Genomic DNA, 288,358 nt, shown 5'->3' with positions numbered 1-288,358 from the left:
CATGTTACCTGCATCTAACCAACAGACAATGACTACAGTAGCAGAGAGCTAATTTAGCCAAAGGGAAGGTTGCTCCACTAGAGGAAAGTTCAGCTAACAATGGGCGTCTGGTTGCAGGCGAGGAGACCACAGCTAACCCAGACATTAGTGATCCAACGGAGGAGAGCTCAGATAACCCAGGAAAGCGATTGCAGCAAAGGATAACTCATCTAGCAAGGGATTGAGGCAACACCAGAGGTGAGCTCAGCTAACCAGGTGTGTGTGGCTGCATAATAGGTCAGCTAAACTGACGTGTTTGACTGCAGCAGAGGCAAGCTCAGCTAAGCAGGAAGGGTGACTGTAGTAGGGGGTAGCTCATCTAGCCAAAGGAGTGTAACCATACCAGAGGAGAGCTCACCTAACCAAAGGAGTGTCTAGGTAGCAGAAGATAATTCATATGTCAGAGGGAGCGTGGCTGTAGCAGAGGATAGCCCATCCAGCTACTGGAGTGTGGCCACACCAGAGCAGAACTCAGCTAACTATGGGTGTGTGGTTTCCACCAGAAGAGAGCTCATCTAACCAAGGCAACATGGCTGTAGTAGAGGAGAGCCCATATAGCCAATGGAGTGTGGCCACCCCATAGGATAGAGCATCCAGCCATGGGTATGTGGCTGCAGCATAGGACAGCTTAGCTAACCACGAGTGTGTGACTGCAGCAGAGGAGAGCTCAGCTAACCCAGACATTATGGATCCAACAGACCACAGTTCAACTAACGAAGGGAGAAAAATGGCAGCAGAGGATAGCCCATCTAGCAAAGCTATTGTGGTCTCACTAGAGAAGGTCTCAACTAACCAAGTGAAGGGCCTCCAGACCTGACGGGATGGCAAATGTTGTGTTAAAAAGGAATCCAGCGTATTGGGCAAAACACTTACACACCATGTTCATAAATATCCGCAATGGTGAGATACCTAACAGCTGGCAGAGACTTACACTTATTCCCATACACCAGAAGGGCGTTTACACTGAGCCCAGCAGCTTTCGACTTCTGGCAATGCTGGACAAGAGTAGTATGACTTTTTCCACTGTTCTTCTGCAGGCACTGACAGCCGGGGCTGAATGCAAACACCTACTTAAGCCCCAACAACTTGGGTTCAGGAGGGGCTGTTCCACGATTTATGCCATGTGGACACTTCACATGTTATCAGCTGATGTACAAAGCGGAGGGGATTGTGCTATATACCTTTGCTTTGTAGATTATTGGGATGGTTTTGATTGTGTATCTCTGGCCTTGCTGTGGGAAAAACCTGGAGCGTTGGGGCATTAACAAGCACTTGCTTTATTACATCAAGCTGCTTTACACTGATACTTCCATCACAGTGATGAGACTCCCTCAGGATGGTACCATCTCAGCCCCCTTGGCTACCAATAAGGGACTCAAGCAGGGGTGCTCTCTTGTTTAACCTTTATGTGGCAGACATGGATGCAGCCCTGAAGCAGTGCTGTAACTTCCCACCGTGTATTGGAGGTGTTGCCACGGCCTGTGTCTCATACATGGATGACACGGTCCTGTTGGACTGGAACCATTTGGGCAGTGGTTTGAAGTCTAAGAAAAGAAGTAGTTGAAATATGTTCCCTGCTGGCCTGCCCCGCTCCATCAAAAAACTCCATCAACATGCCCTCTTTTCAAAATTAGGACACAGTGGGCCTTATTATGGGTCCGGCAGTAACCCTGCCGGTGCTAACAGCGGGTAGCCGCCAGACTCGAAAATATTTGCCAGTGCCTGACTTCCTGGTGCCACCGGGAGATTACAAATCTGGCGACCCAGAATGTCAGGTCCTGGTAACATGTAAGTCCCCATTTGCATAGAGTCCCATAGGTAAGGGAGTGGGGACACGGAAGCACCGGCACCGTTGGTAATGATGCCGGTGCTTCCGCGACAGGTCTGTCTACTGTGGCCGCTGTTCCCAGCAGGGTCAGACCTGTCGGGCACAGTGGCTCTGGCAGGCAGACCTGTAATATACTGGTCTAGAAACAACAGTTCTGGTGAGCTTACCAGCACCCTTGTTTCCGACTGGCAGGGTCATAATGAGGCCCAGTGTCTGTTATGTATTCAACCATGGTCCGAAGTAGTTTTTTGTAGATTTATTCTCAACAGGCCTCACTGGTAATTTAGCCCCCTGTGGCCCTCTCAGGCATGGCACCCAGTGGTGCTGGACTTACTAGCAGGTTGGCAAGTTCTCCCTTCTACTTCCCATGTTCCTAGTCCTTTTGAGAAACCCCAACAGGCAGCATCATTCCTTGTTGACGACACAGAGTCTGCAGCTGGTAGAATGATACCTATAGTGGAAAGATGGTATCCCTCAGGGGTTTCAGCATTAGCTGCAGGTTTCCTCAAGCACTTGTGGGCCCTGAGTTGTCTCGTGTCCTACAACTCTGCCGAGTCCTCCTGGAATGGCTGGTGTATTCAGAGGGGTCTGAATCACTTTCTGGCTGAAGTAGTATAGGTGGTAACCTTCTTGGCAGAAATTGCAAAACAGTTCTCTTCAGTGGTAGAAGTGAACCAAAAAAAGTAGTGGAACTGTGGTCTTGGCAGGGGAGAGGGTAGGTGGAAGCATAGTGCAACATGCGGGTGGAGCTTTGCAAAAGTCTAAATAACTAGTAACTAAGGTTCCTATTAGAAATGTACACATGCACAGGAACATGAATGGACAAATCCTCTATATAGACTGGTGAATAAGGTTGTAAAAAGTAGAGGAATGATAAACAGAAAAAAACCAAAGTAGTGGAACACCGCTCCCGAATGTTCCCGATCACTTCGATCACTGGTTCTCTTAGAGGACTGGCAGTTGTTACAGGTCAGATAACAGCTGGATGGATTGATAATCGGTTAGGCAACACCCTTTCATTAAATACATGTTGAAAGGTGTCAAGGTTTGCAAACAGGGGTGTTGCTAGCTCTGGAAAAGTTCAGGGGCTAAGCTAATGTTGGGACTTGTGGGATTCGGACCTAGCTATAGCCTTTTGGTTATAGCCCCTGATCATCTATCCAGGGCTACAACCAAAAGACCCGGGGCTATAGCCCCATCAGCCCCTTCAGCCCCCCCGCCTAGCAACGCCTGTCTTTGCAAACCCCACCTTCCTAAATATTCTTGCATGTGAGATGTTAATTCTGCATTATCCCTCTTTCAAGACTTTACAGAGATTAGAGAACTTTCTTTAAAGGCTCTTTCACCTAAACTGGTGATGTTAATGCATCATATTTCCTTTACGAGGGTGACAGATGTTGGGACCCTAGAATTATCAGGTCATCCCTTTTCTAATGCATTGGCGTCCTTTTATACAGCACAGCACACCAAGAAAGATAGAGTATCTGGTTTCCTTGAATTTACTAAGGGGAGCATGGTCAGGTGTTTGGAGTGCTAGCAAGACTGTACCAATGACTTAAGGATTTCTTTGCACAAATGCGTTGATCTGGTTTCCTCGACCAAGTTAGCAATGTGTGGTAGATGGGTAATGTCCAGGAAGTTGTGGACATCCAGCCAGAGGTCCAATGGATGACAATGCCTATTTTCCTGGTGCTCACTTAGGTGGCATCCTTAGATCAGCAGACTAGTCAATCAATATGTCACTCAATGCTTTTTGTCAGCAGCCAGTGTCGGAGTAACAGCCAATCAGCATCCTGGAACTCTGGGCTAGATCTGCCGATATAAGCTCACGTTCCAGTACAGCTGATTGCTGCTCCCCGTGCGCTGGATTCCCGGCACTGGTCTCTTTAGGAACCTTCATCTGTCCACACACACAGTCTGCCTTCCCCTTATCTGCCCCTATGTTCCTCCTGTCCATTCCCTTGCTCACTGTCACCTATGCCTACTGTTCCTCTGTAACCACGGAACCTTTGCCATGTTGTAACCATGTTCCCACTGTTTTGTATACTATGTTGTTTCATGCTCCTATGCTTAAGTCAACCTTCATGTAACAGCGCAACGATGCCCAAGGGCAGCTGTGCGCTTAAAAATGCAAATAAATAAATAAATAAATCCGTCAGCTGCCACAAGAGGCATCCATGATGAGCAAGGAAGGGTTCTCCCTCCATCCCCTCTCACGTCATCATGGCTGCCATCATGTGTGAAACTGAGCTTCCCTTTGATGGATAGCCGCACCATCGCACTTGTCCAACAATCATCAAAATGTACATACTTTTGTTTAGGAAAACAAACACTATTAGCACCAGGTGCAACACGCCGGTTGTTAACAGAGTTAAGCCCTATGTTCTGGAGCGGGCCTGTTAAGCCCTTGCTACTGGCCAAGCCCTCCGCAGAACGCAAAGCTTAACCCTTTAAGTGCCAAGGACGAGGTATCTCGTCCTTGGGATTACCTCCCCAGTGCCAAGGACGAGATAGCTCGTCCTTGGCACTTAAGGGGTTAATGAAGGAGAAAATGTTAGAAGGCTTTGCATGGTGAAATACTGAAATCACCAAAAAGGCCTTGGCACTGGGGGGAAAACCCATGGCAGTTAATTAATGCTACATTGCAAAGTTATTGTGCAGGCTTCATCTGTGATGTTAACACAACTCTGAACTTGCATAGTAGGGTCCTCAGTGCTCTAATATAAGATACAGTTTTCTCCTAGTTAGTATCAGCGGGAGACAAAAGTCAGTGGATAGGACCAAAGAAATGTGTACAAGATCCGCAGGGAGCAATACTTATCAGACAACATGCACTCAAGATCCAAGAAACATGCACACTAACCCTAGCGTGTGCACGTGGAACGTGATACAAATATATGAAATGGGACGTAGGGTAAGCCCTTAGAAGCTCATTATGATTACAAAGAAAGTGTGCAAACTCCTCTCCCACAATTGCTGTCACAGGTACTGTCAGAGCTAAGCCCACATACAGGACAAGCAATGCCGGTGCTTCTGTGGTACCCACTCTCATTGGATTCTATTGGAATAGGGACTTACAATTTAACCGGCGCCTGACTGCCCGGCTGCCGGGGTTTCAATCCCCCGGTGTTACCGGGAAGTCCTGCGCTGGTAAATCATTATGGGTTCGGCGGCAACCTGCCGGTATCACCGGTACGGTTACCGCCGGACCCGTAATGAGGTCCAAGGTCTGTGAGCGCACACTGCTGATGGTATTGTATAAAGTAATGTAAAGCTAATGCTAATACTCAAAAGGTTCAAACAGGGTACCTGTGAAGGATATGACAGCAAAGTGGGATAACTTAATACATTACCGACTAGAGAGGAAAAAATAAGCATTTACACAGGAGCTGGACACAACAGCACATCACACCTAAAAATCAATAGGGAACAAATAGAGAAGTGCAAGGGAAAACCAGGAACAGTCTCCACGAGAAAGTGAAGGAATAGGAGCAGGGAAAACGCAATTACAAGTCCAAAACCTCCCACATCCTCACCCAGGAAAGGCAGGGAAAATGGTACAAAATAGGACATCTCAAAATGAGGGGTGTCTAAGGGTTCGAGGGTATACTGCAGAACAATTATAGGTCAAACAACTAAAGAACACAAACTGGGCTTCACAGGAAAAGGAAAGGACTGGAAAGTGCTAACTTCAAAACAGAGGAAGACAGAAAGGGAATCCAGTAGGCAAACTTACCAATAAGCACACCAAATTTGAAATCTAGGAATCCAGGAACAAGAAATAAAGAACCAGACACTAAGCATAAGAGCCCGGAACAAGGGACCAGCTGTGGTAGACGTGTATCAAAATCAGTAGTGGATCTGTGGCCTCGGCAGGGGACATGGTATGCAGTAGCAGTGTGCAACACGTGACAAGGCGTTGAAGCCAGGGCAGGCTGACAACAAGTGGGTAGAATGGGTGAAGGAATGTGGTTCCCCTGTATTGCCTTGTTTTTTTGTTTCTCAGTCAGTCGGTGGGATCATTTATGAATTGCCTAGACCTGATGACCGTAACTCCTCTAGAATTCATATTTACCATCTACCGGAACAGATGTTGCTTCAACAGAGCACCAAAACTAGAAAAAGCTTGTGTTGTCATAAATAGAATTGGATCATGTGCTCCAAATCCAGGGCCCTAAGCATGAAAGTATTATCTCCTCTGGACTGAAAGAGTGTTTTAGGCATGAAAGGTCTGTGATCTTGCTTGGACCAAAGGTTCCATCCTGGGACATGCTGTGTGATGCTGTCCTGAAGGTATGCAGGAGCAACCCTGTGGATGCATTTGGAAAAGGATGCAAATGTTTTTAAGCTGAATTCTCTACTTTACTGGAAGCCACACCTGGTTTCTGTGAACAGCTTGGGCATGATTACTTTTCCTACATCCAGAAACCCAATCAGTGTTGAGCCACCTGGAGACTGCTAGTAAGTTTAATTGAAGTATCCACTCCCCCCCCCTCACGGGTGCATTGCAATAGTCCAAGAAACTAGTCACTACGACTCCTTGTCCAGCGGCATGAATAGACAAATCCTGGTAAAGTGAAGAGGGATGCTTTAACTTCAAAAAGTGCAGTTCCAGAACGGTGAATATGGTTGTAAAAAATAGTGGAATTGTTCACAGTAAAAAATAAAAGTAGTGGAACTCCTCTACCATCCGTGCCTGCTCACTTCGATCTCTCGGGACCGGACACAAAGAAGAGCACTGCAACAAAAAACAGTGCTGGACTGAAGCACACTTAGGCTTTTAAAACTGGCTAACTATCACATGACTCACGTGTGATGCTTTCTAGCACCAGCCAGCCACAGGTGTTCCTAATCCTCCACCCAATCTTGTCCTGAAAGTGTGGAGCCGAACAGTATGCAAGGAATACTGGGAAGCCTAGTCTTTTGATTGAAGTTGCATACTGGCTGCCAAAAACACGAAATGGATCCGGAAGGGAAGTGAAATGGAAAATATGGTTTTAGAGCTCCCAATTCACGGCAGCACTGTGTTGAAAGGTTTGGAACGAAAGTCCAATAAGGAACGACCACAAATCAGACCCTGAGTGGCAGGAACGAAAGTGAAGGGAGCAGATCGTGACAGTTAGGAGACTCAGGAGTTTATTAAGATACATAGAAGTGAGCAATATCCCTCCTCATTTTAAACATGCTCCTTATCTTGCTCTCATTGTATCCCCAGAAGGATATGACAAAACAGGGTTTTTTCTAGAAGACGTGGCATGGCCCTAGCGATGACAGGACTCTAGGATTCAGCCGTGAGAGGATGACAGACCAAGGAGATGAGGAAGACTGGTGAACAGAAGAAAATAGGACATTTGTGGGGTATGGCTTAGAATAAACTGTTATGAGTATTCTGAGTGGAAGAAAGTGACCAATCCACTATGGGATTTTTACTATTATTATTATTATTAATTTAGATATTTTTCTGCACATCGCCCCATAGTTTATTCCTTGCTCATTAAAAATGGAAGAAAGGAGATTAAATAATACTCCACTCAATGGGCCTGATCACGACTTCGGCGGTAACCCTTAAATCCGGCGGTAGCGCTAATACCGCCGGATTTAAGGGTGCGCCGAATCAGGGCTTCGGCGGATTTCGCCCCATCTCTGAACTGGGGGCAAATCCGCCAAAAATTTGCGCTATTACCGCTGGTGGGAAATCCGCCGGTGGTAAGAGCGCGAAAATTCCCCATTGAGCCCAATGGGGAATGGGGCATTCCCGAATGGGCTCAATGGGGAATGGGGAATTACTTTACTGCCGAACTCGTGATCCGGCGCCATTAGCGCCGGGGAGTTCGGCGGTAGGGCTAATACCACCGGCGGTAATACCGCCGGCAGTAACGGCCAAGCCGTGATCAGGCCCAATGTCTGTTAATGAAATCTCAACTCTGCATCACAGTTAGGAGCAATCAGTATTACCACCATCCCAAACTCCAAGGATATTTGGGTATCATTAAAAGTATCTCAATACCTTGGGGCATACCAAGCTTTAGCATTTCCTATGCACATTTCTTCAGTCATGTCTCCCATCACTGCAGAGAAAAGACTCAGATTGACTGACATAGTAATTTGCTGACCTTACGAAAGCCTTTGATGTTCAATATAGCCATTATTGATAGGCAACTTTTACTATTGCGTTCATGTGCTTTAGATTTAATACAATTGTAAACCTGTATCACTGTTTTAGGAGTTTGAGAATATTGAGAAATTCTGCATTTTGTATGGTATCTGCACAGTTTATAGTTATAATTCTAATTCTCTTAGAAAGTGCAGTTGTCATTACAGAGATGAATTCTTTGTTCACCCAGAGCTCAACCCCTCTTTCATAATCTAGTTTCTTTACAGCTATCCATGCCATGGCATCATGATTCTTTTCTTAACTGTTATCATGCCAGAAGGCCTCCAAACAATTGTTTCCCCTTCTGTTTCTAATACTCTGTTTCATAGCAGTGCATCTAACTTTACTAAGAGTAGACCCATTGGATCCAAGGGAGTGTATTTATATGTTTAATTGTTTTTTTATAACACGCTTAATACCTGAGTTTGGTTTCTAAGCACAGATCCGGGATTTGAACCTGTCTTGCTCTGCGTGGTCTTGCTTCCAAGTCCAGCACATTACCTCTGTGCTATCCTCCGTTCACAGGAGCTACACCACAGAGCTAAGCTAACCAGGGAAGCACGGTTGCATCAGCAGACTACCCTTATCTTATTTAGAGAGATCCTGGGACCTGGCTTCAAGAGAATAACCAAATCCTGTAACTGCTTCTCTTTGAATGGGTGCAGAGTATTCTGTTATGCCTAAGAGTCTTAATGTTTCCTTCCGTTCATATTAAATCACTTCCTGTCACCAAGAAGGAAACCTAAGAGGTTCATGCCTTTAAACTACTTTCTTTTTAATGGAAAAATATAATTGAAATATGTTGTCCCCTGTACACATTTTCTGACAACAAATACACAAATACATTGATTACAAAATGTCAAATAACAATGAATTGAAATTTATTAAAGCAACCAAATCAGAGTAGGGCTATTTTTACCACATGGTATGCCCATGTCCCTGATTGTTTAGCTCATTTGTCAGAACAAAGTTTATTGTGACAACCCTACTTGATTTTCCGATTTATTGGGTGACTGTTTACATCTCTCTTCCCTTAGGGTCTTGAATCCCCAAAACCTCCAAAACAAATTTGATACTATTCTATGAAAACCTCAGACCTCATTATCTTACACCCTGCACTCATTCTCAGTGTACCTGTGCATGATTGGAGGATCTTAATGGTGATCAGTGTTCTCTGAAAGGTGGTCTTAGTCCATTCATGTCAGTTCTCTCCTGGTTTTAACTTACTTTGTCCTTATCCCTCCCTTAGGAGCAAATGCACATGGATTCACATCTAGTATATGATATACAGGCCCACAGACTTCAATGGCTGCCATACTAAGGGCACTGTTCTTTTGACATTTACCTGCAACTGTGTTTAAACCTCCACCCCCCTTTTCATTTAGTCAATTTTTCAGCTGACTAACTTTAAATGTAGCTGTTTCGGGACAGGCCAGGCAGAGACCTATTATCCATGGATAGAAATGCATAAACATGCAGAAGAAAGTCGTGGGAATCTAGCCCAAACTGGGTCATCTTCCCTGTCATTATGCAATAGGTGACAAACTGGTCACAACCCATCAATACTTGCAGAGATTTAGAAAGCTAAAACCGCCCAGCCTGACCATCCTACAGATGTCATAAGAGTGGCTGTGAGTTTTTTCTCTTCTCTGCAAACAATTTAACAACAGCATATATCAACTAATACTCTTTCGGTTGGGGCAAGTCAAGTAGGATTTATATAATTATGGGAATGTTGACATATCAATAAATGCAACATTCCCCAGATGGACACAGAGAGCTTCCTGAAACTATTTAAGTCCATTACGGCTTGTGAGAGTCCAGTCACTAGAAATGTAGGGACAATTGGAAAGTGAACAACAATTCCTTCACTTCAAGGGTGGTTACTGATTGAGTGATGACTTAGTTCTATAGGCATCAATTCATTTGAACAAATATTCTATAATACTAAGCTGATCTTCTTGCAAACCTCAACAATTAACCAGGGCTACCATCATCTTCTGGTGCTTTGCCATTGGAAACAATCTTGAGGACTTCAAAGATCTTGTCTGTGCTGAAGAGGATATCAAGTGTCTCTGTGAGCGCTTCTCTTAGCCTTTACAGACATAGAGGCAACCAATCTGATTTAATTTTTAAAGACATAGAAAAGTCATCTGCAGAGTAGAACTTTTAATAATACAAGAACATCATTTTCTGTTAACTCAAATTGTTTTTTGTTACCTATATCTTTGATATTATTTCACATCGCTTCCTCTTTTGCCTGCACAGATCAAATACATAGCATTCTATTGATATCCCCATAAGTAGATGCTATATAATTATCTAATGGTTTGACCTGATCAATTTCAGATGAAGCCCAAAAACAGCCTGACTTTGAACTTGTTATGTTTGTGCATGCATTGTGGGTTGCTTGTTTTGGAACATTTTTAGATGTTCTTTTTTCAAATATCTCACCTCGGCTGCTTATCTTTCTTTTTTGATTTCTTTGGCATATGATGCGAATTTAAATATATAATATGAACCTTCCTCTTATTAATGTGTTATAAGCATCCCATGTGATCTATAGAAAGACTGTAGTTTAATTTTTTGGAACAAAAGTTCTGCCTGCAATGTTAATTCTTTGCAAAATTTCTCATCTGTGAGCAATGTAGGCTCAATATTTCATCATCTAGTGTTCAATTCTAATGCAGCTATTTTGATAGAGGCGAATATCGGGGGAGCTATCAGTCAATAGAACCCCTTTGTAGGGAATACTCTTAACCTGCACGTTCTGATTTAAAGCAAATGGATTTTTCAGTATTAATGATTGACATTTGAATACAATTAATAGGCCCAGAGTTGATAAGGCTTTGAGTGGTCAGATGGCTATGTCCTGTGAACTTAAGATACTTCCAGGCTTCAACCCAGTTGTAGGGACATTTTACACAATCTAGAGAGCTTTTGACTTTGGGTTTTTGATAGCCATTGAGGTATGAGTATGTTTGTTTGTATTTATTGTAAGTTTTGTAAAGAGCTAGCCATTTCCTGGGGGCCATCTTGGCACTATAGGGATACAAATGAAGGGAAAGTGGCAAAGATAAACCAAAGCAGCCCTGTCCTTTTAATCCCCCCTAAAGAGCTGTGTCTGTAATGTTTTTCTGAAGGTTATAAAGTTGCTTTTTTGGTGCAAATATATAGGAAGAGTGTTCCAGATTTTAGACACCTGAACTGGGAAGGATCGGCCACCAACTATAGCTTTTTTTTAATATGGGGATAGTTACCAGGCAAGTATATTGTGATCTCAAAAATCTCTCCGGAATATCATATGACAGTTGTTGAGCTATGGTTGTTTTTGTTGTTGTAGGAGGCTTTTTTGTCAAGTACATCGACTTAAAGAGCACTCTCGCTCGCACTGGCAACTGGCATACTGATGGGAGGTGAGGTTAAATTTTAAAATTTCAGACAGCGTGGCAGAGCCAGCCGTAGCCGCTGGATTCTGTGTCCTTTGCAGATGGTTCATAGATTTTTCGAGGAGACCTAGGCAATTAAACATTGTTACCAAATTCCAATCCCACGTGTTACAAAGTGCAATTCATCATGACCTTCTGAGATAAAGTAAGAAAAGGAAGATGTTACAGCTTCCCATAGTAGAAAAAGCAGGGCTTCACCACCTTGGATATCTGGGCATCAAGTGATAGATTGGCATGCATCAAGATGCAGAGCTTCTTGTCAGATGGACATGGTCTGGGGCAATTGTCAAAACCCTCTGGCTAAAACATGGAATTTGTAGGGTCCACCGCTGAATTAATGGTAGTAACTTGCTGCATTCTACTTCTAGCCAGTGGTGTAACACAAATCAGGCAAGCAGCATGCAGTGTGGTGGTGAGGGAAAACTGGTACTCCTTCCTCCCAGACACACACACACACACACACACACAGCCGTAGGGCCTAATCTGGGCATCTCGGAACAGTGGAGGCGTCCTGCACGACAGGGGCTGTAGGGGTGTTAGAGTATGCCTTTGGGATATGAACTATGATGTAAAGATGCATGATCAAGATTGTAGAACCCTTACTTGACCTGGTCTGAGATGCGATGATGGATGCCTTGATCTTACGTGTCCGAAGACATGTTAAATATGTTTAATATAAATGGGGCTCTTGGAGACATGCAATATCATGTATAGCCACCGGGACAAACTGGAGCGGTATTGAGGATTTTAACGTTCCCACTTAGATTATTCAGTTTCGCCATAAGGACTCAATTACAAATTTACCTTGACTATTTGATCACATTATTTTTTGCTTAGCCCAACATCCGCTCCCCCACACCCATCCCCACACCCCCTGGGAGGGTGGGGGGTTGCAACAGGCGCTGAGTGAGAGGATGATGCCATGCCCATATCCAGGATCCAAGTCTGGAAACTACAAAACTACGAAGTTCTGCCAAGGGATGATCTGGTTTCAGTCTCTGTGAAGCACTGCCCGCATTGGCTCTGTGAAGCAATGCCCGCGTTGTCTTTCCGTTAAAGTTCTTATATGCTTGTTTTTCCTTTGTCTACAAATAAATGTGTTTATTCTCTGTGCAATACAACATCAACAGTGCATTGGAAACTTAATGTGAGCTGATTAACCCTTCAGTGCTCAGGACTTGAATGTCTATCAATGGAATGCTAAGGACGTGAACCTTCAAGTCCTGACCCCATTCATTCTTGGAGGCATCAAGCGTTCCAGTGAGAACACCTGCAACTCGCAAGATACACCAATGACAATAAAAATATACTGCCCAATTGAAAGCATTCCGCAGCACCAAGACACTGTAATTATTCAATGCGGCAACGATAGGCAGAAATGCTGTAATTACTGGATATACACATTAGTCATTTTCTTTTGCACAACATTACGTACTGGGTAATTGCAGATAACTGAGGATGTGGGTTTCTCCTTTGCGATGGTGGATGTTTAACGGTGGGCGCCACATCTTAATTTATTTTTCATGCAATACTTTTGTCACGGGCACAAACATTCTTAAGGTCCTGTAATGCTGGATGAGTGTGGGATAGTGCTTCCATCACAATTGTGCACACAACTTCATCTCCATCACAATGTATGGCAACTATACTGCAGAAATACTGCTTGTTGCTTACTGTTCTATCATTGTATGAGGCTGCTTGTTGCTTACTGTTCTATCAACCGCATATGTTTGTACTACTCACCCCCAGCCCGTAACACTTTATGTCTGGGAGTTCCTGCATAATACTAAGTGGCCAGTACACTCTAGATACGTTGTATGAGAACAGTCATAGCCTAAGGTATTGAACTGTATGTTGTATTCTGTTCCCCGCGTCTAGCATTGCCATAACACAGCACAACTAGCCTCTCCGTGCTCACTTAATCTATAGTCTCACTCCCATACCTGCATGAGCCTGTGCTGCTTCTCAGCTGAGTATGCACATGTACGCACTATGTTGCTACACCACTAACAACTAGGCTTGCTGCCACGCTTGACTAGCCCAGCCTACTCCTAGACTCAAACTACTTATACTGACCACTGTGTATGGCGCTTGCTCTCCTCGCGTACTCTGCTGTGCTTTGCTGCACCACCACATTCCCATCTGCTTGAGACCCAATCTGATCCCGTGTGACCTATCTCGTAGATATCTCACCTAGGCATCTAGCACTACCATCATGCACGTTAGTGCGCTCCATATACTGTGCTACACTCTGGCCCTACAGGCTGCCTCAGTTGCTCAGTTACTCACTGCAACAACTTTCCCCCTCTGGGCAAAACTCATTCAGCCACCGGATAGTCTGGTTTGTCTGAACCTACACCACCAGGTACTGTCCAGTGTGACTCATATAATGAGCCCTGCAGCCACCACCACAGGCTTACACTATTCCAGTAACCACATCAACCAATACCTTAATGACCCAGCTCTGTGGTTGGAACACTTCGCCAGGAAACCCACCCCTAACCAACCCTGTTCCCTCTCTCTTAGAAACAAGAGATTAGGCACTAGATTCCGCCTACGACACACCCGTAGCAACACCACCAAGAAAACCCCACATACACCGGCTCTCCCTCGCGCTCCACTACTACAGGGGTTAAACTGCCTTTGATCAAGGGCGCCCTTATCAACGCCAGATCTCTCCCAGCACACGCACTAGACATTGTTGACCTCATCACCACCTCTGACCTTGACTTCATTGCTATATCCAAAACTTGGTGTACATTCCACATCTGGCCCCTCACTATCCTTGGCTTTAACTCCTGACAACGGCATAACGCGATGTGACCGTACCACTGCCCAAACCAGAGGCGGTGGTGTGGCCTTCATCCATAAAAACTCTCTTGGTCTAAGAGTGGCATCTGACTCCAAACTTGAATCAGCTGAATCACTGTCAGTCAAACTATCACTAACGCCTAATCAAACAGCCACCCTCCACCTTATCTATAGGCCCCCAGGTCCGGCACCATCCTTTGTCGGTGAAATATCCACCCTCCTCCTTGACAAAACTAAAACTAATTCGCAAACTATCATCCTAGGTGACTTTAATCTTGGTCTTGGTGACCTGAAAGATCCTGTTGCACTAGATCTGGAGAATGTACTAACTGACCTCGGCTTCACCTTGTACATTCAAGAACCCACTCATATCAAAGGCAGGACCCTTGACTGGTTAGCCGGCTCTAACTGCAATATCAATGTCCTCGCTAATACCCCCTGCTTATGGTCTGACCATCATATCATAACTTTTATATATTAGCTTAATATTGAAGCAACCCCTCGGGCCCCGACCCTGATAGCCCCAACCCTCCCCGCAAGAAGTAAAAAGGACATAACCAAGGAGAAACTCCTCCCATTGCTACTCCCATCTCTCAATGCTGCCACAGACACCTGCTCTGATCCCACCTCCCTAGCAGGCACCTACAACTGAACTATGCTTACGGCTATAGACTCTATAGCACCCATCAAACTTAGGAAGTCTAAACCATGAGCACATCTTAACTCCTGGTTCACCCCAGAGTTAAGAGTGCTCCGTAAAGCTAAACATTGTGCTGAAAATCGCTGGAAAAGCCACCCGTCTGATGAGCATAAAGATGGCTTCTTCTTTGCCTCACTCACCTACAAAGATGCCATTATCACTGCAAAAAAAGAGTCTCTTAATAACCGTATTCTGCAAGCTGACTCGAACACAAAGGAACTCTTCAGGATCCTAAAAGAGCTAGCAACTCCAACCTCCCCCCTGACACCTGCACTAAAGATAGTAAATGGTGTGCCAACATTCAAGCAGCCTTACTGGATAAAAATTCTAAGCTACAATCCAAAATGAAAGACAAACAGGACAGTCTGAAGCCCAACAACCGCCCGCTCTCCCCGGCAAGGGCCCTCCCTCTAGACTCAGCTAACATTAAACCATTTGCATTCTCACCGCTCACTATTACTGAGGTATAAAATATCATCTTGAGAATTAAACCATCCAACTGCCAAGGTGACCCCTGCCCAGCTCCCATCATTAAGGACTCTGCACATGATTTGGCCCCATTCATCACGGCCTTCATCAACTCCTCCTTCAAAACAGGTATTGTCCCCGACAACCTTAAGGACGCTTGGGTGATCCCATTGCTTAAAAAACCATCCTTAGACCCAAGCATACCTACCAAAGTCAGACCTATAACCACTGTCCCATGTCTGCCTAAGATTTTAGACCGTGCAGCATACCTTCAGATCCAAGATTACTTGGAATCTAACAATCTTCTAGGTCTACGACAATCTGGATTTCGTCCCAGACATGGGACTGAAACGGCTTTGATAGACCTAAAAACCCACATTGAGGTATTGAAGGACAAGGGCAAACTAGCAATGCTACTTCTCCTCGACCTCTCTGCGGCATTCGATCTGGTCAACCACCAGATCCTATGCAGGCACCTCCACTCAGCCGCCCACTTCTAGACATCAGCCATGACCTGGATCAAATCCTTTCTGAGTAATAGATCCATGAGGGTCTTTGCCCCATCCACAGCCGCGGACCCATTTCCAATTCACTGCGGCGTTCCTCAGGGTTCTTGCGTGTCACCTACACTCTATAACATTTTCACGTAACCACTCTTTGATGTGCTTGACTATCTGGGTGTCTCCTACACAAACTATGCAGACGACACCCAGATACTCATTCCCATCACAGGTGACTATCTTGCTGACACCAAGGCCCTTAACGACATCTACCTGGTCATCCAAGCCTGGATGGCTCAACACCAGTTATGCCTAAATGACGACAAGACGGAGCTCCTCATCTTGGACACCTCACAACGCCTTAGCAAACTAGAGCTTTCCTATCAGTCATTTGCCATAGACGGTAACACCATACGAGTCTCGAAAGACACTAAAACCTTTTTACCTTGACGCCACTCTATCCTTATCTCGACAAATAAATGCAATCAGATCTGCTTCGGCATACACGTGTCATTGCAGCCTGCAGACCGTTTCTTACCACTCCCGACAGTGTCACACTAGCCAGAACCCTCATTATGGCCAAAATGGACTATTGTAGTGCCCTTTACTTAGGTACCAGCCAAGAGAACCTGAATAAACTTCAAACAACTCAGAACAACGCTATTAGAGCCACCTTAAACATCCCTCGAAACCACCACATCTCCAAATCCAGAACCAACCTAAAGTGGCTACCTGTCAAGCAGAGAATCTCACTAAAAACACTCGCCCTCATGCACAAATGCCTGGCTAACAAGGCCCCCCTCTACCTCTGCAGTTGGCTGTCCCGCCACTCGACATCCCAACCTCTAAGAACTGACCAGACCCACTTTCTATCGATCCCCAGGTTCAAACTCCAAAAAGTGGGGGGCACAAGCTTCCCTGTCCTAGCTTCCAAGTTATGGAACACCCTCCCCATTACAATCAGATCTGAAGACTCATTTAACACATTCAAGTCCAAAATCAAATCATGGCTCTTCAACCAGCACTAAGACATGTCCTGCACACCTTGTCTTACATACCCTGGCCCACTGACCTGCCTATTATATACTGTACACTCCTGTTGTTATGTCCCTTGTCATGCCTACATCGGCATTGTAATTTATGTATATAGAAATGCTTGTTTATTATCCTGTTTATAATTTTTATGTATGTATATATTCTCTGTATGTAACTTTGCACAATTTGCGCCCTGATGCCTCTGGGCCTGATGGTTGCGCGTTACAAATAAAATACATTACAATTCAATACAAGAAATGTCTTGCTCAAGATATCTGTGAAGCCTGGTAGTCAATTTAATACAATTTAATGTACGTGAATCTTGTGTATGTATATATTTTTCTAGGTTTTTCATAATAAGAACCTAGCTGTGAAGTAACCACTGTACAAGGGGACAAGCAATAGGTTTCATTATGAATAGAATTAGAATGATAGACTATTAAGGGTGCATTTGGCGTAAGGTCGGCCATTTTGACAACCTCTTGGCTCAGCTCTTGCCTCTCTTGTGGGCGATAGAAGTTGATTCAGGGACACCTCTGAGTGTGAAACAGCTTCTACCAGTGAGGCACTGGCGAACTGGAGTTAATATGCGTTGGCGCCCTGAAACCGCAAAGCAATCACTGGCTGCGGACTGTCGATTATCAGTCTTGTAAGTCATTTTGACTGGCATGTACAGAAAGGTGAAAGTTCTAAATAATGTTTCCAGAAGCAAGAAGATAATGACCACTGATGTTTTTGAACAAGGATGACCCAGGAGCCAGCTTCGGTTCATCCTCTTCCATGACTGCGCTCTTCCTCCTCCTGCTCCTCCCCTTCCTCCCTTCTCCCACTCCGTCCCACCATTACGTGCTCTCTCCCTCTAAAAGGGGCCCATTCTTTATTCACTCACAACACACTGATGTTTTTTAAATACTTGTTTTGCTATTCCTTTTGCATGCACATGTTTTCTGCTTCGTAACACGTATTGTGGCGCGGTTAGCATTACCCAGTCCTGGGATGCTAGAAGCCTGTGCTCACACTGCCAGTGTATGAATCTGTAGTAGCGAGCTCTCTGTGACTGCCCATCATTTCTACGAAGACACAAAAGGGCCAATCACAAAACTTTCTTGCGGCAGAAAACCAGTCAAAAGGGCCCGTTACCACCACCACCAGCACGACTTAATGGGTGGAAGGGGCTGCACCACCATTAATTAACACCGGCTTTGCAGATCCCAAATGGATGTGCGTGGAGGCAGTGGCGCTGGAACTAGGGGTGCTGGAGGTGCTGCAGCACCCCCTGGATGTATGGATACATTTCAGAGGTGGAGCAGCCAAAAATGCTGCCATTGAAGTGTTGCTTTTCTTGAAAAGTGTGTTTGTTCAAAAACGGTCAACTGCATAGTCATGTTAAGAACAAAATCTTCTGCCAAAAGATGTATAATACTTTGTATTTTTCTAGTCTATCTTTGTTTTATTGTAATACAGAGGGCATTTTTAAACTTAACTCTAGTAGCACTCCTGCTGGGTCACGGTTGGTGTAACGAAAAGGGATTGTCAAACATTTAATTTACACAAATGTAATAAGCACTCACAAAGATCAGTTTCATATTTGTTTTTATAATGAAAAACGTTTATGTTTTGAATACGGCGTGTCCATAGTTTCAACATATGCATGTCTGAAAGTGCAAATACGCTCTCAGATGAGCGGGCAGAACTTGTGTAGTCATGCATTCTCAACCCTTACATTTCCTAATGCACACTGGCAGACAGACTGAGGGGCTACCCTCTCTTTTAGCGGGGCAACTACGCGCTTTATTTGAGAGTAACTCCAATTGCTATCTCCTATAGGTTGCATGCCACAATCCACACATTAGCACTGAGACAGATACCGTTTTCAATGGTGTAGAATTCTTGTCATAACACAGCATCTGCATTTCTCAGCTGGACTGCTATGCCTAGTAGGACAATACCTTCACTTTTTATAGGAACTGCAATGTTAGAATGATGCCATTTGTCTCAGCAGGGAGCCTAATCAATGAATGGGCAAAGTATCTGCACTCTTAAACTACTGAGCAACTGTGATTTACAGATTTCTAGAGAGGGGCAAGCTGCCATTAAGCTCACGTTCAGAATGTAATGCTGTCAATCAGGTACCTAACCAGTCCTTTCTCACTTTCCATTGCCTTACCAATGACACTGTTCTGGCGTAATCTGCCTTCCTTACGCAAAATCTGCCTTCCATAGGTGTATCGGTTTTTCCATATTGTATAATCTGTATGCACCTCAGGAGTCCTGGGACAGAGCCAGTCTTAAATTAGGTACACCTTATATGTCAATGACAATGCCGGAGCCCTACAATTCTCCCAGTAGCACGAACCTTTTATTAAATATAGTTCATTTTTATTCATGTGCTTGTGCTGAGATCTATGATTACCTTGCAGCCCCGGGTTCCGATCCTGCATACAACTATTTCATAAGGAAATATGATTGCTGTATACATTCATGCTCAACCTGTCGACCATAAGCTAGGAGCTAACTAGCATAGCCTTCTACTTCATAGCATGGCTGCAATTCATTAGGTTGCATCTCAGCAAGGAGGCTTTAATTAAATTTGTAGTGTTGCTTAGTTTGTTTTTCAATAGTAGTTAGAATCACCCAACAGCCATTTCATAATGATCATATTTTCAGCTCGTTGATGGCGTCTTTGACATTAGAGTTTTGTAAGTGAGGCAGGCTGTCTTGAAGATAAATGCGAGTTTGGGAGGGAGGAGGTAACCAGGTCAGCTCTGTGAGAGTGGGGGAAACCTGTTTGGATTTCATCAGTCCTGCAATGATGCATGTTGGGGTATGCTGGACAGCTTCCAATTAGGTGAGATAGTCTTTCGGACACCGGCAAGGACAGCATTCTCATCATCCAGTTAAGTGAGCACCTGGGCCTGGACGACAGATATGAATCTGAGTTGGGGGGCGAAGGGTTTGATTCAGAGCAGGAATTAAAGCTAGTTTCATAATGTGTGTGTCTTCTTGGAAATGTGTGCTTTGAAGGTGAGGTCGCAATTGATGATGAATTTAAGGGACTTTGCAATAGGGATGAGTTAGTGGGATAGGCAATCCTATCCAGTTTTGAAATTGGTTGTCTTTGTTGGTGCTCCCACAGAGGATGGAGTTTTCGCAGTGTTGAGTTTTACATAGGCACTTGACATCCAGTCTTAAATGGTGGAGAGGCAGTGTTTCAATTGGATTATGTCATCAAAGCAGTTGAACTTCAATTATAGCTATGTGTCATCAGCATATTGGTAGATATTGATGTTGAAGTGCCCCTAATGGCTCCAGGTAGAGATTGAAGATGACAGGAGAGAGAATGGAACCATGAGGAGCTTCACAGGTCATTGGTGATTGTTGGGATCTACGGGTGTTCATTTGAATGAGTTATTTTCTGTTGGTGACGTAGGAGTCAAACCATTGAAGCACTGTGGGAGAGGCCAGGGTGGTGAGTAGCAATTTGTTGCTGAGAGACATGTGTTTCCCTTCTCCATGATTGGGAATAACTTGTCAATGACCAGGTTGTTGGTGGCCTCATCTTGCATCTTGGTTGGAAGTCAGACTTGTAATCTTGAGGTAGGTTGTGTTGGGCTATCTTTTTCTGTAATTAAAGCATGAAAGTCTTCTCAATGATATCTTTCTAATGGAGGAAGGGGTGGTATTGTGTATGTTGACTGGGCAAAGTGTCGACTTTAGGAACACAATCTGGCAAGTTTTGAGTGCGTTGGAGAAGATGCCTTGCATGAGTGAGGAGTTAATAGTATGGAAACGAGGTGTGGGAGCTTTTACTGTGATATTTTTCCTGATGCCAGCTGGGATGATGTCCTCACAGGACGTGGCTTTCAGTGATACAGGGATTTTTGTGAGTTAGGGGCCTTGAATTCTGACAATTTTAGGACACAGAGTGGTGGTATAGCTAGGGCGTCTAGGGTCAGTACGTTGTCATCAATGTGGCAATGGATATTTTGGATTTGAACTGTGGTGAACATATTGATTTGTAAAAACAAGGAAATATGGAGGCTGAGTACCAAAAAAGGAAATACACCAATCACGGGCTAGAAAGATTCACAGATCTTTATTCTGTACAGTTACAAAGAAACACAGATAGCTATCTGGCTCTCAACACCCCGCAATGAGTACCAGCCCGTCAAAGAGAGGAGAGAGAGAGTGCTGGACATTAGAAACATTTGTGCTTTTATACAATTCTGAGCAATATTGTCCGGCCCCTCACATGTTAATAATTCGTGGTTTAGAGTTTGTGCCTAGTTCACATACATTTTATACAATAATATGTAAAGGATTACATAGGTTTGCATTTCCATGAAGACACAATGTCGATGTATGTTCTCAAATCCTGCAGCAAGCACTGTTTGTTTGCTCCCCACAATTGCATTCGGCCTGTGTCCACGCTCGAAGTTTGCTTTATATTGTCCCAATGTTTATACAAGGATGAGGCTTGTGTGCGCAGACAATACTTAGATGACAGTTCATATGGAGTGCAAGGTCCCTTTACCCAGTCTAAACAGTGGGCTCTTGGACAGCCTAAACATTAACAGAACTCAAAGGTCAGGAGGCTTGGTTGCAAGTTGAAAACACAGTCCACCATTTTAGAACAGAAAATATACGAACAGAAATCAAAATGGCAGATGATTCTAAAATGGCGGCAAAGTCGATCCAAAATCAGAACTTTGCGACGCGGTTTTCCTCATTAAGCGAATAGGCTTAGGCCAATATAAATCAAAAGGAGGCACTATATGATTTCTGTTTAACAGATTGAATTGCATCTCTCTGTGGATTTGTGTACTGCTTGGGCTCGTAGAGGGCAGTGTTTGATAGCCTGTTTATGACGGAGACTTATGCTATTGATGCTATGTAGTTATGACCTTTTGGACGACTATATGAGGGTTTTGTGGGCTGAGCAAAAGATTTTAATTGTAGTGAAATCTTTCAGTAGTTTTGTTATTCTCCAGGTTTCTAGTTTGTGGATGGCACATTTAGTATTGGGGAATTCTTGTGTATACAAGGGTATAGGTGACTTGGTTTTGTTGGTTCTGAGTTTCAATGGTGGATGGATGTTGGCACAGTCAGCTACAATGCAGTTGATCTGGTTGAGGTGGATGTTCATGTTAGATGAAGGAGTGAGTGTGGAAGCCAAGCTGGTGAGGTCGAAGGCTTCTAGGGCAAGTTTTTGAAGGAACGCCACAGTGTTTTTGATGGTTTTAGTTGCCCTCAATTCGAGGACTTTGTGTTGTGGAGCTTGATAGGTATACCTGCATGCTCAGCCCAGTCGAGTTGTATAGTAGGGAGGCAGTTGATTTATGGTGATGAGGCAAATGAAAAGTCGAGAGTGCTGCCTTTGCTATGAGTGGGATAAGTGAGGAGTTGTATCAGTGATGGGTGTCCCGGAGATCAAGGAGAGCTTTATTGTTATTGTTTGCAGCACCTGCTACCTCAACAATACGGTAAGTAGGGATTTGGGGAGTGCGGGTAAAAAATACTGATGGGTCAGTGGGGGGGGAGATGGCGGGTGAGGGAACGCGTCATCAGGTGGCTTGGAACGCAGGCTTAGATTAGCAGTTCCAGCCCACGTTTCATGCCTCCCAATTGGCTGGCTCCGCCGCCAAGGGTGCTAATGCCATTTAAAATAAGTTAGCTTTCCACTTCTCACACAAGTGTTGTTCTCCAAGTGTAACTGTACCGATACTTCTCTGCAGGGTTAGTATAATTTTGAATGGGATTGTTTTTTATATGTGTTGCCCCCCTCACACTTGCACATACTGAATAACACAAGGCCTAGTACGATTCTTTGTTTTGTCCTCCCTCTGTCTACCCTTCCTTGTCTTGTCGTGCCTAGAAACACTTGTGTACAGTCGCGTTTTATAGCCCTGTATATAGTCTGATAGGCTATACAGAGTGCAGAAATGGCAATAGTTTTTAACTGAGCAACTCCTGCACTTCAAAGTAGGGAGAATTCACCTTTGACATGACTGTACAGCAATTCTCAGGAGTGGGGCTATACTTTTAATACATAAGCAGAGGTCTTCTCAGCAGGGCTCTTATTCTTTTCATGGATTAGAACAGTGATTTTAGCAATGCTGATCATCTTATAATGGGACTGCGCACCACTGTCAGCATGGTTCATATACCGTCATTGACACAGTGTTCACACTTCTCAATGTGGCTGTAATAGATTTAATAAGACAATATTATAGTTTTTAGCAGGACTTAGTTTGATTATGACAGTACAGACCTTTAACCGTGTTTCTGCTAATTTTCTTTAAATGAAGCACTAGAACTCATTAACAGACAGCATTGTGTGAGAAACCAAAGGGTGTCTCACCTACCAGTCCCCAGGGATATCTCTCTCAGGTGGCCAGGGCACGGCCATCGCCTCTGGATCCAGACCCTGGGGTTGGACCAGTGCGGGATGATCACCTTGGTGAGGGTTCTTCGGGAGTGGGGGTGAGGCAGCCGATGGTGAGACGGGGTCCCCCCCCCTTTTTGTACACCTTACCCATCCTATTTTTAGGATTCGCTGATGTCCCAACTACCTCCCCCCTTCTACACAAACACTGGGCCGAGGAAGAGGGTGACTGAGAGTAACAAGAAAGGCAGACCTGTGAATTAATTTTTAAATAAGGACAGCTGTGAACTCAGCGGTACTGAGTAACGGAGTGGTCTGGCGAAAGGAAGTAGCCCACTTGAAAGTCTGTGCGAAAGGTGAATTGTTTGTAGAGATAAAATTAATGAACTGTAAAAGCAAAGTGATTAAAATTTACTGGAAATAGAGACTTTAACATGGAAGGCCAGGTGGGCCTCGATCCACGTTTTGAACTGTTTTTGTGTTGAAAACCCGAGCCAGAGTCTGTCATCCTGCCTACGAGGACCGCCTTACTCTGTGCTGTCTAATGTGGAGAGGAGAGCTGACTCAGCCACATTTATTCTTTATATTTTGAACACTGATTTTACTTTAGATACATATCTCCTTCATACACTTTTTGCACAAGAGATAGGGCAGGCATTAGGTTTTATTAGCATAGGCCATTTTGTTTTGATGGACAAAACTAAGACTGTTGTATTTATTATGTGATGGTCGAGACTACTCCCATCGTAGTTATAGGGCAAAGTAGGAGTTTTTCCAAACCCAGAAACTTTAATAAATGTTTTACAAATTATACCTTTTCTGCCAGTGTCAAACTTGTGATACCATGCCTCCCCTACAATTGGCACCTCGAAAATTACAGCTATACCTTAAACTTAAAAGTACCTGAACTTCTCAGAAGGGTTGCTGTACTTTCAGTAGTTCAGTACCAAATTGTATCTTTTATTATTAGAAGAGAGAAGGTATTGTGCACACTCACATGGTGCACACATCAAACTTTTAACATTTTCTCCTACTTCCATGTCTGACATCTAACCGCCACTTTCCCATCATTACCTGTCATTGAAAAACATTTGGTTCAACAAAGCACAAGACAGTAATTCTCGTTTTGTTATGTTATCCTGGATCTGTGCTCAGAAGGGGAGATATATGGGTTCTCCTCTATGATGGATAAACATTTCAACCTGATTTTCTTTTTGTTTTGCACATTAATATTGCTAAAATGCAGAGCAAGGAGTAATGCTTGATGGTTCGCCCTGAGATCACTTTGCCTCTCACAGATGCTCCATACAACCGAGCAGAAGTAATTAGGGGAAGAACACAGATTATACTCTATTGACATTTTCTTCTAACATGATTAATAGTTTGTATTTCCTTTCACTGAAATGATGTGATTCATGTAGCAATTACTATGATAGAAAATGTATTTACCACAACAGATAACTATGAATAGTGCATAATTCTACTGCACAATATTCTGGAACCCAATTCCATGTGCCATGTTCAGTGGGCATGGTCTAGTCCAGGGGTCTGCAACCTTTGGCTCTTCAGATGTTTCAGACTACAATTCCCATGATATCTGGCTATTGACTATGCTGGCTGTGGATGATGGGAGTTGTAGTACAAAACATCTGGAGAGCCAAATGTTGCAGACCCCTGGTCTAGTCCAACTTTCACCTGTGTATTGTTTCATGGCACAGTATTCTAAGGGACATACTTTAATTGCATAGTACTACCACAGACATTATTTCTGCTACATTAATTATATTCCTGGCTGTAATATTTACCCTGGAACAATATTTGTCATGATACTTTCCGTAACACAGACAGTATTACTAGTAGATCATATGTTTTAGGCAAAACTGTTTAAGCTACACAGGATTAAAACGTCCTGCCACTGAGGGGCATGGTAACAAATTAGTGAATTAGTGAGGTCTCTAACATGTCTCACATAAAAGAAAATCCATTGTAAATCACTCAAAGTTGTTACGCTCTCCACCTGTAAAAATTGAAGTTGGCTGTCAACCCTTGTTTGATATAAACCTAAGCTAAGAAGCAATATTGGTACAGTCTAGGCTCTCTAAAATTTAGAATGCCTAGCAATGTTACACTTTATCCATATGTTTGTGGAAAGACTTCCTTTAAAATGAACCATTGAACCCTATGTTTCAGAAATGTGTTACGTTCGACCCACTCCCACCCACAATTCCTCTGAAGGCATTACTTCCTATGATAGCCTCACTTGTTCAGTAACACAAGGTTCATTAGCACTAGGAAACCAGACAGGTTTTTGGATGTGGGGCCCCGTCCAGTAACCCCACTGTCAAAATTGTTCCAGCACCAATGTGTGGAAGAGTGCCAATGGCAAGACGATTCAAATGGATGAGAAGGTATTCATAGAAAAAAACCGAAAATGAAAATACCTAAGTAGTAATGACCGAATTTATTTGGTCGAATTTGTCAGGGATTTTTGTACGTTTTAATTAAAGAATAGGTGGGGCGTGGGGTAAGGGCATACATTAAGGTAGGGGGAAGTGGAGGGAATCCGGGGGGTCTCCCCTACATTATTTTAAAAAAATTAAGTTGTTCAAAAAGATTCAGTCATTTCTAATTAGGTATTTTATTTTCGGTTATTTCATGGACAACCGGGTGAGTAACCTAGAATACACCCATAAATGTCTGGATTCAAAATCAATAGCAAGTGTCTGGCTTCTGTAACAGTTTCCCCCTTTTCAGGTCCGTAGACATCAATGGAGAATGACTGTTGTGGGGTATGACATGCGGACTAACTAAGCACTGGTCAGAAGGATTTGTGTGATGAGAACAAATGTGTTGTGGGATATTGCCAGCTGCATGGGATACATGTTGATATTCATACCCTAAATATGTTATTTAACTGTACAAAAGGAAAGTTATCACGTGTCATAGTGCACTGTGTTTTCTAGAACTACATTGAAGAACAAAAGGATTTGGTTTATAGGATTTGGTGTATAAGGCCAACATGTGTTTCGCTCTGAGACCATCTTCCTTAGGGTTTGTCAGTCTGAGTCCACCATGTATAATCGCTACGTGATCATCAGATGACGTGGCTCAGGTTAACTCGAGCATGTGAATTGCGGCCTAGCACATGGAGACTCTTTGAGAATTCCTGCGTGTGTACAAACTGCAGGTGGCCCCAGGTTCAATTTGCACCTGTCGCTCTGTCCAACCACAAACTTTCTTAAGTTGTTTTATCCTCAAATACCAATGGTTTTATGTATGCCTGGGAAGCATTGCCTCGCCAAGAAGGGGGCAACTGCAAAATCAATCGCCTGGTATGCAACACTACTAGACATTGGGTCTCATTACTACCCCGGTGGTAGCCGTGACGGTAAAAACGGCAGGATGATGCCTGAGTTGTGTTTTTTTCCGGCGCCTGGCTTTAGGGAATCACCTGGGCATTACAGCCCCGGAGGTCTGTGAAGCCAGGCGCCGGAAAAAGTTACTCCCCATTCCCATTTGAGTCCTATAGGACTCAATTGGAATGGGGAGGACGGAAGCACCGGTACTATGTGCAACAGTGCCGGTGCTTCCGTCAAAGTGTGTGGGTGGCTTCCGTCTTGCCAACCAGGTCAGACCTGGCGGGCGGGACAGCAGCCGCCCACGGACTCGGAGTGTGCCGGTCCAGTAACAACGGTGCCGGTACGCTTATCGCCACCGTTGTTACCAGACCGGCACACTCATAATGAGGCCCATTGTCTTAGCCACTGCTTTACGTACGTAACCTTTGATGTGGTAGAGAGTATGTGGCCGGAAGGGAAGGATCCCGGGAAAGCAGCTGCCACCCTCTGCTTCTGCAGATAGCGAATGTTGGAGTACAGAGGCATTTTTCCTGCCACTAAAATGATCTCCGAAGCAACTGGAAGCAGTGAAGGAGGCTAGGGTTGATGCGCACTCATGAAACAATAACAAAAAATTATACAGTTGCACATTCCGAATACTTGTCCGTTTTTTGTTTGCTGTGTAAATTCTCTTTGCGCTGTTTTGTAACAAATGAAACCATTAATTTTCATTTGTATGTAACTCAGTGTCGGTGTTCTTCAAAACCTCCTACCCTTTTTGTTCTCAAAACTGAGTTTTAAAATTGGCCAGTTTGATCATTTAAAAAAATATATATTTTAAATGTTCTTGCGAGGACGAATCGCCCTGAACCCTTCCTGGGACTATTGGGCTCACTCATAACCTGGGAGGGTAACTACGCCATATCGAATTGAAAGTTATCCAATCATCATTTACGGTAAAAAAAATAAAAAATCAGGAAAGAGCAATCTGTCAGGAAGCACTGTACAAAAACATGCTTCTACTAATATGATAATGACAAATGCAATTCGTCTATATATAACTCTGATATGCACAGCGCCCCATTACTCGATACCACGCACGCAACTGCCCTTAACAGTAATTCATATCCCACTCCTACAGTATATCTCTACTCAACGTCTTCAAAAGAAAACACCATTTAAGCAAATAAAATGGAACACAACAAGTAATCGGACAACGTGCAGATAGAGAGACATGACATCAGCATCCTCGATATATGCAGATGGACCGAGGCAAGAAAGGTGTATCCGACAGTCAACAGATATATGGGACAGAGCCAGGAAAAAAGTGTCTGACTACCAACAGATATATATGCGAATGAACCACGCTAAGAAACACGTGTGTCAGCAGGTATGTGCCCCAATAGACAGAGGAAAGATACGGGTATCCGTCGGTCAGCAGAGATATGTGCCAATGGAAAGAGCCAAGTAAAATGTGTCCCACTAGCAGCAGGTATACGGGCAGATGGACCGAGCCAAGAAAACAAAAAAAAGATGTCCGACTATCAGGTGTCAAGTCCTAAAAAAAGAAAGTGGGAGGACTCTTTAATATAGTAATGGGGCATGACGCCACCAGGAATTAGCATATTAAGGTGGCATATGCAAATTTGATTCAATTGGCTTTCCAAAACTCTACAAATTGCCCAGAATGAATGTCATTTGCCTTTCAGAAAATCAACACCCACCAAAAACAAAGAGAGGACACATTCTTCTAATAGAATTTGAAAATATTAGAAGGTGTGTATGTTTTAAACTCCAAGAATCAATCCCAATGTTTACCCTGGAACTTGCAGTCCCGAAATATGTAATTTCAATTTTAGTTGTATTGTATTTTTCATCAAGTGCAGTGGTGAAGTGCATGGCCTGCGAGCCTGGCGACTACTGTTCGAATCCCCAGGTTGGCATAAATTGAAAGAAGACAGTCACTTGTTCTCATTTTACAAACAACCTCTAAAATATCAAGGGGGGCCTCTGAAAAAGTGGGTGGACTCGACCCTCGACTTGAGCACTGCCTACTATCAGCACATTTAAGTGCATATGGACCGAGCTAAGAAACAGGTGTCCAAATGTTAGCAGATACATGTGCCAATAGGCAGTGCAAGTAAACAGGTGTCTGACTGTTAGCAGATACATGTGCCAATAGGCAGTGCAAGTAAACAGGTGTCTGACTGTTAGCAGATACATGTGCCAATATATAGAGTTACGAAAACAGGTATCTGACTCTCAGCAGATATATGTACAGATGGACCGAGGTAAGAAACACGTGTCCAAATGTTAGCAGATACATGTGCCAATAGGCAGTGCAAGTAAACAGGTGTCTGACTGTCAGCAGATATATGTACAGATGGACCGAGGTAAGAAACACGTGTCCAACTGTCAGCTGATATATGTGTCAATAGGCAGTGCAAGTAAACAGGTGTCTGACTGTCAGCAGATATATGTACAGATGGACCGAGGTAAGAAACACGTGTCCAACTGTCAGCTGATATATGTGTCAATAGGCAGTGCAAGTAAACAGGTGTCTGACTGTCAGCAGATATATGTACAGATGGACCGAGGTAAGAAACACGTGTCTGACTGTCAGCAGATATATGTGTCAATAGACAGAGCAAATACACAGGTATCCTACTGTTAGCAGATACATGTGCCAATATATAGAGTTACGAAAACAGGTATCTGACTCTCAGCAGCTATACGTGCCAATGGTGAGAGCCACGACAGGTGTCCAATCTTCAGAAGGTATGGGAGTAGATGGACAGGGCCAGGAACAGCTGTTTGACTGTCAGCAGATATATGACGGGTGAGCCGATGTATGTGTGCCAATGTTCAGAGCCGGCAAGCAGGTGTCAGAATGTGATCAACTCGGCGTGCAGAGGACAGGGCCATAAAACAAATTCACACATGTGAACAGGTGCTAGCATGAGACAAGCCGTGGCACTATTCACAGATCGATCTAAGAAACATATGGTCTGACGGATCGAGAAAAGGTGTGCAAACCGAATCTAGGGGTATTTATTCAGTTCATATAAACCCATTCCATCTAATGCCACACCATCAAATTATATTCAACGAAAAGCACCACCATCGAATTACCTTTTCGTTGACTATAATTCGATGGTATAATCTAAAATGGGATTAGGGTTAGATTAAGGGTTATGTTAGGGTTGGGGCTAGGGTTAGATTAAGGGTTACATTAGGGTCAGGGTTAGGGTTGGGGCTAGGGTTAGGGTTGGGGCTAGGGTTAGATTAAGGGGTTACATTAGGTTTAGGGTTGGGGCTATTGTTAGATTAAGGGTTAAATTAGGGTGACCCCCCATATATATATAAAAAAAGCATTAAAACGTTACAAGGAGCTGGCCAGTGCCGAAATTTCAGCACTGGCCAGCTCCATGTGACGTTTTAAAGTTACCAAAAATTCATTGAAATGCTATTTTTTACATGTAAAAGTGCATTTCCATTGAAACCAGTCCATTTATATTTTCGATGGACTGGTTTCAATGGAAAAGCACTTTTACATGTAATAGATAGCCTGTCGATCCATTGGTAAATGTTGCTTTGGTTTCAATGGTGTGGCATTTCGATGCTTCATGTTCGATGAAATAACTAGGAATCGAATCTAGGTGTGCGAAAACCAGCCAGCCAGTTTGCAGCAGGGTGAAAGAGTAAAGAAGCAGGAATTCTTTATGGAGCTTATATCTCGGGTTCTGGGCTTACCAGTTCTCTCCTGGTGCGACTAGTTTTGAAGATGTCGGGTATGTCCATGTATAACAGCAGCGTGTAATTCCACGTAGGAATAGGAGCATGCAGAATCGAGTGTGGGCGATAAAAGTGGACCAGAAGGAAGAAACCCAAGGGGGGAAGACCTCCAGAAGAAGATTGGATCTTCTAGGATGCTGGTAGATCCAAGCCTCAAGCGCAAGAGATGGAAGGGGGAGGAGGATCCAGAAGACAGAAGAGGATGGAACCCTGGAACTGCTGGTTACTGGGAAGCTGGAAGGTACAGACGGCACAGGGAGGAGAACCACACAGAACGGGGAACAACAGGGAAAAAGGAGCAGGCAAAGAATCACAAGGAGTGTCTCATCACATGTAGGACCAGGAAGTGTTGTGAGGTGAGGAGATATCCAGAGCACTGCAGGGATAATCAGCCTGGTGGCGGTCATCTTGAAAACGACTAGCTTGACAACGTCAGTGGAACCTTAAATGTGGCCCCAGGAAGCGGCGAGCGCTGCATCCATGACACTATAGGCAAAATCTCTGTTATTTCACTCCAAAGTTGTTAATAACAGCGGGCAACTTTGGTGCCATGCTCAGGGTCGCACAAATTAGGGGTGGAAATATATCTAGCACACATAAGGAAGAAACTTGCATTTCTCTAATGAAATTACAGCGTCACAGGGCACGTGTTTATAAAGGTCTCATTTTCTTTTAAGGCAGATGAAATATGTTTTATTTAGGTCAAATGTTTTTTCACATCACGAAAATACTGAGTTTGTCTTCTTATAATACAGGTCATTTTGCTCTATACTAGTCTTTAATATCTCAAACTAGGCTCTTATTGGAGCTTACTGGAAATGTCAAGTTGGGATCTTTGCGAATATCAGACAGAGCTTATTGAAAATGTCAAATTGGGAACATACTGTGAATGTCAAACAGGGAGCTTACCGGGAATGCTAATATTACTTAGTGTGTGAGGGACTGGTTGACCGAGTGAGTGATTGAGTGATAGACTGATTTACACAGTGACTGACTGAGCGACAGTGAGGAGTGTGACTGACAGAATGACTATGGCTAACTGACTTTGACTGAGTGACTGACAGGATCACAAAGTACTTGAGTGACTGAGTGACCGAGTGAGAGTGAGCATTACTGACAGTGTCAATGACTGACTGATCTACTCAGTGAATATGACAGTGAAATGCCAAATGAGAATGAGCGACTAAGAGTGGGCATGAGTCAGTGATCCCCTCTCTCCCCTTCCTCTCCCTCTACCTTTTGCTGCCCCCTCTGGCCGCCTCTCCTCCTCTCCCTCCCTTCTCCTCTTTCTCTCGGACAACACCTGACAATGGTTCTAAACAAGTCCGATCTATAAAAGTGTTGTTCAAACAGGTGCTCCCATGCTCCTCCAGAACGATTAAGGAGCACATTGACACCATTGCTCCAGCCTTGGCTGATTTCTGAAATCCTTCTTTCCCACTGGATCTTTCCCCTCTCTCCTCAAGCACTCCCTTATGCACCCACTCCTTCAAAAAAGCCATGTGCCGACCCTAGTTGTCCGGCAAACTACCGCATCAGCTCCATCACTCCTTTCCTGGGCAAACTCCTCAAAAAGCTGTCCATCTCCCAGCTTACTATCCACACTAAATCTTTTGGTTGTCTCCAGGACCAATCCGTCTGGCCTCAGAGCAGCCAGACTGGCATGGAAACTGCTCTCCTGAACACCCATGAAGTTCTGCTTGCAAATCTTGACTTCAGCCTTCCTTCAGTCCTCGTCCTCCTTGATATTTCCCATGCTTTTGACACAGTCAGTCATGCCACCCTGATCAATCGACTACCTGAGAACCTGAGCATCACGGGTAAGACCCTGGAGGGGTTGACCTCCTTCCTCCTGGACTGACCCACCAGTCCAATTTGGGTCCTTCCTCTTCACCACCTATATCTCCACTTGTGGTGTCCCCCAGGGCTCTAGCCTCTCACCCTGGCTCTTCAATGTCTACTTGGCCCCTTTGTCCCACCTGATCTCTACCTTCTCCTCTAGCTTTCAGTGTTATGCAGATGACACTTAGCTCTGTTTCAGGCTTCCCTTAGCCGCCTCTTCTTATTGGGACTCCTGCTTTCCCTCTCTCTCTCTGGCCACCCTCCATAGGCCCTCTTCCTTTGCCTTGCTGTGAGGCAAAAAACCTTGGTGTGATCTTCGTCTCCACTCTCTCCTTCTCTCCTCACATCATGGACCTTGCCAAGAATCCCACTACCAGCTGCCCCTCCTCCGAGGTATTCTTCCTTTTCTCACTTTCCCCCAGAACCTCTCTATCTCCAGAGACCTAGTTGCCTCTAGCCTGGACTACTGAAACAGCCTCTTTCTAAACCTACCTTCTTCTACTCTCCACCCTCTGCAACTTATCCAGAACAGGACTGCAAGACTTGTCCTTGGCCCGAAGTCCAGGGACTGCATTTCTCCAGCACTGAAATCTCTCCTCTGGCTCCCGGTGGCTGTAAGGATCAAGTTCAAGACCCTCTTCATCGTCCACAAGGCTTTCTGCGGCCGGTAGCCCCACGCTACATACAACTCTCTCTTCCAAAATACCTTCCTTCTCGAGGCCTCCGCTCAGCTTCCTCAAACTCTCTGATGGTCAGATGCTTCTCCAGGCAGAGCACAGCAAGTAGCGTCCACAATCAAAAGTAAACGATGCCTGGCATGCCAGGCAGCATTTACTGACATTGCACTGCAGAGTGCAAATGTGAAGGGCAAAAGGTGCGCTACACACTTGTACACCACCCTTTGCCCTTTACATTTAAACTTCACAGTGCAAATGACCAAAATTTGGTGGCAGGGCCTGCTTATGTTATAGTGTAAATGAAATGGGTCCCGTCCACCAAATTACGAAATAATGGCACATGAGCTCCAGTGTCTTTAACTGAATGACTGGCTGATTGTGACCAAATATAGCACATTACAATTGATTGAGGGTGACTGAGTGTGGTTGAGTGACTGTGACTTGTGAAAATGAAAAAGTAGCAGAGTGAGTGCTCATTAATATGACTGACTGAGTCTGGTCTCGACTGGGTGTGACTGAATGTCATGTATGAGTGACTAAGAGGAACTGACTGAGTGACAGAAATATTGACTGGCTCTAATGTGACAATGACTGACTGTCTCTGACTGAGCTACTGATCGCATGACTCCTCCTTGAGTGACCGACTGAGAGTGGGCATGGTGGGGTTTGTCAATAACTGAGTGAATGATTGGCTGACTGACTTATTTATGTGTCTCACTGAGTATTACAGTGACTAACCAACTGAGAGTGACTGTTATTGAGTGGGTGCAACTGAACAGGAGATTGAGCAAATGACTGAGTGAATGACTGATTCTGTGTGCATGACTGAGTGACTGGGCATGACTGATTGTGTGACTAAGTGTGACTGAGTGCCCGTGTGACTGAGTGAACATGACCGACTGACCATGACTATCAGAGTGTGACTGAATGACAGTGTGGTGACTATGAGTGCTGACTTACAATGGGCCTGACTGAGTGTTATTGATTAAGTGACTAAGCGACTGATTGTAACTGTGTGACACCTATGGTTGACTGACGGTGGCTCAGTGTGTTTGAATGACTCACTGAATGTGATTGAGTGACTGTGACTGAGTGAGTGACATTGTGCCTGATGGAGTAACCGTGTGAATGAAGATGTAAATGAGTGTTTGTGCCTGATTATGGCTGGCTTGTTGGACATGACTGCATGGGCATTGCTGAGTGAATGAATTACTGACTTAGTGAAAAAAATGACTGTGACTCTTACTGAGTAGGCATGACTGAGTGTGACTGGATGAGCATACCTGACTAATTGACGGAGAGTGAATGAATGACTGACTGATATGGTGTAAGTAAGTGTGAGGCAGTGACTGAGAGGCAGGGTTACTGAGGAAATGACTGAGTAAGTAACTGAATGAGCCTGATGGAATATGCCTGACTGCCTGGCTGTGACTGACTGGCTATGATTGAGTGTGACTGAGTATGACTAAGTAGGAATGACTGCCTGAGTGTGACTGCCTGAATGTGAGTGTGACTGCCTGACTGAGTGCCTAATTGAGTTGACAGTGGCCAGTCAGTATGTGACAGGCTGACCAAGTGAGGGACATGCTGGCTAAGTGAGTGGCATGCTGACCAATTGAGTGACAGTGTGACTGACTGACAGAGTGATTTACTTACCAAGTGACTGACTGACCGACTGAGTATTGAAGAGTGTCTGTAGGGGAGTGTGTGGGGAGACTGTGTGTGTGGGGTGGGAGAGTATTTGTGTGTTGGGGTTGGGAGTGTGTATGTCGGGGAGTGTGTGTGTGGAAGTTTGTGTGGGGAGTGTTTGTGTGTGTGTGGTGGGAGTATATTTATAGGGGAGAGAGTGTGTGTGTGAGGGTCATGGGGAGTGTGTGGGTACTAGGGAGCGGATGTGCTTGAGAGAATGGGTTGGAGGGAGGGCTCAAGAGTGGAGGGAAGGAATTGTTTTAAGGTAGGTGCGTAGAGGTTTAGAGATGTGGCCAATTTGCTGCACTAGTGAAAACATTATTCAGTAATGGAGTACTCAGAATGCATGGTAAAGCCAAGCTTTATTCAAAACACAGAATCTCGTCCGGGATAGCTTAAAAGTAGCTCTCATAATATAATGAGTGTGAGCAGTTTTTATACTAGAAACACGTAAGCAACAACGTCATAATATGATATAAATTACAAAACGTAGAAGTGGTTTGGATTGGTTAGTACCATTAGATACATATGGTTTAGATAAGTGTTCATTTCCTCATTGGGTTGTAACTATCTGATGGCTCCTCCTGAGCCCAGCCCATTATAGATAATAGTTCCACTACATCATTATATTGGCTCCCAATTGGCTGGTATTATTCACCATGAGCGGTTTGGCAATAGAGATTTCTATTGGTTGGCAATTTGCTCACCAACTTTGGACACTTTGAAGAGATGGCAAAATATGGGAGACACATAAGGTAGGGGGAGCAAGAAGTCCATGGTCTTCACTAATTCCTTTTAAAAGTTCCCAAGCCCTGTGGCCTATCTGTTCCTTTGTATTTGGTCTTGTGTATCGCATTGTGTCTGTGTGTGCACTGGGGAGTTTCAGCATGTGTCTTACCTGTACTTGGCTTATAATGAATAGCTAGTGTTCTTCATGTCTTGATTGCATATTAGGGGACCGTGTTTGAGAATTAATGTATTCGTATTGACTGGGTTTTTAGCTAATTCTAACGTGCATGTTGTAGTCTTTGTGACCACTTGAGACACCCTTCATCTATCTGTTATAGAGTCTTTTGGCATACTGATCTCATGCATCTGGACATCAATGGCTGTTTGTGCTCTTATTGTAACTTAATTAACTTGGAGGTTTACTGCTTGGAATCCTGAGACGGTTATCTCATCCTTATGTTCTACGCATCCATTAATCCCTTCCATGCATCTAACCTTGGCACTTGATTGTCTGAGATGCTTCAAAGCTTCTAAAATAAGTGTGTTTTTATGAATGTTAAATCCTTTCTCAGGCCTTATTACTCTTAGGCCAGCTGTGGCCTGTTTGCCATGAAAATGGTTGTACTTCGGTGCTTTTCGCCTCCATGTTGGCAACCTATATTCGTGTCTGTTAATGCAACATTCAACTTGTGCTTCTGTCATACGTTGGTTTCCATGCCCGTATATTCTGCATCTATTCCTGCCTATACTTCCATCTGTCCTATCAGTGTAGTGAGTCCCTCTATTGGTATCCTGGAATCTTCCTCCCTTCTGTGTTATATACAGCACACTACTTGTGACTTCTACTATCGAACTGTAATTCCTATTAGAGTTGCGCAACCTAACTAATTCTTTATGGCAGCGGCATGTACATTGACTGTTTGGGGTAAGCCAAGAACAAACACCAGCCAGCAACAATCACCTTGCAGAAATGTGCAGCCACCGCTCCTCCCCTAGAAAATACCCCTGAAATCAAAGGATGCAAAGGCAGGTGACCCCGGGAAACACCAGCAATGTGCATCGCATGGCTAAGTCACATACAGGGTATATGACACTGGTCTAAAACACCCTATACCGAGAACCACACACTCAAGCAAAATCACACTACCCTAGACCAGATGGCTCAAACTCAGAAGTTTCCTGGAATTAGTGCAAGCGACCAAGAGTATTGAGGGAGCTTGAAGCAATGTAAAGAGTTTCGAGTAGGAGGGGATTGAAATAAATTGGTTGATATGATTAATTTTGCAGCAGTTTTTGTGGGAAAAAAGGTAAAAAGAGATACGATTTACAATCATTTCTGTCGGATAACGCATGAAAACAATCCCATATATGGACACCAGATCACAAACAGTCCACAGGAGCATTGCACAACATTTTAATGATGCCTGTGACCAAAATGTATGCCAGCATTGTTACTGGGAAATGCTCGGAAATGCTTTCACAACGCTGTCCACAATATATGCCAGGTCTGCCACTGTAAAGCACATGTTCATGATGCCTGGGATCAAAACTATGCCAGTATTGTATTCTAAAACACTGTCACCTTGGTGTCCACAATATGTCAGTAGTGCTTCTGTAGAGAACCATAATGCTTGGGTCCTCAAAAGAATGTCAGATTGGTCCTGCAAAACTCTTTCATGACAGTGCCCAAATGCAGCCTGCCTTTGAATGTAAAAAAACACATTTATGCTGCCATAGTGGGTGTGCGCGTCACCCCTCCTGTCAGATTTCCTATCTCTCTCTCTCTCTCTCTCTCTCTCTCTCTCTCCCTCTCACACACACACGCGCTGTATAACATTCGAAAACAAGCACATATGCTTGAAACAAGTGTTAATGCACATACGCACAAGCACTTTAACTGTTTTTCTTTCTACTCCTATTACCAATCAAAGGTTTTGTGCACTACTTTTGATACTCTGATATGTGCAGAGCGCTTTGAGGAAAGCACTCTATACATTGAAATAAAATCAAATATGCACACATATGCTTTATTAGTGAACTTACATTCGGTCTCTCCCAGTCTGGTGATACAGTGGATTCTGGAGGGACTAGCTCAGGAAGGTGCTGGTACTGGGGAACACACAGGGGTCGACTGGGAGCCAAACGAGGCCCTGGAAATAATTTTCAAAATGGCCCCATATTACACATTTTCAGCAAGCCCAACCCTTTTCCTATGGGAAAATGTGGAAATATTGCACACAAGAGGTCCAGGGTGCAGAGGCCTACTGAGAAATCTCCAGAGTTCCCTATAGGCCAGTCGACCCCTTTTGGAATCTGAAGCTTGGTTGCAAAGCACACTCTGAACATCTGAGCTGGTGCAGCATGCTCAGTTCACCCCATGAAGCTCAGTCACAGAATGCTTACACGACTGTATAGTGTGAGTCTGGTGCACCAGGATTTGGAGGATGGGCCCAAGGGGAACGCGGCACACTCTGGAACCCTTTGCCTGCGCCACTGATTCAATGAGACCAACGTGCAGCCTAACTAGTGCAGCCCCAGGAACGACCAAACTCAGCAAACGTGTGGGCCCATTCTGCCTGTCAACCTCCCTGAGCCACAAGATCTAATCCTGCCAGGCAGCTCCATCGGTCACAACCAACCTCCCCCTTGCACACCACATTACACAACTCTCTCGTCCCTACCACAACAGTCAAATAGCAGGGACTGACTCAAGTTCTTGCATAGGTCGTATATCGCCACTTTCCCAGTTATAGTATGTTTCAGATTGTGGAAAGCTTCCAGGGGGACATGATAGACAAGTCCATCTAGAAGGGCAAGATAATGTCCCATGGTATAACGCATGATGTTATAATTGGGACCTTCTCCCTCTCAGTCTCTATCACTCCATCTCATTTCCCTGATCTTTCCCCTCCTCCTCTCCCTCTCTGTCTCTCTGGTTCACCGTTTACACTCTATCTCTCTCCTCTCTCTTCTCCTCTTTCCCTCTTTTCTGCCTCCCCTGGTCTTCCTGGGTCCCCTCTCCCTCCCTATATGTCCTCTTCGCCTCCTTCTCTCTCGCTGGCATCTTCCTACTACTCCCTCCTCCCGCTCTCTGCTTCTTTGTCCATCCTTTCTTCTCACATTGCTGCCTTCTCTCCTACTGATCCCTCCTGTTCTCTACCATCCCCTATCAACCCTATCTCCTCTCTCCTACCACCCCTTCTGTCTCTCTTCTCTCACACTCCATTTCTCTTTCTCTCTTATCCTTTTCTCATGGTACCAATCTCTCCTTCCACTCTCTGTCTTCACCATCTACTCTCACCCTCTCCTATCTCCTTCACCCCACTCTATCACCATTCTCTCTAACATAGACTCTCACAACAGCCAGTCCACTCTCTCAAGGTTAGTACCACTCTATCCCTCACACCATACCTTACCTGCACTGTCATCGATACTTGCAGCAACTTCTCAGCACTCTCCTCCTTCTTCTGTCCTCTGCCTGGTCCATTAGTCCATCAGCTCGCATCCTGGCCTCACCGAACAACCTTCATACATACCTTTGAGTGTGGGTCTTTTATACTCGGCCTTCCTTGCTTTCTACCTCTTTCCCCTTACCATTGGCACCTAGCTGCATCTGAAAGCTTTGACCAATCTATCCCTATGTTTTCCCCAATGGCTGGGCTACAATGGTACAAAATGTTAAAAACCCCACTTGGCCCCACCCTCTTTTTGCTCGTGGGTGTTTGTTGTGCTTCTCCGGCCCGGTCTAGTTGCCGTTCGCAGTGTGTTTCTTCTTTTCCATGCCCTGAAAAGGCGGTGTTCCTGCCAGTAGTCTGGGTGTTGTCGAAGTGGAGAGACTCGTGGCCGGCATCTCTGCTTCTCTGCATGGTGTGCTCCCGTTCTGCCGTGTTGGATTCTGGGAACTGTGGTCCTGTAAGCAACAAGATGGAACTATAGGCAGAGAGAGGCTAGATAGTAGAGGAAGATAGTGGTACCAATATTTGAACCATATAAGGCATGGCCAGGGGGCTCATTGACTGGGCTCCCAAATCTTTCACCCCATCTCGGGGGTAAGTTCGGCTCTGATCTAAGCCCTGGTAAGCATCCTAGCCAGGGTTGGGAGAGGTCAATGTTCACCCACTGACAGAGTCAAGTCCCTGAACCTGTGACACTGGGAAAGCTCTGAATCCGCCAGGTCAAGAATGAACATGTTCGAGGACATGCCTACAGATGACCCAAACATAATGCCAGTCCACCTCACCCCAATGCTGAATTAGACCCCCACAATGATCAAAATTGCTCCCTAAACCCTGACACTAAGGACCATCATTCCAACCTGAGGAGGGGCAGAAGAACTAAAGGAAACATGAAGGAATGCATGGGAACAATACAGCTCACGAGAATAACAAAGAATACTAGTTCAGTTGTATCAGAGGCGTGTATGTAATGTTTGGCGTCTACCGAGCTGTGCATAGAAAAGAATCCCCGCGAACCTGGGCGACTCTCGACTTTAGTTTCATCATGTACAGTTCGTCTTTTGACCACCGCCATCTTGAACACGACGTACTGTCACTGTGTGTGGAATAGACCCAAGAAACAAACAGCGTGACTCCATGCAAAGACTGGCAATAAGCAAGCAGCCTCACTGTGTGTAGGTGGAATGAAGAAACAGACGGCATAAGTGCATGCAGAGGCAGGCAAGATGCAAGCAGTTCCACTGTGTGCAGGTGGAGCTAAGAAACAGTCAATATGACTGCATGCAAAAGACAGGCGAGAAGCGAGCTGCCTCACTGTGTAGGATGGAGCGAAGAAACACACAGTTTGACTGCATACAAAGACAGGCAAAAAGCAAGCAGCCTCACTGCGCAGAATAGAGCCAAGAAACAGTGGGCATAACTGCAGGCAAAGGTAGGCAAGATGCAAGCAGCTTCACTGTGTGCAGATGGAACCAAGAAACAAACAGTGTGATGGATGCAAAGATAGGCAAGAAACAAGCTGCTGTGCTGTGTGCAGATGAAGCCGAGAAACAGACATTATGGCTACATGCAACGGCAGGCAAAAATCAACAGCTTCATTCTGTGCAGAATAAAGCCAAGTAACACAGTTTGCAGCTACGTGCAAAGAATGGTAAGAAACAGACAGTCTCACTGTGTGCAGATGGAACCAAGATACAGTTTAACTGCATGCAAAGACAGACATGAAGCTATCTGTTTCACTGTGTGCAGATGGAACCAAGCAACCATGTGCCTGCATGCAAAGGCAGGCAGAAAGCAAGGAGCTTCACTGTGTGCAGCTGGGGCCAGGAAACAGACTCTGTGACTGCATGCATAGACAGGCAAGAAGCAAGCTGACCCATTGTGCGCAGAGCAGAGCAGAGGCAAGAGTCAGACAGTGTGACTGATGCAAAGGTAGGCAAGAAGCAATCAGGTTAACTGTGCATAGATTAGAGCCAAGAAACAGAGCGTGTGACTGCATGCAAAGACTGGCAAGAAACAAGCAGTTTCATTGTGTGATTGTGTGCAGATGGAGCCAAGAAACAGACAGTGTAACTGCATACACAATGACAGGCAAAAAGCAAGCCACCTCACTGTGCGGGTAAGAAGCAATCGGTTTCACTGTGTGCAGATGGAACCAAGTGACCGTGTGACTGCATGCAAAGGCAGGCAGAAAGCAAGGAGCCTCACTTTGTGAAGCTGGGGCTAAGAAACAGACTGTGTGGCTGCATGGAAAGACAGACAAGAAGCAAGCAGCCTCACTGTGCACAGAATTGAGACAAGAATCAGACAGTGTGACTGATGCAAAGGTAGGCAAGAATCAATCGGCTTAACAGTGCATAGAATAGAGCCAAGAAACAGAGCTTGTGACTGCATGACAAGACTGGCAAGAAACAAGCAGCCTTACTGTGCGCAGATGGAGCCATGAAACAGATAGTGTAACTGCATACAGAACGACAGGTAAAAACGCAAGCATCCTCAGTGTGCACAGAATAGAGCTAAGAAACAGAGAGAATACCTGCATGCAAAGACGGGCTAGAAGCAAGCAGCTTTACTGTTTGTAGATGGAGCCGAGAAACATACTGTGTGACTACATGAAAAGGCAGGCAAATGCAAGCAACTTCCCTGTGTGTAGATTAGATTCAAGAAACAGTCAGTTTGACTCCACACAAAGACAGGTAGAAAGGCAAGCAGCCTCACTGTGTGCAGAATAGAGCTAAGAAACAGAGAGCATAAGTGTCACGTTTGATAGGAGCAAGTGGATAATCTTCTATATCTGATATATCAATGTCCACCTCCCCTTTCTCCTCACCTGTCTCTTCAGAGAAGGATTCTCGTCTGGAGGTCTTGTTCTTGGGTCTTTTCTTCTTTGTGAAGAGATACGGCCGTCCGTGGGAAGAAGCCACCCTGATTCCCTGATAAATAGGGAAGCAGCCGGCTCCCATCCCGCAGGAACCAATACGAGAGGAAAAAAGCAGCCGCTTAAAAAAACCTCTCTACGGATGTTGCTGGAACTGAATCCGTTCAGGAAGTGATGACAAATGTCGTCCGGAATTGCAGGTAAGACGAGCAGGAGCAGCAGGTAACCTCGGAGATGGAGGTACAAGTTCCACTATGCAGCTGAGGACCGGAGAAGTCCAGATTGCAGAAAAGCTGGTAATGAGCAAGAAGCAGTGCAAAGGACTTGAGAAAAAACAGGCACCGCAAAAGGACTGTAAGGGAAGTACCGACAAGGACCAGGGAAGCGGTCTGGGAAAGAAGAAGGAAGGGGGAGACCCAATACGGTGTTGAACCGTAAGGACGGGGAAAACAGGGAAGGAGAAGGGAGGAGGAGCTAGCACGGAGGGAAAATCCGCGCGAGGAACAGCAGAAAAACAGCAGGTACAGAGCCAAGGTAAGGAGTAGCACGGCAACAAAGCGAAAGGAAACAAAGTTGCAACGCACAGAGCCCAGAGAAGGGCGTGGCTAAATACGGAAAGGAGAAAACAAGGGAAAAGACTAGACCGTCAAACCAGGAAGTGAAAGAAAAACACGGGACATTCTAATGGCGCCACCAACGCCAAGCCTTCCATAGCTGCCAGCGACCACCAAAAGATGGCGGCATGACAGTATGCCCCCTCCCCCCCAAGGGACACCCCCCCGGCTTACCCGGGAACAGGCAGTGAAATCGTTGAACCAACGCTGGAGCGTGCACATGAGACACCGGTTCCCAGGAGTCCTCCGAGTGAGGATATCCCCTCCAATGGATCAAATATTCCAAGCGACTCCGCCGATAGCGGGAGTCACGAACGGAGGCCACCTCATACTCATCGGAAGGAACCACAGCGGGGACCGGATCCCGTGGTAAAGGGCGATGATAGGAATCTCCCTTGCATTCCCTCAGGAGAGAGGAATGGAAAACAGGATGGAGAGGGTGCATGTGCTTGGGCAACAGGAGGCGGAAGGCCACCGGGTTGATCCGGCGAAGTATAGGAAAAGGACCCAGGAAACGGGGAGACAGCTTAGAGGGGTGAAGCCAGTGAGGCAGATACCTAGTAGACAACCAGACCTTGGTGCCCCTCCGCCACGCCGAACAGGCAAGCGCTTAAGATTACAGTAAGATCGATACCGAAGACTGCTTGCCCGCAAACATCCGGCGGCCGACTTGTGGGCCTCCGAGATACTGGTAAGTAGTGCATCCACAGATGGAGTGGTAGAAGGGGGAAAGGAGAGAGAAGGAGTAAATCTGGGATGGAAACCATAGGAACAAAAAAAAGGACTGAGACCAGTGCCACTGTGCTCGGCATTGTTATAGGCAAATTCTGCAGTGGCCAGCAGACTAACCCAATTATCCTGCTGGGCATTCGTGAAGCACCTAAGATACTGCTCCAGTGTGGCATTGGTCCTTTCTGTCTGCCCGTTAGTCTGCGGGTGGAAGCCTGACGACAAGGCACGTTCAATTCCCAGTCTATCACAAAGCTCCTTCCAGAACCTTGAAGTATACTGAGGAGCTCTGTCAGAGATAATCTTGTCCGGAGTACCATGCAAACAAAATATTTCTCTGGCAAATACAGCCGCCATCTCAGCGGCAGTGGGAAGACCAGCCAAGGGAGTGAAATGAGCCATCTTGGTGAAGTAGTCGACGGTAACCATGATGCACGAACAACCTTCCGAGGGTGGCAGATCCACAATAAAATCCGTGGAAATAAGGCTCCAAAGTCTCTTAGGAAGATCCTGCTGTTGGAGAAATCCAATCGACTTCTGAGTGCAATGTTTGGATCGACAGCATACAGGACATGACTTGACGTAGGATGAAACTTCTTTGGCCATGCCGGGCCACCACAACCTGTGACGGAGCAATTCCAGAGTGTTCTTAACACCTCTGTGACCCGCCGTTGGGTCATCATGACACCACTTTAAAGCCGAATGACGGGTGAAACTGTCTGGCAGGAATAATCGCCGTTGCTTAAAACATAAGCCATCTTGAATGGTTATGTCCTTTGTGAGAGGAGAGCCAGAAAACATGCTGGTAGACTGTGTGGCCTTGCGAACCCTTTCCAAGAAAGACTCCACCGTACAGATTACTTTGACTTCAGGAAGCATGAGACTAGGGTATTCCTTCTGAGACATGTCTGGATAAGGCCTTCTTGAAAGGGCATCAGCTAGGATGTTCTTGGATCCTGGCAAGTAGGTCAATGTGAAATCATATTGGGAGAAAAAATGCGCCCAACGGGCCTGACGGGAGTTGACACATTCCATCTTCTGCAGAATTTTAAGATTCTTGTGGTCAGTTCTGATTTTAAAGGGGTGGTTAGCCCCTTGTAGGAGATGTCTCCACTCTTTGCATGAGGATTTTATGGCCAGGAGTTCTTTTTCTATTACCGAATAGTGTGTCTGGCTGTTGTTCAATGTCTTGGACATGTAGGCAACAGGATATTCCAAACCTTCGTGTTCCTGTAGAAGAGCTGCACCAATAGCAGCGGAGGAGGCATCAGTTTCTACAATGAATCTTAAACTCTGATCTGGTTGATGAAGCACCGGGGCAGAGCAAAAATCCTCCTTCAGTTGTTGGAAAGCCAAGCTTGCCTCAGAAGACCAGACAAAGGGCATTGAAGACTTCTTTAACAGTTTTGTAATGGGAAGGACTCGATCCGAGAAACCTTGGATGAATTTGCGGTAAAAATTAGCTAGCCCTAGAAACCTTTGAACGTCCTTGATGGAATGGGGTGTGGGCCATTGCAGTATGGCGTCTATCTTAGCGGGATCCATCCGACTTCCCTCCGAGGACAGGATGAACCCAAGATAGTTTACCTCAGAAGCTTGAAAGACGCACTTATCCGCATTGACCTTAAGTAGGTTGTCTTGCAGTCTTTGAAGGAATTGGTGAAGGTGATTAGAGTGGAGTTGGGCGTTCTTAGAATAAACCAGGATATCATCAAGGTAGACGATGGCACAATGAAAAAGCAGATCAGAAAAGGTGCGGTCCATGAATCTTTGAAAAACCGATGGAGCGTTGACCAGACCAAAAGGCATGACGCAATACTCGTAGTGTCCGAAAGGAGTGCGAAAAGCAGTCTTCCATTCGTCGCCTGAGCGAATCCGCAAAAGGTGGTAGGCTCTTCTTAGATCGATTTTAGAAAAGATTTTAGCACCTTGAACTGCTACCAGAATGTCTCCGATCAGCGGCATGGGATACCTATCCTTTAGCGTGACTTGGTTGAGGCCCCTGTAGTCGATACAAGGTCGAAGTTCACTCGAACCTTTCTTTGGAACAAAAAAAGCGAAGCCCCAGCGGGAGAGAATGATGGTCGGATCAGGCCATGATGTAAATTAGAGTCCAGATATTCCTTGAGAGCCTTCTTTTCCTTGAGGGAAAGAGAAAACATTCGCCCAAAAGGAACAACCGCATTGGGCTGGAGAATGATTTGACAATCTTCTGGTCTATGAGGATGTAACTCCTGAGGCCCATCGTCCGTGAACACCTCCTGATAGCGGAGATAATCTTTGGGGATGCTGTTTACCTTCAACACATCCGATCTGGAGGCTAGATCTGAAAGAGTGTGGACAGTGGTATGCAGGGTCTGCGTAGAACATGACTGACGACAAAATGTTGAAGTAAATGACAGCTGATTCTTTGTCCAATCAATGGTCGGATTATGCTTCCGAAGCCAAGAGACCCCCAAGATCACTGGAAAATGTGCTGCTCGGATCAGATCGAATTGAATAGTTTCGCTGTGATGGAGGATCTTCATCTACATAGGAGGAGTGGTATGGGTAATGAGACCCGAGCTCAGGGGTTTTCCATCAACTCCTTCCACCTTTTGGACCTCATCTTTCTGCAAACGGCGAATGCCGGCCTTGTCAGCCCAAACCAAATCCATAAAGCAACCTGCAGCGCCGCAGTCCAGTAGCGCCAGGACCTCATAGGACTGCTGAGAGATGAACAACTCAACTCCTACTACCATGAGACGGTTGTCTTCTGTGGTATTCATGGGTGTTACTGATAAAGAAACAAAGGGACCAGGAAATCCCCCTCGGTAACTTGTCCCTACTAGTTCCGAGGAATGGCGTTTCCCGATCGTCGTGGTGGTACATCAGGACAGTCCCTAAGAATGTGCTGGTTGGATCCACAATACATACACAGGTTGTTCTCCCTGCGTCTTTTTCTTTCTTCCGAGGTAAGTGGCCCTCGAGTAGTCCCAATCTGCATTGGTTCTTCTTTCGACAGACAGGTAGGAGAGGGGAAGGTAATCCCAGGATCAGCCGTAGCAGGAAACCCACGCTGCTTTCGACGTTTAGACCGCCGCTCTGCAAGGCGGAAATCCAGCTGTACCACCGTAGACCACAAATCGGTTAACGTAGCGGGTCTGGTTACCCTTGCCAATTCTTCCTTAAGGTCTTCCCTCAATCCTCGATGAAAAATGGTGTACTGGGCGTTCTCTTGCCAGCCTGCGTCTGCAGCCACCCGTTTGAAGTGGGAGATGTAGGACAGAAGATCTGAATTTCCCTGTCGAATATCAAGTAACTGTTCGCTGGCAACTACCGCAGTTTCTTGCCTTTCAAAGGCCAATTTGAACTGGGCGGTGAACCCGGCGTAATCGTGTAATAACGGGCTGGCACCGGTCACTAGTGGAGTAGCCCAGGAAAGAGCATTGCCCGTAAGATTAGAAATCAGAAAGCCTATGCGGGCTGGATCTGAGGCATAGGTCTGAGGTCTGAAGGTGAAATAGATTATACAAGCCTCCATGAATTCTTTAAATCCATTAGGTGAACCATCATATTTGCCGCAGGCTAAAGGCATGGGAGGTAGATCACTCCGGGACTGTTCGAAGCAGTCGACTCGCTGTCTCAGAGCAGTGTTTTCGGCCTTAACAGCCTGTAATTCTAATGTCATATTCTGTATTGCTGTAAGCAGTTCTTCGGCCTGTTCCAGGGTAGTCATTGATATCTCCTTTGGGCGTTGCAAACTGTCACGTTTGATAGGAGCAAGTGGATAATCTTCTATATCTGATATATCAATGTCCACCTCCCCTTTCTCCTCACTTGTCTCTTCAGAGAAGGATTCTCGTCAGGAGGTCTTGTTCTTGGGTCTTTTCTTCTTTGTGAAGAGATACGGCCGTCCGCGGGAAGAAGCCACCCTGATTCCCTGATAAACAGGGAAGCAGCTGGCTCCCGTCCCGCAGGAACCAATACGAGAGGAAAAAAGCAGCCGCTTAAAAAAACCTCTCTACGGATGTTGCTGGAACTGAATCCGTTCAGGAAGTGATGACAAATGTCGTCCGGAATTGCAGGTAAGACGAGCAGGAGCAGCAGGTAACCTCGGAGATGGAGGTACAAGTTCCACTATGCAGTTGAGGATCGGAGAAGTCCGGATTGCAGAAAAGCTGGTAATGAGCAAGAAGCAGTGCAAAGGACTTGAGAAAAAACAGGCACCGCAAAAGGACTGTAAGGGAAGTACCGACAGGGACCAGGGAAGCGGTCCAGGAAAGAAAAAGGAAGGGGGAGACCCAATACGGTGCGTGAACCGTAAGGACGGGGAAAACAGAGAAGGAGAAGGGAGGGGGAGCTAGCACGGAGGGAAAATCCGCGCGAGGAACAGCAGAAAAACAACAGGTACGGAGCCAAGGTAAGCAGTAGCACGGCAACAAAGCGAAAGGAAACAAAGTTGCAACGCACAGAGCCCAGAGAAGGGCGTGGCCAAATAAGGAAAGGAGAAAACAAGGGAAAAGACTAGACCGTCAAACCAGGAAGTGAAAGAAAAACACGGAACATTCTAATGGCGCCGCCAACGCCAAGCCTTCCATAGCCGCCAGCGACCACCAAAAGACGGCGGCATGACAATAAGTGCATGCAAAGACGACCAAGAAGCAAGCAGCTTTACTATTTGAAGATGGAGCCGAGAACCAGGCTGCGTGACTACATGAAAAGGCAGACAAGAGGAAAGCAGTCTCATTGTGTACAGATGGAGCCAAGAAACAGACAATGGGACTGATGAAAAGACAGGCAAGAAGCAAGCAACCTCACTGTGCACAGAATAGAGTCCAGAAACAGGCAGTGTGGCTGATACAGAGACAGGCAAGAAGCAAGGTGCCTTTCTGTGTGCAGATGGAGCAAAGACACACACAGTGTGACGGATGCAAAGACAGGCAAGAAACATAAAGCCCCACTGTGCGCAGAATAGAGTCCAGAAACAGGCAGTGTGACTGATACAAAGAAAGGCAAGAAGCAAGGTGCCTTGCTGTGTGCAGATGGAGCAAGGAAACAGACAGTGTGACTGGTGCAGACAGGCAAGACACATGTATCTCACTGTGCACAAATGAAGGCAGGACAATGACTGTGTGACTGCATGCAAAGACGGGCAAGAAGCAAGCTGCCTCGCTGTGTGCTGATGGAGCAAAGAAACAGACAGTGTGACGGATGCAAAGACAGGCAAGAAACATGAAGCCCTACTGTGCGCAGAATAAAGTCCAGAAACAGGCAGTGTGACTGATACAAAGACAGGCAAGAAGCAAGGTGCCTTGCTGTGTGCTGATGGAGCAAAGAAACAGACAGTGTGACTGGTGCAAAGACAGGCAAGACACATGCATCTCACTGTGTGCAGATGAAGGCAGGGCAATGACTGTGTGACTGCATGCAAAGACAGGCAAGAAGCAAGCTGCCTCGCTGTGTGCTGATGGAGCCTGCAGCTGCCTCTACTGTATGCAGGGAGGGGCAAACTTAATTAGCTACAAATGAACGTGCAACTTGTTTGCAAAATGACAGGCGCATGAGGTGTGATAAAGGGCTGGTTCCTGAAATAGACTCAGATAAACAGAGTCCAAGATAGCAGAGCAGGGAAGGCAGAAAAACATTTTTGGACGAATTAGTTATTTTCAGAATGGAAATCTGCCATGTGTATGTTGGCTTAAAGACACCTGCATTTGACTACGCTGTGACAACCTGTGTGTTTTTCTAGTAATCCTTGTCACAAATACGAACGAAGAGCTTGTATTTTCTTGGCACAAACATATTCTTCAACAGAAAAAAGACGTTGGTATTGGGGCAATGCGTAGTTTCATCAGCACCGGGTTTAAAGTGACCAGCTTCCTCATAACAAATACTTTATGTGCTCAGCTTAATCGTGGCCAAACCACTTACGAACAGAAACTAAAGAACATTCATTGCAGGCCTATTTTCAGACAGTGTTACAAGGGGTACCTTTTCCCTGAAAGACTAACAAAGTAGCAATCTGAAAACTTGATCTCATGGGTAGGCGGGAACCTGCAAGTGACGCCCCCACTTTGGTAATCAAGGGGGTGTTTCTGTGCTGAGTATTTTTGTATTTTTGTATTTTGTATTTATTTGAAGAAGAGGAATGTCAGTTTCGCTCAGAAATGACTTAAAATGTGGCACGTTAACAGAATGAGGAGGCGTTCTCATGAAGGGTGCTTGGACAATAGCATGAAGATGAGAGCAAGTGCTGAGCCAGCAATGGAAAAAAGTGGCAGTGTTTTTTGGCTAAGTAGGAGAGAGGTTGGAGGATGGTGCCGTTGCCTGACTGTTGGGGACGAGGGTAAGGATATGGGGGCTAGAGACAGGACATGGTGGGGGGGTGAGAGTGCAGCTCACTTGCTAAGCCTGGGGGGAAGGCAAGCCGGGAGGCAGAAGATTGTGGGGTGGAAGAGCAGGCAAAGAAAACATGCTGAGTTGATGAAATAGGAAAATCCATACAAAAGTTACAGCAGAAACAAAACCAGGGACATCATTTGGATTTTGCCTGGGGTAGCAGCAGCTCCCCCTGGCTCCCCCCATGCTACCGCTAGACCTGTCCTTGCTACTCCTGGGCCACTGGACAAAGAGATAGTGCCAAGAGCAGACATCTGTGTTGCACCTGCAATGTTGGTGGTAAATGCAGCTAAAAGTGCCACAGCTTTTTTCACCTGGAATCTCGATCTCATTAGCTGCAGAAATTACAGAGATGCAAAAAAAACCATGAAGCCGCCATCACTAACAGGTTGGAAGTCCATTAGTGAAGAATGCCTGAATTGTTGGGTTCAGAGATGGGGCTGTCTTTGCAGCTCATACCCAGTCCTGTAGCAACAGGAAGGGTGCTAGCTCTAGCTAGCTGCGAATGTGTAAGAGCAGCCTGCAGTACTCAGTGACAGCACAGCACATAAGGAACACACATCTCATCAGAGTTTCTTGTCTGATTTGCACATCCAGTGAGCCACTGGGCCTGTGATGAGAGGGGTGTGCCCCACAGAGGCTTCTGCCACCAATCCTGCCTGGGCACTGTGTGACCTGCCCAGATCTGCCAGTCCTGCATCACAGGCACACAGTATATAGAAGCAAGGTGAGATAAATAATTTACATGCCTTTAAAATAAACCATCTGTTGCTTCCTCAAGCAAATGAAATACATATTTGGAAGTCTAGCTCAAGGGCAATGCACTTGCTTTGGGAACACGATGATGCAGTGCAACATGGGTTCAGTTCCTGTTCCAGTGCTTATAAGCTGGAGGAGGCTGGCATTAAGCAAGATATAAAGGATCCAAGAAAATAATAAAATGGCCTTTTCTAGGGGGGGTTGTCATGGAGCTGCTGCTGTTTACATTTTAAAATAAAAAAAGCCTGCTATTGTTGTGACCTGCAACATATCCTTCCCCTCTGTCTCCCATCTAACACAAAGAAATGTGGGTTACTTAGCAAATAGGCAAAACAGAAAGGTGATAGCTGGATGGTTTTAAATAATTCAATACTACTGACACGGCTGTGGGCAACCCTCCAGACCATTGTTGTTCAGCATGCCAAACCACTACAGGAGGAAAATTACCATATGCAAATCAAGCTTGGTCCTACCCCAAAAGGGGCAGTACAGCCCGAACTACTAGGTCACATCCATTCTGAACGAGCCCACAAGCATCCCCAGACATGTTTCAGTCTCGTTGGGCATCATCATTGAGGAGAAGCCTAGGTCTGTAGGCCCAGCAGGCCTTTATAGGGGTGCTGCCATGGATCTGCTGCTGCTGCTGCTGTTTACGTATTATTATTTTTTTAAACTGCAATTACTGTGACTTGCAACAAATCCTTCCCCTCTAGCTCATATCTAACAACAAAAACTGGGTTACTTACCAAATAAGCAAAACAGAAAGATGATGGCTGGAAGGTTTCAAATCATTCATAACCACTGGCACAGCTCTCGGCAACCCTCCAGACCATCGTTTTCTGGATGGACTTGAGTTGAGAGGCTTTAAGTGTTGTGGAGCTAAGCAGAATAACTTGAGATGTTTGGGAAATGACCTTCGGACGGATAGAGTTGGATGGAGCCAAACGCACTGCTGTCTCTTTAGAAACAAGTTGCACTTTCAATATTAGCTAATTACGACTGCTGCCCCTAAATTCAGCAGAAGAAGACCAGCAGTTTTAAAGTTCCATATGATTGTAGGACAATTTGCGGGATCAGAGCTGTGTCTCCATTGGTCAGTTCTAATATTTACTGAGAAATGTAAAGTGAAAGGATAAAGAAAGCCCAGTGTCTACGAAGAGGAGGCCCTGTAGAGTACCCAGGCACACCTATCCACTGTAACTGAAGTACACACAGTCACTCTCACAGGCTTCTGCCACAGATATAGGATGAAGCAGTGGCATTTTCCCAATGACCCAGGTGGCACATACAGATCTATGCTATGAGGAAGATGTAAAACAAAGAACCTGACAGTTATGGTATTTTCCAGGTACCCAACCAATGATGCATAGCAGACCATCCTAAAACAGTGTCACAGAAGGGGTTACCCAACAAACCTTACAAATACACAAACACATGCACAGTTTATTGAGAGGCCAACCATCAACACAGGGTGTTCCTTCCCTCCCCAAGCTAAGTGTCATGCAATAAACAGCTAATGTCAGTTCTTTTATTCAGTCCTATTTCAGCCTCATATCATGCCCCTTGGATCCCTCCCCCTGAGCTACCAATGAGCCAAGAACCAGGCTGATGTACAGGAAATATATTTGTATTTATTTCAATCATAGGTAATAGAAATCATACTAAACTACACACGCCACCTTCTTTGTGGCTCATAATTAACTTCTTGTTACACAAATAAATCACAAGTATGGGTTTGGAAAAACACAAATTACAATACTTTTCTTTTTTACAGATTACACTTGAAGAAATAATCAAACTGTTCAATAAAAAAGTAATTTATATGTGTAGTGCTGTGCAATTTCGATTTTCCTGCACACTTAAAAGGTGAGCAGTTGAGTTTCTAGATTGGTACAAATGCATATGGCAATTATGATTTCACCCAAACTTTTAGTTTAAAATAAACACAGGGCAATTTAGCGGTTTGTTTTCAGACTCCCATCACTGAAAGGTCAGTGTTGGAGATGTTGGACAGTAAAAACTGGGATGAGTTGCAAAATTTGGATTTCAGCCCTCCCCCTCCAGTTAAAGGCCTGTGTGGTGAAGCTGGATGGTAACAATTGGGATGATTGAAGAATGTAGAATGTCAGACCCCCCTCTGCCTAAAGGACTGTGTTGGGTAAGATGGACAGCAACAATTGGAATGATTGAAGAATGTTGGATTTCAGACACCCCTCCACATAAAGGCCTGTGTTGGGGATGTTGGGGAAGAGGGATGGTAAAATGGGGAGGATTTTTTTTTTTTTAGTTTTGGTTTAGGAACAAAGGCATCCCTCTTCCTAAAAGAAGTCAGAGTTAACAGGCAAAATAGGACTAGCCAATTACATTAGTCTAGTTTTGAGCGCACAACTGGAATTAGCTTTGTTCATTTTGAACTGCCAAGGGGAATTCATTACATTAATATTTTCTTAGTTAAATAGGCTATGGATCTATACAGGGTTGCACCCACTATAAAGGGAAATAATTTAAGGCAAGCAGATTCCCCCAACTTTTGGTTACAAAGGGCTCAAGTCTACTTATATTGAAAACCTCTGTTTAAAATTCAGGACAACCAGCTGCATTTCAGGACCCTCTGGAAAGAAAGTGCAGGGGTCTGGTCACTCCACTCTGAAGGGTGGCCTCCCGCTCTCCACCACAGACCCAGTTAGCTTTTAGGCCTTCCTGGCAAAAGACAGCTCCACCCAGATGCAAGCTCAGCCAAATCTCCTTTTGGTGTTTCTTTGTGGCTGTCAGGTGATAGGTTTTTGCAGCTCTCTTGATGGTAATTTTAGCAGCTATCTCGATGGTAATTTAGCAGTTCTCCCCTTTCTCCCATAGTGCATCTACTTTATATATCAGCAATGACACCATCAAGTTTACAGTCTTGGAGGGTACCCTGCAAGTGTTCTTGCAAATGGGATTGAGCAGTTACACTTCTCTCTCCTCCCAAAGGCAGCCTCTCTCTAAGGATTGGTTTAGAAGTCTGAACAGACACGTGGCTACTTCCCTTTGACATCCCCTTTTGTTTCTAAGTCAAAGCTTGGCAAACATCTAGTTAAATGTCAAAAACTTAGTGATCTACTAGTAACTGTCATAATGTATATATATTTTCCGCTTCAGCTAATCATGGGAAATTAAATAAAATGAGAGCGAGGTCCGCACCATATTCCATGGCCGTTTGGCTATTTTCCACTGTTTTTACAAAAAACATAACAGTTAGGAACATGTCATTCATTACCCATATTCCTAATTTTACCCTCCACCAGCACGCCAACTCACATATTCGGGACATGCTAAAAGCAGCCGGGAACACATTGTAGTTTGCCATTACAATTTCCTAAATCGCAGGTGGATGAATTTTATATCAACAAAATTGCCTGAAAATTATCAAAAAAAATAACACATCAAAAAGTACGACTTATGGTTGCTGAGAAAACAACCTAAATGATAATAGTCCTTTTAAATTAATGGCAAATCCTCAGGATATGCAAATGGGAGACCTCCTGTCTCCAGCATCATTTGCCTCTCTGGGCCAGTGTTTTTCTTAGTCTCTTTGTTGGTTAATGAGTAGAGTGCAGATCGTAAATGGGGGATGCATTTGCTACATAGAGCTCCCCCACTGCAGACATCTGGCATCCTGTCCTCTTATCTGAAAAGCTTCTATTTTACTGTATTTTCTTTTCCAGAGTTCAGCCTTGATCATAGCCCCTGTGTTCACACCTCCCTCCTACATTCTGGTCATGCAACAGCCAGAGCCATTTGCTTTGCACAGAAATGAGCTTTCAGACACACCAAGTCTAGGGAAAGTCTGTTTTCAACACCTCTTAGCAGCCTCACTTTATTGCAGTTGTAAACAGCTGAGATGCACAAAGCAGGCTGGAAGTGGGGGAAGCCACTTGGAAATTTTGACCATTCTCCCACCATTTGACCTTGGCTGAAAGGAACTCACATATTGCATTTTCTAACATTAGCCCTGGTTCTTTGACATACAGTGGCCCTCATTACGAGAAGTGCGCTAAAATCGGGGTCATTACCGGCATGGAGGAAGTAGCGGGTCCGTGCTCGTTTGATGCCGCTAATAGCGGCTGATTACGAGTGCGCGAGCAGGCGTGAACCCCCATGCCGGTAATGGCCATGTTGCCATGCTGCTAAAGGCCCTCCAACCCCCAATAGTGGCATCACAGGACCCGCCGATACCGCCTCCGCCTAGTAGGCACCCTTTAATACCGACCCGGTAATAACACCATGTAAATACCCGGCTTGTAATACCGGATCCGAAAGTAACGTCATCGCATCGGAAAGGGAAATGCGCCGGCGGCCATCTTTAAAAACACAATCCATTGCAATCCTCCCAAACCACCAGTGTTGCATAGGAGAGACCAGGGGCATTGAAAAGAACATGTCTAAGGCAACCCGAAAAACCAACCCCCGCCTGCGCAAGAAACATTTCTGTGATGAGAAATTGAACATGTTGGCTGACACCCTTGCTGCCCATGCTGATGAGATCAACACCCATAACCTCAAAAGGGAGGCGCAGCAGAGGAAGAAGGAGATATGGGAGGAGGTAGCCCGCAAGGTGTCTGCAGTTGGCATCACCCCACGCACAGTAAAAGACTGCAAGAAAAGGTGGGGTGACCTCCGCCTCAGGGTCCGCAACATCCTGGCCAGCAATCGTCAGGAGGCCATGGCCACAGGTGGGTGTACCCACTCCCCGGTCAAACTAATTCACTGGGAGGAGACATGCAGCGCTACCATCCAGATGGCGTTGATCGAGGGCTTCGGGGAGATGGAGACGGGAGCCACAACATCTAGAGATGGAGGTGAGTGACCCTTCAAACCCCAGTAGGGCAAACCATGATGTAGCACAAGTGATGTGGAATAGAGCCTAGGCAAGGCAATGCATGTCCCATCACACACACATTAACATATCCATGTCCAGATGTAGGCCCAAACCCTGCCACACTGAAATGCATGCTGAGTGTCAATCCCATTACCAACAGCCAGCTAACACACATGGGCCATTCCGATGTCATACATCAGACAAACCCCAATACAACGGCATGCCACCTGGCATGCAGCATTGCCGAATTGAGACGTCATGGCTAATGCCAAAATGCCCCCCCTTCAAACTACCCTTTGTGACACACCTGTAAGATATAAATGCATGAGAAATGAAAAACTCCACAGCACCATCTCATGCATCTTGCATGTAACACCATCACTGATGCCCTACATCTCTTCTTCCCCCCCAGGCACCGATGGAGAAGATAGCAGTCAAGACCCAGCCACAAGGCCATCCACGTCCCAGGCCAAACCACCTGGCACTGGCAAAACCACCTCTGGGGCAGCATCGCGGCCCACAGTACAAGCCAGGGCGAGTGCACAGGCCATCCCGGCACATGAGGGCCCCACAGCAGCGGATGAGACTGCAAGCACAGAGCTGCCAACAACAGTGGAAGGGGAGGCCAGTGGCACCCATTCTGCTGCAACAAATTCATTGAGTGAGGCAGCAGCCACAGCCCCACTGAGTGACATTGACATAGGAGCGGAGGAGTAGGTGGACCAAGAAGGCGCAATCCATGTGGCATGTCCTTACACCCCAAGCCTCCCATCCACCCCCCAATCCCACACTCAGGCCACACTCTCCAGCCCCATGACGGATCCTGCACTGCACAGTTCCGACCTCAGTACCACCCCTGAGGCGAGCCCTGCAATTGCATGCCCAGCCGCAGCACCCTCAACCTCTGCTGCTCCCACTGACTTGGAGGCACGGCTGTCAAGGGTGGAGGCAAGGCAGGACTCCATGCTTGAACTTGTTCACCAATATGTGGCTGACGGAGAGGACACAAGGTGAGAGATTGCTCAGGCCATTGCAGGGAACACTGCCGCCATAAATGCCTCTGCGGTCATGATGCGTGACAATTTGGGGGCCGTCACGCAGGTCCTGACCGGCATACTGCAACACATGCAGCAACAACCTGCGCCTGCCATGCCAATCCCTACGGCATCCACCCCATCCTCCACACTCGCATCCTCTGCACCCTCCAGCCCTGTGCGACTGACAAGGCGGAGTGCGAGACAGTCTGAAATGCTGCCCCCAGACACAAAGAAAGCACGCAAATAGTGTGGGACAACAATGGGAGTGGGGGAGGTGGTGTCGGTGGTGTATAGGGGAATAAGGGGGTGTTCATTGGGGGGAATGTGGAGTTCATTGGGGGGTATGGGGAGTTAATTGGAGAAATGGGGATTTCATTGGGGGAATGGGGGGTTCATTGGGTGGTATGGGGAGTTTTGGTGTGTTGGGGGGAGGAAAGAGGGAGGAGGGCATGTGAGTGGTGGAGGGGTGAGGCACTTTTCTGTAGTTTTCATTAATACACCCGTTGTGTAAAAAATAATTTAATGTCTGAACATTGCTCATTTCGTGTGTATTCATTTTATTCATGACAGTGCACAGTGCCCAACTCCCCACATACCCTGTGTGCATGTTCACATGGACCCAGTGCTCAGTGTAGCACTGACACATTTCCATCAACGTCCCTGTGGTTCAGAAGTATTCGTCAATCATTGATTGGCGTACAGCACGGCCATCTTGTGCATCACGTACTGGCAGGGGTGCTGCTTCTCCTCCATCTTCATCCTCATCATCCTCACCCGGTGCAACCATTTCAATGTCAGTGGTACATTTCTCTGTATGCGCATGTTGTGCAGCAGGACACAGGCCATGGTGATCTTTGCCACCTTCTCAGGCCTATAAAGGAGTGTTCCACCAGACCTGCTTAGGCAGCGGAACGATGCCTTCAACAGGCCAAAGGTCTGCTCAATCACGACATGGGTACGGGTATGAACCCGATTGTACTCCTCTTCATGCCTGTTGCGCGGGTTCCGCACAGGGGTAAGTAGCCACGGCTTCAAGGGATATCCTCCATCACCTGGGAGTACAAAGAGGTCTGTGTGAGTCATTCTGAGCTGCCACCTTCAGGATTCACAGCCATGGCCGCAGCTATTTGCTGTTGACATGCACATGTCCCTGTACATATGCAGAAAGATTATTTGGATGCATTGTGTACTGCAATATGGCCTGCTAGTCTGGATGGCGTTGTACAGATGATGCAAGGTGTTAACTTGCATGCTGATGCGGATGTATTGTGGATGCGGAACGATGTCTTGCCTCCCATAGTTGCAGTGTATGCTACTCTGTGCCTAATCACACTAGCGACATTGGAACAGTTGTAATCATGTTTAGTCATGCATCGTTTGACATACCCATGGTGGCCTGGTTGTGCGTTTTACATGTTGTCATTGATGTACGGCATTGGTCCAATGTGTGGCTGTGATGTGTCATGTTTGGGTTGGGAGGTTCTGGTCAGAAATGTTTAGCTCTGAGTGCATTGTCCACTCACCACCATTCCCACCCAGGTGGAGTATGCATTCCCCCATATCACAACCCCGATGCACTGCCATGGGCCAGTCAGGCAATTCACCAAGCAGCCAGGCACGTCGTCCAGCATGTTGCTCTATGTGACGGGGTAGCGTGGAGTTATGCAGCACCATGACATCATGTGTCGATCCAGGCTATCGGGCACAACAATGTGTGATGATCTTGCTGTAGTCACATACCATCTGCACATTGATGGAGTGGTATTGCTTGCGATTGCAGTACACCACCTCTATGGCATGAGGGACTACCAATTCGACATGGGTGCAGTCGAGGGCACCGACGCAATTGGGCATGCGTGCCAGTGCATGGAAGCCTACTTTGGTGTCGGCAATCTCCTGGGCAATCCGTGGTAGGGATATGTGGGTGCTAGCGTGCTTCAGGAGGAGATACAGCACTTGGGTTATCATGCGTGAAAAGAGTGGTTGTGATATACCATGCAGCTGGCCCACTGTGTGCTGGTAGGTGCCTGTGGCCAGGAAGTGGAGCACAGACACCACCTTTAGTAGCGGGGGGATGGCAGTGTGCATTTCAATGAGTCTGACGATGTCGTCATGTATCATGTCCACAATGGTGGTGATGGTGGCCCGGTCCAACCGGTACAGGGTGTGGATCTGCTCAGGGGTTAGATTGAATGGGAAGACACTCTACTCACTTTTGAACAAGCATGTCACAATGTCACAGTCAACATGTACTTATTTCCTCTAGAGGAGCGAATCACTGGCCCAATGAAATTGACTTGGAAATCTGAACAAGGCAGTGTCATTCACCTTTTTTGTAGAGGAGCACACAAAAGATAACTCTTTAGGTAAATATTGGGGTCCTGGCCATGTGTCGCCAGTAGGAAATCTCGCTCAAGATTTCTAATGTTGTTGCGAAAACCCCTATGACCGACAGTGGCCACGTCATGGTTCAACATCATGCTTCGGAATTAGGTGGGTGCCACCCACTGGTCACAGCCAGATAGGGCTCTCCTTACCAACAAAGCATCTTGGCTCCAGAACATCTTAAAAAATGTCATCAACACCCAGAGATCCTCTTTACCGGTACAATCTGACTAGGTTAGAGGAAAACTCACAGGGCCTTTAATGTGTCAATAACATTTCCCAATGATCGGGTCCTCTGTCTGTGCAGTGATAAAATCTTCATCTGGGGTATCTTTGCTCCACTGGGCTGTCAAGAGTTCACTGTTAGTACAAGTTTGTGACCTGGAGACAGTGGCAATTAGAATTTCACCCAGCAGGGATTCTGTGTCTATGAAATCCCCTTGCTGGACTCTGGTTTTAGACAGTTAGTCAGCCAGGTAATTCCCAGTCTTATCTGGTCCCTTGATTTCGGAATGACCCCATTATTTTCTTCAAATAGATGGTCATTTCATTGGAGGTTACCAGATCGGCGAATGACTGGATCAGTTTGTCATGCTTTAGGGGTTTGTTGATGGCACAAAGCATGCCTCCATTCTTCCAGTTAATCAGGTGCTCCACAAACCCATTCCTGACATAATCAGAGTCAGTGTTTTTGACCAGTACATTGAGTTGGTGGTGCATTGCAGTGACAATGGCTTGATGAACGACCATCAACTTTGAAACCTGACTACTTTGGGGTCTTATTTTATGATCAGCAGAGGGTTCTGGGATATCATTCACCCAGGAATTCCCAATGCCAGCCCCCAGTCCTTTTTCCCCATTGTTATGAACATGGTATGAACACCCATCCGCATAAACTGTGGGTATCCTCTGACACCTGTCTTCTTCATAGACCTTGTGTGGGGAAGTTAAGTACACCTCCATGTTGTTGTTGGTCATTCGACTTTCGTCCTCGAGACAGTTTTCTTGACCACATTCATGCAAGTTCTGGATGAAAGGGTGGGGATTTTTTAATGCCCACACCGTTGCCAAAATGCCTTCTCGCAGTCATTGAATTTTTACTCCACAGATGACAAAGTCTTGCTCACGTATGAGATACAACACTGCTGTTAGGCAAGTATCTGAGAACACTGTCTCCAAGAAGAACTCCTTGTTATTTATGGGGTAAACCAAACATGGAACCTGGGAAAGGCTTCTATTCAGTTGTTTAACCGCCTCTGCTTTTTCCAGACCCCACTCCCACTTGACTCTGGCCTTTAATAAATGGACCAATGGTCGAGTGACCTCTGTTAAGTCTTCCATGCACTTCCGACTTTAATTAGTGAGTCAAAGAAGGCTTCTTAATTCTCACAGAGTGGTAGGGTCTTTTAATTTCATTAAGGGTTCCACCTTTTTTCACCTGGAGATTAAGACCCTCAGGGGTGATCTTGTGCCCTAAGAAGTTTACTCGGGTCTTGCACCACTCTGCCTTCTGAAAGGACAGTTTTGTTCCACTTTCTGCAACTTTGTTAGAACATAACAGATTTATGCTATATGTTCCTCCACAGTTGAGCTCTTGATCAGAACATCATTTACATAGGCCAGGTGTCCCCTTTCACCCAAGTCGGGCATGGTCTCATGTAGAAAGATGTAGAAAGATGTTGAACTTGTTGCCTGAGTTTATGTATCCAAAGAGGGTTCGGGTCCATGGATACTGCTGCCCCCTGAAGGTAAAGGAAAGCTGTACTGGTCTTCCCTATGTGAGGGTACTATCCAGTAACCATTGTTCAGGTCAATGGCGGTGTTCACCTTTGACCCTCGGGTCTGTGCCAGCCCTTGATCGATGTAGGGAAGTGGCCATCTTGACATGTTTCCCATTTGTACAACTCCCTCAGGTTTGCACATAGTATCCATTGGCCGTGTGGTTTGTGTATTCCCAGTACCGGATTGTTGAAGGTACTGTGGATCGGACAAATTATCTCACAGGATTCTAAGTTTTTAATAATCTCTGTGGGTGACTCCATGGACCCCAAAGGTAACCAGTATTGTTTCACAAATACTGGAGCCATCTCGGGTCCATGGGTATGGTGGTTGAATGAATGGATGTGCGTGTCACTCGCAGTCGCGGCCATCGCCGTGACTGGCGTTTACTTCCGCGTTGGAGTTTGAGAGGCCATGGGGGAAGGTTGCTTTAGTCCCTTTTTTGTGTTTATGGCCGCAGCTCCTAACGCGAGACGCAACGCTGCCGGGAGTATAAAATCCCTGCCTCCCGGCAGGTCATTGCGTTGCAACCCCTCTCCGTTGTTTACTTCGTTTCTGGGTCCTTCGCTCTTCCTCTGCACCTCGCTTTGGATTCTACTAGGGGTTAATATTTTCCCCCACGCGGTTACTTCTCATAGGTGTCCAGTCACCAGTAACCTCCATACTTTGTTTCCCTTTGCCATCCGCCGCCCCCCTTTAGGCGGCGTCTGCCGTGCTCTCTCTCTCTCTCTCTCTCTCTCTCTCTCTCTCTCTCTCTCTCTCGTTCTCTCACTCTCTCTCGTCCTCTCACCTAGCTCTTGAGTCTGGTCATCGCGGGGTTTCTCTCCCGTGCTCCCGTGTTCCTCCGCAGTGCCTCTCGGAAATACTCCTACCTTCAGTCCGGACTTCCCAGCTGCTGTTTCCCTCGCCTACTCTCCAGGTCGACCGCTACAGTGGACGTTTTCAGCGTTTGGTGATCCTTCGCTTCCTCCTCTTCATCGGTGGACTGCTGGCCTTCTGAGAAAAGTCTTGGCACCTCTTATCAGGGTTTTTTCCCCTAGTGGGTTTTTCCCTGCTTTTTCTGGTTTGATTCCGGAGAGAGGGTCACTGTGCCGCTGTTCACACCCAGAGGCCACAGTGGCTTCTCTCCGTGACAAGCCCTCGCACCAGAGGAAAGAGAGAGACTACCTGGCACGTCGAGGCCTGCAAGATACCATCGACTCGGAAAGCCCAGGTGAGGAGAACGTGGGTACGGAGGGAACACAGTCAAAGGTACCCCTTAAGTCACAGATTGCAACGCCAAAGAGTATCACGATGTCAGCTGACGAACAAGTCCAAGAGCTATGGAAGGCATTCCAAGCGATGTCCCAGGAGCTACAAGGGGTCAAGACTGAGAACGCTTTGCTTAAACAAATGGTTGCGGCTAGGGAACCTCCTCCCTCGGAATTGCCACCCATGGCACTGTCCTCGGGGAAATTTGATGGCTCCCCAAAGAAGGTAAAGGAGTTTCTCGAAACATGCCTGGTTCACTTTACGTTCAGACCCCGTACCTTTGCTACAGATCAGGCCCGGGTGGGTTTCCTAATAACCAACATGACGGGAAACGCTCTTTCCTGGGCCACCCCTCTGGTGACTAGCGGAAACGCCATTCTGCAGGACTATCCGGAGTTTCAGAATCTTCTCAAGCACACCTTCGAACGACCAGAGCTCTCCTTTACAGCCTGCGAAGACCTGTTGGATGTCAGGTAAGGCTCGCTAGACGTGTTATCATACATCTCCTCTTTCAAGACATTAGCAGCCGGGGCCGGATGGCCCGAGACAGCCCAGTATGCCATTTTCAGAAGAGGACTGAAGGAAGAAATTAAAGACGAGCTAGCCAGGTCTCCTCGTTCTCCTACTTTCTCAGATCTACTTTCTGCTGCTCTTCACATAGAGTATCGCCTTCAGGAGAGACGAGTTGAACGTCGTAAGCAAAGGACTCCTGGCCATAACTCAGACCCCTCTGTACCCGTTCTCCCTGGTCGCTCTACTAACATCATTACGGAAGAACCTATGCAGATCGGTGCTACCAGGGCGCCCTTGTCCGCTGCTGAAAGACGTCGCAGAAGAGAGAAAGGACTGTGTGCCTACTGCGGATCAGAGCAGCATTTTCTCAGAGACTGCACAGAACTGTCAAACAAGAGGTCGGGAAACGACTACCCTCGGCGTTAGTAGGGACAAACGACCGAGGGTCTTTAAGAAATCTCCATCGTCCCTATGTTTCTCTGTCAGTGACCTCTTCCGAGTCCAAGGAAGACTCCAGGCTAATGGTCATTCCAGTACAACTCAACCTCGGAAACCATCAGGAGGAGACACTGGCTCTGTTGGACTGTGGCGCGGCAGGGAACTTTGTTGACACCCTGTGGGCTGACAAGGTGGGCCTCCGTCGGATTCCCCGGGCAGAAGGTCAGAAGGTGGAAGGAGTAGACGGTTCGCCTTTGTCCTCAGGTCTTATCACCCATACCACTGAGGAACTCACTTTGACGATCAACCAACATAAGGAAGTCCTGAGTTTTGATATTATCAGAGCGGCCCATTTTCCCATCATCTTGGGCATTACCTGGCTCCGACGACACAATCATCTGATTAATTGGACCGAGAACCAAATAAGCTTCAGTTCCCCATATTGCGCTACTAACTGTTGTTCTCTGGAAGGTCGGGCTGATCTTCAGCCAGTCAAGGTGTTTCCCAATAATCATGTCGGTATCCATGCTTTACCAAATTTCTGCTCGGATTTTTCAGACGTTTTTCAGGAGTGCCTCCATGCCAGACTTCCACCCCATCGGCCAGAGGACTGCACTATCGACCTGGAGCCCCATGCCTTGGTGCCATTCGGAAGGATGTTCGCCCTCACTCAGACCGAGAGACAAGTGCTTCAGAAATACTTGGATACCAACATGGAGAATGGTCTCATACAACCTTCCAAGTCTCCAGCAGGAGCCCCTTTGTTTTTTATAAAGAAAAGAGATTCCACCGATCTTAGACCTTGCATCGACTACAGGGGTCTAAATACAGTGACAGTCCGTGACCGGTATCCGATGCCCCTAATCACGGATATTATTGAGGCAGTGCAAGGTGCTCGAATCTTTACCAAACTGGACCTACGAAACGCTTACCATCTGTTGCGGATAGCCAAGGGTGACGAATGGAAAACTGCGTTTCGTACTCCTCTGGGCCTATATGAATACAAGGTAATGCCGTTTGGGTTGGTGAACGCCCCTGCGGTATTTCAGAGATTTATGGACCGGATGTTCTCCGACATGCTTTCCATCTCGGTCATCATCTATTTAGATGATATCTTGGTTTTTTCCCCTAATATGAGAGAACACATAGCACAAGTACGACGAGTGTTGGAGCGTCTTAAGGAAAACCATCTTCTGGTCAAGGAGGAGAAGTGCAGATTCGCGGTACCTTCGGTACATTATCTGGGATACGTGCTATCAGAAGAAGGGATCGCCATGGATCCTGACAAGATGCAAGTGATTCTTGGCTGGCCGGCCCCGACCTCTGTCCGGGAGGTTCAGCGGTTCTTGGGTCTATCAAATTACTACCGAAGATTCATTCCGAACTTTTCAGAGGTGGTGTTTCCCATCACCCGCCTACTCAAGAAGACGGCCTATCCTTTTTCCTGGTCTACTGAAGCAGAAAGAAGTTTCTGTCATCTAAAAACCCTCTTCTGCTCTGCCCCGATTCTGCAGCATCCAAACCAAACTCTTCCATTTATTCTGGAGACGGACGCCTCCGCTATCGCTGTAGGAGCAGTGTTGCTTCAGTCTTTCAACAAGGTGGAGCATCCGGTCGCCTATCTCTCTAAGACTCTTTCTCCCAGCCAGCTCAACTACTCGGTTCTGGAGAAAGAATTGTTGGCGATGAAATTGGCTTGTGAGGAATGGAGGCACCTTCTCATGGGTGCCCGTCATCGGTTTCTCATTCGCACTGACCACAAAAACCTCAAGGCTTTACAGGACATGGAATGTTCTAACTCCAGACAAGCTAGATGGGCCTACCTGTTTTCGCAGTACGACTTCCAGATCACGTACATCCCTGGGTCTCTCAACCGTCTGGCTGACGCTTTGTCTCGCAAAGATTCCCACTTGGAAACGGTAGCGGTCAAGTCTGAGCCGTTATTCCACAGAAATCGGATCTTAGCCACAGTGAGTTCTTTCCTTCAGGAGGTCAAGGCTGCCGTTGCGCAAGAGGCTCCCCAGTTCTCTTTTTCCGTTGATTCTCCTTTCCAAATCAAGGACGGCTGGGTCTTCTACAAGAAGAAGTGGTATATTCCTGAGGGGTCACTGCGCCGGAAAATCCTTAAATGGTGTCACGACTCACGTCTAGGTGGACACCGAAGCGGGAATGGTACGTTGGAACTCATCTCGAGATCGTTCCAGTGGCCCAACATCAGGAGAGACGTGTTTAACTACGTAAAGACCTGCCCTACTTGTGCCAGTGTCAAATATGCTTCCGGGAAGCCCCTAGGACTCCTTACCCAAGCAGAGATGCCGACTCGCCCGTGGGGTCTCATCTCCACGGACTTCATAGTGGAGCTTCCCGACTCCGAGTCATGCACATGTATCATGGTGACAGTGGACTCTCTGAGCAAGCTAGCCCATTTCTCTCCTCTTCCAGGACTCCCTTCGGCCACCAAAATGGCAGAAACCTTTGCCCGAGATATCTTTAAGCATCATGGCCTCCCCGACAAGATGATATCCGATCGAGGAAGCCAGTACATATCCAAATTCTGGACGGCTTTATGTACTCGATTGGGGATGGAAAGGGCCCTATCCTCAGGGTTTCACCCCCAGACAAACGGCCAAACGGAGCGACTCAACGCAACTTTGGAGCAGTACTTGCGATGTTTTATTTCCCAGTGCCAAGATAATTGGGTTTCTCTACTCCCTACGGCGGAATTCGTGTACAACAACTCCAAGCACAGTGCCACTGGCCTATCACCTTTTTATTGTACCTATGGCGTTCACCCGCGTTATCTAATGCCCGAGGTACCCAGTTACTCCAACTCTCCCACTGCAGAAGAGGTGTTAAGAAATCTCAAGGAGGCCAGGGACAGTGCATTGATGAGTTTGGCGGATTGCAGACGGCGGAATAAGACCGAGGCCGATAAACACCGCAGGGAAACACCTTCATGGAAACCGGGGGACAAAGTGTGGTTGTCCACCAGATTCCTTCCCAGATGGACAAGGCCTTCTAAACTATCTCCTCGTTTCTTGGGACCTTTTCCCATCCTCTCCAAGGTCAATCCAGTTGCCTATCGTCTACAACTCTCTCCGTCTCTCAGACGCATACACCCTGTTTTTCACGCCTCTCTTCTTAAACCTTACCATTCAGATCCCAATCACCGGTCTCTCCGCCGGAAACTACCTGTCACTACAGCCGACCAGGAGGAATACGAAGTTTCCGCCATTCATGATTCCAGATTCCTTCATGGTCGGTTGGAATACCTCCTGTCATGGAAGGGTTACCCAAGGTCGGAGGATTCCTGGGAGCCAGCTTCCCATGTACATGCCCCTCAACTGTTGGCCAAGTTCCATCGCTTGCACCCAGGTAGGCCTGGGCGGTTGCACTCTAGGGGCGGGCATACTGTCACTCGCAGTCGCGGCCATCGCCGTGACTGGCGTTTACTTCCGCGTTGGAGTTTGAGAGGCCATGGGGGAAGGTTGCTTTAGTCCCTTTTTTGTGTTTATGGCCGCAGCTCCTAACGCGAGACGCAACGCTGCCGGGAGTATAAAATCCCTGCCTCCCGGCAGGTCATTGCGTTGCAACCCCTCTCCGTTGTTTACTTCGTTTCTGGGTCCTTCGCTCTTCCTCTGCACCTCGCTTTGGATTCTACTAGGGGTTAATATTTTCCCCCACGCGGTTACTTCTCATAGGTGTCCAGTCACCAGTAACCTCCATACTTTGTTTCCCTTTGCCATCCGCCGCCCCCCTTTAGGCGGCGTCTGCCGTGCTCTCTCTCTCTCTCTCTCTCTCTCTCTCTCTCTCTCTCTCTCTCTCGTTCTCTCACTCTCTCTCGTCCTCTCACCTAGCTCTTGAGTCTGGTCATCGCGGGGTTTCTCTCCCGTGCTCCCGTGTTCCTCCGCAGTGCCTCTCGGAAATACTCCTACCTTCAGTCCGGACTTCCCAGCTGCTGTTTCCCTCGCCTACTCTCCAGGTCGACCGCTACAGTGGACGTTTTCAGCGTTTGGTGATCCTTCGCTTCCTCCTCTTCATCGGTGGACTGCTGGCCTTCTGAGAAAAGTCTTGGCACCTCTTATCAGGGTTTTTTCCCCTAGTGGGTTTTTCCCTGCTTTTTCTGGTTTGATTCCGGAGAGAGGGTCACTGTGCCGCTGTTCACACCCAGAGGCCACAGTGGCTTCTCTCCGTGACAAGCCCTCGCACCAGAGGAAAGAGAGAGACTACCTGGCACGTCGAGGCCTGCAAGATACCATCGACTCGGAAAGCCCAGGTGAGGAGAACGTGGGTACGGAGGGAACACAGTCAAAGGTACCCCTTAAGTCACAGTGCGTCCAAAGTCAAATGAGTCCACTGAAAAGATATCTTGTAATTCCAGGAAGACCTGCTTCAGCCTTTGTCTTTGCTCCTCGGTCTCAAAGGCATCCTCAAGATTGATCCTTTCCTCAACCATCTGCTTAAAACGGGGAAAGACTTTGGGCTTGGCAGTTTCAGCAGTATCCTCCAGTTGTGTGGAGAGATCTCTTTTGATGGTGTTGACCTAGACAATAGGTTCCAGAGATTCACTGTGGTGGTCCTTGACTCTGATCACTACCTTCTCCTCCTAATGTCACAGATCACCATGAAATTCCCCGCATCCCTAGAAAAAAGAATTCTAGAGGAATACCGTCGCTGATGTCGAAACAGTTGTTTGGGATTGGTCCCTTGATTTCATTACCTAAATCAATAGAATACTGTTGGGCATCAACTGCCATTCCAATAAATGTGTCTGTGCACAAAGTGATACATCAAGGGTTGCTGCTGTCCACCAGTATTCGAATGGTGTCGTGTTCTAGATCTACAAGAGGTGTCGGATTTGAATACAAACGCTGGTGTTGGACATGGTAATTCAAATTTATATAGGCATACTGTTTTTTGAGGTTCTGTCCTCACTTAATTCTGAGGGGAATTGGGAATTGTCACACCTGTCCTGGGATGGTGACCTCTTCTGGCACTTTTACTTCAGCAGAATAAGGCAGCAATTGAGCTGACCGGAATGCTTTTTCAATGTAGTCAAAGCCCATGTGTTAAAGCTCTTCTTTTAATGGCAATAGTTTTGGCGTAAAGGTCGCACTTTCAGCACCACCTAACAGCCCAAACTAGAAACTACTGGGGACATGCTCTCAACCAAAAATCAGTGTTCAAAAGCAAATGTTCAAAGATTGGCATTTGAGGTTCCTCTGAAATTCTCTGGTTTAAGTTCAACACAATTCCAGTGTAACCTCTTGTCAGTACAGAATTAACAAGTTCTGAAGTTACCTTCCATAGATTAGCAGGAATCACAGTTTGCATCAAATAAAGATCCAGGGGTCTCCCTTCCCCAAGACAAAGATTCTCCAGCTTTAACTCTCAGGGTTCCCTTTGCAAGATTCACTTTCAACAGTAGTTTCACAAGTTCATAGGTTTATAAATTCACTAGTTAAGTTAATGAGTTCACAGGAGAGTATAGGATTCACTTGACCCCTCCTTGGTTAATTTCACCAATGAAATTGGTTTGGCTTATTTATTTTGATTTAATTGCATTGCAATTTTTACAAAAATTAAAATCCTCCAGCAAATCCTTTTTCTTTAATCCAGTTCAATAAGACAGAGTTGGACGGGAGTGGCTTCTTTCGTCTCGTTTCTTGTTTTCACTGTTAGATGTTATTTTAAATCCAAATAGTTCAGAAACAATGCCACTCCGATAACACCTCGTCTATCATTTCCACTAGTCAAGACAGACCAAAGATCATCTATGTCAAGCGTTCTGAAGTTTTTAATTGGATCAGCAAGGAAAGAAATTCTTTCTGTTTTAAGTCCTTTGCATTCTAGTAATTGGTGCCGACTGGTTTCAACTTGTGGGTTTTCCTCACAAAAGCGGCAATTGTTCGATAGCGCCTGCTTTGTTATGGCTAAAATTTCGTTCGTTTTCACCTGGTTTAGTCAGAATCTTAGAAATGTTCTGCTTAACTTTTTATCCGGAAATTGCTTTAAGTACCCTCTCACTTCATTAACTTTCATTGGCGTTGTTGAAAAATGTGACGTCAGGGGGTAGTTGTTGGCCACTTCAAGGGTGTTGATCCAGTCGGCCTCGAAAAGTTTTTTTGTGACTTTCTTTGGATTACATATCAGCATTTCTACGGACAAGTCCAGTTGTTGTAATGTGTTCAAATCAAAATGCTCCCATTTGTCTAACATCTGGTTCGTCCCACCTTCCATCTCTTTTTTGATTAGACCCAAGACTTTCGATCTAGGAACGTTAATCACTTTCCTATATAACATTAAGATGGCTCTTGTTTTTATGGCTACCAGTGACGACAGACATAATTCTCTTCTGATGAGCACCATTGGTGTGGATTTTGGCAGCCCCAGTACGCCTCTCCAAAAACAACTTTCAAATTTCATCCAGATCGAGTTCGGAAATAGCGCCATTGCATCCACTCCATGAATCAAAGCAGTAGCAACCTTCATCCTAAAGAAGTTTAGAATCAGAATGAAGGAGAACCGGACGTGTTTTCTGTTAACGGCCTTTGCTTGTGCTGTTAGATTTTGTAATTTACTCCACAAGGCATCTTGCATGGCTGCTTCCTGTATGTCATTACTTATCATTACTCCCAGATATTTAAACTTGATTACTTTTTCTAGGAGTAGACCTTGCAGTACCATGCCGCCTTTGCCGTTTTTTTATTGGTTCTTCCCATTTTCAAGATTTTAGTTTTTCCTTGTTTAGCCAGAGGTTGCTGTTTTTTAGGTATCTCACCAAGTTGTCCAATTGCCGTTGCAGACCTATGGGAGTTAGATCCATCAGTATAATATCGTCAGCATAAAGGAGTCTAGATATCTTCAATCCTCCTATCGTTGGTGGAAAACACCTTACTTCAATTGCTGAGTCCTCATAGTCTGCTTTATATGCATTGTACAACGTTGGAGCAAGTGGACAACCCTGCTTTAATCCTCTAGCTGTCTGGATTTCTTCTGACAAGCAGCCCTCTCTAATGAGGCGTACCCTTTTGGTTGTATCTTGATGTAGACCTTGGATCGGCTCATGAATTGAGGCAGGGCATTTCTTCAATTCCAATTTGGTCATAAGCGTTGTCTGTTGCCCTGGTCGAAAGCTTGGACCAGGTCAATAAAGGCCATGTATACTGGTGGTCCTCCCTGCATAACTTTTGCCTTCATAGTACTTAACAGTAAGATATTAGTCGTGGTTCATGAATTCTTTACAAAACCCTTCTGAAATGGGTCTGTATATTCAGAGCTGCGAAGCCAGCTTTGGAAGACATCCAATGCCAGGGAGGCAAACACCTTCCCCATCATATCCAGGAGAGCGATCGGTCTGTATTGATTCGGATCGTCCGTCGCTCCTCTTTTAAAAAACGGTACAATGATTGCTTTTTTCCATGATTGGGGGACCGCCTGAGTGATTTTACAATTTGACAAAATATAACTCATTATGTTTGGCCACAACTCTGGATGTTTTTTCAATTCCAAATTACAAACCCCGTCTGGACAGAGTGCCCTTGAGTTGTTTAGTTTGGTGATTTTGCTTAGGATCATCTCTTCATTGCAAGGGATGTTCCAGCTTTTTTTTCCCCTTGCCCCAACTTCATTAGAGTTCAGCTTTGGATCTTTTTCAACCATTATCGGGGCATATAAATGCGAAAAGTGGGTTATCCAACGGTCTTCCCCAACGTTGTTTTGTATATGTTCATTCACAGATCTCGATGAGCCTTTAATCATACTCCAAAAGTCTTTAACTTTGTTTCCACAAATTGCGTGCAGCATTTGCTCAGCGTCTTGCTGGTATAATTTATGCCGATGCAGAATAAGCCAGTTCTTGTATTCGTGAAGTGCCCGTTGCCACCTCACCTAATTTTCGACTGTCTGCGATTTTTTAAAGATTTTCTTAAGTCTAAGATGTAGTTATCTTTTTTTTTACTAATTCCGGATTAAAGTTATGAGGATGTTTTGATCTTGCTTCTGTGGTTTTGTTAGAACTCGTAGTGTACCTTGTTAGTAATGGAGTATGGTCCACATCATCCTCTCTATTTTCAAATGGATTCAAGTTGTCCGTAGTTATTCTTTTATACTGCTTTGATATTTGTAGTAATCCTTTTTCTGTGATCTTAACACGCGTGCCTCCCATCCCCAATGTTATTTCCAGCATTGTACACTTCTTTGTTGCTTTCCCATTGGAGACCCCTGGTAGTGGTGCAGTTTGCAGACCACATGGTCCACACATTACAGGTCTCGCAACCAGGGGCTCTTGTGGTTCATACAGTTGCACTTTATGGCTCCCTCCATGCTTGTTGTGGCTTCCTGGTCTAGGCACAGTTGTCAGGCCATACAGCCAACCCATTACAGATCATGCAACTAGCTGCCCTGGCCTGGCTCTAAGCCGCCATCTTCTATTTTGCACTCTTCAAATACACGGGTACGTCTCTGCCCCTCTTAGTATTACTAGTCATGACCTGTCATGACCAGGCTTTATTATTAATTAGGTCCAAATTGATCGCAAATCGGTTGAGAATGTCACTACCCAAATAAAATAAAGAAGGGACGTCTCTCACAACCCAACAATTATGCTCTATGCTTTTGTCACCAATGGAAATTATTAGCATACACCTGGTAGGCAGGAGATGTTTGGAATTCGGGGTTTCTGACCTTTTGGGAGTTTTCCTGAGTAATGCTTTGCTGATGAAGCCTCTTCTTTTATTCAGGCATTGTCACAACCCTCGCCCAAAACCCCCTCTGGCAAACCCATTGGCCAGGTGGAGTCAGGACTCTGACCTCTAGAGCCTGGCATGCTCTTCAAAAGCCCTCATGGGGCCAGTCCTGGCGCCAGGCTCATATGCCATGAAAAACAATGTGCTTGTGAATTACTTTATTGAATTGTCAGCCAACATGGAGGCATCAACATAGCTTGGTTCCTAGGAACCAAGCTATGCGGTCTAGTGTTTTGGGTGTGGTAGCCTAGGGACTACTTTACCTGGACTATTTTGTTGGGGCTATTTAAACCACACCCGAGCAAGACAACACGCTTTGCGTTACTTTGCAGCTTGCAACGTAACACTCACCGTGTCCAGCTATTCCCTCGAACCTTGGGGAAGCAGAACCTGCAAAGAGACAAAAGGAACATCATTAGCAGCAGCATCTTACCTGCAGTCTTCATCTATAAACACTTGCAGCTACTGAGAACAGCTCCCTCGAAACTGCACGCGTCTCGGACAGAACGATCTGAAAGAGGAAGATAGAGGCAACATTAAAGAAAGCAGTAGAGACATTTACAAATTACGAACTGCTCAAAAGGGTTACCTGGCTGGTCGCCTCTCGGCTGGCACCACTCAGACATTCCACTCGCGCTGAAGAACACCGCGACTTACAAGGAAGGAAAACACAGGTTAGCAAAGGCAAGACTTTGCAGCGCTGCGCATAGCGCTTACTTACCGCATCATAGCGCTCTTAATGCACCATCATTTACCAGCGGGGCTCAACCAAGCCAGTTTGCCGCGCTGAAGCTCCGCATATCTAAGGGAGGAGAAAGAGACATATTCAACAAAGAAAGGCATGCAGGATAGCAACAAAACTAAAGAACAGCAATAAGACCTACCTGAACAATATCAAATGGGCCGGCGTCAGTGAAGTAACTGGACCACAGTCGCCAATGAAAGACAACGCGCCCCTGCAAAGAAGGCAGGACGGAGAGCACGCCTAATTCTACCACAAGGTGAGTAGAGGGCGCTAGAGGGACTGAAATCATACGGGGGTGGAGGGAGGATACTTACCCCAGTCGGTCAGTCTTGAACACAGTCCTCCTGTATTTTCAGGCAGAACCTTCCCTGCAGACCACATCAGGGCAAAGCTGAGAAGCATACCAGCGAGTAACCCAGCTGGGTGGCGTCCCTGTGGATACCAGGTGAGCGTAACAGGCATACTCCGGTGAGAAAAGGCTCTTCCTCCTCATTTATCTGAATAGGGGAACACATTTGTTCACCCATTTTCTGAATGTCCATCAGAGTTTGAGTGGGTTCTTCCTTGTCTGGTTTTACTGGACTCAAGGTTTCTTCTGAATTTGGATGGGTGTAAAATGTTAGGGTGTTTCCTTCCAGTGTGGATTGCCACTTAAAACTGGGAGGAAGTTTGATTTTCAAGAATGGCGAAGAGTTCCCATCATCAGTTTTTTTCTGCTACAGAGATGACAGTGATGTCTGGGACTTGGTTGTTCTTGAAATGAAATTTCACATTCTCTGAACGTTGATCAATTAAATGACAGGTACCATTCAAGCTTACACAATTGGTACTTATTTTTAATTTCATGGGCCGATTAGTCTTGGTCCAGAGGACCTTGTTTACACAGTGGATCAGAGGTTATAGCCTCCTCATGAGATTGTTTCCCAGTAAACAAGGTGTGCCCTCTGGAGTTATGACTATTACCGGATGTTTAACTCAATGTTGCACAATTTTTATTTCCAGATCTGCAGTCCCTTTGGCAGAAATGCCATTCCTGTTGAAATTCTGGAGTTGTCGGGGAAGTGGTGTGAGGGGAATTTGGTGGCCCACCCCCCATCCAGTGTTTAGTTGGTCAAAGGCCTTTTTGGACAGGATGGTGGCTTGGGATCCAGTATCCAGAAGAGCCGATAATTCACACTGACCCTGCACCATGTCCAGTGCATAAAATCAGCCTTCTTTCTCCTCCAAGGTGCAAAGAAAGTGTTTGTTATTTGACAGCCCGGTTGTAATTTTCTTAATATTGAACTCCAACACAATGTGATCTTGGGCAATTTTCTGTGTCAGAGATCAGGAACCTGTGAAGAAAAATGTACAACTAACAATAAACGTATTAGGGGACTCCTCTTTCTCCTCCGATTCTTTGCTGTCCCTCTTTTTCCTAAGGGCAGTTTTCAGAACCTGTTTTGGGGAAGGACACCTCTGTTTCTATTCTATCTGGCCCACATTTTGTTGGGTTGAATAGTTTCTTGTTCTGGGTCAGTCTTGTGAGAAACCTGAATGCGCTCTCATAACTACTCCACAGGGATCTTCGGTTCAGGTCATCAGGGAAGGGCCATTGCTGTTGGATCCTGACCATGGGGTTAGACAACCAAGGATCACCTGGGTGGAGGGCCCTCATGGATTGGAAAGAGGGTGTCAGAGGGAGAGAATCTGTGTTCCCAATTCTTTGATGATGGCATATCCTACCCTCCTCTGCATTAATAGGCTATTGTGACTTTGATCCTAGTTTCCCCTTTGACATTACACAAAATAGTAAGAAGAGGAAGATGCCTCCTGGAGTAATGGAGGTTACCTATGGGAAACACCACTATGCTACTGGGATGAAGAAGAGGGAACATAGAAGCTTCAGACCTGAAGGTCAGGCATCTCCCAGTGATTGGAGGCAGGCAAACCAGGCAAGGAGACACACCTGAGACCCCTTCACAGGGTGCAGGTGTATAAAAGGTGGAGCACCGGTATACAAAAACAGAGGAGGAGAGAAGCATGGAGGCCTGCTGAATCTGTGACTGTCCCAGAGTTAACAGAGTACTGAGACACTGAATGGTTGCAGAGTAAGGCAAGTTGTGATCCAGTGGCGAGTGAGCCGGGTCTCCAGGGAGCCAGTGAAAGGAACCAAAGGGTACTGTGTGAAGGGGCTGTCTCTTTCTGGTGGCTAGAAACTGATCGTTACACTGGCTGAGGGGCAGGTGGTAAGACCCTGACCTCAGTTGTGGAAGGTCCGAGGAGCCATAAAGTGAAACGCTGCAACCAGTGAGTTTCTGGAAATGAGAGAAACCCAATGAGCATATGAACTGTGAAGATACATTGTAACAGAGTGATCACGTGTAGTTAGCACATTTGCGAAACCCTCTGAGTTAGAAGAGTGAATGCAAAACATTGTTAAAACCATGTTCCAAAGGCAACATTGTAACCATTTTGAATCTCCCAAAGTCACTGAAAGAAATGCAAACGATGAGCCGAGGGGAGCTAGCGAAGTGCGAGCACAATTACAAACTTGTTTAAAATTAACCAAGCAAGACCAGGAAAAGGCAGGAGAGGAATGTTGGGAAGAGATTATCCTATCTGAACTGCCAAAGAGTGAGCTGTGGATCACAGAAAGAGCCCATCTTGTGAGGTTTAATTGCAGAAAAAGTAACTACGGAGAAAGTGAAAACTAGGAATACTAAGAGGGGCAGAGACGTACCCAAGAAACGTGTATTGAAGAGTGCAAAATAGAAGATGGTGGCTTAGAGCCGGACCAGGGCAGCTAGTTGCATAACCTGCAGTGGGTGTGCGGTGTTGCCTGATAACTGCGCCTAGACCAGGAAGCCCCAACAAGCCTGGAGAGAGCCATAAAGTACAACTGTATAAACTACAAGAGCCCCTGGTTGCGAGACCTGTAAAGTGTGGACCGTGCGGTCTGCAAACTGCACCACAACCAGGGATCTCCAATGGGAAAGCAACAAAGAAGTGTAAACCATTGGTGAAATTAACCAAGGAGGGGTCAAGCGGATCCTATACTCTGTTGTGAACTCATGAACTTAACTATTGAACTTTTGACCCTATGAAATTGTGAAACTACTGTGGAAAGTGAATCTTGGTGAAGGAAACACTGAGAGTTAAAGCTGGAAATATTTTGTCTTGGGGAAGGGAGTCCCAGGACTACAGTGTTGTGTGAACTTTTTTTGCATTTTAACTTGGGGAAGATAGACCCCATGATCTTTATTTGATGCAAACTGTGATTCCTGCGAATCTACGGATGGTAACTTCAGAACCTGTTCATTATGTACTGACAAAAGGTTACGTTGGAACTGTGTTGAACTTAAAACAGAGAATTTCAGGGGAACCTGAATTGCCAATCTTTGAACATTTGCTTTTGAACACTGATTTTTGGTTGAGAGCATTTCCCCAGTAGTTTCTAGTTTGGGCTATTTGGTGGTGCTGAAAGTGCGACCTTTAAGCCGGAACTATTGTCATTCAAATAAGAGCTTTAACATAAGCACTTCAAATATGGGCTTTGAATGAGGGTCTGTAATGCATTTCAATGCAGATGACATTTGAGGACGGATACACAGTTGTTCGGTTATTGATTCCATCCCGTTCACTGCCACTAGCCATGCTAATCCCTATGGCTAATCCCACCCATTGCGGCCCATCTGTGAACTCTTTGAGCTCTTGCATGGAGGCAGCCATCTTGGATGACTGTCTCCAAGGAAGCTCTCTGGAAAGAAGCCAAAACTAGTGGCCATCTTTGAATGTGAAAGATACCATGCATCTTAGTGTGGAAAATCTGTACTTATAATATGTTTGACCTTTCTTTTGCTGAATGCAATGTAAATCCATGCCTTCACATTGATCCGTTTTTCTCTTTAAAGGGGCAGTTCACTCAGAAATGGTATGCTTTAAAAATGTTGGCCATAATAAAAAATACATATTGCCATTTAAAGAAAAGTTCCTATGGAAAATAACATTTAAAATGACTATTCAACTGTTGATTGAAAGCAGAGAACCTATTTAAGTGGAGAGAGGGAAGAGCTGATCTCATCAGTGCCATGTGACACTAACTGCACAGGTCTATTCACCTGCTGTGTTTATTCACATATTCTCAAAAACGAGGTCACTCCAGAGGAACCAACCAATACGGAGAGTAAACAAATAAACCTACACAATAAGCTTCAATCACACGGTACTGAGCATGGCGCCTACACAGGGATCCAGCTGAAACATAAAGCTGTGCGTTGCACCACCATTTGCCCATTTCACCCACTCAAAGTTTCTCTACAAAGCCATTTTGGCAGCTAGATGTCATGCAGAATTTGGCAGGAACACCACAGTGCTCATGTCGGAGCCCTGAGATCTTCTCCGATGTGAGCAATGTCCTCTGTGTGTTCGTGGGATTTTGCTCGCATTCAGGATTTCTAGTTCCCTTCTGCGGCAACGTGGTGCATTCCAGCAGCGGGTAGCTAGAAATCCTGAATGCTAGCAAAATCCTGCAAACAGAGGGCAGTGCTCACATCAGTGGGGAGATGAAGACCCTGAAATCCTCTCCCACATTAGTACTGTGGTGTTCCAGGCAAATTCCACATGACATCTATTTGCCAAAATGCCTTTGTAGTGAAACCTTGAGTGGGGGAAATGGGAAACAGCTGGTGCAGTACATGGCTTTATGTTTCAGGCGGATCCCTGTGCAGGCTCCATGCCTCAGTACAGTGTGATTGAAGCTTATTGTGTAGGTGTATCTAAATAAATATTTTCTGAAAGTACAGCGCCTTGTGTACCATAAGGCTATTAAAGAAGCCAAATTTGCTTTTTTCTCTAGTCATATTCGTGAAGCCCAATTTCATTTGAAAGAACTTTTTGCTGTAGTGTGTGAGCTGTCTCAGCCTACTATGAGTTCTACTAAGGTGCAGGGGTCGCAGGCCCTTTTGTGACATGCTCTCTGACTTTTTTGTTAAAAAAATTGTTAGGATCTGCCAGGATATTCTGGCCTCTAACGAGGCTACAGCGCTTCCCCCTCTTGTTGTGACACCCGTTCTGTCTTGCATTAAGTCTTGTTTTGTTTCATGGATTGTGGAATCTCAAGTTTTGCAGGCTATCAGCCTCCTTAAGTCAGCCTCCCCTCTTGACCCAGTTCCTGTATGGGTCTTGAAGTCCATTAGTCCGACGCTCGCACAATTGCTTAATGGTCTGGTTAACCACTCTTTACAGACTGGTACCATTCCTGGGTTTTTGAAGCATGCTTTAGTTACTCCCTTGCTAAAAAAGCCCTCTTTAGACCCTACAATAACTGTTCATTTTTTGTTCCATCTCTTTACTGCGCTCCCTGATGAACATTCTCAAATCCATTGTGGTGCCTAATTCAACACCCTTATGGTGACTGAAGCTGTGTTGGTGACTGTAATTGATGATCCTTGATCAGGGTGGAACTGGTGTTCTTAATTTACTTGATCTCTGCAACGTTTGACACTATTGATCATGTCATCCTCTGTCAGTGCCTAAGGGCGATTGGGGTTGGTTGTTCTGGAGGGGTTTCGGTCTTTTCTTTCAGATAGAACTCTTTTTTTGTCCCTGCCTCCTTTTTCTTCTGCCCCTGTTCCTCTTACTTGTGGTGTCCCCCAGGGCTCGGCTATTTCCGCTCTTCTGTTTATAATCTATATGCTCTACTGGCCAAACCGTTTTTGCCTAAGCTGATGACACACACATTATTTTGCGTGTCGACTATGATCGGTAAGCTGCGGCTGCTCGCTTAAAAAACTTCTTTCTGACATTGGAGTTTGGATGCGTACAAACTCGTTCAAGCTCAATGCAGACAAGACAGAAGTTATGGTACTGGAAGCCACTCTCTCTGAGGGATCTGCCTGGTCCACTGCTTTTTGGCTGTCTCCCTTGGGCCCACTTCCCAGCCCTCTGACCACAGCAAGGAACCTGGGCATCACCATCTCTGCTTCCCTCTCTGCTATTCTTCAGGTTAACGCAAGATGTAGTGCCTCCCATTTTAAGCTTAAACGTCTGAGGAAAGTTATTCTGTTTTTGCCTGCAGATCGCCATGGGCTGGTGGCATCCACCTTTATCATGGGAAACGTACACTATTGTAATGCAACTCTTTTCTCCCAAACTGTGTCCCTCTTCCATCGATTACTGGTTGTGCAGAACTCAGCTGCCCGTCTGGCGATGGGCTTGCCAAAATTTGCAAGAACTTGTAAGGTGCTTAAGAAACTACATTGACTTCTGATTGCCGGGAGGATCACGTTTAAGGTCCTTTGTCTGGTACATCAGGCCATGTATTGGGAGCCAGTTTTCTTTGTCAGAAATGTAATCTTTACTCACCCTCTCAGACTCTTTGTTCTGCTGGTGAGGCCCTTCTTCAGGTTCTTCGTTTCCACAAATCCACAGTTAGGGGGAGAGCATTTTTGGTGGCGGCTCCTCTGTTATGGAATTCTCTTCCTGTGTTCAAACAGAAGTCTGAGGATCATTTTCACTTTTGGATGGTTTTAAACACATTTTGTTAAATCTTTACCTAATGTGTCCTTCTCTCTACCTTTCTGCTGTCTACTGGTTGTCGGGCACCTCTTCCTTGTTCTTTGGATGAGTGTCCCTTTGTCTGCTAACGCCAGGTTGCCTTCAGGCCACAGATGTGCTTTTAGAAAGTTCTATAACATAACATAACGTATCTGTTTACTCTGTGTATTGGTTGGTTCCTCTGGAGTGACCTCGCTTTCGAGGCATAACTGAGTAAACACAGCCGGTGAATAGACATGTGCAGTAAGTGTCACGTTCCCGGATGAGTTGAGCTCTCAGTTCCCTCTCTCCACTTAAATAGGTTCACCGCTTTCTAGTGCAGATATGTTTATCTGATGATGGATCAAAAGAGTACATTGAAAAGTTGTTCCTACTTCTAAACAGTACTTTGCAGACTAAATGGTTTTCATATTTACGTTTAAGCGCTCTACCTTTCGCCCTGTGCCTGCATCATTAACTTTGGGACGTAGCTTCTCTTTGAAACATCCAATGATAATTCAACATTTTTACTCACACAGGCGTACACACCCCTCCCCATCCAACATTTTCCATCTAGGGTGGCCAACTTTACAAAATGGTTTTGCAGGTCACTTTAGACGTAATAGAACAGTACACACGGTTACATACAGTGTCATTCACGTCCATGCCCCTCCCCGCCATCAACATTTTAGTAACATTAGTGGCATATAGCATTTTAGCACATATGCAGTACAAACAAATAAAAAAACTGTAGGGCCATTATCCATGCAGGACCTGGACTGTTAGAGATCTGTCCAGGCCACATGGTCTCCTAGTATTCACACCAACAGAAGCGACTTCACAGGAAAGGGCACTGCAAGGAGCATCATCAATCTTTGATAATTACTGATAGAGCTGGGTGAGCCCGGTGGGCTTGGCCAGCCTGGGCCTATTCTGGGGCTCTGGCCTGACCCTTCTCTCGGGTCAGTGCCTGCCTAAAGCAGGGGCTGGTCAAGAGCTTCACCTGCTGCCCCATAACACGGACAATCGTAAAATAAAAAGCTCCAAGCATGCCGGTAGCACGTTCAGGTGCCCGGTACCTGCTTTCCTGTCCGGGCTGTCAGACTTCCTATCCCACCCCAGCCACTTTGTTGGCTGGAATAGGATGAAGCAGTTCCTGGAATGATGGGGTAGAGGCTTGGGGGGAGTTAATGGTAGGTCAAGGGCCTGTCTTAGTCTACAGCGTTTATTCCCCTTACCCATACCCCTCCAGCCTTCTCCTCACTATTGAAAACAATACTCATGCTGTCCAGTCCGTGCCCCAAGTGCCACCATCTTCTTTTTCCCTGCTCCTTCTGCCATCCCCAAAACAGCAGCGCTATCCAGGTTCGTGTGCTCATGAAAATTATGCACCAACTGAGTCATTATGTATTTGGGGAGCATATGGAAATATGTAGGTATGAACTCCCTTATATTTGTGTTCACCCACCGGGAAGTCTGAGCACATTCCTGTTTTAACTCCTGCACAAACTCCCTAGGCGCCTGATCCTCCCCACATTGCAAATGAAATCCAGCCTTATGGGACTCTTGTGGGTTCCAATGTGTGGAGAAATGTTTTAAAATGGCTGCCTTACAACTCGACCATTTATAATGATCCTAGTCCTCCAGTCCTTCAAAGAAACTGGATTATTCAGGTGAGAAAGTCCATTTAGTAAATGCCATAGAATTCGCATCATTTTTTGATCTGGAAAGATGCCATCATCTGCTCATAAAGTTCCAGGTGTTCCCATACGAATACTTAGCATTCTTGTGGTATGGGGTCAGGAAGCTCTTTATGGCCTTGATTTGTCTTATTGGGTCTTTCACAAAACCCTTGCTCTGTTTCCCTGTATTTCTCTTCTTCTGCACTGGAGTCCATTCACCTTCTGACTCAGATCTGCTATCGGTATTCCCTTCCCTGTCTTCTAGGCACTCCCTATCTCTATGAGACTAGGAATATCTCCTAGAACCACAGAGTCTGGACTCCTCTGGCCTGGGCAAAAGTGAACTCTCAGGGTCACTCTCCATGTAGTTACTTTTATGCCCAGGATAGAACACAGTTTACTCCTCCCTGCTTCCAGGAAGTCTGGAGAATCCCCCCCTTTCCGCTGAATGTATGGAGGTTTTTAGAATGCCCCTCCTGGGCTTAAGCTTTAAATGTTCTTCTTCAGCGAAGAAAGATAGATGGTCTCTCTGCAAACTCATATTTTAAAAGTCCAACTCCCTCATTTTGTCATCAAGGGAGTTTTCATGGTCTGAAGTACTCACTGGATTAGTCCTTACTTCCCAGGACACACTGGTCTGGCCACTTTCCCTTCTGTGTGGTAGAGGTGAGTACTTCTCATTCTAAGATAAGGACTAGCATTCTGGATCAGTTTGGCTATGCCTGGGTAAGTCTATGGGCCTCATTACGAGTCATGCCGGTAAGGGAAAAATGATGCCGGTATGTAAATACCGGTATCATTTAACGTTCCGTAGCATTCTGACCCGCAAACCCAGTATGAACGGCACCGTTATTTACGGTGACGCTAATAGCGGCATAGGCGCGTACACGCGCCTCTTCAGGTAGTAAATACCGGCATGCCGGTAATAGGGGGCAATCACAACCCACGCAAACATGCAAATACCGGCATCGCGAACACGGTAACAACGGGCTGCATGATGCCGGAAAAACAGGCATCGCGGACCACCTGCAAACAGCAACCAAGAAACAAGGCAGCTGCCACAGGTGCACACAATCCCCACAGGTGGAGTCAAAGGAGGCTACGCCAGTATGAACTGAGCACACCCACACACCACAACCCCCCCCCACAGGTGTAGGCAATGCAGAGTGGGCCAGTACAAAAGGAGCACACCTACACACCACACCTCTTCCTACACCAAAATGCTACCACTAGCATTTGCAATCATGGCGCAGGAGGACATGCCTATACTGCTACAACTACAGCAACAACAGCAACAACAACAACAACAACAACAACAGCAGCAAGAACAGGCAGCACAGAGGAGACACAGGAGGAGAAGGAGGGTGAGACAGGCCCTGCAATTACCACCAGCGCAGCCACCAGCGCCTCGTAGGCAGCCACCAATCCCTAGCACCAGACCCAGCCCATTCAACCTAACCCCTGAGCAGATCCACACCCTGTACCGGTTGGACCGTGACACCATCACCACCATAGTGGACATGATACAGAACGACATTGCCAGCCACATACAAATATGCACTGCCATCCCCCCACTACTGAAGGTGGTGTCTGTGCTACACTTCCTGGCCACAGGCACCTACCAACACACAGTGGGCCAGCTGCATGGCATTTCACAACCACTATTCTCACACATGCTGAACCAAGTGCTGGATGCCCTCCTGAAGCACGCAAGCACCCACTTATCCCTACCACGGACTGGCCAGGAGATAGCTGAAACCAAAGTAGGCTTCCATGCACTGGCAGGCATGCCCAATTGTGTCGGTGCCATCGACTGCACCCATGTGGAATTGGTAGTCCCCCATGCCAAAGAGGCGGTGTACCGCAATCGCAAGCAATACCACTCCATCAATGTGCAAATGGTATGTGACTCCAGCAAGATCATCACCCATTGCTGCGCCCGATTTCCTGGATCCACACATGACGTCATGGTACTGCGCAACTCCACGCTACCCCGTCACATGGAGCGACATGCTGGACCACGTGCCTGGCTGCTCGGTGAGTTGCACAACAGGCCCATGGCCATGCTGTGGGGTACTCATGTGTGCGGATGCAGAAGGGGGGGATAGTACACCTGGGTGGGAAAGGGGGGGGTAGTTTACCAGGGTGGGAAAGGGGGGGTAGTTTACCTGGGTGGGAAAGGGGGGGATAGTTTACCAGGGTGGGAAAGGGGGGGTTACAAGTACACCTGGGTGGCAATAGCCAGTGAGTGGAGAATGAATGCAGAGCTAAACACTCCTCACCTGACACAGCCAAACTGAAAATGACACATCACTGGGCCACATATCACAAATGATGCAAATGGATGACAACAAGTAAGAGGCACAACCAGGGCACCATGGTGATGGCAAGCAATGCATGACTGAATAGGATGGCCACTGTGCCAATGCGGCCAGTGTGACCATGCATAGCAAAGAGTATACAGCATGAATTGGAGGCTAAACATTGTTGCACTGCCACAGCACATCTGCCTCAGCATGCATGCTTACACCCTGCATCATCTATTCAACCACATCCAGTGTTCCACAGCTCTTTACAGTATACATTCCATATAGGTGACTATTTGGTACACGTACAGGGACATGTGCATGCTCACACCTAATAGCTGCTGCCATGACCGTGCTCCCTGAAGGTGTCAGTTCAGAGTGACACACACCTATTTGTATCTGCTTGCTGGTGATGGAGGATATCCCTTGAGGCCGTGGCTACTTACCCCTTTGCGGAACCCGCAGAACAGCCATGAAGAGGAGTACAATCGTATACACACTCGTACCCGTGTTGTGATTGAGCAGACCTTTGGCCTGTTGAAGGCGCGGTTCCACTGCCTAAGAAGGTCTGGTGGGGCACTCCTGTATAGGCCTGAGAAGGTGGCAAAGATCACCATGGCCTGTGTCATGCTGCACAACATGTGCGTCCGAAGGAATGTACCACTGCCACCTGACATTGACATGCATGGCCCGGGTGAGGATGAAGGGGATGGAGACAGAGGCGAAGGAGCCCCCCTGCCAGTACGTGATGCACGGGACGGCCATGCTGTACGCCAAGCACTAATTGACGAATACTTATAAGACACAGGGACCATGAATGACTTTTGTCAGTCAGACACTGGGCCAATGTGAACATGCACAAAGGGAATGTTGTAATTTGGACACTGAACACCGTAACACAATAAATGGATGCACACCAAAAATAACAATGTCCAGCCAGGGATTGTTCTCCAGAAAACTTGTGTATTATATGAAAGTGCAAAACTGTGCCCACTCCCCCCTCCTACAATCCCCCAACAAACTCCTTCACCCACCCCACAGATCCCAAATGTCCCCATGTGCGCAACAAACAGTGTTGCCTTCACCAATGTTACTCCTCACATTTTTTCCATTTTTCAGAAAGTCACTTTTTGGCGACTTTTGGGTCTGGGGGTTCCATGGCCATGCGCCGTGCACTCCTGCGCGTTAAGCGCACATGGCTTATTTGAACGGAGGTGGGAGGTGTTGACGTGGTGGATGTGTCAATTGTCAATCCCCTTGCAGACCCATGGTGTGGCTGCTGCACTTGCCTGATGTTGGCTAGTAGGGCCTCGGTCAGTCACCCCATGCACTGCCTGAATGCAGACGTGGACGCCTCCATGGCAGCTGTATTTGCAGCAATGGCCGTGGCTATGGCCTTCATGGCCTCATTACCGGCAACAACCTGTTGCCGCATAATCTGCAGTATCTCGTCTTGGCGGGCCTCCACCCTTGACAGACGGACCTCAAAGGGGGTTTCTGTCGCAGGTGTACCAGTGGCTGGTGGGGTGGTGGAAGGCAGGGTGGTGGAAGGCAGGGTGGTGGAAGGCAGGGTGGTGGAAGGCTGGGTGGTGGAAGGCTGGGTGATGGCAGGCACCTGTGTGGGGCCCTCGTCCTGGTCACTGTCGTCCGCGAAAATGCCGATGTTCGAATCTCCTAGGTTGGAGTCATGGAGATATGGGTCATCCAGGCTCTCTGTCTCCGCAGGGGGGCAGGGAGTGCCAATGGGTGTTGGGCTGGGCAATCCCAAAGATTCTTCAGCCTCTTCGACCACCTCTGTGGACACGACGTCCGTGGTGGCCGGTGGTACAGCTGGCACTATCGCAGCAGGTGCACCCTGCAGAGATGATACCTTGTGTGGCACACTGGGAGTGGTCGCAGGCAATTTTTTGGAGGAGGGGGTTGCGGTGGCCCTGGTCCCCTTGCGTGCACTGGATATGCTTGCCCCCTCTGTCCTGGGTTCCACCTTCCTCATCGGTGCCTGGGGGATAGAAGAGATGCAGGTCATCAGTGAGATTGCCAAATGGCAGCTGTGATTTGTTGCAGTGTAATATCTTGATACATTCAGGCATGATTTCATTTCTGTTGTGTGGCATTTGGTGTACTGAGGGGACATGTTGGCAATGATTGCATGGCTGGTGGCAATGGATTGTCTAGGTGTGGGGGGGGACATGGGCATGGATGGGTCATGTTGCACCTCTGTTGGGTTTACATATTTCACGCAGCATGCGTGTGGTGCAGGGGGTGGCAATCAGTATTCTGTTGGTGAGTTGATGTTGCCTTGGGTAAAGGAATTGCCTTGCCTAATCGGACTCCCACCTCACTTGTGTCACATCATGTTTTGTTATTGGTGGATGTGATGGTTCACTCACCTTCCTCTGTTGTAGTAGCTGCCCCGAACTCCTGCTCTCCGATCCCCTCTATGGATTCTGGGTCGATGACTCCACTTGCAATCTCCTCCCATGTGGTGAGCTTAACAGGGGAGTGTGTGCCACCGCCTGTCGCCATTGTGGCCCTCCGGTTCTCTGCAAGGATCTTCCGGACACGGAGGCGGAGGTCGTCCCACCGCTTTCTGCAATCCCGGACACTCCTTGGGGTGCTCCCCACTGCTGTTACCCTCTGCGCAACCTCCTGTCACACCTGTTTTTACGCGTTTGGGCCGCATGCTTCAGGTCCGTGCTTCGGATTATGTCAGCATGCTGTTGTAGGGTGTCCGCTAGCATTGTCAATTCAGCATCTGAAAAGCGCTGCTTCCTCTTCCTTTGTGAGCTTTTTCCGGTGGCCTTTGACATCCTGGTTGTGTTTTGGCACTCAACAACACGGGTGTAGTGGTAGTAATGGAGGATGACAATGGATTGTGTTTTTAAAGATGGCCGCCGGCCCATTTCCCGTTCCTGCGCGATGACGTAATTTCCGGGTCCGTTTTTTGCAAACACGGTAATAACATGCGGGTATTACCGTGCCAGTATTTACAGGTTAGTGTGAGGCGGTAGCTCAATGGGCGGGCCCCGCGATGCCGGTATAGGGGGCTTGGAGGCCCTTTACCGGCATGGCGGTATTGCCACTACCGGCATGGGGGAACGCGCGTGCTCGCGCACTCGTAATGACCCGCTATTAGCGGGTTCATACATGCACGGGCACACTCATTCCGGCATGCCGGTAATGAGCCCGGTTTTACCGGGCAACTCGTAATGAGGCCCTATGTGTTTCATGTTTCGTTGGGCTTGGTAGATGGGAAGCATCAGGTCAGTCGCAGTCGGCCCATAGGAAGTTGTGGTTAACTGGCATGGGGTTCCTGATCATCACCCCTGTATCAGAGGGCCCTTTGCCATATCCTGATTGGTCAGGGTACCTCAATGCATGTTTGTGTTTTTCAATTTCAGTTGCCGAACTCTCACAGCTGCTTCTATCTGTCCTCCTTTCCTGATGGTGTTCAGAGAGCTGACTTTTAAACTCTGAGACCAGGCCCTGATTGGCCTTGCAAACTTTCCTCTAGGCCATTCATCGATCTTTTGATTCCCCGTTTTCATTCTGACTTGCCTCATTTTTTTTGTGTGCGGCCTGCATTGTGCATGCATATTCAAAGCGGTTTGCTTCCAAATACCAATCTCTTTCTCTTACACGTTTCTACACTGCGCTGCTTGGAACAGGTCAGACTCCGCTTGCCTCTCTTGCTCCATGAGTTCTATATTTTCATGCCTATTTCCAGTCAGTTCCTGAGAACTGACTGACTCTTTTCTCTATCCATTTTCCACTGATGCACCTCCTGTGCAAGGACACTATTCTCGTGGTTCAAGAGGTTGTTTTCCTTCACCAGTTGAATTTTAGGTTGTTTTAAAGTATGTACCTGCTGACAAATCTGATCGAAGTCATTTTGGGAATCAACCCTTTTTATAATTAACTGACTGTTTTTATTTTTCAACTCCTTTATTTGTAATTGAAAGGCCACAAGGTCATCGAACAGCTCTCTATTATAACTAGTCTGATCATTGACCTTATCTTGCAGTGTGTTCACATTTTTCACACACTTTTTATGTGCATCTTGCAGTGCAGAAAACTGTGTTTCATGCTCTGCTCTCTCTTGCTTCTGGGTTTTAAACTCATTTTTGAGTTGTTCCATGAGGCTTTCTTCTTTTAACTCAAAAATATGGTTTTGCTGTGCTTGATCTTCTAACTGTTTAAGTTACTTCTGCACCTCATTTAGAATCTCAGTCTGACTCTGTGCACAGGCCTCACTCTTGTGCACTCGCTATTTCACTAACAGCAAGTGGAAGTATAGATAAGCTGTGAGCTGAGTCATTTGAGTCAATTCTTCTTGAGCATTTTGGGTCATATAAAATGCCTCTAATGCTTTGTGCCATATCCCACCTTGACAACAAAGGTCAATTCCTTCTGATGTGACATCTTGCATCATTTTAGCTTGTCAGCTCCCTTCATCCACCTTTGTCCACCCACCACGAATGAACAGCTTAGCAAGGAAGTGTCTCCTGGCATCATCTAATTCAATTGTATTAAATTTAAAAAAATACCTTTTTGCAATTATTGTAGAATTTCCTTTGCACAGCTACAAAAATCACCCCTTTCCACTCACAATGCCAAATCAAAATTAGTTCTTGCTCAATTTTTATTTTTCACCTATACAATGATGACTTTCCCTCCACCTTATGATATGATATGATATATGATATGATATGGCATTTATAACGCACCTATACACAAGTGTTTCAAGGCGCAACGAGGCAAGGGAGGGAGAACAGAAGGAAGACAGACAACGATCCTACTAGGCCAGGTGTCAATCAGATTGCGCAAGTGCATGGGGAAGGGGGAGAGTGCAGGGGGAAGAGGAGGGGATAGTGCAGTACATGGGATAAGAATAAATAACAAGTAGAAGTATGGCCAGCAGGTGGCAAGGGTAAGTGCAGACAACATGTGTCAAATTACACCTTAATGCAATTACATCAAAATGAATAGTCTTGTCACACTGCAATTGTCATGAGTCAAAAATACCCTGCCAAATCCCAGCCACGAGCCCCCAATTTGTAACAGTTTATTGAGAGGCCACCCCTTAACAAAGGGAGTTCCTTACTTCCCCAAACTATGTGTCAGACAATAAATGGTTAATGTCAGTTATTTTATTCAGCCGTATTTCAGCCTCATATCATGCACCTTGTATCCCTCCTCCTGAGCTACCAATGAGCCAAGAGCCATGCCGGTGTTCAGGAAATATATTTGTATTTATTTGAATTATAGGTAAAATAAAATCACACTAAACTATACACGCCACCTTCTGTGTGGCTCAAAATTAACTTCTTGTTAAACAAATAAATAACACCAATGGGTCGGGGAAAAAACACAAACTAGAATACTTTTCTTTTTTACAGAAAACACTTCAAGAAATAATCAAACCTGTCAAAAAACAAAATAATTTCGATTTTCCTGATTGCTTAAAAGGCGAGCAGTTGGGTTTATAGGTTGGTACAATTGCATATGGCAATTATGATTTCACCCACACTTTTAGTTTCAAATAAGCACAGCGTGATTTGGTGTTTTTTTTCAGACCTTTCTCACTGAAAGGCATGTGTTGGGGAAGCTGGACAGCAAAAATTGGGATGATTGTAGAATGTTTGATTTCAGACCCCCTCCATTTAAAGGCCTGTGTTGCGGAATCTGGACAGCAAAAATCGGGATGATTGAAGAATTTTGAATTTCAGACCCCGACTGGATGGTAAAATGTTGAGTTTTGTTTTGTTTTGCTTCAGCAACAAAAGCACCCCTCTTCCTAACAGAAGTCGGTGTTAACAGGCAAAATAGGATTACCCAGTTACATTACATTCTATAGTTTTCAGCGCACACTTGTAATGAGCTTTGTTAATTTTGAATTTTAACAAAAATATCCCTGTAGTGTTCTGCCAAGGGGAATTATTTAAATTAATATTTATTTAGGTAAATAGGCTAAGAAACTACACAGTGTTGCTCCTCCCACGACCCACTATAAAGGGAAATGATTTATGGCCAGCAGATTCCCCCACAATTTAGGTACAAAGAGCTCAGGACATTCAGCTGAATTTAAGGACCCTCTGGAAAGATAGGGCAGGGGTCTGGTCACTCCACTCTCTAGCATGGGCTACCACTCTTCACCATAGTGCCCAGTCAGCTTTTAGGCTTTCGCAGCAAAGGACAACTCCACCCAGATGCAAGCTCAGCCAAATCTCCTTTTGGTGTTTTGTTGTGGCTGTCAGATGATATGTTTAAGCAGCTCTCTTGACGGTAATTTTAGCAGCTCTCTTGATGGTAATTCTAGAAGCTCTCCCCCTTCTCCCATAGTGCATCCACTTTATTTAGCAGCAAGGACACCATCAAGTCTACAATCTTGGGGAGTAGTCTGCAAGAGTTCTTGCAAATTGTATTGGACAGTTACCCTTTTCTCTCCTCCCAAATCCAGCCTCTCTCTAAGGATTGGTTTAGCAGTCTGGAACAGACATATGGTAATTTCCCCTTGAAATCCCCTTTAGTTTCTTAGTCACATTTTGGTAAAAATCTTGTTATGTGTCAAAAATGTTGTGATTTACTAGTAACTGCCATAATTTATATATATTCAGCTTCAGCTAATCATGGGGAATTAAATAAAATGACAGCCATGTTTGCATCATTTTGCGCAGCCATTTGTCAATTTTCTGCCGTTTTTACAAAAATCATAACAGTTTATTACCCATATTCCTAATTTTACACTCCACCAGCACGCCAACTCTCACATTTGCGATATGTTAAAAGCAGTCAGGAACACATGTTAACTTGCCATTACAATTCCCTAAGTTGGAGGAGGATGAATTTTATATCAACAAAATCGCCTGAAAAATATCACATCAATCAAGAAAGTATAACTTATGGTTGCTGAGACAAAGGCGCAAATGATAATAGTCCTTTTAAATTAATAGCACATTTTTGGGATATGCAAATTAGAGGCCTCCTTTCTCCAGCAGCATTTGCCTCTCTGGGCCAGTGTTTTTATTAGTCTCTTTGTTGTTTGCGGTGTAGGGTGCAGAGTGTAAATGGGGGATGCATTTGCTACACTGAGATTACACACTGCAGACATCTGGCATCCTGTCCTCTTATCTCAAAAGCTTCTATTTTCCTGTATGTTTCTCCAGAGTTTAGCCTTCATTATAGCCCCTGTGTTCATACCACACCCTACATTCTGGTCACACAGCAGCCAGAGCCATTTGCTTTGCAAAGAAATGAGCTTTCAGAGACACCAAGTCGAGGGAAAGTTTCTTTTCAACAACACTTAGTGGACACACTTTATTGCAGTTCTAAACAGCTAGGATGCAAAAACCAGGCTGTTTCTTTCAGTCATTCGTAAAGACACTTTTAATTATCTGCTGTTTGTTTTTCTGCTGATAAGTGGTACTGAATTGTCCCAGAGCATTACCTTTTGATGGGTGGCAGTTTCAGTGAAAGTGCTGTATTTATTTCTCAGCCAGTAATGTGATGGGCTTTTCCAATCTGCAGTTGGCTTACATTTTTGTTTTAGTTTCTCTGGATTTCCACTGCAGAAAGACACCCACATAGTCTGCCTCGGGCATACTGGAATCCTTCATGGCAACAAATGGGACTTTTCTTTTTAAATGGTTGCCAGTATTTTGCATGTGAAGCATAATATACATCACTTTTTGTTATCACACACACCATGTCTTTTCCCTGACATCTTTATGCTAGAAGGGGTACATTTTTCACTTGTCTTACTTTATCTGTCAACACACGCAAAGCCATTTTGGGATCAATGTTTGAAATCCTTTTTTTCATGTGAAAGGAACCTTTGAATTTCTTCTGCCTTTGTAAATTAAAATGCTGCTTTTCCTTTGGCAATGACAGGTAGGTCTTTTTCACATGACTCTCCAGTTATGCTGGTTTGGGGCCTTTGATTACACCACCAAACATGTGTGAAAGTGGTTGCTCCTGAGTGTGAGAACATTTCTCTGACAAGGGCCAGAAAACATGAACTTTTCAAAAAGCTGTGTGTAACAAGTGGGGGGTGATGGATCACTCGGTGTGCACTCTGAGTGACATGAGTGTGATCAAGCGTAGTGAGAGTGGCTTGATGAAGGGGCAGGGAACCTAGTGAAGTACAGTTGCATCAGAATTGCACAACCTTAACCATTCATCCCCAGAGCTGGAAATATTTCCACCACTAAGGTGCAGAAAGCCTGTGTTTGACATCCGTCCGGGCTTATTATGGTGTAAATAATGGCCATAAAATTCAACATTGTTCCCATCTCTGTTTTATTACATGCTTGCAATACATCAAGGACTATTCTGCTAGACCTGTCCTCTATATGGCTCTGACTTGGGGAGTACAGCCGGATTAATGCGGATTGACTAAATATTCCAAGTCCATGATCTTGACATTTAGGAATCGCACCGTCAAATGTCCCTGTGGTACGAATGAAAATTGACTGAAGATGTTTAGGATTATTTCTATCTTGGAGCCTTGTCTGAGTGGATGATGAGCTGCTATCCTCCAAAAGATATAGAAGAGGAGCAAGTGCACATTATTAATGTAGCATAGATCATGTTTTTATAAAAGAAATATGACAGGTCCTTGGCTCTTGAGATGTATAGGGAAAATAAGCACTCACTCAATTTGTTATATTGCACAGACATCTGGCTACCCTGTAAACAAGTAAGTATGAATGACTGGGAGATAGCTCAAGACGTTAAGCACTCTCTTGTGAAAACTGTAGTGAAAGGTTTTGATCCAGAAGTAGATGACTCAGCTCTTGAGTACCATGAAACTGTGTAGTAATACCAATGTCTAAAGCTCTCATGCTGGGAGGAGAGGAGCTGGCTCAGAGTGGAAGCGGGTGGAATTGAGACAGAAGCCGGGCAGAATGGTGGGAGGGAGATTATATTGAACTTTGAGAGTCAGGTGAGGGTCAGAGGGAAAAGGGTGGGTACTGAGTCACTCAGGGATGCTTAAAATAGGGCCTATACCACCATTTAATGCCCGCATTCCAAGCCTTCAGGTGCCTCTGCCACACTAATGGGTGCTATTACAAAATTACAAAATGCTCATTCAGAAATTCATCAGCGCTTGAGAGCAACATACCGTTTTTTTTTTCTCCTGATCTCTAAAGGTACTGCAGGAGAATGATATGGCACGATTGACTAGGTCACTGGCCACAGCACGGTCTGTGTGAATTCCCCAGTCATAGGTTGTGAACACCTTTTAGCCAACAGCCTACCTGGGAATTAGAGGAAAGGTGGAGAACTAACTCCAGAATGGAGTGTCTCTCCTAGGGTCTGAATCCATGAGGCATTCTGTGGTCAGTGTCTGCCTCTCCAGGCACAATGGATCTTCTTTCTGAATCCCGTGCTGCATTTCTCTGAAAATTGAATCATCTGATGAAGCCATGAAGCTATTAAACACGAGCCAGTAAATTGTGTTGTGTCTCAGGTAATAACACCTGAGAAGCTTCACAGGGAAGATTATTACTGAGGGTAAATAACAGGACAGTCACTGTGATCCCTGGAAAGGATAATGGATCCGTCCTGAAATAGAAACCAGATGCTTTTTTATTAGGATAATGAGGTCACTGGGCTGGCTTTGTGTATTTTAAGTAGGAAGCAAATAATTGATCTCTTTTATTTGGTCAATTACGTTTTCTATTTTATTTATGTATTGTTTGCATGTTAGGTTATACTGGAAGTAAATACTGTTTCAAAGCGCCCATAGGGCAACAGGGAGGGGACAAGGGTAGTGAAACAATTAGTACAATTAAATACATAAAGAAATATTAAATACAGTGGGGGGGAGGGGGAGGGGGGAGGACGAACCTACTATGCTTTGTGAGTGTTCCGAACGTGGAAGTGCAGAAGAGAGGGGGATTGGGATAGGTGCTGTGATGCTCATTGGTGAAGTGCAATGTAGGGTAAGTGCAAGCCACCATGGAGGAGGGCCCCAAGGATGCATAAAGGCCCTGCACACCAAACAAGCAACTATGTGATTAGCAAAGGAGAATGGGGTGGGGAAGGTAAAGAGGAAAGTCTTGAGAAGCTACCGGAATTTAAGTAAGTCCTTGTCAAGATGAAGAGGGAGGGGAGGCTGTTCCAAAGAAGGAAGCCAGCAGAGGAAAGTGATTGACCAACTCCCCTCTGTTTAGCGAAATGCTTTACACACAAAGGGTTGGTGCCAGAGGAGCACAGGGGTCTGGAGGGGGAATATTTAGTTAGAGAGAGTTGCTGATAGTGGATAGAGGATAGCACAGGAGCAATGTGCTGGTCTTGGGAACAAGATCAGGCAGAGCTACAGAGGTTTGTATCCAAGATCTGTGCTTAGAAACTGAACTCGGGTACAGTATTTGGTGCGTTCCAAAACACAAATATATCAGTAGATAAATAGTGTGATTGGCTGGACATGTAGGGTCTGCTGACATTTTTTAGGAGGGTGCGCACAAGGGAGTGCTTGAGGGAGGAGGGGAAGGAACCAATAGCAAAGGAGTGGTTACAGAGATCAGGGAGTGCAGGGGCAAGAGAGTCAATGTTGTCATTGATGGTTCTGGAGGAGCAAGGGGAAACCTGTTTGGTCGGAAACATGTTATGTTCTGCTGATTTATTCATTTGATCACAGTGTATCATGAATTATATAGTCATATGATTTTAATTCAGAGTACTAGCCCTGGTCCCTTGATTAAGGCAGAGGGGACAAATAGCACTTGTTCAAAGGCCAATACTGGGCTGAGTGTGAGTTTTACAGATGATCTTGAGCTCTGGGCTTTGCCTTTACTTTAGTTTTACCTCAGTCCATTTTGTTTCCTTAAAGTGACCCAAGACTACCAGTCCCAGAATTAGGTAGCAGGTGACAGCATCTGGCCCCAGCGGTCAGGCCCGCCACCCCATCCCCCACCCAGCCCCCCTTTCAAGCGCAAAGACACAGGTAGGGGACATCATCACATATTTACTCCCCTTCCTGGAAGTTCCCCCAGGAGTGTTGACTAAGAAAATCCACCTTTGTTTGTAGGCAACCCCTTCTGTGGAATTTGGTGAATGTATAGGATTGTAATTCAAGGAGAAGAAACAGAGAGGATGATAGTTATTACAAGATGTCGGTATTCATAACAGCATGAACATATTATAATGACGTATGGCCTTTAGGCCTGAAGAATATTCGAGAGACGATACTTTCAACAATAAAAAGAGGAAAAGTGAAAATAAAGATGACAATATTATCCGAGCCATTTCCTAATATGGGATCCATCAGTATTGCATTAGACTAAGTGCTATGCATGGCTTTGAGGGTAAGGGATGGGGTGACCATGGGGGTAAGGTACCGCCATTTGCTAAGCGATACAGGCAATGGTGGACTGGCCTATAGGGAACTCTGCAGATTTTCCGGTAGGCCTCTGCACCCTGGGCCTCTTTTGTGTGGTATTTCCACATTTTACCATAGGAAAATGGTTGGACTTGCTGAAAATGTGTAATAAAGAGCCACTTTGAAAATGACTTCCAGGGCCTCTTTTGGTTCGCAGGCCAGCCCTGGACACAGGGCCCAGGGGCAGTATTAAGCTCTGGGAGGATAGCTCAGCAGCAACGTGTTCGCCTTGGAAACAAGACGACACGAAGCAACACAGGTTCGATCCCCGGGTCCGCGCTTAGAAACCTCTCGGTATTTAAGCGCGTGATAAATACGCAACTAAGACAAAAAAAACAATTACGCAACTAAAAAACAAACAATTCCTGTAACAGCGCCTCGATGCCGGCAGGCTGTGAGCGCTTTAAAAATATAAATAAATAAAATTAAAATAAATAAGTATGGGGAGCAGCCCCTGGTCTACCCCACCTATGCCTAGTTGCATGACAGGGACTTGTCGCTCGACACCACCAACACGATCACCCATTTGAAAGGACTCATAAAGTATGCAGGCCAAATAGTGAGCTGCAAGGGAACTCTGATCAGAGGCTACAAGTCAGCTAACCCCACAGGGAGACGTGACCCAACCAGACGCTTGTCGGGCTGTCGTTTGCAAGCTCCACTGACATGGGACCATACCTCCAAGTGCAGGAACTCACAAACCCGGAAAGCTGGCAAAGACAACGCTTATTGGCTCGCACCGCGGATATGCGATGGGGAAGGGTCGGAGCAAATGACATGGTCAGAAGACTGTCTGGGGGCTCAAGAAACCAGTCACAATTGCAAGGAAATGTTCCCGCACACTAGAGAACGGTTGTGTAGCCAGAGTTTCATCGTACAGATGTGGGACCATAGCAGTAATCCCCATACACATGCATTTGATAAGGGTATTTTCTCCTGCATTCAAGCTACAGAACTGGCCAAAGTTGGGAGCTTTTGTTGGGTATTGCATGGTTTTAACTGAGCTACACAAGAAAAAAAATAAGGAATCCAAGAGCCTCCCTGTAACTTTATCTTCACTATTGCAAAGATGCTCTTCCATGTTCAGAAAGAGGTGCTACTGCTTGCAACCAAGTTTTGTTCACATTTGCAAGTGTGACGCATTTTATTAAAAAAAATATATATATATATTTTGGCTCAAAGGTGTTACAATGTGGCTCACAGGTGATCCAATGCAGAGAGACTATTGGTGTGATGGTACTTTTAGAGAGAAGATAGATATTGTGAGGGAAACATAGCCTGTGGTTGCTGTTTGATGATAACAGATAGAATGGCCATGTTGGAATAGAAAAAAAAAAAGTGATGGGTGGAAGGTTTGGAATTAATCTGGACCACTGGCGTTGCTCTGGGAAACCTTCCACACCACCGTTTTTTAGCCCGTCTGCGCCATTGCAAAAGGGGTCCAGCCATATGCAAATAAGTCAGGTACTGCCACCAATGGGAGCAGCCCAGCCCGAACTGCTAGGCCAGCTTCCCTCTGCACAGAAACACAAGCAACCCCAGACATGTTTCGGCCTTGTCGGGCCTCCTCAGTGAGGTGCACCTTCGTTCCCTATGGCGCAGCGAGCAAGGGACCCACGTCTGGGCATACCCTCTCTCACATAGGGAGACAAACTGAAACCAAAAAAGTGATGGGTGGAAGGTTTGGAATTAATCTGGACCACTGGCGTTGCTCTGGGCAACCTTCCACACCACTGTTTTTTAGCCCGTCTGCGCCATTGCAAAAGGGCTCCAGCCATATGCAAATCAGTCAGGTACTGCCACCAATGGGAGCAGCCCAGCCCGAATAGACTTTGCTAGCCTTCCCCAATGGGGGCTTCTTTGTCGTGAATGATCCCGCACTAAAGGTTACTTGTTTTGTCGAGATCATTAATATTAATGTCATTTATCCCAAAATGACAGCAAGTTTAGCAGCTAACCTTTACACGCACAGCCTCCAGTAATGTACAGCCTGCAGACTAACACAAAGAGGCTGCCCCACCAATCCACGCACCAGTAACACTACACCAACACCCAAATGGTTTAGCTATTAGAGCATTGGATGGCAATGGGGCAAATCTTGGAATTGTATGGCAAGCCTTGGCAATCGCGTGAGTCCAGGGGATTTTCCTATCAAAGCATTGAATTCGTAAAATACATCGGCCTTTTAATGGTATAACATGGTATAACATATCTAATATCTGACAAAGGAGGTCATGTGAGCACCAGAGGGAGCAGAGTATGTGAGAGTGAGCAGACACAAAAGAGAGGTTTGATATATCGAGGAAAGTGAGAGGGGGGGGTCTGACAGCAGGAGAGAGAAAGCGTCAGCGAAAGAGAGAGAGAGCGAGAGAGGGAGAGAGAGAGGGAGAGCGAGAGAGAGAGAGATAAGAGGAGGAGAGCGCAATCAGGAGTTGCATGAAAAGGAAGATGACAAGCACCTGTCTTTCGTGGCACCCTGGTCCTGGATCGTGTGGAGACTCGCAATATGAAATGACCGTCTCTCGGCAAATCTCCTTTATGTGCGTGACAAAGAAATGAATGCCTTGTGAGATTTTTAGCGGAATTCAGACCTTCTCCTCCTCCACCCACCTCACGTGAAAATTAATTTCACATCGGAAAGATTGCAATGCCAGCCTCAGAGCCTGCATGGAGGCTGCTACTGTCATCCATTTGCCAGTGTGTATCTCACAGGGCAATGGCGGCCTCAGAGCCTGCATGGAGGCTGCCACTGTCATCCATTGGCCAGTGTGTATCTCACAGGGCAATGGCGGCCTCAGAGCCTGCATGGAGGCTGCCACTGTCATCCATTGGCCAGTGTGTATCTCACAGGGCAATGCCGGCCTCAGAGCCTGCATGGAGACTGCCACTGTCATCCATTGGCCAGTGTGTATCTCACAGGGCAATGGCGGCCTCAGAGCCTGCATGGAGGCTGCCACTGTCATCCATTTGCCAGTGTGTATCTCACAGGGCAATGGCGGCCTCAGAGCCTGCATGGAGGCTGCCACTGTCATCCATTGGCCAGTGTGTATCTCACAGGGCAATGCCAGCCTCAGAGCCTGCATGAAGGCTGCCACTGTCATCCATTGGCCAGTGTGTATCTCACAGGGCAATGGCGGCCTCTTGTGTCTTAATTTGAAGCCGCTCATTATTCGACTGGGATGGAAGGGGCACCTAGAAGATTTCCCCTTTCAGCTCAAACTGTCATTGATTTTGAGGATGTGCCATTTCCTGCTGTAAGGGCTTCCTCCGCCCCCCTAACTCCCACGAATGTACTCACAGCTCCCCAGAAATCTTCTCAAGGAAGATGTACAGCACATATTTGCCAGAATGATCCATTCCAATCTGTGGGTGCTTATCCAATTCTGGTTATTTCCTTTGCTTTTCTCATTATAAAACTCTGCCCAGAATGCAAAGTAAAAAACATGACTGGATAAGCACCTATAAATGGATGATTTTGGCATCTGTGTAGGTACTGTCTGTCAGAGTGGCGCTCCGACTTAATGGGACCTCGGTTAGGCCGTTCCCCGAATGCGGTGTCCACCCTTGTAAGGAGACAACTAGTGTTGGTTTCGAACCTCCACTTTAATCTTCTTCATACACGTCCTGCCTCCGCCATAACGATGCAGGTGGGCTTCCGTCGTGAACCTAGGGCAGTACAACCGCCCCCTAATTTACATTGTAACATCCCTGTAACCCCATTTCTTCAATCAGTCTGGCGGGTTTGCTTCTGGCCCTCTTTAGTCACTCCATCTTCAAGGTCTGCTCTCCCCGGGGTGATCCCCCACTATCTCTGTCCTGCTCCACTTCTTCCGAATGTTCTCCATCTCCTTGATAGGACGCATCTGACTCACAGATCCTTGATCTCTCCAACAGCGTCCAAACCCCTTCATCGTCTTCTATTTTCCTGAAATGTGATGATTTTTTGGGGGGTTTATCAGGCCCACTTCTCAGGCGTTATCAGTGATCCCTTTTTGTGAGTGATCACCAAGGGTCCAGCACGGAACGCTATAGTGTGTTTATGCGTCTTGGGTTCTTGCCACCAGTACGGGGTCCCCCACCCCTAGTGTGGACTCTTCTGTTCTTCTTCGGGTATCAGCATGTCTTCATTGTGTGTTTGGCTCTCGCATCTTTACTCTGCATCCCCTCATCTTCAGGGTAGGTTTCTTCCAGCCTCATCATGTGCGGTATTCAAGTCTGGATGTTCCTTCCGAGCATCACTTTCGACCCGCATTTCTCTGTAATGCTATTTGGGGTGTTCCTGTAATCTCTTAACAGCTGATATTGCAACTGATCCAGTGGCTTTCCCATCAGATGAGATAGATGTAGAGCTCTTTTTATACCGGCCATGAGCTGTTCTATGGTCCCATTCACCTGAGGCCACAAGGGTGTCACGCAGCGGTATTTGAAACCCATGTATTCCGCAAACAGTCTAAAGTCCAGGCTGGTGAATAGGGGTCCGTTGTCTGACTTGATGGTGTTCATAATACCATAGGCCCTAAACATTTTGTCCACTGCGGGTATAACATGAGCGGGTGCTGTTGGCTTCCTGATGTGCACCTCCAGGAATCATGAGTATTCATCCATGGCCTTATTGGTCCATAGAAATCAATGGCCACATACTCCCACACACCCAGTGGTCGAAGTGAGCGGGAGAAGCTGGGAGCGGTGCTCCTCTACTTTTTTAAATTACGTTTTACAGCTCCTATACTTTTATTCTAAAAAGAAACCGTTCCGGAACTGTTTTGTTTTAAAATAACAGTGTAGGAAAAAGTTGAGACGTGCACTTTCAGAGCACTACACTGAACGTTCCCTTAAACAACAGGTTCATGTGTTTGGGGGTTTGTATTTCGTGTGGGAGGCGGTGTGATGATGGGGTTTGCGGGGAGTGGGTGCTGGCTGGCAGGGAACATAGCTCCACTACTACTTTTCGTGCACTTCGACCACTGCACACACCTGCTTGTAGTTTATTTGTAGTGGTTGTTGATGGGTGCGTGGAGTGATGACACAGCATGTGGGGCATTTCTTCAGGATCTCTTCAAACTGCGTGTCTAACTGCGGGAACCAGAGTTTTTGACACATCATTCGCTTTGTGGAGACAATCCCCCAGTGTCCCTCATCAGCCCGATTGATGACTTGATGCATAAGTGCCCTCGGTATGATAAGTTTGGTGCCTTTTAACAGTAGATCATTTTCTGACAGTGCCAGTTCATCCCTTACAAGTATCATGTTTTTTATGTCCGTTTGCGTGGCCGTCTCTCTCTCTCTCTCTCTCTCTCTCTCTCTCTCTCTCTCTCTCTTGCCTGGTGTACTACATAATGAATGTATCTCTCTGCTATTGAAGGACTGGGGTTTGCCGATCCTTTCGGGTGTCTGCATAGGTAGTCAAATGTATTCTCCTCCTTCCCGGACCTGCGTATGTTGTCGAACACATAGTCCTGTAATCAAAATCCCCATCTTGCTGTTCTCGTGGCATCCTTGCTTGCGGGTTTCCGTATATTGACAGCAGTGCCTGGTGATCCGTCACTATGGTGAAAGGCTTCCCATACACAAAAAGGTGAACATTTTCACAGGCCCAAAGGACCGTCAACCCCTCCTTCTCCACCTGTAAGTAGGGTTGTTCCGTGGCCAAGAGGCTTCCCCTGGCATAAGAGACAACCTGTCTCTGGTGGGGTATGTCCTGATCGTATTGGGCTAGTATGGCCACTTAGCCCACCGGACTCAAGTCTATCGTTAGCTCTGTGTGCTTCTCCGAATTGAAGTACGCTATATTTTCGGCTGTCGTAATTCTGCTGCATATAAAGTTAAATGCATTTTGACACTCTGAGGACCACTTGGATGTGACTTGTTGTTTGGTCAATTCTTGAAGTGGTACACTGACTGTGGCAAAGCCCTTGATGTAACGTGTGCAGTAGCTGGCTAGTCCCAGGAATGATCTCAGATCTGCCAGACTCGAGGGCTGGGGTGTGTCAATTAGAGTGGATACCTTCTCTGGGTCATGCCTTACGTCTTGCTCCGAGAATATGTGCCCAAAGAACCAAAGCGTGCGTTTCTTAAAATCACACTTGTCCTTGTTCAATGTGAGGTTGGCTGCCTCCAACGCCATGCACACTCTCACTGGGGTGTCGTCATGTTTCTCCACATCTGTGCCAAAAATCAGGATGTCAACACTGTAGTTTATGCTGTTAGCCACATGCTTAATGAGGTTGTGTATTAAAGATTGGAATATTTCGGCAGCCGAGGAGAACCAGAAGATCATTTGTTAGTATCTGTACAATCACAGATGTGTTACAAACATTGTGATGTATCTCGATTGCATGGCTAAAACCAATTGTCCAGGTCAAGTTTGTAGAATACCTTGGATCTGTTGAACAGGTGTATCATGTCCGTTATGCTGGGAGCCTGGTGGCGTTTCCTTTTTATTGCTTGATTGGGTCTTCTCATGTGAACACATAGTCTGATGGTATTTTACTCCTTTTTAGGTGCAGCGACTATGGGCGAGACCCCTGGCTTTGAACCTATAGCTGGTTCTATGATGTCTTGTTCTAGTAATTTGTTTAGTTCTCTTCCACTTGGTGCTGTATATTCACAGATATCCCTCTGTAGTGTTGTGTGATGGGTTTTATTTGCATGTTAATGTGGAGGTGAATTTGTTCATTCTTCAATTTTCCTGCACTGTTAAATAGTGTGGGGAACAGTTGGTCCATCTTCTCCTCTGTGTTTATGTATCTATGAGCCTTGAGCTTGTATAGGACGTGTGTGAGTCCCATATCCAACATGAATTTGAAGCTCAAATTGTAACCACTTTCAGCAGCCGCCTTTAGTACTTGGATCTGCAGGTTTTTTTTATTGTATTTTGTAGCTACAGTTGGCTTCTAACGTATGTGAGGAAGGCATGGTATCGAGCAGTAGACACAGACACAATGGATACAAGTTTCAAAATCCTTTATTTATGAATTTGCTTGGAATGGTAGTATTCCTAACTGGCCCTTACTCTAAAATGTGAGTAATCTCGACCATTAAACTATATCAAATACGTCCAAGTCAGTCTGGTCAAAATTAAAAGGCATATACTAATAAAACCTAACCTTGCACTTCTTCTCAAGATAACAAATGTGTTAAGCCTTGAAACACTTGTGTATAGGTGTGCTATAAATAAAATATCATATCATATCAAGGGGCCAATTCATAGAATTCGGCGCACAAGTGGCGCACGCGGCTGGCGCACAGTGTGCGCGTGCGGTAGTCTGCGCCAGCCGCGTGCGCCGAAACACATTCAGGCGCACAGCGTATTCATGGATTCCAACATCCACAACCAGCCGTGGCGCAGAGTGTCGCAGCGACCCTGCAGCAGCGTCAGTTACGCCCCCAAGAACGCCCCTTGCGCAGGGAAAAGCCATCAAAATCCCCAATCCAGCGCAAAGGGCAGCAGCAAACGCAGAGCGGGGAGCGTGTATTTCAGGGGTGTGCGAGAAATTCTACACGCGATTGGCCTGGGTACGTGTATTACAGGGGTGCGCGAGAAAATCTACACGCGATTGGGCTGGGTACGTGGATTTCAGGGGTGCGCGAGAAATTCTACACGCGATTGGGCTGGGTACGTGGATTTCAGGGGTGCGCGAGAAATTCTACACGCGATTGGCCTGGGTACGTGGATTTCAGGGGTGCGCGAGAAAATCTACACGCGATTGGGCTGGGTACGTGGATTTCAGGGGTGCGCGAGAAATTCTACACGCGATTGGCCTGGGTACGTGGATTTCAGGGGTGCGCGAGAAAATCTACACGCGATTGGGCTGGGTACGTGGATTTCAGGGGTGCGCGAGAAATTCTACACGCGATTGGCCTGGGTACGTGGATTTCAGGGGTGCGCGAGAAATTCTACACGCGATTGGCCTGGGTACGTGGATTTCAGGGGTGCGCGAGAAAATCTACACGCGATTGGCCTGGGTACGTGGATTTCAGGGGTGCGCGAGAAATTCTACACGCGATTGGCCTGGGTACGTGGATTTCAGGGGTGCGCGAGAAATCCTACACGCGATTGGGCCTGTGCGAGTGGGGCAGTGTATTACGTAGGTGTGCGGGAAGTTGAAGAGGTGAATTGCCAGTGTGGGTCCTCCCAGGTCTCCCCTCTACCCCCTCCACGACCTCTGCAGGCAGCCCACACCACAGGGGACTACCCTGCACCCCTGGTCATGTCCCGCAGGCAGCCCATCCACCATGGGCATGCCCCCCAGCCAAGCCACATGTCCCCTTGCACCCCCACCCCCCAGCAGGCCCCCACCCATGTCTCCCAGCACCCCCACCCCTCCAGTCACCAGGGGCAGCCTCCACAAGGCCCCCACCCATGTCTCCCACCACCCCCACCCCTCCAGTCACCAGGGGCAGCCTCCACCAGGCCCCCACCCATGTCTCCCAGCACCCCCACCCCCCCCAGTCACCAGGGGCAGCCTCCACCAGGCCCCCACCCATGTCTCCCACCACCCCCACCCCTCCAGTCACCAGGGGCAGCCTCCACCAGGCCCCCACCCATGTCTCCCAGCACCCCCACCCCCCCCAGTCACCAGGGGCAGCTTCCACCAGGCCCCCACCCATGTCTCCCAGCACCCCCACCCCTCCAGTCACCAGGGGCAGCCTCCACAAGGCCCCCACCCATGTCTCCCACCACCCCCACCCCTCCAGTCACCAGGGGCAGCCTCCACCAGGCCCCCAACCATGTCCCACTCATGTCCCCTTGCACCCCCACCCCCCAGCAGGCCCCCACTCATGTCCCCTTGCACCCCCACCCCCCAGCACTGTGGGGCACCTGCCACCAGGCCCCCACCCATGTCTCCCACCACCCCCACCCCTCCAGTCACCAGGGGCAGCCTCCACCAGGCCCCCAACCATGTCCCACTCATGTCCCCTTGCACCCCCACCCCCCAGCAGGCCCCCACTCATGTCCCCTTGCACCCCCACCCCCCAGCACTGTGGGGCACCTGCCACCAGGCCCCCAACCATGTCCCCTTGCACCCCCACCCCCCAGCAGGCCCCCACTCATGTCCCCTTGCACCCCCACCCCCCAGCACTGTGGGGCACCTGCCACCAGGCCCCCAACCATGTCCCACTCATGTCCCCTTGCACCCCCACCCCCCAGCAGGCCCCCACTCATGTCCCCCTGCACCCCTACCCCCCAGCACTGTGGGGCACCTGCCAGCAGGCCCCCAACCATGTCCCCTTGCACCCCCACCCCCCAGCAGGCCCCCACTCATGTCCCCCTGCACCCCCACCCCCCAGCACTGTGGGGCACCTGCCAGCAGGCCCCCAACCATGTCCCACTCATGTCCCCTTGCACCCCCACCCCCCAGCAGTGCAGGGGCAGCCTCCACCAGGCCCCCACCCATGTCTCACACCACCCCCACCCCTCCAGTCACCAGGGGCAGCCTCCACAAGGCCCCCACCCATGTCTCCCACCACCCCCACCCCTCCAGTCACCAGGGGCAGCCTCCACCAGGCCCCCAACCATGTCCCACTCATGTCCCCTTGCACCCCCACCCCCCAGCAGGCCCCCACTCATGTCCCCTTGCACCCCCACCCCCCAGCACTGTGGGGCACCTGCCACCAGGCCCCCAACCATGTCCCCTTGCACCCCCACCCCCCAGCAGGCCCCCACTCATGTCCCCTTGCACCCCCACCCCCCAGCACTGTGGGGCACCTGCCACCAGGCCCCCAACCATGTCCCACTCATGTCCCCTTGCACCCCCACCCCCCAGCAGGCCCCCACTCATGTCCCCCTGCACCCCCACCCCCCAGCAGGCCCCCACTCATGTCCCCCTGCACCCCCACCCCCCAGCACTGTGGGGCACCTGCCAGCAGGCCCCCAACCATGTCCCCTTGCACCCCCACCCCCCAGCAGGCCCCCACTCATGTCCCCCTGCACCCCCACCCCCCAGCACTGTTGGGCACCTGCCAGCAGGCCCCCAACCATGTCCCCTTGCACCCCCACCCCCCAGCAGGCCCCCACTCATGTCCCCCTGCACCCCCACCCCCCAGCACTGTGGGGCACCTGCCAGCAGGCCCCCAACCATGTCCCACTCATGTCCCCTTGCACCCCCACCCCCCAGCAGGCCCCCACTCATGTCCCCTTGCACCCCCACCCCCCATCACTGTGGGGCACCTGCCACCAGGCCCCCAACCATGTCCCCTTGCACCCCCACCCCCCAGCAGGCCCCCACTCATGTCCCCTTGCACCCCCACCCCCCAGCACTGTGGGGCACCTGCCACCAGGCCCCCAACCATGTCCCACTCATGTCCCCTTGCACCCCCACCCCCCAGCAGGCCCCCACTCATGTCCCCCTGCACCCCCACCCCCCAGCAGGCCCCCACTCATGTCCCCCTGCACCCCCACCCCCCAGCACTGTGGGGCACCTGCCAGCAGGCCCCCAACCATGTCCCCTTGCACCCCCACCCCCCAGCAGGCCCCCACTCATGTCCCCCTGCACCCCCACCCCCCAGCACTGTGGGGCACCTGCCAGCAGGCCCCCAACCATGTCCCACTCATGTCCCCTTGCACCCCCACCCCCCAGCAGGCCCCGACTCATGTCCCCTTGCACCCCCACCCCCCAGCACTGTGGGGCACCTGCCACCAGGCCCCCAACCATGTCCCCTTGCACCCCCACCCCCCAGCAGGCCCCCACTCATGTCCCCTTGCACCCCCACCCCCCAGCACTGTGGGGCACCTGCCACCAGGCCCCCAACCATGTCCCACTCATGTCCCCTTGCACCCCCACCCCCCAGCAGGCCCCCACTCATGTCCCCCTGCACCCCCACCCCCCAGCAGGCCCCCACTCATGTCCCCCTGCACCCCCACCCCCCAGCACTGTGGGGCACCTGCCAGCAGGCCCCCAACCATGTCCCCTTGCACCCCCACCCCCCAGCAGGCCCCCACTCATGTCCCCCTGCACCCCCACCCCCCAGCACTGTGGGGCACCTGCCAGCAGGCCCCCAACCATGTCCCACTCATGTCCCCTTGCACCCCCACCCCCCAGCAGTGCAGGGGCAGCCTCCACCAGGCCCCCACCCATGTCCAACTCATGTTCCCCACCCAACATGTCATCACAATCCAGAACCCTGGTCTCTATGGTCAGCCCCCAAATGCAAAACACCCACCCGAGTATTGCATCCACCCACTCATAATTTGCAATCACATCACAGAACACCAATTGGAAGTTCCGAAACAAACACATGTCCCTCACATACACCCAATGGGTGTCAGTGAATCTCAAAACACATAACATGAAATGCATGAAAACAATGAGATACCACACATTGAAGTTCAACAAAAAAATAATGTATTAAAGGAAACATGAATAGAATCAAAAATGAAGAAACAGAAATGTGAATGTAAAAAAATGAAAAGAAGCATGTCCGTTCAAAATAAAAAAAATAAAAACATATTGAAATCCAAAGTAATGTTGTACAAAGTCAATGTCCACAAAACAAAATCCAATGGGAAATAAAAATAAAAGCCATTGATCCATGGAGAATGTTAAAAAAGAAAGTATGTACAAGTCTACAACTATGTACAATGCAAGAAGCCAGGGTCCATTATCCCAACAAAATAAAGGAAACCTATCTAACTACACTAACTAATAAAAAAAATATATACAAAAATGTGGCCAATGTCCAAAAGGTCCAAATGAAACAAAAACAAAAATGAAACCTAACACTACCTACATAACTATGTACAAGGGCAGCGGGCTAGTTCCACGGCTCACTTCTGGATGTGCCGGGCCAGGGCATCATCGAACTCCTCCTCAATGTCCCGGAGGCGGTCCTCCTCCATGGCCCCGAGGGTCCGCAGGGCCGTCGACGTGTCCACCTCCAAACCCCTGCGGATTGCCTCGAGGCACTCGGCCCGCCTCAGGGCCCTCTGCATGGAGTTCTCCGCCCTGACCATTGAGAGCCGTGCCTCTTCCGCCCGCTGCCGCTCCGCATCTATGGCGTGGCCCAACCGCTGCCACACGGAAGACACTTTTTGTCCAGGGTCCTCCTGCCCTCCGGCCGATGCCTGCCCCTCCGATGTCGAAGGCCCCGAGCCTTCATGGCTCCCACCATGGTGCTGCTGCTGCTGTGCCTCTGCCCCTGCACTGCCTCCTGCTGCCTGCACATCCTCCGCCGGCTGGGGTGCAGTCGTTGACGTGGCCACCCCTGCTGGACGTCCGACTCCCGACTGTGGCAGGGATGCCTCCTCCACCAGCCTGGCCGCACCGTCAGAGGCAGCTCCACAGGGCACCCAGGTGACTGATGGGTGGGAAGATGGCACAGAGGACGACTGGCGCGTAGGGGGTCCAGCTGAGGAGGGGGTCGTGGCAAGCCCCATCAGACGGAGGAATCCGGCCTGGGTGACCTGTCCCAGCAGGCTGACGTGGTCAACGAGCCATTCGAGATGACGTGCAGTCTCTTCATGAAAAGACTGCAGGTCACCTCGCATGGCCCGTTGACGCAACGCCACACCAGCCAGGACAGGCTCAACCCGGGCCTGGATAGCCACGTCCGCAGGCAGAGGAAGGCCAGTTGACGTCAGCTCATCCCCTGCCTGAAAACTGGTCTGGACATAGGCATCCCTGCTGGTGCAAGATGATGCAGGGACAGGATCAGGGACAGGATTGCACACAGGCACCTCCGCGGCGGCCTGTGCTGCCTCCTGTCCCTGGTCCTGCACTGCACCACTAGCACCAGTGGGATCCCCACCCCCAGACCCCGTCTCTGGTGCTTGCACGGCCCCCTCCTCCACCAAACCCCCCACCAACCTGGATGACTCTGTGCCATCTTCCCCCGTTGGGCCCTGTGGGGTCCCAGCTGCCCCTTCTGCTGCCGAGGAGTCCAACTGCAACCTCCGCCTCTTGGACCTCCCCCCGGCAGCTGCGGCCTGGGACGCGGCACCGGACTCCTCACTCCCCGACGAGATGACAACATGGGAGGGGAGCCGGGCCTTGCGTCTCCGGCTGGCGGTGGGATCCCCGCTGCTGTGCTCCACAGCACCTTCTCCGCCCTCTTCATCAGTTGACGCTGCAGACAGGGAGAAACAAAACACACGCATCAGGGCAATGTACAATGGACACATACACACATGACAGTTGTACATGAGTGGCATTGGCAAACCTCAGACATGTCATCACGATCCCCAACACACATGTCATTACAACTCGCACACACGAGCCATACCACAGCCATATCGCAACTGCCAACACCATCCATACACATACAACAGCATGAGCAGCCAAAGGTGAGCCAGACATCACATGCAACACAGGAAGTGCACCACACATGTACACACACCACCACACTTGCATGCATGTGTACACCTCTGCCAAGTGTTGCAGTGTTCAGACGGGCATCCATGTCACATCTGCCCATCAGGCTTCCACATACCGCTGTCACATGCATCCATGTTGCATCACTGTTGCACCCTTGTCAAATACACACACATGCACATGTACACAGCGCTGATACATGCAGCTGAAAACAACATACATGCGTGACATCACGGACATGTCTACTCACATACACATTCATACAAACTTGTGTGCCCACACAACTGCATTTGGCATGCAAGCCCACACACACAGGCACCATCCATGTCTCACACATTACAGCCCTCGCATGTGTCAGCCCCACGGACCTGTACACCCGCACCCATACTCGACCCCATACAAACAGATGTGCAACCTGCACACTACTGAACAATCACCACACGCACTGCTCACAATCAGGATGCATGTACACTCACCGCTCGACTCCAGACGGGTCTGCCTCTCAAGGACCTGGACGTGGAGCGCTGGGGATATGTGTTCCAGGACCCCCATCTGTTCTTCCGACAAGTGGCCCCGGCGCCCCTTGGCATCCGCTGCCTTCAAGAGGCGCCGGGCCTTGTTCAGGGTCCTGGACCTGAAGTCCTCCCAGCGCTTCTTGACATGTTGGAAGTCGCGGACTGCCACCCCCTCCGCGTTGATGGCAGTCACGATGTCAGTCCAGATCCGAGTCCGTCCTTCCTTGTCGGCGCGGGAACTTCCGAAGAGGGCATCATACTGCCCCAGGACTTGCTCCACCAGGACACCAACTTCGGTGGCACTGAAGCTGGTGCCCCTCTGCCTCTCTGGCCGGGGGTTGTCAGTGGTCACAGATGGAGTTTGCCCCGACATGACAACCCCAGAGGCAGGAGTGGGTGGGCAACTGGGTCCTGGGGCTGGGCTGTGGAGCGATGGAATCCCAGTCGGGAGTCTTTGGTTCCAGCAGGGGTGGTCACACCAACAGCACCCCTGGCTGATGTGCAGGCAGCAAATGGCAGGGCACGTGGGCAGCAGGCAGTCAGGCAGCAGCAGATGGCAGGTGGGAGCGTGCTCGGGGCTCTGGGGGGCAGTAGTTCGGCCTTCTGGGCAGGAGCGTGGTCTTCCGTGTGCTTACGCGTGGCCAGCTTGATACGGAGTGATTTGGCACGTGAAAATTCTGCACGTCAGCGTGTAATTCGAGGAAAGGCCCTTAGCGCGTAAGCGCGTCTGCACGCATACGCATTTTCATTGGACCAAAGGCCCTCAGCGCGTGAGCGCGTCTGTGACGTGACGTGCGAGGGAGTATCCCTCATTGCACGTGATGACAGAACACACGTGGATTTCAGCCAATCGCGTGTGAAAGTTCACGGCACCCCGGAACACACGTACCCAGGCCAATGGCGTCACGTACCCAGGCCAATGGCGTGTGGAACTACCCGCGCACCCCGAAACACACGTACCCAGGCCAATGGCGTGTGGAACTACCCGCGCACCCCGAAACACACGTACCCAGGCCAATGGCGTGTGGAACTACCCGCGCACCCCGAAACACACGTACCCAGGCCAATGGCGTCACGTACCCAGGCCAATGGCGTGTGGAACTACCCGCGCACCCCGAAACACACGTACCCAGGCCAATGGCGTGTGGAACTACCCGCGCACCCCGAAACACACGTACCCAGGCCAATGGCGTGTGGAACTACCCGCGCACCCCGAAACACACGTACCCAGGCCAATGGCGTGTGGAACTACCCGCGCACCCCGAAACACACGTACCCAGGCCAATCACGTGTACGCTCGCTCCCCTCCGATCACACGCGATGACACCCGAATACGGGAAACCAACGAGTCCGCCCACACGGAGGCGTCCCGCGCCCGCGCACAGCATAAAAGTGCGCGCAAACAACAAACGCGTATATACAGCGACGATGAATGCCCCATTTGTTGCTGCACTGATTGTGGGACACCGCAGGAGGAGGAGAATAGCCAGGGCACGCATTTTTGCACCACGGACAAGCCTTTTTGGGATGCCTGACGACCAGGTCTACGGCAGGTATAGGTTTCCACCCCATATCATCCTAGACCTGGTCAGGGAGTGGGAAGATGACCTCACATCCCCCACCCTTTGCTCCCAAGCATTGAGCCCCTTGGAGAAGCTGCTCAATGTCTTGCATTTTTTGGCCACTGGGTCGTTTCAGCGGACCACTGCCATAGTGGGGGGGGTCTCACAGGCCACGCAGTCACGCTGCCTACACCAGGTACTGGCAATCATGACAGCGCGCCCCTCAGTCCGCAGGCACATATACATGCCCAGAACACCCGCAGAAAGGCAGGCCGTTGTCCTGGATTTTTTCAGGGTGGCACACTTCCCCAAAGTGCTTGGTGCCATAGATTGCACCCATGTGGCCCTACGTCCACCTAGGGCCACTGAGCACATCTACCGAAACCGCAAGCACTGGCATTCCATCAATGTACAGGTGGTATGCGATGCAAAGGGAATCATCACCTCTGTCTATGCAAACTACCCTGGCTCCACCCATGACAGTTTCATATACAGAATGTCCGCCCTGAGCCGGGCCCTGGAAGCTGGGCAGCATGGCGACACATGGCTCCTAGGTCAGTACAAATGCCCTTGCACATGCATGCAAGTCACACACAGACAAATATCCCAACCCTAATAATCTCAATTATTATCACCTCCCCAGGGGACAGTGCCTACCCTCTGAGCAACCACATGATGACGCCAATCCGGAACCCCACCACACCACCCCAGGTAAGATACAACGCCGCCCATATTGCAACCAGGGGCATAGTGGAGCGCACATTCGGAGTGCTCAAGTCACGTTTCCGCTCCCTTGACCGCTCTGGTGGGCAACTACTCTATGCACCACCAGTAGTGTGCAGGATCATTGTGGCAGCATGTGTCCTGCACAATGTTGCAACACGGCAGGGCGTCCCGGTGGACATGGTGGTGCCCCCACATCCTCAACCACAGGCACAGGCGCTGCCCATGGGAGGGGACAGGGCACGTGGCGAGGAAGCCCGGACCCAGCTTGTGGCCACATTTTTCACCTAAACTCCCACCCCTGCGGAGTGCACACAGGCCTGGCACATACCAGGTGACAATCGATGATGACAAAGTGACAGTCAACTGTCACAACCCTACCACCCTGAGATAGTTGCCATGGAAGTGCCACATCGTCTGCATCCCTAGCTACTTAAACACAAGCTATCCTGTGCAACCAAAATGCACACATATGACATGTGACATGACATGGGCCATACACAAGTATTCCAAGGCCCAATGAGGCAGGGGGGGGGAACAAGGGAACACAGAGAACGGTACTACTAGGCCAGGTGTCATTGAGATTGTGCAAGTGCAGGGGTAGGGGGAAGGGAAAAGTGCAAGGGGAAGGGTGGGGGGGAGTCCAGTACAGGGGAAGTAGGCCAAAAGAATAATACATAGGTCGCCTGGTGGCAACTGCAAAGATAAGTGCAGACAAGTGCTGGGAAGGGAGGGCTGTAGGGATAGAGAGACAGTACTGCAGTGCAGGGGTTGCCAGGGTGGCAGTGCAAGTGGACAGTGGCTGGGCCAGGGACCGAGGTTGGTGAGAGTGTCCCAGTAGCAGCTCCTGTGCAGTTCCAGTCAAGAATTCTGCAAGGGAGAGGCAGAGAGTAAGCAGAAGCAAAGAGGAAGGTCTTGAGGTGCTTCCAGAACTGGAGATGGTTCCCCTCAAGTTCAAGTCAGCCAGGAAGTCTGTTCCAGGGGGAGGGCCCTGCTGCGGAGAGAAACATACCCCCAGCTAGTTGCTCTGAGAAGCGGATGACCTGGACATGCAAGGTGTGCATCACACACACCTGCAAAACAGGCCATGGCCATCACTGTCATGTCACTCAAACCCTCCCAAACATCAACATGACATGGCAAGCAATACCCATACACTGACGCAGTAACAATAAGGTACACATTGCCATGTCCTAAATGTACAGTGGCATCGGACAATGATGCCTGACCCGGAATCAGATGAAATGACAGACCAACAAAATGTCCCACCCAAAATAAGTCGTTTCCAAATGCATTGCAACAGTCGTAGACGTAACATCACAATGAATGCCTGTCTATATGCACATTATGCATTGCAAAATCAACACTGCAGCTCATGTGTGCAGTGTCCCACTCCTGCATCACACTGCTCAGCGCACAGCACAGTGAACAGCCATTGCGTGTGATGCACACCCTGAGCATCACATCTAAGTGACAGACTACATCAAACATCAAATTTTTGGCATGTACTGGAACCATAATCGGTCACAGAACATGTGCTGCCGGGACACAGTGGGCACCAGAAGGCAAACAGTGTACACGTGGATATGCAAGGGTGGGAGTACATGGAGTGCATCCGAGTGCAAGTGTGTGGTTCTGCAGGGACATGCACTCCACATATGCATGTGCACTCAAGTGACCATCAGTGTTCCCTACACATCACATGTGAACATCTACCATGTGTACACCCCAGCATGTCAAACCACAACTATCCCCTCGCACCTGAAAGGAAAACACAACACATGAACAGGCATTGATCAGCAGAACACAACATGTACATAGGACAACAACATTACAATGTCAGAGTTCCCATCACACTGCAGGGCAATGCAACTATCAACAACAACCCCCCCTCCCGCGCAAATGACCATGACCCGCTGAACAACTGCACCTGGGTCATGGAGCCTCCAACCCTCATTTCCACCTGGCCACAGGATCACCTTTACCCTTCGTGTCCATCTCCCACCTTGTGTGTAAAAAGATGCCTGAACCCTCAGAATCCACACTCATTTACAAAATCACAAAATCCAAGGCATGAAAACAAACCCAAACACCCTCCAGTAGATGACTTGACGTAGCAGTACCTCACAAACGCCAAGTACTACCACAATGATGCAACAACCAAGGTAGCACAGCAGAACAATGTCACGACAGGATGTGAGACATGTGTGGTACATGACATAGGATGATGCACAATGAATGGATGTGTACTGTCACAGGTCCCCTGTACAGGCGCGGGAGTCTCATGAAACAACCACCCACACCATGTCCCGGGTGCCTGCAAGGTCAAACTCACACAGGCCCCTGAGATCATGGTGGGGAATGAGGTTCAGGGATATGCAGTCGGGACAGGTGTAGACACACTGGATGACTGGAATGAGTGGCAGGTGAGGGGAGGAGGAATGACACATGAAACTAGGGAATGCACAAAAATGTACAACCTGCATGAACACATACACAATCCAAACAAACTTGGACATCATTGTCATGACATTCTGTAGTCCAGGCTCAGGAGTGGTACGAACCAACCACCCCCTCTAGGGTTTTGGCGCCTGCAAGTTCGGGGCTTACACAGGCATCCGCAACCCCAGTGGGGAAAGAGGGTCAGGGAACGTTGCTTGGATAGGCACGGGAAGCAGGAACACCGGGTAGAGGGTACAGGTTTCATAATTGCATAGGATCACGGGTGATTAGGGAAAAAAACATACCAAATAGGACCACACATACATCCGTGCATCAGTACACTCCCCAGCAAGCCTATGCAGGGCAGTTTGTAAGGAAAACAACAAGACACTTAGCTCTGGTTTTGAGTGCTGGCCTCCTGCCTGCGCACTCTCAGGGCCGGTTACAGGAGCACTCCAATGCTGCAAAGAGAGACACAGTCAACAACCTGTATGTGCCAATTACACGAAAACACAACACAAAACATGCCCCATAGCAACAAACTACTCTACAAACAGACAATCAGTGCTCGATGCTTCGTACCCATATATAACATCACCCCTGTGACGGGTCATACACAGTCAATGCAGTGAGTCAGGCGCTGGTGGGTGCGTGGCAAATGGAACACCAATGTGTCACAATTCACACAACATGCAATGTTCCCTGGGTAAGCAGACAGACCCATATGGCAAGCCATGACTACAGAGCAAGTTGCGTACCACCATGACCAAAACAAAGTTGGCAGTGCATTTATCATGAAGTACGTGGAATAGACATGCACTGCACCCAAGTATGTCCCTTGCTGTATGTCCCTGTGAGCTGCCCCTTTCCATGTCTCTGAAGGCTACATGGTTGATACAAGTGCCTCAATGAACCTTGGTGTACCGCAGGGTATGTGCCACTGCCCCTGCATGTGTCCCAGACAACCCTACTATCAACAGCCATCAGTCCACAAACACATCTGAGCTGCATTGTGTGCTTCAACACCAATATTCGTCTAAGCTCACCCTCAGTGCTGTGACTAAGCCTGCATGTGCAACTCGCCTGGTGCAAGCTTTGCTGTGTCGTGGCCCCCCTGTGATGCTCACCTTGCCTGGAGTTCCTTGGAACATGTCAGCAGTTCTAGGATGTGGGTCTGCAATCACTGTGGCTCTGCTCGTGCACACATGTGCATGTGGGCACCAACAAACGGGTCAGGAATTCCGTCGTCCAATGGGCCATGTCTGCTGCCAAAGGTGCTCTGGTGCCTCATCCCCCTGCAGAAAGTGCATGGAACAAATGATTAATGCATGAAAGTGATCTGTGTGTGTCTCATCAGGCATCTCATTACTTGACCATGTCAGAGAGTCACATCACAAATCACACCATCAGTCCGTCTTTGACTTCCAAAGTGTGGAACACTATCTACAGCATGAATTGCAACAGGCACGTGTACAGGAAAGAAATGAGACATAATACACAATGCATAGCAATCAATGTCCACATTAATCATGACACACCCCATCTAGCAAAAGCTGAACAGTGGACAATTACACCTAAATCATCCCCACTAGGGGTGTCAACACAAGTCACAAAGCACCAGACATGCCACAGATATGACAGTCCAAAGCCCTTGTGTAAAATTCTGTAACACCGAACCATCCTTGCGAGCCCATGGATAAGGGAGGCAGGAGTGGCATATGTGAGTCAAGGAACCCAAGCAGCAAACACATACACAAGACAACCATGAAGGGCCCAGCTGGAACAGACAGTGGATGCCTTCAAAAACCACAAGGCACCGCACTGTCACATGAAAGCACAATAGACTACAAATTTTAAACTAACTCAACTATTAACTAATTACACTAACTATGGAAAACCTACATTACCTATTTAAACTAACTATCAAACAGAAACTTAACTAACTAAACTAAAAGAAAAATCAAAAATGGCCACATACGACCCGGGGGGGAGGGGAGGCACCCAGGAGGGGGGAGGTACAGGGTGCTGCTCAACATCCACATGCGATGATGCTGAGCCAAAAAAAAATACCTCCATGGGCTCAACGCCTGCACAGCACGACCTATGTGGGAGATAGATGGTCGTCCGAGTCTGGCTCATCCTGTAAAGGAGGACGTGGCACAGTAGCCTGGCCACGCCTAGCCGCAGCTTGCCCCTCGTCGGCAGCAAGTCTGCCGGACAGGTGAGCCTGGTTCTGTGTGGCGATGTTACATAGGTCTGCATGCAGAACCTCACGTGATACACGTGCTTCCTCTTGCAAGGTAGCACGTGTAACACGGAGTTCCTCCTGCAAGGCCTGGCTGGACAACCGCTGCACCTCCCGGCAAGCCTGTAGCTCAGCCGAGATGGTGCGCTCAAGCTGTGCAAACCTCTCCTCTGCCTGCTGCCTCTGGGACATCATAAGGACACCCAGAGTGGATCTGAGGGAGGCATACTCCTCCCTCAGGGCATCCATGTGCGCCTCTGCGTGAGCAGCAATTGCTTGACGCAGAGACGACATTTCAGCCTGGCGTGCCCTGTCTGAGGCCGCCATGCCCAGCCTGAGCGAGCGGGCCGTGGACCGTGCCGCCTGCTGCTGGAGAAGCACCTGCCTAGCAGGGGGGAGCACAGATCGGGCCACACGCTCCATGCTCTCAGCGATGTTCTCCATTGCTGCCCCCTGCCGTTCGGAATTGGCAGTCATGTCTTGCTCCCACTCAGTATACAGCGGTTGCGCGCGGCGACCGCGTTGCCGGGCTTGACCCCTGCGGGACCCAAGGACCGGAGGTCCTCGCTGTGTTGGCACCGCCTGCGGCTGCACGACTACATGCCCCCGTTGACGTGATGTCCCAGGCACATCAGTGACTGGTGTGGAGGGTGACCCTGCGTCCCGATCCACCACGGGCGGAGGAACCAAGACTGTCTGATCCCTCAGTGCAGGTGTCGCAGACAGAGGAGTGTCCACATCAGAATCACTCATCCCTGACACATGGACTTGATGGTCATCCAACTCAACATGGACGTCAGAGTCGTCATCAAGGCTGGACTCATAGGCAGCCAGAGACAGGATGGACTGCAGCACTTGGGGGGTTTCGTGGCCTACCACCCCACGACCCCCACTAGTGCTGGGTTGATGTGGTCTTACCAACCCTGTGTCTGGCGTGACAACACCATCCTCTGCATCCATTGCGTCATCACCTGAAAAATAGAGAGGAAAAGGTAACTACACATGTCAGAAGCACACAACACACACACACACCGACAGCAAAGGCATCCGGCAGACATGTGACACACAACATATGACCTGGCATGCATGCTGGGTCTACTTAGAATAGCCACTGTGATCAGACCTGTTGAAAGGTGGCAGTTTGCATGGAAGTGGGTCTATGCAGTGCTGAAAATGTGTACGCCACTCACTACCTACATGTACAAGCACTCCATGGTGTGTGCCAGGAAATGTGAAGGCAGTGCAATGTCAAATTCAGACATCACGTGCATTGTGTATTCAATGTGTACCATGTCTAGCAGCCAAGCACCCCTCCACCCCAGTACCAAAGCAGGGATGCCTAGCATGGTATCAAAAGGCTGCCCATACACCTGTGTATTGACAAGCAGTGTTGACTGGCATCAACAGCTTAATGTGAATCAAATTACAACACTGCTAATGATGCTGGGACAGTGGGCAGGACACATGATGGAAGATCCGGAGGCCAGCCACGTGTGAAGAAGACACGACAAGAGTTGGACAGAGTCATTGGCCATTGAACAGGCTGAGGCCTGTGAGCCACACAGATTGTCATTGCCTAAACATGTGTGCAACGCAGGACTGAGCCACAGTTGACATGGGGAGGCCGATAATATGGCAGGCAATGTATGTAACCAAGGACTCATATTACAGTGCTCATCCAGTCAAGGACACATAGGGGCATGCGTGCAATGCACATGGAGCATGAATGGGCACTCATGTCCCTGCGGGACATCTGACCCATGCACAGTACAAGTGGGATACCCTGCATCGAGTACTAAGGCTGTACCACACGGCATATGTCTGGCAGTTTCTAAGCTGGAAGTTAGCATCTACACAGGACACATGAACAAGAAACTACACATTGGCAAGAATGTAGCAGACCAGTGCAAAGGTGGAACTGGGGTGCAGAGTGGCGGAGGAGGGGCAAGGGAGCATGCCCACATGGAGTCCCGCATGCAGGCAGAGGAGACATGCATGACGGTAGCATTGCATTACTTACACCTCAGAACCATGTACACGTCACATGTAGCAGCAATCATGCACAACACATCCCACAAGTGAAACACACACGTCCTCAACAACTACGCTTCAACACTCACTGGACTGGGCATCAAAGTCCAGCATCTCTCCCACACCTTCGACCAATTCTGGTGGTATGAACTCCGCAACGAGAGCCTCATGCGGAGTGAGTTCTTCCTCCTCTGGTGCAGGCCCACCGCCAGTCACCAGAGTCAAGTTGTAATTTGAGGCACGCTTAGCCTTAGTGCTGCGCTTGATGTCATTCCAGCGCTTTTTGCACTCCTGCGCTGTGCGCACCTCATGGCCGAATGAACTGACATGTTCCGCAACATGCTTCCAGTGGGTGTCACGTTGGGCAGCCGTAGTCTGACTATTGGCACCCACTAGCATGTCACGGCTGTGTCCCCGCACGTAGTCCACGAGGAAGTCCAGTTCCTGCTTACAGAAAGGCTTCTTCCTCGACGTGCAGGAGGTCGTGGCTGTGTGTGGGGTCCCAGCCTGTGCTGCAGGTGCAACCTTCCTCCTCTTGGACTGTGGCGCAGACCCTGGCTGGCTAATGCCGCCCTGACCAGTATGGCCAGTGGGTTCGGTGGATTGAGCCGAGGGAGTGGCAGGTGGAGGGATGACCAAAGGCCTGACTTGTGTCAGTGGCAGCTGGGTGCCCACTAATGGACCCTGCGCAGCAACATCAGCTGTGGCAGGGTCATTGACCGCAACGGTCCTGGTTGGCAGACTCACAACCGGGGTGCTGTTGGGTGCATCTGCCCCTGCACTTGCCAACACCCGGCTGTTCGGGGCAGCAGATGACATGACTGCCCCAGGGACACGTGTCTTGGTCTGAGCAGCCCGGCGTGCCCCTATGGTTTCCCCCCTGGCCTGTTGGAGATCTACCAAGGGCTCTTCAAGTGCCAACGCAGCCTGCGCTGGCAGACCCTGAGCCTGGGTGGCGGTGTCCACAGCTGCACCTGCAGCTACCGCTACCCTTGGGCCCGTGGCAGTCGATGGAACGGACTGCTGGGTCATACGGGTGCCAGTGCCAGATGCAGGAGCTGCATCCCCCGGAACCACAGGGGGTGGTGGCATGGCTGCACCGACACATGGCACAACATTGTGCTCAAGTGGCGCACCCCTGCCTCTTCCCCCTCTGTGGCTGCCCTGGACACCCTGGAGTCCCCCTACTCCCTGGTCACCACGGCCACGTCCCCGACCACGCCCGCCACGAGGAGTACGCCCAGCTGAGGCGCCCCTCACCTTTGGTGGCCTCCCAACCATGGCACAGATGTAATAGTGCTGGCACAGATGGAGTGGTGCCAATGGGAGGTGTACACCACAATTGTCCTGGGCAATTGGGGTGAAGGGGGTGGGAAGCAAGATGTTAACAGCCCCCCTGCACCTGCAAGGCTGTATGTGACCCCGGTGATGTGGTGACGGGTCACGCAACGCTCAGGCACCCCAAAACTGCAGTAAAACCGTGCACGCAACCCTGCAGCCTACGTGCGTGGATTTGACCTCCCGCAGTACGCGGTGGCACCCAGTAACACGAATAACGCGTACGCGTGGGACACGCAGGCTACGATGACATCGAAAATGGGTGCAATACACAGGGGCACCCGCAGTGGGAAAAGGAGCGTTTGCGACTCACCGTCTGACTAGCGCGATGCAGAAAAACACGCGTAGCCAATACCCCCGCCAAAAGAAGAGATACGTCCTTGAGAGCTGTGAAGTAGATGGCGCGCGAAACAACTGGAAGCAGCAACACACGTCGGTCTCCACGGAAGGCACGTACAGCGAACTGCTGGGCCCGCTCACCTTTAACCCGTGCTGAGGGAAACGCACGCGCGCGTCACGTCACATGCGGACGTGCAGTTTTTCATGCGCGATTACGCGCATTACACGCGGACGTGCAGTTTTTCACGCGCGATTACGCGCATTACACGCGGACGTGCAGTTCGCATTACACGCGGACGTGCAGTTTTCCACACGCGATTAGCCTGGGTACGTGTGTTCCGGGGTGGCGTGAACTTTCACACGCGATTGATTGTAATCCACGTGTGTTCTGTCATCACGTGCAATGAGGGATACACCCTCGCACGACACGTCACAGACGCGCTCACGCGCTGAGGGCCTTTGGTCCAATGAAAATGCGTATGCGTGCAGACGCGCTTACGCGCTACGGGCCTTTCCTCGAATTACACGCTGACGTGCAGATTTTTCACGTGCCAAATCACTCCGTATCAAGCTGGCCACGAATACACACGGAAGACCACGCTCCTGCCCAGTAGGCCGAATCACTGCCCCCCAGTGCCCCGAGCAGCCTCCCACGTGCCATCTGCTGCTGCCTGCCTGCCTGCCTGCCTGCTGCCACCGTGCCCTGCCATTTGGTGCCTGCACATCAGCCATCTGCAGGGGTCCAGTTGCTGTGTCGACCCCTGCTGGAACAGTAGACTCCCGACTGGGATACCATCGCTCCACAGCCCAGCCCCAGGACCCAGTTGCCCACCCACGCCTGCCTCGGGGGTCGCCATGTCGGGGCAAGCACCATCTGAGACCAGTGGCGACCCCCAGCCAGAGAGGCAGAGGGCCACCAGCTTCAGTGAGAAGGAAGTTGGTGTCCTGGTGGAGCATGTCCTGGGGCATTATGATGCCCTCTTCGGAAGACCACGCGCCAACAAGGAAGGACGGGAGAGGATCTGGGACGATGTAGTGGTTGCCATCAACGCGGAGGGGGTGGCAACCCACGACATCAAGCACATCAAGAAGCGCTGGGAGGACTTGAGGTCCAGGACCCTCAATAAGGCCCGGCGCCTCGCGGAGGGGGGCCGGGCACGCCTGAGTGACATCGAGATGAGGGTCCTGGAACGCGTAGACCCAGCGCTCCACGCCCAGATCCTTCGGAGGCAGATCCATCTGGAGTCGGCCGGTAAGTGGCCAAGCATTACTGTGTGAGACAGGGCATGTTGCAGTGTGCTGGTTGTCTGATACCTGCCTGTATGTGTGACATAGGCCATGTACGTATGTGTGTGTGCAGGGACATCATGGTCAGGCATGTGAGTACAGTGATGTGTGAACCACATGGTTGGTGCATGTGTCCTATTGCAACATGGGGGGCTCTGTGCGGAATGGACACATGGAAGCATGGCAGTCTCTGTTCCTGGACATGGGTGGGGGTGAGGGATGGGTGCTGGTCCCATGTACACGTATGGTGCCCATGTGTGTGTGTCTGAACTGCGTGTCTGTGACTTGTAACTGCCATGGATGCATGACACATGTCTGTGACAATGTTCAGATTCACTGATGCAGCCTAGTCATCCTTGTATCCACTGCGTCTGTGGTGTACGAGGCCAGATGGATGGAACTACGGTGAGGTGTGTGCATGTGATGGCAAGACCCATGATGCATGTGAGTTTGAAACCAACATTGTATGAATCATGAGTCCCTTGGTCATGTATGCCAATGTCCATGGCATGCGCCATGCCTGTTACTGTATGTGTTTTGCCTGCACTGACCCATGTGTTGTGGCGGGACATGATGGAAGTGATGTATGACAGTGCCACTCATCTGCTGTTGCTTCCTGTCTAGGGGACCATTGTACAGTACCCTGATGCTTGTGTTCTATGTCTCCCTCTACACAGTGGCAAGTGAAGAAGAGGGCGGAGAAGGCGCTGTGGAGCAGAGCGGCGGGGATGCCACCACGGCTGCAGCGGAAGGGGTGGGTGAGCCCCCACAGGGGCTTGCACCGGCGGAAGACGGCGTGGAGACATCCAGGTTGGTGGTTTCCACAGAGGGGGAGGAGGCCGCTACTGAGCCACACATGGGGCCTGGTGGGGGCATCCCCGCTGGTGCAAGTGGTGCAGTCCAGGGCCAGGGGCAGGAGGCAGCACAGGTCGCCGTGGAGGTGCCTGTGCATGTCACTGTCCCTGACACTGTGACTGCACCACCATGCACCAGCAGGGATGCCCCATCCCAGGCCCGTCCGCAGGTAGGGGAGATGTCCATGTCATCTGACACTCCTCTACCTGCGGACGAGGGGACCCCTGGCCGTGTGGAGAGGGTCCTGATTGGTGTCGCGTTGCGCACGGCTGGCATTCGTGATGAGGTGCATGCTTCCCGGGAGGAGCATGCACATCATCACGAAGAGCACCGTGCGTACGTGAACCATTTGGGAGCCGCCATGGTCGGGGGTTTCCTACATGTGTGTGGCCTTCTGGCGACCCTCTCCTCCTCTGTGGAGGCTATGCGCCAGTCGTGCTCCATGCCGTCTTCCGGCCCAGATGCCACCAGGGCCCCCTGTGGACCTGCCCCGACCAACGCAGCCAGCTCGGTGGGGACCCCATCCCTGCCACAGTCGGGAGTCGAAGGTCCAGCAGGGGTGGACACACCAGCAACTGTCCCCCTGCAGATGGAGGATGTGCCGGCATCATCTGGCAGGGCACGTGCACGACGGCATCGGTGGATTCCATCAGCCTGGATGCCGTCGTGCTGGCAGAGGCAGTGGCGTCGGAGGCAGCAGCAGGCTCGACGTGGGAGGCATCATGGCTCGGGGCCATCAAGATCAGAGGGGCAGGCATCGGCCGGAGGGCAGAGGAACCCTGGGATGGCAGTGTCTTCCGTGTGGGAACAGTTGGTCCAGCGGATAGGTGCGGCAGCGGGCGGAAGAGGAGCGGCTCACCATGGTCAGGGCGGAGTTCTCCATGCGTCGGGCGTTGAGGCGGGCTGAGTGCCTCGAGGAAGCTCGCAGGGAGTTTGAGGTGGACACGGGGTTGTCCCTGCGAGACCTCGGGGCCAGGACAGAGTCCCGCCTCCGGGACATCGACATGGAGTTCGAGGATGCCCTGGCCGGCAACATCACAGAGTGAGCCGCAGGACTTGCCCGCTGCCATTGTATATAGTTCTTTAGTTAGTTAGTGTTAGGTTTCCTTTATTTTTTAAGTTTTTTTTGGACCGCTCGGACAATGGCCACTTTTCTGTATATTTTTTTATTATTAGTTAGTAGTAGTAGGTTTAATTTATGGTGTTGGGCTCATGGACCCTGGGATATTCTTGTACATAGTTTGATGTTTGGAAAACATTTGTTGGATTTATATTTGTGTTCACCATGAGGCAATGGTTTTTCCTTATTTTTCCCCCCATTATTTTGCTTTGGACTACATTATTTTTTGGATTCCTTTGTTTTTTGATTTTTTCTATTTGTTCTCGGACATGGACCATTTGTTTTGTCATCCCCATTGTTGTATGTTTTATTTCTTTACTTCATTTTCATCTTTAATACATATATTTATTACTTACATTTGTGGTATTTTCTCATTGGTTTCATGCATGTCATGATATGGGTTTTGACATTCACTTGCACCCATTGTGTATGTGTGTGTGAGGGACATGTGTTCATTTACATACTTGCCATTGGGGTTGTATCATGTAATTGCATCTACTATGTGGGTGGATGCAATCCTTGCCTGGGTGTTTGTGCTGGGTATGCTGCCCATTACTGCCATGATTGCGTTTCGTCAGGACCTGGGGGCAGGGGGACATGAGTGGGGGCCTGCTGGGGGGTGGGGGTGCAAGGGGACATGAGTGGGACATGGTTGGGGGCCTGCTGGCAGGTGCCCCACAGTGCTGGGGGGTGGGGGTGCAGGGGGACATGAGTGGGGGCCTGCTGGGGGGTGGGGGTGCAAGGGGACATGGTTGGGGGCCTGCTGGCAGGTGCCCCACAGTGCTGGGGGGTGGGGGTGCAGGGGGACATGAGTGGGGGCCTGCTGGGGGGTGGGGGTGCAGGGGGACATGAGTGGGGGCCTGCTGGGGGGTGGGGGTGCAAGGGGACATGAGTGGGACATGGTTGGGGGCCTGGTGGCAGGTGCCCCACAGTGCTGGGGGGTGGGGGTGCAAGGGGACATGAGTGGGGGCCTGCTGGGGGGTGGGGGTGCAAGGGGACATGGTTGGGGGCCTGGTGGCAGGTGCCCCACAGTGCTGGGGGGTGGGGGTGCAAGGGGACATTAGTGGGGGCCTGCTGGGGGGTGGGGGTGCAAGGGGACATGAGTGGGACATGGTTGGGGGCCTGCTGGCAGGTGCCCCACAGTGCTGGGGGGTGGGGGTGCAGGGGGACATGAGTGGGGGCCTGCTGGGGGGTGGGGGTGCAAGGGGACATGGTTGGGGGCCTGCTGGCAGGTGCCCCACAGTGCTGGGGGGTGGGGGTGCAGGGGGACATGAGTGGGGGCCTGCTGGGGGGTGGGGGTGCAAGGGGACATGAGTGGGACATGGTTGGGGGCCTGGTGGCAGGTGCCCCACAGTGCTGGGGGGTGGGGGTGCAAGGGGACATGAGTGGGGGCCTGCTGGGGGGTGGGGGTGCAAGGGGACATGGTTGGGGGCCTGGTGGCAGGTGCCCCACAGTGCTGGGGGGTGGGGGTGCAAGGGGACATGAGTGGGGGCCTGCTGGGGGGTGGGGGTGCAAGGGGACATGAGTGGGGGCCTGCTGGGGGGTGGGGGTGCAAGGGGACATGAGTGGGACATGGTTGGGGGCCTGCTGGCAGGTGCCCCACAGTGCTGGGGGGTGGGGGTGCAAGGGGACATGAGTGGGGGCCTTGTGGAGGCTGCCCCTGGTGACTGGAGGGGTGGGGGTGGTGTGAGACATGGGTGGGGGCCTTGTGGAGGCTGCCCCTGGTGACTGGAGGGGTGGGGTGGTGTGAGACATGGGTGGGGGCCTTGTGGAGGCTGCCCCTGGTGACTGGGGGGTGGGGGTGGTGTGAGACATGGGTGGGGGCCTGGTGGAGGCTGCCCCTGGTGACTGGGTGGTGGGGGTGGTGGGAGACATGGGTGGGGGCCTGCTGGGGGGTGGGGGTGCAAGGGGACATGGTTGGGGGCCTGCTGGCAGGTGCCCCACAGTGCTGGGGGGTGGGGGCGCAGGGGGACATGAGTGGGGGCCTGGTGGAGGCTGCCCCTGGTGACTGGAGGGGTGGGGGTGGTGGGAGACATGGGTGGGGGCCTGGTGGAGGCTGCCCCTGGTGACTGGGGGGGGGCAAGGGGACATGAGTGGGACATGGTTGGGGGCCTGCTGGCAGGTGCCCCACGGTGCTGGGGGGTGGGGGTGCAAGGGGACATGTGGCTTGGCTGGGGGGCATGCCCATGGTGGATGGGCTGCCTGCGGGACATGACCAGGGGTGCAGGGTAGTCCCCTGTGGTGTGGGCTGCCTGCAGAGGTCGTGGAGGGGGTAGAGGGGAGACCTGGGAGGACCCACACTGGCAATTCACCTCTTCAACTTCCCGCACACCCACGTAATACACTGCCCCACTCGCACAGGCCCAATCGCGTGTAGATTTTCTCGCGCACCCCTGAAATCCACGTACCCAGGCCAATCGCGTGTAGATTTTCTCGCGCACCCCTGTAATACACGTACCCAGGCCAATCGCATGTAGCATTTCTCGCGCACCCCTGAAATCCACGTACCCAGGCCAATCGCGTGTAGATTTTCTCGCGCACCCCTGTAATACACGTACCCAGGCCAATCGCGTGTAGCATTTCTCGTGCACCCCTGAAATCCACGTACCCAGGCCAATCGCGTGTAGCATTTCTCGCGCACCCCTGAAATCCACGTACCCAGGCCAATCGCGTGTAGATTTTCTCGCGCACCCCTGAAATCCACGTACCCAGGCCAATCGCGTGTAGCATTTCTCGTGCACCCCTGAAATCCACGTACCCAGGCCAATCGCGTGTAGATTTTCTCGCGCACCCCTGAAATCCACGTACCCAGGCCAATCGCGTGTAGATTTTCTCGCGCACCCCTGTAATACACGTACCCAGGCCAATCGCGTGTAGCATTTCTCGCGCACCCCTGTAATACACGTACCCAGGCCAATCGAGTGTAGAATTTCTCGCGCACCCCTGAAATCCACGTACCCGCTCAATCGCGTATTTAACTTCCCGCGCGCCACTTTTTGGATGCGCTGGGACTCTACCGCCTGCCTTCGTGTGGCGGCCGTGTTTCAGCTTGTGCGTGTCTTTGGCTGTGCGTGGCTTTGCCCTATTCGATTCCATGAATACGTGTGGTTCGAGAGCGTGTGGGCGTTCCGTCTGCTTCCCTGCAGTACATCCCCAGTTACGCCCTTATTTTCGCGTGTTGTTCCCCATTCCGCGCGTTACGCCCCATGTCCCGCCCACTTTCTGGTGTGTGCGCTGCGGTTGTGCGCTTTCACTGTGCGCGTCGCGCACGCCTTTCGCGATGTTGCAGTGATGTGTGCGCCATGCACGGGTTTGGCGCACATCCCGAGGAAGACACGCGCAGGGACTTCCATGAATCGCACGCGTGCGCGTGCGCCTCTTTTTTTCCTCTTGCGCCTGCTTGCGCCTGCTTGCGCGTAGATTTTCGGCGCACGTTTGTTCCATGAATCGGCCCCCAAATATCATAAGGGAATAAAAAAAGGAAACTAGTGTGTCAAAATGAAATGTCAGAATGGCTTCAGTACTCACTCCGTTCCCCAGGTTCAACCCACGGGGTCTAGAGAATCTCTTACTAAGCAAAGTATAGGTGGATGGTACAGTTCTATCAGTCTTGCACACTTTGGCTTGCTGGAACAGTTCAACATTTCAATCTTTGGCTTTTAACTTCTGGTAGTTCAATCAATTTCTTAGGCTTCACCCACCTTGCCATCAAATACTTAGTTCATATGCTTTCAATCTCTCATAGTTCTGCGCAGGCTTCCTGATGCTGGGCTCGAGCCTGTCTTGTTTAACTTTATCATAACATTTCTTACACTTCTGCACAGACTTCCATCTGCCGGGCTGAAGTCTGTCTTATTCTTCTTGGGGTTCCCTTCCCCATGTTGTATCTCTGATATCTTTCACTGTTGAAGACTTTCAAAACTGCAAGGAATTTACACAGAGCTCTGCATGACTACTTCAACCTCTCTTTCAATATTCCTTCAACTCTCAATCCATACTCATCGTGTGATACCAATACTTCTTGGTCCTTATAATTCTCACTCTCTTTAGTATGCCCTCTTGGCCTGTTCAGAAAGTTCATATGTAACACCAGTATCTCTTTGTATTCCTTTTCCCCCAGTGCATCTTGGCACTTGTAGTTCTTATTCTCTTTTTTCTTTTCCAAAGTTCATATTCAACACCAATACTTCTTGGGATTCCTTTCCCACCAATGCTTCTTGTAGTTCTTACATTTTGCTTTTGCCATCTGGCATATTTAACACTTCACATTTTCTCCTGCAGTACCAATGCCTCTTGGTACTTGTAGTTCTTATTCTCTTTCACTTGCCTTCTTGGCCTTTTCGAAAGTTCTTATATTTTATTTTTTGCCCTCTTGGCATGTTTCACATTTCACATTGTTCATTCTCCTCCTGTTCAAATTTCTTTCCTTTGATCTCCTGTTGCAATATATTTCATAAGTTCCTAACGGTTGTAGGTTAAAGGATCAAAAAAAAGGGTCGAATGACAAAAGGGTCGAGTCAATTCGACCGAAAAAAAGGATCACATTTTTTATTTTATTTTTTATTTTTTTGGGGGGTACCTCCCCCGAACCCCCGTTTTTGGGGTAAAAACACTGTTTTAAAGCTACACTAGAGCAAAAAATATATATTTAAGTTTTTTTTTCGATCCTTTGGTTTTCGGTCGAATGCACTTGACCCTTTTGCATTTGACCCTTTTGCTTTCAAACCTTTAACTGGACACCATTCCTAACATTTCACAGAGACTTTCCAATGTGCAACTTCCTCTTGCAGGACCACTCTGATACTTTGTATCCTTCACTTGAAACAATGTTTTATCAGCACACGGGCAACCCTCAGCTTTCCGTATTACAGTTACTTTCACTTTAACAACAACCAGACATTTGTTGCCCTCGATAACTCACTGTTTGAGTTAAATGAACTTCTTTCATCTTTCACTTGCAGCTCAAGGACGTTACCAAAACCTCCTCTGCTCCGCCCCAACTCTGTGCTTCACCCTGGAGGGTTGGGGGCCATTTCCAGGTCCTCTGAATGTTTCTATCTTCTGCTCGCTCAGCTCTGCTTGTCAAACTCTCACGCTTCAAGAAAGCTTGGAAATCTTGCCTGACTTTCTCTCAATCCTCTAAATTGTCGACCAGCCCGTTGGCCTTCCAACTCCCATGGCCTGGTTCACCTTAGTCTAGAAAGAGCTGTTCCTTCTCGTAACCAGCCTCGCTCAAAGTGTGTTTGTGCACTCCACATTTTATTTTCATAGGGAGTCTTAATAAGTGGCAGCTGTACATCATTAGAGCTACATGCCTGACTGTGTCTAGCTTCATTACAGGGACAGGACTAATGCAAGTCAGGGGAGGTAATCCTTCTGATCTCATTCCTCATCTTCCTTGGTGCAGTACTTCTGTCAAGACAATGTGGGGAAGAATTATGGGAGTTATAGTTTCCCATAAAATAAACAGGGATATGGATTAGGTGGGTTACGGAAAAAGGGGGATACCATGTCTCAACTTTGGGTGCTTCTCCCCCATTCCCCAAGGACCCCCTACCTAGGTGATCCTCTCTTGCTTGTCCGCCCCCAGGGTCAGGATCGAAAGGCAATGGCCTTTCCCTTGCCCCCTGAGTACAGATTCCCAGGGATTAGGTTGTGAAACAACTTCCGGTTTTTCACACATCCCTTTGCATGGCATTGGTGTTTTTGAGACACATGGGTAAATGTCCCCTTCTGCTGGCCATAGAGCCGGTGCATTAGCAATGCTCCCGTACATGGCTTCAATTATCACATTTACTTTGGCGCTCGTGTCCACCAAATATTCTCCTTGTAGGCTGTTTTCTTGAAGTAGCAGTTTTGGACAGTGGTCTATGGCTGTTGGTTTCTTAGGGCCTAGAGGTGTCCTTTGCACCGCTGATTGTCTGCAGATGAACTGGACTCACTCTACAAGTGTGATTTCTCTACTATATATCGCACATGCCTTTTTGGTCTTTCGATATTGGATGCATATCGAGATGATTACCTTTCTGATGGAGTTTTTATTTCCAGCGATCTCTCTTTTCTTCTCCTGGTCACATGGTGTCTGCCGTGCATCCTTTCTTGGTGCTGCGAAGAGGACGTCACTAGCAATCTTTCTGTGGCTCTCATTGGCAGTGCCCCAGCGCCCATTGTTCCTCCCTTTGGAGGGTTATGTGCTATCTTGCACACTGCTTTGAAGTCGATTTCCCCTATGCAGGCTGTACATAGTTGGCCAATTGCAGGGCATGTCCCTTCATGAGGGTATTCATATCCGGAATCTGTATAAAAAATCTGAAATAAAAAAAACAAATGTTAGATTTGACCAAATTTCAGCTGAATGAAAATTTCGAACAGCCGAACTGTTTGATCAAATCTACCATTCAATGTGATTATTGCGAACAAGGGGAGCAGGGCTTTGCGGGTTGTCCCCCACACCCTTTTTCACTACAATCGCATCAGGGGGAGCGGGCGTGTCCCCCGCGACCTAAAGGATAAAGTTGAAAAAAATATATAACAAAAAGGACCCTCCAGCGCCGGTACCCATGCACTTAAGTGAAGGGAACCGGCATCGCAGAGGGATGGCTGAGTCGGCGGCACACTGCGATGTGTGCCACCAGAAGGTAATTAAGAGGGTGGGGTGGGGAAGCGAGTTCGAAGAAATGTCCGCAGGAGACAAAACCAAAAGTTATTTTCGTATTCGAGCTAATCATGGGGCTGCCAGATGCCACATGAGGGTAAAAGGTCAGTACTTCATACCACTACCAAATGTGGAGCCCCACCCAGTCCAACAAGGGTGCCTGGGTGCAGGAAGGCCCCCTTCTGAACCCTCCTTACCTACGTGATGGTAGTTTCCAGGTCACAGCAGAGCAGTAGCCGGAGGAGACAAGCTCTCTGATGCCGGAGCTCAAGGCGGCAGCCCACACTACAACACAGGAGGTCAAAGAAATCTGGCTCCAACTGACAGCGTCAGCTGGAGCCTGCACAGGGGCAAGGCTCCACTAGCCCCCCAGGGAAATTGTATTAACAGAGGCCTTTACCCACTATACCACTGGGGATGCAATTATTATTTTAATAGGTCCCTTCAGGCCTTTTGCAGTGCAACAACCCTGGACTGTAGCAGGGTCCATGTTGGAAAGGGGCGGGTATTGCCAGCCCTTTTAAGCCCTCCCATGGCCCATGGCCTTACTCTGTTACAGCCCTGTGAGCCAGGGGGAAAGTGAATGGACAGGGTAAGTCTCCAATCCTTGGAGGGTGTGGGGTATTTAAGGAGGTGAGTGTGCAAGAGTGGGTTAGTTGGGTGAGGACACGAGTCAGTGGAGGACGTCTGAGAGACCAGAGGAAGCAAGAGTGATTGGAGTGTGGAGTCTATTGTTAAGGAGGGGGTCTGTAGAGTGTTTGTGTGAGAGTGGGAAGAGTGTGAATATTAGAGGTACAGTAGGAGTAGTGGGGGAGTAGAGTAGCGGTAGTGGGGGAGGTGGTGGCAGTAGTTGGAAGTAAGTAGCCGGAGTAGCGGGTGAAAGAGATAAGAGGTAGCACAGTAGTTGGTCATAGAAAGGGTGTGCAGGGCACAATATTCCTGATTGTCCCTGAGGGTCTGACCAGAAGGTAGCGAGATGGGGTGAGCAAGGTACGATATCACTGGGAGTCCAGCGAGAGAAAGACAGGGTAGGGGTAGTAGCAGAGTGGAAATAGTAGAAGAGGTAGAGAAAGAGAGAGTGGGCTAGTGACAGTGAGTAGCAGTGTGGGAGTATATATTGGTATAGAGTAAACCAGAGCTGGGAACCAAAGGTACAGTAAGAGGTGGTGAGTAGAGTGAGAGGAAAGAGGGAAAAGAATACCAGTGGTAAAGAGATAGTTGGAGGTACACACAGTAGTAATAATAATGGTAGGAAAGGAAGTAAGATTGAAGTGTGAAGGTGGTAAGGTGGAGCGAGAGGTTGGAGGGACAGTGACATGGTGAGAGGAGAACAATTTAAGAGCCTTCTATAGAGAATGGACAGGTACGAGAAGGTGTGAAAGGAGGGACCGTGATGCGGGGCAAAAGAAGGCACCATTCCCTATTCTCTGAGACCACTAAAAGGGTATAGGAGAGGGAAAGTTAGAAGATCCCTAGGGAGTCAGCTAGCCAACGATTTAGAGAAAACACCATTAGCCCAGAAAGTGAAAGACAGATAGCAGTTACCATTCCTAGGGCTACTAACATCCGTGATAGGGATGTCTGGGTTAGAGAGGCAGGGACAAGGCCAGGGTAGATCAGGGTGAGAGGGCCGGCCAGAGTGCCAAATATCCCATGTCTCGTAAGACCCGGACACCATTGACACAAGAGATACGATTATTCCATATACAAGACATTTTAATAAACCCTTTAAACTCGATATATCAGAGTCTGCGTGGTTCTTTGTGGTGGGCCACCCCATCATATTTGGTGTCAGAGTGGGATTGACGGGATCCCAAAAGAGAGATTGCCCATGCCCATCTAAAGACTATTACCCGGATGGAGGAGATGCATCCCCAGGAAGACCTAGGCCCTTCAACCCAATCTCCATACACGAGGAATTCCAGCTAGAGTCGAAGACTGGCAGCCAACCAGAATTTGACAGACAGAATGTTCCAAATGAGATCGGGACAGGGATACCCTACCACAGAGAGAAATGCAAAGAGACTCTCTAAGGTTGTCTGTAACATTGCTGGTCATTCTGAGAGAAGGTAACGGGAAGGAGGAATCCAGTCCTGTACCCACTAAGCACCAGGATCAGAACGTACTTAAGGCGAGTCCTGACCACCAGAGAACCATACTGCAAGTTTGTCCAAAGCCGGCTACCTCATTGGGAATGAAACCACCAAAAGGCTTGGTCAGGATATCGAGAAGGAATTCCAAATGATCTTACCATCCCAACACTTCCTGAACAACAGGAAAAAGTCCATTCTCAAAAGGCAAAACTGGAAGCCAGCCCAAATTCCCCAGCCTTGAGACCCGCCCTCTTCTGAAGAAGCCCCCTCTTCAGAAGAGGTAGCCCAGCTGCGGGCTGTGGTGCTCCAACAATGGGCGGAAGATTTTGTGCAGGAGGGGAAATGTCATACGAGATGGAAGAAGAGAATGAATTGGCCCTGACAGACTGAGACTCGAGCACAAAGGATACCGCCTGAAATCAGAATTCCAAGGGAACATTTAAAGGACAGAGGAAGAAGGGAAGAACTACCAAAAGATGTTCTGGGACCCGGTTGCTGTATGCCTAAGGTAACTTCTGGAGGATGGATATTGTATGTAGGTGAAGGTGCCTGAGTAGACAATTTGGGCCTTCTTAGACTCTGGCAGCATCCGTGCAGAGTTTTAACCTGTGGACAGCCACTTTGATGGATGTTATAGAGCAGCCTGTTTTGTCCATGGAGACTGGGTTCAAAATCCACCAACCAGAGTATCCTTCCAAATTGTGGTAAAAGGTTTGTGAAACCAAGGTTCTGGTGAATCAAGACCTTCTGGAGGACAATATCATCAGGAAATAATTCCCTGGGTTAAACCAATGAATGGCTTCTCTTTGTTATCAAAGACCAAAGTGAAAGCACCAATTACCCAGAGTGATTTGGTGGACTAAGTGCTATGCCTTTGGAGGCAGAGGGCACATATCTTATCAGTGTCCAAGAAAACCCCTAACTCCAGCCTTGCAGAACCATGTAGGAAGGGTGATTGAATCTGGAGAAGCAATCAGAGATTACCAACACCAGAACATGCCTCCCTGAGTCGAGGTAACATCTGTGTAAGGGTGTCTGGGGATGCTTAGAGAGGTCCAACGGCCTAAGCCACTTCAACACCAGGGGACCCTAACTTTATTAACTAAGACCCTCAGAGACCAAACATCCAGTAAGGTAGGTCCAAAGAAGGAGAAGGAGATCTCACACACCAACTGCAAAGCAAGGGTGGAGGTATGTGACAGGGTCAGTGATGTGGCCCTGTCAAGGGGGGAGGAGGTGGCCCTACCCAGCCCAACAAGGGTGCCTGAGTGCAGGCAGGCCCCCTCCTTACCTGAGGTAATGGCAGATTCTGGGCCGCAGCAGAGCAGCAGCCAGAGGAGATGTGCTTGAGGGGGCATCCCGGTCAAGGGGCGTTACGAACATTACAACACCGGACATCAAAGAAATCTGGCTCCAGCTGACAGCTGGTGGTATACTCACTATACTTAATAGTAGAAGGGGTGTGCAAGGCACGATATCCATGAGTGTCCCTGAAGGTATGACCAGGGGCTAGTGAGACGGGGTGTGCAGGGCACAATATCCCTGGGAGACCAGAGTGAGAAAGACAGCTGAACGGTAGGGCAGTAGCAGAGTGGACATAGCAGAACAGGGAGATAGAGACAGGTATAGTGACAGTGAGTGGGAGTAGGGAGTAGCTATTGATATAGAGTAAAACAGAACTGGGAACCAAAGGAACAGTAAGAGGTGGGGAGTAGAGTGAGAGGAAGGAGGGAAAAGAATAATGGAGGTAGAGAGATAGTTGGAGGTACAAGTGGTAGTAAGAATAGGAGTAGGAAAGGAAGTAAGTTCGAAGGGTGGAGGTGGAAAGGCAGAGTTAGAGGTTGAAGGGACAGTGACATGGTGGAAGTAGAACAACTTAAGAAGCTGGTATAGAGAAGGGTCAGGGACAAGAAAGTGTGAAAGGAGTGGGCGTGACAAGTGGCAAAAAAGCACCATTCTCTATTCCTTGGGACTACTAAGCGAGGTATGAGAGGGAAAGTTAGAAGATCCATAGGCAGTCAGCTAGCCAATGATTTAGGGAAAACACCATTAGCCCAGAAAGTGAAAAACAGATAAGGGTTACCGTTCCCAGTGCTACCAACATCTCTGATGGGGATGTCTGGGTAAGGGAGGCAGGGACAAGGCCAGGGTAGACCATAACAGGAGGAGCCCATTGTAGAAAGTGTTGGGGTGCTGCCTTTTGTGTGCCCTTTGCTTTGACCTGTCTTGTCCCCTCCACAGTACAGAGTCTACCAGTAGCAGTTCAGTCACCCTCTCCCTCCTACACCTTCCACTGCTCTTCCTGTCAATCTTCCTTCTTCTCTTGCATCTTTTCATCCTCCTTTACATCTGCATCCTCACCTGCATTCTCCTGCCCATAATCTACCTTCAACCTCCTGCCGTGCCTCCTCCCCCTTTTAACCCTCATATTCCACCTCGTGCTTCACCTCATACCTCACAAACACCTCTTGTTCCACCTCCCATTCATGTTTTGCTTGCTGGCCCAAGTCTTCTTGCTCTTGTTCCACATTCTCTGTATGGTTCAACCGCTGCCCCTGTGTTCCTCAGCCACCTACCTCCATCCAATCTTTCACATTCCTCCTCCTGCTGGGCCTCCCTCTCTACCTCCTAATTTTCTACCTCCTATTGCCGTGCGTTCGCTGCCTTTTCATATTTAACCTCTTGCTTTCTGTTTATATGTTTCTATGCCTCCCCCTGTTCTGTCTCCTGCCCCTTTGTAGCCTTCTTTTCTTGTCCTGCATTCACCCATTGCATTTCTTTTACTGCTGCCTCTCACTATAAGCTCCAGCTGCTTGATTACCTCTTCAACCTCCCTTTGGCCCAAAGCTAACTTCTGCTCCATGAGAAACCCACACTCTTTCTCCAAATCCTCTCCCAATGACTCCAGGCTGCTGTCTTGTGCCTGAACCCTTTCTGCTTCCTTATCATGCTCTTCCAGCCCATCACTTGGTAGTTCTCCATCTGTATCATGGCTGATGGCTTCCACATCTACAGTCCTTGGAAGAGGGGACAGGCTCACACTGAATGGGCTGTTCACCTATGACCACTTCTACCCCACCTTCAACCACCTTACTTTATCCAAAGATGACATGCTTCCAAAGAGATCCTTTTCTACAGCCCTAGTACATTGTTGACGTGACTAAAAGAAAGGGTGTCTCAAAGGGTGTATGTTTTAATCAAGTTTCTTTGATTTTTGTAGAAGTAGGAATATTAAAGGGAAAGAGTAAACACAAAAACAGAAGGGGATGTCTCAGAGACAATGCTGCCTGGTGAGCTGGACTAGCCTGGACTTTTTACATTTTGAATACAAAGAATGTTGTCGGTAATTCTGCTTCTGAAATAAAAATCTGATATGCAGACAACCTTTCAAGAATGCTTCATGCCAAAAGTATAGTGCAAACATGTGTCTTGCTGATATATAGCCTTCTGCACTTCTTATCTAAATTGTAATCATTGTTACATCTTTAAATATAAGCCATGCCTGGTTGTGACATGGGGGCTACTAATAACATGCAGTTATACAGCCACAGCAATTTGTTATCACACTAATGTCACCTCCGAGAGCAGGGCCATCTATGACCATACTGATGTTCATTGTCTGACAGTATCAACAATTGCCATGCAGCACAATGGCCAGGATGAGTCCTCTTTGGTTCCCCAGAGGAAGGCCACCACCTTACTCCCAGGACACAGTAACATCCCACTGGAGATCTCCTGGGAACCAGTGCTACAAAAGCAGCACTGACATAACAAAACAATTCCCACACCAATGTGCTGATCATTGAAGCCCCTTTGAAGTCAGACATTGGGAGAGGACAGAGTTATAGTAGCTAGGAGGGAGAGGTGGGCTGAGAGACAGGTTCCACAATCCTGGTGTCTGTAAGGGATATCTACCTCTCCCTGCCCACCCATTTCCTGAAGGTAAGACACTCTAGGGTTGAGGTCAGAGGCCAAAGACACTTGTTACAACAGCCTAGATTGGACCACTTACTGCAGGCTTCCTTTGAACCAATCCCGTGTGACATTTTTCTTTTAAGGAGACAAAATCCACTCCTACTTGGATTGACCTTTAGATTCTTGAATAACAAGAATCTACTGGGCATCCGTTAGGAGAGCAGTTCATTCCAAAGACCTCCACTACCAGGTGAAGACAGAAGGTATCCAAGGCAGAGGAGACCTCTGTTCCCTAATCCTCTCCAGGAAACAGTGGGGTGAACCGCTGTGCACCAAGGCCTCTCTTCTACCAGCACTGAACCCAGGCTTCTGTTCACAGGAGGTGAAGGGTCCCTTGCAGGTGCCAGACATGCTCCCTGCAGTGGGGGTACAGAAGAACTCCCCTTGTCCTGTAGACCCTGGATTAGGACTCATATCACCCCAGAAGTAGCTTGAATTGTGCATCACCACCTCAAGACATCTTTGAGCCAGATTGACCGCGCTCCATCCGGTCCAACAGTCATAGGTTAGGCAGTGCAGCATTTGGTACTATAAACATAATTCAAACCGTTTGCCACACTTTGAACTATCCGGATGCAGGCTAGACCTACTGAAGTGGACTCACTCATCTCGGCCCAATCACAGGTTTGACATTGTGGTAGCAACTGACCTGAGTGCCGACTCGACTGCTAGATGCCATTGAACTTGCTGTCTCAAAGGTTCACTCGACGCAGCAGAACCACAGTCTTACCGCTGACTAAGCCGCTCCTCCAAACCTATAGGAAGCTATCCTCTTAATGTCTCTAATGCCAATTGGGCCTATTGGGAACCCAACACAGTGGAACCGACTTAACGCTGACCAGAAGTGGGATCTCATTAACTCAAACATCTCAAAGTCGGCTGGACTGTGACAAAAGCATCCCAAAGCACAGCTCAAGCTGTCGAGCACCGAAGATAAAACAATGCTTCTGTGGCCCACATTCTGAGACTGCAGTGACTTTTAAGCCCCCCTTATCTACCTTGTTCTTCAAAGTTCTATCCTTGAACAGCGACATTGCTGCCAATCTTATGTCTGAACCACCCAACTCATCTACCCAAACTGTCGTTTCACAAAAGTCTACATACTTTGTGTTTCCTTTACAGTCGTGGGTTTTTCTAGTGTTTTCTGATTCGTAGTTTGAATTTTATTGCTTGATTAAAAGATTATTTTTAATAAAACCTTGACTGGACATTCAACTAGTTGGGACCATTGTACTTAAGTTGTTTTGTTTGCTGCTGTTATCATCTCACACCCCTCCTGAAGACATAGCGTACCCTCGCCCTGCGCTACCACACAAGGTGAAGGAGGAACACCTTTCGGATGTGGCTGTTTCACCCTTAAGATTGGGATTGCTGCTGGTTTAGTAGTAGTCTGGGGATGAGTATGTGTTTTAGCCAATACTCATCCCTGTACTGACGCACATTAATAGTAATTTCATCACACTGTCACCAAAAGGTTTTCAAGACTGTTTATACATAGTTTCACAAATGTGTTTTTCTTTTTCTTTACGCAGGAAGGGGCAAGATTAAAGCACATGTGAGAATGATACACAAACACGCTCTGAATGGCTACAGCACACACGTTTCTGCTTTCTCTAGTGTGGGCCAGCCAGTACCTCCCGTTAACAGTTAAAGAACAGCCCAGAGAGAACCAGGAAGTGAGCTGAGGCTTTTCAATGGCCACTGAACCACCCTATAGACGTAGGGCTCCGTAGAGACCAAGGCCTCTGATTGGCCTGCCTAATGGTTCAGAGTAGTCTGGTGGTTCTGATTACCTTGCTGAGCGTCACCTAACCTGGCGAACTCGCACAAGAGTTTGCGTGAGAGGGACCCATACCAAATATTGCAAGATCTTGAGAGTCAAATGGTTTGACTCTCGAGACCGATGCACGATAAGTTCATATAGCATTCTTCTGAAACTTCTTTATGCAGCAGTTGCAGGTTGCCTCCCACTTTCAGCAGCCAGCTGGTCACTGCCAGCCCTCGCTTTGTGCATAGCTCACACTCTTCTGTGTACTGCAGCTTTAAATAAGTGCAACCCTTCACTGCCTCTTCATCCTATGCGCCGCCACCGCTGATTGGGGAACCCTGTGGCTTCCGCAACACACCCACGCTTCGTGGGACCATAATGACTGTACCTGTGGAGCCCGCGCGAGTCCATCTAACTTGAGAAAGCCAGGCCGCTGCGTCTGTCAGGGGCTGCTAAATTCGCAGAAGCAGCACGAATTCTGATTCCCCTCACATTACGGTTTCTGAACATTAGAAAACAATGAGCCCCTGCAGTAACCTCAGGTGGACTAAAGAAGTTGAGTCGATGGGTGGCAAATGTTAGGAAAAGCACAACAGCATAAAGTCAAATCGATGATTTTATATTGTCTAAAAAGTCTAAAAAGTGAGACCGCGTGACTTCTCTTACTTTCAATATGCTTCTTTCTCCGTCTGACTGTGCAGGTTTGTTGTCACACTTCCCCAGCTTGATATCTGAGTATGACTACATGTTTTGAAACGCTATTAATGTTTCTTAATGCATGCACCAGGTTAAGCACACTTGGGCTGGCTGCCCCATGAATCGCCCTTCTTTTCTCCTTTCAGCGCTAGTAACGACTTAGCCCTTGAACCGAGTAACACAGTGGAAATTTGGCGATCCAGTGAGGGTTATGGGGAGGGCACCTTGCTGGGTCTGTGAGGGTTTGTCTGACTTAACAATGGCAGCATTCTCCCAAAAGTTGAGAGCACCGTCATTTGTGTTTGCATTGGCCACCGTACCTTGTTGCCTGTAGTCCAAGGGAGTTCCGTGGTATGCATGGAGCCATCGCTGACCTCAGAAAGCGGCAATGCTGAAGGAGGCCACATTTTCCAAACTCAGTTCCGATTCCATCAAGTATTCCAGATAATAGTGGTGACAGTATCTGCAGCCTTTAGAGCGGTATTACCCAAATTGACCTTTTAAAATTGACCTTTTGTCCTAAGTGACCTAATTACAGTGGTCCTAATTGAACTTCTGCACAAATTGACCTCTATATTATGTTATATATGTATTGGGTTGGTTTTGGATTATAAATAACATAAGGGGATTTTTTGGAGGTTTTGGGGGGTTTTGGATTGGGTTGGGGTTTCGGGGGCATATTTGTCCTAATTGATCTTTTAAATTAGGTCTATTCTCCCGAGGTCAATTCTCCCGAGGTCAATGGTGAAAAGGTCAATTAGTATACATCCTTTTGAGAACAATATAAAATGTCATATTTTTGCGAATACAGAGATTGTACCCATTAAAAAGCAGAGATAGGTCCAAGGAGGGGAAAAAGCCTGCAGTCCTGCAACATTTCAGGAAACCTGTTAATCAAACTATTTCCAAACAATTACAAATCATCAGAACACAAGTCTACCGCTTCAGAAAGTAGTGAAAGCCTTACTTCTTTTGAAGGAATGGAAAGTCATGGAAAGCCTGTACTTCACGATTCCTGATTTAGAGTTATCCATTCAATGGATATGACGGGTGGCGAAAGTGGATTAATTAGCCCGTAACTTTTCAGCTCAGACATCAGTTTACTCAGACGACCCAGCCTTCAAGAGCATGAGGATACGACAATTGTGGTTGCTATTTAAAAGGCTTTGTCAGTGACACATTCCTCTGTAATGGCTGGGACTTCTGCATTAAGATGTTCAAAGTCTCTTTTACAAAAGCGCAACAGCAGGAAGATTGTGCTCTTTTTTCCCCTTGATGGGGCAACAAGCCCATACTGTCAGTCATTACCTTAGATGGTCTCGGCTCAACTGTGGAAGCCTCAGGGTCGGATCTGGTTGATTGATAGAAATTTTGATGAATCCGTGGTAGATCTTTCTGGAAGTAGCCAATTGAAAGTATTCTTGTATCAGATCTCAAATAATGTCTTCATATGCAAAACCATGAGGTAAAATGCCGCACCAATTCCTGACTGTTGATTACACAAGGGCAAAGACACCAAGAGAGACAACAATAATAAAGAGAGGCCGGTGAGAAGCCAATACAAACAAGAACAAGGAAGATGCGTGCCAATGCTAGAACAGACAGAGCTAAAAAGAATTCACTACCAAGGGCACATCTCAGTTTCTGCTGAAAAACACCAGGAACCCACATGAAGAAGCTCCAACCTTACCATGTCACTCCTTAAATGTAACTGAACAATCGGTGAATACCTCAGACAAGAGATGGCTGACTTCTTCATCTATGACATGGACTTGGATCATAGTAAAAGTAATTTTAATTGCTTATTCATAACACGCTTAATACCCAGAGGTTTCTAAGTGCAGACCTGGGGATCGAACTTGTGTTGCTCTGCATCATCTTGCTTCCAAAATGGGCTTGTTGGCCCTGAGCTTTCCTCCCGAGTCTGCCACTGATTTTAATTTAGGACCATGACATTATCAAACTACAAAGCAATTTCATTGATTTCCTCCCTCCACAATAAATGAGAAACACACCTCTGATTTTGACTGTTTCCTTTTTAGTTTTGGGTGTGAATTGACAAAGACAACTTTGATAAAGCATTTCTGTGTATATGGGTTTTAAGATAGGTGTGCGGGTTGTGAAGGCATCATGAAGTAAGACACATACAACAGATTATGAATTCAAAACAAACACTTTTATTAACTTAAATGTCAGGATGGAAAAAGGCCTCTGCGAAGATGGGATTTTCCTACCTAAATAAAACTAAGGAAAGTCTAATTCCAAGAGTTCAACAAAACAATCTGTGTCCAAAACCTAGACTTGCCCTCCAAACTAATCTATACAATCTGCAGGAATGTCAGCAACAAAAAGAAACACTGTCCAATATAAAGTTCTAAGCCTCTTCCGGCTCACAGTTTCCTTTCAGCTCCCTTCCCCAAGTACAGAGCAGTTTCAAAAGAAAAAGTCTCAAAATGACCTCTCTTGAGGTCAGGATAATACAGTTTTAATCAATACCCGGGTTCCCTTCCCCAAGTAGCAAGAAAATACAGCTTCAAGCACAAAAGAACCTTGACGGTCTGGTCCCAAGTCAATCAATAGTTCAAGTCTCAAGGTTCCCTTCCCCAAGAATACATTTCAGCAGCAAGTCTCAGGTCTCCCTTCCCCAAGACTTAATTTCAGCTCCAAAAATATCCTTTATCTTTTTAAAGTTCTTCAAAAGTTCTTTGTCACTCGTGTGCCTTAGTTGTATGGTTGGTTGTGCACATAGACATTGTAGCTGTATTGGAATAACTTCAAAGTCTTAATTCATTCTGCTTTAAATGTAATATATAGTTTTCACATCATTCAACTTTGAATGCAGCATCCATTTGTTTCACTTGGTGTTACAGTTTCATTTAGAATTCAGCATCTGATGGGTTTTTTCTCGAATTTAAAGTTCTGTCTCACTTTTGACCTCAACATGTGACAGTTAGTGAGATTTACATTCAGTTTAGCATTCCATATATATTGGGTTTGAGCGCAGGGCATCAACCCTTTTTCTGTTTGACATTCCATATATATTAGTTGCATTTGTTAAGGTTTTCATTTAGTTCGGTATTCAAAAGACATGGGATGCACTTAGAACACACTTTTCAATGACCTTGATGGGTATTATTCTTTTAATTCACTGTAAACTAAAGGTTGTGCATTCAGAGACTTTCGAGAACCTGCTTCCTCCACATTCGACCACTCCGATACAAAGTATTCATAGTATTTCACTGATTGACAATTTGTTAGATCAGAGATCTTCGAAAACATGTTTCATCAAACACGCCACCACTCTGATACAATGCATTCCTTGTACAACCACATGCTCATGCACCAGGTTTCTCAATAGCTAGACACTCACTGGTCATGGATAAAGGTATTACCCAAATTGTTCGTTTACAATTGTTCGAATGAACAATTGACCGAATTTAAAGGGTCACAATTGACCTTTTCACAATTGACCGCATATATATATATATATATATATATATATATATATATATATATATATATATATATATATATGTATATATATATATATATATTGCTTTGCTAATATATATATATATATATATATATATATATATATATATATATATATATATATATATATATGGGGTTTTGGGCGGATTTGGGTTGGGTGGGGGGTTGCGGGGGGTTTCCCCCCGCATATATGTTACAATTGACCTTCACAATTCGGTCAATTGTGAAAAGGTCAATTGTCATTCGAACAGTTGTAATATGAACAATTCGTATACAACCTGGATAAAGGCTTTACAGCAGCATGCTTCGTATGGCATTCACTGATTGACAATTTGTTAGATCAGAGATCTTCGAAAACATGTTTCATCAAACACGCCACCACTCTGATACAATGCATTCCTTGTACAACCACATGCTCATGCACCAGGTTTCTCAATAGCTAGACACTCACTGGTCATGGATAAAGGTATTACCCAAATTGTTCGTTTACAATTGTTCGAATGAACAATTGACCGAATTTAAAGGGTCACAATTGACCTTTTCACAATTGACCGCATATATATATATATATATATATATATATATATATATATATATATATGTATATATATATATATATTGCTTTGCTAATATGTATATATATATATATATATATATATATATATATATATATATATATATATATATATATATATGGGGTTTTGGGCGGATTTGGGTTGGGTGGGGGGTTGCGGGGGGTTTCCCCCCGCATATATGTTACAATTGACCTTCACAATTCGGTCAATTGTGAAAAGGTCAATTGTCATTCGAACAGTTGTAATATGAACAATTCGTATACAACCTGGATAAAGGCTTTACAGCAGCATGCTTCGTATGGCATTCTGCTCCTCACTTCAAGGGTCCCACTCCTGTTCCTCAGGCATCACTGTGTCGTTGGCTCAACACAGGAAAACGAGCATCTTGAAAGCGTATAAAAGGGACAGCCTCTCCACACGCCTCCCTTCTTAATATTCGGTTGGCTCTATGAGGCCACCACTCCCACGCCACTCTTGCACCGGCCTTCCTGCTGCTGCAGTCGCTCCTTCATGTTCATGTTTTCCTGCTCTCCCCATACTGCTGTACTGGTCTCCTTTTATACAGCTGCAGCCCATTGACAGGCTGCAGATATGGATGTCCTATCAACCCTGCCTGACCACAATTAATAAGACATGCCTCCTGGCAGACATCTTCTTCATCCCAGTACCAGAGTGGTAAAACGATGTGGTCTTCATTGTTCTTAGTTGCCTCTTCTTTGTCCCAGTACTGTCAAGTGTCAAATGGGGAGAAATGAGGGGAACTGGCTTATAACAGGGGGAAAGGGTTGGCGTGGTCACTGTTAGGAAAAGGGGGACACCATGTCATGCACGAGGGCACTGCATTCTTTCTCATTCTTCTTTTAGGTTTTCGAAGTTTGTTATTTTTCCTAATGTTATTCTGTCCAAAGGAAATAGGGTGACAATATCAAATAAAGGTTTTAGGGAACAAGGTTTCATTGTGAACTGGAAAGGCGTAATACTGTGTCTCACCTGAGAATCCTTCCTTTCCATTTCCCAAGAACCCTCCACCCAGGTGATACTCCCTCGCTTCTCCACCACCAGGGACAGGATCCAAGAGCAATGGTCTTTCCCTGGCCACCTGTGTAGAGGATCCCAGGGAAATAGATGTGAGGATGCCCTCAGGTTCCTCAAAGGGTTCATTGTGCCACAAAGCTGACTAAGACCATAAACATGACCAAAGCCCAAATTTATCTAGTGTAGGTGTATTGCATGTAAAAGAACTAGATGGCCTTTAAAATACTTCAGGGTAAGTAAAGAGCAAATGCATATACACTTATTGGAATCCTTCCCATGAGTTCAAGACATGAAGGCTGGCCACTGGCCCTTCAGTTTTCCCCTTCTCTGGGGACGTTGGGTAATACTATCATATCTGTCTTTCTGTCTTTAGTAATACATGCTTTCCTCCAAAGTACCAGTTGTGAGCATTCTGGTATCCCATACCGCATAACTAACTATACAAAACAACAATATCCATTGTCTCTTAATACAACCAGGCATTTGATTTCCTCATCCCATAGACCATTTCGCAATCTTGACCACTGGGCCCCTGTTGTTAGAGGTATGAGATGATATGATATTTTATTTATATCGCGCTCATACACAGGTGTTTCATGTAAGTTAGATGGAGGTGGGTGGGTCTAACTTCACTTTTGAACAATTTTTCTCTCTCCAAGTACTTGATCATCTGTGCTCGATTCTATTGTTATGAGCTCTCTTGCTTTTGGTGGCATAGCACAGTCTCATATCCCCTCACACCTTCCGTGCCTGCCTTGGATCAGCCCGGCCTGCTGTAATCTTCCTAGATTGGGTGGCTGTTATTGTCTCTGCTGTCTTCTTGTTCTTGTAGTATCTCATTCTTCTCCTCTTGAAGTTCACTTTCCAGCTCCCCCAGTATCTGTTTTACACCCTCCTGGGGTCTCCACTCAATATCAAAACGTTCACTCTATCATCTTCTACACACCTTTGGTTGCAACAATCTCCACTCTACAAATATATCTGTCTTCAATCTTCTTCCCTCCTCTGGCGACAACAGACTCCATTCCCTAAACTCCTACGCCCTCCTAAATATCTCTGTATGACTCCTCCACCTCTCCTGCAAATCTCAGGGTGACTCCTGCACCCCTTCTCAAAATCATGGGGTGATCAATGCACTCTCCTCTCCAATTAGTCTGAGTTTCTTCTTTCCACTCCCCGTGGATGCCTGTACTGCCTGCCCTGGTTCCCCCAGTGTGTGATTTGGAAGCCAAACACATCTGTAGTGGCCATGAAAAATCCTCTTTCCCTTTGAAAAGCCTACATAAGTGGGGAGGAAAAAACATTGCATCCTTCATCTTTCTGTTCACAGAAAATTATTAGGGTTTTGATCTCTGTTGAACTTGCAACTGTATCAAATCTTTCACTACCTTAGCTGGATGTCTGTAAATGATTTCCCTTAAAGGTTAATGTATCTATTCCTACAATTATGCTGGTAGGTGTTGTTGTTGGATACATTTGTGCATGCAAGGGTTTTCTACCACACCTTTTATTATTGGGGAACAGACTCACTGTGCATGTGACCTACCTTCGAGCAGGGAATCAGTGAGGGGTCTTGTATACCCCATGCACCTCGTTCAGGTTTAACATCCTATAGCGTGGGGTAGCATCAAGCCCATTCAACCACCCTCCTCCTAGTCTCACAGTCCTCAATCTTAGTCAGAGGACTTTGTCACAATTGTAATTCAACTCGCGGGTTCCTTCCTGGTTTGCACACATCCAGTGTCTCCTATCTTGCTTTTTTGATTTTGGCTTTAATGGTTTTCAGCCAAAACAATGCTAAAGAAACAAGAGGGAAAAGAAAGGGTCTCGAGAAGTAGAAAATGTGGCTGGCATGGTAAGTAGCAATACTATTGGCATGCTTTGGCTGTAGGATAAATTGTTCCCTTACACTCACCATTCTTCCTTCTAGTCCCTTGTCATAGTCTTTCTGCTTGGTCAATGCCCTTCTCCTCCTTCTTGATCATTCATCTTAGTTAATCTCCTTGTCCTAGTCCATACCCTTTGTCATACACCTTGGTCCTAGCCGCTTTCATCCAACCTCTTCACAGTTCTTTGTCACAGTTGTTCTCCTTCATCACAGTCCTCCTTTTTCATCATAGAACTTCTCCACAGTCTATCTCTTTTGCCCTAGTGCTTCTCTTTCTTCATAGTCCTTAATACGTGCCCTCCTTCATCATTCTCTTTGATGCTAGTCAAATATTTGCTTCACAATCCTGCTCCTTCATCATTGTCCCTCTTCTCCTTTGTCATAGACCTTCTCTTTTGTCACAGACCTTCTGCAACATTGTCCTTCTCCTTCATTACAGTTCTTCTTTATCATAATCTTGTTCCTTCATCATAGTGCTTCCTCATCACAGTCCGTCTTTGTAACAGTCTTTCTACATCATCACAGTATTTCTCCTTCATCATAGTTGTTCTTTGTCATAGTGCCTCACCTTCATCACAGTCCTTCATCATAGTCCTCCTTCTTCACACTCCTTCCCCTTAATCTTACTCTTTCTCCTTTACCACAGTCCTTCTCCTTCACCACAATACCTCTTGTTCAAAGACCTTTTTTTTACCATTCCTTTGTTATGTTATGGTATGTTATTAGGATTTGTACCACCAACCACTGCCATTTGCATTTCCCCATGGTGCCTGGCAGCACTGAAAGAAGAGTGTGGGTGAGGTTTGGTTATTAGGTGAGAGGGAAAGTGCATGTTTGATGTGCTCTTCTGTTGAAGTGTGCAGTATAGAAGTACCCTGAGCTCTGCGTGTGTGTATGTGTGATTTGTGTACATTCCATGGTGAGCACCAAGGCATTTGTATCCAGAAAGGAGATCTTGTGTACCCTTTTCCCTGGGCCTTTATTACAATCCTTCTCTTTTGTCACAGTGCTTCTTGTTCATGATCGCTCTTCATCACAGTCCTTCTCCTTTATTACAGTTCATTCAATTTGTCCCTATTCCTCTATTAGACCAAAGTCTCCTTTGGCCACAGTATTTCTCTTTTGTTAGTTTGTTTCCTTCATTGCTGTACTTCATCACAGTCCTTCTCCTTCAGCACAGTCTTGCTTCACACTCAATCTCCTTTGTCACAATCCCTCTCCTTTTCACATTACTTTCTTAAAGTCATTCTCTAGAATGATAGCCATTCTCCTCCACCATAGTCTTCCTTGTTTCAGTCCTTAATCTCAGCCTTCCTACTTCATCACAGTCCATGATAATAGAATGCTAGGTTTGTCATAGTTCTTTTGAAACATTCCTTCATCAAAGCCCTCTTCCTTTGTCACAGTCTTTCTGCTTTGTTATAATCCTTCTCCGTTGTCACAGTCCTTCACAAGTTCTCCTCCTACAACAATCCATCTTCTTCATCCTAGCCCTACACCTTCATCTTAGTTCTTCACCTTTATCTTTGTCGGCTTTTTTTACAGTCCTATTTCACAGTCTGTCATTCATGACAGTCCTACTCCTCAAACACTTTCCTTTATCACGCTCCCTCATGACAGCCCTTCTCTTTCATTACAGTCCTCCTTCTTCATTCCTTCATCACAGTTCTTCTCCTTCCTCACAGTCATTATTCTATATCAGAGTCCTTGATCCCAACCCTTCCCTTTCATCACAGTCCCTCTCCTTCCTCACAGACCATCCTCTTCACCACAATCCATCTTCTTCATCACAGTTCCTTTCCTTCTTCACTGTTCTTCTTCATCACATTCCTAATTTGCCACAGACATTCATCACCACCCTTCTTCTACACAGTCCTTCTCCTTTATGACAGTCTGTGTCATTTTGTATCTGTCTCGGCACAGTCTCTCAGTCAGTCACAGTCTCTGTCTCTCTGGCCTCTCTCTGTATCACTTCATTGTTAGGCAGAAACCTGTGCAGTTCCCTTAGGGACCACTGCAAAAGATTTAAGACTACAGGTGTTTGGCAGTAAACCCACTTGGTAGCAGTATGTACCACCCAGATTCCCTTGGTAGCTGTGGCTGAGCAGTCAGACTTCCCTCAAGAAGAGTTAGGCAGTATGCAGAGTATACACAATAGGTACAGAGACACAGTAGCACAAACAAACACTGACCAGAGCTTTGGTGTAAAAGTATATAATTATTTATTTAAAGACACACTTGGGATTTACACTAGCAAAAACGAGGTAAGTAAATTCAGCACACAGGCACTATCATATATATACAACCCTATTCACTTATTAGACAAGTATATGTGAGAAACACCACTTATTTTCAGACAGAGGTGAGCGCTTAACATAAGATGACACTCTAATAAGTTATAAAGAAAGGGAGGGAAAAAGGCGAAGTTAAGGAAGCACACAAGTTTCAATACTTTTAAAAGAACCACAGTAAGGCAGAATAGGCAGAGTTCTACTGGAGAGCCAGGAAGTCAATTGCAAGGCCCACTCTTGGAGAGAGCAAGCACCCAGGTTCCAGGGTCACACAGTGGGGTTATGCCCAAAGAGTCTTGTAGATAGTTCGCACAAAAAGGATGAAAATTAAAGTCAGGAAAAGTTAGTTAGGTTGTCCCAGGCTAGCCCAGGTTAGAAAGTCGAGGTTTTACTGTCACCCCGAATGATCTGTCGCAAGGGAAGCCAGGCGGGACACAGTACCTTAAGTGTGAAGGAAGCTCCAGCGGGGGCAGTTGTTCCTGGCAGCAGGTGCAAGTCGGCGTTTCGTCCAGAGGAAGAAGAAGTCTCGCCGTGGAGGAAAGATGAAGGTCGTTGCACTGCCAAGGAAGAAACCAGCAGCGGAGTTCTTCGGTTAAAAGGTACTACCCTTCTCTTCGCGGTAGTGGTAAACTGTGGTATTCCGGTTGCCAGGGTGCTTGGCACGGGCAAGGCGGCCACAAGATGCTCCAGGAAGGTGAAAAGAAGGCAAAACTGGTTATCCCCACCATTCAAAGGAAGAAGACTCTCTGGACTGGAGATCTCCTCTGTCGTCGGGAAAAGTGGTGAGACGGTTCAGCAGGGCTCCACCGGTGGTGTCGTCGTTGCAGGTCGGCTCAGCATCTCCCTCCTCAGATTCTTAGGTCCTGTGGCGACTTCTGAAGTTCCAGTCCCCAAAGCCCTGCTTTTATGCAGCACACCCCCATTCACTCAGCCTAGCTATCAATCAAACATGCTAAGTGGTGAGCCGGCCGGCTCATCACTTGGGCCAATCACACAAGAGTGCGACGTGAGTTACCAAAGTAACTCAGTCGAGGGTGCCTAAAACCCCTCCCACACCCCCTGTGGTACCCTGACAGAGTGGCACCACTTTTGGAGGCTTCTGTGGAGAAGCCCGCCAAAAAGTGGAACAAAGGGTTCGACTTGGGTTGGAGTCACAGAAGAGAACACAAACGCCATTTTAGAATCAAGTTCTGGCAAAAAATACCAACCAGTGAATTAATATTAATTAAATAAACCGGCGGTATGTTCGAGGCTATAAGAATTAAATAATTAAAGTTGGTAGCCTCGAACAATGGGAAAATCCCATAGAGATATATTCGCGGTCGAATATAAAAAGTAGTATCCACTGCCACCAGCCGAAACTCGATCAGGGGGGACGGAGACGTGCCCCCTCGAACAACAGACCCCGGGGCAATCAAATTGTCCCGACCAGTACGTCCACGATATGATGGTTTGTACTGGTTTCTGTTCATAATTTGGGACTAGTAAAGCCAATGGTGACTTTACATGCCCTGGGAGACAGTAGTCAGTCCCAGGGTATGGAGTCTATGTTGGGGGGTCGCTACAACACCCCTGGGTTACTGCACGGAGGGTGCTGTGTAACCCACATTAAAAACACATGAGACCCTATGGAGTAAAAGATCCCATAGCCCATAAAACACATGGAAAGATAAAGGAACACCTCAAATCATGTCTAAGAGTGGGAGTAAAAGAATCTCACTCTTAGCAGGAGAGAAAAAATAAACCCCAACAATTCAGCAAAGCTGCTGGGGGACTCACTAGGTTTGGGAAATTAGCCTTACAGAGAATTCTCCCTAACATTCATCTATCCCCTCACCCCTCCACATAACAATCTTTTTCTATTTTTCTATGTCTTGGTTGTTCTCTTGCTTGTTATGTCTTTCTCTCACTTTGCCCTACTTTCCGATCATACAATGTCATGTCAAGTGTGAGAATGTTGATCTGTTATGCTGAACACTGTGCCCCCAAGCCTGCATATCTGTTTGCATGTGGTAGAGACTTGCATTTTGAAACTGAGGTCTTGCTTATTTCTAGGGCTTAAGTTATGCATGGAACCTAATCTCTGTTATCAAGCACAACACGTGCAGGTGAGTACTGAGTAGGGCAGCTATTTTGAAGCCGGAAATGGGCATTTGACTCTCATGCTTTCGAATCTTCCTTACATCTGTTATAAATAAATATATTTACATGAATGCTGATTTCATCTTTTGATGGCCATGAATGACAAACTGGTGCCAGGTCTTGTTAAAGCACAATATTCCCCTCTTCCTAAAACAATACTTATTAAGCAGTACATGCTTTGCCACACACAGTCTTATATTTCATGTATGTCTGCATTCTGTTCTGGAGTAGTGCACCCCTACCCCTACATTTTTGGCCACATTATAAACGTATCAGGGTTTCAATGGACATTGCTTATGGCCCTAGGTAATTGGGGCTTGGAGGTGTGTTTTATCATCATTAATGATAAAATAAATTCATGTCACACCATAGTAGATGAACCGCAATGCATTATCCACTTGCTGTCCCCAATGCCTCTGAATTAACCTATTTATTTATTTATTTTTGCATTTATAGCCACGCTCAAAGCCCTAAGGCATCTAGGGCTACTTACAGTAAAATGATATTACAAGTTGTTGTCAGGTGTTATTGGTAAGTACATAAGCAGCACAAGGATGCACACAAGTCAGGATAGGTAGGTTTCTGGCAAGTTGCATTTGCAGCACAGGCTGCACAGGTCATGATAGGTAGGTTTCAGGCTTGATTCAAGCAAGTGACATTTGCAGCACAAGGCTGCACAAGCCAGGATAGGTAGGTGTCTGGAAAGTTACATTTGGAGCACAGACTGAGCAAGTCATGTTAGGTTTCAGGCATGATTACATTTGCAGCACACAGCTGCACAATTCAGGATAAGTAGGTTTCCCGCAAGTGACATGACATTTGCAGCACAAGGTTTACCAAGCAGGATAGGTAGGTGTCTAGCAAGTTACATTTGCAGCACAGGCTGCGCAGGTCATGCACCTAGGTTTCAGGCATGATTCAAGCAAGTTACATTTGCAGCACATGGCTACACAAATCATGATAGGCAGGTTTCAGGCATGATTCAAGCAAGTTACTTTTGTGGCATAAAGCTGCACAAGTCATGTTAGGTAGTTTCCAGGCAAGTTACATTTGCGGCAAACAGCTGCACAAGTCATGATAGGTAGTTTTCAGTCAAATTACATCTACAGCACACGGCTGCACACGTCATGATAATTAAGTTGCAGGTAGGTTGCAGCTAGTGCAGTAATGGCCCAGCGCCGCCCGGAAAATCCACATCCCCACTCCCACTTGAGTTAAGCAAGTGCCAGCCTTAGTTTATGTAACTACTTATTCAACTTCCAATGCAAAACCTAAATGTATCATCAGAAAACATTGGTGGCTACTTGAATATGATTTTTTTTTAAATACTCCCTTTTTTGAACCACCTGTTTTTGTCAACAGGGAAGAAAATCTTAACTTAGAGACAAAGTAGTGAAAACGAAGAGGATCCTCATGGTTGCAGAAAAACAAAAAAGGAAATGAGGATCATTTACATGTTAAAAGTGCCAAAATTGTAATTATTGTGACAATCTTATTTTAGGTGACGCTACATACCATCCTTGCAGTGGAAATGACATCACACTACTATCAATTGCCTCTTGTGATTCTATTAATGGAACATCTGGCACGAGATGCGCATGTGGCTCATTTAAGTAGAGTTAATTGTAAGAAAAGCAAAGGTACAATGGACGGAACACAAATCTAATATACAAACAGGAAAGGGTTCGTTTTCCGCCTTGAGGAGGAAACATCAGTCTACTGGATTGTAAAACAAAGTCCTCGATTAGCACATGTACTGTTCTTTCGCCTAGTGGCATGATTTCAGGATTTCATTTTATCTTGTTTTATATAAGATTTAAAGAACAGATTATTTGAGGCAGATAAAGAATGATTAGACATTATATATAAAGAAGTCTTATAATATTCAGGGATAAGATTTAAGTATTGAATTTTGTTGGAAAGGAGAGTTTGTGATAATATTGACATGAAGAATATTGTATGATGATTAACCCAGTTTATGTAAATTCCTGTACCGCAGTGAATGCGTGTTCTCTTAGTGATCCTTTTTAATAACTTATTGAATGATTCACCATAACAAAGAGGATTTCTAATTGTTGTTTCTGATTATTTGGATACGACGATTTGCAAATATGCACACTGCTCTATTGATGTGAATGCAACACATATGAACCCAGGTTACAAGGGGACATAGAATATTCGGACCATTTAAAAGGGTGTAGATATTAACAGACGTAACATTTATCGTTTGAGGAAAGGAGAAACCATATTTAAGCTTTTTCAGTTTATTAATTAGAGTGCAGTGTAAAATAGACGTTATGAAAGTTAAAAGTATGATTATGTTTTAAACATTTAGGTAGAGTTTCTTTAGATGCCTTTTAAACAACACAATGCCATTTTTTTAGAGAGATTAACATTCCAACAAAAAAGTCAAGGTTTTGTCTTTCTTATGATATTGATATGTTATTTATATAGCGCTTTCACCAAAGCACTTTACCTAAAACGTATTTACGTACAATTTCACTCAACCAAAGTTGATACTCATTTATCGGCCTCGGAAGGATGAAAGTCTGAGTTGTCTTCGCTGGGTTTTGAACCTGTGACCTGCATATCACTCAACCTGCTGAGCTATATTACTGGCTGCATACCTCTTCTTCTTGGGTTGGCTCCCAAGGACCTGGAGCCAGCGATTTCCATCTGAATAGATGATGCTTGTCAGACTTCCCACAAATACAGGCACAGACCAACCACCCAAAAAAATAACAACAAGCCTCCACTACTAGGAGACCCACACCACAATATGACTACCACACATCACACATTCACCCTACTCAAAACCTCATTCAAATGCTCCTTTGTAAAACCAACAATGTCCACAAACTTCTCGCCCTTGTTGACTATGATCATTATTTTCTCTGTCTTGCTGTGCATTTGGAAAGAACAATTAATCACCTCTATCATAAACAGCAGATACTTCTCCTTCGTCATCACCAAAAAATCATCCAGCACCAGTGGCTGAACAACATTATCCTCAGGAACAACCAAAGTGGGCAAGAGCCCACTCCCAGCTGGACAAACCTTCCCAATCTGATCTACATCAGAAGCTGCCAACCATGCAACAGCGTCAGAATAAGACAAATTGTGAGACACTCTCACAGACTGCACCTAGACCCCATGCACATACAGAGGACACTTTGTAAACATAACACAGGGATCCCCACCACAGTTCCTACAAACAGGCACAGTCTCACTGAAACACACCTTGACATCGTGGTCACCACTACACCTCGGACCACTCTGTATACCTATACAGACACTGGCCACATCACTAAACCTCTGACACCAAAAACACAGCAAAGGGGGGGCACATACATTGCCACCCGGCATCTCACATAACCAACCCTCACAAACCAGGGCACCTCCACAGACTGAAACAACACTGAAACAGTAGTCGAAAGCACTACCCCATCCCCATTCCTAGGACTCAACCATCTCACCCCAACCACATCTATGTCCATAAGCACAGTCACCAAAAAGCTGAAGTTGGTACTGGCCGGAACACCATAGATCACCCCCTTACCTATAGCCACACGAACAGGCGGTACAGACCACACCACTGGAATCCCCAACACTTTGCGCAAGTGCAACAGTATCTCCTGCTGATCAAAAGACTCACAGCAAACCAAAAGCTTACCCCCACCCACCTTACGGATAAACCAAAATGGACGAGCCCACTCCTCTACAGAAAGTGCTACATCAATTGGGCACACCAGCCTGAAATCCTGTCCCTCCACAGCACTTGCCACAAGAAACACAAAATCTGTCTCCTCTGTCAACACCGTTTTTCAGCACACAAGACCCAATGCCAGACACAGCACCCACTACACAACTGCCCACACCTCCCGCCATCTCAGAACAAAGAGGCACCACCTGCACATGCTCCAACACAGAGTACCTTGAAGAAACAGTGGGCCTCATTCCGAGTTCGGAAGTAACTACGCCGCTATTTGCGGCATGGCTGCCTCCGAACTCGTCCAAACTCCGGCCTGGTGAATGGCGTAATTACCGGTCCATTCCAAGGTCGGAGGGACCGGTAATTCCCCATTCACCAGGGCCATTCCCCATTCCCATTTGAGCCCCCATAGGTCTCAATGGGAAGGCCGCAATAACGGTAACGTAATTTACGGTACCGTTATTGACCGTGGAGTCCCTTTGCGGGTCCCGTCCTTAACGCCTGCTAAAAGCAGGAGTTAAGGAAGGACCCGCAAAGGGAACTCGTAGTAGGGCGGTAAGGGTTTAACTGCACCGGTCTCGTTACCGGTGACCGTTAACCCTTACCGCCCTACACGGAATGAGGCCCAGTAATACCATGGACACTCACCCCCACTCTATCCACAGGAGACCTGCTTCTAGACAAAAAAACTGTGACTAACACTTCTTAACAAGAACTGACAGCCACTCAGATCCTGAATCATTCGAGCCCCAGACATCCTCCATTGAAAGAAACAATCACCCTACCACCTCCCAACAGCCCCTAACAGACTACCCACGTGTGCCAGAACACCGGCCACAGCTTCCCCCACCGGTCCCAAACAGTGCCTTCGTGGCCACAGCTCCACAGCACTACATCATTTCCCTTCTCTTGTGCAAATGACGGTGGCAACAGGAGTCACAAATGATGTACTACTTGCCCTCGGTGCACAGGAGTTTTAATGAATTGATATTATAGTCTTAGATGAAAGTGTTTCTATTTCATGGATTGCCTTAAATAATAATCACACCTGATAAGTGCAATGCCTCTCTTTAGGGAGTTACAGTACTTCTGCTTACCCATTTGGGTATTTGCTAAGCAAGTCATTATTTTACCTATCATTATTTTCTCTGCAGTATTCTGGAAAAGTAGGATAAAGAGCACATCAAAAGAAAAAAAAGAAAATCAGAACAGTGCTTCATTCTATGACACATGTAAATGTCGAAATACAAACATAATGCATTTTCATTTTTCAAACACTTTCCAAATGAAAGCTTCTCACTGATGCAAACGCAAGAACAACAGCAGGGTCCTGCTATGTGCAGACAAGCGCTGTGACCTAGGAATTATCATGGGCACAGACCATGGAAAACTGAAATACAGTGACACATGACTTAGAACATCTCAAAATGTTTAATCCAAGCAGGTTCTTAGGAAAGGAAAATTACAACCAACAAAAACACAGAAAAGGTCATCTGTATAACAAAATAAAATCTGAATGTATTTTTCTGGGACGTCAAATTCCTACCCAGTTCCAGTCAATAGAGAAAAAACAAGACACCAAGTTTAGAGGTGACAGCCCTTCAAGATATGATATGATATGATATGATATCGCATTTATAACGCGCCTATACACAAGTGTTTCAAGGCGCGACGAGGCAATGGAAGGGGAACAGAGGGAGGATAGACAACGATCCTACTAGGCCAAGTATCATTCAGACTGCGCAAGTGCATGGGAAGAGGGGAAAAGGAAAAGTACGCGGGGGAAGGGAGAGGGGAAAGTGCAGTACATGGGAAACAGTGGACTAAATAAGAAAAGAAATAAACGGCCTGCTGGTGGCAAGTGCAAGGAAGTGCAGACAAAGGGCCTGATCACGACTTGGCCGTTACTGCCGGCGGTAATAGCCCTACCGCCGAACTCCCCGGCGCTAATAGCGCCGGATCACGAGTTCAGCGGTAAAGTAATTCCCCATTCCCAATTGAGCCCATTCGGGAATGCCCCATTCCCCATTGGGCTCAATGGGGAATTTTCGCGCTCTTACTGCCGGCGGATTTCCCGCCGGCGGTAATAGCGCAAATTTTCAGCGGATTTCCCCCCCAGCTCAGAGCTGGGGCGAAATCCGCCGAAGCCCTGATTCGGTGGACCCTTAAATCCGGCGGTACTAGCGCTACCGCCAGATTTAAGGGTTACCGCCGAAGTCGTGATCAGGCCCAAACTGTTGGTAGGGGGTCTGTAGGGATACAGAACAACGGTCCCCAGGTGCAGGGGTTGCCAGGGAGGCAGTGCAGTGGGCAATTGACGGGGCATTGGCCAGCAATCAGAAAGGGTGGCCAGGTAACCCAGGCAGTTTCAGTCAGGAAATCAGCAGGGGAGGGGGGAGAGAAAGCAGAGGCAGAGAGGAAGGTTTTGAGGTGCTTCCGGAAACAGAGATGGTTCTCCTCAAGTTTCAGGGAGGCAGGAAGGCTGTTCCAGAGAGAAGCCCCAGCCGAAGAGAGTAATCTGCCACCAACTCGTTGCTTGGAGAAGCGACTGACACTGATCTCATCCTCTTGTTGCAGGAGGGCAAACCACATAAAACAAACAGATCTCAAGGGTACATATTCCATACACTGATTCACAAGAAATGTTCCAGCTGCCTAGTGACTGACAAGCAGTACCATTTCCATGTTTTACCTTTTTCGATAAAGCCTGCCCCATGAGAATTTCATAAAGTCCTGGCTGTGGTGACAGCATAATTGAGGCGAGAGTCAATACACATGGAAATCCATACCTAGTTGCCCGGTTTACGGCGACGAATGTACAATGCCACAAAGGAAGAGCCAGGTCTTGCTGTTATTTTTCAAAGGCCATTCCCACTGCTGCTCCCCATGATCCTCTCCCATCATCACTCATTCCCCCATTTCCCCTCTCTACCCCCTACCTTCTGCCACTCTTACATTTCTTTTGCTATATTTCATTTTTTGTTTAAGCGCGTGTTGACTCTTCCTATTCTCAAACAGCCATCCCTTGAGCTATCTCAACCCTCTGCCAGCCTTCTTCCTTTTCTATATATACACTTTTGGAATTTGCAGTCTGTTCTCATTTTTCTCTCTATTTTAATGCTCAGTCTATCATGCCCCCGTTACAGCTGTCTTCTGCTCCGCCGACTCCGCAGAAACAGCTTTGCTACATGTCACCAGTTTCCTCACTTTGGCTTGTCACAACAAACTGTCATTCCTTCTTTGTATTTGTCTGCAGCTTTCAACACAGTGGATGACTTTGTACGTTGTTCATCTCTCTCCTCTCTTGATATTTCTGCCTCTGCTCTTTCTTGGTTGTCTCTTCGATCTCTCTGGTCGTTATTATTCTGTGTCATGGGAAGGTGAATTCACTTCTCTGTTCCCATTATATTACGGTGATCCACAGGGTTCAGTTCTTGCCCCATTTTACTTTCCTTTTGAAGTATTCCTCTTGCCTCTTTAATTTCTTCCTATGGTATATGGTGTTACTTTTATGTAAATGACTCCCAAAAGGTGTGCCACTTTCCATCCTTTCCTGACAGACTGCACCCTACAATCTTTGATTTAAACATTGGCTACCTTCTCAGTCATTCCCCCTCAATTCAATTCTTAACCTCCCGCGCAAGGCTCACATCTTCACGGCCAGCAAAGAAGTCCACTGGCTCCCAATTCGAGACAGCATTAAGTTAAGAACCTTGGTCATCACTCACAAGTGCCTGTCACTGACTGCCCCACGCTACCTATCTGACAAATTCTCTAGACACAACTCCACCAGACCCACTAGAACTCCATACCTGCACCAACTAAAGGTTCCCAAATTCAATCTAAAAACAGCAGGAGGCTCCAGCTTCCCAGTTCTTGCAGCGCAATGTTAGAATACACTCCCCCTTGCAATCAGAGCGGAAGCTTCCTTCTGGCCATTCAGAGCCATGGTGAAATCCTGGTTATCTGACTAATCTCGCTCCTACGCGCCTATACAACTTCCGCTCACCCTCAATTCCTACATTATGCCTATCTATTTTTGTAAACGGACCATTATGTAACCGGTCCCTCACAATCTATGATATTTATTTCATAACATGTAATGTGCACCTGAGCACCTTTTTTGAAGGTATGTACCTTTGTGCTTCATGCAACGATCTGTAACCCTTTTGTCCACATGATTATGCGCCCAGTTACCTGAGGGTTCGGACGCGCTTTATAAATAAACATACTAAACTAAACTAAACTTCATCAAAAGCAAACTTGGGTCCTTTCTGCCCCTTTTCTGCCCTTCCCACACCTACCCTGCCACTCACCTCAGCATATTTTCTTTCCCCACACTTTGCTTCCTTTTTGTTCCTCTGCTCGCAATCTTCGTGTTATTTCCGATGAATCCTCCTTTTCTTCCGACATTTCTTTTTTTTATTTTAATGATTTTTATTGTTAAAATATTGATTTTGATACAGATATCAACAGGTTACAGACTTTAAATAAAACAAGAACCACAGAGAAATGACATAGTAAGTGATTTTGATCCTTTGTAATAGTATTTCTATAAGGCTAAGTCATTTGTTAAATTCACTTGCGAATGTAATATGAACTATAATAGATATAAACCGCATTCATATAACATGTAGTTTAGAATTAATTATATCACAGGTCTGCAACGAGTGATTTATATGTAGTGAAAACAGAGATTTGGGGGGAGACGTACAGGGAGACAGACTAGAGACATATAAGGATAAGGAGGGAAGAGGATAGGGCTTCCGACATTTCTTCTCTTGTTTTTCAGCAGTAAGTTCCAACTCTGCACTATTTGCAATGTACACACTTGTATTTCTTTTCAGGCTGCCAAGACTCTTATTCTGACTTTGATGGTCTCTCATCTTGACTATGTCTCCTCCATTTTGCTCAGGTTCCTTGTCGCTGAAGTCGACCTTCAATTTTTCTCTTTGCTTACTCCGTCATATCTCACTAAATTCCCATGTCTCTTGTTCTCTTGATTCTCTTAGCTGGATCCCATTTCTGTCTCTGAGTTTATGGTCTTGTGGCTTCCTATTTATCTTCTTGTGTTACCCTTTAAGCCCCCCTGTTCTAATCATTCTTCTCCTCGTCCCCCATGCACCCAATCACTTGTTTGCAGCTTTTCTTTGCTAGCTTTTAACCTCTGGTGTGTTCTTCCACCCTACACTGAGCTGTCACTCTTGCCGCCTTCTACTCCCTTTCTAAATTACTTTCAATTCCCCACCCTTTATTGACAAGGCTTGTTGTTCTATTGCCAGTTATTATTAATTTGTAACATTGTATTACAATTTCTATGCACAGCGCTTTGGCGGTAGCGCTTTATTAAGCCAGAAACATAAAAATAAACAAACAGGGCAGTGCAGATATTCTTTTAACCGCAAATGAATTTGACAACATCATGCCTAATATCCAGATAGAGCAAATACACGTTTGCAGCAAAGATCAATTTCAGAATATGATTACATGTGCTACAAAAACAAGGATAATCTCATCCCAGAAAATCAATTCCCTTCTACCAGACACCCTGGCAGTGAGGAATGTAATGAAACTACTGGGAATTATGTCACCATGCATTCAATTTATACTAAATGCATGGTTCCAAATTAGACTCCTACAGGCACTTGACTGTCTCAGAATCAGGAGAGAGAAGGTTGTTTGGGATGGTTTGGATCTAGCATATGCCACGACAAACTTATGAAGTTCAATGCTGGAACTATACAAACATGACAGAGGGTGAAATCCTCATCCATACCCCGGGAGACCACTGCCACGCTCAAGACTGATCAGCGGGTGGCAAGGGCAAACTTCCTCCTAAATCTTGTTGCCAATAGAGCACAGCCCTGGACGTCACAGCCCATCCAAACGATCAGTTTGTGACATTTCCTCCCATTGCCAGTATGTATTTCTTTGTTTATCAGTAGGTGAGAGGTCCTCTTTCGGGGCCCTCTTGTCCAACCTTTCTCACACATTTACCCTCAGATCTCCTCACCTTGGCCTGACTCAAATGGTGTGAAGCTGCTGGAGGGCACAGCTGGAACATAAATGTTTAGGGTCTTCAGGCAGCCATGTACACTGTGCCCGTCCTTTTTTTGCATAAGTGATCGTATAGATTCTTTAAGTGCTGGCACTTCACTACCTCTATTGATATTTGGAAATATAGGTTTCTTAACCTGTCAAATAGTTATTGGTAGCGTTTTCTCTCGTTTGATATTCTGCTGTAGTGATCTGCATAGATGTGTTTCTAATCAACATAGCTTATTTACCATATTTCGTCAGGTTGATTTATCGTGCTGTTTTTGTAAGGTAGGTTTTATTGAAGAGGGTGCTATTTTAGTCGTTTAAGGGAGACTTTTAGGAAGCTTTGTATATTAGTGTAATACTGAAGATGGGAAGGCAGAAGATACAGACTACTGCTAAATTGCAAAGTTTTGAACCAGAAATCCTAGGCTCATATAGCAGCTTCCCCATTTGACCAAACAATGTGTTGCGGGGCAAATCACTTTGCCTTCCTGTTATGTTAAGGATTCTTGTACCGTGCACTGTTGCCACCTACGTGGTTTCTTGGTGCTTTGGTGGATCTGTAAAGCAAGTGGGGGTAAGGATTGGGAAAAGTTAGTAGGACCAAGTGGGAGAAAAGAGCAAGAGATTTGTGATGTGCTGCTGGCAGCTTCAGTTCGGTTTACACTGTTCACTGAGCGTAGGTGTGTTTTTCGATTGGTAGGCTCCATGTGCTGTTGGGCGAGGCTGTGCATTGTTTGTTTCATTGTTGTGGTGTAGCGAAGTGCGTGCAGATTGTTGTGCTAGAGAGTTATGGTTGTGTTTAGCTCAGAGTTTGAGAGGTGTATGCAGAAGGGTGAGATTTTTAGTAGGGTTGGTTAGTGGCAGTACTCTATCCCACTCCATCTGCTCCGACTGCCCATGGCACACATCCCTTGCCCTGTTGCACACTCTGATGTGCCACAGCCACCACTCCCATGTTGTGTGCAGAGGTCCGGGTCCTCAACAGGGCCATTCAGTGGCAGCACCCTCTCCACCCCGAGAGTTCAAAGCAACTGCCGCCACATCCCTTCCCCAACACACCTTGTGTGCAGCAACTACCTCCCCCACCAGCTCCCCAGGGTGTGTCCTCCCTGTGCCCTGGAGTCCATCAGCTCTGGGATTGTGACATCCCACCCTGCCCCATCCCTCCATATGTGCCCAACCAAGTCAGACCCATCCCTCTACCTTGCTTCCCGTTAGACTATCGATGGGGACAGGTACTGCAAGCCTTTGCCTGGAGACACCCATAAGTGGAACAAAGCATCCAAGGGAAGAACACCCAGAACCGAGACACATGAGCAGCAATGAGACCCCCAGCACTGGCACATAACATTAGAGGGAGAAAACGCCCACACCTGAGACACAGCAACAAGTAGAAAAGCACTGAGATTTGAGACACCTATCAAGTGGGAATAAAGCCTACATTTGAGACAAAGCAGTAAATGGGGAACCACCCACAATTGGCATATGGTAGTGATTGGAAAACTACTTACTTGCAGGCTAACATGGGTGTGGTATGTTATGGAGGGTAATGCAAGTGGTAGCGTTTCAATGGAGTACAGAAATTGCTGTACTCCCCACCTAGACCACACTTAACTTATCAGAGGCTGCTAGTTGATAGTTGGCTTCATGGACAAACACAGTCTGGAGCTGCTTCTTCAGGAGCTGCCCTTTACCTTGGGGCCCTTAGCCAGTGGCTGCCCGGGCAGAGGCTGCCCTGGGAGTTGAACTAAATGTGTAAAGGCTAGCCAATCAGGGAAGGTGGGCTGCATTGGAGGCGCAGAGACACTGGGGAAGCAGGAAGGTAACAGCTGTGCTTCGGCGAGGATGTTCAGAGTGTGCACGGAGCACGAAAATCACAAAATAAATAAATTAATAAATTAAGAGGAAGAAGTGGAAAAAACACAAAAAACCTAACTAAGCACACCCAGGCTCTGTGCAGAATGCAGTCAATCACCTATAAAACGCAGAGGAAGAGTGCCTGCTGTGAAGTCTGCATGAAGTAGACACAGACAACAGATTCAAATGTGTTCTCAAAAGTTTTATTTAACTTAATATGCAGGATGGGGTAAGGCCTAATATGCCCTATGCTAAGGTGGGATTTCCCTACTTAAAGAAAACTAAGGAGAGTCTGTGTTAGTACGTCCAAATCAAATAATAGTATGTATCCAAAATCCTATATTTGCCCTCACAACTAACTGTATACAATGTGTAGGGATGTCAGTGTCAAAATGAATAGAGATCAAAATAAAGTTCTGAGCTTCTTGCACCTCCTGGCTTGTAATCAGCTTCCCCTTACCCAAGTTCAAAACAGTTCACAAGGTATTCAGGTTCTCTTTCCCGAGAGTTCAAATTTTCCCACTTTTCAAAACAATGCAATTTCTTGGGACACTTCCCAGCTCTGTTGTCATAAGTTCTTTTCACTGGTTCGCATAGATAAGTCTGTTTCTTGACTTAAAAATCACGTAAGCGTCTGTTTCAAGCCACAATCTTTTTTATGGATACATTAATTGTCTTTTTCCAGAAAGGGGGCACTCGGTCTAGGTGCATTTGCCAGAGCACACGGTCCACCCATTAAAGGTCACCCAATCAATACCACTACTTATAAGCTTTCCATCAACAAAGTTCCACTGCTTTCCGTTGACGGTGCAGCTTGTTTCGTTCATCAGTATTACACTCTTCCAACACGTCACAGTGGCTTTGTTGGCCACCATGCACTTTGCTACACCTTCTGTATTCTTCTGGCTGATGCCAATACAGGTTTCCTCTTAACCTGCAGTTCCTTGAACTCTTTTAGATTTGCCCACTACTTAGTTTCTCATCTCAGAACCGTCTTGGTATTCTCTTGGCTTTGCCAACACATTTGTCTCAAACAATTTATTCTGTGGTATCTGCTACTTGCCCCATCTTGTTTTCATTCCAGGCACAAGTACTCGTAACTTGCTTTTGCTCTGTGTGGCATTCAAAAGTTTTCACAATGTCTTTTAATTCGTTTAGTATTCAAAATACTTATTTCGGCATTCAAAAGTGCCTATAACAACTTTCAGTTCATTCGGTATTCAAGAGTGCGTGTTTCAAGCTCCCGGATGGCCCTGGTATGAGTTTTTCCCTTTTTTCACTCACCAGTTCCACACAGCATCTCCTTCTGCATCTGTTATTTTATTTGCACTTGTAGTGCACCTAAGCCCACAGGCATCAGGGTGCAGATGGGAAAAGAGCAGATGACAGATATCAAATACTAATTGCACAGGAAAAGAAGATCAACCAAAGACAATGGTTTTCAATCACTTCTGGAACTTCAAAGGATTTGTTTCAGCCTGCAGAGGATGAGGGAGCTTGTTCCACAGCAGAGCAACCTGGCAGTTGAAGTCCTACCCAGTCCTCTGGCCCTCTTGCTCCTTGGAGCTAAGATGCTAAATCCTTTGCTTGATCTAGTGAGCCTTGTCGAGGTGCACATTTTGACATATTCTTTAAGATAACTTGGGGCTTGACCATTTATACATTTGTGCACTGTCAGTGCCCTGAATTGGATAGGAGCCTCCACAGGGAGCCAGTGAAGGTTTCTCCTGTGGGCAGAAATAGGCTTGTGTCTCGGTATGTTCTTGGCAATGTGTACCACATAGTTTTGAAGGACTTGACGTCATCTAAGATTGTTGTTACTAGACCCCAACATCAGGACATTGTGCCTCTAAAACAAAAGGTTAAACTAACCTAAGAAGATGTTGTATATGCTGTGCCTAATTCACTACGCTCTCAGTGTTAGCATTGATGTTCAAGGAAGATTCAAAGATTACTCCCAGTGTCTTGACTCTATCCACAGTTGCGATAACATGGCCTTTCACACAAAGAACAAACAGCATATTGTGGGTCCAACTTGGATCTTGACTGAGGTTAGCCAAAGAGCATCATCTCAGTTTTCTTAGCATTTAAACACATACCATTATTGGTCATCCATTGTTGGATGGAAGTATACAGTCTATTTATAATATCAGAGTCCTCTGTCTACTTGCCGCTTAATTCGAACACGAGCTGGATGTCATCAGCATAATTCATAAAATGAACACCCAGCCTGGCCAACAGATTACACAATGAGCGGCAGTACACATTAAAAAGACACAGGGACATGCACGCACCTTGAGGGATGCCCCATTTCACAAGTTCCTCTGAGGTTTGCATTTGCCCAAGTAATCCTAGACAGACAGCTCTTTATGAAGGTCTTAATCCATGCCAAGGCTTTACCTGATATGCGACCTGAAATCCTCAACCTGTCCAGCAGCTTGTCATGGTCAACAAGATCAAAGGCTGCTGATAAGTCCAACAACATCATCAGCCCAACCTTGCCTTGATCCATGACCTGTAGCATCTCCAATTTCATATTTAGCAATGCACTCTCCATGCCATAGTTGGTCCGAAACCCCGATTGTCTGAAATGAAAGGCTCCAGAATTTTCTAAAAATTTTTGGAACTGCATTGTAGCCACCTTGTCCAAGATCCTCAGGAAGAACGGAACAATGGTAATAGGCCTAAAGTTCGAATCATCTTTTGGATCAAGGCCATATTTTTTAAATAAAGGGGTAGCAAATACCCTCTTCAATGCCTCAGGGACACAACCATTCTGAAAACTGGCATCGATAAGGCGAGTAAGAAAAGGGAGGAACAGTGTCTTATTGTTCCAAATGATTCTGACCGGCAGAAGTTCTCCTGCACCAGTGGTTGGCCTCATGTTAGTCATAATATTAACCAAGGTATCCTCGGTTATGCTCCTAAATTCAAACCCCAAGAGGGGGCATTGACCTAACATATCAGCAGGTACAGGGGAGTTCATGTACTCCATCCTCACCAAATTTGCCTGGATCTTGGTTTGGGCTGTCAGTATTTTTGCTGCGAAGGAAGCTTGGATATTTTTTCACAGTCAGCATTAGTGGGGGCAGATTTCCGTGGCATGGCTGGAGGCTTTTCGAGACCCCTATGAATCTGAAACAGTTCTTTTGAGTTATTTTCAGCTTGGACAATTTGATTGTCCAAAAAATAATTTTTACCGAGTACAATTTCTGATCTATTTGTTCTTTCAATTGTCTTCCAATCCTCCCTATTTGCTGGAGATTGATCCTTCATCCAAGCTCTTTCCACTTTCCTTTTATTAAACCTGGGGGTGTCTGAAGCAGATGTTGATAACATCAATGAGGAAAGACAGGATTCCAAATTTTCTTGACCAATTTTGTTAAAATTTCAACTTGATACTTTGCACATAGGGTTGCTTTTCTAGAAGCGAAGACAAGGCAGCACAAAATCAAAAATAACAAGAGAATGGTGAGACCAAATGCAAGGTCGAACAACAACAGGGTTTAAGAATAGATTTTTACTGGTCACCCAATCCAGTGTATTGCCCAAATTGTGCATGGGTTCCTTGCTGTTTGCGATGACAAATTTGTTTGTGGCGAACAATTTCTCGAGTTGAAGAGCCTGGGAGTTAAGTGGGTTAAACAACCAGTTATTAAAATCACCCCACACAATAGAAGCTGTGTTTGGATTTGTGCAACAAAGATAAAAGCTCAGCAAAATCATCCTGAAAATGTATGGTTTCATGGGGAGAAAGATATATCAATACAATGTTTAAGCAGTTATTCGGGGAAGGAGTACTTTTAAGAAACAGTCTTTCAACATCCCGGCAGACAATCGAAGTTTGAATAAAGTTAAAATGAGAGCGAGCTATAATAGCGACCCCTCCAGCTCTATTTCTGTCTCTATTCTGGCAAAAGAAGGAAAACACGAGTGGGGAAGCTAGGTCGATGTTTGGGCCACTTGACTCTTATAGCCATGTCTCCGTAATGCACATGATATCAATCTCATGGTCCATAATATCATCACACACTTCAAGTGCGTGTTTGTCTAGTGATCTGGTATTCAATAGCATAATTTTAATAGGAAGATAATTATTTTCTGGAAAGGAGATTTCTTTCCTGCAAACCCAGGCTTCACTATAAATCTTTCTATGGGGCTTATGTTTACTAAAGGAAGCCTCATAAATATCCCTTATTGGGTCCATGGAACAACTCCTCCTCCTCTCCTGAACAGCCATCAGACAGGGCTCAGTGCCGGTGCGCCATGCGAATACTTGTGCAGACTTGCTAGTCCCTAGCGCACCGGCGCTGATGCGCCTTAAGGTAAATTAAAAGACAATTGAACTGCAACTCCACTGGAAGTTGTAGTTCACGAGGCGGCATACGTGATTTAACAGGGGAAGCCCCCAAAGTGCTACAAACAATGACTAACTTGTAATTGATAGAAAGTCAGCCTTCAGAGTAACTAAAGTGCAATATGCTACTATTTCTTTTTAGGAATACATTTCAAATCTAGGCCGTCTGACACAATTAAATCACACAAACAGAATTAAAAGCAAAGTTCTTAAAATGAATGCTACAAATTGAGTAAAATGCTGGAAGCAGCATCTAGGTAATGGCTAAGGTTATTTCCGCTCCTCACACTGATTTACGGCTTCCAGTACCACGCTCTTCCCTTGTGGAGTCCATAGAGAGCACCATCCGCTCCCTGGTGTCTTGTGGTGACTGGAGTGCTTTGGCACCCTACAGCTCCCACTGCGTGCACCCAAAAAGGAGGGCCTGCAGGACTTCCAGACCTGCTCATGGCCTGCTCCTCTCTCTACAGCCGCTTCTGCAGCCTGCTTCTGTGTTCCTCTTTGTGCTGCGCAGCCAGGCTTCTTATACCCATTGGCATTATTAAATGACCATAGGCGTGGGTCATTAAGTTCAATTGCCTGACCATGGTGAAACTTATTAGCTGGACATGCCTGGCTGTACCATCAGTACAACTCCATTGCCCTCTTCTTCGTCTCAGTACCTGAATGGTGTTTGGGGGTATCTGAATTAAAGGAAGTGTACATAACTGTGTATTGTCTCCTCCTCATCTTGGTACTTGACTGATATATGTCTGCCTTAACAATATAAGGCTGGCATGTGTTTATCTCACCCAAATGAGGATGTGTCTTCCTAGTTGGTCTCTTCCTAGTCCCAGTGTTGCAGTAGTGTGTCTGAGGGACATTTTGGGAGGAAGAAAAGGGAAAGGGCTGACCGTAGTCTACAAAGGCGTGAGGGATAAAGGGTTCATTTTGAAATGGGAATGGGGGATATCATGTCTCACCTAAAGATGTCTTCTCCCCACTCCCCAAGTCCCCTCCAACCAGGTGATCCTCCCTCGCATATCCACCCCCAGGGTCGGGATCCAAAAGCGCGAGGAGTATCCAGGGGGAAAAGAAGCAAGGACGCCCTCAGGTTCCTCACACTACACAGTTACTGTGCAGGGCCTAGGCCCACGCTGCGAAGAGGACTCATCTCCAGAGCCAATCAGGAGATGTGGGCTGGATGGGAGATGGGTAGACACCAGTAAAGCAGGAAGGGAACAGCAGGGCATCAGGGAGGGTGTTCAGAGGGTGCACAGAGTGCGAAAATCCAAAAATAAATAAACAAATAAATTAAGAGGAAAAAAGAGGAAATAATACAAAATCCTAACCAATTCCACTGGAGCAGTGAAGAATACAGGCCCTCACCTCTAAAGCGCAGAGGAAGAGTGCCTGCATGGTAAGTGTGCAGGGCTGATGCTCACGTTGCAAAGAGGACTTATCTCCAGAGCCAATCAGGGGAGGAGGGCTGGTTGGGAGGGTTCCATGTGATAATGTCCCCGCAAAAATTTTGCCATGTAAAAAATGTGCACATAAATTGCTGTTTTTTCCAGAGACATTGTTACATGGAACATGAGGGGGACACCACTGCAGCCCCCAAAACCTGAAAACCAAACTAATTGTGCTGGCGCAGCGCACCAGGGCTCTGAGAAGAACGCAGACACTCACCTCTAAAACACAGAGGAAGAGTGCCTGCACGTGAGCGTGGAGGGCCTAGGCCCGCATTTCAAAGAGGACTCGTCTCCAGAGCCAATCAGGGGAGGTGGGATGGACGGGAGGTGGGGTGACACTGGAGAAGCAGGAAGTGAACAGCTGCGCATCGGAGAGGGTGTTCAGAGTGCTACATTTAAAAAATGTATAAATTAATAAATTAAGAAGAAGAGGAAAAAACACAAAATCCTAACCAACTGTGCTGTAGAAGCGCATCTGGGGCTCTCTGCAGAATGCAGGCACTCACCTCTAAAACACTGAGGAAGAGTGCCTGCACGATGAGTGTCCAGGGCCTAAGTCCACGTTGCCAAGAGAACTCATCTCCAGAGCCAATCAGGGGAGGTGGGCTGGATGGGAGGTGGGGAGGCACTGGGGAAGCAGGAAAGGAACAGATGGGCATTGGGGAGGGCGTTTAGAGTGTGCACAGGATGAAGAAGAAAAAACACAAAATCCTAACCAATTACGCTGGAGAAACACACCGGGGCTCTCTGCAGAATGCAGGCACTCCCCTCTAAACTCGCAAAGAGGCAGCGTGGCAACAGCAGCTGGTGTGTCGGGAGGTTGAGTGCTCCCTCGGACGAAGGCAGTGGCCTGAGCACTAGAAATCCAACTGCATTGTGTAGGCAGGCGGCACATACGTTTATTGAATGGTCTCTATGAACCCAAAAGCCACGGTACATCAGCCGCAGCTTCAACGTGGGACGCAGGCTCCCACGGTCAAACGTACAGCTGCCTTACTTACAGAACTATCGTGATCAACTAACAAAGACACGTACTCTAACCACAACGCATGTGCCTGGTCCTGAAGAAGGCTGGTCCCTGCTTTTGCCGGAGACCGTGGGTAGCCTGAAACTCGAGTCAGCAGTTATTAAAGAGACTTTATCAAGTTTGAGAAATTAACACTTAGAACGTGGGACGTTTTTTGTGTCTTTAAATTAATTCTTTCACAATACCAGTCAGCCCTGTACATCACCTGGAAACCTTGCATGAGGTACAGGCGAATGACATTAAACAGGTTTCAAACATTATTGCCACATTCGAGCAGTGCAGGAAACCGACGGGTGTTGTAGATCTCTAGACTTGCGTTGTTTATTTACCTTTTCTTCGAGATATTAATTTGAATGAAGTTTGTGAGGTATGAAGTGTGCATGTGGAAGTGATAGGGTTGTTTTGTTTACAATTGGAAGTGTGCCTAAGTAAGAGGCAAATGGGAAATTGGGAAATCGTTGCCTGTATTTGTTATTTGTGCACGGAAGCTTTTATACCACAATGTTTATGTAATTTGGATGTAATTTGGATATATAGTGGTTTGTTTGCAAGCCCGCAGTGGAGTAAAGGGCGCGGCTGTTGTTGGCTGTGCGGCTGCTGTGATCTCTCCTTACCTGCAACCGCGACTTGCTCCGATTTGTGTTAGTCTAACGGCTGGAGCCGTTAGTAGTTGAAGTGAGCACTTTTTCTTCCTGGTCTGTCACGTGACTGGAGTCACGTGACCCTTCTTTGACCACACCTCCAGGAAGAACTATAAGAGCTGCACGCAGCGGCCCTTGCGGTGTGAAGCCCGCAGTGGAGTAAAGGGCGCGGCTGTTGTTGGCTGTGCGGCTGCTGTGATCTCTCCTTACCTGCAACCGCGACTTGCTCCGATTTGTGTTAGTCTAACGGCTGGAGCCGTTAGTAGTTGAAGTGAGCACTTTTTCTTCCTGGTCTGTCACGTGACTGGAGTCACGTGACCCTTCTTTGACCACACCTCCAGGAAGAACTATAAGAGCTGCACGCAGCGGCCCTTGCGGCGTGAAGCCCGCAGTGGAGTAAAGGGCGCGGCTGTTGTTGGCTGTGCGGCTGCTGTGATCTCTCCTTACCTGCAACCGCGACTTGCTCCGATTTGTGTTAGTCTAACGGCTGGAGCCGTTAGTAGTTGAAGTGAGCACTTTTTCTTCCTGGTCTGTCACGTGACTGGAGTCACGTGACCCTTCTTTGACCACACCTCCAGGAAGAACTATAAGAGCTGCACGCAGCGGCCCTTGCGGCGTGAAGCCCGCAGTGGAGTAAAGGGCGCGGCTGTTGTTGGCTGTGCGGCTGCTGTGATCTCTCCTTACCTGCAACCGCGACTTGCTCCGATTTGTGTTAGTCTAACGGCTGGAGCCGTTAGTAGTTGAAGTGAGCACTTTTTCTTCCTGGTCTGTCACGTGACTGGAGTCACGTGACCCTTCTTTGACCACACCTCCAGGAAGAACTATAAGAGCTGCACGCAGCGGCCCTTGCGGCGTGAAGCCCGCAGTGGAGTAAAGGGCGCGGCTGTTGTTGGCTGTGCGGCTGTGTGCGGTAAGTACTCGCTCCTAATAATATATCTGGCTAAGACACTATCCTACTGTTATCCTCCTCATCGAGTGATATAGCCCTTCAAATGGAGCCCATCAAACCTCGAACTCGCCTCCAAGGCAAATTGGATGAAACGCTATCCTTGGCAAATAATGGTCCTACCAAAATAAATACAAAAGGACAACGAACCCTGAAATTATCTTCCCCTCCGCATGTAGATTTGGCGTTTGATTTACAGCAAGCAGATCACCAGGCCCCGCATTTAACAGCAATTCATCACTCTTCTGGAAATGCAATGCCAGTAATACAGTTAATCCAGAATATCGAGCCGGATTCTGTCTTGCCGCCACTTCCGCTCTTTCAACCTGCGCAAGTGGAAAGTAATTCTATATTTGATGACCCCAGCTATTCACAAACCCTTAGGGATCGAGCGAAACTTGCAAAACAACAATGGCAATCTTCTTATTTATTAAACAAAACGACTGTCAATGACAATCCAGAACCACTCCCAGCTCGTACTGCACGGTTATCGCTTGATATAACTGAAATCAATGCAATCATGGATTCCCAACAAAAAAGAGAAGACATTATCGGAGCTAATCAGAATTTAACAATAGCTCCAAAAATAAATACATCGACCCCAATTGTCTCTAAGGGTCTCTATGCACATATCAAAATCTCTCCAAAGACTATTCAAGATAATATAGAGCATGACTCGTTCTTACCTCCTAAGATGTCTGAAGTAACAGACGACTTTCAAGACCAACCAAACAGACTACCTACGACGATGTTGGAGCTACAAAACTCGCTAGTCGCTGTACTTTCTGTAGCTATGATTCCTTTTTTAAAATTACAAGAAGCAATGGTAGATTCTACCAAAGATCAAGCCACTCTACTGGCAATGATTATGACTAAGCAAACGTATTTAGAAAGTTTTATTGGAACTATCCATGAACGTTTAAATCATGAGGCGGAGACATCGAGGATATGGCAAAGCCGACTCGCCGAAGTCGCAAGACTAGATCGTGCCGAGAAACAAAATTTAATGGAGACTGTTTCCTCCATCACAAAAAGAATGCTAGATGAAAAAATAAAGAAACAATCGCTAGTGCTGCCCTCTCCTACAAGTCTAGCAAAACAATCTCAAACTATTGATAGCACTGTACAAACTGACGTTCCAAAAACAGAACAACGACACGATTTTGAAGTACAACCAATCAATAGCGGTACACTAGATCCAAATCATATGATGCCTACTCCTAACTCTGAACCGCCGGCATGTATTCCTTTTGACATCTTTGATTTGACTAAACGAGGCTCAGTGGGAATATCACCTCTTCCAAAAACAAACAAAAAGAAACTCACAAAAAAAATCCAAACGGGCTCACGGGCCTTTTTAAGAAAAATGCAAATTGTACAAAAGTCCGTGCAAGAAAACACAATCAATACCGGAAGGGAAAAACAAAAAAAGTTTAAATCTAGCAGCCTGTCAGCTGTTGCTGCCTCTACGTCAAGTGATACTGGACCAACCTCATCCAATAAAGATGTGGATAAATTGCAATCGGAACCACTAGATGCACTACTGGCCGTTATAAATCAAGACGCCCCTAATAAAATCATTGCATCAGTAATCGATGGCGAGAATAACTCTGATGACGTTACAACTCTTGAAGCTATGACACATAAGACGTTCAGCTCTATAGATCCACAAGATGAGATCTTTCTTGTGCTGGACGAATGTAAAGAATCTTCCTTTGATTCTGTGGACTCGAGTTACACCTCTAGGCACTCCTCTATCATTTCTTTAGAATACTCAGAAGTGTCCGAAGATGACTCAGGGTCACAGTCAGAAGTGAACCAGAAATCAAGTGACAACATGTCTCGTACAGCTCAACCGGACCCTCCACTGATTAGACCGACCTTTCTTAATTGGAAAACAAGGTCTCTTGCTTTCAGAATTTCTCTAGCTTCCTGCGCAGCAAGTAATGATGAGGCTGTAATATTGAATAGAGCAAATGTATTACGCCTCCTAAATGCTATTCCACAAACGGCGGATATTAAATCGCGAGATATAGAAGTAATTCTATTTCCTAATAAAAACAAAATGGATTCTGTACAGATAGATTTTTATTCCGAAAAACTTATGAATCGTGTATTGTCTACTACAAAACAATTGGAAATCCTGGGATTTGAAGCTAAAAAAATTACTGTATCAAACCTATTGGCTTTGAACAAATACACTCACAAACTTGCGATAATGGACTCCTATCATCATAATAAAACAATTGTGTACAACAAAACTACAAAATATAATGAGGAAAATTCATTATTTGATCGAAATGAATTTACAAAGAAACGCGGGATATGGAGAGATCTAGAACGGTCCCTCGACACAAATGTACTATATAACGATCATAGGTCCACGACCAAGAAAACATACTTATAACAATCAACAAGAAATCCAACACAACTGAGCGTGATTTCACTATGCTCGTGGAACACTCGAGGCCATAAACATCTTTTTAATGAAGGATCATCTGTGCTTTCTGAAACTGAGATAATATGTTTACAAGAAACCTGGCTGAAAGAGGAGGTAGTCTGCGAAGGGTTTATTACATTATCAAACCTTGCAATCTCCTCTCAACTTGGACGTCCAGCCTCAGGTATGATGATCCTAGTGAAAATCAATCCATTTTGGAAAATTATAATGAGAAAGAACATCCATCCTTGGGCTCAGCTTGTGACCATTCTTATTTCAACTTTATTTACAGACCAAGATCAATGTAAGGATAATAACTATATCACTATATTTAACATATACTGGAATCCGTCAGCAATGAACGACCATAAATTCCTGGAATCCATACTGGACGAAATTGATAATATTGTCTTACTCAACCATAGAACGGTCTTTTTAATTGTAGGGGATTTCAATTTCCACTTATTTGACAAACAAGGCCAAAAACTGGACAGAAATGCATTATCAGAGAGAGCAAAAAAATGGGTAAAAGAATTATCGATCCGTAACATCACATTAATTGACCCTGCTGTGGACAACAAAGGAATCCCGATTCCAACATGGTCCCGTAACAACACAAATTCTATTATTGACTACATTTTTTCATCAGAAGGTTTGAGAACTCTAATAACTTCGATTGAAAATCTTCCTCATCCTTCCAGCGATCACCACCAAATAAGAATCACTTGGGATTCAGCAACATTAAAATATCCACGAATACTTTTGCCACCTCTCGAGATTAATAATGCTCTTAATAGAATTCGTATTAAAAATCATCAAATACCTGAGTTACTGTCAACTTTTAAAGATTCTATACTTCATGATCATGCAAAACTTAACTATAGTTGGATTCTCGAGAAATACCATCATCCATCACATAAAAAAAACCATCCTATTGTCTGTCATAAGCATCAATTCAATCTTGAAATTGCCCAGAAGAAAAAGAAGCTTCAAAAACAAATTAGACAATTAAAAAAATTGAAAGAACCTGACTTTGAGACCAAAATAAAAAAAGAAAAACAAAAATATTCTAATTCAATTAAAACAATTAAAGCTCTAACTAAACAGAATGACGCTGAAGCAATTTTAGCGGCTCTAAAAGACAAAAACTCAAGGAACTTTTGGACTCTGCTGAATCCTGCTTCTAAAGTAACCGCTATGATCCAAGAAGTCGAAGCTCAAGAATGGATAAAGCATTTTACATCCTTGTATAACACCTATCCAAATGCGTCTCTAACTAATGAAATGCAAAACAAAGAACCTTGGAATCTCAACTGGGATGTGGAGGATATAAGAATTACCTTCATGGAGTTGAATCCTTCCAGAGCACCGGGACCCGACGGTCTATCTAATGCTACCCTTAAAGCAAACCCGCATGAATGGGCATCCTTCTTTTTTCTTCTCCTCCAACTGATAGAAAAAACGAAACAAATTCCGCAAAGTTGGACTTTTGCCGTTTTGATTCCCATCTACAAAAATGGAGACCGCAAATCCCCTGCAAATTACAGACCCATAGCCCTGCTAGATCCCTTGGGCAAATTATTCGCAGGATACCTTGTTAAAAAACTCACCAATTGGGCAATGGAAAATGACAAACGAGACCAAAGACAAACTGGCTTTATCAAGAAAGTTGGAACAAATGTGAACTTATTACTCCTGAACCTGATTAAACATGAGGCGATACAAAAAAAACATCAAATATATGTAATCTTCATAGATTTAAAAATGGCCTTTGATTCGGTGAACAGGTCAAAGCTATGGTCCAAACTGACAGCCTGGGGTTGCCCAGACTCTATCTTGCACCCCATCATGCAACTCTATTCAAATACTTCTGTTAGAGTTCGCTTAACGAACGACGGTACAGTTACTTCTCCTATTCAAACCTCCAATGGCCTGAAACAAGGATGCCCTTTGGCTGCCTGCTTGTATAATTTGTATACATTTGACTTTAGCAAACAAATCCAAAACTCGGTAGCAAATCCTCCTAAAATCAACAACGAAACTGTTCAGACTTTAATTTATGCTGATGACATCATCATTCTGGATAAGACTATAGCGGGCTTACAAAAATCTCTAGATAAAACCCAAGAATTCATGCAGGAGAACGATCTAGTGATTAATTGCAACAAAACAAGGACGATGAGACTCGCCCCACAGAAAACCGATAAACCCAGCCTAAAAATACTCTTAGATGGGAATGAGATCGCCATGACAACCTCGATGAAATACTTGGGCGCGATGATCAACTCCTCTGCAAATGAACAGGAATGGAAAAATTACTTAGAGGACAAAGCCAGATCTCTGGCCAGACAAGGCTGCTTCTTCCATAGGAAGTACGGCACATATTCTTTTAAACCAATAATAGCCTTCTACAAACAAAAAGTAATTCCTGTTCTATCGTATGCTTCTGAATCCCTCATCAACTATGAATCCATTAATTGGACTAGATATGAAGCACTGTTTTGGAGAAAAACCTTATCCCTTCCAAAATCTTTTCCTATGGCTAGAATACGATTCGAACTAGCTCTCCAATCCATTAAATCCATCGTTCTATGGAAGCAAATGGACCTTCTTAGAAAAATAATCACAAAAGATAAGATCCCGTCATTGGAAATATTGAGAGAAAAAAAAACCGCTTTTCATATCACAGCACTTACAAAATGGAGCTCTAAAATTAAAATGGAAATGCAAGCTGGCGATATATCTGAGGAAATGTTAATTAATAGACCTCAATATGCCAAACGTAAAATTCAGACGAACGACTGGATCCAAACCATCGGTGATCAAGACCAATACAAAAGACATCTAAAATGCCAAATAGAATCAAGAGCCTTACACGAATTACCTGCTTATCTAAACATCTTTCCGGATTGCTATATCCGTGACCTGTTCTTCCGATTTAGGCTGAATATCCTACCAACACAAGAGTATCAAGCTATGATTGATAAAACAAACAGAATAACACCATACTGCCGTTTTTGCAAAATTGCAACCAACAAAGAAACTTTATTTCATTTGGTTATGATCTGCACGGCCTTGATAGACCAAAGATCACTACACAGAGACTATTTTGGTATATCAAATAAACAACTAACAACCAGAGAAAGATGGGACAATCTGTTAAGAGGTCAAGATCAAAAGTTAATTTTAACAATTATTAAATTCTGGATAGCTATTAACAAATGACATTTGAAACGCACGAAGGAAGCAGAAACAAGGATTATATGAGATTCCTATTTTATAATGTCACTTTGTCTAGTTTCTTTTGTTGTATTTTATTTTTTATGAAGAAATGAAAAGTTTGTAAAATCAAACAAAACATTTTAATAAAAAAAAAAAAAAAAAAAAAATATTTTTTATTACACATAGAGGTTGTCTAAATTGCCTTGCCTGCACATTGACAGCAACTTCAATACTGCAAACCTGAGGTTGGGGTAGATGTGATGTGGTCGGCCCTCACCTCTAAAACACGGAGGAAGAGTGCCTGCACGGCGAGTGTGCGGGGCCTTTGGTGGGAGGTTGTGAAGATAACTCATCTCCAGAGCCAATCAGGGGAGGTGGGCTGGATTCGTGGTGGGTAGATACTGGGAAAGCAGGAAGGGAACCTCTGGGCATTGGGGAGGGTGTTCAGAGGGCGCACAGAGGGCAAAGCTAAAAAATAAATAAATAAATAAATTACGATGAAGGAGAGAAAAAAAAACCAACATTCTTGCCAATTGTGCTGGAGAAGAGCACCAGGCCTCTGTGCAGAACGCAGGCACTCACCTCTAAAACACTGAAGAATAGTCTTATTCAAGGAATGGGCCTTTTGCTCATTGGTAACTAAAACTGGCATCACCTGGAAAGTATTTTGATATGTGGCACTAAACAAATACAGACTCATTCATTGTTTAATAAGCCACAGGGTTGCTCCTTATGTGATAATAAGAACCATTTATGGAGAGCATACCAACGTTTTGCGGATGGGGCTGGGTCCCTTAGACAACAAACATATCTGCAAGATATTGCAGCATGCATTGGAGAGTGCAGTTACGCAGGAGAACCCCTGCCTGTGAACAAGATTTTACTTGAAGATTGTGGAGTTATATTACAAACATTTTTGGGGAAATGTGCTGGCTCCGCCCCCTTTTACACCAACACGGGATCGCGCGCCTTTGCACGCATGCCTTGAGAAGTGCATTGCAGGGTGCAGTTACACAGAGAACCCCTATCTGTGAACGGTTTGCTCAACGGGCCTTGCACTACTGCAAATACTCTTTTAATGGTCTACCCATCGATCTAACCCATTGTTGCTTTTTTTACATCCTTGAGATTGCAATTGTGGATTGTGGAGATATATTACAAGATTTTTTTGGGAAACGTGCTGGCTCCGCTCCCTTCTGCACCAATTGCCCACAAAAATACCTGATTGCGTGCATTTGCAGGTGCTCCTTGAGGAGTGCATTGGAGAGTGCAGCTACTCAGTTTGGCAGGAAGGCTGGGCAGTGGTAAGTGTGCTTCTGTGTACACATACTCTCTGCTGGCCCAGTTCTTGTATTCTGCTGGGATAATTGACACCTGCATTTATTGATATCACGCAAGCACGCAGTGACTCACCCAGCTCTGTCCTTATTTTTTAGCGAGCCGCCGCTTTCATGCCCAGCGCGTACTCACTGAAATCAGCCATGCCACCTCTCAATGAAATGACAACACTTTCGAATCAAGTGAAACCTAAGCCTGCTACGTTTCATACGCCCGACATTGCGCAACGACAAGTAGGCGTGTCTTTTTGGCAGCGCGCTCAGTCCCTAACGTCCAATATTATATGTTTTTGCAGTGTGGAGTGCGCCCCAAAGGCTCATGCTATAAGAGAGGTGGCTGGTTCTAGCAAGCCGACACCCTGTAGCACTGACAAGGTCCCTAGAGAAGAGCATTCACTCATTGATCTGGCTGAAATTCTTGATTCAGCAATTGTAGGGGAACTGCCGACTCTTGAAACATGCCCGTGTTACAAACCAACCCCAGGCAAATATCCACCACTGGTGGTGCCATGCGATGTTCAAACTAGAGACATTTTGGATTCAATTCCAATTCAATTCAACAGCATTCTGCCACCACTTTAGCACAAATCCATATACGCGCAGACCCTTTCATTAATCCTATTTCTACTGATACCATTACAAGTAGGGATGCCCATGCTGTCCAACCACTACTCCTCTGGCCATAGCCGAGTCAGTTGTCTCTCTGAATGATTCACTAAGTGATGCAGTAGAGGCCATTCACACTCGAGCTTGATATGATATGATATGGCATTTATAACGCGCCCATACACAAGTGTTTCAGGGTGCGACGAGGCAAGGGAGTGGGAACAGGGGGAAGACAGACAGCGATCCTACTAGGCCAGGTGTCATACAGGTCGCGCAAGTGCATGGGAAGGGAGTAAGTGCGGGGGGGAGGGGACAGTGCAGTGCATGTGATAATAGAATAAATAACCAATAAGTGAAGTATGGCCAGCAGGTTGCAAGTGCAAGGGTAAGTGCAGGCATCCGGTGTTAAGTGCTGGTAGTGGGACTGTGGGGATACAGATACAGTCCCCAAGTGCGAGGGTAGCCAAGAAGGCAGTGCAGGTGTGTATGGCTGGCGGGGGAGGGACCTGGGCCCGAGATGAGAGGGTGGCCAGGTAACCAGTGCAGTTTCATTTCCAGCCAGGAGGTCAGCAGGGGAGAGGAGGAGAAAAAGCAGAAGCAAATCGAAAGGTTTTGAGGAGCTTCCGGAACCAGAGATGGTTCTCCTCAAGTTTCAGGGAGGCAGGGAGGCTGTTCCAGAGGGAGGCGCCAGCTGAAGAACGAGATCTACCACCAACTCGTTGCTTGGAGAAGCGACTGACCCTGAGGGACTTGGAGGCGGCTGAGCGAAAAGCTTGTGTAGGAAGCTATTTAGGAAGAGAGAGAGAGTCAAGTGCTGGTAGTGGGACTGTGGGGATACGCACAGGCTTCATGAACATGAATTGTATCTAATAAAGTTTCCAAGTCCTATATATAGAAATATGTTTCTTTGTTTTTGGCTCAGTCTGTGACCTACAAGGGATGTGATAGGCAAGCAGACACATGCCTTACAGGCCGGCAGAATATGTAGGTATTGCAAAAATATCAAGGAACTAGAAACGCTTAAGCATCTTAATTATTGTCTGGCTTTATTATCTACAGCATTTATTCCTGGATTATAAATGTTTAACCTGTGATATGCTTTGGTACAAGATTTTCAGTGGCGAGCGTGCCCTTGATATTATTGCCACAATGAAATCTTTGGAGTCCTTGAAGCTTGAACAGGGACAGGAGGGCCAGATTGTTGGACATGTGTAGATATTATTGACGATATGCTATCGTATAAAATCTAAATGAGAAATGCACATTTGCTACTGTTGCAGGAAATGAAATCTCTAGAGACTGTGGAGTTCGAATTAGACATGTGAGGCCTAGATTGCTGGAACATTTGCTGTTATTATAGTTATTATAGTTTTAGGCTTAGCATATCATATCATCATCTAAAGGAAATGTTTTCTTTTTTGTGTATTATTTGCATTATTTATTCTGTAATTTACATTGTAAATGTATTTTTTTTACCAATTGTTTGGTGTATGCATTTAAATATATTGAAAGGTTGGATTGTCAACCATAACAATAAATAAATAATAAAAATAAACATCTGCAAGATAGGGTGCCTCTGGTTAAGAAAGAAAGTAATGTCAGTCGTTTCCAGCAGATGCACACTAATGATATTTGAGTGGATGGGCTGGTGTTGAATTTGATTTCACTGGCAAATTACATTTGGGTTGTAGGCAGAGCTGCCGAACGTGGAACCAGGATACCTGGGTTCAATCCAAGCTTTCCAAAATCCCTGAATATGTGTGTTCCTGGACAAATCACCAGGTGGATCATGTTCCTCAAAGTGTTAACTGCACGGAGGGGACTAGCTACCTGCGTGCAAGTTTCCTCATTTCCAGCACGTAGTTGAAAAGTGTCAAAACAAAACTGTCAACTTTACTCTCACTTTTCGACTACTTTTGCAGAGAAGCGTAAAGGCCTCGCTCAATTAAAGATTGGACCAGGCATTTAAAATGGATTATTGTGGAACACGTCTGATTGAACACGGTTGTAATTTCAGGCGGATTCCGTAGAACTCCATTGCATAACCGCGAGTATGAAAACGCACGCTGGGGTAACGCAGGCGCATTTGCCAGGCAGAGAGAGTATCGCAGTCGGACATGTAAAGTCTGTGCTGCTCAGCAATTCTGCCTGAAAAATTTTGGAAAATCCTGTGCATCAGTATAAATGGCGGTAAACGTGAACCGTTAGAAAAATAGAGATAAGAGTATAGAGCTACCCCTCCCTCTTCTGTGCAGGTCTAATGATCGCTTTCACAATCCAGCACCAGCACTGAGAATACTACTACACTGGCCAACGTAATCTTTTTTCTGAAAACGTACTCATTTATTGCACAGTTTCTCATAAATGTAAAACAATGAAACAAAATACAGTTAAACATAAATACGCTTAAAAAAGTCTGGGTTAGTCAAGGTGTGATATATCGATAGAGCAGATTTAGATGGTTCATACAAGATGGATCTGACAGGCTATGCTTCTGAACACAGGCTATTCAATCCTCCTGTGCTCTAGATTTTAGACGTAAATAGTGATCATGTGTTGTACATAGGAGTCTTCCAGCGCATTCCCATGTGGGGTATGCAAGAAAATGACTTTGCTGCCCACTGCAGGATGTAATCTATATAATATTGTCAACGCAACGTGTTTCAGCCCTTACCTATGGTGATTCGCACATCCAAGTGATCACCTATTTAACGTAAGTGGGAGCCTTCATCAGTGTAAAAAATGTTCGGTTTTCTAATCCCTTTCATTTGTGGATATCTGTAATGACATAAAAACCACACAACAGAACCTCCACCTTAAGAAACCACTGACCTGAAGGTAAATGTGTCACAGGGGGAAACGGTACAGGTTATTACACCATGCCGTTCGTGTCGACAAAATTATATAGATTACATCCTGCTGTGCGCAACAAAGTCATTTTTTGTATACCCCACAGGGACAGCGATTCGTGGGACTTGGAACATTAACATACTTTCTGTTACTTAGTCCGCTAGCCTATTATAATTTTAGTACATAAAACAGTCACCACTAGAAAAAGAAACAACGCGCGCCATTATGTTCTTGAAAGTGTTTGTGGGTGGTTCGGTGTGCAGTGTTGAGGTAGCTGCTATGCTCAAGTCTCCTCTCTTATTTGTTTGTAGCCTTATATGAAGAAAGGTGTGCACTGGGTAAAAGAGTGGGTTCAGGGGCATATTAGAAATGTGCACTGACCAAGTGAATTGTTCTAGCACCCGGTGATTTTTAGAAGTGTGCACTGACTCCAGGGTATTTTCGACCTGGCAGTGTGCAAAGCCAGGGATCTCCTTACCATTGGCGGGTTCTACCAAGAGGCAATCTGGCGGTCTCCTTGTCTACACAAACAGCATTCCATGTACAGGAATAGCTCGTCATAGCCTCAGAGGTCTTTAGCATTGCGAGCCGCCTTCTCTTGACTCACAGTAATTGTTATTACCGAGGACTGCCAGTGAGGGGGTTCCACTTTGCAGCCAGTGAGAGTGTCAGTAGAGAGAAGCGCGGTACATCTCATCCTGTCACCGGTAGAGATTGCCAGTGGGGAATCTTCTTGCCTGGGTGAGGGGAAGTTAGATAGGCACAATTCTATCTTGGTTGATGTTGATAGTCCACTGACTAGTATATAATGAATAACATTTGCATTAATAAGGTCAGGTAGTTTTACTGTTTCATACAACGAAATGCACTTCCCATAGGTTTCATGGGGTTAACCTAGTACCCTCCCTGCTGTCAACAGGAAGGGATTGGAGAACACCAAATGGCCATGTTACTTCTTGACACTTTGACAGTTCTCTTTGTACCATGACCACAGAGTTGATACCAGTGCCCCTAGAAACCTTTTACTCCAAGGCGTGGAGGTGTGGTATGGTATTAATGTAAGGGAATGTTAGGGAGAATACACTGCATGCTGTTACTGCATTGCCAGGCAGAACTTTCCAGAGAAGCATATTTCTTACTGCTCGTATGTATGTTCCAAAAAGGCTGAAGGGAGTTAATCGGCTCTTGCTATGCTGTTGAGAGTATAATGGTTGAAATGAAATTGATTATGCGGCATCAATAAACTTGTTTGCAACCTCTATGTCTAGAAGATGCCCTGCATCCCAGGTTGTCTAACTCCAGGTCTCAGAAGCCAGAAACATGTCAGATTTTCAGGACATCCCTCATTAATAGTCACAAGATAAATTTGCGTAAAATGATTCTAAATGCATGTAAATGTATGTCATGAAAGCTAATTAGGGATATCCGGAAAACCCATCAAGGTTGTGGGCCTGGAGGCCTGCAGTTGGAATGTTGTTGTCATACAAATCATAATGAAAATAAATTCCTCTTTGCTATATTTTGCCCACTCTGCTGTATCGACATGATGCTTACATGAATTACAAAATAAGTAAACTGGTTTGACATGCACATGTTATGTTGTTATGTTATGTTATAGCATTTCTATAGCGCTAAAGCCCTCAGGCATCTAAGTGCTCCTTCACAAGCAGAAAGGGTCAGTGAGGATGAATCGAAAATTAGATAGTTAAAGAGTTCCGTTATCAAAAGCTTTCGAAATGCCAGATGGTTACTTTCTTCTCTAAGCACTAGAGGTAGATTATTCCATTCCTTGCACTAGACATAAGTGGGGCAACGAGCCTGTAGGGTGTTTTGCATAGCGCATGGATTGAGTTCGGGGATTTCGAATGCACTAAACACCAGACGCGTACCGAGCAGACATAACCTACATCTAGGCACAGCCAAAAGGAAGAGAACAGGAGATCATGTAAACAGAAATGTTTAAAAACAATTCTGAAGGCTAACATGTAGGTGGAAGAATGACACTGAAGAGGCAGATTATTCCAGAGTCAGGGGTCTGCCACAGACCAGTGTTGATTCCATTAAGTAATGCACTGTGATAAGGGAACAGCTAACAACCTACAATCCAGCTCTCCCTGATTGTGCTTCTGTAAGGGAACAGCTAAGACATGAAGCGGAGCTGACTGAAGAGGCCGTGAGGGGTTCTACAGGGTTATTTTCTTTGCACACAATATTGTGGCGCCAGACCATGGATGGATTTTTATACAAGGAAAAGGACCTTAAAAGTGAAGGGAAAGCCTGAGATCGGAAATAGAGGAGTGTCTTGGAAGATAGGACAAATGGCTGAATTTTGTACTATTTGCAGACTGTGAATAAGGATGTCTGACAAACCTATGTATAACCTATATATAAAGTGTTGGTATATTCCAACCGAGAGTTAATCAAGGTACAAACCACAGTAGCATGATTTGATTTAGGAAGGAAAGGAAGGGTGCGACATAAAACATAAATGCAAAAAAGGAGGATTTTACCATCAAGCTTATTTGTTTGGTAAGTGTGGGTTCAGGGTACCAGGGATTACCACGATTGTTTACCTGCATCAAAAAAGGTTGTAGGAAGACTGAATAGTAGGGGGGAAGGGGATATGAATAGGGTCATTCAGCAGATGTTTTGGACCCAAGAGCATAACTCCTGTTTTTGGTGGCATGGGCTGAAGTGTCTTATTAGTCAGCCAAGACTTAATGCCCTCAAGGCAAAGCTGGAGCTGATTTAATGCATCGCATTTCTTAGCACCTTAAGAAATAGTTGTGTGTCATTGGCATACGAGAGATAGTTGATGCCACATTTCTGAATAACAGACAGCAGGGGTAAGAAGTAAATATTAATGAGTAGGGGAGAGAAGGATGGCACTCCACTTGGTGAAAGATCATAATTTCTGACTCTGAGTTCTGTCCGAGGGAAAGCACCAGAACCAGTCTAGGGCAGGGCCACTGACGCCTACAAGGTCTGAGAGGTGTTGTAGTAAAATGACATGGTCTGCCATATCAAACGTGGTTGTTAAATCAAACATGACCAAAAGGGGTAGATGGCCCTGGTCAGAATGATTGAGCAAATCATCCCAGACTGCGACCAAGGCATTCTCATTCCTGAGTTTCGAAAGCCAGATTGAAATAAATTCTGAATTTGATTACAATGACAAAGTCCATTAGTTGGGGAAAAACAATTGCTTAAAGGATCTGAGCTGGCCACATTAAACCAGCGGTGGGCCGATAGTTCTGCATTACTGTTGGATTGAGTGAGGGTTTTTTAAGAAGTGGTGTAATAATAGCGGTTTTCAAGTTGGGGGAAGAATTCTGTGCTTTTCTAAAATCTAGGCATGAGTTTTTGCCACAAGAGCTGGAAGAATAGCCACTGCAGAACTAGGCTTACGTTTACTGATTAGACAAGAAACATCCTCCCGTGACACATATTTAAAATGTAAAAGAAAAATGCACAATGACCGCAAAAGGGAAGATATAGTTGTAGTGGGAGTGAGATTTGTGTAAATATAGTGACTCTTTTCCAGCAATAAATGTATAGAAATCTTTGATGAGTGACACTGAAGGTGACTGAGCTTATTAAGGGCAAGAAGGGTTGAGGAATGAATTCACAATTGAAAAAAGCTGTGCAGGTTGATTCATAGCCGATTTGACCTTATCATAAAGATAAATCGTTTTAGCTGAAACAATGGGGGTCATAACGAGTACGGCGGTAGTGGGTAAACGGCACCGGTAAGGATGCTGGTACCGTTAACCCCTTACCTCTGCATTCCAAGGTCCCTTAGCGGGTCCCACTAGGGCCGGCTGGTTTTACCAGCCACCCTTAGCGGGACCCGTTAAGGAACCAGGGAGCTAATAACGGGCCCACAATTTGCATTTTTTTATTATCTCCTTCTCCATTCCCAATGAGCCCTCTGGGGGCTCGAATGGGAATGGGGAATGGTTTTCGAAATGGGGACTTACCGGGTCCGCAAGGGTTGGAATGTCCCGGTAACTTCCCATTCCGACACCACGGACCCGGACACAGGTGTGGAGGCAGTCATGGTGCTATCAGCACCATGGCTGCCTCCAAACTCGTAATGACCCCCAATGACTCTTTTGTAAGTTCCAGGTGCTTTACTTGCATCACTCAAATGAGAGGACAGTCTGCTTTGACGCCATAGTTTTTCTTTCTTGATGTAAAGTTGCTACAAGGACACCAAATTGAAAGAATACCAAGGGTTGGTAGCTTTTTTCTTTAGGGCAACGGACAGAGGAGCAAAGGTATCAATAATCTCTTTGTACTTCTATTGACATTGATTAAAACAGATTATTGCATTAGAGCTTCCAGAACAGTGAGGCAGATTTGCACTTTTGGCATTGTTTGGGATATGGTAGTGAGCCATACATGCACAGGGTTTGTGCAATTGAGTGGTTTGCTCAGGACGCCATTTTGCCTAATAACTTTCCTGTTTCATATCATTAGCCTAAACCTAGAAACTTTAGGCCTGATATTAAAAGCGCTTCATTAAGAGGGAACAAAAAAAGCTGGTGTTGATAAAAACAGCCAGCACAAGAACAACAATCATGGGTGACACAATCCCCACAACTCTCAAGAGAAGCTCTTTTCCAGGGACATACAACTTTTCAGGCCTTTTAAAGCATGGGGCTACTGAGTTGCTAGACTGAACAGGCGCGTATGGACCCAGGCAGATGAAAATATGGGTCTTTTTCCCAATCGTCCACTTCTCCAAGTAAAGTGGGACTGGAGAAAAACAGGATTGGGCACAGTGGCGTATTTAGGCTTTCTGCTGCCCTAAGCCCAAATAAGTGCATGCACCCCCCACAGCTTTACTGCACCTCTGTCAGACTATGCACCTTCACCAGAAGCCGCTCTGTCTGCATTGTCTAAACTATGCCCCTTCACTCCGATTTTGGCTCCATAACATTATAAGGACGTGTTTACAGTTGCAGGTCTTAGAAAGTTATTGCTTCCTCTCTATTAATTCAAGCCTGTCATCTGTCATGCTATGTTAGTTGAAAGAGTGTTTTCAGATCTCTGCTTTCCATGATTTGGAGAAGGCAGTGTGTTCTACAGTCGAGTGCACTAGAGGTCATTTTTATGTCTACTTTCGATTAAGCCCAAAAACAATAGTTTAGAGGAAAATATAAGAACATATGCTGTCTGCCAGCTTGACACAAGTGAGAGAAGCTTGGAATGAGGATATTAGGTTTCAATGATAATATCTGTTTTCTCTCCCAAATTGCCTGCTGTCACTCTGTGAGAAGCAGCTAGACTGATCTGTAATATTAATGTAACATAAATGCATTTTAGATCCGGTCTTGTTAAATGTTAAAGTTTACATATGAAACATATGCATGTGGCACATGCACATCTTTTACAAATGTTGAATAAAAGGAACTCAAACCCCCTTTTTATGGTTACAGATCTGGTTTTAGCAGGCGGCAAAATGGACAAACCTTTTAGGCTGCCACAGACCTCTGAAATGTGGGTCCAGGGAGGGATATGAGTGCTTACTTCTCACCATAATTTTAGTGCCACCTGTGGGAACTCTGTGCTTGACGTAAGCACAGGCATGCGCATAATATTGTAAAATGATGCATCATTTTTAACCTTTACTTTTCTGAACGGAAAACCATAATGTTTGCAGGGGTTTAAAAAATGCATGTTGTGTATTTGAATATAAAAATGATTGCGTAACACAGTGTATATGTGTATTGATTAGCAAGAACTCCAAAGATAATGTGAAGTGCCACCAATAAAACCAATGAGATTTTAGCTCTTTTGCATATTAAAGAGCATTTTGGGAAGATAAGAATGACCAAAGAGCGTTATATGTGTCTTATATGTCTGTGAGAGTTGTATAACCGAATCACTAAATCCCTAAAGGATTTGTTTCCCTTTTATTTAAAAGGAAAGGTCACCCTAACAATAAAGCTTTTGCAAATATCAAGCATATTTACACGTTTGGTCATCAAACACTTTAGCTGCCAGAGTGAAATGACTGCTAAGAGCTCAAAATTACTTCCAGTGCTAGATTTGGAGAAACAAAATTGACTTTATATTTAAAAAATGACAACTAGTAAATTGAAAATAACCTGCAATAACATGCTCCTCTGGCCATCTGGGGGCCTTATTGTAAATACGACGATGATTGGGTGAAATATCTGGAGATTAACTGGGTGGTGGTTTCTGCAAGCTGTAGGGGAAGAAATACAACAGATGTATGCACTACTCCCTGTATGGATACTACAAACTAGCATATCCTGGGGTTCATACCTGAGGCTGGAATCTCAGGAAACGAAAATGGTGAGGAGACAAACTGCAGAAAGGCACGAAAACCTGGGGCATACCGGGGCGACCAACCAGATCAGGGAAGGAATCGAGGGAGAGTCCAAAGTCCAGTAAAGCAATCCACAGTTCCAACAATACAAAGGAAAAAACAAGGCAATCCAATAACATGGTGGTAAAGATTCCAGGAAAAGATTCAGAGTTGACAAGATTAAAGCCGGAAGAATCCACGAGGCGACAGGCCAAGGTCGAGTCCAGGAACAGAAACAAGGAACGAAGAAAATGTAGGAGATGCCACACAACTGCCAGAGCTTGTTGAAAAGCAAAGTAGTCTGGGATCCTATCCTCTTTATTTCTGGGTGTAACGTAAACGTGCTTGCGCCACACGTTCAGCATTCTCTCCGTTTGCTACAGCACCTGCTGGGAGTTGCATTGTTTCTGCCGTGACGTTCCATGAGACGCCAAAGCAGTTTCCAGCTGTGGAATGGTGCGCTCAGTGGACCAGAGCACCGGTGGGCCATGACAGCCTATGCAATTGCTAGGAAATGCTCAACCACAGATGGGAAATCAGTCAAAGGTAATTTACCACTTTTCCCACCTAAACCATTAAGCAGACAGAGATCTTTTGCCAAAACAGAAAACAAAAATTTCTGAAGCCATGTGACTAATCGCCTTTAGAGACACAAGATGTGCTTAATCTTATCCGTGACTAGCACCAATGTCTCAAGATGATCCATGCCAAAGGTGCGGCTTGTGCAAGAACCGGCCACTCGTGATGGTTCTCAACATTGCAGAGATTTCAGGGCTGCTCAGAAGGAAACTACCACTGCAACATATTCTACTAGATAGAAGTCTCACATTCGGGTCCCAAGTCCTTGATTTCAGCAGCCTTGACCCTGAAGTCTGAAAGTGTCTATACTTAAACCTAGAACCAAGGCATTTGAACTTTTGAAAGAAGCCAGACATCCAGAAGTAGGTGCATTTAGTGCATCATGCTCGAAATGTTTTATGATGTGGTAGTAAGCCCACACATGTTTTCATGCCACATTGTGACATATTAATGTGCCTTAACGTTGAGTGGATTACTGCGCACACTCATCAAGGTCCATTTGAATGCATTCTCATTGTACTAAAATGCTGAAAACAACTGCCTTTACTCGGAATACCTGCCATTAAAGCATGCCCAGTGGGAATAGTATGGGTAACACTTCCAACAATGTTGCTAGTTTAATTGAAGATATTATGTGGTGCTATACTCTTGCCGCAAGGGCACTTGAATTTAGGGCGATGTATCAACGGATAAAATTGGCACAAGATGGCAGTGCCCAACCCGTTGTTTTCGCATGTGTAAATGTGAGGAAAACTAAGGTAAGATGAATAGGACACTTCTTTAAGATCGACTACAGTATGCGAAAAAATACATGCCCGATCAATGGGAAAGTAACATTTCTGAGCGAACGTCCCGTTTAAACAACTGTTTGAAACACTGGCCCTTACGCAGGTGGCTTTATAATGTATGCCTAACATGCGACCCTATAACAGGCTCAAAATGCAAAAGCAAACATTACCTACCCACAAGAACCGATTTGCAGTTTGATATCTGTTATGTATTCACATGTGACCAGAAATTCCTCCCTATGAAGCCAAGAGTTATAAACATTGCACTGTATTGCAATATGCACTCACAGTTCATAACCTCCATTTACGTTTTAGCAGCATAAATAACCATGTGAAATTGTGATAATGTGTGTGCCGTTTTGGGCTTTAAGTAGGCATCTTACAGAGTCATTTTAGACATTGCCATGGTTGATCCCCATAGGCTTATCTTTTTCCAAAAATGTAATGTAATTTACTAACCCAAAATTAGAGTTATAGATTATGAACCAAATACGAATCAATAACATATCAAGCTGCAGAAGAGTTACGTATCTTTTTTTTAATACACTGCACCACCTTGCTATTTCAGTGTTCAGTGCCAGACACTCATGGCCCCTGAAAGGGCGACCACCAGCAAGTGCCACATTTTCTGCCAAATAAACATGAATGTGATTCTATGGCTTTTATGCTAGGCAATCCATTCTAAAGCTCAAGTAAGCTTCCTGTAGAAGCCAGTGCAATCTTCTAAGGGTCAGCATTATGAGCCTCATTATAAGTATGGCGGTGCGGGAAAAAATTGGTGGTAACCGAATTACTGCCACTTTTCCCACACCACCATACTGCGTGTATGACCCTAGACTGGGGGATGTACCTCCAGCATCATGCTGGAGGTAAATACCCCCACTGTCTGCAGAACAATTGGCAAAGCTGCAGAATTACCGCAGCAGTAATTCCGCCAGCAGTAATTCCACTGAAAAAGCCCCATAGAGTGCAATGGGGATTCTCAACCACCACCACTGGTAATTCCACCAGACCAAGTGGCAGTAATGGTAATTCCATTGGGTGGTATTCCGGCAGGTTCACCACCATAATAGCACCCAACTATGTCGACTCCATTTATCGGCTGAATCAAGAAGGCCGGCCCTGTACTGGAGCTATACTGGATTTTGGAAGGCCATATATCACTGCTCAAAAAACTTGAATCCTGAATACCACAAAAGCCTGAACAGCAGAACCTACTCCTTTATCCTGCACCCTATCCTCCATACTTGTCATCCTTAGGGGGATGGGACAGCAGCAATGTTTCACAGCAAATAAACTCTCATTTATAAAGCAAGGCCGATGTTCATAGTGCAAAGGCAGCTTCTGCTGGCCCTGTCCACATTGGCCTCACTCCTCATGTTCTCTGTGGCAGCAGTGCCGGGCACATTTTGTATAGCTAGACCTCTTAGAGGGCTAGGTGGGACATGAGGCGACATGACTTGAGGCCCTGGGTGGGACATTTGTGGCATATGGTGCACTTTCTTTCTGAGCTATTCCCGCACAACCTCGACATTGCATTCCAGAAGCCTCCCCTGGCATCCCCTAAGCATTGTGTGAAGTCTGCCACACACCTTTTCTCCTCAGCAACCGCCCAGTTGCCATGTCCCCACACATCCCTTCTAGAGTGAGGGGCCAACTACGGTCCTTATCTGCTGACCACCAGGCTAACTGGGGCAACTCAGGGATTCCCCCTCGCTGCAACTAATACCACATGACATGTACCAACCTCCTTTGGAGTATGGCAGTGGTGCCTACCTACCATCCTAAGGTCCCTGTCTTTTAATGGGCATCCTCCTGATTCTCCCCTCAGTGAGGGGACTGGCTAATTGCACAAGGGTGCAAGGTTTCAAGGGTTCAAGAAGGCACCTGAGGCGACAAACCGTAAATGCATACTCTACTCAGCACCGGTCGCATCCAATCGAGGTAATACCCCAAAAACGAGACCGACATCAGGGAAAGCGCAGGGCTCCAGACGAGAGTCCAGCTTCTGTCTAGTGAGCCTTTGCTTTGCCTCTACAACTAGTGAGATGATTCAGCAGAACACTCTGGTGGGGCGGCCTCCTGGAGACATTCATTCCGACTTGAAAGACATTGCAGAGGTAAATGCCCACTCTCATAGTCAGTTACACTTTCTGCTGGTGGCAACTGGTGGGTCATCAGCCTCATTTACTCTTTGGGTGGATTGGACCCCAGTTACTAAATTACTCCTCTCTATGATGTCCCCACCTCAATTTCGCTGTTAGAATTCTGTTATAATTATGTGACAATATCACCCTCATCCCAGCAGGGAGGGAGAGTTCAAACTGCTGAATTTATTTCCCCGCTCACTGCATCATTTCTGCAAGAACTGATTATTTGATAAGTTGTAGAGTGATATTTTCTCCCTTATTTAAAGACATAATTAAAGAATGTATTCCCTTATACCACGGTTGTCCAACTCCAGGATATAGGGCCGGATCCATGTCGGATTTTCAGGATACTCCTCATTAATATTCTTGAGATACATTTGCATACAATGATTCTAAACGTATGCACATTTTTTCTCATGAATATTAGTGAAGAATATCCTGAAATCCCATCAGGTTTCCGGCCCTCGAGGCCTGGATTTGGACACCCCTACCTTATACCATTGCAAGACACAATCCATCCCCTCACGCTGGACCTGTGCTCCTGGCTGCTGCAAACCCAGCTTGACCCCCATTCCTCCACCGCTCACTAGTGCACCCTTCCCCTCTGCCTATGCCATCCCCAGAGTCAGCCCTACTGCCTCGTCTAGACATGGGTGCTTCTGGCTAAAGCCATGCAGGGAATTCCGCCTATCCAGAACGAGATCAGCATGCGGACCCGGAGAAGCAGGAACACAAGTTTCCAACATCGATTCGAGTTTTCCATGAGACACATTTTGGTGGGTAATGGAGTTCCTGCTAGTTGAGTCTGGTGAGCTAGGTCCCATACCTTTCAAATGCGACTATTTGGGTCTCCTTTTAGAAAGATGTGCTGCAAGAAGCACTCACAATATGTGAAAATACCTATACAACAGCCCTGTGTAATCAGAAGCAGGATTCTTGTCACATGCTGCTTCAATCAAAAAGGTGTGCTTGGTGTCTCTTTGGCAGAAGCAATGTTGTAGTCCAGATCACTTTAACAAACAGAACAAATATTTAGATAACGTTTGGGAAACTGATTTAACAAACCTCTTCCCTGGACATTCACAAAGGAAATGCAAATGCCATTCTAGCAGGTTTCAAACCTATGTCACGCTATTAATTAGGGGCATTTACGCACAGAGATACCCCAGGAGGAACAATCTCAATGTATGGATGGCTTGGAAGAAAGTTAATTCAAACCTTATGGTTAAGTCTTTTGCAGTGCTCACCAAGCAGCCTGACAATCCTTCACAACCACTTCTTCAACCTAAGCGGGACCGGTCTTGGCCATTTGCTAGATTGTGAGGATTTCAGGAATGGAGAAGCGGACAGTAGACACATTTCCAAGTCACCAGTGCAAAAAGAAGCATAAGACATCCACCAAGAGACTTTTGTCCCAATCCTCCCTCAAAACACTAATTGGCTCACCAAACTCCTGTTTGGAGGTGGTGGTGGGTTATACAATATCTAAAAGCCTAAGACTCTAGTTACTCTGACCAATGCATTTGGTGTGTTGTAGGCAAGGGTTTCATCTTCTGTCTTTCCCATTTCCTCTCTCATGGTCTTTGGACCCGACACTCATAATAGAGTCAAAATCCAGAAGCTTTTGAACATCAAGGCAATAGAGGAAGAAGTCTTTCCCGAAAATACTATGGACCTCTTTTTGAGATTCCTTGTGGAGTCATAGAAGAGCCAGGTTACCCTTCACACCATATTGGACTTCTCATCTTTTAACCCCTTCCTCATCTTTTAACCTCTTCCTCCTCGAGTAGAATTTCAAAATGATCACTCCAAGCAGATCCACTCTTCCCCTCAAAAGGCAGACTGGCTCTGCACGGCAGATGCAAAGGATGGTCACCGGCACATACTGACTGGCCTCTTAGGAAATATTTTTCTGAGGTCATTTTCTGAGGTCAAAGAATCTATGAGAGTCCTCTGCTTAAGTCTCATCATGGTTAAGAGAGTGGCTGCGACATTCATGGGGGCAGTAGCCTTTCACCTTTGTCTGAGGAGGATTCATATGTATCTTTACTTAAACAATCGACTGGTCAAGCTAACGTCTACATTGCAGACCTCAAAGGCTAACATGTTCATCCTAGAAAACAATTCAAGTCAACGAGAAGAAAATATGCTTTCACTATTACTGAGTTAATGCTGTTTATTGGCAATGGATGAAACGGTATTGTCTGAAAATAGCGACAACAAATAAATAAATTGTTTGCCGTAATGCCGAACATAGGGAGTGGGTGTTGCGGGGGGTCACCAGCTCCTCATGTTTGCATTATGGGCTTTGGGGGGTGTGCGGGTGTCCCCTGCTTCCATGCCATTGGAAGCGGGGGACAACAAAGAAAACAAAAGAAACAGAAAAGGGGACACTGCGGTGCCAGCTCCGACCCACTTTGGTGGGTTGGAACTGACGCTGCACGGATAGAGGAGAGTCAGCAGCACACTTCTGTGTGTGCCGCCGAAAAGGTAAGTAGGACGGAGGGGTAGGGTATGCAGGATAACGGCGACTGTGATCTATTTGATCACTGCACAGCAGGTTTTTGCGATTCGATATTTGTCGATTCGCAATTTTCTGCTGCGCAGTAATCACGTAGATCCGGATGAAATACAGGCCTAGGCCTTGTCTTCTGTTTCATGGAGGTTATGAGGGACATCCATCAAAAAATTCAAAAAGTTTCAAAGATTCATGAGAGTGGTCTTTCCATGCATTTTGGCAATTCCCCACGTCAGGCTCAAAATGAAGCATCTTCAGCTATACTTAGAGACCAACTTGAACAAGACATCTCAATCACAGTGTCTCCCGATTTCACTTCTTCGTAGCTCAGGCAGAATATCAAATGTTGGTGCGAGATGGACAATGCTTTAAAGTGATGTCCATTTCTGGACCGGGTTCCATCTTTTACAATGATGGCTTGTAGGGCTAGCAGAAGAACCCTGATCCATCAATGTGCTGGAACTGAAAGCTTTCCTCCCCATGTTGAGAGGATTAGAGGATGTTGAATGTTGATTTTAACATTTGTAAACAAACAAAGGGTTGGCCCCTGTATTTTTTGTTCTCCAAAATACATATATTACAAGAACAAAGTCAACAACTACCCTTCCCTCAGATCTGCAGATCTATTCAGAACTCTACTTACAGTGCAAACATATCATTAGAAATGCACGCCTTTGTATTTTCTTTGTGCATAGAAGTTAATTTATTTCTACTTGTTATGCACAATCCATATCAGTCGTGGTATCAATAAAATACATACATATCATAACAGACATAAAACATATGACAACATTTTTTCGATATAGTTGGAGGCTGAACTTCTTCTCAAGTATGCCTCCATTGTGGGGTTAGTATTTAAGGTGCTCTAAATGCAGTTAAATATCTTGATTAGATTTTATACAGTGTTTTTCAGGGTGTCCGCTGCCAACCATGACATTTTTGTCTAGTCGTACTCGATTTCACAACACTCTCCCATAACTAGATCACATTATTTGTTATTTGGCAATAGTTGTTCAGCAGAACTCAAAACACCCAGTGGCTGCACGTAAATACACAAAGTAACCACTTTTCTGCTTGTTCATAGGATGTTGTTTTAACAGTTGCATCGACACAAAGAGTTTCGCCCTTTTGATACTGGTTCGCACATCCAAGCGACCATACCATGTGATGTTCTAATGGGCCTTCACCAGGACGGAAGAATAATTGATTGCAGGATCTTAATCAGTATCATAACCCTCTTTTTGTAATCTGGCAATAGCTCAGATCCTGGCTGTTTTAAAACCTCGCAGACAGGATTGCTACGGCATTTTGTCTGAGTCGCGCTTAGAAACATTCCACATTCATTTGGGACTACACCACTCCATGAGAAATTACCAAAGTGAAGTAATGGAATTAGGATTCATCCAACATTACTGTTTCTCCAGGATCTGAGCTATTGATAGAAAAACGACTAGTCACAAATGTTATGGTTGGCAGCAGACACCCTGATAAACACTGCATACAATCTAATCAAGATATTTGACTGCATTTAGAACACCTTAAATACTAACCCCACAATAGAGGCATACTATAGAACAAGTACAGCCTGGTTTGTGAAGCCTTTGAGTTTTGTTCCTGGCGTCAAGATGCTTGAAATTAGCTTTGTCCAATCCTTCTCCAACCACATTGATGTTTTGCCAATTTGCAGTGCATATATTTTAGAGGGCCTTGAGGGATGGTTTTCTTGGTCCCATAGAGCCCGTAGAGTTTTGTTCCTCACGTTGAGATGCTTCAAATGAGCTTTGTCCTGTCCTTCTACAAACACATTGATGTTTCACCGATTTCAGGCAACTGTCTCATGTGTGAAGGGGCCGACATCCGGGGAAAGGGGTGGGTGTCCAATTTTCATGTAGCAAGTAATGCCTGAAGGGTCCTAACAGGTAGCAATTTGGTGAAGATTGGTGGACCAGTGTGGAATTGCATAAGGAACAAACAAACAGTTTTTCCATTTTATATCTGTAGATGGCATGATTTCAGATCTTTCCTGTCTATGACTCAGTACAAACAAAGTATGACCCCAGTGAAAAAGAATATTTTTGTCTTGTTTGAACAGAGTTAACAGCGTTAAGCACAGTACTGTTGCTGTGACGATGACCATCATCAACCCTAGTCCAATTTCGGATACTTACCAGCTATGTCTTGTCCAGATGCTGCCCCCCCTTCCTTTCTTCCATTAGATCCCTCAAGCTGCAGTCGCTTGCGTGTGGCTAGCCACTACTGAGGCTGATCTGTCTCCTCCCCCACCGGGAATTATATCAAGGCAGTCTTAGGGCTTGGCTGATCACAGACCCTTTTTCCAGACCTGTGCTTTCATTTTACAAAAAGTTGCATTATGGGAGTTGTAGTCCTAGTTCACTTCAATCAAATTCATTGTACTACATAGGACTAAAGTCCTTCATAGGAGACAGTGGGCCTCATTACGGCTTTGGCGGTAGCCATGCCGCTATTGGCCGCATGACTGCCTCCAGAACCGGGTCTGGGTTCCCTGAATGGGGAATTACCGGGCCATTCCGAGTTAGGAGGGCCCGGTAATTCCTCCCTCAGGGAACCCGGGCCCGGACCTTCCCCATTCCCATTCGAGACCCCATAGGGCTCAATGGGAATGGGTTCAGGGAGCTAACAACTGGCCGATTACGACCGGCGTGTTGTTAGCTCCCTGGTCCCCTCGCAGGACCCGGTAATGACGCCTGGTTTTACCAGGCATCCTTACCGGGTCCCGAGAGGGGGCCTCGTAATCAGGCGGAAAGGGAATAATGGGTCCGCATCCATTAGCGGACCCCGTTAACCCATTCCGCCTGACTCGTAATGAGGCCCACTAGTTGCTTCATAAGAACTGTGCTTCAGTATCAATAACATTCCAGCTCTGCTCATCCCGACTGAAACTTGTGAGTGACTGCGATCTGTTAAATATCATTCCTCTTGTTAAATGATCTCCTGGTACTTTAACTATTCTACTGATATTATGATTTCTTTCTTTGTGAACTAATGTCTTAACTACATGTCTTCTTTTAAATGCAGTACTTACTGTCGTTGCCATTCCTCCAAGGTCCGCTGTGTTCAACACAGTACTGCAGTTATTTAAAAGCTGAAATTGCAGATTACTCACGATAGATTTTTTGCCTAGTGTTATCTATTGACTCCATTCTTGAAAATTGTAGTCGTCAATCAAATGTATTGGACAAAGCTCAAACGTGGGGTCTGATCTACAGTGTAAGTGCTGATGACCGCCACACATAATGTATGAATGTTTGTATTTATTTCTATAATGTATTTGATATAGTGCAATCCCTGCTTGAAGGGCTAATGGAACGCTACACAAAACATCCAATACAAGGATTATAAAACTGATACACATTCTAGTTTGGATTAATGGAGTAAATACGAATGCCAACATCAATTACGCCAGACATAGGTTTTCAAACATTGATGAATAGACAAAAGCAAGCAGGCAAGACGCAAAGAACAAGCTGAAGAGTTCCAAAATCTTGGGGCCGCCAAAGAAAAAGCCTGTTTTTGTGTTTGATGTTTTTTTGAACTCTATGAATTTCAGGAGTTATCTGGTCTCCACTCCATGTGGAGTGATTCTCTCCGGAAGCTCGCAGCTTTGACGCCAAGCAGCTTGGTTCTTGAAAAGTCTGCGCTTTGTAAACCAAGCGACCTGGTTTAAATAGGATGCAAGGATGAAGTAGCAGCCAATGAAGAGAGGGCAACACAAGAGAGGCGTGGTCATGTTTTAAAGCCACAGTTATCACAAGCTGACTGAGGAGGATGCAATACTTCCTTAGAAGCCATCATTCCTTCCATCTATTTCAGACGGCATAAGAGCATATACGGCTGAAGGAAATAGATCCTCGGGCATTTACATTTGAATAATTGGTCATTTGTAATGGACATAAACACAAGTGTTTAGAGATGCAGCAAAGTAGGGGCGGAGGGGAGGAGTTAGGGGAAAGTAGAATCCTTAATAGGCTTTACAGCATTCAGATCGTGCAAGTGCAGTAGCGAGAGGTGTAAGGGGGAGGGGAGGTGGGGAAGGGCAGGTACTGGGCGCAAGGGCTCATGAGAAAGAGGGACAGGGGAGGCCAGGTGGACCGGGTCAGAGGGAGGCAGGGAGAGAAGGGGGTCCACAGACAAGTGCAAGTAAAGGGGCTGGACTGGCTCCAAGGGTGCAAGCCAGCCAGACAAGTGTTTGAACGCCCTTGTGAGGGCAAGTGCAGGTAAGACTTGGGCGTGGGCAGTCAGTGGAGGACAAGTGCAGAGATAGACTGCCTGGGGGGTGATGCCCTGTAAGAATCAGAAGGAACCAGGTCACAAGTCTAAGGCAGGAGGGGAAGCTAGCTTGGAAGGGGGAGGGAGAAGGAAAGGAGAAAAGGAAGGTCTTGAGGAGCATCCAGAACTTTAGGAGATCCGGCTCGAGTCTAAGAGGGGCAGGGAGGCCATTCCAGAGGGAGGCTTTTGCAGAGGAGAGAGATATACTGCACTCTCTTCTTAAAAAGGGTCTGATTTGCAGAGAGTTAGAACTAGATGAGGGAAGGGCTCTAGCAATGAAGTATTTAGGGAGAGAGAGTTGGATGTAGCAAATTTCCAGGCCCCAGAATGCATTGTGGATGATGCAGAAGGTCTTGAACTTTAGCCTCACAGCAACCAGGAGCCAATGTAGAGATTTTGGGGCTGGAGAGATGCAGTCCCTGGACTTGAGGCCAAGGATAAATCTTGCAGTCCTATTCTGGATGAGTCGAAGGGGGCGAAGGGAGGAGTTAGGTAAATTGGGGAAGAGGCTGTTGCAGTAGTCCAGCCTGGAGAGAACAAGAACTCTGGAGACATTGGGTTTCTGGGGGGAGGTGAGAAAGGGGAGAATGCCTCTGAGGAGGTGCAGCTTAAATTGTGTCTTCTCTGCAAGACCCGTGATGTGAGGAGAGAAGGAGAGAGAAGAGTCGAAGATTACACCAAGGTTTTTAGCTTCACAAGAGGGTGAGGGTGAGGGTAGAGGGCCCAATGAGGGTGGCCAGAGTGATGGAGGGAAAGAGGAGCAGGGGGTCCCGATGAGAAGGATCTCTGTTTTACTGCCATTAAGGGAGAGATCATTAGTGGTACATCTTGCCTGATTGGGCGGGGTAGAGGAGGGTAGCTTGAAAGAGAGCTGCATGTCATCAGCATAACACTGAACAGCAGGAGAAAAGGTGGAAATCAAATGGGCAAGATGGGCCAGGGAGCTATTGAAGAGCCAGGGGGAGAGAATAGAGCCCTGAGGTACACCACATGTGGAGAGTGAGATGATGGAGAAAAAAGTGCCCAATTGCACCTGGGAAGAGTGGTCAGAGAGGAAGGAGGTCAACCAATCCAGAGCCCTGTCTGTGATGCCCAGGGTGTCATAGAGCCTTTTTTTCATCAGGGTGGCATGACTGACTGTGTCAAAGGCAGAAGAGAAGTCAGGAAAGATGAGAACAGACAGAGAACTGGAGTCAAGATTTCTGAGCAAGTCTTCATGGGTGTTCAGTAGAGCAGTTTCCATGGCTCTGACAGCTCTAAAGCCAGAGTGGTGGTTGTGGAGGCAACCAACAGATTCAGTGTGGTGGACAACCTGGGAGATGGCCAGCTTCTCCAAGAGTTTGCCCAAGAGGGGAGGGGTGGAAATAGGGCAGTAGTTTGCAAGACAGGAGGTATCGGCAGAAGGTTTTTTGAGGAGAGGGTGCACAAGGGTGTGCTTGACAAGTTAGTTGATAGATCCAGTGACAAAAGAGTGATTGCAGAAATCGGCCAAGGCTGGAGCAAGGGTGGCATTGTTGTCCTTTATAGTTCTGGAAGAGCAGGGGAGCACCTGTTTGGACGAAGAGCGGGTATAAGAGGTTTACTTTGTTTGAAGCAGACTAAATTGATATTGAGATGATTGATCTTCCTTCAATGCATGAGTTTAAAAACAGAATCTTGATTCCAATGAGAAACACAGAGATGTTGCCTTATTTGAATGCTGTTTTGAAGCAATGTTATAGAAGGCCAATAGTGACAACCAATTTGTGTCCTGGATCACAGCTTTTTCCCGAGCCAAATAAATAAATGCTGTCTTTAAATTGTTACATTTTGAAGTGGCGTGTACCATTCAGGCTTCCATTTCTGTAAGACATCTCACCAGGCATTGGACGTTATCCACAGATGACACTTGGAGATAAAGTTGTGTGTCATCGGCATTCTGATGTATGGCAATGTCATGTGCAGACACCAGATCCCCCCAGCGTACTGATGTGCAGATTGGAAACTACAGGTGAAAGAGTGGACCCCTGGGGCACACCACAATGCACAGAAAGGGGAGGACTTTGCAGATCCCACCTGGACTGATTTGACGTCTGTCCCAATAGAAAGAGAGCAACCATTTAATAACAGTCCACCACTGCACAGCCAGATAGGATGGATAACAAGGCCCTGTGGTCCACCATATCAAAAGCCGCAGAGAGATCCAGCAGTATCAAAAAACAGGTGAAGCCTCCATCAGTAACCTTGATTTGCGAGACCCATTTACAGTAGTTCATTTTTATGTTGTCTACCCCAGTGACAAAAATAATTAACAATTATAAAAAGGTAAAAGCACTGGTAGAACGAAGTTAAAATGACTGCTCCCTTTTTTTAAAGTCACATGTTGGACCCTCAGTATACCAGTTCCCTGGCTGAGAGGGGTGTAAAAGTGTATATAAGCAGGGGTGGCTCATCCATAATGTAAGACGAGGCACCGACGTGAACCCATTGTGGACAAGCAAAGACGGCCCATTGAACACCTGAGAACTTCTTCCACTGCAGCATGCAGCTGAAACAGCATTTGTTGGCGAAACAAGGTTTACCTTCGTCTCAAGTTCCCCAGCTGCATAAGCCCATTGAGTCATGCAGGGCCATGGGTTTTTGGCTTCCCTACATGTGTATGGCCGATTTCCTATGCTCACTGGAGTACTGCACCATATAAAAGTCCTAGGAGGAGCTCCTGCACCTTGACGCTAGTTTAGAGGGCCTAAGGCAATGTGAGCCTGCCACTTCATGATTATGTCAGCTACTTGGAATATGCAAGTGGTGTTCGATTGACAAAGTCCCTTGCTTCCTTGTTCCCCCCTTCAAGGTGCATGGGGTGCGCCATCAAGATAAGTAGCAGTGTGAATGTGAGTCCAAAGCTGCAGTGGTGATGGGCAGGTAAGCAGAGAGAGAGAGAGAGTGCATGTTTATGTGTGTATGTATGCACATATGGGTTCATGCAACTGTGGCATATGTGAATGTGTGTGCCATCTGAGAGTGATGTCTGTGCATGTGTATGTCGGTGTATATATTATGCAGGCTGGGGGGATGGCAAGTGAAAGTGAGTGAGTGAGTTAGTGGAAATGAAAGGAATCAAATACAGTGGGGCAGGAATCCAGAGAATGTGAGATGTGAATGCAGAAGAGCAAATGTGTGGCCTGGGAAGGAGTATGGGCGGAGGGATATAGCCTTTAGCAGAGTATCCAGAATGGGGCTGTGGGAGTGGGTCTCAAGTAGGAGAGTGACACACACCAGAATGGACATTGGTTCATTAACTGACTTGATATTATTACTGCCCTCATGAGCAAACACAACGTTTATCCTTTTACATGGGGATACTGGTGTACATGGGCACAGCCCACATGCACTTTTTCTTAAACTGGCAATGCGTTACTACTGCCATTATGGGCAAAGCGAAAGTCAGTGTTCTTACATGGGGACACTGGCTTATATGGGCACAATAAGAAGGGACATGTTTTCTTGCAGTTGCATGGCACAGGGATATTGACCTACAAGGGTACAGCCAGAAAAAAAAAACATTTGGGCAAAGCCAAAGTGAGTATTCCTACATGGTGATACTGAAGCGTATGGATACAGCCAGCATGTTCATGTTTCCTTGAAGAGGCATGGTATTGTTACTGGCATCATGAGCAAAGCCTAAGTGTGTGCTCCTGCATAGGGATACTGGCCTGTATGGGAAAAGCCATGAACATGTTTTCTTGCATGGGCATGGCACTATGGACAATCCTACGTGTGCGTTCTTACATGGGGATACTGGCCTATGTGGGCACAGGCTGCATGGAAAGGTTTTTGCAGTGACCAGGAATTATTAGGAAAACTAACATGAATGTTCTTACAAGGGGGTATTAGTCTCCATGGCCACAGCCTGCAGGGGCATGCTTTTTTTTTTAACTGTCATGCCATTATTACTGGCATTTTGGGCAAAGCCAAGGTTAGTGTTTTAATGTGAGGATGCTTACCTAAGTGGGAACAGTCATCTTGGATATGTTTTCTTGCACTAGTGTGTACAAAAGGGGGATGCTGTCACCGGCAGAATGGATAGAAAAGACTAAGGGGGTAATTCATGGATTATTTGCGCCGAAAGAAATGGGATTTGTGCGGCATTCTGCCCGCAAATCCCTGTTTAACAAATGGGGATTTGCGGGCAGAATGGCGCACAAATCCCGTTTTTTTCAGCGCAAATAATCCACGAATTACCCCCTAAATCTGTTATATAGTATATCAAAGAGCACTAACATAAAGTATCTATAGCTCACCAAGGAACAATTCACGAGGACAATAAATCAAGGATTCCTTTCCTAGAGCTCCTGGCCCACCAAATAGCTTAAAAAAGGATAGCAATTTATTTCAAATTTCTAAGATACATAAATCAAATTTCACATTTTATGATGCGATCTTTTAATGCTCATCAACTTCCTTCTAAAAGATGAAACAGACCCAACAATAGCAAATATATTTTGGATCATGGCGTCCAATAATGTCACTGCGACCAGCATGGTGATGTCACCACATCACCGTGCTGATCCTACGGTTTGCGCCGGGGTCAAGTGGTGGTCATAACCCTCACTTGTTATATTGGGGAGACTCTACTCTCTTAGAAAGTCTTACTCTGTTGGGTGGAATGGGGCATTGTGTACCCACTTTGGTTTATCTATATGTACAATTATGCATAGCTACATATTTATAATGTTCTTGCCTTACTACAGTTTTGTTGGTTTGCAGTTTTACATTTGCAGTTCCATTTAGGAACCATTAACTGCTCAGACAAGGCTTAGCTATTCTGCTTTGCTCAACTTTATTTCTCACTGCAATATGTTGGTATTTTCTTAAGTCTATGTAGTTATTATGTTTGATGTTATAGGTTTTTTAATCTTTTATCTGTCCGATTTAAGATCCCTTTTTTCATTATTCAGGAAGAGGAGTAGCTATTTATCAAAATATTTGATTGTACAAATCAGGGAAGGTCTCCTGTAGGTTCGTTTTTTCGTTCTTGTTTTTATAGACTCAGTCCTGATGATGGACGGACTCAGAGTGTGACAAATGAAACATTTCTCATCAGCCGTGGTTACTAATGTCCAGGCAGTAATTACTACCAATATTATGCTATTTATTGAGTAGGCACCTTGCTCCGGGAAGCAACAGAGCACTTTACAATCATAAGGGAAAGAATACAGCGAGGGAAGCAGAGTAAAAGTGAGTGGGGAGCTAACAACAAGCAAGGAAGGTCAATTGGCAAAGAGGGATCCAAAAGCAAGCAGGAGAGGAAACAGTGAGGAGCAGATCACCGATCTCCCCACGGGTAGGTTGGGGAGTGGAAGGTTTGTGGACCGAGTTATTAGGGAGGAGCCATTCCTTGAAGAGGAAGGTCTTGAGTTATTTCCTGAAGTGCAAGGGGGCGAGTCTGATGTTGCTGGGGAGCAGGTTCCAGAGTCTCTGGGCATAGAAAGAGAAGGCCTGTCTTTTGGTTCTTTCCTCACTGCACCGGCAGAGTGCAAATCCGCACAATTCCTTACTTCTGGTCGATCACAGGCCTCTGGAGATGCTGAGAACTCTATGTCCAACATTCGCCTCACAGGCAAGCAATCTCAAGGTACCTTGTTGTGCTCAGCAAATCACCTGAATAACTAAATATGCACATCTTTTTTCTGTTCTCAGAGGAGGGTACACACACCACATTGTACCTTCTATTGTGATCTGGCCAGGATGAAACTTAATATTGCACTCATTGCCGCTTACTTGAATAAACAAGTGGCAATTGGATTCATTGTGTGTTCTCTCTTGGGCTCTGCTGTCTTCCTGGTAGGGTTCCATAGAGCAGTTACTGCTGCTGGGAGTTGCCCTCCTAATCTCTGTGCTTTGGACGTGCATCTTTTATTACAGGGATAAAGTGGCTCTTCTTCGCTGGCTCACATTACACAATGCGCTGTCAAGGAAGTTTGCCTCTTATCTTGTGAGAATTGCCATCAGTCATTTCCACACCTGTCTCCTCTGTCATCATGTCTTTTCTTTAGACAGGATTCTCTTCACATCCAGGCTGACCCCGCCCACTTCTGTTGTACCAGGAAAGAAATCCAACTCCCATTTTTTATTAGACCTGGCTGGATGGAGATTCCGATCTCAGTCAAAGATAATGCAGCTGAAAAAAGACAGAACAACATAGATGTGGAAGGGGCTCTGACGTGCTAGAAGGCATGCATCTGATGCCAGAGATCAGCGCACAGGTGTTTATTAGTGGCTCAGTGCCCTGTGGTTCATTTCTGGGTCTGTATATCACCTAAAATGAAGGCGTCTGGGTGGCCGGGTGTGAATGATGGTAGAGGTGGCCTGCCACTAGCTTCCCAACAGCTGCCGACTTCCCCCTACCTTCACAGTGTGTGTCAGCTCATTCTTAGCCCTCTCAGCTCTGGAATTAAGACCCGTCGGAGGCAGAGGCTTGGGTGTGGCATTAGGGGCAGCGGTGAAAGGACTGCAGCAATGACTCTATTGGCAGCTGTTCACAGGCCACCCTACTGATGCAAGTGTGCTATGCCAGGTAAGGTCATGCGGCTAGCATCGCCACAGAGTGATCCAGAATGAATAATGAGACATTTAGGGTGTCTTTAAGTCTAGGTGATTGTGCACATTATTCATTAATACCGCCTGCAAATACTACCCACCACATTACAACTCTAGTATGGCCAAAAACACACCACTGGCAGAATCCTCAGTAAACTGCTGATGGGATTCCTGAAACAGTATCCCTGCAATACCGCTGGAGGTAAATACCACCCCATAGCAGCCTCCTAATCCACCTAGAATGTCCCCAAAATATGCAGCCAGCCCAAAACAGGAGCCAATGAGAGGCAGGGCAAGTAATTGGCTTCAAATTGACAGTAGAGCTTGTAACAAGATATACTACATATGTTATGAAGCACATAATACTTGTGGGGGTCCCCCGAACCCCCATGTCAATATCATCCCACACACATGATGAGATGTTTGTACATAATGTGTTCAAATGGCAATGCATTGCAATGTTCCAGCTACGTTAGGCCACCAGGAGGATATTTAGCACCACCCGAGCAGCACACACCACGAGCCTCCACAGATGCAGCCCATTGCCTACACACCACTACAACAAGTGCACCACAGGGGGATGTCCACCACGGGTCACCATGCTAGGAAGCAGAGCGCTGAACCAAGATCTGCATGAGTTCTTGATGCTGTTGGAAGGAGGCAGGGATCTGTGGACACGGCAGGGGAGTAGACAGCACACACTGGGGAGGTGTCAGCCCAACATGCCCACTATATCACCCTGGGGTCTAACAGGCCAGCTAGTGATCATGATGTGCCACGTTGACCTACTGCAGATGATGAGTACAGATATAAAACGTCCTACCAACCTGAGCAAAAGTATGGCTCCCGCTTCCTGAAATTGAGGTCAATCCTGCACTGCTGTAGACAGCCAGATGTCAACACACTGGGCCTCACAACGTGTTTGGTGGTATCTCGGCAATGCCTGGCTATGTCTGAAATATTGGCCCTCATTACGAGTTTGCTGGTATCCTGGTGGGAATTCCACCAGGATACCGACAAACAGCAATAAAGTTACCGCAATCAGTTTGGTGGTATTACTGCTGGATTATGATTACAGGAGATGGTGGTAAATCCCGTTGGAATCCCGTTGGAATCCATGGGGAGATGTGCTGGTATTACTGGCACTGGTAATACCATTGCTGGTAATACCGGCTATTTTTTGCCACTAAGGTGGCAGAATCAACTCCAGCTCTTAGCTTGAGGTAATTCCTCCACCCCACCGGCCAACTTGTAATTGGCCTGGTGCAGAAACGTGCTGGTATACGGCAATAGCGGCATGTTAATTCCACACCAGCCAACTTGTAGTTAGGGCCAATTGTTTTGATTGTGCCTGCCAGTCGCTGCACGTGTGTCCAGTCAAAGATTATAATTATTCTTTAATAATGCGCTTAATACCAGCGAGTGGTGAAGGTAAGGGATAGGCGGCAATCATGTGCAATGCTGGGAATGTGGAGAAAATCAGCATAGTTTGCTTAATGCTGCACACCATGTGCCTTAGGTGCCATGCGGCAATGCCCACACAAGAGAACATTCTGCCTGGCAGTGAGGAAAACAAATGATGATGGGCAACCAGAACCATTCCTATTGAAGGGCAATCAAGGGCACATTACCTACCTGGGGCTGATGGGCAATTTCTTCTAGGAGCACCAGCACTAATATTCTGTACCTGACATACTCCCTATGTCACACCAGTATGTTGCTCATGAAATGCAAAACACACCAGAGTAAACGTATGTGTACCTAATTATTCCTCTATATACAGACCTGCAGAGACGATTTCCAGACCAACTTTCCTTAAAACACTCCCATGCATTATGGGCTCATCTCACCATCCGCTTCGCCCACATCATACTTGTGTGGACCCTGCCGTCCTCAATTCCTCCGTTGCCTCTTGGCTTGGACCTCAGGCGATGGAGGGGGGGAGTACCGCTGCCCCTGCGGACGTCCACCGTGGACTCCTACTTACTGAAGTCTAATGGGGGGGGCGTGGTGGGTTTCATACAGAGGCAGAGAAGGGTCCCTGCTTGTTGGCCTGCCATATGGCACTACAGCGCCATGCTTTCAGGTTTCCAGGGAGCATTCCAAACCCATTTGCCGTATGACCAATGTCAAGCTACTCTAATTCCATGCAAGCAGGAGAAGAAGGGTTTCTCCGAAAAACAACTTGAAAAACGAACTAAACACAATACTCCCATCAACAAAAGAAGACAAAAGCCAGAAGAAACCACCTTAAGTTTCAATTCAAAGCTGCTACCCCTATGTTGCTACTTCCAATATATTGGTAGTAGCTACCAGCCACCATTCTTTGCTTAGGCAGCTCGAGACGGAGAATATAAGGTCATCGGCATTTGCCGATTTGCATAGTTCCTTGGCTACCAGCTTGGATCTTACGCCTCTATTTACAAGGCAAGGTTTTAAGATTCTTTTGCGGGTGTTGGCATACAAAGGGCATTGGAAAAGAAAATGCTGCACCGATTCAATTTTCCATTGGCAAAATGGGTAGCAATCAGGCATGTCTCTATCCAACTGGGCTCTAACTGAGGCAATCGGTAGAATACCCCAGCGAAACTTGATGAATACGGCTCTCTGTATAGAACTTGAAATAAAGCAAATATATTCTTCCAGTATATACCCTTGCTTAATTAACAAAATGGCAAAATTGCATTTTCTTCCCAGGGAGACATTTGTTTTCTGCAAATGCCTCGCCCATTTCCCGTCTCCTGAGATCCTAATCCCAAATACACAAAATATGGGACCTCCTCAATGACAGTTGCTCCCAGTGCAAGATTAACGCGTCATTGTGGTCCCTGCAATTGACCACATCTCATCACTTTGGTTTTACCTTCATTAATTTCGAGGCCATACTGTTACCGTGTTGCATTCTGCTTGACTCTCACCGGGTACTAAAATGCCAAACTTCTCTCCCCCAAGAATGGGGGTATGAGAGGTATTTGCCTGGAGTGCTGACATCACTCTATCAAAGAACATGTTTAAACCCTTAAGTGCCAAGGGTGAGGTATCTCATCCTTGGGATTACCTCCCTGTTGCCAAGGACGAGATACCTTGTCCTTGGCACTTAAGGGGTTAATGAAACAGAAAACATTAGAAGGCATTGAATGGAAAAATACCAAAATCACCAAAAAAGGCCTTGCCAATGGGAGGAACCCCTATGGCAGTTAAGGCCGGGCCAGGATGCAGCCCTGCCTTACACCTTTTTCCAGTGGAAAGCATTTAGTTTGTCCACCCCCAGCACCCTGAACCCATCTCACCTTGTCTGTCGGTTGTCATAAAGGTCCATAATAGCCTTAAGTACAGGATAAGGGTCCTTTTTTTCAATCTGAGTACAGCATAGTTCGCACCTTGGAATGCTATCAAAAGCTGGCTTAAGGTCTATGAAGCCCATACATATCTAACCTAATTTGAGAGCAACCTATTTGTTTAGAATCAGTTCTAATCTAAACATCTGGTCAATGGTGCTCACCCCCTTTACAGAACCCTGCCTGCAGGTGGCTCAGTGCGCATGGATCTATAGCCCCCTCTTCTAATTTAGTCAGCAGAATCTTTCCAAATATCTTGCTGCTGGCGTCCAGCGGCGGTATCGGACGGTAGTTTGCGGGGATGCTTGGATAGCCCTTTTTGAAGATTGAACTATTTGTGCACTGTGCCATGTTGCTGGCTGAGTTCATGTCTTAAGAATAGCATTAAATAGCAGTAGTAACTAAGGGGCCCAAATCACGGGTTCACTCGTATAAAGGTCCACAGGAATACCATCTGGGCCCGGCGGCTTCCCCCTCGCTTGCGTGTAAATAGATTAAAGGGCTTCTAGTAACAGAGCTACCAAAGATGTTATATCAGAAGCATAATCATAGGGGCTAGTATTACTTTTGGGGGGCAATATACAATGGTCTCTGCTCTCCTTATGGAGAGGAGAAATGGGAGAACCACACGTTTTCCGTAATGGGCATAGCAGCTTTACTCCTATTAGCTTGCATGCCATTGGTTACTAAAGCCTTTGGTATCCTTAGCATTGACAACCTTTGCCAGGGCATCCCAGTTCTTGAACCATCTTTTTCTTTTCACCTATCAGCACCTTTAATCTTTCTTTATACGTGTGATGGATCCCTACACAAAATAGAATTACACTCCTAAATCAGGCACGACTGTGCGATATTGAGGCTACCTTTGCAGTTTGCACACAGGACTCCCACTCTGAATGCCCCAAGAAGTATGGCCCCCCTTCACTCTACACCCACCCTTACAATACTCTGACATATCTGCCCTCCCAGCCACACGTCCTGCCCAATGGCGCACCGCAAATGGATCAGCTTTTTCAAAATGTCTCATTGACCGCCGCCAGCTACCTCCCACTGTTCCAGCCATGCTCCATGAATTAGGTTGCCTTGTTCAACCCCAGTATGTGTGGCATTAGTACATGGAACTATAAGGACGTGTGTGACTATTGCAATTCCCACTGGTGGTCACCAATGCCAAAGGGTTCCCACCTGCCCCTTCCTCTACCCCATTTGACAACCCTCCACCATCTACTTGTATTTGAGGGACCAGTGCCATGAGGGATTAGAGCTAGCGCTGAGGTGCTCTCTGCATATACCTTCCTCTTTGCTTCTGCTTTCTCTCTCCTGCTAAATCACTGAAACTGTACTAAATCAGCAACTGGGCCACTCACCAATCTCGGTCCTTGGCCCAGCCACTCTCCCCTGCACTGCCTTTCTGGCAACCCCTGCACTGCGGGACTGTCTCTGTATCCCTACAGCCCCCCTTCCCAGCACTTGTATGCACTTATCTTGCACTTGCCACCAGCTGGCCCTTATTATTTATCTTGTTCATTACTAAACCCGTACTGCACTTTCCCCTCTCCCTTTCCCCCTTGCACTTTTCCCGTCCCCCCTACCCATGCACTTGCGCGATCTGAATGACACCTGGCCTAGTAGGATCGTTGTCTGTCTCCCCTTGTCCCCCCCCGTCGCGCCTTGAAACACTTGTGTATAGGCGCGTTACAAATGCCATATCATATCATATTATATCATCATACATTGTATATTTTAGTGCAAAAACACTCTGATACTTTAGCATTTTCATCCCTCACTGTGTGATCCTAGAGTACCGGTATGTACACTGTACCCTTAATTGTCAGACAGTTGGGTTAAGTGAGGATTGCAGGTGTCTGAGTGCATTGGCGTGGTCATTGCAGGACTCTCTACATGGCCTGTTCTAACAGGCAGTCGTCACAATGGAGTGTGTGTTGCTGCCTGGTTAAGGTACACATGCATATGCCTGCTGAAATGGTTATGTGCATTTGGGGGATGCTGGCCTAATCCTGCTTTTCTGTGGTCATTCTGGGATTTGTAGATCTGGTTTGGGTATGGGTTTTTCCAGGTGTACAAGTCCCAGAACATGTCCAGGTGCACACAGTTAGCTGTGCCATCTTCCAAGGGATAAGGGGAATGTTGCCATGCACTCACCCTGCCCTAGACACGGACCACTTGTTGATTGATGCGTGACCATCCTAAAGTGCCCCTTTACTCCTAACCCCTGTTGGAATGTTTACCCATTGGGATCTTTCTTCTAAATACTCATTGTGCTTTGTTCCGGGGAATCGTTTGTTCCGGGGAATGCCCCATATTAATTTCGACCCTAGATGCCCACATTGTGATTTGCTCCCAGTTACATGCAACTGTGAATGCGCTCCCGGATGCACCCTGTTTTGATTTCCTCCCAGGAACCCCCTGTTGTGATTTTGCTCCAAGATACAGCTCAATGTGATTTCACCCCTAAGTACTCCCCATTGTAATTTTTCTCACTGGGACATCCCTTTCTGATTTTGCTCCCAGTTAACCCTATTTTCATCTACTACCAAGTACTCCTTTTTTGTTTTTGCTTCTAAGTACTGCCCATTGATTTTGCTCATAAGTAATCCATATTTGAATGTGCTCCCATGGAAGTCCCCATTCCCGTCTCCTGCCTCCTTCTCGCCCCAGGCTTCAGAGGCTATGTTACTGTTGGGGGTCGCCTGCCAGGTCCATATGGCAGGCGACACAGGGGTGCTGCTTCCTCACAGCACATTGTTGGGGGTCGCCTGCCATGTCCATCCGGCAGGCGCCCCGGGGGTGCGGCTTCCACACAGCACCCAAACAGGCCCAGCGCCTGTGGGAATTTGGGGCCTGCCATGTCCATCCGGCAGGCCCCGTGGCGCTATGGGACACCAGCGCCATCGGGGTAGGGGCACAGCCTGCCAGGGTCCTGACCATGCGGACCCCGGCCGCCATCCTGGCACGAGGGTCCCATGGCACCAGGACCTGCAGGCCTGTACCTCCTACAGCATTAATGAGACACGGACTCAGACCAACCTTCCACGGAGTCTGCAGCCGTTCTCTCTCACGTGCCTGCAGGGGCTCCTTTTATTAGCTTGGGCCATGACGCAGTCATGGCCCATCTTAAAGGGGCAATACACGTGAGGACAAACACATCCCCTTAAAAGGGGCAACACACCCAGGCGGGTCCCACGTAACACTCCTCCTTTTTCATAATGAACAAACAAACAGTGCTGAAACATCCAGGCATCCCGCCTGTTACAAAACACTAACATGCTTGTTGGTTTAGAACTTGTGGAGTGGGCAACTGATGACATTTGCCACCGCCACATACTCAGCTTGCTCACCACTAAAGACCTAACATATTAACCCATTTCTAAACACACTCTACAGGTGACATTCGTTGCAGGTAAGCTGCTAGAGGAACATCGGCAGTTCTACCACAGTTTACAAAACCCTTTATTAACCTGGGGCTCGAAACGATAACCTACACAAACAAACACCATGGTTGTCTACCGGTAATGCATGCACACCTCGCAATTGTGGGAGCACAGCTTCACCCGATTATTCTCGCCTGAGACCCCTTAAAGCATGTAGTAACTATGCAGGTTCACAGCATCAAACACAAGATTACTGAGTCCTCTTTAAACAACGGCGGGGCAGCAGGAAACCAGTCCATCTCCCATCAGTGTCCGTTCAGGAGTCACTTCCCAAGTTCAGGTCCATCGATGGTGTGGTTCACAGCCGGCAAAGCCGCACCTAGCGGGTACCAGGGGCCACATCGGCATAGTCCCTTGATGTTCAGAGCAGAGTAGCGCGCCGCGGGTCACAGGGCATCCAGGCTGCTCCGTGTGCTGTTGATTTATCACGGAGCGACATGGCATCCCTCACCCTTTTATTTTTTTTTTTTCCGGCGATGCTCCCCCGATCTGGCACACCTCTTTCCTCCAGGGGCGCAGAAGGGCGCACAAGCACTCGTCATGAGCTGCAACCCATTTCTCGACTAAGGCCCTGATTCTTGGTTGGCACACCTCTTTCCTCCGGGGCACAGAAGGGCGCACAAGCACTCGTCATGAGCTGCAACCCATTTTTCGGCCAATGCCCTGATTCTTAGTTTTGTGGTCCAAGGCTGCCTGGTCACTTGGTCCCGCCCAAGGTGTCGACTGAACTCAGGGGTCCAGCAGGTATCCTCCCCACAGCCTGTCGAGCTTGTGCCTTCGATGGCATAGTATGCAGGGTGTCATTAATGACAGGCAGCCAGATTGTCCTCCGTGGCAGTCAGTCAGTGCCACTAAGATGATAGGCAGTGTGGATTCTGTTCCGACGGCACTGTTCGGGGACATGATCACCTCCATGTTGTCGGGCATTCCTTCCGACCGATGTAGCAGGGTACCGGGTCTTGTTCTGCTGCCAACACTGCATCCCCTGCAGCACCTCATGGACGGTGCCGTTAGTGCGGTGTACAGTGCACACAATGTCCAACGTCGTGGCTGGGGCCTTAGTATACGAGGGTGGACGCCCCACTATGAAGGTGGTGTGGACCCCATGGGGGCTGGTGCTGTCGCTCTGCTTTGTGTCTGGTGCACTCACCGCCTGGGATTTTTTTTTTTTTTCCAATGGAGCGCCCTTTCGATGCAAAGAGCTCCAACGGGAAGCATGCATTCTCCTCTCTCCTGCTCCTTCCAGAGCACCGTGGCCTCTCGACAGCAGCAGCCCAGAATCTTCATTGAGGCACGTTGGGCAACGTGGCCCTCTCCGGGTAATGCCTCTCGTGTGTGTCTGGCAGTAGACAGAGGCACGGGTACTGCTGTAGCCGATCCCACTGAGGCCTCTGATGGCACAGCTCCAGCACAAGATTGCTTGGTTGTTCTCCTCGCCAATCATTGCAGGGGCCATGTTCGCACTTTCGCCTCCCCGACCCTGTAGGGCTGCTGGGACTTACATCTCTCTGTGGCCCCGGATCCTGAATGGAGCGGGTTCTTTCTTGTGCCACTCGGCTCCAGAGCTTTCTCACCTCCAGCCTGACCCGGGCTGACCCAGAGTATCAGGCACCTTTCAGTTCTGACATAGAGCGCATCACAGTGTACCTCTGGGCGGCGTGGAATCGCCCTGCCAGCAGCCTGAACGTTTAGTGAACCGCAGGTGTTTGCTTCTTTTTGTGTCTCACCGCCTGGAACGGTTGGGGGCGGTTACTCTGCCCAGGGCACCTCGCGGCAGGCTGGCAGAGGTGGGCGCTCCACCGCGGCACTCAGTCTCACTGCATCGGCTGGGGGCAGTCTATATTTCCCACTGGACGTTCTTATTTCTTTCCCTTCTTTTTCTCTTGGCATAGCGCCGCGGGACGGGCGTGGGCTAGCTCCCCCCTCCTTTTGGCCGCACGAGCACCCTCCTTTCAGAGGGCCGCAGCCAGGGAGGACCCACCATCAGGGATCTTCTTCCCCCTTACGGCGGGCCCAGCATCAGCTCGTGCGGCTGATGCCGCTTTCCTTCGTTGCCGACTTTTTTTTTCCTCTGGGCCCGATTGTTGTTGGGCCCGCCTCAGCTGTTTTGTCCGCGGGAGACGCCGCCGCTTCGTGCGGGGGCAGCCTCTCCCTGCCACGGCCAGGGGTCCGCCCGGCATCTTACTGCGGCTGACGCCGCCCTCTCCATTGTGGCGGCCGCGGGCATCTCTCCCCCCTTGCGGATTGCGGGTGGGGGAGGGGCAGCGCCTCCATGTTGCGGCTATTGCCGCAGATACTCTGGGGAAGACAACATCCTCCCCCTCCCCCGTTGATGGGGGGCAGACCCTCCTCCCAATGCGGCCGACGCCGCTCGCGGTTCGGGTCCGCCTCTTCTCTTTTTCGGGACTGTGAGGTGGGGCAGCTCACGCGGCCACCGCCGCACATCCCCCTCCACACGGGGTGGAGGCGGCAGCTCCTCCTCCCAGGGCCACCTCTCATGGTTACGGGACAGCGTTGCGTCTCCCCGTCTCCCTCGGGGGACGGGCCAGCAGCTCGCCGTCCTTTGTCCTTGCGGGCCCCGTTGTTGCTGGGCCCCGCCTCTTTTTTTTTTTCGACTTCGCCGCGGCCGGCCCAGATTCTGGATGGGCCGCCACCGGCAAAAGTTCCGTTTTGCACTTTTTTTTTTTCTTCTTTTTTTTTTTTTTTTTTTTTTTTTTGAACATTGGGGGGGGGGGTCGCACCTCATCCCCATCGCGAGCTCCGACACCCGTTCGTCTTGCTGTGGGCCGCGGCCGGGCTGACGCATGCAGGGCACATCCACCCATTGCGGCGGATGCTGCTCTTCCTCTTGGGAGCCGCACCTCTCCCGATCCCGGACGGGGGAGGGGCAGCGCCTCCCCATCGCGGCCGACGCCGCGGGCACTTCCGCTCCCTGCGGGGACAGCTTTCTCCCCTCAGGTGGGGGGGCACGCACGCGGCCGCGCCGCAGATCTCACCTCCCCCACATGGGTGGGACAGCAGCCGGCAACTCCTTCGCGGGCCCCGTTGGAGTCGGGCCCGCCATCCTTTGTTTTCCTGCTGCTCCTCTTCATGCGGCCGACGCCGCCCACGAGTCGGGGCCGCCTCAGCTGTTCGGCGGCCCCCAGTAGATGCAGACACGCTACCTCCTTTGCGGGCCCAGGTGGATATGGGCCCGCACGATAATTCCTTCGGGCACGCAGGGCCCCTCTCTTCGTCGCCATTGTTGGGGGTCGCCTGCCAGGTCCATATGGCAGGCGACACAGGGGTGCTGCTTCCTCACAGCACATTGTTGGGGGTCGCCTGCCATGTCCATCCGGCAGGCGCCCCGGGGGTGCGGCTTCCACACAGCACCCAAACAGGCCCAGCGCCTGTGGGAATTTGGGGCCTGCCATGTCCATCCGGCAGGCCCCGTGGCGCTATGGGACACCAGCGCCATCGGGGTAGGGGCACAGCCTGCCAGGGTCCTGACCATGCGGACCCCGGCCGCCATCCTGGCACGAGGGTCCCATGGCACCAGGACCTGCAGGCCTGTACCTCCTACAGCATTAATGAGACACGGACTCAGACCAACCTTCCACGGAGTCTGCAGCCGTTCTCTCTCACGTGCCTGCAGGGGCTCCTTTTATTAGCTTGGGCCATGACGCAGTCATGGCCCATCTTAAAGGGGCAATACACGTGAGGACAAACACATCCCCTTAAAAGGGGCAACACACCCAGGCGGGTCCCACGTAACTGTTACAATCCCCTGCCTTTAACTCCTGCCCCCAGCTTTTTTTCTTCCTTTCTTCAGCCAGCCACCCACTAACTGAGCACTTGAGGTTTTATAAGGCTTTCGCTCCACCATCCAGCCTCCCTCTGCTGGAATGGATTGTGTGGGGATTTTTCATGGAGAACTTGGGAATCGTAGTTCTCTGGGTCCAGATGGATCTGGGCTGCAGCTTTGAGAACCATGTCCGCCATATTGGAGTTCCCCAGTCCCTGTTGTTCTTCAAACTGCAGTCTGACTGTCTTGGGAACATCTTAGTGTAGCTAAGGTCCTCTTCTTGGTTTAGATTCGGTAGTGACTTCAGCACTTGTGCGAGGGGAGCGGGGAGCCGAACATACCAACCCTGCCGGCCCACGGGAAGAACACTCCTCGATTTCCTTAGAGGGGCCAGTGTTTTGACCTTGATTCTATGAGAAAGGGCCTGTTTTGCGACACCACCATCCATTAACTCGGGCAAACGGGGAACTTTGTCACAACTCACACTGCACTGGTTACACTGCGGTTGCAAATCCCACAGAGCACTTCCACTGTTTGCTTACACTGCACTCATAGCGCTGCTATCACCGCATTCACACTGCCCTGCTTACATTGCACTCAAACTGCATTGCTCCAACTGGACTTCTTTTGCATTCTTTACCGTGTACTCGCACGGAGTTGCCCACTACGCTCAGTCTGCACTCATGCTGCCTGCTCACAACACACAGCTACAGCATGGCGACCACTAAAACTATAATCACACTGCCACTGCATGTCTTCTTTGCACCACTCATGCCACACTTTAAATGCTTTGCTCTCCTTGTGGTGAGATGATCTGGCTTTGCCGGCACTTCTTGCACTGCTCATATCACTGCTCCCTCACTGATTGCTCATACATCTCTCTCTCTGTCAACTATCAATGTGTTGGTCCCAGTGTTTTTACTCTTTTGCCGCCCACTGCACTCATGCAGTAGTTCTCAAACTCACAGTTCTCTTCCCTCAGTGCATGGCCAACATTACACTGGATGCTCACACTCGGCATCTAGCTATGAACTCACTCACAGAGTGCCTGAGCACACTGCACACATGGTGCTTTGCTCACACTGAAAGGAACTCCACACTGAAATACCCATGCTGAAAAGGATGCACCCTCATTGATTGATCAACACAAAATCACACCAGACTACTAATGCTGTTCCCCAACCGGCGTACTGCAGTGCCCACACTGTCCTTACACTACACTGATTGCAGTACACTAACACTACAGCATTTAACCTGCACCGAGGACACTGTCCCCGCTAACACTGACTTCACACTACCCTCCCAGTCTGAACTCACACTGCACGACTGGCACTGCACTCAGACTTTTGTGCACTCGCGACACTGGACTGCACACACAGTACTCACATGGCAATGCTCATGCTAGATGCGCCTGGATCGTTCACATTGCATCTACATTTACATTGCGCAGCTCATATTTCTAGAATGAAATTCAGATGCTATTTTTGTTTTTATTTTGCACCACGTGCCCTTTTCCTCCCTCTTCTAGGCACTGCAATTTCGGATATTATTACCCAGTTTAATGGTACTCAAAAGTTGATCTGTACTACCTTCCCTGCAGTTTGCCCTTGGCACTATTCACCTCCTCAGTGAGAGTACAGAAATGATACATTGGTTCCCTGGTGCTTTTAGTATCCTGAAAAACAAAGATATGGTGCCCGATTAATGGAATTTTTTTTTTGTATGGTGCAAAGTGACTTTGCCGAGCCGACACACACAACCTGATTCATAGATGTGCAGTTCAATTCCCCAGACTAGCAAACAGCAATGAAACATCAAACGTGTTCAGTGTATTCTCACTAGTTCCATGTTAATTAAATTAGCATTACAAGCTACTTGTGTCTGCTAATTTGTCTTCCTCACATTAATACAATGTTTCTGGTTGTGTGCACAACTCCATGTGCTAACAGCCTTACAGTCCTCTGAAGAGGTCAATATCGTTTCAGGAAATGACCCTTCCCAAACTGATAGCGCTTAGCTTTACCTCAGGCAATAACTTGAAGTGGTTAATTATCCAGTAATAATGACCCCTTCCTCAGTCTATGAGGCTTAATTATGTGTTTGGTCCACTCGACAGATGCACAGGTGTGTAGTAGTGTTTTAAGACATATGCACGTTTAGAAAGTCCTAGACCTGGGGTGGGCTGCTTTAGATCTGGCCAAATATAACGTTTATTTAAAAGTGTTATAGGAGCAAACATGAGTTATATATGGTAGAGACCCTCACCTTTTTAAATGACTAGCTTTCAATGTTGACCTTTGTATTTGTGCAGTGTTAGAAACAGTGTTGGTCTTGGAACCGGCATTTGGATGATGTACATGCTTTATGTTTCTGATGTTTTGAGTTGTGTGGTATTTTCTGAATAATAGTTTCTACGATATAAACTGAACCGGAAGTGAAATGTCGGATGTCCACCAACTGCCAGTCATATGGACTGAGCGCATGCTGGCGAAATGCTCAGCCGGGTATTACTTCTTATTCCTCAGCTATATTGGTGACATTTTTTCTCTCCTACATGTCAAATCGTGAAACTGCTTCTACCGTCGTTTTGTGTGTAATCTGCATTCCCAGCGATGTGTGGCGTGCGCTGGGGTGATTTACCACTTTTCACCTCACCTCTGCATGAGTTAAAAGGGAATGAAGAGTACATTTGTGAATGTGATTTCTTCGATATACTGAACACCTGCACCCGCAGGCGATTCCTGATAATTATATATAAGATCCACTTAGTAATGATCATGATGTGGTTATTTATATAGCACCTTAAACCAAAGCACTTTACAGAGCACATATTTACATACAATATCACTCAGCCAAAATTGGTACTCCTTTATCGACCTTAGAACAGGGGTGCACAACTGATTTTGACAGACGGCCGAAAGTGCCCTACATGATGGCTATAGTGGGCCAAAAAGTAAATGTGGATGGGACGGTAGGTGCGGTGGGGCGTGGCGTGGCAGGAGGTTTTTTCAAACCCTAATTTTTATTAAACACTATGCCCCATAGCCCTCACCCCTCAAGCAAACACTATGCCCCATGGCCCCCACTCCCCAACCAAACACTATGCCCCATGGCCCCCACCCCTCATGCAAACACTAGGCCCCAAGACACCAACCCCTCATGCAAACACTATGTCCCATGACACCCACCCCTCATGCAAACACTATGCCCCAAGACACCCACCCCTCAAGCAAACACTATGCCCCATAGCCCCCACTCCCCGACCAAACACTATGCCCCATGACACCCTCCGCTCATGCAAACACTATGCCCCAAGACACCCACCCCTCAAGCAAACACTATGCCCCATAGCCCCCACTCCCCGACCAAACACTATGCCCCATGACACCCACCCCTCATGCAAACACTATGCCCCAAGACACCCACCCCTCATGCAAACATTATGCCCCAAAACACCCACCCCTCATGCAAACACTATGCCCCAAGACACCCACCCCTCAAGCAAACACTATGCCCCATGCCACCAAGCATGCACCATGCATACATACTCATACAGACCCCAACCCCCACCCCCAACTCAGCACACAAACTCACAAGCATATACCATGCACCCATACAGACCCAAACCCCCCCACCCCCAACTCAGCACACAAACCTACAAGCATACACCATGCACCCATAGAGACCCGAACCCCCCACCCCCAACTCAGCACACAAACTCACAAGCATACACCATGCACCCATACAGACCCCACCCCCAACTCATCATACAAACTCACAAGTATACACCATGCACCCATACAGACCCAAACCCCCCACCCCCACCTCAGCACACAAACTCACAAGCATGCACCATGCACCCATACAGACCCCACCCCCAACTCAACATACAAACTCACAAGTATACACCATGCACCCATACAGACCCGACCCCCCGCCCCCGCATCTCAACACACAATCCACTTGCACACAAACACATTCAGGCAGACCCGACACACACCCCACCCCAGCATCTCAACATACACTGAACTTGCACACAAACACATTCAAGCAGACCAGACACACACCCCACCCCCGCATCTCAAAATACACTGAACTTGCACACAAAAACATTCAGGCAGACCCGACCCCCACACCCCCTCCGCATCTCAACACACACTGCACTTGCACACAAACACATTCATGCAGACCCGACCCCTACACCCCCTCTGCATCGCAACACACACTGCACTTGCACACAAACACATTCAAGCAGACCAGACACACACCCCACCCCCGCATCTCAAAATACACTGAACTTGCACACAAAAACATTCAGGCAGACCCGACCCCCACACCCCCTCCGCATCTCAACACACACTGCACTTGCACACAAACACATTCAAGCAGACCCGACCCCCACACCCCCTCCGCATCTCAACACATACTGCACTTGCACACAAACACATTCAAGCAGACCCGACCCCCACACCCCCTCCGCATCTCAACACACACTGCACTTGCACACAACCACATTCAAGCAGACCCGACACACACCCCACCCCCGCATCTCAACATACACTGAACTTGCACACAAACACATTCAGGCAGACCCGACCCCCACACCCCCTCCGCATCTCAACACACACTGCACTTGCACACAAAAACATTCAAGCAGACCCGACACCCCCCCACCCCCGCATCTCAACATACACTGCAGACATACAAATACACCCAACACCCCCCCCCCCACCTCCGCATCTCAACATACATACAAAAACAAAAAACACAGTCAGGACGGACCCGAGACAGACACACACACACAAACATACAGCCCCCCCATGTACTTACCCAGACGTGCTGGAACGCTGGCGAGGTTTCTGGCACTACGGCTGGCGTGGCAAGCAAGGCTGAAATGCCTTCCGGCATCAAGCCTTACTGGCCACGCCAGCCGTAGTGCTGGCACTCCATTGGTGCAGCACACACGCACTACGTGGCTCGTAGGAGCGACGTGGTGCGTGTGTGCTGAGCCAATGAGGGCCAGTGTTTTGTCCGACCTGGAAGACAACAAAGACTTTCCTAATGGAGGGCGGCCGATGCTGCTTGCGGGTCGCCCTCCATTAGGAAAGTCTTTGTTGCTGGCGGGCCGGACAAAACGGCATGGCGGGCACCCATGCCTTAGAAGGATGAAAGGCTGCGTTGCATTGGCCTTGTTGGGATTCAACCCTGCGACCTGTAGATCACGCTGAAATCGAAGCAGCCAGTGAGCGCTCAACCCACTGAGCTATTTTATAAGCTGTAAGCCCCCCCCCCCCAAAGTTGCTGATGTACTTTTTCCTAAATGGAGGAAGTCCTAACCGCTAGAAACATTTCTAGGCTGGGTGAAGAGTTTTCTAAAGTTTAACTCCCCCTCCATCTCCACCCCCTTCTGCCCCCGCCCACCACAAAAGAACCTCTCTCGCCATCTGCTGGCGATCTAGGATGCTTAATAGTGTGTTTGAACCTTTGGTAACCACTAACAGGAAGCCCCCATAGGCTACATGGGCTAAATACGTGAGGAAATGGGTTTGAGTTTCAGGTGATGACCCTGGGGGTGGATGATGTGTGTTCTGACATATTTGTGTGCTGAAACGTACCTGTTTTATTCTTCGCGTGAGCCACAGGAGACCATCACAAGCTTCTCAAAATGAATTTTTAGTCACTAAAGGGTATTCAAAGTGGACAACCAGGGCCCCATGGCCTGCTCCTCCTGAAATTAATGTCATGTCTTTCATATACAGGAACCCACCCGGTGCATCAAGCATTTCGTTCACAGGGGAACCCACATCAGTGAAATCCTAGACGGCATGAGTGTTCATTCAAAGGTAGCAGCTGTGATCCCAGGCTCCTTTGCTAACCCTGGTGTTACCCTTTCATCCTTAAAGTCGGACGTCGCAAAGACGCCTCTCTTTTACTCTTTGTTGTTCCCAGCCACTGCCCATCTGCTCCTCAACCAGCAGTGAACAGGAGGCTGCTGAGAGAATAAGGGCCTGATTCATGGAAGTGTTGTTTTATAATGGTGCCATCCCATAGGAAAACGTTCCATGGATCAGGCACTAAGTGTGGGATGAGGAGCTGGACACCAAAACCATGGTCCCTCTAGCCCGTAGTAGCCTTCTGTTTGCTGATGGGTGGGAAGGAAGCGACACATTGCAGGACCTTCACCCCCTGCCCTCTGCACAGAACTGATGACAACAAAGACTGTTATATAGGTGAAATGGTGGAACCTACCCTGACCAGCAACAATGAGGAGACCACATGGTGGGACATGCTTCCCCAGTTCCTTGCCCACAGACCACCTGTGCGGGTGCCATAAGCAACTATGTAAGAAGGAGTGTGGGCTCGCAACCGGGCGCCTCTCCCTCTGACACAGTGGCGCCCCCACTCCCATGCTTTCAAATCTGATGTGGTGGCATTCTCCTCCCACCCCAGGAGACGGATGATCCGGTTGGGGCTAGCTTACCCTCTCACACAACCACTGAACCTGCCAGCCACTGCCACCCACTTCGGGTCCTAACCCGCGGCACCCTGCTCTGATAGGGCACAGCATCAATAGAGGTAAGACAGTTGGCAGGATAGGAGCAACGTAAGGCCATGTATGAAACTGCTGTTAGCCTGAAATTCCAGACCCAGACTTGCGTGCCCAGAACAGCCACATATGTATGCCCAGCACGGGTATACTGGGAACCAAAAGGGGCCCGGTAAATCATTTTCAAAGTGGCCCCATAGTACAAATAGTCAGCAAGCCCAATCCTTTATCAGTCCAGCCCTGATGTCCAGAACAAATCTCCCATTGCTCAGCAAAACCTTTTCTGCCCATGCTGGGTATACAATGTTGTTCTTGAGTATATATAAAAAATGTGCTTGGGTATTGCAGTTGCACTTGGCGTATGATGGCAGTGCCTTGGCATGTGAGGCTGTACCTTGTTTTTGATCACTGCAACCGACATGTAAGGCTTTATATCACATACGACGGCTGTGCAGAGGTTTTTGATGCCGGATTTGGCTGATAGGGTAACACCTGGGCTGCTGAGGCTGTCACTTGCATGTTCCTGGTACACAAGGATGAACTTGCTTAGGGTACACTAGATGGGCATTTGTGAACAATGGTAGCACCTGCACACGTGGTCCTGCATCTTGTATGCAACGGCTTCTCTACCACAAATACAATAGAGTACTTGTGCGTTTGAGGCAGTGATTGTCGTACGTATGATGACAGCACCTGGGCATGCAAAGTATTGAGCTTTCACACGAGGACTATAACAGTCACATAACGCTTTCCATGGTATTAAATTGGCAAGTAAAACGTGTATTTAACAGAAAATCATAATACCTTGCATGACAGGCTACAGATGGCACCTGAGCCTGGCAGTAAGTAGCCATGATATGATATTATAGGTTATTTATAACGCTTAATACCCAGAGGTTTTTAGCATGGATTCTGGGATCCAACCTCCGTGTCGCCTTGCTTCCAAAGCGAGCACGTTGCCCCTGTGCTATCCTCCCGAGACTGCATACAGTTTGGTCCCTTGGTCTGACATGGATTTGTTGGGAGCTCCACGGGCATGTCAAAAACAGCATCCTAGTTAATAAATGGTTGGTAATTAAAATAGCTTTTTGTTTTTTTTATTAATGTTTTCTAATTTCATCGAGCGTGCGTTTATTTTTTATATCGTTGGCATCATTAATTCAACGTTCGTGTGGCATCACTCAGCTTGATGGGGCCAGTGCCATACGTCTTGTGGTGTCACTTCTGCTATCTCTGGCCGTTTGGCGAATTTACGTCTCTACTAGAAGGTCTCAATGGGTCTCTTCTTTGAATAAACCCTGTGTCCCTCTGGGGCCTACTTAATATTTATTTATTTGGCCGTGCCCAGATACTTCCCAGAGAGGACCGCTTATCCTTAATCAGACCTCTCCATGCAATATTGATTGGTTGTAAAAATGCCTGGAAATCTTAAGTGGTTCTGGGTTTCCATGCATGTTTGCACCTCAACACGTGGACAATCGTAAATGCTGCCCGCCATGTCCAGTCTTGGTGGGAGACATTTACATGGATCATACGGAATCCATTTAATTGCTGCCGGTCCCTAAAATAACAACGATGCAAATTCCACAGGAGTCCGAAGGGTGCATGCCCTGATCAAAAGCAGATGTGGTTGGAGATGTTTTCATATTTGTGACATGGGGCCTCATTACGAGGATGGCGATAACTCGCTGGTGCTACCGGCAGGTTGCCACCATCCTCGTAACACTGACTGCCTGACTTCCTGGTGCCACAGGGACATTACAAGTCCCGGTGGAGTGGGAAGTCACACGGCAGATTTGGTAAGTCCCTATTACGGTAGCTCACGAGAGCACCAGCACTGTTCTGAACGGTGCCGGTGCTTCCGTGACAACTCTGCGGGCGGATGCCATTGTGCACCTCAGATCAGACCTGCCGGGCTACCCGCACCCTTATTTCCAGACCGCCACACTCATAATGATTTTGCATGGAGTGGATTGTGGTGGCAGAATTGCTTATTTACAAACCAGCACCCTTCCCCCACAACCCTCACCGCCACCCGCTACGGGTTACAAATCCAACAGAATTGCACTGTGTGTAAGACCGTTGGCCACAAAAATTACCTCCTAATTGTTTCTGCTCTTGAGAAACCACAAGTTACCTCCTTTGGTCCCACAGTGCTGCTCAAAGGGGTATGATATGATAGGTTATTTATAATGCGCTTAATACCCAGAGGTTTCTAAGCGCAGACCCGGGAATCGAACCTGAGTTCCTGTCTTGCTTCCAAGGCGAGCATGTTCCCACTGATCTATTCTCACATTGCTAACAGTGAGAGCTGGTCCATGATAATTTTCTTGGGGGAACCTGTGTTACATGGAGTGGATCATGGTATCAGAATCGCTTATTTCCGATCTAACCCTACCACCGCATGTTACAAATCCAATAAAATTGCACTGTGCATAAAAAGCATGCGTAGAATGTTTCACACATAATTTGTACGCACTGTGTGTAGAACCTGTGAACACCAAAGTTAACTCCTAGTGTTTCTGCTCTTGAGAAACCACAATAGTTAACTCTTTTGGGCTCACTTGCCAATAGTTTAAAGAATGATATGATATGATATGGTATTTATAACGCGCCTATACACAAGTGTTTCAAGGCGCGATGAGACAGGGGAGGGGAAACAGAGGGAAGACAAAGACAATGATCCTACTAGGCCAGGTGACATTGAGGTTGTGCAAGGGCAGGGGAGTTGTGAAGGGGAAAAGTGCGGAGGGGAAGGGGAATGGATAGTGCAGGCCATAGGATAACAGTAAGATAAAGACAATACATACATACATACATAAATAAATAAATAAATAAATAAATGTGCGGCCAGCAGGTGGAAAGTGCTAGTTAGGGCTGTAGGGATACAGAACTGTCCCCGAGTGCAAGGGTTGCCAGGAGGGAAGTGCAGGTGTGCAACTGGTGGGGAGGGGACCTGGGCCCGAGATCAGAGGATAGCGAGGTAACCAGTGCAGTTTCAGATTAAGTCAGGAGACCAACAGGGGAGAGGGGGAGAGAAAGCAGAAGCAAAGAGGAAGGTCTTGAGGTGCTCCAGACTTGGAGATGGTTCTCCTCAAGTTTCAGAGGGGCCGGGAGGCTGTTCCAGAGGGAGGCCCCAACAGAAGAAAGAGATCTACCACCAACCCGCTGCTTGGAGAAGTGACTGACCCTGAGGGATTGGAGGTGGATGAGCGAAGAGCACGAGAGGAAAGATATTTAGGAAGAGAGAGTTGAAGGTATTGAGGTCCCAGACCCCAGAATGCCTTGAGGACAATGCAGAGGGTTTTGAACGTAATCTTCGCTGCCACTGGGAGCCACTGCAAAGATTTCAGTCCTGAGCTTGAGGCCAAGGATAAGTCTTGTGGTCCTGTTTTGGATGAGTTGCAAAGGGCGGACAGTAGAGGCAGGCAGATTGAGAAAGAGGCTATTGCAGTAGTCCAGCCTAGAGAGAACCAGAGCTCTGGAGACAGTGAGCTTCTGGGGGAAGGAGAGGAAAGGAAGAATACCTCTGAGGAGATGCAGCTGGTATTGTGACTTCTTAGAGACATCAGAGATGTGAGTATAGGAGGAAAGTGTGGAGTTGAAGATGACCCTGAGGTGTTTAGCCTCACAGGTGGGAGCGGGAAGAGGGCCAAGGGCGGCCGACCACAGAGTGACAGGAAAGGAGCAAGCTGGTGTGCCGATGAGGGGAATCTCAGTCTTACTGGCATTAAGGCAGAGATCATTGTGGCACACCACTCCTGGATAGCAGACAGACAGTCAGAGATGAGAGAAGGAGAGGAAGTGGTGGATGGGAGCCTGAAAATTAGTTGAGTGCCATCCGCATAGCACTGAAAGTTGGGGCAGAGAGCGGTAATGCAGTGGGCAAGAAGTGTGAGGTATTGGTTGAACAGCCATGGAGTGAGGTTAGACCCCTGGGGAACACCACAGGTAGAGATAGAGATAGAGGAAAGGAAGGACCAAGTTGGACCTGGGAGGGTCGATCAGAGAGGAAGGAGGTCAGCCAAGCCAAGGCCTGATCGGTGATACCCAGGTTAACACAGAGACGGTTGAGCAGGATGGCATTTTTGACTGTGTCAGAGACAGAAGAGAGATCAAGTAGGATGCGGACACAGGGGTTGTTGGAGTCGAGGTTGGAGAGCAGGTCTTCACAGATGTTCAGGAGAGCAGTTTCCATGCTTCTGGCAGCACCCTCAGAGGCGTGCTCTAAGGTCCGACAATGATCTCCTTCTTGCTCAACCATGCTTTGCTTTGAACAAATATGGTGGCTCTTGCTTTGATATTTGTACATAAAGGAGACCAGGTACAGAAAACCTAATCTAGTAAGTCGCTCATCTGTCTAACACAAGGTAATTGGTATTGACCTATAACCATTGGTCCTGAAAAAATAGTCTTGGTGTGCAAACAAATTTCATACATTTGACCATTTTTATTTATAATCCTCAAAATTTATAAAATGTAATCTAAAAAGCATTCTCTAAAACACATAATATAACCCAAGATTTATGACCCACATAACCCACACAACCCTGAACACTCGCAGTGATTGTGATTAGGAAAGCTCGTTCCGTGACACGAGATTTTAGAGAACGTGTAGGACTCCATTGATGAATTTTCCTCGTATGAGATACGAAAGCGTTACTCAACAGTGAATGCTAATCTCGGAGCGAGCAAGGGTTACTTTGAGAACCCATATTTAAAAACATAAACTTGATTCAAGAGGTTTTCTGCTATTGTTGGGACTTCGACATTAGCACTACTAAAGTCACATTCAGAGGTCACCCTACTCATTGGATCGTTTTATTCCTAACCCGGGATTACATGGTGGTGAAATAGTATGTGAAAAGGTTATTTCCCCTGAAGAAAGTTCAAGCATTAAGAAGCTACAAAGAACTGAAACATGTCGGGATATGGTTGTTGTTAAATGACACTTTGTTTAAATGCATAGTGTATCTCAAATGTTATGTGTCTGTTGAAATTTTACATGTGTGATGTAGTCATCCCATTAGGTTGTTGTTATACTCACCATGTGGGTCATAAATCTTGGGTTATATTATGTGTTTTAGAGAATGCTTTTTAGATTAAATTTTATACATTTTGAGGATTATAAATAAAAATGGTCAAATGTATGAAATTTGTTTGCACACCAAGTCTATTCTTTCAGGACCAATGGTTATAGGTCAATACCAATTACATTGTGTTACACAGATGAGCGATTTACTAGATTAGGTTTTCTGTACCTGGTCTCCTTTATGAACAAATACTTATAGTTAGCCTCGGACCGTGGAGTTAGGTTATGAATGGGGCGGTTTTTCACCTTATGTATAATTGATGGCTCTTGCTTTGATGCCTTGGTACCGTCTATGTGGAACTCCCTTCCGATCCATTTGAAGAATAGAACAAGTCTGGAACACTTAAAAAAAGGGTCTTAAAACCTATCTGTTTTCTAAAGATGTATTTTAGTTTATTTTATATTGGTTAATTACATGCCGAAAACCAGGCAGGCATCAGGGCGTGTGAGACAAAAACACACAGCACATAACAAAAAGCATGAGACAGGAACTTTTCTATGTTAGCAGTGAGGTAGAAATGATATATCTATTCAAACAAATAGGTTTTCAGACTTTTTTTTAAATGAAAGTAGGCTACTTTCCAAGCACAAATTTGGAGGAAGGGCATTCCAGGCAACGGGTGCAATATTGGGAAAAGATTTACCATTTGCTTTTAGCCTCTTTGGGTGTGGGCAATTTAATAACATAGTGTTGCTAGAACGCAAAGTTTTGGTAGGTTAATGGGTGGTTATTCTTCACTTTAGGTATTCTGGGGCTGCACCATGGACTGCCTTATGGATAAAGACAGCCATTTTAAATTGAATTCTAGCTCTTATAGGGAGCCAGTTTCGGTATGCTGTTATGTTGGCGCCCTGTGGCACTTGTTTTACAAGGCTAACAGCATCATTTTGGACCACTTGCAGGGTCTGCAGATTTTTCTTGGATGCGCCGCCCAGCGGCGAGTTACAATAATCTACTCTTGATAAGATAGTGACCCTAGCCAGAGTTTCACAGTTTTTATCCAAAATCAGCAGCCTGATTTTTCTTAATAATTTCAAGTGGTATTGTGTCTTATGTATAATGCTGTTCACGTGTGCTTCAGGGCTAACACTGCAGCCCAAGAAGGTGCCTAAGGTTTTAATCTTAGTCTCTGTTTTACAAACACAGCCAGCCAAAAGAACATTTTTATATCTGTGGTCTAATCTGGATCGCTTATGAGGGGGAGCCAAAGAGTAGCAATTCCGATTTAGCATTATTTAGGCACATGCAATGCTTTGCCATCCATTGTTTTACTATTTTAAAGGTGTAATTTAGTCTTATAGTATCCTAGTTATAACCGCACTCCAATTTCAGTAAAAGCTGAGCGTCATCAGCATAGATGGTGAAATGGATGTTCGTGTCCTCCAATAAATCACATACAGGTTTGATATAAAGATTGAACAAAGCTGGGGGCAGGCAGGCCCCATGTGGCACTCCAAAGGTTATACAGACATACTCTGACAAGCCTCACCCCAGTGAATAGCTGAAACCCTATTGGACGAGAAAGATTGGAGCCACTTTATAGCGCTGGGTGAGTACTTACCCGTTTTACCCAATGCCGACAAAAAGAGTGTTGTGATCCATAAAAATAAATGCCGCTGATAGGTCCAAAAAGACCAATGGTCATATACACCTGAATCAACAATGTCTAACATGCCGGATTGCAAGTCCAAAAGTTCACTTTCTGTACTGTGATTAGTCCTAAAAACTGACTGTTTCAGATGCAGGACATGTTTGTATTCTACAAAGTCCTGGAATTGTTTTGTGGCCACTTTATCTAAAAATTTTAAAGAAAAAGGAGTATTGATAATTAGTCTTAAATTAGATATAGCAATAGGATCTTTACCAGCTTTTTTGATGAGGGGGGAGCCGTGACTCGCTTAATATTTCTAGGAACCTCCTCATCTCTAAAAAAGGTGTTTATAAAGCGACTAAGGAAAGGACCAAAGATATTTCCATTTGCCGAGCAATCTTGGAAGGAAGAACATCTCCTTAACAAGAAGTACGATGCATGCTCTTCATAATTTCCAGGTGTTTCCGCTATATTTATATATTGAAATACAAAGTCCTGTTCCTTAGCATCAGTGTTCCCAATGCGGTCACTAGTTGAGATACAGTCTCTCACAGATGCAAGGCTAGCACCCGAGACAGGCGTGGTAGAGGACTTGATCTTGTCTCTAGCCCCTAGGACTTTATCGGTGAAGGCTTTTTGAATTTTAGTGCAGTCCGTTTCGGAGGGTATAAAAGAAATTGGCTGCTGTGTAGTATTTTCAATCTTCTTAAATTTTTTTAAAGAGTTCTTTAACTCCATTATTGGCCCCCGCAATTTGATTTTCAAAGAAGTCTTTCTTAGCATCATATGCTGCACTCTTATAGGTCTCCATAAGTTTCTTCCAGGCTGTTCTATGGATGTTGGATTGGTTTTTATCCAAAGACATTCAACCTGTCTTTTGGTTTTCTTAATCTCCTTTAGTTCCTTAGTAAACCAATCGTTATGATGAGTTTTATCTCTCCCAACTGAGGTTCTTAAAGGGGCGACCTGGTCTAGCATTTTGATCATATGTGAATCAAAAGTATCAATTAAGAACTCAGATTTATCCACGTCTGAAATAAGTTCCATTACCGACACAATCCCCTTGTTCAGGTCAGCTACAGTAACTTTTTTAAAGTTCCTTTTGTGGATTTTCTTAAATGGAGCGGATTTAACTTCCAATTTTTGTTTACAGAATGTCTGAAAGGTTATTGTACAGTCGTCCGACCGAATACAAGGCTTGATCTCCATAATCTCTGTTTGAAGATTTCTGCTAGCTAACCAGTCCAGGTTTTTGCCTTTAGAGTAGGTAGGCTTGGTGTTTAATATGACAAATTCAGTGCTCGCAAGATTGCACTCTAACTGCACTGTTTCTTGGTCAGTTGTATCCTAGTACCAATGGTTAAAGTCACGTAGCAGTAGTGTGGCACCTCTGGCTTTATTTAAGGGCTGTGAAAGCTGAAGTAGTTCTTTGTTGAGCTGAGGCATATCTTTCGGTGGCCGATATAACAACAGAATGTTAGGGCAGTTTAATTAAGTTTCAATTTTAGGTGTAACATCTCTCAGCCTGCACAAGCAACAAGGACCTGAAAAAATGGCCCCACATTTAGTATTAGTGCGGTTTTTACAAAGAACCTATAGTTGGCTGGTATGGCTATCTCCATAGTAGGACCACAAGGGTCTTGTAACCAGGTTTCCGTGAGGCAAATCATCTCTAAATCTTGTTCCAGAATATAATCATGGATATCTATTGCGTTGAGAGGTCATGTATTCAAAAAGAGTATCTTAAGCAAAATACTGGCTTTAACTGCTTCGATTGAATGTTATTTATATGTTCCCAATTATTCATGACATTTGGCTGGCTATCCGTGTTATTTAAAGAGAGGAGGTTGCTGGTATTATCTGCAGTGTTTACATACTGCTGAGCATTTAGTACGTTTTAGTTCTCTACACATGGGGAGTCAGCTTCCAAATGTTCAGTAAATTTGTTATTTGTACCCAGATAAAAGATAGGTGCAACAGGTTCCAGAGGTCCGGTACTGGGCCTGAATTCTTGGAGATATTTGAGCACAATAGCTTCCCCTGTCGCATTACGGACAGGTAAAGATAATTTGAGTGTGGCTGGGCAGTCCATATTATGCTCAAGCTACAATAACTGAGGGTAGTATAAGCAAAATATATGTAAGAGTCAGAAAGGTGACTAACTAAAGAAGAGAGAATGCCTGAGTTACTGCTGCATCCTGTGCCCCATCATGTCCCCAGCCGGCACTAAGCGTCCTGTTACTGTCGCGCCGGTGCTGTCGTGCCTGCCGGCAAAGAAGTCAGCATACAAAACTACAATTAGGCTGGAAGTTGTAGTTGGTGCGTTTGGGGAAGTAGCAGGCAGCTCTAAAACAAAGCCCTAGTTGAAACTCGAAGTGCAGTAATGCAAATATCATTTTAAAACTTTAGTATGGTTAACATCTTAAAATCAAATGCAATTTAAACACAAATATATAATTTTTTTAAACGGCTGATAAAATTGGAGCCAGGTGCGCCAACACGCTAGTGCAAAGACAGCTTTCTAAAAGTCTGGCAAAGGCTTCCCCTCTCTGATTTCCTACACAGCTACAAGTAATCTTTGTGTCATTTGTTTGTTTGTTATGTGTGAACTCTGAAGCCTGTGGGCATGCAGCGTGTTATAAATAATAAACTAAACTGAACAAATAATTTTATAGGAGGAACCTCTGTGACATAGAGTGGATTGTGGTGGCAGAATCGCTTATTTCCCATCCACCCCACACCACTGCATGTTACAAATCCAACACAAATGCACTATGCATAAAAAGCATGCGTAGAATGTTTCACACATAATTTGTACGCACTGTGCGTAGGACATGTGACAAACAACATTACATCCTTAGTGTTTCTGTTCTTGAGAAAGCACAATAGTTAGCTCTTTGGGCTCACAGCAGTGCTCTCAAGGGCACGCATTGCTAACAGCGAGAGCTGTTCAATGATAATTTTATTGGGGGAACCTGTGTGAACTTACTCCCACATTGCCTCATTGTCTCCTCATTGTAGGTGTTCTGCAGAAGATTGGCCATGGGGGAGCAGGGATAGTTCTCCCCTCTGGGAAGACACAGCCATGAAGTCCTAGAAACTCTTGGTTTTTCTGTCCTAATGGAGGACCATGGACATCAGTTAGGGGTAATGAGGGATGGCAGCTGCTACCCGTGGCAGCCTCATTGATACCCCTGGAGAAAGAGGCTCTGACACCGGCAGTCAGAAATGTGTGTCTCTTTGAGAGATCATTTTAAGGTTAGAAACAAACCATCGCAATCCAATTTATTTTTTTTTAAACACATTTGCATTGCGTGACTTACATGGTATAACACGCTACTGTCTTTGAGGTCTGTGTGATTTTCTTAGGAAACCCCTATTCTTTTACTTATTGAATATGGAGAAGGTATACTGTAGGACCTCAAAGTTAAGGCCTAAAATTGTTAGGGGTTGTATCATAATGGTGGGGACATTTTTATTGCATCGTTTCGTTCCCCTCGCCTCTGCTAAATTCTTGACTGAAACTGCACTGAATCAGCAACTGGGCCACTCTCACCGATCTCGGTCCTTGGCCCAGCCACTCTCCACTTGCAGTGCCTCCCTGGCAACCCCTGCACTGAGGAACTGTCTCTGTATCCCTACAGCCCCCCTTCCCAGCACTTGTCTGCAGTTACCTTGCACTTGCCACCAACTGGCCCTAGTATTTATTTGTTGTTTACTTACCCTGTACTGCACTTTCCCCCCACCTTTTCCCCTTGCACTTTTCCCTTTCCCTCCACCCATGCACTTGCGCGATCTGATTGACACCTGGCCTAGTAGGATCGTTGTCTGTCTGCCCCTTGTTCCCCCCTCTCTGCCTCGTCGCGCCTTGAAACACTTGTGTATAGGCGCGTTACAAATGCCATATCATATCATATCATTATCATCAATGCAACAATGACAATTTACACTATAGGTGACATTTTGATGCACACACAGAGATTGACATCATTCATCCAGATATTTTTGGAAGACATTTAGATATTGTACTTTAGGGTCTTTTTTTATTTTTTATTTTTCTTTATTGTGCATTTGTAAGGCACTTATACATCAAGTAAATTATGTTTCAAAGCGCCCAGTTTGAAGTGCATTGAAGTTTCGATGGACCTCAGAACTGATACCGCCATAGAACGCTGAAGTAGAGTTTAGTGACCATCTGTCAAGACCTCCTCCGAAATCCTGAGGTGCTCTTTATTTTGATAGATTATGCAAAAACCATAAAACAATTAAAGGACTTTACTGTTCATGTTGGGGAATTAGCTTCTAACTGTAGTGACAACAGAATTTCATGTAGACCCGAGCCTAATTTATTCTATGCATTCGGCCTAATTTATTCTATGGGGGTCATTACGAGGTTGGAGGTAACCATCCCGCAATTTGCGGCATGGTTACCCCCTTAGCGAGTACCGGGTCCATGTTCCTCAAATGAGGAATTACCGGGCCATTCCAACCTTGGGAATGGGAATGGGGAGGGAGCTAACAACGGGCCTGTTAATAAAGGGCCCGTTGTTAGCTCACTGGCCTGCTAGCGGGACCCGCTAAGGGCACCTGGTTTTACCAGGTGCCCTTTGCGGGTCCCGCGAGCAGACTCGTAATAGGGCGGCAAGGGGTTAACAGTGCTGGCACCTTTACCGGCGCCGTTATCCCCTTACTGCCCACCTCGTAATGACCCCCTATGCATTCAAGCACTTGTAGTTATGAATTTTGTAAGATAGTAAATAAAACTAGATGTAGCAGAATGGAAAGGAAAAGAAGCAAGAACTCGATAAACTATTCGCAAATCACACCTGACATGAGACAACTTGAGATGCCTGGCACTTTATCGTATTGAATATTGATTTAGTAAATGCTTATGTCCCTGAAAAGAAAGATATTTTACAGAAGGTGCAATAATAAGTAATAAGAATGCTTAAAGAACTAGGCTACATATAAAAAAGTGCTTTGAGGAAACAGTTCCCATTTGCATTTATTTTAAGAATAAGTATGGCAACTTCAATCCGAAATGACACATTTACAGATGGTGGAAGGCATTCCCACGAAGAGTGCTTGCTCAATAGCACAAAGATGAGAACAAGTGGTCAGCAACTTTATGAGGGTGCAAGAAAAAGCAGTGGGACATAGAACAGGGACAAAACAAACAGAAACAACATATGCAGAAGAAACAGGTGATTTATAAAGTTTTCATTAAGAGATGAAAGGGCTGTGACATGTTAACTTTATGGCACCATACGTGGCTGAGGAAGTCCATGCACACAAGCCGCCTCAACACTGTCACAATGAGGTATCTCCTCCTCCTCAGATACGAGGGTCTCGAGGTGCAGGTCAGGCTGTAACTCTGTGAAGCAGGAGCACTGTGCATATGATGTCTGTACCTTTTATACAATGACTTTTTAGCTGTCATGCAGGGGTATAACTGGCAGAAGATCGCAGTACCCCTCTGCACGCATGGTTCAGCTGGGTACATTGTTGCACATGTACATTGCTGCACATCATTACTGCACAGATGAATTATCAAGGCAGCACGCTAGTTAATATATTGTTGCTAACCAAAATAACCCTTTGTGTACTTTAGAAATGATGTTATGTTATTGATGTATGCTTGCTTTAGATTTCTGAAAGATGATTCCACTTCCTACGATATCATCAAAGTGCAAATCACGTGACTGCACTTCCAGTGATGTGAGTGCAGTCAAAGGTTATGTGATATCACTTACTGTGATGTCATTGTACGAGTGATGCCACCTAAGCCACCCCTAAGTTGTTGGTGGAATGACATGCCTCAGGGGAACTGACTGCATCAATGTTTACCTTTTCTATGGAGAGCCCATGGGGGTTTACCCCATAACATCTCATTATCATGTGAGTTGGGCCCACAGGGGTTAACTCCTGGGTGTCTCAATGTTTTTCTGTCAACGGTGCTCAGAGGAGTTAACTCCTAGAGGCTGTTGATGTTTTATTTTTAGGAGAATCCACTTCCATCAGGTTCTCAATATTTTTTCATTTCAAGGAGAAACCATATACACCTGCTCTAGGCTGTCGTTTTATTGGTTCCCCGGGAAGTCTTCCTTCAAGCAGCCAAATTGTACTGTCAGGGAAGACCCATATAGACCAGTTCCAGGCTGTCTTTTTATTTTAAGGAGTTCCCTGGAAGCCTGTCCTCAATCAGTCAAAAGCTATTATTTTCAGGGTGGATCCAATTAAACCTGTCCTCCAGCTCTCGTTTTTATTTTTTTGGGGAGAAACTATGCAAGCTTGTCCTCAACTTCTAAATCATACCTGCCTACATTTGCAAACGAAAAAATCTGGTGGGTGGTGTCATCGGACGCCCCGCCCCCTTTTCTCTGAGACTCCGCCCACTCGGGGCGCGCACATTTTTTCTAAAAACAAAAATCAACGTCTTTGCCAAAAATACACTCAAGAAACATTTGCCTGCTATAGTAGGAGCTAAATGTTTCTATAATTTAGGGGTGCAGGGGTAGGGGCTGCTCATTTATTTAAAATAGAAACACAATGCTGACCCACACAGAATAAACGTGCCCTGTTTATTCTCCTGCCCAGTGATGTTTGAATGTTTTTGGAAAACTCAAAGTCAGTGAGATGTCACTTTGCAGGCAAGAGTTAGGAAGAAAGCTGCTGCGTTGAGCTTTCCTCTGCTGTGGCTCACTCTGCACTGAGCGGGGAAGCTTGTACTGTCCATGCCCATCACGCCATGGTTCATAGCCTTTGTGCACACCGTGTGCTGCCAGGTGGGCCTTGCCACACGGCCTGGCCTGTGCTGCATCCCCCAGAGCTGTGCTTCTGGGTGGGACCAAGTGTTGGAGGGGAGGTAGAAATAAGACACAAGCCTTTCTGCCCGACCCCGGCCTGCAGGGGTACCCACTGTAATTGTAATTGTAATGGGTTATTTATAACACGCTTAATACCCAGAGGTTTCTAAGCGCGGACCCAGGGATCGAACTTGTGTTGCTCCGTGTCGTTTTGCTTCCAAGTAGATCGTGTTGCCCCTGATCTATCCTCCTGAGACTGGCCACAGAGTGGGTGCCAAGCATACCTACCGCTGATCCCGGAGAAGAGCGTAAAAACCCAGAGTCTCCAGGATAGGCAGGTATGCTCTGAATGCGTTTTATTTTCAGAGGGTTCACATGGATTTGGCCACCATCCCCCCAACATGTCAAGTTGTATTGCCAGAGGGTGCCCAAAGACGCCTACCCCACAGACTGATAATGATTTTTTATTTTCAGGGGGAAGTCGTGGGTGGCTGCACCCAGGGTTGGACTGGGAACCAAAAGAGGCTCTGGAAATAATTTTCAAAGTGGCCCCATTTTACACATTTTCAGCAAGCCCAACCCTTTTCCTGTGAGGACATTTGGAAATAAAATAAGTTCCCTTTAGGCCAGTCCATCTCAGGCTGCCCCCACTGTGTCCCATTGTTTCTAGTCGTAGGAGACCCGGAGTTGTTGACTCCCGAGGGGTCCAGGTGGCTCTCTTTCTCAGGGTGTACCAGCAGCGTTTAATTCTCATTGCTATGTGTGACGCAGCGCGTATTTCACAGAAGTAGGTCACTGTACGTTGGGGAGGGCAGGAGTGTGGTGGCATGTGTCTGCCGAGCTGCAGAGGTGTTTGGTGGCGGGTGGGCAGGTTTTGAGGGGTGGCTGTGGAAGAGAAATGAGAAATACGTGTCGCCAACGCTGTCTTTTATGCTTTTTTGCAGTTATTGAAGAGGACGGGATGGAAGTTGTGCTGGAAACGCTTTCCGACAAAGACCCGCCAGTCTAAACACCCACCCCCAGGAGACAGCGCGATGAAAAGGTGGAAAGACACAGCATGCTCCCAGCAATACACACACAAATGACGCCCCCCTTTTGAATTCCTCCATCCAGGCCAGAGATCCACCTGCTCACCCGGTCACATGTGTCTTCTTTCAGATTTCGGAGAGTGAGGCCATGCGGGCGAAAGGGGAGAAAGGTTTAAAAGCATGTCGGAAGGGAGGAAGTGAACAGACAATGACTGAAAGCAGACGAGCTGCGGGCTCCGAGGTCACCTGTCTGCCGTGATGAACGCTTCCTTTCGTCCTCCCCGTGGCGGTGAATATGTGCAATTCTAGACGGGCTCGGACTGGTGAATAATGCAGCAGGCACAGCGTCTCGCGAGATCCGGCGGGAGCGGCTCCTGGCCTGTGTCTGCTCCAAGGAGAGGCAGGATCCTGTTTACATCTTGTCACCCTTCCAACCATGCGTTCTGTGCACCTTGGATGTGAAACGTGCCCTTCACTTTCTGTGTTTTAATGTACTTGGATGTAGAACAAAAAAAAATGGTTTCCTTTCCGGTCACATCTTGCAATGACGTGAACATAAATCATTTTTATATGTCTGTATATATATATTTGTATATAAGGAAAGGACAGTGGAAAGACAGCCGTTTTTATTTTTGGAAGTGTTAGACACTGCAGCGGTTAGGATGGGGGGGGGCTGAGCCTGGCCCGGCCCCCCATCAAGCAAGCAATACCTGTCTCGAGACTAGTGTGGCAGTCGACCTTTCGAGTAATACGTAAACCTGAGTGCCAAATATCTGGGAATTGCAAAGGGCAGCAAACCTTGCCCACCTCTGCCCCTTGTCTCACCCAGACCTCTCCCTCTCCTCCAATGAGCTCTCTTCCTGACCCGTTCCTCCATTATCCCCACACCTTTGCCCCTTGGTTCTCCTGCCACCCACCTTCCTCCACACATTCCCTTTCCTGCTGCAGCTCCCATTCTGACTATACTGCTCTCCTCTCCCCCTTGTCTTCTCCTCTCTTCTTCCATAACCCGCCTGCCTGCCCCACTCACACCATCTCCTGTCACCCTTTTCACTTCCGCTTTCATTTCCCGCACGCCGCTTCACTCTTATTTTCCAAAACACCCCCTTGAAAGGAGCCTTTCGCCTTCGCATCGCTCCTTTTGCTCCTAACTCTCCTCCTCTCCTAAACCCCGCCTCCCTTTCGCCCTGCCTTCTCTTCCCACTCCCTGGTATCACCACAGTACACTATTGCCTCTACACCTTCCTCTGTCGGTCTTCTCTCCATCCTCATCAAACTCCCTCTTGCTGGCTTTTCCCCATGCCTCTCTCCGCCTTTTCTCCTGCATCTGACTCCACCCACTTGTTCTCACTATTAATTTCCACATTCGACATTCTCTCTCTCTCTTTCTCTCCCTCTCTCTCTTTCTCTCCCTCCAGCACCCTCTCCCCCCCTCTCTCCAGCTTCCCACCCTCTCTTTTTCTCTCTGTCTCTCAGTCTCTCCCTCTCTCCCCTTCCACCTCCTCTCTGTCTATCTTACTTCCCCCTTTCTTTCTCTTGCTCGCTCTCTCCTCTCTCCAACTACTTTCCTTCTTTTTTTCTCTCCCTGCTCTCGCCATTCTGACCCTTGCTTCCCTTGTTGCAGCCTCCCCCCCCTTCAAGCCTTCAAGCCCTCTCCCTGCCCTTTAATAATGTAAATGAAATGACCTAGTGTCCACTCTTCTCAGTATTTTCCTACTTCCAAAACCTGGGCAATTGCTTAGTGTGGAATAATGTGAGGGTATGAAATATGTATTTGAAAACTCTGTTCATGTTGTTGCGAACAAGGAAGACAGCGACTTACTATCAATTCCCAAAGGCCCAACCAGAAGAGTGCCCACATCAACCCACATCTCTTCTTCTCTACCAACCGGATGACAGCTAATAGCACGGCTTTTCTAAATGTGCATTGCATTGGCTAGCTCCCGCTACCACCTCTGAAACGAGTCTATGCCATAGCATAACTGATTGCACTGTAACAAAGAACCAACTCTTCAGCAGCACTGCTTGGACCTCCAGTTGCTTGATTGGTCTGTTGACCTCCTGGGGTAACCCCTTTATGAATTGCTGGAGGTTTACCCAGTTCATACGCTGTACAAGTCCACCTGGTTGAGCTTTTCCTCACAATCAAGTCTTCCACCCCTCTAATTTATCTTAGAACCCACCCTAATTCAGCGATACCCTTTCTCGTGTATGGTGCTCGAAACTGAACATGGTGTTCTAAGTGTGTCGTGGCTGAGGCCTTGTGCAGTGGTAACCATGATTTCTCTAGCCGTACTTCCAATCGCCCTTTTAATGCAGGAGGCAGCGCATTGTGTACAACCCGTGTGAAGCTTGTTGTCTGTGAGCATCTCCAGTCCCCTTTCTTCGCTGCTGGTATCAAATATCGCCCCATTTCCTTTGCACCTGGCTTCTGTTTTATTGTGACCTGAATGCAACACTGCAATCTTATCCAGAGTAGACCCCACCTGACACTGCCCGATCACTTTAAGACTCTGCCCGGATCCCTTTGCCTTTAGTGCCCCACTTAGTTTTATACCATCAATACATATTCTTGGCGGCCATCTTCAAATTCATTCCAATATCTTCATTGGTCCCAACATGGAAACCGAGAAGACTCTACTACATACCTTAGGACAGTGAAATACTGTGCCATTAGCTACTGCTCTGCACACCCGATTTATCAGGCAGGTGCACATCCATCAAGATAATTGACCCCTAACCCCATTTTGAAATAGATTCAAAAGTGAGTTTGCTCATTACATTGGACGAAAAGCCTTTGCAAAGTGTAGATATACTACAGCTATCTTGATTTCACAGTTTAACTTTTTAGCTTTGATTCTCAAAAAAAATCTAATTTAGTCCATGTGACAAGACCTATTCATACCATGATCACGTGGCTGCCGAGATCTTTCATAGCACAGCAGTTGCCATATTCGGACAACTCCCCTTTCTTATTTATTGGCAGCATATCTAACAGTGACCACTTTTTAGGTACTGCATACACACACACTTCACACCTCCGAATCCCAACTCCGCCTAGCTCATCTCATTCTCTCTTATTCCCCTCCTTTCTAGTCCCTTTCTTCTTAGGAACTCTGTGTGCATTTTCTCTCTTCCCTTAATACTCTCCCTTTCTCTCCCAAGTTTCCTTGTACAACACCGCTGCCCCATGCTTGCATGCACCCCGCCGCTCTGCCGCTGGTTGTGTGAGGGAAGCTTTTTGCAGCTTTGTTTGCCTCCTTGAACTCCAAGCATCCAGAGGGTATTTTTATTCTATTGATATTGTGTATTGTGGCACATCCTCTCTCATCACACAGGGCTACTGCATTTCTGAGATGTCTATTAATAAAACGTAAGCACTTCCTGTGGTCTGGCTGCTTTTTGGCATTTTTATGGCTTCCAAACCGGCTCTGAATTATCGACATTTTAAACCTAAACTTATGGACTACTCATGGCGGTGGTTGTGACTTGTGGGAAGCCGTCTTAGGTGCACTGTTTTGCCTGACCCTAAAATGGCCACACCTATTCAAGAAACAACCTACCTGGACCCTACTTAGTGTATTGTGTTTCGTGTTTATGCTTTGTCACAACAAAAGAAGGATGCAACCCTCAGAAAATCATGAATTGTCTAAAGGCTCAATCTAGTGTCTTTAGTTTTCTGATTTCACTTCATGTAAAGCTCATTTGTCATTCTACTGCTTGGACATTAAACCAAATGTTCCAGGTTCTTTAAGGCTCACAATGCCTTCCATCTTTAGTTTCGATTATTTAGACGGTTTTGTAAGCACTGCTTATAAGCCATAATTACTGACATGGGAGGTTACGATGGGAGAACGATGGGTTGTGAGGTGTTTGGATGTTTACCTACGCTTGGACCACCTATGGCCAAGTTAGTCCTTATGGTCACTCAAACCCACTACCTATCCTTCCCCTCCAAGGGCACACCTCTTGAGAGCTAATATGTGCTTTTGAGGAGAAGCCTTTGTTATTTCTAAGTAGTCTTCTGAAAAGTAATGGCTTGGATGCAGCTAAAAGCCAGCTTCGGGTGTAATACAAATGCCATGCCCAAGTGTTCCTTCAGCCACCTGATTTATAAGCAATGTGTGCATCTGTGCATCTATTCCTTGCACTGAATCCATGTTTAAAAAGAGTATTGGCAAAGGCTAAACAGCTGGCTCTTGTATAAGCATTAGGTAGGCCTTTGTCAGGCACTTTCATCATTTACTCATGTACTAACACCATTTTCCCGCTGTTGCAATCTTATTTGCAGGTAGTGCCATTATGGCGCGGCCTGTAAAAAGCCTCTGCCAGGCCTACACAAAAACCAAAACAGTGTTGTCAATGCCTGTTATTGTTTAATGATATTAATGTCTATGTATAGAGCATCACTTCGGCAGTAAGGCGAAGGAACCTGACATCACGTCTAAGCATAGGTAAGTCTGAAGGCAACTGCGGCCTGTGGTCGTGAATACCAAGCCCACAAGCAGAGCTTTGAATTTCCATCATTTGGAAGGACTAACACATTCCCAGGAAAAAAAGCGAAGAGCACTTCCAAAAATTCCAACCATCTTTGAGCAAAAACACTTGTAATGCTTATATCACCACAAATCAAAGGGTAGAGGTAAGTTATTCAAAGATTAAACCCAGTTTTAATGTATTTATTTGTATTAATGATACGTGCTGAGCAAGGACCTAGGTCCAAGCACTGTACATGGATCAACGTCAAAACATTGATATATTACTGTGATTCCAATAACATTGTTTTGTTTTTATTTTACCCCATTTTTCCCACCAACATAGGCCTGCCAATATAGGCAGTGCAGACTCCCACGAACCCCTTGACATTCCCCCACCTTAATTAAGACCCTGACCCAACCCCCTATCTATAGTTTCGCTGAAATGCGATAAAAAAATAAAATGTTATGACACTTGCTGTAATGTGATTGAATGTTTTGGTATGATACCCTCAACATGACAAGGATAAGTACATAACATAGCTACCATAAACAATTGGTAAAAAGCTAAGAAAAGAACATCTCGATTTGTGTGCACGATTTTCAGGGGAATAAACATGGGTGAATGAGATGAGGATGTCTGGGTAGTATCGGCACTGGGGCTGTTATTTGGCATGAAGGAATGTTAGGGGGCCGGTAGCTGCCAGTGTGGCAGCTGGAAGAGGTTGGCTTTTAGCTCTCGTCTGATTGGGAGAGGGCAGGGGTGTTGCTAGGTCTGGAAAAGATCTCGAGTTACGCCAATGTTGGAACTGTTGGGACTGGGGGTCAGCTATCCTTTTGGTTGTAGATCCTGAGATTCTATCCGGGACTACAACCAAAAGATCTGGGGCTATAGCCCCCTAAGCCCCCCCTACCAATGCCTCTGTGAGAGGGGTAGGTGCCTGGCAGATGTGTTCAGGGAGATGGGGTGCCTTTTCTTTTCTCCAGCCGTTAATCAATTTGCATTAGATTTCAAGCTGCCATGGCAGTTTCAGGTAAGTTATGGTTCTCTCGCAGGGGAATTGATCAGCTTAATATTTTGGAAGCATTCCAACACTCTAGACCATTTGATGTCTGTGCCCCGATTATGTACAGTGGTCTTCATTACTCCTAGCCCAACTCTCCCTCATCCCTTCCCCTGCACAATGTGGGATGTTGCTGTCATTCCACAATGAACACTCTACCCTTGAGACACTCCTTCTAAGTGTTCTCCTCTGTATCCAGACCATGGCCCCTTAAAGGGGCCTTCCTCCTATCCAATGTCCTGTTCCTAACCAAGTTCAAGATATTGCAAATAGATGACACATTCTCTTGGGAGGGTGGTAGGGCTAAGATGAATGGGACGAGGAAGAGCAGGCAGTGGAGCAATGAAGATTACCACACATAGTCCGGCCAACGTCTCCATTTACTTCCTTAGCCCATTGTATATCAATTCGTATTTGATGAAATAACACTGATGCCAGCAGACCTGCAAATGTAGAAAAACACTTCAAAGTTCAAGCAAATCTAGGACATGAGCGAGTTAAATTCAAGATCCTCGTACCATATAGCTCAAAATTTAAAATGATAACGAAAAAGGAAAGTGACTGTGGGAGCCCATGCAAGCACCCTACAAGCCTCTAGCAAAAGGAGAACCCCTTTGGCTGCACACAGGAGGTTTTTGCACTCCCAGAAGTCATTTCCTTTACCTAGAGGAAGAAGATTCTCGAACCTGGAGGCCAAACCTCCATCATAACTGCTTCTAACTAACTGCCTAACTGCTTAGCGGGGCATCTGGAGGCCCTGGAATAAGTGGCCCAAAATTGACAAACAAAGAACCATATATATATATATATTTTTTTTTTTTAAAACATTTTTTCAACATTAATTTTTATTGGGATTTAACAACAAAAGTTGGGTCAGGTCAAAACAAAGGTGCAGTTTGAGATATCGGCATGCAAGGCAACACAATCAATGCAGGAACAGTCAGCCATTGGATCCAGTACAATATGCCATCTCATTAGCAAGTAGTGGGTATGGTGGATCGAGGCTCTGTGCTTTGTGCACCATTGGGAGGTTGGTGGTTGTCGCACTTAACCTGGGAATATTTCTGCATAGTCAGAGAAGGGGGACCAGGTGTTGTAGAATTTCCCCATGACTCCCACAAGAGAGGAGCAGATATTTAAAAGGTGCAACTCTTCGACAATTCATAGCACCAACACCTAATGTTGAGTGGTATTGGATGAAGGCTTTCCATCTCCGGGAAGAAAGAAATGAGACCAATCTTTTGAATGAAGTGGAAAACTAACCACATCTTAGGACAGACAGGAAGGAAGGCCACGGGTGAGTAAAGCAAGCACCGAGGGTCACCACAAGAAACTCAATGTGGCCTAACCCCAATGGTCCAAAAAAGGAGGTGCCTTGAAGTAGATGAAGAACAAACTTTAAAACCTACAGCAGGAGCATTGTCCTAGTAAGAGGACAGCTAAGCTGAGAGTTGTGAGCCAGACATGCACAGTTGCTTATTTGGGAGAGATCTCCCCAAGACACAGGAAAGCCACCAATCACAGCCCATATGACCTGAAGTCCGGAAAACCGTAACACAGCACATGATAAAAGTGGGAGCAATAAGAATCCCACATTCAAATAGGAGAACATGACATATTCTGCATTATGCCGGAATGCCTTATGTTTGCCATCTCTTAGGATCAAAAGCTGCCCAAAAATCTGCTGGTTCCCAACAGGGCCTGATGCATGAAACCCTCGTCTTGAGTTTCAACTCATGCAGAACAGATGCCTCAACTCTCTTTCAAGAGATGGAGACTTGGCGGATAGGATGACTTAAGGAGAACTCTCTCCGGTTTAGCTGTCTGCAGCTGTAGATGCTGGAGAAACTACAGTGTGGTCAAAACCAAAACAAAAAGACCATCTCAACCAGTACCTCCTTGCACCATAGCACCCAAAAATCCTGCACCCCAAAGATATTCAGAAATGGAAAAAAGATATAGCATCCTGCTCAGCCAATAGAGGTACAAAGCATCCAACACCCAGATCAATGGATCTGGAAACCTTAGGCAAAAAATTGGGAAGCAAGCACAGAAGTCGAAAATAGGAGAGCCAAAACAAACACAGATATTTGAGAAAAGCAACGTGAAGGAACGTAGAAGAAGATCCTGGGAGCAAGGGGAAGAGGCATGTTTTGGAGTCAATTCTCTCTCTGGCCAGAGAGATATACTAAGGACAGCTAATATCCTCCGCTCCTTGTGCTCAGGCTAATAGACTGCAAACACAATGTGAACCCACCTTCAAAGCAGAGGATATGTCCACTGTGTTGTCAGTTTCAGTCTTGATCCTATTAACTCTTCAGATAAAGGCAACAGACAAAATGTGCTGGACAAACTGGAGCTAACTGCCCCAGAGTGAGGAAACGTGATCATCTTGCACAGTTCCCCATGCTTGAAAAGGTGATACAATAGCTCCAAATCCCAGAGCCTAGAAGCCTTGAATAGCCACAACCCCTGATGCACGGGGGAATAGGAAGCACCATCTCCATCCATTTAAAAGACGGAAGCGATCAAGGCAGAGCATAAAATACTAGAGGATAACTGAGGAGAAGAGCACAAGGAAAAGCGGCTGGGCCTACCACCATGCCATCTCGAGGCCTGTGCAATGCGCTCTTACTCAATCTTGAGACCTCTAAAACTAGGCCTGCCATTTTGATTGGAGGCGTACAACTCATGTACATCTAAGAGAAACCGGTTTATTCACTGGCCTTGATCCAGCAGAGATTAAAGGCAGATCCTAAAGCTGGATAAACAATGGCTTCTCCTCCAGTCAGTGGCAGACCAGGCGTTTGATGTTTGTGTTTGCCAGGGCTTAATTCAGTTATGTTCTTTTCTGTAACAAGCTGACATTGCGCAACCAGTTGACAAGATAGAAATTTGACCAATGACTTTTATCAAACTTTCAGGAGAGTTACAGATGTCAGAAAGAAATATTGACAAGGGGGCGTATGGAAATGTGAAGGAATCCATTATGTGCCCAGAAGAGACACTTGCTTTATGGCAAGCCCAGGAGAATGGTTCAGTCCCTTTGGACCCGATTGGGGTCATCCGATGCATGAGGGCTACAGAAGCTTGCCCCCACCAAATGGGGATGGATAGAGGGCAATCTTCTGGAACAGCAGTCTAACTTTAACATCCCTTTTTAGTTTCTATTTTGAAGAAAGTTAATACTAATAAAATTGACCATGCAGCTATTTAAAATTACAGTCTCCCAGGTGAATTAAGAACAAATACACAAAATCCACTAGGGACATCTGACAAATGTACACCAGCACCATCCTGCGGAAGGGCAGCAGGGGCTTCTGCGTGAATGCCCCTGCGCTGATTTCCTCTCATTGTTCAGACCATTTCATTCATGTAAAGAAGAAAAGAAAAGTAGGTGAGTACCAGAGATGCCACTGAATTTCTGATGCTATGGGATAGCCACTTATAAAGTTAAAAAATCACTTGACTTTTTTCTGAATTAGTCCCAAGAGAAAATGCAGCACTAATCTCACCTTGTGGGGCCAATAAGGGCTGGTAATCTTCCAGAGTAGACTATCTCATGGTGACACTGGCAATGTTCCCTCTAAGCTGTGCACCTGTGCGCTTGCCCAGCTTCCTTCTTGGTGCCTCTCAGAAGATTTTCAGCAGCGTACACAGGCAATTCTCACCTATGCAAAAAGATTTAAGAAGGCACAAGCCACAGCAATTACCTGACATTTGCTTTCTCTTAAAATAATGAACTGGTCATGATATTCTGGTGTACATTACCCTACTATGCAAGCGCGACCTTAAAAACCTAAAAACAATGCAGCCTCGAGAGGTAAAAACGAATATGTAAAAGTGGCTTCATGAACAGAAAAAACAAACTAAGATATATGCTTGCACACATTAACTAACTACTGTTCCCTCCCCACCCATGAATCGTTTGCTTTAGTCTATGATGCGCTTACTCTATGCTCTACTCCAAAACATATTTAGATATTACCAGGCAACCTTGACTCTGGGAAAGGTTACCAGACATGTAACTGCATCCACTTATTTTATGTTTGTTGCAATTTGAATACTGTTCAAGTACCAGAAATTCTGTTATTCATCGTGCCTTATGAAAAGTTCCTTTTTTGAAGGTCTTCCAGTGACTACCCTGGCACCCCTGAGATGAGTCCTGCATGCTGCAGCACGACTCATGAAAAGACTCTGGAAATTCAACCTTGACCCTCCTCTAACTACACTGGCTCCCGCTGCAAGCCTGTATCATCTTCAAATCCTGTTGCATCATCTATAAGGCTGTCACCCTGAAGTCCCCAAGCTACCTCACTGAGAAACACAGCATCTCCCGAGGCCTGCAATCCACCAGAAGTAAGGAAATGTGAAGGCCTGACCTCTGACGGTGCAGGAAGGAAAAAACGAGAAGAACAGCCTTCTCCGACTATGCTCCAAGACTCTAGAACCGCCTATCATCAACATCAGACTTACCCCATTACTGCTGCAGTTCTGGAAATACCTCACAACCTTCCTCTTCAAGGATGGCTCCTCTGTAACACATACTTCCACACACTCTCCACTTCCCATCATACATGAGACTCTGATCTGCCCCACACTGTCCCCTCCCCTGGTTGCTTGTAGATCTCTTGCTGCAAATTGGCCGCCGTTGCCCTGCCCTGTTAGCTCCCACTCCCTTGTCTCTGTTTCCTCACTGTATTTTTCCCCCCTACGATTATAAAGCACTCTGTAATTTCCCAAAGCCAGGTCCGCGCTCAATAAATACACTAATAATATTAATAATAAAAGCCTCACCCACACTATGTAACCTAATTATCATCTCAAATATTGCATAATGACTGTAGGTAAAGAGGCTACTTGGATGTGTAACCTCATCCCATGCTTCCTATTTTTAGTACATATGTCACACAAGCGCTTTCAAGTGGTCCCTTGCATGTTAATGCATTATAAAACTCAAATATTAATTTGCTCTCTAAGAATTTTGAGTAGACCAATGTCATGCTCCGAGTCTCCTACTTTAGCATTGCTAACATTACCCTATAAGTGGAGAGCAACATTGCAATATCACTTACTTTGCCTGCAAGGGATAATGGGTATGGGCCATGCCAGGTATTACTCATCTATAGTATTAAGGCAACAGATATTCAGACAGTAGAATGCTTTTCACACAATCTGCATCCTTTCTAAGTGTTCAGACTTGCATTGAGCATAGACCTTGACAAATTATATTGTAATTCGATGTTATACAATAACAATTTCACTTATCAGTTGTATTTTCCTACCCAACAATGTAAGGGTGGAATAAGTTGCAAACAATCTTGTATGTTCTGAAAAATATTTGTGAACCTGCAGATTCATTACATTTTCTTAAAATTCATACAATTTCATGGTGAGGCACTAAATATGTTTTGCTTGCAAAGTATTATGGTATACAAATATCCCAGTGAGTGTTTCACTGCTACAATTCCTCATGTGTTACAGTGCCCTGTCAACTAGTGTTGGAGGTGATCACAGGAGCTGGGCAAGGGTACTGGTGAAAGGGCACTGAAGAACACTCGTTGCTGGTGATGAACAAATCAGTATTTTTCAAAAAACCAAGTCAGTTGTTTTGGCAGTACAGTACAGTGTAGAACATTTGTTTGTTTGCTCAAGGAAAGGAAACTCTAGTAACAGTCTAGAGAACTGCACTTTCTGTTTCTTTTCATGTTCAGCTGCTGAGGGCATTTCAGTTTAAACATGTGTTCTGTGTTTACTGACTGTAGCATCCCCTGCATCTTGTTCAACTGATAACAATGTATTACAGAGCTATCCCGAGTTTCCCATATTTATTGGGCACATTTTTTGGTTTTTAAGGATTGCAAATGGATGGTGTATGTGTCTCTAATCTGTTAGGCTGGTTATGAGTAACTCACAGGACAACATAATGTGTATTGTAAATAGAAGCTAGGATATACTGGGTCCGGTTATTCTGACGCAATTATCCTTACACAAAATACGAGAGGCATGTTCTCATGGCCCTTGAATTACTTCATTAAAGTGGAACATGAACCTCTATTGGCATGTTTTCTGACACATTCTGTTGAGTTTATTCCATCAGCAAATATTGTATCCGGTCTGAGTTTTGATAGCCACATCAGTTATGAAAAGCAATATTTGTTTTTTTGTAATACACCTGAGTGTTATTCCAGTGACATAAAGCACGCATTTTTCTCTGCACACAAGTACATTTGCTAGCCACTGTGGCATGTCATGAGGTCTTCAACTGGTTGATGAGTTCTCTTTATGATCACATATAAAATACTTTTTATTAACCTATGTATTTGGAAAAAGTGTTGTAAGATGCGCCTTTTATGCAGATTAGTGAAGAATTGCAGTGGTTTGGAAGGGGAAATTCCTTTCCAAACTCTATTTGGAGATGGTAGCTCACTATCTACGTATGCCCAGAAAGTGGCTTACAACGTGAGTCAATTGCACACATGGAAAATAAAGTGCACACGCAAGGCAACCAGTTCCGCACTTAGAGACAAATAATTAGTGGGAACATTGGACACTGGGCCGCATTACAAGTACGGCAGTCTAGAAACAAGAGGGCCGGTAGCAATTCACCAACAACTTTTCTGGACCTCTGTACTACGAGAATGCCAGTAGGGGCACGGATCCCCTTTCAGGTCTGACCTCTAGGGAAATCAGGCCCCTACCAGAATGTCTCTCAATGAAGCACTGGCACCATCACCAACTGTGCCGGTGCTTCAGTGTCCCCATTCCCGTGGAGTCCTACAGGAATGGGAATGGGATTTTACTGTTCTGCCGCCACTTGTGTTAGCCCAGTGGCACCGGGATATCAGGCAGCGGAATCGGTGTAACAGGGTTGGCGGCAACCCACGCAGTTACCACCGGCAGGTTATCGCCAACCTCGTAATGAGGCCCAATGTCTTGGATTCACCACACTACCTAGTCAATTAAAATATGACCTGAAACATGGTCGCCGACACACGAGGCCTTCTCATTAAGGTGTGGAATCCTCAACCAAAACAGGCCACTCCCTGAACACTACATTTTTTACATTTTTACCCACGAGATCTATGAGTACTTCCTGCGCCAATATCCTATGTTAATCTCCAAATCCTCTGCCTTTCCTACATAAGAGGATGAGTGGAGCAAAGCAGAGGAAGACAAGAAGGAAGTGGACGAGGGCATTCCCCCTCCCTGTTTCAACTGGGAGTGGGGATTTATTCCAAAATACAGAGGCTTTCAGGTCATGATGCTACCTGAAATGGGAATGAAACTTGTCCTTCTTGATTTTAAGAGGCCAAGGCTCTACCGGCTGAACCATGCAATGCTAAACAGGCCCCATTCTGCATAGCTTCCAAGAAGGGACAAGATCAGTGAATTTCAGTGGCGGTATACGTGTATACAATGCATGCTTTTAACAAAAATACAATGCAAGGAACCTGTGAAAGGAACACATATTATCGCACCCAAAAGTAGTCCAACAAGGCCCCAAACTGGCTACCTGCACACATTGCTTTTCCCAACAGATTGGGATATTATGTAGCCCAAGTGTGTTTGAGTTTGTATTGTACAAGCCAATAGAATTCACTGGAGGGCCTCATTACAAGTTGGACTGTACTGGAAAAAAGTGGAGTTAACCCCGTTAGCTACATTTTTGGTGGCCTTAGCCCCAGCAGTAATACCACCGGATTACAAGTGGTGGTTTGATGGTATAAATCATCATTCATTGTGGATTTTTGGCAGTATTACCACCAGCTGATTTACTCGGTGGAAATACTGCTGATTTTTGAAATTAGAGAAGTGGAGTAGTGGAGAAGTTAGTGGAGATGCTAACTCCAGCTTTCGCCAGTATTACTAGCTGGTAATTCTGCTTATTTTTGGAGGTAAAGTGAAGGAGCTACCTACAGCGAGGTAGCTCCTTCACTTTACCTCCAGAAATCTGCAGTATTACCACCTGTTAATTCGGCTGGTGGTGATACCGCCAAAAATCCCAAATGGAGTCATATGAACTTCATAAAATGAGGATTTACACTGTCAAAACCACCACTTGTAATCTGGCAGTATTACTGCTGGAGGTAATACCGCCAGTAGTAAAACCGTTGGACTAAGTGTTGGTAAAGGTAATACCTTTTGGTGGTATTACCACCAAGATACCACCAAACTTGTAATTAGCACCACTGTTTTCACCTCTTGCAGGCATGAGCAACATTCAAAGTTATGATCTTTGGATGGATACAAAACACTGCAGTAAATGCATTAAGCTACTGTAGGCACATGCACCTTATAAAAAGGACAACTGACCTGCAATTCCCAGAATGCAAAAAGTTATTGGCTGAAAAGCCATAACTGGCTCAAGGTTTATGCGTTTTCTGCTTAATTGAACAGAAAACCTTCAATATGATGTCTCTGTGCACATACCCACGATTTACCAACAATAATACGTGAGTAGTAGTGCCTACTTTGTTCTTGACTGAACTCTGTAAATATATTTTTTACAAACTGAATTTCAGTGGAAGGGGAAATGAGAAATTCTATAATCACATCGCACATCTCACATTATACAGACTGTTGAAGACACTTGTTTGCCAATTATAGCTTAATCTCTGCAGAAGAGGAAAAGTGTACACATTGCATACAGTGGTGAAATATGTAATAAGATGCATTTGTGACATAACACTGAACTATCTGAGATCAATGCACATGCCAGATTCTCTTAAAACAGCCATGCCTCCCCAATAAGGTGTTACGACCGTAATAGCAAAACTTAGAGCTAGCCATAGTATGTTCAGCTAGATAAGAAGCAACTGTGTTTGGCTTGTCCGCTAGTTGCTCAGTGGGATTCGTGCAAACTCGCCTGTCACCAAGGGAGCCTGTTATCTCACATGCTTCTGCTTGTAGGGTGCTGGATGGACGACTATCAAGTGAAGCCATGCTTTCAGAACACTCATTTGGAGCTCTCTGCTGATGATCAACCATAGGAGGAGAATTTTTGTGCAAGCTATGCCCTGTTGATTCTTTTAATTTCAGTAGAAAGAATGCTTCCTTTGCCACCTCAGCAAAGAGTTTTCTCTCCATAGTCCCACATTTCTTTTGTTCAGTTAGGAGGTTCAGTGATCCCTCAATCCTTTTATTCATGTCACGGTAAGTATACCTAAACAGGTTATTGTCACTTTCCAGGTTCAAAACGTTCGAGTTTATTAGGGCAGTCAAAGTCGTCAAGTCTTTGATGTTCTCATTAAGTTGTTATACACGTTCCATCATTGATGAATCTGTAGATGAGGAGTCGGTCGTCATAGTGGATTCCTTATTTGATCTAATTCGATTGTGTTTGAGTGTGCTGATTTTATTCTGCACTACTGACAGTTGTTGTTTTCTTGGATCTCTTAGTTGAGAACAGTTTAAGGTAGGTGATGAGCTCAAATCCAACCTTTGTCATTTAAACCGACCACTTTGCCATGTGTTTTTCGGCGTGGTTTCATTGGTGGTAGGTTTAAAGATCTTATCAAGAGTGTCATTAGGCTCAGAGTCTTTAGTGTGTTCGGTATTTTTGTTTAAGTGTTTGTCTTTCCGTGTTTTATTTAAATGTGAAAAATCAAATAGCAATTTGTTTACAATTTCCAATGAGTTACGTCTTTCACACCTTCCTTCCTGTTCTATTTCATGTTCTATAGCTCCAACGTTCTTAAAAGGTTCCGAATGCAGCTGAGGTAAAGGTGCACAAAATACCTCTACTTCTTCTACCATTTCTCCTTCTCGTGGAACAACAGCTTGTAATTCGTGCATCTTCAAAACATGTGACGTAGATATCTATTCTTTCAATAGCCTTGGCACTAGGCTTTCCGTGTCACTGCATGTATCAGGATTGACCAACAGGTCCTCAATATACTCCCCTACACATTGTGTGGCACACCATGCCAGTGTACGAAGAGGTAGTACCTGAAGGGCCGATAAGTCCTGGGTCAAACCCCCAGGCTGGGTATCTTCAAGACATATGGCTATGCGCTGACACTGATCAGATAGTTTACTACCTTTGCTAGTGCCTACACGACGGCCAACCATGCCAGTGTTTTGCACATTTTGCAAGCTTAAAGAAGCACTGCTACAGTCACCCTCAATGTGCCAAACGAGTGAGTTTGGGTTTGAAGCTTGTTCACCTGGTTTCACTGGTTCATACATGCCACATCTTTCTTTATTAAGTAAGCCATTATTGAAAATATCTAAATGTACTATGTCTGTTACCTCTCCTGATGGAGGTATTGTAGAATCAAAAACACTAGAGCAGCTCAAGGTCATCGGGCGCCCACTTACTTGTGCACTTGGTAATGTGAATTCAGGAAACTCCACAGACCCATTTTCCATCCGCTTGTCACCAGACTCTAATCCGAGTTCAGGATCGGATCTCACTCCCATGAGATCCCGTCGTATTTGTGCACGAGTTTTTGGTTGGAACGTTTTGCTTTGCGCGCGGGCAGAAAGCATAATGCTTGTTTCGTTCCTTCTTCCCGCAGTGTGCTTGCGATAGATCAGTAAATCCAACAGTCATACGGTATCACCGAGACTCGGGAGCTGTACGAGAAGTATTCACGTTCTTGCTGGGTACGGCACAACAAACAACAATACAGCAAACAGCCAAACAGTCAGCTTAGCAACTCCTCACCCTTAACTTGCTCGGGCTTCACGCCGCAAGGGCGGATGGGGGCTCCTTTTATCCCGCACTTCCTGGAGGGGGTGGGGCTTCACTGCAGTTCACTCGAGCACTGCAAGTGGAAGTCTGCTTTCACGTGAGCAGCCAAATAAATAGCCAAACAGTCAGCTTAGCAACTCCTCGCCCTTAACTTGCTCGGGCTTCACGCCGCAAGGGCGGATGGGGGCTCCTTTTATCCCGCACTTCCCGGAGGGGGCAGGGCTTCACTTCGGTTCACTCGAGCACTGCAAGTGGAAGTCTGCTTTCACGCAAGCAGCCAAATAAACAGCCAAACAGGCAGCTTAGCAACTTCTCGCCCTTAACTTGCTCTTAGCATTCTGGGATTTTTAGCTCCACTTTTCCCATTATAAAACTTAGACTACAAGAGGTAGAGAAAAAAACAGGACTGAATAAGCACCTACAGATTGGAATGGGTCATGTTGGCAAGTATGGAATGCACAATTCCGCACATAAGAAATGCTGCATTTTACAACTTAAGATAGTGTTAGTTTGTGATACATTCATTATAATATGTGTTTCTTTGATCAGCAACACTCAAACCTCCTCCTCCCCCAAATGCTACTGAAGTGTAGTGCCTTGACAGACACTTTCAAGAGTTAGTCCTACTTTTATGTCAGTTGTCCTGTCCCGGTTTTTTAGTTTTTAAATCTGGTTACCCTAATCTTTGATCATCACGTTTTCTCTCTGCAAAATGATGTGGACTGGAATTGTGGCAAATAAGATGTACCATAACATTCAAAACTCTGCCAAAATCAGGAAATGCAAGTGTGAAATCTATACGCGTGTCACAACTCAATGAAGCAGTTAACAGGATATCCGTGTACAGACAACAATCATATACATGTAGCCAGGAGTTGCAGACATGATAAGAAATGCACTCGATGAACACTTCATTTGCAGTTAACACTGATGTTCTTAGGCTGCTGCGTGTGTCCTTAACCGAATTTAAGCCCTGATTCCTCACCAAAATGCGCCTAACTAACAGGGTCGGACTGGGACAAGAAATAGGCCCGGTCACCCAAAAAAAAGTGGCCCACCCCTCGCCTCAAAAAAAGTGGGCCACCCCTCGCGACCCTTGGCCTCTGATGACATCACCGGAAGTGATGTCATTTGACCCCACCCCAAAGTGACATCCCGGGAAGCAATGAAACACAGGAAGTGGCATCAAATAGCATTGTTCCTAAGAACACTACGAAAAATATGGTTATGCTTTCACTATTGTGATATACATTTCATACAAGAATGAATCACCATATGTATCATTAATATCTGTGTGTATAGAGCCATATTGTCAAATGACTGTGAATCCAAGCAGACGTCCAAGGCCAAATGATAATATGTTATTGCATAGCACTTATGCTTAAGCTCTTTCTTATAGAACAAATATGCATACAGTATCACCCAACCTGTGTTGGTACTAATTTTTCGACCTAAGAACGATGAAAGGCTTTTTGAAAAAAAAAAAGAATTCATTTTTTTTTTCCATTTTCTTTTTCCAAACCGGCCCAGGCATGGCCAGAAACCGTTCCCCACTCCCCAGGGACCATTTCGGCCAAGTGGCCGATCGATTCAGACCCTGCTAACAAATGCTACTGCCCAATGGCAAATGCAACTGTTATGCGCTGGGAAATTACACCAACATGGTGTCCACATCTGCCCACGCTAGATCAGTACTGTATCATTAAACAGCAGCAAGCAGTCTATGCCATTAAACGAACAATGGAGGTTTTGACGGTTAAACCCGCTACAAGGAGACATGGCTTACAAATCACGTGGATGGAGAAACACTTGGTCAAAGCATTTTTACCTCACCAGGAGATGATGAGTACCTGCAATTAAACCATAAGCTTTCAAAAGGCTTCTTCAAAATAACAATGGCAGCACCATAGCAGAACAAAGTTCGCTGTGAACGGTGCACCTTGAGGGGGTGGTCTGGGTGGAAATGTGCTGCAAATAGCTGGAGAAATACATTGGTCTTATCATACACATGGGCATGTTAAGGGTGGGCACATAGCCAAACAAGAACTAAAGACTCTGTGTCCATATTCATGTGCCTTCCCCTCCTTTTCAAGAACTTCTATGACATTAGTTTGGTCTCAGAGGTAGTGCAAAGGCACCACCTGTATGAAAAACTAAAAATGAATTTGTATCACTATTTTTACCTGATTTGGACAAACACACATGCAAATGTCGTTGTCTACATTGGGCTCCTCTCATTGAAAAAATGCTCTCATTAACAGATTTAAAAATAAGTTATTTTGAGTATCTCTGATTTACTTTGGACGTACTAGCGAAGAGGGCTATTTGGCTCACAAAGAAGTTGCTATAACTAACTCCGACGCACACGTCACTTATTCTGAGTAAATCAGGAGTTTTTGCATGGAATCGCTAAGGCTGAAAGTGGGGTGTCTGATGTTCCCAAAAGGAGTGTCTGACAAGCAGTTACATGAATCAATGTCTGGTCAAACAATGTCAATTGTCTGCTTGTAACCCTCCAAGTGATCACCCAGTACAAAGCATTTCAGTGGGAAGTTCCAATAGGAGCAGCAATCAGGGGTGTTGCTCAGTCTGGAAAAGATCCGGGGCTACGCTAATGTCGGGACTGTCGGGACTCGGGGCTAGATAGCCTTTTGGATAGAACCGGGGATATAGCCTCCCCAGCCTCCCCCGCCCTTTCCTCCCCATAGCAACGCATCTGCAAGCAACTAAACGTTAGAGGTCTAGGGGTCTCATTACACGGTAGGCGGTAACCATGGCGCTATTAGCGCCATGGTTGCCGCCGGTATTTTACTGAGTCCGCCTTGGTGGATGGCGGAATTACCGCCCTACTCCAAGGTGAGCGGCGGCGGTAATTCCCCATTCACCAAGGCACTTCCCCATTCCCATTTTTGCCCCCATAGGGCATAATGGGAATGGGGAAGGAGCTAATTACGGTACCGCAAAATCTTTTTAATTTGTTTTACATTTTATATTTTTATTTGTATACTTTGATTTTATTTTGATTTAATAGTAATATTTTACTTCTGGGATTTCCAGCAGTCGGCACATTAATATGTCAGGCTTCTTCCTAGATAAAATCAGTAAAACCTGACAAATGTTTGTGGTGCAAACATTTGGGGCAGTACATATTCCCACCCTGCCTTTTATGCTCGATATTGTGAGCTATTGACGATTGTTTTACAGCGAGTAAATGGCCTCGATTGCCACATCTTTTAGAGCTAAACTAACAGATATTTTATCACACATCAAAGACCTTGCCAGTCTGGATCCACTGCAGCCCTCCCTAGGTACCAAATGACAACAGAATAACGTATAGCGTTTAATCTGAGTTCCTACAGGGAACAGCCAATAGCGATGCTCTTGTCAACAATTCATATAGTCTGACTACTATTCGGAGAATCTTTTGAGAATTTGCATGTGCCCTGCCTCATGTTAAATCAGAACAGTTGGGCCTAATTGGCACTCACTTGGGCTTTGGTCAAACGCGGCTAAGGATCCTTTTTCTCCCAGCATTAAAGATTTTTTTTTCTTATAGATTACCATTATTTGTACGAGCTTCTTTCCTCACTGGTTCTAGAGGGATGACGATGACTGCTATTGCCAAAGTAGAATGGCTACCCGCCATACCAAATTCAACATATTGGCCCTCATTACAACCCCGGTGGTAGCCATGCCGGTAAAAATGGCAGGCTGCCGCCAGAGTTTTTTCCTGGCGCCTGGCTTTAGGGAATCAGCAGGGCATTATAGTCCTGGCGATCCATGAATTCAGGCGCCGGAAAATGTAACTCCACATTCCCATTCGAGTCCCATAGGACTCAATGGGAATGGGGGATGGAAGCACCGGCACTGTGTCCAACAGTGCCAGTGCTTCCTTCAAAGTCTGCAAGCGGGTGCCGTTCCGCCCGCCAGGTCAGCGGGTGGGCAACTGGCTCATAAACTTGTACTCTGCAGGTCCAGTAACAATGGTGCCAGTGAGCCTACCAGCACTGTTGTTAACGGACCGGCAGGGTCGTAATGAGGCCCATTAAGTTTAAAAGATGCTTAAAACGTGGATAGACACACAAAACAATTAGATCGTATTTTGAAACTGCAAAGGATTTTCAGTTGAGTGCTAGCCACCTTAAAAGTAACACATGCCTAGTGATATTTTCTTCTTTAAGGGTTCCATGTTTTAAAATCGCAGCAAAAATGGCAGTATATACAAAATATTGTGGCAAGAATGCTGTGGTTTTGCTGCCACAATCATGTAACGGATGTGGGGGACACCCCTGCAACCCCTGGACCCATTACACCATTTAAAGGGACCGGGAGACACCCCCGAAAACCCTGCTCCCCTTAAATGGTATAATGGGGTACACCATTTTTGCCGCGATTTCTTTTTTCTGGCGATATTTTTGCCGCAATTTTATTACCTGATACGATACCTCTTTAAGGTATACCTCGTCAGCAGAAACCAGTGGGAAGGCGCCAGCGACGAACAAAAGAGTCTATAGGAGCAATGCAGTAAGATTAAAGGGGAGCTTTAGACTTCATCTACCAGAGCCTATCTTGCCAGACAAAATAGGGCTTTTTGTTGTTTTGCCCAATAAAAACCCTGGCCATGCAATGTTACCCGATAACTCACATAGCTATCGCCATGTTTCTCACATCCCATACACTGTGGGGCACTCTATATATAAGCGCTTTGATGCTGTAACCTATGGCAGGAGGCACTATACAAATGCCAGATAACTTAACAGATGCTGTTCCCTATGGCTTAGTATCAGACTGGAACCAGGAAGGACTGTCATGGCAGTGCTGACGAAGGAGGCAGACCCGACCCTGGAGGAGGAATAAGTTAACCTGGGCCACTGGCCACCCTGGATGGCAAAACAAAGAAAGGGATGGAGGCCTGTGAAAAAGGGTCTAAAGCCTGGGAAAGCCGGGACACAGGAGTAGGGGCTGCAATCAGAAGAAGGGCAGCCAGCCAATAGAGGGCTTGCCCCACACCATGTATATAAGGATGTCCCGCCTTCGAGAGACCGCCATTTCAATATTGTCGCCGCCAAGTAGCAGGGAGGGCATTGTACCAGTTTTGGGGGAAACGGTTATCTGTGATTTAACCTAAAAGGTTTTTTCAGATGGATTCTTAACTGAAAAAACTCAATTGAAAAAAACACTGAATTTCTTAATTGTATTTGCGGGGTTCCCCCCCAAAGCCCTCCATTTCCCTATGTTTTAACCCCACACCAACCTCCTCCCCACCCTTTTTAACCCCTTACCATTTATGTATATATATATATATATTTTTTTTTTTAAATCTGTATGTTATTTATATATTTTCCTCAGTAAAAAATCTATCGACGATCCGGCAAAACTCTCGAAAATGTTCACAAGGGTGTCTCCAGAAAGCCCAAGGGGCTGCGGCCAGGTAGGAACCAGAGGACACATGTGGTGGCTATGCCCGAAAGTGCAGTCCTACTGGGAATCAGTGAGAGATTGGATTATGGAGGTAACGGAGGTCCCTCTTCCCCTTAACCCACTGACCATGCTGCTGGGCCTCCCCCGGAGGAGGAGGATCTGAACTGGTACCCAAGGATATTGGAAACCATGTTTTGAGCGGGCAGAGTGGCCCTGGCCCAGAAGTGGAAGAGCCCAGAAACACCTTCTAAAGAAGATTGGATGAAAAAACTCAAGAACATGTTCTTTATGGACAAATTGACTGCCTTGGTGAACAATGACTCGTGCTCATTCCTTGTTGACTGGTATGGGGTCCAGCAGACAGGGGGATGGAACGTCCATTAGATCCAGGATCGTGCCCCTGGATGCCCGGGGCGTGATCAGCACTAAGAAGGACAACACCTAGTGGGGGTCCCCACGACCCGGGGCAACGTCGGCCCCAAGCCAGCTATTGAGTTGGTCACACGTCGCATTGCTTCAAAGACAAAGGAAATGACAAGATAGTTTGGTCTCTTTACTGCTTTATTGTTTGAACTGGACATGGGGGGGTGGGCTTGGCGCTCAGCAGGGTTCAGTTTAAAGGGGTGATGGATCTCGTGCTCAAAGAAATAGGGGTACAAGAGGGGGTCTTCAGCAATCATTCCTTTAGGCTCGGAGTCGCCACATCAGCAGCGGGAGCGGGAGTGTGTCCGGAAGGCATTAAGAGAATTGGGGGTTGGAAGTCGGACTGTTATAAGAGGTATGTGAGGCTGGACAATGTTTGATCATTGTGGCCCCCGCACCTTTTCCCAATATACAGGCCCAAAAAAGAGTAGAAGATCTGTGTGGGTGGTGGGCCACTCGATTGTGTCAAGGGCCAAAGAGAGGTGGACAAAACAAAGGCAGGAATTGACAGCACAAGCATGTGAGGTAAACTGGTTAGGGAAACCAGGTATGAAATGGGCACAAGTGGGGGAACATCTGAAGACTTTGTTGCGTGGTGAAAGCAAGCGTCCCCAAAAGGCATTACCCTCCCCACAATGAGAGGCAGTAACGGACACACCCCGAGAGGGAATGAGGCCAAGACCAGTGCGGGTAAATGTAAAAGGTTCTTTATCTAGTCAAATAGGGCATGCAAAGGACTTTGCAAGCTCCGAGAGCGCTCTGTCTGACAATAACAAAGACAGTCTTATTTATTACAAAACTTCGTCATGAAACCTACACACTATAGGGGGCACATAGTCTTGGGGATTGGGTGGCATCGACTAACTATAGGCTCAGTAGTGACGAGCAGCTCCATGATTGGTGGACATCAGCATGGTGCCAACGTGGGGCGGATGGGTCAGCTGGGCTCATCGGGGTGGGGCTGCCAGGCCAGGCGCGGTCAGTGTCGTTGATGGATGATTGCCCTAGCATTCTGCCCTTGTGGCCACACACACAACATTCATCCGTTTAGACAATTCCAGTTGTCCTGTAAATACTGCAATGTGTTATTCTAAGAGACAATGGGACACAGGAGAAATGCATATAATGTGAAGCTGTACCAATACATCAGGGCACTGTTACTTCTGACCTGTTGGCCGGGTGTCATAAACTTGGGTGTCTGGTCTGAGGGCACAAGGTGAGCTGCCCTGTCATTCGGGTCTCGTTAGATGTAATGGAGAACTACTTTATGATATGTTAGTACAGGGTTGAATATCTGCTCTCCAAGGCCTATTAACATGGGGTGAACCGGAGTACCACTGGATCAGCGAGGGTGAACCTCTGGCCCCTTGAGGCAGTGGGGTTTAGGACCGGGTTGTAAATAATTCATTTGGCCGACCATGGCGGTCTCGGACATGGGGGAGGTGAAATACTTGAAGCGGGTCCAGCAGGATGAGGGGAGGTGAGGCTATGCTGCTCGTGCACCAGCTAGTCCTGGCGGGCCTTGGTGGGCCTTCCTTTGTACTTAGCAGCATTCATTATTTAGCACTAGGTAGCCTGTAAACATTTCTTTTCATTAAGTTTTCTAAGCACATGGTATCGAGCATGAACTGAGGCCAGGCGTACTTTACCAATACTTATGAACTTTTATCCCTTCCCCAAACAAGGATGGTTATAATTACAATAACAACTCTATAAATCGTCAAGCTTTGGAGTATGGTTGGACATCGACAGGGGTTCATACAAGGAGGGTGTTAACACCATATATTTTACATGTTAGGGGTTAGATGCAGGGTCAAGGCCTGTTCTATTAGGATGGTTTTCGGTTATTTTCCAGACTTGAACCGCGAGTCAGGTCACTTCGGGGACAGTGATGTACTGCGGAAGGTAAATGATATAGTGTTTGTTCTGATACTTGTTCGTGTCTGGTTGCTCATGAGAACGGGCCTTCAGCGGATCTGCCATGGAGTGGAGGCGCCAGGGGAAGGGCATGGCTCTCTGTGAGTGGGGACCAAGCTGCAGCATTCGCAGGCAGGCTGTTTCGTTGGGATTCAGGTTGTCAGTATCTAAAATCGAGTCCTGATGTTTTCCAAAATGGTGTCCAGGGTCTGTTACAGTACAACACGATCAGTCCTGTGTGTCAATCAGTAGTTACCCCGCCACCTGGGCCCTGGTGACAAGGGGGCTCCTGACGAGCCACGAACCTCATGTAGGTGGGGCATGTCGGGGAGGTCTCCTGGACCTATCCTCCCATACACGGGCCACAGCAAAGCAGAGGTCCTGATAGTGCACCTGGGTGGCAATGACCTAACAAGCGTAGTGTAGAGGAGGCATGGTATCACAAGTATGACACTGACACAAAAGATAAACCTTTATTAAAGTTTCTGGGTTTGAAAAAACTCCTATTTTACCCTATAACTAAAATGGGAGTAGTCTCGGCTATCAAATAATAAATAAACAGTCCTAGTGAAGTCCGTCAAATCAAAATGGCCTATGCAAACAAAACCTAATGCCTGCCCTACCTCTTTTACAAAAAGTGTATAATGGAGAAATGTATGTAAAGGAAAAGTCAGTGTGCAAAAGAATAAATGTGCCTGAATCTGCTCTCCTCCCCACATTAGACCACACAGAGTAAGGTGGTCCTCGTAGGCAGGATGACACACTCTGGCGCAGGTTTCTAACACAAAAACAGTTTAACAAGTGGATCGAGGCCCGCCTAGCCTTCCATGTTAAAGTCTCTAATTCCAGTCTTTTCTATTCTATTCTTTTCTATTCTATTCTATTCAATTTTTATAAAGTGCTAAATGGCCCACAGGCCTTTCAACAATGTTCAACAGAAAATTCATGCCGGTCCCCCTTTGTCAGGCTCAGACTTTTCCCAATAAAGTTCACGTGGGTCCCCCTCAGTCAGGCTCAGACCTTGTACAACAAATGTCAACAATACTTGCAGGGGTCTCCCTTCCCCAAACGTATTACACTTCAGATCTCCCTCAATCATGCTCAGACTGTTTTCTCATGTGAAAGACTTTCGGTCACAAAGACTTTCGAGTGGGCTACTTCTTTTCACCAACCACTTCGTTACTCAGTATCGCTGATTTCACAGCTGTCCTTACTTCAAAATTCATTTACAGGTTTGCCTTTTTTCACATCTCATCCACACACGTGCAGCCTTCACTTGTGATATGTTGCCAGTTCAATCTTTCTTCAACACACACCGGTCTCTCAGGTTGCTTGCCAACTCACCGGCTGTGTGAGTTTCCTTCTTGGTTTTACGATTTCCAATCCATGAGTCAGGTTACTACCAGAGGCTTGGACTCGCAATCTGCCGTTCACCCGAGAGGGTAGCTGGCATCCTTGAAACACAATGCAGCCTTCTCATTTGGGATCTGGCCCTTTCCACGTATCTTTCGTGTGCCTGTTGGAGGCAACAACCTCCTGTAGGGAACTCCTGGGATTTTCAACCCGCTGCTCTCGTCCCTTGGTCCGTCGCTCAGCTCCAGTAGATCTGCCTTCACCCCAGAGGTTCTGCTTGATTCGTTTTCCACCTTGCTCAGAGTGTGTGTCCAGGTTCTGCCTTTTATCCATGTGAGGAGAGCTAATTGGTATCAGGTGTGTGAACTGAAAGTCAAGTGCCTGACTTTGCTTGACCCGATTAGCGGGACATGTCCAGTACGATCTATAAGAGTTAGTCTTGTTACTCTCAGTCACCCTCTTCCTCGGTCCAGTGTTTGTGTAAAAAAGGGGGTGGAGTTGGGACTTTGGAGAATCCTAGAAAATAGGATGCGTTAGGTGAACAAAAAAGGGGGGAATGCCACGTCTCACCATTGGCTGCCTCGCCCCCACTCCCCAAAGACCCCTCACCCAGGTGATCCTCCTGCACTTGTCCACCCCCATGGTCTGGATCCAAAGGTGATGGCCGTGCCCTGGCCACCTGTGAGAGAGATCGCCAGGGCATTGTGGGTGAGACACCCCTTGGTTTCTCACAGTAGGGGGGTTACTATTGAGAAACATGATGGGAACCTTACAAAGGCTGGAGGGCCACCTTGAGGGACAGAGATTATGTGGTCCAAAATAAAACAAAGATTAATATGGAGAGGGGCGGATTTGCACCAGTTGAGAAATCCCGGAATAAATTGAATGAAGTGATGCAAAGTTTTGCAAGGTTATGGGATTCAAGCAGATTTGTCAAGGGCTAATTGATCTACAGACATCACAGTATTATGTGGATGATGAGGTTCACCCTTCCGAGAGGGGCATGGATTTATTCTTGTGCAACGTCAGCACCAAATTGATGGAGCTATGATAAACTCAGAATGGGGGAGCCAAAGATGGCTTGTGGCTTGGCGGCATGCAAGCGACCAGGTGGACTTAAAATACTGTGCTCTGAGTAGGTTCTTGCACATATTGGAGGCTCCCAGGATCACTGTTGGTAAAGGGCAGCACTGACAGGGAGTGTCAAGTAACATAACCTCTTTCCCATAGTAGGCACACAGACACCACGTGACTCATCAGCCTCTCAATGCAAGGCAACATCAATCAATATGTGGCGCTGTTCTGCACTCTAGTAAGTGTGCCCTCATGGTGTCTCCCCATGGAAAGATGATCGGGAACTAAGCAAGGTTGCCACCCCTGCGCTAGGCTGCTGCTTATAACAACACCTGAGAACGGAATAAAATGGATGGCTACCAAAACACGTACGCGAGCAGTGGGTAAGGTATACTGAGATTTGGGCTCAGTGGATGAATTTACTTGTATGTCATTTTTTATTTATCCATTTCCATATGTATAGCACAGAAAATGATATAAGTGGCCTGAGAGCATGTTTGGAAAATGGCAGCTGACAAAAAGGACAGAACCAGTGAAGGAAGTCAATTCCTGAAAAGGGAGATCTTCATTCCTTTCCTGAATTTGAGGGGATTGGAATCAAGCCTCTCGGCGTGTCATCCAGGTAAGAAAAGGCTCTTCCCCATCAGCCTTCTACCTGATCTTAAGGATGCAGAGCAGTCTTGAATTGGTGGTAAATAGCTTCATGGATGTGTGGGTGAATTATGGAGTTAGGAATTATAGGCCACGATCATTTATTTCCTTGCATGCAGAGCAGGGTGAATAGAAAAAGATTATTTTGGTGACTGCTAGCTAGTCGATGGTAGTAGAGGCAGGAGTGATCCAATCCTTTTAGTCTAGTCGCTACATTCTGTAGATTTTGGAGTCATTGAAGTGTCCAGATAGTAGACACAGGTTGAGGTTCTTGCCTAAGTTGAGGTGGAAGGAGATTAAAGTCTTCAACTGAATTACGCTGTTGTTAAAGTCGAGGAGCGGGAATATATGGAAAAGGAGCTTCTCTTGAATATCAGGCACGGGCCTTATTATAGGTTTCGTGGTATCCCGCCGATAAATCCAGTGGGATACCACAAAACGTTATTACCGTTACTGGAACTTGGTCTGCCGGTAATACTAGCAGATTACAAGTGCCAGTAAGGGTGGGTATTCCCCATTCCATGGAGTCCGGTAGGACTCCATGGGGGATATTGCCAGCATTACCGGCTCCAGTAATACCAGCATTATTTGGTGGTGGGGCACCAGATTTACTGGCAGCTCAGGCGCAGGTAAATCCAGCCACCCCACCATCAAACGTGTAGTATGGCGTTACGTGAAAAGTGGTGATAACGGAATTACCGCCACTTTTTTCCTGCACCGCCAACCTTATAATGAGGCCCAATTGACTACTGTGTGTGCAGGTCAAGGGTGGGGGATGTGGCGAAGCTCAGATCTTGAACAGATCTGCTTCTCGTGGTGCAGGTGCCCAGGGTCAAATCCCAAAGATGTCGACTTTAGAGGTGGTGACCTTCACCAGGGACCATGATCTCTATTTGAGAGGGGTTCAGTTTCCAACAGTTGACAAACCAGCAGGAGAACCCCTACTGGAGATCAGTGGCAAGGGACAGGGAGCTGTTGACCATTATTTCCTATTCCACTAGAACAGGAGCTGTGTGTCACCTATTTACAAGTAGAAATTAAATCTGAAGGCATGGAGGATGTCGGGTGGGGATAGAAGAAGATTTAGATAGAGAGTAAAGGATGACATTTAAGAAGAAGGGGTGGGATTTAAGGCAGATTAAGGCAGTATTCTGTTATTTTAGGAATACAGCAAGCCACCAAAAGGCAGCGTCCTGAAGGATGGTCACTGATTGGGCATGGCCAAGAAGATTTTTGCAGTTGATGATGCTGAAGCTGATAGGTCCAGACAGATTAAAACATTTCAACTATCAACATCTGCGATCATGCCTAAAATACCCAGCATGGATCAACTGAGGTCCATGATAGCATAAAAGCATGCCCGATGGCAGTCCAAGATGGTGTCACTCAAATTGTGAGATTGAAATTAAATGCGGGAAGCAAAAGCATAATATATATGGGTCCAGTCAACCTTACACAGTATGAAACAGGAAAAGATATTTTAAAAGCAGAATTGTTGTTCAAATTACTGCAGCATTTTAATATTAAGCCATATTAACTTGGAAAACAAAAATGAAGGTGATTCATCAATGGTACACAGTAACCTTGACAGCAAAGTCAAAGTTGTGATATCAAAAAAAACAGAAATTATTCCTACAGTGTGATCAAATAAATACCATTTGTATAAATCAAGATCGAATTGTAAATATTGTTCATCGCAAAACATCATAAAGATAAGGAAGTGGGTGTATGGCCTACATGTTTCAGTCAGTACATTATAATTTTTGATCAGCATGAGAAAAACATATTAAAATTAGTGGTCTAAACAGAACCACATGTAAGTGGCTTTATTTTGCGTGCCAGTGGAACTCTGAACTGATTGCATATTTCCATAAGATTGAATTAACTTTGAATGGTACTTTAGGTGCTAGATAAATGAATTGCTCACCAAACTCGATTTCATCTCGATAGGTCTAAAGGGAACCTATTCATTGGATTAAACTTTTGTTAAATTACCTTTTATAACCTTCAAACATCCCGTGCTCTCTAGGAGCTGTGGCTATTATCTAGAGTGAGAAAGATTGAGATGTTATATATACTTTATTTGATTGGTTTTATACAGTCAACAAAAGTCAACCTTCAAAACATTTCATATCCATCAATTCATTAACATCATGAATAAAACGAGCAATACAAATATTAAAACTAGAATTTATATATCTTTAAAATGTCCTTAATTGCTGTTCAAAGCCTCATCATGTGGAAAATGCATGGTCCATTATTCCCACTCATCAGCGTATCGCATGTTTCGACTGGATTCCATTCATCGCATAAACCCATAGCCGCTATGTGCTTAGCCCTAATATCAGACAGAGCAATGCAACCCAAGAGCAAGTGTTTAGCAGATTCAATTGTGTTTACCCCACATAGACAACAAAATCGCTCACTCCTTGGAATATCAGAATATACACTGGTCCGTTCCACAGTGGTTACCCCATTGAATTTAATTAAAATACAAGATCTTCAAGGTTTTGCTCCCTACTGTAATTATGCAGAATTGTACGCAAACTACACTGTTAGCCAGTATAGGACAACCTCATAGATCTTCAGATGACCTATTGAGCACAACCCTGAAATGTCTTTTATGTACTAGCAACAGGCTACTTTTTGTATAATCTTTCTTCTAAGTCAGAGCGTCCCTTATGTAACACTTCAGAGTTCCCGGAGTTGCGTTCTTGATTTTCCAGAACATGCACAGACACCCATAATAGATCTTGGAAGAGATAGGCATGGTGTCAAATTTCAACACAATTAACACAGACGGTATGTTTTTATTCAATCGCAGCAGCCTCCTTTGTGTAACCCTCTCTCATAATGCCAATAGCGGGATTAATTTTAGGCCCACAGTTGCACCCCATACAAGATTATGTGCAACATATTCTTCAGATATAGCCTGATAATTACCCCAATTGAGTATCCTCTAGTCTTATGGGAAAAGGATTGGATTGCACCAGAGACCTGAGCGATCCTTAACTGGACCTGCTGTAAATGGGATTTACCATCCAGTTTAGTATCCTGGTATTTATGAGTGCCCACCCTTTCTACGTGGTCACCATTCAGCTTCCAACCTGAGGCCGCGCAAGTCTTGGCTAGGCTTCTATTGGCAGAGAACACCATGATCTTGGTCTTATTGGTGTTAGTTTTCAGCAAATTAAGCACAGAATATTTGTGTAGCCTGTTCAACACAGCTTGCAATCCCCTAGGTTTTTGATCCAAAAGGGACATGTCATTAGCATAGGCGAGACACTGTGTGCCGATCTTACCCAATTTTGGGGGTGTGGAAACAGGGTTTGTTATTCCCTCACCCAGGTCTGCCAAGTAGAGATTATATAGAGTAAGGGCGAGTATACAGCCTATGTGAGGCCTGTATTGGTATTAATCCACCGAGTCACCGCAGCTGTGTAGTTGATGCCTACTCTCACTTTTGTGTCTTCATATAGGGCAATGGTCATACTTAACAGACTCTGTGGTATATTCCAATTTGATAACTTCAGCCACAGCCCACTCCTGTGAACCGTATAGAAGGCTGCACTATATTCAGCAAAGGCCACATATATAGTTGATTTCCGTAATAACCAGCCCTGCTCTATGATGGTGATAAGTGCGAGCCCGTTGAGGGTAGTATTGGAGCCCCTTCTGAAGCCTGTTTGATTAAATGGTATGATGTCATTGGGCGTCATCCAGCTATTTAGCTCTATCAATAAAACCCTTACTTATAGTGATGATGATCTGCAATTCTAAGGTAGAAATCCTTCAATTAAGGGCTTTTCACCACGAAATATAACTGAGAGTAATGCAGATAGGATGGTGACCATAGGCTATCACACGCTATTATTCTTGGACCCAGTCTGACTAATAGTAAATCTAGCTATAGGTTCTTATATGGGGATAATTCTCTCAACGTGCATATATTTGGGACAAATAACCAATCTATTGAGTGTAATCAACTTAATGGTTGGATGTAGACTGCTTAGAATGTAAGTCGGGTTTCAAAAACGAATTATTGCTGCTAATACCAGCAGACAGATCCTTACACATCCATGCTAGCAGTACACACATCAAGGTAAATTAAAAATAATATGTTGTCTAGAATTGGACCAAATCTATGGAAGGCAATTAAAGGGCCCCAGGGCTTTTTGGAACATGTTTACTAACGGATGAAGCGACTCGAGCATTTTAATTTTGTATTTGTATTGGTATTTATTTACAGATAGCATAGATCATGCACTTTCAAAAAAAGGAATAGGCATTCGACAAAGAATGAGCGTGGCCATCCCATTTCTGGGTGACCTCAGAAGAGGTGGCAGAGGAAAATAAACCATAGAGAAGTTGTTGAGGGCATGTTTAGAACAGTGCAAGACTAACATGATGAAGGGTTTACGACAAAAACCTGGCCATGTGAGGACTAGGGAGAAGGACCATCCACTGAAGAGGAAGGGGGCACTCAGACTCAGTCCAGGGGGAGGAACCAAAGAATCAGGTGAAGAGTCAACTACCAGCATGACATGGAGGGGGAGCATAAAGGTGAGGACCAAGGCTGTGAAGCCAGCGGTGCGGGATGCACTCTCGAAAACCACTTAATGGTGTGACAATTAAATGTTGGTTGATCAAAGTTAAATAAGTCTTCAAAGGCTTTGTAAATGTTTCTCAGAAAAATATTAAATTTTATTCATATTTCAATGCTTTGTAGCTATGCATCACTGTCTGGGCAGATGCAGTAAATGAGCTTCTAGTGGTCTATGCATTTCGGAATAGGGGTCCTTCATCAGGGCCAGCTCTATTAGATGCTCATAGGATCCAAATCGAATAGTAATTGGATCTGTGACCCACAATTAACAATGTATACGTGATGTGTTGGCAACATCCATTATGCGCAAAAATCATAAATTTAGTTGTAAATCAAGTTGCTAATCCAGCAACAAAGGTTACCATAAACACAATTAAGTAAAGGGGTGCAGTATCGTCATAATCACAGTGTGGTACGTACGCCCCCCAAGGTAACATGGGTGGACAATGGATACAGTTCAGTTAAAATGCCCGGAATAGTACAACCAGGAACGTGTCACATTATAAAGCTGTGCGCCATGTAATCAGATTAACACAATAAGCGCCATCGAACATCCAATTAAATGTTGCATGTAAACAAACGTGCGTGTAGTTAAAGAAAAAATACATACGTGCCAAATCGAAGATAGATAGAGGTAGATCAATATACCCATTAGGTAAAAGAGAAATGAGAGAGAAAAAAGAAGAGAAAAGAAAAAATTAGCTAAATATAGTGATCGTGTTGAGTGTAATATGACCATTAACCGTGAGAGAGATGCACTGACCTGAAAGTACAATTGGTGTTGAATCTTTAAACTGTGGTGTTGCCACAGTGCAAATGTTACGGTGCTGATTGCTAACAGCAGAAGGTTGTTTACAGAGTGTTGCCATAGGTACGGCCCGACCCGTAAAGAAAATGGCGGCCATTTTATAAGATGTAACAGATTATACCCATAAATGAGTGTCACATCGTTTTCGTGTCTAATATGGTTATGGTCAGATGTACGGGCCCACATACTAGGGTAATTGAAAAACGGCCTGACTAGTTAATAACGATGTGAAGAACGTGAAAAACGTGAAAAAACGTAAGCACAGTGGAAGAAGTGTATTTAGGTATTAAAATTACACTAAAAAAGTGTCTAATAAGGGTATGATACCACTGCGCCTGTGGCGCCTTTATCTTATGGGTGTTATTACTGATTGGTGGAAATATCATGTTCACTGAACGTAAAAAATTCCGGGGGTGGCTGTAGTGCTAGCGTGTCATCTCTGATCAGATCAGAGTGGTCTGGATCTGCCTGGTCTGTAGGTGGAGGTTAATGCAGCTGGGCCATAGGTATACGTGTCAATGTGTGCATGTAAGAGTGTGTAGGTTAGAGAAAGGGGAGTGTTACGTTAATGCAGTGTCTCAATGGACTAATAAGCTGGAAAAGAACAGAAAGAAAAAGTCTGAAAGTTAAATTATCCCAAAAATTTGGTAAGAAAAGATAGAACTGTCAATGTGGACATAAAGAACAGAAAGTGTAAAAGATATTGATAAAAATGAAAAAAGAAGATGTGATAGATACAACTTAAGGCTATGGAAGTATCTGCGTGCAGTGCACTGTAGACTGAATAGAATACACTTCTGGTTTTGAAGGATAAATAACATATGACCTTGTTGTTATTAAAGGTTGTACATTCAATGCCATAGTGTACTACTAGTTAAATAGCTTGCTCGGATGTTCATAGTATACAGAATGTAGTATGGAGACACATTGTGTGTAATACATAAAATTGAAGTCTGTTCTTAAATTCACGCTGTTTGTGTCAAAGGAAACAGCTACGGTCAAGTTCTTCATTCATCCCATTTGGTGATAGAGCATCAAGTCTATTGATCCAGAATGCTTCTTTCTGGGCTCGCCATGTTTTAATATCACGAGTGAAGCCTTTGGTTGGTATCACTTCGAGTATCAAAAACCTTAGTCGGGTGACTGAATGTCCATTGTCGTTAAAATGTCTTGCAACAGCTGACGTTCTGTTCCTATTCCTAATGTTCGATTTATGCTCATTCAACCTAATGCGGATCTTGGTGGGAGGGTGTCGAGGCCGTCTGCAGGGCTGGCAAGACGTCTTCGTTGTCAGGGTGATCTATCTTTCTCTGGCCTTGTCACTACAGTGTCCAGAGTGCTGGGCGTCAGATGCTGAAGTGTCCTGGCTTGGAGTTCTGAGGAGTGTCGATCAGCAAATTGCCACCGTTTGTGCGCCGAGGCCATTTATTCTTCAGGCAGTATGGCGCACCCATGGCCATGGGACACCCGTGACAGTTTGATGTCGACAGCGGGGTTCTGTGAGTGGGGTCGGCAGGCACCCGAGTCTTACTCTGTTCCCGGGGCAGGCGTCTGCGTTTTTGATGCATTTAGATTATCCATGCACTGCCACATGACCGCCATCGCTTCCCTTCTTGTTTTCTTGCTGGCACTGTGCATGGAGGTGACCACCGGTGCAGGGAGGTGATCGCCGGTGTAGTGCACAGCCCTTCACAGCATTACTTATGTTCTCAGAGTTCCATTAGGTACCTTTCCGTTTAACTTTAAAGCATCTCACCGCCACTGGGGGCCCAGAATCAATATTGGGGCTGCATATGCTGAGTGGTTGGAGCACGTTACCTGCCCTCAATCATTACCAACGAGGCCTGGGATCGCTGGAGGGCCCTCACTTCACGGCCCGCCTGTTCAAATGGCAGGCGTAGCAGTCGTCACCATTGGCGCCCCAGGATCACACTGGGGATGCCGGCATCCATCGTGCCCACACTGTGGGCCTCTATTTTCCTGCTCTAGACCGGAGCCTGTCTCCCTCATCCCGCCCAGCAGTCCGGGACCTCCCGCAGTCGCTTTCTGTTTCTTCATGGGGCGGAGGAGGCGGGGCAATCACGGCCTCCCTTTTCGCAGCAGATGCTACTCATGATCTTCTTCGCTGGGGGGCGGGGCACGCCCAGCCTCCCCTTTGTCGGCATGGGGAACGCCACCGGGGCACAATGAGGGCTCCGGGCAGCATAACTTTGCTGCAGAAGCACCCCCCACCTCCTTACCAGCAGTTGGCCCCAGATCACGATATGGGAGGGGCAGCAGTCCATCCCTCTGCTCCGGTGGAGGTACCGGGGCAGCTGGCGCTCACCCGAGGCGTAGTCTGGGTGTTTTCGTTTTTTTTTTTTTTTCTTTTTTTTTTCCAATTTTTTTTTTCTTTTTTTGGCGGCGTGTGCCACGTTACGCCGATTGCCTCCACAGCACGGAGGAGGATGCTGGGGCAGGGCGTGTCCCGCCCCTCCACACGGCGAGTCCACCACCTCCATCTTCCTGTTCTCCGTGGCCGACGGGCCGGCCTCCTCCCTGCACGCAGCGGGTGCTGCGGGGAACCGCTCTTGGATCCCCACACACACACACAGCGGGTGTCATGGGCACAGGCCACGCTGCGGATCTTCACCCTGGCCGCACAAACACCCTCTTTTATGAGGACCGCGGCCAGGAGAACGGGACCGCCATCAGGGCGCTGGGATGGCCCACCCCTCTCTACCCCACGGGACCAGGGCAAACAAAGGGCCTCGGTTTGCGGCGGATGCCGCAGGGGAGCGGAGCGTCACTCTCCCTTCTTCACGGCGTTGGCCGCTCACCTCTGCAGCAGGGGAACGGAGCTTCACTCTCCCCTCTGGTGTCGGGAGATGCTGCACTAGTGGGGTGGGCCGATGAGGGCCGCAGGGGAGACAAACATCCCGGCCGCACGAGCACCCCCTCTCAGAGGGCCGCGGCCGGGGATAATCCAGGGTGGGGCTCTCACTTCTTCTCTCCTCTCCCCGCAGGGCCAGGGGAGCGTACCGCTCTCCGCGGCGGATGTCGTTGGGGGGAGGGGCCTCACCCTCTCCCCGCAGGAGCCTTCTTTTCTTCGCGGCAGCCGCCGCTCTCGTTCTTCTCTTCGCGGCCGCCGCCGCTTTCGTTCTTCTCTTTGCGGCGGAACACCGCGGGGTGTGTGTCCCACCGCAGGGCAGCCCGGGCCTACATCGCCCAGGCTGTGGCGGTGAGGCGCAGGCCACGCTGGACCCGCGGTGGGGTCGGACGCTCCTCTTTCCCCCTCCACCACTTACTGGCAGCAGGGGGGCCACGCGGACTCGTGGTCCTCGTCGCCATTGTTGGGGGTCGCCTGCCATGGTCATCCGGCAGGCGCCCCTGGGCGCTATCTCTGCTAGCGCCGTGCAGTCCCACTAGGTGTGGGGGTGGGGGCCTGCCATGGACATCCGGCAGGGCCCCGGGTGCCAGGGCCTCTGGCACCCTGGCGTGGGGTCACAGCCTGCCAGGCCTCTGACCGAGGGGACCTCGGCTGCCATCCTGGCGTGCGGGTCCCTCAGTGTCTGGGCGTGCAGGCCTGCGCCTCCACGTGTAGGCCTGGGGCCTACATTGATAATGAGACACGGACTCAGTCGTTCCTCTTTGGGAGTCTGCAGCCGCTCTGTCTCACGTGCCTGCAGGAGTTCCTTTTATTGACTTGGGCCATGACACAGTCATGGCCCCTCTTAAAGGGGCAACACACGTGGGAGGAACACATCCCCTTAAAGGGGCAATGCACATTGGGAGGGTCACCCGTAACAATAACCATATTAGACACGAAAACGATGTGACACTCATTTATGGGTATACTCTGTTACATCTTATAAAATGGCCGCCGTTTCTTTACGGGTCGGGCTGTACCTATGGCAACGCTCTGTAAACAACATATATCACCAGCCTCACGAAGGGCGCGCTCCCGCAGTGTCCTTCGTGCATCCCGATCTGGCGGTTGCTAGGTAAGCAGCTACAGCATGTTAATTTCATTAACGGGAATCCGTTTCATCAGTATAATGCCTGCTTCATCATCAGCATAACATCCTGGCATATATATCTTTTTCAGTGTCCTTCTGCTGTTAGCAATCAGCACCGTAACATTTGCACTGTGGCAACACCGCAGTTTAAAGATTCAACACCAATAGTACTTTCAGGTCAGTGCATCTCTCTCACAGTTAATGGCCATATTACACTCAACACGATCACTATATTTAGCTATTTTTTTCTTTTCTCTTCTTTTTTCTTTCTCATTTCTCTTTTACCTAATGGGTATATTGATCTACCTCTATATATCTTCGATTTGGCACGTATGTATGTTTTCTTTAACTACACGCATGTTTGTTTACATGCAACATTTAATTGGATGTTCGATGGCGCTTATTGTGTTAATCTGATTACATGACGCACTGCTTTATAATGTGACACGTTCCTGGTTGTACTATTCCGAGCATTTTATCTGAACTGTATCCATTTTCCACCCATGTTACCTTGGGGGGCATACGTACCACACTGTGATTATGACGATACTGCACCCCTTTACTTAATTGTGTTGATGGTAACCTTTGTTGCTGGATTACCAACTTGATTTACAACTAAATTAGCGATTTTCGCACATAATGTATGTTGCCAACAGATCACGTATACATTGTTAATTTTGGGTCACAGATCCGATTACTATTCGATTTGGATCCTATGAGCATCTAATAGAGCTGGCCCTGATGTAGGACCCCAATTCCGAAATGCATAGGCCACTAGAAGCTCATTTACTGCATCTGCCCAGACAGTGATGCATAGCTACAAAGCATTGAAATATGAATAAAATTTAATATTTTTCTGATAAACATTTACAAAGCCTTTGAAGACTTATTTAACTTTGATCAACCAACATTTAATTGTCACACCATTAAGTGGTTTTCGGAAGTGCAGCCCACACCGCTGGCTTCACGGCCTTGGTCCTCACCTTTGTTTCATACAGCGTGCCATTTCACGGAGACACCTTTCCAGTGGGTTTGCACCCCTCTCTTAATTAAGTCTACATTTGAACAAATGGAATGAACTATACAAGTTTTCAGTGGTGCACGTTCACTATAACCAATGGAGGGGGAGCATGGCACCATCTTGCAAGGGATCCTAGAGATGGGCGAGGATGACAAACCTGGCACGCAGGCCAACTATCTTAACAGTAACCATATGCCCTTTGACAGATCACCTGGTCGTGGAATTCCTTGCTGTGTGGATGTAAGACAGGAATGTACCACTCATGTTGGGTGGTTGGACCAATAGCGATGGTCCCTGCTACTCAATCTTTTGTGTCATGTCTGGTGCACTCGAGCAATGTCAGCAAGCAAGCAGGGGCCAGTCAGGTGGAATGGCCTTCTCCCTTTCGAAATTGGGAAGCATCAGGGGGGCAAATCCCTTTAGATATTGCATTCACCAAAGATTCTTGTGTTAACCATTTTGCACCCATGTATGAAGAGCCTGGTATTTCCTTAATGTTCATGATATTAGTAGTATTTTGGCATCAGAATATTCATTATGTGGAACGGAGGAGGTTGTTGCTAAACAGAAATTCAACAAAGCCCCTGACTCAGGCTTTTTGCTGGCAAATATTACGAAGCATAACTCAGAGATATGTGTGCCAGCTTTGCGGGAGATTTTAATGCCAGCACTGAGAATTCTATGATTCTCACTTCCTGGTGACAATCTATTATTATTCCTAGATCTAAAATATGGTACTTTCAACACCAACTCTTTATAGGCTGCTCTCCCTATTCAATGCCAATTCTTAAACAAGTAATAAAGTTCACATTTGATTGGTTATTAGAATGGTTGTAGACCAACAATAATAGCATTGCATGCACCCCATCTGGACTGCAGGCAAATCTGAACACATCCAATCAATGTACTAACCTTTGTGTGATGTTTGAGAGACAAGTATGTATTGAACAAGTGCCAATTTACTTAAATGAGCTTGCAGACCACATGCGATACTCTTCACAGAGGCACGTTGTGGCCTGTGTTGGTAGCAGTGGTATTGATGATGCTTCTGAAGAGGCATACTGCCCTTTATTAGCCCTATATGAAAAGATTGAGAGCAGGGTCTACTGGGGATGCGTCCTGGCACCGTGTATGTTTAACTTATGTATGAATCATATTAGTTGAGTTCTATAGTAAGTCACCCCGGATGTCCATAATGTTTGTTATATTATGATTCTAAGTGTATTGTTTCTTGATCTTATGGTCCTGATTGTAAAAATGACAAATTGCCTGCAACTCTAGTGATGAGCAAAAAACATGCCCATTGTAACTCGGAAGCAGATAGACGAATTGGCGGACAATCCACCATCCACTTCCTGTGTTCTTCGACAGAGGTACCCTAATGTGCAAACATCCTGCAAGGCACATGTGACCATTTACACCCAATCACTGTGTTGGGATCAATTGCTTCCGAACGGCATGGTTTATTTTCCTTTTTTAATCGTTACGCTGATTGCTGTGGATTGATCCAACAGATATTTTTCAAACGAGGTCAATATAGAAAGAACAGCAATAGGCAATCACCCAGATTGGTCCAATGAATATTTAATGGCAGCAAAGAATATCTTTATTGCTATCCCCACTGGCACTGCCACTTGATGACAGGAGAAACCTGGAATATTGGTAGTACTATAACATTCACTGTTGAGAGATGCTGGCATTTTTATTACTGGGAACATTTATGGTCACAGTAGAAGATGTTTCTTGATACTGAAAATGGGAACAGCTTATTTATTGTTAAAAAAGCATTTTAACTTCTCAAGAGGATGTGGTTGATGCTGGTATTTATTTTGTGACTACCAAAAATAGTTGAACATTGTCCTCCTTTTTATGTCATTGGCATGATATTTTATGATTTGTACTTCATTTCAAAATGCTTTAAGTGCTTTGACTGTTTATGTGCTATGTATGATTCTTACTTCCAAAATGGAGCTCATTGATTGATTGATTAAATTACTCATCAGGATTCATCAACGACAAATGGGGGTGTTGTGATATTTTCAGTGGTTGAAATGTATGAAAAGAAGTAGTGGAACTATGTTCCCTACTGTCCTGCACCTCGCCCCACAAACCCCATAGCCACGCCCCCTCCAAAGCACAATACAAACCCCAAAACACATGTGCCTGCTGCTTAGAGGAATGTTCAGTGCGCTGCACTGAAAGTGCAAGTTTCAACTTCTTCCTGGAGTTTTATTTTAAAATTAAACCATTCCGGAATGGTTTCTTTTTAAAATAAAAGTATAGGTCGAGTAAAACTTAATTAAAAGAAGTAGAGGAGCACCGCTCCCGACCGCTCCCCCCCACTTCGACCACTGGATATTTTCTTGTAATTACTCATGCAAGTTAAGTACCCTGGTAATAATGTGTTTATCTGATTGAGCTTCATTAGGTGTGGGGATATTTAATTAATATTCATTGTTATCATTTAGCTCTTTGTGTTCATATCCATCATACCTGTGTCATTACCTGTTGGCGGTAACCAGGTAACCAGTGGAAACAAGTCTTCTGAGTTGCAAGTGTAAGTCTTCTGCTGAATATGAGGGCAGCTTATTGTTCCAATAACAATTTGTGCATACCCACTTCTCAAAATGCATACATTTGTATGGCACTGAAACCCCCAACAATTGCCACATAGTAACAGGGAAGAGCTATGTTGACAATGGGGGTCATTCCGAGTCGGGCGGTAAGGGGTTACCAGCACCGGTAAGGATGCCAGTGCCGGTAACCCCTACCGCCCTATTCCAAGGTCCCTTAGCGGGTCCCACCAGGAACGGCGGGTCTGACCAGCCGTTTTTAGCGGGATCCGTTAAGGGACCTTAAGAAGTAGAAGTAGAAGTAGGCCAGTAGAAGCTCATTTACTGCATCTGCCCAGACAGTGATGCATAGCTACAAAGCATTGAAATATGAATATAATTTAATATTTTTCTGATAAACATTTACAAAGCCTTTGAAGACTTATTTGACTTTGATCAACCAACATTTAATTGTCACACCATTAAGTGGTTTTCGGAAGTGCAGCCCACTGCGCTGGCTTCACGGCCTTGGTCCTCACCTTTGTTTCATACAGCGTGCCATTTCACGGAGACAACTTTCCAGTGGGTTTGCACCCCTCTCTTAATTAAGTCTACATTTGAACAAATGGAATGAACTATACAAGTTTTCAGCTAATAATGGGCCCGCAATTTGTAGGCCCGTTATTAGCGATTGGGCCCTATGGGGGCTCGAATGGGAATGGGGAATGGTATTTGGCATAGGGACTTACCGGATCTGCATAGGTCGGAATGTCCCGGTAAGTCCCTATTCTGCCTACCCAGACCCGGACCCGAGTTTGGAGGCAGCCATGGTGGTAATAGCTCCATGGCTGCCTCCAAACTCGGAATGACCCCCAATATGTTCCTAATGTAAGTCGGTAAAACCGCCAACCCGAATTCCTGGTCGGAGTCCTGTGCATCCAATCTGAAATTCAGGAAACTATACAGCCTCAATGTCAGGAAATTACTTGATCCTCCCAGAACAGGGTATGTGTGCACAGACACATGCAACATCCACCCACATGTATGGTGTCCACCCACAGCCTGAAATTGAAAGGACTGCTCTATAGAATGAGAATAAACTGCTCCCACCGACCAGTCTAAAAAGCTTATGCTGAAATACTCGGGCAAAAGATCCTCCTGCAGGGATACCCAAAAAGGTGTTGCCCGTGGGAAATTGCTCACACTGAAAGCAGTCGCTGTGGCTACTAAAAGCATTCTCTGTGTGACCACTTACTCTTCCATGAGGAGCACCCTTTTCAGATTCATAACGAAACTGCCACCTGGCCCAGCTGGAAGGCCTACAATTGACGAAACAAACTGTTCACAATGCACCTGAAAATGAAAGTCACACACCATATTGTATACATTAGGTGTGTACGGAATAGTACATTTTGTGGTCTGCCAAATAGTTAGTAGTTGGTCAGTGGAACATGATGCCAAGGAACCCATGTGTAAGGCAGTTTTGTTCTACTCTCTGTTTATGTGAGCCATGCCCCAGCACTGCAGCTGCAGGAAATTGGCAGAATAGAAAGAGGAGATGGCTCTGAGGAGGAGGAGTCCTGCGGGAGCTGCTGTCTTCAGCGAAATGTTTGACTGAGCACATGGGCTACTTCCTCATCGAGCTATGTACCCACATTTAAGGACTGTTGCTACAAATATGTATAAACTAACACAAACGGGTGATCAGTAGCATCAGTCGATTTAAATGGCACTAGTCCTGGGTTACAAAATGAATTAGGAAAAAGGAGGAAAGCCTTGAGACCGGTGTGCCACACCCAAAACATTGTTTTGAAACCAAACACACTATACTAAGTATGCTACACATGCTGCTTGGTCAGTATTAAGTTCTTCATGAGCCAATACATGCTTGATACATTGGGCCTCATTAGGACCCTGGTTGGTCCCATAATGAACGGTGCCGGTACGGGACCGGCACCATTCATTACGGGCTGCTCTATTATGAGGACTGCTGCGGGACCCGCTAAGGAACGCCTGATCAGACCATGCGTCCTTAGCGGGTCCCGCTAGCAGTCCAGGATGCTAACAATGGGCCTGTCATTAACGGGCCCGTTGTTAGCATCCTCCCCATTCCCATTGAGCCCTATGGGGCTCAATGGGAATGGGGATTACTTTTTACCAGGTCGCAGAAAAGGGCAATTACCGGGTCTGCCAAGGTCGGAATGACCCGGTTATTGCCTTTTTCTGAGACCCAGTAAAAAATCATTACCGGCGCCAGCTGTGCCCTTAATAAGGGCACGGCTACCTCCTGGGTCGTAATGAGGCCCATTGTCTTTTAAATGGTATGCCGCCGACACCTGTTTTGACCTGTACATAAAGGTCTTTCTCAGGGCATTCACTATGTTACAGAAAGGTGCGCTGATAGCGTCCTACTTTTGAATAATTATGACAGTAACTTAAACTCTTCGTGGCCAAAACATCCTTGTTTCCATTATTTCAGTCTCTTATTACTCAAATGGCATCTAGTTCATGGAAACAGATTAATTGTGTCTTCTTGGTGACTGTATTACAGAACAGTGGCCCTCATTATGACCTCGGCGATAGCCATGCCGCTATTGGCGAAATTGCGTCCGGGTCTGGGTCCACAGAATGAGGAATTACCCGGCCATTCTGAGTTCGCAAGGCCTGGTAATTCCTCCCTCCAAGGACCCGGACCCAGTCCTTCCCCATTCCCATTTCAGCCTCCATAGGGCTGAATGGGAATGGGAGAGGGAGCAAACAACGGGCCATTACGAGTTGGCCCGTTGTTTGCTCCCACTTCCCCTCGCGGGACCTGGTAAGCACGCCTGGTTTGACCAGGCATTGCTTCCTGGGTCGCGCGAGGGGACCTCGTAATGAGGCGGTACGGGGTAAATGGCGCCGGCACCTTTTACGGCGCCGTTTACCCCGTACCGCCAGGGTCGTAATGAGGCCCAGTATCTCTTGAAATATATGTATGACTCCACGTTAGGCTGGAGATTCTTTATTATATTAGCAAACTCCTTGCTTCATTGCATACCAGAGGCTTTGGGTATTAAAGTACTAGTTACCATATAGGTACTTCTAGTTCCTTGACAAATTACACAACAAATCGTTCAATTCATTAAGTTGCAGGCTTTTTAAACAGGGACTGCCGCAAGTCCAATTTTCATGCACGGATCACGGTGAAATTTGCCATTGGGCTCGTTGATGGTGACTAGCCTGCAACTTAATATATTGAAAGATTTTTTGCATAATTTATGGAGGAAATAGAAGTACCTATAAGGTAACAAGTATTTTAATACCCAAAGCATGCTACTCAAAATAAAAACCAGAAACCTCCCAATATAGTGGAATGCCTGGTGCACTGTTTTCTCAATTTATTTTAATTAAAATAATCTTAGAAATTCATATTTGGGTTTCAGACTCTGCTTTTCAAATCATCACATCAATTATTTATCCAAAGCTGAATATGAAGCTAAAGAGTATTAGAACAAATGTGTGTGAGACTAGTAGCGAGTATGTTGGTACGTGAACCTCTTTCAATGACCTGCATGCATAGGAGCGTGCATTGGCTGTTCTGAAAAACAGAATCGAGGGATCTGGAGTGACTGATGTTTAGTGCATGTCCTCATCTGCGTGGCATGTCCTTTATGTTTTTACTGTCTGTTGGTTTGCAGTGTTTTACCTATGTTTCTTTCGCCGCAAACTTTCATAAGCTCGTAATGTGATAAGAAGAGGGATCTTGAATGCTGAGGGACGCGCCTTCATACAAGGTTGTACTACTGATGGAGGAGGGAGCAGAAGGAAGTATTATTCTGCCTGTGTTATATCTTAATGCTGGTTTCGTCCCTACAGCTGACATACTGTATAAGTGGACTAACCTACATGTTCTCATACGCCGTTCATAGTTAATCTACTTTTTGAGAATTTCAATAAAGAAAATAAAAAAATAAACTACACTGTTTGATGAGTGTTTCTTTCATTCCTCTTTAATTCCATGAGCACACATTTGTTTAAAAATAGGCCTGCCACAAAATAATGCAATATCAGTAAAATAAAAGGTATATGCAGAGCTCTTTCCAATAGAGGGAGAGCCCCCTCCTTCCTCACAGTTTTGCACTCCCTACTGCACTGCCCCTTATACTAGCCCATGCAGCTTGCTCTGGCCCTGTTCCACAAACAGAGGCCTCTCATTGTTAACACTATTACTCATCCAGTGTTATGATGGGCCAGGAGGATATTTAAGGAGCAAAGTGTTTGTCTTGGAAGCAAAATAATTGAGAGCAACACCGGTTCGAATATGGGTCCCGTGCTTAGAGACTGGTCTCTGGTATTAAGCGTGTTATAAAAGATGAATTAATTACTATAACAGAACTAGTGACCTTTCTAAACAGTTGGGTTCCTCCAGGAGTACAGTATGGTGGAGGCATATTGCTCTACTTGACATGTGATTGACACTGTCACTGCTGCACCGGCCTCTCAGGAGCATTGTTACTCTTAATATTTCCCTTTAGGTTTCCATATAGGCAAGTCCACCTCAGCATACCCTCATCCTGCCAACACCTATAGATGCAGGACCTTCTGCACTCTCACTCCCACAGAAATGCTTTGAAATGGTATTTCACTTGCTGTACAAGTGCCCAACAAGCAAACAATAAATAAATAAATAAAATTGCCTTCGGGCTGAGGCTGTCCCACGAACAAGGCATGAGGATATGTGAGTGAGCCATCATGATCATTGAATGACACAGGGCAATTAACCCCTTGAAGGAAACTGGGTGCCCATTGGTTGAAAGAGGGTATCCAGTGAATTAGGCTTACGGGGCAAGTAAGTGAGCCAGAGTGATTAGTAGATACGGTGGAATGGCCACTAAGCAGGGAAGTCTGACAGCTGAATGGTGCTGGGTGGCAAGTGAAAGAAAGAAGGTCGTTTCTATATTGCACCTGCTGATAAAGTTATCTTTAATAACCAAAGCTCCTTAGTCATCTTGGTTAGGTTCCAGAAGTAGGCATTATTCCATTATACACAAAGGGCCTCATTATAAGTTTGCCAGTCCGGTAACAATGGTACCAGTAAGCTTGCCGGTGCTGTTGTTACTAGACCGGCAAACTGCGAGTTCTGCAACTTTTTCGCAAGTTTGGCGGCAGCCGGCCGGTTTTACCGGCAAGACTACTGCCAAACTTGTAATGAGGCCCAAAGTCTCTTTAAGATAGTAAACAGGGACCACTGGGTCCCATCACCCAGGCTGGGCCTCACCATCGGACACTGACATACTCTGGGACCTTCACGACAAGCATTTCAACACGCACAGCCAAACATTCTCTCAGGCACACCAACATTCTCTCAAGCATTCGCAAACACCTGCATTTACACCAAGCACGGTACAACATTATCCATCTTCAAAGGACTGTCAGTAATGCATGCTACTATGACCCAAGGAAAAGGGTGCTGTTTCTGTCCTACAAAAGATAACAGACTGCCAGCTTGCTGAGTTGTGGACCTGTGACTTTCAGCTTTCATACAGATGTCTTCCACTAGCTATTAACACAAAGTTACCAGCGATGTCATACAACTCAGCACAATGCCTACAATCTGCATTTCGCAGACTTGATTGACATTTCTTTTCTTTAATAAGGTGAAGGCTGGCTTTAACATATTTTTCTTTGTTTATGTCCCTTAATATTAACTTCTCTGGTGTTTGAACATTCTTTGCCGCCCCTGCAAGTCCAGCCCTTCTGAACCAGCGATGAGGCAGGGTTAGTTACCTGACAGTTAAATGGGATGAGACTGACCCTCCCCCAGACCAACTGGCCATTCCTTCTGCACTGGCCTGTTGGCAGCACATCCATTTTCACATAGGCCTATACGCTCAGCATTTTGGATATCTCTAAACTTACTGGTATAGTGAGGCAAAAAGTGAGATCACAGACTCTGTATTGGTTATTTGTAATGCTGCATGGTGGCGGGAAAGAGTCACATGAATGGCCGTACTCTGGCCTGTCGGTCCCCCCAACCTCCACAACACCAATGGATCTCCTTGTTCCTGCTGTCCTCGGCCATATGAACTTCTCCCGAGGCCGGCACTGCTCCTTTGAGTTCACCTGCAATACACTGACCCCCTTTTCAGGTCAGCCAACAGCCCTGGAATAAATACCCAGCAGAATAGACGCTTCTCCATCACGTCAGCTCCCTCGCCCTTCTCCTGGAGCGCCCTCCCTTTGGAATACGTCACTATGGGGTCCCGCTCTCGGGGCACTGGAGCGGACACATCAGATGCCGGGGTCTCCCAGCCAAACAGATATGCAGCGCCCACGCAGCAGGATTCCCGGCACGGGTCACCCTGCTGAAGTCGGGATCACCAGATCTGACTCCAATGCTGGGTGCACGCAGCAGACGTCAGCCTCAGCTCTGTGATCACACAGGCTGGGACTCCAAAACAGTCCTTGGGCACACAGCAAGTACACCATAAATGAACACAGAGACACAGAGTTGCCGCTTACTGGGTCTCTGCTACAGTGCCTGCACGTGCAAGCAGAGGCCCCTTTTATTGGCTCGAGTCATGTTATGTTATGTTATTTTGCACTTATATAGCGCCTTATATACCACTGGTATGGTGTGAAGGCGCTGGTAGGTTGAACGCCGTTGGGAACCGAAGTTCATGTCAGTAGAGAGAGTAGGGAGAGTCAACGGCGCGTGTGCGTACCGGGTATGTGTGCAGCTGGTGTGGTATTCGTTAAATAGCTGCTTCTTAGCGGTAGGTGTGCTGGTTGAGGTCAGGGGTATGTGTTCGTTCTGGCAAGATTTATCCAGACCGACTGTGGCTGAGTTAGGCCTGAGGAAAACGCCTGGCTGGGGGGTGTGTAACCAGCAGTGTTTACTTAGAGTGATGGGGAGTGAGCGGGAGGTGTTGGTATGAGAACAGTTATACTGAATGGTGTCATAGTATCTCTGTGTTCTAGTTGAGTGGTGGTGTTAAGAAGAGAGTAAGCATGGGCTGTGATATGATGGGTTATATGCTCTTTCATACGTTCTCTGCATTCCAGACCATACTATGTACGTCGCGCAGTTCTATGCGCTTCTGTCCGTTCTATGGACTTTTATTAATTCCAGGCGTCCCCGTCAGTGCAACACACTTCGATCTGCTCGATGCATTCATGCATTCCAGTCCGCTCCGCGTGCTCCTGACTGCCCCACGCATGCACTCCTGTCTGCCCCTCACATGCACCCTGTCTGCACCTGTACTTCGCGTTCATCCACCGTGAGCTGTCACCCGCTCCCCGCATTTCCCACTCCCGGCACTCACCAGCTCCCTGCACTCTCAAGCTCTGCACACTCATCCGCTCTATGCACTCATGCTTTCCCCGCTTTCAACATTAGTATGCACTCATCAGCCCCTTAGAGTCATTCATTAGTACGCAGTAGTCCAGTTCTATAAATACATTTTCTCTCTAACCTCATCCGCTCTCTAGCCTCATCCGCTCTATAACCTCATCCACTCTACACGCTCCCCCACTCTACACGCCCCCCCACTCTAGTGGTCATGACTCATGTTCTTAAAAGGGCGACACACCACACTCACCACAAGAACTTGCCTCCCACTTACGTAGTCATTTGCACAACGATAGCTCTGCCTGTTTGACCTGTCAAAGGGCGGATGGAAAAGGCTACCGACTATTCAACAGGCTCACCCTCACCTGATGCCACTCTGTGTTAGGCAGAAATATATGCAGTACCTTTGGGAACACCACACACAATTAAGACTACAAGTGACAGTACAAAATCACCTTTGGAACAAGCCTGTACTACACAGTAAAAGTGGTAGCGATGGCTGAGCAGCCAGACTTATCTCAAGAGTAAGTGAGCAGTATCAAATAGTTACACAAAGGACAGCAATTACTATGATTCAAACAAACACTGACTTAAGGTTTCTGAGTAAAAGAATATACATTTATTTACACATCAGTTGTATAACATTTCACTAAAGTAAAGCTGTTGAAAAATCACGTTACCAATAAACCACACCACTCCCAATAGATTCTGGACAAGTTTAAACTCAAAACGAAGTGTGAGCAAAATTGCATTCCAGCAATTTGAAAAGGGAGGGAAAAACAAAGTTAGGCTAAAATTGAGCAGCACCAACAGGTAAGTAAGCTGTTGGGTGTCCTGACCCACGTTTAAGCTATCATGCCACAACATTTGGTGCTGTGGGCTTAGAAAATTCAAGATGGCGGAAAACCCACATGTGCGCCGAAATCCAGGAAAGCTGCGCAGTTTGTGCGCACACCGAAATGGTTGCCTCACTTGCCACCCACCAGTGCGAGAATGAAAGGCCGGGTTGCCATGAGGGAAATGGGTTGCCAAAGGAAAAACAGTAGCGCCGGTTAGCTTCAAAGCGCTTTAAAACCACCATTGGACTACCCACACAGTAGTCTGAAACCATTGGGAATGGCAATGCTGATTGCCAAAAGCAAATCCATAACTGTTGGGAATTCATTTTCTTAAATCCCAAAAAGGGGTGCAGTACCAGTACTCACCACTATCCAAAAGCCGGCGTTTTAAAACCACCAGATTTTGTAGAAAACTGAATAAATTAACCCAAAACAGGCCAAAGAAAGACTTACTGAGAGGTGGATCCAATGTAAAGTTATATTCTGAAGTGACTTGAAGGTTTATAACAAGACTGGCTGCGCTGTGGATTTCAGCAGTTTAAGTAAATTTGGACTGAAAGACACTAAAAAAAATCTAAATGTTTAAATTGACTGAGTGACCTACTTTTGAGTGTCACATAGGTTGCAATTGTTTAAATGTCATAGTTTTAAACTTAGAATCAGCCTTCTAGCTGCATATGTGAAAATGTTTAGTTTTATTTGAATGCAGAAACTGGGGAACAGAAATGACAGCTTAAAGAGATTCCAATTTGCCTGGCAACTACCCCCATCAGGAGTGAAACTTGAGTCACAGCTGTGTTCCCAGGCCTAGCTGCCCTTTTGCTGCTCACACTAAGGATATGCCATCTATCTGATAATTGAATTACCTGTGCTCTACAGGAGCTCTGAACAAAGCCTCTCCTGACTCAGGCAAAGGTTTTATTACAGCCGTCGTAAAATGTAGCTTCCTCTTGGCAGAAGCTGGGAGGGGCACTGCCTGTGAGAGCAAGCTGGCTTGGCAGAACTGGATAAACCAGTATTTCTACCTTGTGCTGAGAGGAAACCACACCCCTTTGGAGCCAGAACATAACTTTAAAAAGATGGATCATTCATAGAGCGGACATGTGAAAATTTTATAAATGATACCATAATTCTTGTGATTTTTCTGCCCACAGTTTAAGAGGTTTTTAGAACCGGTGGTATGTTCAGGGGGATTCCAAGAGAGGGGTGTTATATAGGGGTAGTCATCCAGAACGCATGAACTGGACATAAAGATATCAATAAGGGTTTTCATTCAGTATTATAGACTAGGCGTTGATTTAGCTGTAGTGTTGAATTGAATCCTCTTACAAACTGGGGGCTCGGCCGGACGTTTGGGTTAGAATACCACTTGTGCAGCTTAATACAGTGTGCTAACTGACGGGATACATACATCCGGTCGGATCACCACGCTGCATTACGCTGTGAAGCATTCCTCAAAAGGGACACTCCAAGAAAAGTTCTGTTCTGCAAAAAATAAAATACTAACTTCTGTAAGTCAGGACAGAGACCAATCTCTAGAATGACGACCTTGGTAGATATGAAAATAGCCAGAGAGCACTTCTTACATAAACTATTTGTGAGAGGTGAATGGGCTGAGCAGGGCCAGGATGCCTGGTTGCAGGCCATCACGCGACAGGTCACTGAAACAGGGTCAGACTTATGGAGAGATCAGGGTCCATTACATGTGGCCCTGAGTGAACTATATATGGCTCCTAAAGCCAAAGAGGAACACAATAAGATTGCCAGGATAGCAGCATACCTGTACCTATATATGGGAGACATGCAGGATAGATGTGCTGAAAGCCAAAATCTGGCAAATAGGCAACAGGTGGTGTTAGAGAAGGTCCAATCTGACCTGGTCTCTTCTGAGCAGAGGCTGCAGGGGAGCCAGGAGTCAGAAAATGACAGCAGGCAGTACATCATTAAAATAAAAGAGGATATGGGCATCCTACAACAGGAAAAGACAGACCAGGATACCAGATTTCTGGCCCTGCAGAAGGAGCACCAAGACAGTTTGGACTCCTTACTGCAGAACCAGAAAAAGTTGGAGCAACAGATCAATTTCAATAGGGCATGCGCGGAGCAGGTAGTCACCCTGCAAAGCCAGCTAGATAGAGAGAAAGAGGAGAGCAATAAACTGATTCTGAAAGACCTGGATACCCAGGCAGAGTTTGATCAGGAGCGCCAGAAAGCTGGTGCCTTCCAAAGGCAGAGGGACGACCTGGCGGCACAAATGCAGGCTCTTAGTCAGGAAAGAGACGCCATAGGCCAGGAAGTCTGCCATTTAAAAAGGAAAATGGAAGAAAATCACCTGGCCCTCCAGGGGCTGGGTGACCTCCAAAAAGAAAACCAGAACTTGTTAGAGCACACCAGGAGGGTGGAGGATGCTCTAGCAAGAAAGGAGCAGGCCAATAGGGACACAGCTCAGGAGGTAAACCTCCTGCAGCAAAGACTGGCCCAGTTCTCCAGGACCAACCAGGAAGCACAGAGGGAAAATGAGGCCCTCTGTCAACACAATGATAGGCTCCAACAACAGGTAGCGATGCAGGAGAGACTGATAGAGTCTAGTAAGGCCTTAACTGAGGAACTGAAGGCACAAATGCAGGCTCTTGCATTGCAACAGGGAGCAGGGGCGGTTAGAGATGAGGTTCGCTGGGAAATGGAAACTCCGGAGCATAACCTCAGGAGCCCTAGTACCAGAGGCCCTCATACCTCTCAGTCCCTGGACTCTGCCACCCCTATGTCCCCTGGCGCACATGAGCACAGGGCCACAGGGATGGCAGATTACTATCCAGCTAAGAGTATGGGGCTCATAGGCCAGTACCACCCAGGAATGGAGGGGTGGGCATCCGGGTATGGACACCCAAGTACAGTACAGTTCAATGGGGAACCCCAGGAGAGCAGGCCCATTAAGGGCATCCTGAAAACCTCTGCCCAGTTAGGTCAGTGGAGGGGGTACCCATCAAATCCTGGCAGCAAGGAGGAATCTGAAGACTCCTCTGAACTGCGCAGGACACAGGAGACCAGGTCCCCACATTCTGCCAGCCATTCCCAGGCTCGCAGAATCCGGGAAAACCTGGAAGAACAGACGGGAACCTCTGGGAGCAGTGCCTCTGAGTCCGAGGACGATTGGACCAGGGTTACCCGGACCAAAAAGGCCAATAAGACAAAAAGGGCCTTGCTTAAGGACCCTTTAAAGCAGATTAAGGCGATCAGGAGCGTCATCACGCCTTACCATAAGAACGCTAAGTATTCTGTTTGGGAGCACTTAGAGTTGTTTGAGCAAATGATGGAGACTTTCCATATGAAGGACAGCCAAAGCTGTATTCAATATGTAAAGTGGACCTTCTCCCCGGAATACTCCAGTTTCTTTGCGGGGCTGGAGGACCAAAATCATTTAAGATGGTCCACCTATAAGGCGGCCATCTTGAAACATTTTTCTGTTCACAGAAATCCTCAAGAGGCTCGCAAGGCAGCCTACAATTTGCAATGTGGGGAGGATCAGGCCCCACAAGAATTTGTGCAGGAGTTAAAGCGTGCTTTTGCACAGACCACAAGAAGGGTGCGCATGGATAGCAGAGAATTTATTAATACGTTTTTCCATGCCTTGCCCAAATATATCATGACCCAGCTCGTGAGGGATTTTCACGAGAAAAGATCTTTAGACTGGGTCATTGAACAGGCTACCCGGATCTATGAGGTGCAGAAACCGGTAGATAGCAAAAGTAATGCCCAGAAAAAACCCAAAGCCAACAGCACCCCTGCTGCTGCCAAGGTGGCAGAGGTAAAGGTTACCCCCGTTTTGGATTTGGAGATGGGGGGCCTAAAAACCTACCTGCACCTAATAATGCTAGGCCCAGGAGGTCCTCGGGTCAGTCACAGACAGGGAGCCAAGGAGGCAGCCCCACAAATGGGGTCCCTCGCTCTCCTGATTATGTAAGTCCCCGTTACAAGGGAAATCGACCCATCCTGGGTTATGTGTGGACTCCTCCAGCCCAAGGGGGGGGGATCCAGCCAAGCACCTAACCCAGGGAACTTCCCTCCAAACTTCCCACAGGAGGGCAGAAATTTACCAAACCCTGGGCAGAACTTTTTCCCCAGATATCCTCCCGACTTTCAGCCCCAAAACCATCCATCCTTCTTTCCCCAATTCCCTGAGCCCAGACCACTGAATCCGGGAGAGGGGAGGCCAAGGGTGGAGGGGTACCCAAATCTTCCCAACCAGGGGTACTACCAAAGAAGGGACAGCTACCCTTCCCGGGATCAGCCCAGGGGAGAAAACAGGGCCCCGTATCAGCCTGAGCGGGTTTCCCAGTTAGAGCGCCAGGTTCAAAACATGGCGCGGGATCTGGGTCACATACTGAGGGCTCAGCAGAACCCTCAGATGGGCGTGCCGGCGCAGAACGCACCCAACTCTGGACCTGGTGCTCCAGAACAATGACGGGGGCAGCACCCCGATAACTCACCGGTTACCAGGGAGGAGGCACAAAGGGAAGGGGGGTGTAAAGCCTTGGAGGAAGCTTCCTTCCTCACTTGTAAACAGCCCCTGGAAACCCAGGAACCGGAAACGAAATCTCTTGCCCCTGAAAGTCTGCCTCCTAAGGAGCAGAGGGGGGGTAGGAGAAACAAAAGACCCAAACAGACTCAGTTTGAGGAGGAGGTACAGATCTTCCAATTTGAGGGAGAGGGATCCTCAGAGGATCCTGAGAAAAGGATCTTCTCCTTCAGAGAGGGGGGAACTCCTCCCAAAGAAAAATGGGTCCCTAGGAATGCAAATCCAGACTGGGGAGATGTGGAGACTGAGCTACCGCCGCCCACCATCTCATCCCAGGACCAACAGCAAGAAAATCCCCGGGTTCAAACCCATACTGGGGACTGCCTCCAAAAAGGGGGGGGCAGCCCAGAACCGGAACCAGGGGAACCCACAATGGCTCTGATCTCCAGTTGCCAACTTTTTCTTTCAGATTCCCAAGACTCTCCACAGAATTCTGCCCAAATCTCTTCGCTATCGATGTCCAAAACCAGAAAATTAGCCCACCAGTTGTCCGAAAATGTACATTATCTGTGCCCCCTTGAGGAGAAGGAGGGAAGATATTATGCCCCGGTACAAGTACAGGGACAGGGTACAATTTTGGCACTGGTGGACACTGGATCTCAAGCTACCCTTCTGTCCAGAAGGGCCTTTGACGAACTGAATGCAGGAAGGGGAGAGAATTACCAAATTCCTCTCACCTCTCTTCCGGGACAACTACAGAACTTTGACGGGAAGGAAATTCCCGTTGAGGGGACTGCAGACTTGGACATTAAAATTGGGCGACATAAGTTGAAACACCCGGTCATAGTTGTGACCCCGGAGGGCACCCCTTGTTTACTAGGGAATGACCTCCTGAGAAGGTTGTCACCCCTAATAGATTGCGTAAACAAGGTCCTCTGGACCCAGACTAGCCGACCAATAAAATTAAAACAGAGTGTCAACCATGTTAGTTTAAACGGCACCTGCCACATGGTTGAACAAAAATCTGACCAAGTAGAATTTCACTTCCAGAACAACCAGATTCCAGACGTGACAGTAATAGCAGTAGGACAACAGACTAGTGATGGGGGGTCCTCTCTATTTCTGAAAATCAACCTTCCTTCCAGTTTAAGGTGGTATTCCACGCTGGAAGGAAACACTCTGAAATTCTATACCAATCCACAATCTGAAACTCCCACTCCTATAGTCCAGAAAGATGTGAAATCAGCTCAGAGCCTGGCTAATATTCAGCAAATTGGAGAGCAGTTGTTCATCCCTGTTCAGTTAAATGATGGGAAGGACTCTGTTCTCGCTCGAGTGTGTGTGAACAACGGTAAGAGCTTCATCAGCGAAGCCATGTTTCGCCAACTCCCAAAAGATCCAGCCATTCCCACCTTCAAACTGATAGACAAATGGGAAATGGACCTGGAAGCACCTCGTTCCAAACATCTCCTGCCAAGCAGGTGTATGCTCAAAATCTCCATTGGCAACAAGAGCATAGTCCACAATTGTTGGGTCGTGCGAGACGTCCCTGCCGCCTTTTACTTAGGCAGTGACATTCTCAATCGCTTTGCCATTAGTTTGGACCTAATAAACTTCAAAGCTTGGTCCCGATTAGCGGATAATCCCATGGGCTTTGATGATCCAGAAAAAGCATTTAGGTCAGCTCAATTGCTACCTTATGCAGTTGAAATTCAGGTTAAAGAGGAAGTCACCATCCCAGAAAGGACCCGACAATTCTCCCTGGAAGTGAAAGTTAAAAGGGGACAAGAGTTGAAAAACCCTGATGCTTACATACATCTAAATGCTTCTCTCCAACAGCAAGGGTTGGGGGTAAACCCAACACCATTAGTCAACATAGAACATGACACCATTCCAATAGAGGTGGATAACAGCGACTTAAAGAGTATTACTCTAGCCGCAGGC

Source organism: Ambystoma mexicanum, chromosome 8 (assembly GCF_040938575.1).
Source record: "Ambystoma mexicanum isolate Mex_15411 chromosome 8, UKY_AmexF1_1, whole genome shotgun sequence".
Taxonomy (NCBI): Eukaryota; Metazoa; Chordata; class Amphibia; order Caudata; family Ambystomatidae; genus Ambystoma; species Ambystoma mexicanum.
Note: the sequence above shows the minus strand (reverse complement) of the source record.